A 287,243-nucleotide genomic window follows, 5' to 3' on the forward strand; every position below is an offset into this window, starting at 1 on the left:
CTAGTTCTGTAAATCCTCTGCATCTCCAGTGCAGCACACAGACAGTCAGAGAAAGAGACCTCGTCTTTGCCTCCCATTAAGGGAGCTAGGTGAACTTTCTGGCACGCAGATGGTGCAGCTCAGGACAGACCAGCTTGGCTAGATTGCTGGGTAGCACTGCCAGCAGCTAATTCGTTCAGAAAAAGGTGCATGTAACCCTGTACACAGCTGCAGAGCAACCTTTATGCTTTTTATTTCCCCTGCCCCCACCAGTTAGTGGTTAGCACTGTTAATCCCATTTGATGTAACTATGGATATGCGAACCCTTAATCCATCTCAAACCTACTAACCCTTCAGCCTGGCTTGGCTGGAGTTCCACATTTTGAGCTGTTAGCAGGTGTTAGGCAGCCTGCTTTCTTTTACATTCCTCATTTTTGACTGAATTGATGGGTCTTCTTATCTCAAAATGAGAAACTTCGTTTTGCTGTAGCTTCTTCCTTTTGTGAGTTATTCAGGGTGCTGCTGCTGTGTACTCTTTCTACAATAACTGATCCCTTACCCAAGGCATTCACGAGGCTGTCAGTGTTGTAGGTGCCGGAGCTGATCAGCAGCAAGATTGAAACAGAAATAATGAAAAAGAAACCAGAGAGTGATTCTAAAAAGTTTTTAGGACCCTCCCCAGCTGTTTTTTTTTCCCCACATCTTTTTCAGCATTTCAAGTCTTGTTTGCCTGAGCGAGCTTTACAGTCTGCCCTCGTTCATTGACCGCTAGGTTTGTTACTGCTGTGTCATTTCAGAGGCAAGAAGTTGGTTAGTGTCCTGGGCAACCATGATTTCTTGGGTTACATCTGCAGTCCTCCCCCCTTCCTGATACACATATAATGCTGATATTAGCTGTTGTTGCTTTCTGCACTAAAGTAGTAAAGACTTGCTGATACAGCAGAGGCTGTATCGGCTTAAAATATCTCGTACCTGTCTAAACAAATTTTCCTGTGTGCTTTCCATTTACATAACAGAGGGAGCAACAGACCATTAACCGGCTTGATGAATCTTACTCACAATAAGCTAGCCCAACACTGAGCATCTGGGGGCTATTCTGCCTCCTCTAACCCCTTTCCTTAGAAGGGTTCTACCACATTAATAACACTCCAGAGCTTTTATTTGCGTTTATATTAAAGCTGCTGCTGCCACCTCCCATTCCATCTCCCTGCTGCCTGTGGGTGGGGATGCACTGTAAGATGGCACCCTCCTCCTTCCGTAGCTCAGCTACCTCTTCTTTTCTGCTGCAGGCTGCCTGGGCGGGTGTCGCAGAGCTGGGAAGAGAGCCAGCAGGCTGATGAGCTCAGCCAGCACGCAACCCTCACCCCGCAGCAGTGGGATGCCTCCCTGTGCTGCTGCTCGCAGCTGCGCGGGAGAGAAACGCCGTCCCGCAGGTCTGAGGGTTGCGGTGTGTGAGCTTCCAGCGTGGGAACCGGAGCTTGGAGGCCGACTAGGAAGAGCAGCTATGGCAGCTGCTCCTTCCCTAATCCCCTCTTCTCTCTTACGCGGGGCAGAAAATACTGGCTGCAGAAACGGAGAGATGGCACAGGTTGCTCCAAGGTATGCACCTCCGGGGGTCCCAGCGCAGCCGAAGAGCTGGCATGCTCTAGGCATGACTAGACCATAATGTAAACAGTTGGGAGTATGAGGAGATGCTTAGCTTTAGCTTACCACCAGGCACGTGCAACAGGCTGGTACCTATTCTCCCCTGTAGCTTGAAGACATTCCCCTCAGGGACCAACTCCTGTCCTTAACTACCCACTGTGCAGGTGGCACTGCTGCTCTTCTTTCATAAGAGCTCCTGCTCTGCTAGAGAGGAGGGAAAATCAAGGCTAGAACATGTCAGATCTTTGCCCTCAAAGATGATGGTTTATCTAGAGCTACCCATTCACTTCTGCTTGTTTTTCCTTCTTCACATAAAATAAAGTTTAATTTACTTAAGGATAGTGTTGGCTGTACAACCAAGTTTGATTTCAGATGGCAGAATCCAGACTGCCAGGTAGTTTTACCCTCTCCAACAATATAATGTCTCATGGCATATAGCCATGAGTATGTTGATTGCTTATGTTGGCTCTAATAGTCTTTCCAGCCAGTAACGAGAGCTGCCATCCAACTTTAAAACTCCACAGATCTAGGTGTTGTTATTATCCTTGGGCAAAACTGCTCTGGGCCCCACTTTAAAGTTCCTCATTAGCTTTGAAAGAACAGCTTTCCTGTTTGCTTACATTTGCAAGCAAACAATCTGGGTTTTATACAAAGAAAGTGAACCGCATTACCCTAGTACTCCTTTCTGGAGCAACAAAGGATGGCTCTGCTTTCCTCAGCCTGAAGAAGGGCCCAGCAGCTGAACAACCACATAAACAAGGGTGTGTAGGAGGAACTGGTAGAGGAGGTGCAGGAGAGGACATGAAGGACCTCTGTAAGGTCAAAGGAACTGCCAAATACTTTGTTTCAAGCCCCCATGTTCAGTAACACCCCGGAAATCTACCTCTTTCAAAACTGCAGTCGTGGCACAACCAGCTTTTTCACACCCTTAATGGTCTCCGTGACAGCCCCACACAGAGCTACTCTTAGACCAGCTCACATACACTGCAGCAGGCGGAGTGCAGAGGTTTTAAGGAGGCGTGTGCTGCATAAACATTTTGCTCAACTACTTTTTCAAACAATGGTGTTTCCGTTCTTTTAAGAAGCAGTCATTCTCTTTTTTTTCCAGTTTTTTTTTTTTTTTTTTTTAATTTTGGGAGCAAGAACAAACTCACAAATGAACAGAATTGGTCTTTGAACTGTTCTATATTTACCACTTTTGGCTGCAGACAGTTGAACTTGATCCTATTACAAGAAATCCCTCCCACACGCTATTACCCAATTTCCAGTACACACATTTCAGTATGTTCATTATTTCCCCTGTCTGGACCTCATGCATCTGGGTGACCTTCCCTTCCATGCAGACAGGAGGGAAATAACACAATAGAGGAGGCAGACTTAAGAGGATGGCACCAGGAATTCTAATCAAAGGGCAGGGAAGCAATACCAAATTCCTGTCAGTGCTGATATCTGAGCAGCTGCTGCTGAGGTCAGCCAAGCCCCTTGTAATCAGCTCCTGAGTTTAACCAAAGCTTGTCATTAATCCTTCTCCTTACCTCTTTTCTCCAGAGGGAACACACTTCCCACCTTCTTAGGTAAGGGGCAGAAAAGAGCAGTGGCAGGAGCTCCCCAGAAGCACATTGACAGTGGTTTAATGAGGAAGTGTCTGGAACAACACTCCCACCTGCTGGGCCTTCTATTTGTTGCAGCCGGGAATTTAGCAGCAGTCTGATAGAAAAAAAAAAAACACTTTCCCTTCAACCCAGCACCCAGACCTCTGGCTCGGTTATTTTTCACCTTCATGCCGAGGCTAACATCTGGGTTGCAACCCCCCCTGGCTACAGGAGCTGGCAGCACCCCCAGCAGCCGTGCCCTGCTAGCGTGGCTGAACCTCAGTGGGAGGCTCAGGTATAAGCAGCATCCAAAGGACAACTTTCTCTGTGTAAGAGCTCTTCCTTGGGGAAGGGAGACGAGACCGTGAGTAGGCAAACCAAAGTAGTCATCTCCGTTCCGACCTGCACTCTTTGAAGGCCTCAGCACGTCGGAGAGAAGATTAAATACATGTGTCAACATGAATCAGAGAGGCCATTCACACTACTGAGTCATCCTAAAGAGAGGGATGCTTGGATCAGAACAGTGACACAGTTCGTCTTCATCAGTCATAGCCTATCATAATAACCACGATTACAAAGGCAAAGAGAGGCAGTGTCTGCAACAATTATTTAATCAAACAACATATAAAAAAAGTATTTACAATGACTGAAAAACCTGACACAGGCTGTAATAAGAACAGAAACTGCAGGGTTTCTCAGGTTTAACAGTCTTTCAAAGCATCCTTCCCTTCCAATGATTTATTACTGCTGGTCCAAAACATTTCTCCATTCAGATATAGTACTTTAAAATGCTCCATGCCAAATAACACAGGTTGCAGAAGCCTTACATCCTGAAGAAGGGGAACAAGATTTGTATTTGGCTTGGCCCACCCTTCTACATTAAGAATGCAAGATATGTTAACTGGAGGGAGGTAATTATAAGGACAACACACCTCAGAGCCAAAAGAACCTTTGTGGCTCTAGCTGGCCAGTAACAAGTTCTGCACAGGTGCACAGCTGCTCTGAAAGTGTGACATTAAAGCACCTGCTGACAGAGGCACACCTCTGATGTCCTATCTCAAACACACTGAAGAAGTGGCCAGTCCTGCACGCCGAGCACCCAGCTGCAGAAAGACTGGAGCTGCAAGAATCCCTGTCATGTTGTTTACGGCCTCCCAAAGTATTCTCTCTCAAATTTACGGAAATCTTCTTCAGTAAAGACAGTGCCCTCGGGCTTCTTCTTTTCTGCCTTCTTTGGAGGCTGATCTTTGGACTTTCTGCCTCTGTTCTGAGCAAGAATCTTCAGACAATTAAAAAAAGGAAAAAACAAGAGTCAATATTATCCAGATCAAACAACAAAATGGTGATCTTCAAGCTCACCTGCAGCATCCCTGCTATTCTACTAGTACCTTGCTATATTCAGGAATGCCTCCAAAGAAAAGTGAGAGGCAATCACCGATATTAACCCATGCAAGTCACTGGGACAACAGCAGATACCAACTTAGTATTTTTAGTCAAACATGAAAACTACTCTCTGGTAACTGTCACAGAGATAGAAACACTAATTTCAAATCAGACTATTCTGAAACTGTGACCTCTTTTTACCCTATCTCTCCATGAGACAACCTGAAAACCCAAGAAGTTGGTGGAATTCCCCCAGCATTTTCTAATATACCATCACCTCCTTTCCAACAACCTCCACCCTGTGAAACACTGGCCTAAACCACTTGATTTGTTTATGTAAGTTAACAGCCTGTATCTCATAAAAATAACCCAACTGTGTCAGCTATTCTCCTCTTCAAATCCTAGTGTGGAACTACCTTTTGGGAAAAACATCTGGGTAAATTCTCAGGTTATGAGAAACACTGTTCAAGGTGCTATGAAATTCCTATTATGTGAAACAGCAGTGCATCTGGTTCTTTGCTAAACTGCCTCCAGCTACAGAGAAGACCAGTTCAACTCACAGTATGGGGAAGGTCTGAACCTGGGCTTCTTTGCCAACTGAAGCTATGCAATATTTTCGGTAATTAAGAAAAGCAAACAGTTGACAGTATGTTTTAACTAGTATCAGAAAACGTTTTAGGGGGACAACATATCAACAAGAGTTTAAAGCTTAGTAAGTTAGTCTGCCAGTGCACACATAAATTCCTCAAGGCCTCTTGTGGACAGAAACTTGACTCCTTTGCACATGGTCTAAGCTGGAAGATCTAGGGATGATTCCCATTCACCTGTGTTTCTCATCAGAAGCAGAACCCCAAACAAAGAAGCGACAGTCTTACCTGTTCTGTGATGGCTTTGTTTGCAACAAATCGTCCCTTCAACATGTACTGCAGGTTTTCTCTGAAGTGATTCGCGGCCTTCTTCTTATGATACTCCTCTAGACCAAAGCAGAGTGGGACAAAACACATCAGCTCCTCACCCAGGCAGCGAACAAAAGAGGACAAAGACGTCCAGCATGCAAACACCCAGAAGGATCAGCAAGGCCCCGGGAGAGAGACAGCTACAGCTCAGGCGTAGGGGTGCGCCCACAGACCAGGCTGTAGTTAAGTGGGGGGACACCAAAAGGGCACCCAGGATGGGAAGGGCAGGATACAAGCGACCGGGAGGGCGGCTGCGGGACCCCACACCGGGACCCGGTGTGAGGGCTGTGGAGGGCGGCAGAGCTGCTTCGCTCTCCCCCCGGAGGCGGGCCGGGTCTCACCTATCGCCGACTTCACGACCCTGCCCTTAACCGTGGCCTGGTTCCTGCGGGCCTCCGGCGCCTTCCTCCTCCGCCTGCCAGCGCACGCCGCCCTGGGGCCGTCCCGCCCCCGCTGGAGTCCCGGCGGGCCCTTTCCCCGGCCTGCAGCGGGAAGAAGGACGGAGTTCCCACAGCCGTACGCCGCGAGTCGCCCTCCCCCCGGCCCCCCACAGCCCCCGCTCCCCGCGGAACCCACCCGGCGCCTCCAGCAGCTCCAGGCCCCGCCGCACCAGGGAGGCCGACATGACCGCGCGCCACCCCTCTTCCCCGCGATCAACTTCCGGCGACGTCACCACGCTTCCGGCCACGCGTGAAGCCACTTCGCGGCGCCCTCACACCTGGCGCCGCCATATTGGTGTCTGTGTGTCGGGCGGGGGGGGGTGGGTGGGTGTTGTTGCCTCAGGCCCCGTCGCGCCGCCCGTCAGCGGGTGCGCCGGGTTCTTGCCGGTGGCTTTTCCTTATCGCCCCCCCGCTCCCCTCTTTGCGGCGTGTGGCCCGGCAGCGGCCCGCAGGCCCTTTGTGTTACACCTCACGGGGCCCCTGCAGGGGGGCCAGGGCTCTGAGGGGCTCTCGCCATCACGGGGGTAGCTACAATAGCAGCAAGCCAGGGCGTCAGCAGGGGTGTCCCGTTTTGTCTTGGTGAGGCTCCAAAATCCAGATTTAAGGCACAGAGGTTCATTCCACCATAAATTGCATCTATTATTTAGGTTATTTAAAGCTTTCTTCCCCTGCTTTTGCACCTCTAGAGACTCTGCTAAATTTAGCTATCATCTGAATAGAGCTTACTCAGTTATAGCCAGTGCTAGCAGTAACAAGCAGGCACTGAAGAAGGAGAGGTTTATTCTCCCTCAGACATGTCCTGCAGGGAGAAAGCAATACAAACAGCTCTCATTGTTTCTCATAGTCATGATCTCTAACGGGGACTGATAACAGTTAAACCTTGGTTCATTAACATTCATTCTCTGGAAATTGTTCTCCAGCCTCTGCAGGTGTCACCTCAATGCCTGTCTTTTTTATTGTCACCTCAATGCCTGTCTTTTTATTGTCACCTCAATGCCTGTCTTTTTATTGTTCATTCTTTCACAAATTCCTCCCTGGATGGATCCCCGGCATCCTGTGTCTTGGTATCTGACGGTTTGATGGTGCTAATACATTTTTCTGGATGGGAGCTACTCAGTGCTCATTCCTGGCTTCAGGGCTGAGGAACATTAACCATTTGCTGCTTGTTCAGCATGTCGCTTCTTGCTCTTTATTTTCCTTTTACAATAAGCTAGACTGTTTTTTGATTGATTCGGAGGGACAGTTACTGGGTGTGTAATGCAGAGTGCTTTTCCATTTTCTTGTTTTCTGCTAGTAGCTAGTGGAAGATAGAACTTCTGCTAGGTTTGTCCCTCCAGTTGTGTGAAAGCTAATGAAGTTACGAGGAGGTTATTATGGTTTTGCAAAGGAGAAGCTGAACAAGCAATGAGCTAATAGCCTATTGCTGAAATTGAAGAGAGCACTAGAGAGCATTCTAGTCAGCAGAAGATTTGTTATTGCTTGTATACTCAGATTATCTTTGTCTTGGTCAGAGTGAGATAAATGATAGCTGCCACAGATCTTACCATGGGGAAAGCATTTCCAAATATACCTCATCAGTCAAACACTCTCTTTTAGCCCCTAGATTACGATTTACACGTTCTTTGTAAACTGTTCATGGTTACATATTGCATAGTATGTTCAAGATAGCTTATTCTACTGTTTAAACACTGCATTTGCATCATTTAACTTCATTAGCATCACCTAATACATTGTTACGTATGCTTAGTGTCAGAACAGTGTAGCCTCATCAATGCCTTATGAAGGCACCAGATGCAAAACCATCTCCGTTACCAACACAGCAGAACATGTTTAACAAATTAGTGTGGTACAAACTGCACGGATTTGTTATCCTGTTGCTGGAATATATATGCGCTTTTCTACCTCAAAAGTAAACCATTACCAATACTATCCTATTTCTATTTCTGTTGTGCCAATTAATAAATAGGCATCTCAGAAAATCTGACTCCCTTCTTATTAGATACCTTCAGTAGCAAGAAACTGTAATACAGGCAACACCTCCTTTGACCAGCAAGGTTGAGTGCAGACTTGCTATGATTTTAGTCAGCAATTACCTGCAGAATAAAATTTAACAAGCGCACAGGGGTCACTTTGTTGAAGAAGGAAGGCAAGGCACTTTCTTTAACTGCATTTGCAGTCTCCTGCCTCAGAGTCCGGTCAGGCTCCCGGAGCTAGTTAGTGCACCAAGAAGTTAAATGGATGTGTGCTTCATGGTGTGACACATTCCCCAGGTTTGGGTCTGTTGCCAAAGATCATGGTCCAACATGGGCCATGGATTTTTAACACTTTGTGAAACCATGTACCTATTATTAATACATTATATTTCTCCAGCTCCTTTTAACAGGATCTGGCAGGTTTTTTTTTGGGCATGATCACTAGTGTTTTTCCTAACTGCATTCTGGCTTCTACTGTGCTTGGTCTTGGCAGACACGGTGATAATAGCGTCTGTCATGTCTCTGTCCATGTGACTTTGGTACAACTAACACCTCTCACGCTCCTTCAGACACAGGTGCAGAGTCTTCCCTCGCTCTTTGACGTTGCTTACATCTTTTCCCTGCAATGCTAAACAAGTTCAGTTTATCGTCTTGCATTAAGAGTATATGATCGCCTCTTAATATGAGCTGCATTTTGCCTGTGTATTATATCTTACTTTGTATATAGAGAGAATTTAGGCATTTGGATCACATAGTCTCTTCTCCTACATGTCATAAACTGTAAAATACCCTCTGCTGACCTTAGATTAAGTCAACTAACCTGTCTTTGATAAATCTGCTTTATGCTGAGCACAGCATATAAAATGTTGTATTTGTCTTTGCAGAAGCTTTCATGGCTTTATCACTCTCACAATGATGATATGCTCCTTATTTCATCATGATACAGACATTTAACTATCACTTTCTTTTACCTGAGTCACTGTTGAAAACAGTTGAGCAGACCCTACAAATATCTTTTTCCAGACCAGTATGTACTATTAAGAATTTAACGTTAGGAGACGTGTCTATGGCAGTAAAAAAAAATAATAAAAAAAAATCAGTATTTCATTGTACTGTTTTAAGACCTCTGCTCAAGTTAAAATTTAATCCAAGAAAAATTCATCACTTTGTAATCCCTCAAAAATCAGAGCAGTTAGCTCTTTGAAGCACTTTGGGGACAGACTGAATATCAAATGGTGTTCATTTGAATGTATAACATCCAAATAAACCACTGTTTTAGAGACTGAATAATCTGACTTTGGATGACAAAAACCACAGGCGTTGCATTTCAGATTGAGAATGTCTTTGTTTCTGAGAGTTAAACTGTCTTCGAAAGATTTCAGACGCTAATGTTCATGTTTTATAGCTTACTTTAAATCTCACGCTTCAGCGGGTACCCATGAGCTAGCTGGCTTTTCAATTACAAATAACCCAGCATACAGATCAGTTTAACTTTTAAATAACTAACTTCCATATGTGAATATTATCAGTTCACTTTATGCTTGCTTGCTTATGGCATTGAAAAATGGAAATTTTCCCTGTTTGAATATGTAGATAAAGTTTCTGGTTCATCTTGGAGTGACTGTTCTTCTCCCTGTTACTCTAGGCTTTGGAAGATGTCTGAGATTATTCCACATTTGGCCTATTCCACCTTACTATTCTGTACTACATGCTAACAAAAAGGTTGCTGATATTCATGGTTAATCATATTGCTGTCTGTGGCAGTTCATAATAGCTGTTTGTTTGCTTTTACTTTATATTCCAGCTTCTGGATTCAGAGGGGTATGTAGGAGTCTCGGTCTGAAGGAATATTGTGCAGAATGTTAGAAAACAGAAGCTGAGGGCAGCAGTAGAATTAAAAGACAACAATCACAAGCATTTATTTAATTTAGGGCTTTTTTAAAAACAGTCTTATGATTTTGGGAACTGGGATCCTGATATTTGAACACTTGTTATTGCCTGCACTGACACAAAGCTATATTGTCTCTTCTGAAATGAATCGGACCGATTCTCAAGCTGATTTAGAACAGATTTTCACCTCTGCATGTTTCTTCACGTGTGGATTATGGAAACGTGCTTTGCTTTAGACAGCTGTCCAGTTTCACCACCTCCCATATTCTGTATTTTCTCTTGAACAGCAGTATTCAAAGCTGCTGTCATTAATATTTAGCTGTGTTTGCCAACTTGAGGCAGTTTGTGTTGTGGTCACTGTTCCTACAAAGAACCATGGATCACTGCCGGCCCTGTACCTCAAATACATAGGGACCTTTGTCCTTTAACTGTGTGACGTGCCTTTGGAAAGCAGTTGGACTTTCTGGCCTATTGAATTTGAACAAGGGCTGGACAATGTTTTGATTCATACACTTGCATGGATAAGCATCTACTTACTTTATACTGACAGAAAGGTGTGGGGTTTTGTTTTGTTTTGTTTTGTTTTGTTTTGTTTTTTTAATCTAGTGCATGTCCCTACCTCTTCCATGAACTTTTCAGCCTGTTCCAGGTCACCAAGAAGCTGGCTCTGCCTTGCACAGCTTCTGTAGATAATGTTGGCACAGGTTAAGATTAAATCGGGTTCCCACTACACGAGATGCTGTAGAAGGAAGTGAACTCTGCCCCTGAACAAGACAAGAATTATTATCCTCCTATACAGATGAGATAAGGAGGCACAAAGATTAAGCAGCTCGCAGAGTAGCTGTGACAGGATGAATGCTCAAACTAGATCTTCTGAATGACAATGTGGCGGCTCAGCCCAAAACATACCCTTGTTCTCCAACTGCTGTGTTTTGTCTCCAAATGGAAAGAGAGCAAGCAGCAGTAGCTTTGCTGAAGCTGTAAGAGCTCACTTTGTAGAGAGAGAGAAAATATTTTTAAAAACATAGATGTCACATTTGGAAAAAACCCAAACAAGTCCTTCTTCAGGGCTTAGAATACCAGAAGAGAACACTTTGCTGGTAATGTTCAGCATACGATACAGAGTTGGTGTCACAAAGTTTTTATGGTCAGAAATAATGGGGTTTTGCATCCAGACTCACAAAAATGCCTGAACTTCCATTACCATCATACTTTCTATCTTTGCCTGAAGAGAAAAATCTCTTCAGAAGGGCAGCTGCTGCTCTTGCATGCCTTCTAGAACGGAGCAGGCAAACAGGTCTGCAGCTGGAGGGGAATGATTTCCCTCTCTGTTCCCTACCGCTATCCTTAAACGTCAGGAGAGGGAGGAAGTAGTAGAAGGATTCCAGGGCTCAGAGAGACTGACATTTCCCCGTTCCATCTGTGGGCCATGGACATGGTTCCTGGGTCTTCCTCCTGCCTTCCCCACCTACTTAATTCCTGCAGCATCAGCTCTGGGAGAAAGTGGCAGAGCTTACTGCCACTGTTTTTCCCCATCTAGAAGGCCAAAAGCTATCCTGCTGTAGTTTCATTTCCTTTTCCCTAAAAACCTGGAAAAAGAGGGTAAAGATCCTTTGATGGAGCAGGAATGGACCTGAGTGAACAAGATGTAGGGGAGCTGTGTACCAGGAACCTCTAAATGCTGGAGAGTGAGTGTAACAGATGGTGGACACGGGAAGAAGGCGAAGGCAGGACTGATACAGGGATTGGAGTGAGTACAAGCTTGCTTTATAGGTTGTCAGGCTGAATGAAATGCATTGTAGAAAGGTGAGTAATGCATGGACAACACCTACTGACACATGTACATGCTGGGGGTTATCAAAAAACTTGAGACCTTTTGGGCTCATATCTTGCATTTTGGGGATCCGAAGTTAATTTTTGTGGTTTTGTGTCACTGGCAGTGCTGGATCAGCACAGCTTTCAGGAGTAACAAGCTGTTTGGTGGAAGCCCTTAAAGAATCTTCCAGGACATCTTCTCTTGTTACTTCGGAAGCTTACAGTTAGTGATGGGCTTGGTGAGACTTACACCTCTGTTACCAGCATCTGAGCCTCCAAACTTATCAGAAGCTTTGTTTTCCTTTCGAATCAGCTTCAAGCAGCTGGACTGTTACTTGTTGACTTTATTTTTTTTAATCTCTCTGGATTTCAGCGTGTCTTTTTCCTTTTATGCTTCTAGAATTGGTCTTTCTCTTTTCAACTTCAAACTGGCCTCCTTGGTTTGACACTTGACCTTCTTCTTTTGTTTCACCTTTGGCTTTCAACTTACTCTTTATTCCTCCCTGATGTTGTTTGATTTGCTCTCTGTAGCTTTCTTTTGTGTTTTAGTCAGAACTGTAGATACTCCATGCCAGAATCTGAGAAATTCACCCCTAAAAATACTCCCCTGCTGAATACACAGAAAATGGACATAAATTAGAACAGGGATTTTGAAATAAGGTTCTGAGTATAACAGTCCTTAACTAGAGGGATTTGTAAAAAGGCAAGGTGTTTCTCAGATCTGGAAGTATTATGGCCTTTGATGAAATAAAGTTTTGTTTCTTCCAGGAAGGATGTATTTTATCCTGATTACAATGGAAATAATGATTTCTCATGTAAAGAGCTTGGAAATATGCAGAGGCTGTATTAGAGCTGGGAGCTTAAATATCCTCATGCTGTGCAGATGTGAAATTGGGGAATGTCAGTTGCTGTTGAACTTGGCTGCTTTCAAAGCAGTGACAAAGAGGTGGAAGGCTCTGTGTTTTGTTCCTGGCCTCTCTGCTTCAGGGCCTTAAAATGTTTACAAGCCCTAGAGCTGGCTCAGGATGCAGCAGAGTTTAGCTAGTTATGCTTGTCACCAACCATTAAGGGTTTGGAGACAGACAGGAGGTGGGCTGGGGCTGTCACGGGCTTTTTCTGCCTTAGGCAGGCCTTGTTAGTGGATGTCTCTGCTGCTCGGTGCAGAGAAGAGCTGGTGGAGCATTGCCTGCTGCTGCAGCTCCTGCCTGCTCCATCCTGTGCTGGCACTGGTTGGATCTTCCCATGGCTAAAGAAGCGTCGTGTCCCCTGGTTCAGTGGCTAAAGGTGTGTTGTGTCCCCTCCTGTTCCCCACTCCCTTCAGGTTTGGGAGGGAGCCATTTGGAGACAGTAGGAAAACCAGGGGGAAGTGGAGGAGGGACAGGAACGTGAAGGTGTTGCAGGGCAGGGAATGGCCAGGCCACCAGCAAGCGCCGGAGAGAAGCAGGTCGGATCAGCAGATCCCCACCCCACTTGTTTCTGATGTGGGAATTGAGAACAAGCATGGTGCATTTAGCTGCATGAACAGGGGGGCTGGATGCTTACTGCCACAATGCATACTTTGTGGTTTCCTAATTTGTGGGATTTTTTTTTTTTTTTTTAGAATTGCCGAGAACCACACAGAATAGCATATGAGGCTTGTCCAGATCAAAGAGATGTTTTGTCCTGTGGTTGGCATGCTGCATTTGTCCATGTGGTGCCAGATCTCTCTCCTTGAAGTCTGCATTTGTAATTTTTCCCTGCTTCTTTTTTTTTTTTTTTTTTTAAATTTCCTTCCTTTACTCTCTCTACAACCTGTGTTTTGTTTTTCCTTGTCTTATTCCCTGTTTCCTTGACTTCTGTCTTTCTTTGTAGTCCTTGCTTCTCCAGCCAGGATCCGCAATTTCTGAGGCTGTGGGAGGGTGAGAGTTCAACCTGACCTTTTACCATTTGTTCTTGACTCCCGGCAGTTGAGTCCTTTTAAATTATGCATCTGGCTCTCTCCTCATTCCTCTTCCTTTTTCTCCTTTTCCATCCAGCTCTTTTCAGCACAGTGTAGAAAACACTCTTTTAGAAAACACTGAAAAGCCACTGGCATGCGCTTGGGGACCCCCACTCTCTTGGGGTGCAGGGGCAGCCCTGAAGGTGCTGGGTACCCTGCACCCGTGAGTCCCCCCCAGGCCAGGCTGCCTTCTCCTCCGGGGACACATCTCCTGCTCAGCCTGTCTTCTGAAGTCTGGGGAAAAAACTCCAGTGGGAGAGGAGGCCAGGCTGCCATTTCCACTGCATGTGCGTGGTGCCACAAGGGCTCTCCTCACTAGATGTCACTGTGAGGCTGGGTTTCGCCTGCGGCAAGCGCAGCAGCCAGGAGAGGTGGGTGCTGAGTTGGGTGCTGAGCTTTAGGAAGGCCTTGGCAGGAGCAGGGGGAGGGCGCAGAAGGTGTTTGCAGAAGTGTTGAGTTGCTGTAGGTTTTACCCAGCCCAGGCAAGTTTTGGGCACAGAACCAGCAAGGTGCAGGAAGGTTTTGGGGTGCAACTCCATACCACCACCTTTGAACACCCCAGCCTGTGTCTGGTAGCCATCAGGGCCTCAGTGTGAATTGGCCACCGTGACTTTTGAGTAGTGCTCATCTCCTGACCGTCGTGATACCGGCTTGGCGGCATGTCCCTTTGCTAACGCTCAGCCCTGGATCACTGTTCACTGTCCCCATCTGCCATCACCCATCCGTAGCCCTGGCAGCAGCAGCACACCTCCGTACGGTAAGCATCCATGTCGCTGCCTCCCTGGCAGGGCTGTGGCACAGAGGACCCTTGGGGAGGCACCGTGGCAGCCCCAAAAAGCAAGGTGGGAGCTGTGGAGCTGCGGGGAGTGGTGTAGGGAGGCTTGCCAGGGGCTGGCCTTTTCTGTCACCACGGAAGGCAAGTGACGAGCCAGCCACGCGGTCCCTGTTACCAGAGATGTGGGACACGACTGCGGGGTGGGAGCTGGCAGACCCAAGCACTTGTGGGGAGTCTGGCTTGCATGAGGCCTCCCTGTGCAGTGAGCGAGGAGACCTTCTGTCCCACAGTCAGCATGCACATTTCTGAACATGGTAGCAGATGCTTTTATAATTTTATTTGCTTCATTTTTGGGGGCTTTCCTTCTTTCACTTCTTCTTCCCCTTTCTTCACTCCCTCTCTCTTTGATAGCTGTCTTTCGATTTGTGTTGCCTATTTCCCTCTCTCTTTGCCCTCTCTCCTTGTAGCCCTTACTTCTCCAACTAGGGTCAGAAGTTTCTGAGAGGATGACAGTTCAACCTGACCTTTTATCTCTTGATCTTTATGCCCAGCCCTTGAGTCCCTCTACATAATAATTTTCTTGTTTCATATCTTCCTCCCTTACTCTAGTGTTTGTTCCTAGAACTGTGAACTGTACCTTGTAATCATGTCTCCATCCTCTGAGGGGGTCCCTACTGTGCAGAACCTGCAAGCTGTATCCTAAGGGAGAGGAACTGCCTAATAAATGTCCCATGAACCACCATATCTGTGGCATAGGTAGTTTCTAGGAGAATTATGTGGTTTTATTTTGAAGTTAATCAGCTGCAAGTCAGAAACGAGGGAATGATGGTTATGGGGAAAGCCATCAACTCCAGGAAAGTGTTTCAGTTTGGCTGTGTGTGGGTATACAGCCTCCTGTCTTACTGGGTACCCCCTGATTTGCATTGGTGTAAGAGCACGCCCCATATACGTGTTAGCATATATATGATGAGTGTACTTACATGAATGGAAGCTGCCATGGGATGCACAGTGTGTGAGCTCCTCAGCATGCATCCGTGCTGATTTTGTACAGCTGATTCACTGTGTGGGGTTTGGATGGCTCTGGGTAAACATGTGTGTTTGCGTGCAACCTAGGTACGTGCATTTATAGATGCATGTGCATCAGTGCTAAAGAAGATGTGCAAACCTCCAGGATATGTAGCTTTTGGGGCTGGCCACAATGGTGGGGAGCCCCTGGGACTCCTTTGGTGGGCTTGCCTTGCTGTGCTCTTCCAGCTGCGTGCCGCACTGGAGGCTGAATCCAGCTCCACCCGATCGCATGCCAAGGCCCGTTAACATTTGCTCCGTCACAGTGCAGCCCAATTAATATTTGATTCTGGCAAATGAAGGAGGGCAGAGAGATTAAATGGGACTGCCAGCTGGGGTGATGCACATGGTGAGGGGGAAGCATGCTCTTTTTTTTTTTTTTGTGCAGCCCAGAGGCGTAGGACTAACTTTCCTGGAGGAGGAATCAGGATCTCCCCTCTGCAAGCAGTATCTCTGAACAGTCTGCCCTGATGCTTGTTGGACATGAAGCTGTGCTGAGACCGGGCATCTCTAGGGGTGGGATGTGGAGCTTTTCACCACCAGGTTTCTGCTGACTGCTGGGCTGACCACCGGGTGTGATCGTGGAGGAGAAGCAGGAGGTTGCCTGAACCCTCTGGGCCCTAATCATGGAGATCTAATGGAGTGGGCATGGCCGGTTAGCCAGTGCTGACAGGAGGCTGCAGCACTTGAAGGGGACCCCTTGGAAAGCTCTCTGCAGGAATAAAAGTACAGACCCAGGCCACAGAGGTCCTGGGGAGCATCTTCAGTGTCGTTCACTCAATGCATTGGCAGATAGCAGATCAGTGTCAGTGGTGCCCTGTCAGTTCTGCTTAGCAGGACTTGTGGCTTTGCTTCCACATCCCTGGCAGGTGGGATGAGGCAGACGGGCTGAGGTGGATCCTGTGCCCTCCCCTTCTTTGCAGAGCTGCCTGCAGTCCACTGAGGGATGGAAGACCCAGCAGGATTCAGTGGGACCGGGGGAAGCTGGTCTGGGTTGTGGCTACTTTAAACCTCTCCCAGATGTGATTGCCCCTTCCCAAGTAGGCATCATGTCACTTCCCAATTGAAAAGCCAAATGAAATTTCCAGGCAGTTTGAAGCTTTTATGATTTACTTGTTTGCTTTTCTCCCCTTCTCTCCTTTTTTATTTTGTAATTTTTTTTTGTTTCTCTCTTTCTCTATTCATTCCTGCCAGCTGCCTGCTTTGAATTTAGTTTGTATCAAGGGCAGGAGAAATTAATTTTCTGCTTTCCTATTTGGTGCAGAATGGTTTCTCCCCCCTCCATTCTCTTTCCCTGCCTGTTGCTGAAGTAGAAATGTGTCTTGGAAACATAACCTTTTAAAAATCTCCTTCTGCCCTCTTGTAACTACTTGACCTCTCTGCAGTGCAGGACAGGTGCTAACAAACACAGTACTCCTTTCCCGATTCAAGAGCTGGAGAATAAACTCTTGGGCATATTGCAGATAACCAAGTGAGAGTACCTCTCACTACAAATCTAGCTACAAAAACCCAGGAAAATAAATATTAGGACAGTTGGAGAGGGACAGGTTTTTCATAATCTATGGGAAATCATCCCTGCTGCTGAGCCCCTGAGAGCTGCCAGCATACAGATCATCTCAGGGTTCAGTGTTGGGGCAGCGAATGTGGCCTGACCCTGCTTGGACCTGGGAGGGGAAGCGTGGCATGAGAGGCCAACGGCCAGGAGGTGATACGGTCAGTTTGCAGCAGACATCTGGTAAATCTGTTGGTTTAATCTGGAAATTGTGGTTTTGTGCTGTGGCTATAAAACTTCCCAGTTAGGTATAAAGGAACTGAAAGCAACTTCCCAGCTCCCGCAGCCCAGCGATGTGTAGGCTCTGGGTGTGTGCGTGCATGCGCAGTACTTGCTGGTAGAGCATATTTGTGAGATGTGGCGTCTATGTTACCTTTTAGCGAGGAAGAATCGTTTATCTCAGCGTTCTAATTATGTTCCATTAAAATGCAAATTTGGGTTTATGCATTGAAATTGTCAGTACCATTGCCATGGCAACTGGAGCTTGAGGGTGGGGAATTGGAATAGGTGGGACCATGCATCTCTCTCTGAATCCCTTTCAAATACCTCCAGGTAATTGAAATCACAGTGCCCTTCCCTGGGAATTGTGGCACTTTCCCACTAGTGAATTTGGGGCATCACTGAAGTTCTCCTTGGAGTTGTTATAACAGGGCAAAGCCACCGTGTGTGTAGGTCACTGGGTAATTGCCAGCAAAGTGGAAGAGCTAGTGCACAGGTCTTCAGAAAGAGGTGACTCTCTCCCATTTTACACCCCATGTCATGCTTCTTTTGAGATGTCTGGCTGGGAAGGAGGAAGAGGAGAATCCCTAATGACTTCACAGACTTCCACGTGGAAGCCCTTAGATACAGCCACACTTACTGGAAGATCTAAGTGCCATCTATGCTTTTAAAACCACTCAACTCCAGTTAAACACTCAGTCAAGCTGTCTGTGTTGGTGATGTCCTGCAGCAGTGAGTTCCCCTGGTCAAACATCCTTGGCACAGAGTGAGTAAAGTCTTCCCCATGCCACCTCCTTGCGGCCCTGCTCCTTTCTCTGTTTGTTTTGCATGACAAGATGGCATGTGTCTGTGTCTTCCTCCTCCCTTTACCAGGTACAGCTGGAACTCCTGGAGCTTGTCTCCCTCCTGCTTAAGAATCAAGTGAAGGGGGTTTTAGGATGCTGGGTGGAAGTGAATGCTGAGAGAGGCTGGGATATGGCTGAGTACATTTTACAGGGGGAAAATGTGCCTCTCTGTTTTGGCTGTTGACTGAAAATTTTGATGATAAATAAAGCATGATGAGTTAATTCCCAAATCACACCGACAGCTGGGCAGGGAAGACAGGACTAAGTCTGTTTTCTGGCTCTCCACCCCTGTTAAGAGGTTCACAAAACCATCTGATTTCTCATGCTGTTGTTGCCAGGGGATTGTTTTTGACTCTGGACTCGGGAATATGATTTGCTGCTAGTAAAATCTAGATACAGTCTTAGGAACCTGGTGATTCAAACTGCGGTTTCTGTTGAATATAATTGACTTGGATAGCCTGGAAGCTGTTTACCATTCATTTAACAGTGAAATAAAGAAAAGAGGAAACATTCAGAGCAGGCTTTAGTTCAGCCTATGGAGGTCTCAAGCAAGGAGAGATAGAGTCAGGCATTGCCCCTGCCCCCCAGTACAAGACAGAGAGTGGCAAACTGGAGTGAGTTTAGTGGAAAGCCATGGAGATGATCAGGGAGTTGGAGCACATAACATATGAGGAGTTTCTGAGGGCACCAGCTTTGTTTAGCCTGGAGGAGAGCAATTCAAGGGGGATCTGATTGTTAAGGTAATGGGGGGTGTGTGTAGAGAAAATGGAGCTGGACTTTTCCCAGAGACGGGTTGCAGTGAGGGAAATTCCAACTCCATATGAAGAAAAAACATGATCATGAGGATGAATCAGATAGGAGGTGGTGGCCCAGCGATATTTTGGAGTCTGCATCCTTTGAGATACTCAAAACTCAAGCAGTTGAGGAACTAGGCAACCTTCTCTGGCTTTGGAGTTAGCCCTGCTTTGAACAGGGATTTGGACCAGAGGCATCCAGAGGTACCTTTCAACACCAGTTATTCCGTGGACTCCCACTGGGGGCAGGTTCTGTGACACGTGGCGAGATAGGGAGCCCATACTGTTTGCTCCACTAAGATGAATCACAGCACGAGTGATCTGTGGGCTTCTTTTGCTGGAAAATGCGGGACCTTACCGTGGACCCTCCGTTTCTGCTTTGGGGGAGTTACGTCTGTGCAGTGAGCACAAATGTGATGGGGCCTGGGGCTGGGCAGAGATCTAGATCCCATCAAGACAAGGAGTATATCGCTTACTACTTCCACACTAGGCAAGCCACTAATTTGAGGAGATTGGGTTCCCCAAGAGTGACATCTGACTGGGAAGGAGGGATTGGACTAAAATAGTCCATTTTACATCTCAGGCTTTCTCAAGGAGCAGATTAAAAATATATGATAGAGAATGTCCTTCCTTTCCAAGTGGAGAAGATGGTGGGGGGAAAAAAAAAGGTGATATTTGAGTTTCTGCATCTGATGTGACAAGGAAAGGCATGGAAGTGGTTGGTACCTGAAAGCAGAGAACTGCCTTCGATGGGAAAGAAGCCATTTCACCATGTTCAATATTATCATCATTAAGCTGATCAGCTTCACCAGCAGGGAAGATACCGAGAATGAGAGAGCAAATGTTGTATGGGAAGTAGAGGAACATACATTCAAAATAGCTGTGTTCTGGAGAAAACTTGCCAATAAGTGCTTACAGAGGGAGAGACAGAAGGTGAGACAGAGCCCAGAAGAGAAAGTAGAGAAGAGAAAATGACAGGGTGGAGGAGAGTGGGAGAAGAGATTTCTATCATTTCCGTAAATCTCTCCGTCCTGCTCCCTCACTGTTCCCTCTAACACGCAAGTACCCTCCCTTCCCTCAGCTGAGCTGTGAGACTCGAATTCCCCCTGCACCACCCTGGTGGCACTCTGTTTCCTCTGGGGGATGAGCCGAGGGGCTTCAGCCCAGAATCTCTGGGCTGAATCAGTTCTGCCCCACATCCCTGCCTGCAATTCCCCGCTCCTGCCCTCCCCTCCACCTCCCCAGCCAAGCCCTCGGCTCTGGGACAGAGAGCTTGTGCCACATCTGCTTCTGTACAGCACACCAGGGTGCAACAGGGGTTTCCTCTCTTACTGGGCTGTGGTTTTACTGACTGTGAAGATTTAACCCCGTGTCTGCTGATACGAAGGAGCTTTCCAAGCTAAGGAGTAAAGACCTGCTTTGCTAACATCAGCAAAGCATGACTTCTGTCTCATTGATGTCAGGGAAGAGCAGACAGGCTAGCTGACCCCGTGTAGTCCCTTGTCACCCCGCAGTTCTGTAGTGATTTGCATGACGCTGCGCCAAAACACCCGGCGAGCTTTGTCCTTGCCTGACAGGTTGGCATTGCAAAATCTCATACGGGAGCTTGCCTTGCCCAAACGAGGTCCTCTAGTGGCAAGCACAGCAGAGATGCTGAGACCTCTGGCAGAGGTGACAGAGCCAGATGATGCTTTGCGCCAGCATGGCGCAGACTCCATCCTTTCACCTGCAAATGCAGGCTGCCTGTGCCATTCACACTGGTGGGGATGGCAACACATGCACCCTCCCACAGCCGTTCCCTTGTCCTCCCTTCCCCCAGCCTGCCAGAAACAGATCCCCACGGGCTGCTTTCCTCTCACACCCTTGGCTGTTCTAACATATCCTCAGGGAAAGTGTAAGACCGGCTGTGGTGATGAGATTGTGATCTTTCTTTTTCCTTCCTTTTTTTTTTTTTTTTTTTTTTTTTTAAATTGCCAGTGGAGTTTCCCTTGCCATTTTCAGCAGATCTAAAAAAAAAAAAAAAAACAACCAAAACCAAAAAACCCTTCATCGAATATTCAGCATCTTCCCGGAGTGCGGTGGTAGCCGGCGGGGGCTGTGGGTACGCGCTTGCAGAGGGGATGACTCACAAGACCCATCTTATTCTTGGGCCCCCAGGACTCCTCTGCTTCTCTCCCTTTCTCTCTGCTGGCAGCTTGTGCTGATGGGTCTGGGGCTGCCAACTCTGGGGCTCTGGCCGCAGCAGTGCTGGCAGCAGAGGAGAAGGGGGCAGGAGAGAGGCACCCTGCTCCTTTGCAGGCTGCGGGGGTGGGATGGGAAGGGAGGTTTTCACTGAAGTATATGAATAATTGAAGGAGGGTGGCTGGAGGCTTTACACATAATGGTGGGGATGGGCTGGGGGGAGAAATCCGGTTGGGAAGTCTGGTGATTTGAGAGCCCCAGATTTGAAACCTCCTGTACAGATCCCCCTCAGCTGCACCAGGCATCTCCCCGGTCCTCTCTTGGCTCAAGCTCTTTCCTGCTAGAACCTGAGCCAACACCGGCTAATTTTCACACACCCTCCCCTGTTGCTTGGTCATTGACTAAATTAAATTTCAATTACTTTTTTTCTTATTAAAACCCCAGTGAAAACAGCAGTTTTTAATTGGCAGCAGTTACTTGGCTTGTTGCAGTGGGGAAGGGCATTTGTGGGTGATTTGAGGAGGAGGAGGAGGAGGCAGGGCAAGGTGGTGGGTCATGGGTGGCTCCTTTATGTGGCCAAGTAGGAGGGTACAGGAGCAGGTTCCTCACCGGGAGATGTAAGGTGGCATGCTCTGCTCCTTCCCAAGAAGGGAGGCTAAAATAACAACTGGTGTCCCCTCACCTTTGGGGCTTCCCACCAGCTGTCAGTCCTGGGGAGGGGGGGTCATGCTAAAAGCGTGAAAGGAATCTTTTTCAGGCATCCACTAATGGTTGAACATGACTTGATGGTTTTGATATCCTCGTTCTGATGGGCTGCTGAGGGTGGAGCTTGCTTGTTAGGAGACCTGACACAGCCTGACCTTACCTCTCTGGGAGTATGTCCTTCACAGCCCCTCAGCAAGTTGGCAAGTTGAGGAAAGGAAGTGAATGTCTGCTCCTGTGTCTGCTGGGGCTTGGTGAAGTGTGTCTGCCTGAAGACACACACCATTTGACTCCTCCACTGCCCCTCTTATGAGCAGGACAGGAGCTGTGCAGTCAGGACAGCTTTGCTCTGGAAACACCAGGAGTCCTGGCAAGAGCATCGCCTTGGGTCTCTGGTTTATCCTGTTGCTCAATTTTACTTTTTTTTTTTTTTTTTTTTTCCCCCCTCTACTTCCTCACTGCTCATCTCCAGGAAATGCCACTTGTGACCTCAGCCATCTTACCTGTCTCAGCTGTGCAGTCTGGGAGCACCTGGGGCCCCTTTTCTGCTGGTGACATCTCTTGGGTGCACGCTGACAGGTAGTCAGGACTCATTGTCTCTCGAAGAAACCAGGAAAATAAGCTTGCATTTGAATCCCAGGTGCAGAGAGGATCTGCCTGTCACAGCCAATTCAGCTGCTGCTCTGCCTGGCAGTGTTATTTTCTATTCTGTGGTTTCCTATTCACCTTGCTCTCTTTTCCTTTTCCCTTCACTCTTCTCTCTCCCTCTCCTCCCTAAGCTGCCTCCCAGCAGAGATTGGCTATTAAGCCAACTGTGTCGAGGCTGCACGATGCGCACAGGCATTATGGACAAATTACATTGTTTGGGCACTTGCCTCTGTTGCAGCAGTAGTGCGGCATGAATCTCCATGAGCAGCATCATGCCAGAGAGCGTGTGGGTGCCGGGAGAGTGTGGGAGCAACGCATATACAAGAAGTGTGGTTACCCTTAACTCTTTCATGAGCTGTCCCTTGCATCCTGCAAGCCAAGGTGTGAGTCTGTACTGCTTGAGCTGTCAACCTGTGGGCACAAGAGTTTCTTATATGTTCCATGGGGCCAACAGCCACTCTGTGTCAGTGTAAGTTACGTACAGACCGTTGGGAACGGAGGACATGCCTCGCCCCCTCATGCAGTTGTACAAGAGCCAGGGTAAGTGCATCCCCAGCATAAACACCGTGTGAGCAGCTTTGGGTTCCCCCCACACGTGGCAAAAATGTAAATGCAGCTGCACTTGTGGTATCTTCTGGCATTATGGGAGCAGTGGTGTAGAGGAAGCACTATGGGTGTGGCTGTGTCTGTCTCAGTGATGAGGGCATAGAGGAGGGGAGGTTTAGAAATGCTGGAATTCAGACAGCTTAGAGTAGCCCTCTTTGAAGGGGAAGAAGGATGAGAGAGAGTTCTTGGCGTAGTCTTTTTTCCCTTTGAGAAGATTATTTTACTTTCATGATGGCACTTTCTCATGTGTCTGGATTGTGAAGGGTGTGTGGTGGCATCCTGTGCAGTGCTAATGGTGGGGGGGAAATACGTGAGAAGGGTTAAAGTCTGGGCGCAGGGCAAACATGGGCATCATCCTGGAGGAGGACAACTGAGGAGAGAAGCAGGTTATCAGAGGGACAGACTCAAATGGATTTTATGAGTTAATTTTTATCAGAAGGCAATTAAATGTCTTTCCCAGATACGCACCAATGATTTGGTCATGGCTGTGTTTAGAAACTATGTTGAGGTGGCCGTGGCTGAGTTGGTTTTTCAGCACAGTGGTGCAGGGTGCTTGGTACTGGGAGAGCTGGGGAGAGTGACATGGCTAGTGCTCAGCAACCCGTGCAGGGCGCCCACAGGCCTCGGCAGGGGACAGTATCAGCAGAGCAGGGATCATTCTTCATGCACCGAAGGCTCAGTGCCTGCTTAGAGTCTGTCTCACTTTATGATTGTTTCCCATATAGACCGGTTCCTCCTCACTGTGACTTGTTTGATTTTCAGGGATTTGCCCAGGAGTGAGTTAAACTTCCTCATTAATAACCAGACAGATAAAAATCACTGGAAAAGGTAAATGAAATGCTGCTCTGACACATCTGATGCAGTGGGGGAAGCAAATCCTCCAGACTGGAAAGCCATTGTCTCCCAGGGGTTTTCAGATAGCACATCCTCGATGGAAGCAAATAGGACATGCCCAGCTCCACGAGAGCATCTGGTAATGTAGCATGGGGAGAAGGTACAGGGACAGATTGGGGCCAACACAGCTTTCTGATTTTACTTTGGGAGAGAGCTTTGTGAGAGGTGGGCACTGGTTTAATCCCTGGGCTGAAGAATAAAGTACAAGGGGCAGAGGCAAGGCCCACTGGCTGCATAGCTTCTAGGGGAGAGTCTCTGTGAGCGATGAGCAGTGCCAGAGAAGTGTGAATCATCCCTACAGGAAAGGGTGATGGACCCAGGCTTTGGAGAGATCAGCAGTCCCCAGTGCCTGGACGCTCAGACTCTTCCTTAGTGTGGGCAGCACCTCCAGAGACATATTTCCCCGTGACATAGCCTACAGCATTAAAAAAAAAATTAAAAATGATTAAGGAGGTATTTCAGATACCTCTTGCTGTTGTCAAGGCAGCTTTGTAGCAGGCAGTGGTGAGGACAGGCAGCAGAAGCTGGCTGGCTGCTGCTGGGCAGAACATCCCAGCAGGAGATCATGCAGAAGGGAGCGGTGGGCCAGGGTCTGGAGCAGGGGATCCTGCTATGAGCTCCTGAATCTTCATCCTAATGCTCACCTTTGCCAGTGGGAACTGGGCAGTCTGCGGCAGATTCCTCTGTTTCTTCTGTGCCTCTACTCTGAACCTGTTTGGAAACAAAAAAGAAAAGATGTTGAGGGAGGGAGGATGTGGGAAAACTGCCTTGGAAAAATAACTCCGCTTTAGTATGGGAAAAACTGTATCTTATTTTGTTGGAACAGATGCAGTTTAGAAGAAGGAACATTAAGAAACACTTTGGGGAAATCTTCAATCCGGTAGCGGCATCCAAAAGAAATAGTGTAGGAGAAAAAGACCTGAGGGAGATGAAGATACAGAGATGCATTAGCAGATAAATAGTATGTAGCAGGCTCTGAGCACTTCCCCATAACTGTGCCCTGGGAGGACCAGCTGGGTCTTCCTTTCAGCAACTCCAGCTCTCTGGTAAAGGAAGAAAGGGGTGTGCGAGTCGTCTCTCTCTGTCCTCAGCTCAGCAGAGGCTTTCCCTTGACCTGGCATCTAATTCTAATATCCAGAGCTTGTTCCTTTAAGCATTTACACCTCCGATCAGGCCGCCAGTCCCACTGCCATGTGGAGCCATAAAGAGGGATAAACAGTAATTAGTATGGTAAATAGCTTGGCCTTGTGTTTTCCGGTTACAGTATCATGGTAATTATTTCCGGCTCCCTGCCTGTGTACTCCTGCTGCCTGATTTTGTGCTCTGTACATCCTTGCGAGCCTGACTATCACTGGACGCGTTAAAATTGGCAATTGCTCTCTCCTGTCTCCCATCCACTCCTTGGTGGGGGACTTACCTAGGCCCGTTACACCGAGGTGATCGAGGACGATTGAGGGGCGATGGGTATCGTCAGACAGCTCTCTTGTCTTCTGGGGGCTGTACCTTAATGGGCAGAATGCGGGTCCATACTGAGGTAACGTAGGACAGCATTTTCAGGGAACCGGCCTCTGGTCACCAGGCCTTTGTAAAATACGGCAAGAGAAATGTCCAGATGAAACAGCCCCTACCCGTGTGTCCCACTGCTGAGGCTTTTTTCTTTCTCCCCTTCGGCTGCCCTGCTGCAGCAAACAGCTTTGTCTCTGACAGAGGGTCTGATTTCAGTCTGGAATTTGGCCCAGCATGGACCTTTGCGCCCATGCATGCAAGCATACACGTGGTGGCTCAAGGTCCTGCTCTCTGGAGAGGGACAGATCAAACATGCTTCATCTTGGTCTCTTGGCCAGCAACCGGAGCTCAGCTTTTCTTAAATGCACCCTGGTCGCTTTGTCATCCATATACACAGGCTGCAGCTGGTTGAGAGCCTATGGGTTTGGGGGCCTGAGACCTTCCACCCAGCAGTGGAACATGCTCCAACTTGTGAGCCAGGGCTCTCTTTTCTTTCTAAACTGCCCCCAGTTAAAAGAGTCTCTGTTTTGCAACATGCTGTGTTTTTGTCTTGACTCACTTTTTCCTTCTGAATGTCCCTCCTCAGCCACCCTCCTGCAGACTACCTGTGTCTCTTGCTTTATTTGCATCCAGCCTGTTCTGATATGTATGCATGCAGGTCAGAGGCACTGGAGGCAGCTTCAGGAGCTGGGGTAATTGTGCATTCACTCCCTCTCTCCCAGTGGCCAGGATCTTAGTGTGAGCAATTTGCTAGAACTCTCTCTCAGGTCCTGTTTTATTCATGGTTTCACCTATGAAATGTCACCGAAACAGTTGTGTTTTCCCAGTTATATCTGAACTCTTCCCTCTTCCCCCCACAGAGATACACTGCCTTATAACCCCTGTGTGCCTCATGGGTTGGATTTTGCAGCACTCTAGGGTTCGTTGGCAGATGCATTGGCTGCTCCTGATGTACACAGGCGTGTACCCTAGCTGACCCAGTTTTTTATTTTGCTGGAGATATATGAGTGTTATTATTCACAAAGTGTTGAGAACACATGCTGGGCTCTGTGAGGCTCTCAGGAAGACAAAATAAATGGGCATTGCTGGGGAAGGAATGGCCAGGGGAGGGACAGCTGCTGTTTCTCCCCGGAAAGCGCCACAATAGCAACACGATTGTGGTGGTGGCCACAGGCATTTGGGATTAGACACTCACAGAAGACAGGCCTGCCAGGGTCCTTGGTTTGTCTCTGACTTCATAACCATCTCAGGATTATCAATGCATGCATCATTCCCAAGAGGTTTTGGTTGGCCTGGGTTTGAAGGCCTGAAGTGCAGGACATTCCCCTTCATCTTCAAGCACTTTGCATTGTATGCCTTGCCCTCCTTAGCACTAAATGTCCTGTACTGCAGTGTAAGTCTGTTGTTGTTTCTTCTGTCTGCTGTGGACATGAAGAATTGAGAACTCTTATTCTTTTGTAGCAAACTTTTGTGTTTTTGAAGACTGTTTTTGTGTTCCTCCTTACTCTTCTGTAGTCTAAACAGCTTCATTTTGCTCAGTACCATCCTGGTAGGTCATGCTTTCTGCATCTCTGATCATGGCAGCATGATTCTCCTATTTGGAGGAGTGCTGTGCTCTCCTCCCCCGTCGCTCTTAGACTGATGGAAGAAAACCTCTCCATCACCCCTGGAACCATAAGTCCTTACAGAGACGCATGCTATCCTTCATTCCTCAAATATGACTTTGACTACATGTCATTTTTCTAGACATCTGAAGTAATTCATCAGATTTTCCTCACAAGACTTGGATTGGAGTGCATTGCTGTTCGCTAAGGCAATTAATTCTTAGCTGAATCTTGGCTTAGATATGAGCCAAAAAGGTGTCTAAACAAAAACTGATTTTGTGTGTGCGTGTATGTGTGTCTCCTTTAGAAAGTCTCTGTAGTGTTGATCTAAGGGGCGGAGAACCTTTCAATTCGTTCCACGTAGCACCCATATTGCTTGGCAAACCATCTCAGCAGTGGAAACCAGCTCTAGCACTTGGGGAGTTTTGCAGTCGGCAAGCAGATGAGCTTTCCCTGGGCAGCTGCCTTTGAAACCAACCTTCAGTTCCCCTCAGCCAACACACCTGGGAGGTCGTGATGTTTCTTCCTCCATCACAGGGTGAAAAACAGTGCATGAAAATGATTTACCAAGAATCTGCCAATCTCACCCTTTCCCAGTTTTTATCCCTGCAGCTAGTAGGCTGTGAAGTCTGTCTGTCATATGGGCTGGCAGAAACCCATTCTCTGATTTCTTATTTGCTTCCAGCACGTGTGACCTGGTCTTCACCTCTAACCTTCGGATCCTCTTTCTGCCCACTTACAGAATCATAGAACCAAAAAATGGTTTGGGTTCAGTGGTCTCTTAAAGATCATCTAGTCCCAACCCCCCTGCCATGGGCAGGGACACCTTCCACTAGATCAGATCTCTCCCAGCCCCGTCCAACCTGGCCTTGAATACTCCGAGGGAGGGGGCAGCCACAGCTGCTCTGGGCAACCTGTGCCAGTGTCTCACCACCCTCACAGGAAAGAATTTCTTTCTATTATCTAATCGAAATCTGCCCTCTTTCAGTTTAAAACTGTTACCCCTCATCCTATCACTACACCCCCTGATAAAGAGTCCCTCCCCATCTTCCCTGTAGCCCCCTTTAAGTATTGGAAGGCCTCTCTGAGGTCTTGCTGGAGCCTTCTCTTCTCCAGGCTGAACAACCCCAACTCTCTCAGCCTGTCTTCATAGGAGAGGTGCTCCAGCCCCCCCCGATCAACTTTGTGGCCTCCTCTGGACTCACTCAAGCAGATGCATGTCTTTCTTATGCTGGGGGCCCCAGAACTGAAGACAGTACTCCAGTACTTATGCCTGCAGGCTCTGCCTATCTGCCTTCTGCAATAGCTGACAAGTTCCTTTGGTGTGTCCCTGCCTCAGCTCTGCCCTGGCTGAAGTCTTCTCCTCAGCCTTGGTCTACCTCCCCTCCTGACTGTTTTAGCTCTCAATTCAACCCTCTCTGCTTTAAAAATGTTTCCTTCCCTGCTTGCTTTTCCTTCTGCTGCTTTGCTTCATTGCGATCTCACCGCAGTGGCTGTGAGAGCCCTTGCCGGCACTCGTGTTTTGGGAGTCGCCTGCCCGCACCTTTTCACCTCTCATGCTCCTGCTGAGCACAGCTGAAATGGCACCTGTCCTCTCTTCCCTCTCTGCTATGCCCTCCCTCCCTCGTTTCCCTCTCTGCCGAAAGTTCAACTCGTGTGCAATGACGCACACAGAAACACTAAACACGTGCTTAAGACATATAATAAGCACCCGGCTCCTACAGGCTGTTCTTCAGCCTTGGGCTCCGACACACTTCAGCAAAAAAATGGAGATATTACCTTCTCTGCGCGGAGAGGGAAGGTGACTCACACAGGGCTGCCCAGCCTGCCTGCACCCGAACTGGGAGGAAAATACAGGCAGCCTAATCCTTGCCTGATGCCTCTTGTCCTGCCTGTCTCTGGATGTGTTAGCCTGAGAGACATCCCGCCACCGGTGATGTACGTGCATGTGAAGGTGTGGATGTGTGGGCACAGGCTGTCCTTGTTTTGAGTGTTAACGCGTGTGCATACGTGTAGGTAGATGTGCGAGCACTTGGAGGGCATTGGTAGGCACAGACAGGCCTCCTGGCCTCGGCGGCTTTCACAGCTTTCTGCCTGGCTACTTTTCACAGTCCCGTGGCAGCCAGAGGAGGGGAATGCGGGGGGTCACCGGGGGGCTGGTCCCAGTAGGGAGGCTGGGAGGGAGCGGGAGATGGATGCTTGTGCCTGCTGTGCCGCAGCAGCTCGCCTGCTAACGATGGCTCTGCCCCAGCTCAGCGCCGGCTCCTGACAGCTCTGCGTTGGGCTCGGAGTGCCCTGGTTTGCCTGGCAGCCAGCCCACTTAGTAGCCACACGTCTTAGACAAGCAGCCTTCTTCCAGGAGTTTTACGCGGCAGCCTTTTTGCCGGGGAGGATGGCGGCTCACTGGCCCGATGTGCAGATGCGAGGGAGCACTTCTGAAATGCTACTGGCCAACCCAGACCAGCTGCCTGAGCCCTGCTCCCCAGCTGGATATCAAGGCAGCTCCTCTTTGAAATGGTGGCTCTGGAGTACTGATGGTGACAAGAAGCCATGTGTCTCCTTTGCGCTCACACAGGCCAGGTATTTTGTGGGTCTCTTCTTGGTGTATTGTTGTGGGGAGCTGTTTCACATTGGTCTCTTCCTCCTCTTCATCCCCCAGATGTAAGTGCTGGAGTCCTTTCCTCCCTGTCCGACCCACTAGCACCTGTGTGCTCCGCGCATTGCTGGGTCTGGCCTCACATGTCCCAGAGGTCAGCGTGCAGAGTAGGAGAAGGCGGCGGCTTTTCCCCTCCAAGCCCGTACAACAGAAGGGGTAGGATGGGGTGACACAGAGCCCGCTTGTGCTGCAAGCTGGAGAGAAGCCCTGCTCCCCTTGCCCAAGCCCCCTGAGCATCCCTTGGGGAGGCACGAGGCACGCTGCAGCTCCGCGCGGATACTATCCGGGTACCAGTAACGGCGTAGCTGTATCAACAGGACACATTGGTCCAGCCAAACGCGGTAGCTCCGTGCCTCCCCTTCAGCTCCAGCTGTACCGTGCGGCCCTGGGTGCTCAGACCGTTCTCCTTGCTCCATCATCAGCAAATGGAGAACTCGTCCCCTGCAGATTTGGGGTGTTCCAAGCATCCCCTTCCCACCCTCCAGTGTGTGTGTGGGGGGGGGGGGGGGGAAGGGGAGGGTGGAAAGGGGGGTGGGTGCGTCTGGGGAGCGGGTGCATTCGCGCTGACGGCCGGGTCAGTGGTGTGAAGCCGTGGGAAGAGGCAGGCGCCTCGCGTCAAATTCTCAGTCTGACGCGAAGTGACAGAGCAGAAAGAGTGAGCGACGGGGAGGGCGGGAGGCAGGATGGGAGTGATGGGGGAGCTGGGGGAGGGGAGCGGGAGGCTGGTCTGTAGCCTGGGAGCAGAACAGCAAACTGGCTTATTGTCAACCATAACCCCTGTCCCTTCCTAACCTTGCATCTGATAAACCGTTCTCCAATTCTGCTTTGTTTTTTTTTTTTTTTTTTTTTTAGTTTGTTTCTTTTTTCTTTAATTCTCCCTCAGGCACTGCTGTAGCTCAAATGTAGTCTCCAATATTTATATCTTTCTTTCTCTTCTATTTTCTTTCTTATTTGGAAAATATACCCAAGAGGTCTCTGGGACTTGGGAATTAGAAGCACAGGGGACGCCACATTGGATCAGTTGATCTAATCCAAGATCTTCCTTTTTGCCCATACATACTCTGCCTCTGTGGAAAATCAAACTGCCCACCACAGTGAAAAATACAGCTGTGCGATGGGAGGTTTGGTGAGAAACACCTTCCCCCCGCTCCCCATGGCAATGCGCACCTTCACGTGTCAGATTTGGTTTCTATTTGATGAGATTTGGTATCCAGGGGCTCTCCCAGCTGTGTGCTGGTACAGGATGACCCACTGCGTGGATGTTCAGCTGGGGCTGGGCAGACGTGGCTTTGCACCTGCTCTGTGGGGTGATCTTGGATGGATCATCTTCTTTCTCTGGGCCTCAGTTTCTTCACCTCTAAGATAAGAGCTAATTAGATCTGTTCCCTTTGTCAAGTGCTTATATAGCATCTCTACAGCTGAAAAATTCTGGAGGAGATGCCCTGTTTTGTACCTCAACAACAGAAGAGAAAATACATCAGCTGCCTCTAGACCTAGAAAATTCCTCACTGGTGGCATCAAGAAGGGCATATTCTCCCTTATGAGGGGGAAATCAATATGCACTGTGCTTCAGATAAGAGCTGAAAAGAGATAACGTTGGGGAGATAATCACGCCAATGGTTCCTCTCAACTTATATCCTGAGGATGTGATCTTGTTTCATTCTGCTCTGGAGCCCAGAATAGGGATCATTGGATGAAATCAATTTTCAGTTATGTTAGAGGGCAGGTGAATCTCAAACCTTTCATGTTGTGCCTGTTTATGCTTTTAATTCAGGAAAAGACACCATCTCAGCCACCCCTCTACTGCAGTTGTGAGTCCCACAATAAAAAGCACATTCTCCTTTTCATTCCTATGTTGTTTTGTGCCTTTAGTCCACAAGCTTCTCTGCTGGAGGGCACCCTATGATGGTGAAAGGGTTGGATCCATCAGCATTTTAGGTGTCCTCTATCGTTTGTTCTTGGAGTTATCTACTGCCTTCCCTGGGCTGGTGCTGCTCTCAGCAAAAGCAGTGTCTGAGTCAAAGTTGTGTCTTTCCTGAGCCGTAGCAAATGTGAATGTGTCTCACCTTTTTGTAGCTCTTACTGCATCTCAGTAAGATGGACTCCCATCTCAGTCCTTTTCCACTTCTGCTCTTGCTCCCTGAGAGGCAGCTGCCCTTGGACCCAGGACTTCTTGGCCCAGGTTATGTTGTGCAAACCCATCACGAGGTGGCACCACAAGATTGTCTTTGTTGTTATTTTGTTTCTGTAAACCTCTCTTCATTTTTCTTACTGGCCCCAACCGTCCTCTTGCTTTTCAGCCCATTACTGCTCTCTGCCACTCAGGTGACTGCAGACGCTTGTCTGGTTTTCCTTGGAGGCTCCCCTGGATCCAAAGCCAGGCGAGACCGTGGATCAGGGCCAGCTGGGATAAAGCAGCTGTGTAGAACGTGGCACAGAGCCTCAAAAAGTTAACGCCAAAGTGATGGATGGGCGATGAGAAGGACTATCTGTCATATGAGATGCAGGCTTGCTCTCTTTTTTTAAGGAGCAGTGAACATGCTTGAGAGGAGACCCCAGTCCAGCCTGGGGTGCTCTTTCGACCTTGCTGCCAACTTCTCTGCTCCCTGGAGTAGCTGATGATCGGAGGATGTGTCTTGCCTGCTCTGCCTCTGCCCTGGCCTCCCTCCAGCTGTGTGAGGGCAGGCAGGAGCTGCCTGACGGAGCCAGGGAGCACAGCTGTGCCCAGAGGGTAATGGATCTCCTGGGGGCTGTTGACCTCAGCCTAGACAGAGCCTGTCCTTCTGCAACAGGCATTTTGCAAACATTTACACACTTGAAGTTAGCTTGCTTATGCTCTCTCCACATGAAGCGCTGGTTCTTCTTGCATAGAAGATGATCAGGCTGCTGTATGCAGGGTCTCTGTGTTGTCCTTTGGATGATCATTGGGGTGAAGCAGGTCAGGATGGCTTATAGCTTTGGCGCTTGCCCACCAGCTGGGAAACCAGCTCTCTGATACTTTGGGCGGAGATGAGAAGGTTTTGAGCAAGATGACAAATAGGTACTGTATGAGACAGTCCCTTACAGACAGGTGTACCTCAGTCTGGATCCAAACACGAGGGATGCCTTGAGGAAGCTCAGGTCCAGGTTTCACTTTTGGATCCACAGACCTACATCTAGAGAGTATTAATCCAGGGCTTTTGAAGACAATGCTCCTCTTCCCAGCAGCTGCTTAGTGAACTGCAATGGTGGTCTTTCTTTCCTAGACTGAGCTGTTGGGTTAAATTGAATTCCATCCTTTGGAGACCTCTCCCTCAAACGCACACCCCCTCATTACGTTCTTCCTCTCCAGTGTTGTTTTTCATTACAAACCACCTTTTTGTAAATGGTCTTTGTCTCCTGTCTGCCACCGTAGCTCGGAGCTGCCCTTTGGGGACACAGATTCCTTTTTCTCTCGTGCTCTCTTTGTTTCTCTCCACTGCTAGAGGGATTAATTTATATTTTCCCTCTCGCCTCTTTCTGAGCTATTCTATTTTACCATCCCCTTCTCCACTTGTCCCAACATGTTACGGATGAGGAGGGGTGAGGTGAGGCGGGTATCACAGCTTACAGATGTTACAGATCCACGGTGGCATTTGGTGGAAACAGAATGGTCCTTGTGCGCTCAACCATGTATTTCAGCTCTGCTACACCACTCTGGCCCTGTAAAAGGGAAGTCCGGGCAGGTTTGTGCATGTTGCTTCCCTGCATCATCATGTGCAGCTGCACTCCCCATTTTGGCCCTTCTCCAATGTTACACCTCTTGAGGGGCTTCTTTTCCAACGTGTAAGATGATGTTGCATTTATCAGGTGGTGGGGAAGGATGGCAGCACCCACTGGAGGAGGGGAGGGGGATGTGTGGGACCCCCTCTGTGGGCCCTTGGACCCCTGTGCAGCTGATGGAGAAGTTGCAGACCCATGTCTGGAATGTGATGGTTGTCAAAGGGGAGAGTGACCATGGCACCATCATGCCATAAATGTACAAGGTACAGGTGCGGGTGTGAGGGAGGGTGAAGTGGGGTGCCAGCCATGCAAGTCCCCTGCTCTGGCAGATCACAGGCGAAAAGAATGGCGGTGGTCCCATCCTGATGCCTTTTGCTGATGACAAAGTCTTTTATCTGGTCACAGAAGTGGAGAGTAGCTGGCGGTCGCCAGCAGCCCTCCCTCAGGAGGTCCGTGATGCCCAGGTACTGCAGTTGGGGCCAGAGGCGTGTTGGCACAGGGTCACCGAGCCCCTGGGGTGCTGGGCTGGAGAAGGCAGGGACACACTCTGCCAGGCCCGGGGTACACGGGTGGGCGCTGGAAGGGAGCTCCACGCTGGAGCAACAGGACAAGGGCCCCTGGGGAGGGAGCTGACATCCATCCCCGGAGCTGTGTGAGCACCGGGATCAGGAGGCAGCGTGGATCTGGTTGCCGGCACTGTGGCTGGGAGCGCCGGGCCGGCTCTGAAAGGCATCGGCACATCCATGTGAGGAGCTGTGCTTAAGAGCCACAACACTGAATCATTTCCCAGAAATCCCCTGTCAGTCTAACCATAAACACCGGGGAGAGTGGAAGGTGGGGAGACATGTGTTTCTTCAATTTCCTACAACAAAGCAAGCGTAAAAGGGGATTAGGAAGGCAATGCTGGGGGAAAAGAGAGAGAGATTTAGAAGGGAAGGGAACATTAAGATTGAGAGGGATAAAATGCAGATTGAAGTTGTTGGGCTAGAACAGAAGAACTTCTCAGTCTATATATTTAGCTCAGTGAGGTATATAAACAGAAACCTACAGCCAGCTCAGCCACTTCTCCCCCAGTGGAGTGAGTCATCAGCCCTTGGATCTAAAGTTAGGTTCACGTCAGAGCTTACTCTCTCTCTCTCATTTTATTTTTCTGTTTCTATTTTGAAGGGTGTGGGAAAAGCTGAGCACCGTCTCCTGGAAGCAGCAAACATAAGCCCACAATGGCAACAGATGCCGGACCTGATGCGCTACCTGGGAGCACTGTGAAAAAGCCTGCTTTGTGTCTGGCTGCTCCTCTTCCTTGCCGCGTGCCTGGGGATGAGCTCAGCTGACGTGGCCGTGGCTAATCTGGGCACACAGTGGACCCGGCTCCGAGGGGGTCTGTGCGTTGTGAGCTAGAGGATGGGCTGGGCTGCACAGCCATTTCTGGGGGCAACAGCAAGAGGATTTGCAGCGGTGGCCAGTGTTTGGCTCCCGTGCGCTGTGCAGGAGAGCAGGACCTGCCATCGGGGCTGGCAAGAGGGACCGGGGCTGGATCAGCCTGGCAGGAGGCAGTATGATGCTTATGAGTCTTGGCTAGATGATGCTTTTAAATCCAGTGTAGGCTGCTGCCTAGTGGGCTCAGCCCACAGCCACCTGCAAACCTGCAGAGGAGAGGGCTACATCTCCCAGACATACCCCTGCAGCCTCTCTGCTTTGATGCAGCTCCCCCTTTGCTGCTGTTCCCTCTTACCTGGTCCCCTCTCCGAAGCAATGGCAGTGAAATCACATACATTCCCCACTAACCCCCCAGCCAGTGCTGCTGGCTCAGGTGGGGGCAGGGACTATGCGGACTGTTCTGTTCCTCTCAAAAATCACAGAGGGGATGGGGAGGAACCCTTGGAAATGCTCTGGATGCATCGGTAGGACCAACTTGTGCCACTCTCACCTCTGGTGTAACCCACCCCCAAGTCTCTCCCAAGAGAGCCCACAAATATCACTCAAGGCAGGTGAAAAAACTCTGAAAGTGCCTTGGGGGTTGAAGACAGGGCTCTGTGACTACTGTGAGCTGCAAGACGAGGAGCTCTTCATCTTCAGACCTTTCCCTTAGGGATGGTGGAGAGGAGGGTCTGCTCAGGGCGGGCGGTGGCTTCCCAGCCCAAGGCTTGGTCATAACGCTGGGATTGCCACTGTGGGAGGTGCCGGTGGTGTATGTACCAGCAAGACCACAGAAATCCTTCCCAGTGTGTGTGGTCTGGGGAGGAGTGTGGTAACGAGGGGGCTCTGCTCTGGAGTATGAGCTGCCCTGGGCTTGCTCTTTTCACCAGCTCCAAATCTGTGAAGGGGTGAATGGCACGGCTCCACTTCCCCATCCACCCCCTTTCCCTCACCTCTTCTTCCGAGCCTGTTGCATGTTTTTATCAATTTGGAGGGTTTGTCTGAGTGAGAGTTCAAATGCCTCTTTATCCACATGCTGTGGGTATGCTGGAAGGCAAACAGACATGATCCTGGGATGCGGACATCAGTGATGACCCACGGATTATCCTGGCTGTGTATTTATGTGCACGTGTCCTCATGTGCCCCTCTGTGTGTACCCTTCATCTTCCTTTACCATCTCATTTCTTTTGCCTCTCCCTGCTGCCCTGTTTCTCCCCCCCGTCTCACCCTCTCCCTCTCTCTCCTGCCCTCCTCCTCATTCTCTTTTTCTCATTTGATATTCATGCATGAATAAATTCAATTGCATTTTTCCCTGTTCCCCCTGAAGGGGCTTGTTGGTGAATTGCAGGCATCTGAAATCATATAATGCTCAGATTCATCATTTCAGGGACAGAATGGAAGCCCCCCTTCTTCTCAGGAAGGAAAAACAGATGCTTTTTATGAGGAGAGGGAGTGGCGAGTGTCTTGTGGCTGGTGAGGAGGAAGCCAAGGGGATTAATCTTGGCAGCCCAGGGTAGACTTGCTAGCACGAGGGGACTAAAAGGTCAGCCAGCCCCTCTGGTGTGTGTAGGAATGGGGAAGGCATATGAGGGCGTGTGTCTACGGGAATGCGAGTGCCTACGGTTGCTTGCTTATTTGCTATGTGCGGTGCTCGTGGTGTGCTTAGGGAAGAGTAACGTCTCTTAGGGGGCTGCCAAGAATTGGTTGAGGCAGGAGCTGTCTCAGCAGGTTGCCGTCAGCTTGGTACCCAAAGATTCAGAGCAATTGTCTAGAGATCTGTCTGGGCATCTGTCTCAGCCAACGTTCGGGACGATTACGTGGCTCTGGTACCACCCCAAACTCTGCTGTGGGTCTAGGGATGTTGTGCCCAGTGCCACATCCCCATTGCACTAAGAAATTGAGGTTGGTGTGTCACAAAATCATGTCCATCCTGCACTTCAAGGGACTTCTTGTTGTGGATGGGCTCTTGCTGTCTTCCTGCTCCTATGTGGGAGCCCTCCAGCTCATGCAGGACAGTGATCTCAGGGTAACCACAACCATCTTCAGTACCAAAAGTGGCTGAAGGTAGTGTCCTGCACAGCTTCATGACAAATAAGCTCCGACCACTGACAGGGAGAGGTCTGGCCACCACAAATATTTATTGTTCTGGAGTAAAATCTCTTTCCAGCTTGTGGAAGATGCATGGGTTCACCATTTGACTGTAGGTGTGCTCAGAAACTGTGAAAAAAGAAAGGTTGGACTTGTCTGAGGAAGGGCTGTTTTTCATGAGGGTTGTTATTCAGGTAACTAGGTAACTTCTGATGCTCACAATATTCCTGTCATTTACAACACTGCTGCCTTTTCTTCTTTTTTTTTTTTGTAGCACTCCTGGTGCACCCTGGGGATCCTCTGAGGGCTGAGTTTGCCTTTCAGGAGAGGAAACAAGATTAGACACTTTATAAAATACAAAAGTGCTATGTTAAAAGTGTTCAACGGCCATCATCTTTGCTCCAAAGACTTTTAAGGGCCTCACGAGAGACAGCGGTGGTGCCAACCACCTCGCTCAGGCTCCGGGGAGCTTGGCTTATGTGATGGAAATGGCCAGGGGCTCCTTGGCTTCTGCCCGACACCCCTGGCTCAGCAAAGCCAAGCCACGCAGGGATGGACGGCAGAGGAAACGAAGTGTAGTGGGCATTTTTCACCCTAGCAGGTGAATGCACGTGAGCTTCCTTGAGGTAAAACAAGACATGCTCTGGCTTCACTGGAAGGTGGTCTTGCTCCATTGCCTTCCTGCAGAGCGTTAACGTTCAGGGCCTGTTTTGCAGTATGATTAAAGTGCTTGGTTTCCCAGCCATTTTTAGGTCAGATGTGTTAATTACCCTGACCCAGCTATTCTAGCTGTGCATGCAAAGTCTGTGACAGCCGGCGCAGACGTTGTCTTGGTGGGGAAGGACAGGAGAAGGCTTTGCGTAACCCTGTGAGGAAGTAGAGGAGCTTCTGGGCTGCAGCGCATGTTGTACCACACCCCAGCTGGGAGCTGGGCAATTTTTTAGCTGCTTATTTACAATACATGCCCGTGGCAGAAGCAAGAATATCTCTGTCTCTCATAACGTCTGGGGTTTTATTGGTCTGAACAGGTAAAACGCATTAAAAACCTTGAGGACTGTGATGGCTTCACGTAGCGTCTCTTTCCCAGAGCTGACTTGGGGATCCTCAGCAGGTAAATTGAAGGTTGTTGCTCCGAGGATGAGGAGCCTGTGCTGGCGTGGGGCCAGGCTGCTCAGCCATGGGATGGGACCAGTGGGGGAGACGGCTGGGCTGGCCTTCCATTGAAGGGGGCTCGGGGCAGCCACACTCTGTTCTAGCCCCTGGTCGGTGGGATCCCTGTGTGTTATCCATCCCCCCAGCTTCACGAAACGAGTAGGAAACTAATTTTCAGCAAGTTGTTCCGATGGCCTGAGTTCCCATAGCAGATCTGGGAGTAGGATGGGGGGAGAGGTGGGACTGGTTTTGAGGGCGGGATTTTTTTGGGGGGGTTGTTTAACTGTTCCTGAGGGTTAATTCTCTAACCTGCTCGGTCTGTGACCTGCGGAGGGACAGGACACATGCTCACAAGTTCAGGGCGAGGCAAGCATGTCGAAGTCTGTGCCCATCAGAAAAGGAAGGATGAGTCGGCTGAAGGCAGGGGAAGCTCTGCTGTCCTGAGACCCCGCCATAGGTGTGGGTGTTCAGTGATGTGCAAGGAAATATCTTCCTTTACTCTGCTGTTGCTAGAATTCCTCCCTTATGTGCCTCTAATTGTAGGTTTCCCCTAAAGACATTTGGTGTCACTGTAAGGACGGCGTTTCACTCCTCTCTGCCTGTACAGTTATTCTCTCTCTTTCACTGTGCAGTTCGCTCCGTAAGCCGTTGGTGAACATACCATAAGACACAGATAGAAAGAGAGAGACAGACAGAAACCACACACCAGCCCTTCCTCCTCGCTTTCCCACCATGGAATAGCTAAACTTGCCCCCACCCACACCTCCATCACCTCCCAGCACCCCGCGATTATTTTGACCCTCTGGTCTTTTTGGAAGGAAGCTTCTGTCACTTCTTAACACCACCCGCCTGGAAAAAAACACACACACACACACAGACAAAACCCCCCAAACCCTCCTGCAAAGGAAGAGGTCCTTTTTTTTCCCTCTTTTCTTTTGCTCTGACTCCAGAGCTTCAGACTCCAAGCCTGAGCAGCCACAATTTCTTACCATGTATTCTCCTTTTAAAACATCTCCTTCCTGCACACGCTCAGTCCTTGCAGCCACGGATCTAACACAACTCCCCGCTTCTCGCCTGCAGGTTCTTTGCTCCCTGTCACTCAGCTGATCCTGATCTTTTTTCTCCTATTTTTCCCCCCGCCCGAGGCGCTGAGGTGTGTGTGTCTCTGTGTGAGTGTGCCTGTGTGCGAGGGGGGGAGGTGGTGGTGGTGGGGGGAATGTTTTTTCTTCTTGGTGGGGGAATTTTTTCAAAGCGTCTTCATTATTGTTTTATTTTGCTTCTCTGACTTGGACACTTCTCCCTTGGAGATTTCTTTTCCATGCAAAGGTAGGTGAGACGCATGCACACCTGGCTAACCTTATGTCTGTCTCATTTCACTTGGTTTTGCTGTCCTTTTAATAGAAAACTTGTGCCCACCCGTGTACCTGCATCATTCCTGTTTTGTTTCGTACCTGTTTCCTCTCTGGCAGAAGTAAAGGCTGAGGGTAGACATGTCTGTAATGTTAATAATTCTGTCTTTCCAGAGAGGAAAGTTATTTCTCTGTGCATGTCCAGCTGTACATGTATGTTCGTGTGCGGTGCCCATGTATGTGAGACTGCCTCTGTTTACCCAACAAGTAGCAATAATTGATTTTGGTGTGTTGTTTGGTCGGGGTAGTGGTGGAAAGGGAACGACTGTGTGTCCAGCAGGTCATGTCCATGAGCGATTGCAGCAGGGAATGTTTTTCTCACACGTTTCAGCAGCTCTTTATACATGATTATACATGATACAAGGAGTGTGAATAATCCCAGGAATTTCAAATATAGCCCTGGTTAGTTTGCACTGTTATGATGGGGAAGGATGGTGGGAAAGAGGAAGGTTTACAAAATCTCCTCTCTGGAGAGGTAACTGTCTGAGACTTGTATATATATAACTTTTCTTAAAACCATCTCACTGTTTAGGGGCTTCTTGGGTTTGGGGTGGTTTTTTTATTTCGCAAAGCAAGAGTTAGGTCTTGGATTTAGGTTTCATAAATCGTCTTTTCTGGTTTTGATTATGATTATTATTGCATTTCAATTGAGTGTGCAACATCCAAAGTGTCTGAAAAGGGACAGGGAATAGGATGTACTTTAATATAGCAAATGCATCATCTTCTGTACATCACTGGAAGCTGTTGGCTGGAGTCAGGGTGAGAGGAATATAATAATTAAAAAAAAAAATAGAACCAGAAATAATGTTAGACATTGTTGACTGGCAATTATGTGGCATATTTTCTGCCAGTACTGGTTTTCATAACACTCTTTATAGATACCTTTTGCTTCTTGGTAACAGCAGCTGTGTGAAAAGTACCAAGGGTTTGAAAAAAAAAAACCAAAACAAAACACAGAAACAAAAACCAAACATGCATCATTTCCCTGCAAATTATTACAAAGAAAAATGGTAAACATCAAAAAGCAGAACTTGCTCTGCATTTTCTTTCTGCTAATAGGAAGTGTTTTTCTCATTGATCTGGGGGTTGCTAGTCGTTCTGCATCTCTGTCGCTTAGAAGACTGTTATGTTAATTGTCAGTTGTTTCTGTGTGGTATTGCAGAGATCTTGGTCTTAAATTTGGGCTGGTGGTTGAGGATTTATTATGTCAGAAGAAGGAAGGGGTCTGCTGACCCTCCACCTCCCTCTCCCCTCGATGTTTTCACTCCAACACGTAAACTTCTCTATCTGTGGAAGGAAATCCACAAGCTCATTGTCTTCTGAACATCCTACCTGCAAAGAAACTTTTAATTCAAAGCACTGAGAAGGGAATTCAAGAGCCTTGTCTCTGCCCCCCTTCCCCTTCAGATTTTAAGGACACTTTCTGAGCATCTTTCCCCCAGCCAGCACTGACCCATCCCTCGGGTCTGGGCAGGAGCACAGCCTCAGGCAGGAGGCAGCTACCCGCTGCCCGCAAGGGCTGATGCCGCTGGACCGAGAGCATTTATTTCTCTCTCCATTAAATAACATAATATTTTCATGACACTGGCATCAAATGTGAGCTTCCTCAGAACGGCGGCAGCTGTACAAGCCTCTTGGTGAAGGTCCAGTGCCACGATTGTCCCCCAGGGGAGCCGGGAGGCAGGCAGGGATCGGATCTGGGCATTGCGCTGGATTCCCTGCCCACTGGCCGGGCTTTTGCACCGGGACGGCTGGGAGAGGGTGCAGTACCCGTCGGGGAAAGCCTTGGCCCTGGCTGTAGCAGGAAGGTGGGGCAAAACAGTTTTCCTGCAGATCTCACTGGAAAGCATGTGTCTAATCACTGGCCACCTTGATGCAGCAGCAGGTGCAGGTGTGCCTTGCCAGGGGATTTGGTGGTGAATATCTCAGAGGAGAGTCAGGGGGAGCAGGAAGGAGCTTCCATCTGCCACGTCTAAGGGGTTTGCCTTGGGAAGCTTAGATCGATCTGACAGTGCCTATCACAACGAGGGGGTTACGCCAACCTGTCCTCACGTTTTCTCTTACGAAGTCTCCCCTTGTTGCTGCCTCAGGAGTGTTTTCAGGCAGTGGACCTGGCTGGAGCGGGACCAGCGCCGCCACAGCTGTCAAGGGAGCGAGGGGAAGCGTCACAGGAGGGGGGGATGCTGATTCACGAGATGCTTCCCTGCTTGCCTGTGGGTGTTTCTGGATAGGCATGGTGGCCGTGGCTGGGATATGAGGAGACTGACTGGGCTGCTTGGGGTCTATCAGGGTGCACCTGCAGTGCTGGGCAAACTTTCCTGTGTCCCCACCTTTGTTCCCACCATCAGCAGCACCTTTCTCGCAGGTCCAGCCCTGGGCATCCTCGAAACACCGGTAATGCACCTGTGCCCCAGGCTGCAGCTCTGGCTTCTCCTCTAGTCCCGGGCTTGCTTTTCTTGCTTGCTTGCTTCCTTCTTTCCTGCCTGCTTGCTTGCCTGCCTTCTTTCTTGCCTTCCTGCCTTCCTTTCTGCCTTCCTTCCACCAACTCACATCACACCTGGCTGCATTACCGCTGCCTGATCCGGCTTTGGAGAACCCATGTGTCCACAGCCAGTGTGACATGGTCCCAACCTACAACCCTACTTAGTGCTACAGCCCTGCCCTGTCCCACCCACAGCAAGGTACACCAGGGGGGATAACCCAGACCAGGGGGGCTTAGGCTGAGTCTTGGCCAACTTTGATTCTGGGAGAAGTCTGCAATTCTGGGCTCTGCTGCAAAGAAGCCATATGCTTGGTCAGCTTTTTTTTTTTTTTTTTTTTTTTTTTTCCTGGGGAAAAAAACACGTTGAAACCAATTTTTATTCATTTGTCTCAAAGAGAACAAGTATCTACAGCTGGAAACTCATGAAATGCACACACAGTGTTAGGAATCTTTAAAAGAGCTGGCCACTGATTTAAAATAGATTTTATCTCTTATTAAATCAAAGTCCTAATCCTGCAAATTCAAGCAAGCAGGTGAATGGCTGAACTTGCACAGAGCCTTGCTAAAACTGCTGGGTCCATGGATGGGCTCAGAAATCAAGTGGTGCAGGTGGATGTGCAAGAGCAGGTAGTACCATTTCTTAGCAGTATTTTTCTAAAATCTCTAAGATAGGATAATGTTTGGCTGATTTTAAGTGTTCAAGATCTACAAAACCCAAACCTGTTATTGGAAAGTAAAGGTTTTTTTCTCAGTTATGCAGAGATGTGTAGTTGTTTGTAATGACCTATTATAGTCACCCTATTTAGTTTATTTATCTGTGTCTGAAATGCTACCTTGAAGCTCTTAGAAATCACAGTGTGGTTTGAAAAATGTCTTATGCCGATACAAAATTTATTTAAGCCCTCTAATCATAACTCAGACTGCATAAATCAACCCACTAACTTGGTAATAAACTCCTCACTTTCCCGGTACTCGTCAGGCCACCGTGTTTGAAGCACTGCGGTGTGCCCTGAAGAGCAATCAGCCCAGTGTATCAGGGACTAATTGCAATGAGAACTCAGAAAATGCCTTGTTGCTTGCCTTGGTCTGGAGGTGTGTGCTGCTGAGGTGGCGCAGGAGGGAGGTGGTCTCTTGGCTAAACCAGGCTCAGTCATCGGGGCTGTTGCCGGTCCATGCCAGTCGGTGAGTGGATGTGCCGAGGGCTCTTGGTGTGAAATGCTGCTTGTTGGTGTTTTCTGCAGTAGCTTGTGTTCTCCAGCACCCGCAGAGTGCAGTACAGCAGCCCAATCTCTGTGTGACCAAGGCAGGATCAGAGGGGTGCCTCCAAAAGAAAAGGTTGTTTCCCTCTTATCGAGTGTGTGTGTATATTACAAAAAACCCCCCCCCCCAAAAAAAGGCAGCTGGTTTCTGACATAACCTTTGTCTGCAGTGCAGGCACATCCTGCTCCATCGTGCCTCCACATAAAGCTTGACAGGGGTGTCCTGGGGAGGTCTAGCAAGGGACATTTCCATGTGAAACCACTGAAGCTTGGGGTTGTGGCTATGTGGTTGAACGGGGTGGAGAGGAGCTGCTGACCTGTGCTGCTGGTAGCTGGTGAAGTGGTGAGTACCGAGGATTTTGCTGCTGTGATGTGGATACTGAAAGAATTTGTGTGGTGTGTCCACTGGGGCAGGGGGGTGGAAGGTTTTTATTTCTTTTCTCTGAAGTGTCAGAGTTTGGCTGTGGCTAGAAAAATAGCACTGTATAGAGAGCTCAGGCGGGGTTAGTTTTGTTAAACATTTCTCAGGTGTTGGGTTAGTGTGTCTTGCTGACAGGCTCGACTAAGTCGCTTTCCAGGACGGAGGTTAGGAATGGATTTTCCTATAGGTCAGACTGGCAGGGATGGATGGGATCCTGTTTCTGCTGCTGCAGTGTGTGTGTGTGCAGTGTGTGCAGCGTGTGCGTGTGTGCAGTGTGCCCAGCATCATCTTGCATCTCCTCCCACAGCAGGAACTTTCAGAAGTGGTGATGCCCTCAGTTGCTTGTCTTCCTTGGGCATTTTTTTCCGCTATTTTGCCTTTAGAGAAACTCTAAGTTTGCAGGTGGGGGTGGTGGGAGATGGCAGGTAGGGTGACTGTTTATGCACTCTTTTGGACTGAGTTTCCTTGCAAAATTGTCTGCTATGGAGAGGGATTGGACTTGGACTACAGAGGTCCATTTCAGGTCTGTGGTCAGATATGCTTGCATTGTTGTCTTTGCTGCTTTTCGGTGATCTCTATTCAAGCAACCATCCAAGCTTTGATTTGGGTTTTTTTCCCTGGTGGCAGCAGGGAGAGAGAGGGACTTTTCAGGCTTACGTAAATGAGTAGCAGTGTCAGTAGTTAAATCATGTGGCACTCAGGGAGCCATCACAAGGTCCTGGTCTATCTACTGACCTGAGACTGAACAGCCCGTGGGCCTTTGCAGAAGAGCTGCCAGAGTTGCCTCCTCTCTGCTTCTAGATGGTTCCTGTCTTCATAGCTACATTTCTCTCCCATATTCGCTCTCCTTTCTAGAGTCAGAGCCTGGGGCATCATTGCATTCCGCATAGCTTCAGCTCTCTTCCTGTTTTTGTTTTTGACATAGCTTGCTCCAAATGTACAACTGGGTTTATGCTGATTATTTCCTTTGGAGGAAGGGGATGGGGGGGCAGGAACAGTAATTTATAGGGAGAGTAGAAGTGTAAGATATAACTCTTGATGTCCCCAAATCACTTAGCCTTGTGTTCCCTTTAGAGGTGCTCCTTCCTCTCTTGCTTCTCCCCACCTTCCTTTCTACCCGGGGGGAATCTCCTCTCCAGATGTGAGCAGGGATGTGGGTTGGGACAAAGCTTGGAGTCAGGGTGAGGATGCTTGTGCAGGGGTGGGAGGTTGTATCCAGTGCTGTGCTGTGACAGGAGCAGGGGTTCTACTGGGGTCTCCTCACTCATTGTTTGCTGCAATTTCCTTACACCTGCTCACTGCAACAGGTCCTGAAGGGACATTGGGTCAGGCTGGGCACCGGGACCGGAACAAAAGGGGCAGAGAGGGTGGTTCAAGAAGGATGGTGTAAAAGGGCAGAGCTTCTCACTGCCGGCTTAGCCTGGGTGGGAGTGACCAGCCTGGCCACAGCCCTGGGCTGCCCTTTTCCATCCATTCTCAGTGCAGGTGCAACTCTGGGCACCATCTGCCCTCGTGGTGGGCAGGATCTGCAGCTCTGTTCCCCCAGCATGGGCTTCTCCAGGAGGCACAATCAAGGTATTTGCACATTTCGCCACTCCTGCAAGCGCTTCATATTCTGGCTCAAGGGCTGAGGATGTGAGAACGGCCCCAAAGACATCATTGCTGGGAGCCTACAAGACCTCTTCATCATCGTCATCAGACCCATCTTAGTTGATGTCTTCATTGCTGATCTGGAGGAGGGAGTAAACAGCGTGTAAATGACCTTCCCCGGATGATGATAAAACAGGTTTTTGCCTGCCAGTAGGGACGCAGAAAAATAACACAAAGGGAACCAGCGAGGTCAGAAAGATGGGCAGAAAATAACATAATGAGATTCATCTTAGGAAAAATGTAAGCTAATGCATCTGGGGGCAGTGTAATCTGAAACACGCGGTCTGAGGACCTTGTGAGGGGTGGGGAGGGGGACAGCACACGCCACGAGACTGAGGTGTGACAGTAGATGGCATATCAGACATGGGCTTGCAGCGTGACGGGGCCAGCGACAGAGACATCACGATGGCAGCCAGCCTCTGCGGCCGTCCCCGGCGCCAGCCCTGCGGGAAGGCTGTGCTTGGCACATCATTATCGGCAGAGCATTGGTAGGCGAGAGGCGACTTTCAGTGCGGATCCACACGGAACGACCACAGGGCTAAGGAGATTAATTTATGAGCAAGGATTAAGTGCTAAAGATGTGTAGCTTGGCTAAGTGGTGGTTTAAGTGAGAGGACATGACAGGAATCTGCTCACGCGGAAGGTGCCCGCGTGCCCGAGGAGGAGGCAATGCTGCTAGCAGTGCAGACCCAAGGGGGTTGCAGGGAGCGAGGGGGGCAGGTTGGAAAGGGAAAAAAATGGCTCTGGGGCAGGACCTCCCCATAGGTGGATCTGCTAGAGTGGGGAGTCATCCCCAAAAGGAGATTTTTGGGTACCTGTTTATTTGGGACACCAAAAATTAAAATGTTTTGGTTTTTTTTTTTTTTTTTTTTTTGAAAGCAAGCATGCTTATTCTCTGGGGAGCAATGTGATGAAGATGAGGTCTTCAGTAGCGCTAACCTCTGGGTCTCAGACGCCTCAAATAGTTAAGGACAGGTAATGATTTTCCACCAGGAAACTTCCTATGCCTCTGTACCTCCTCAACCCAAAGAGACCATATTGCTTCTGTGCCTTTTCTTCTCTCGTTGTTTACCTTTTCCCCATCTCTCCAGCAACATCTTTACTGGTCTCCCCAACACCTCCTTCAGGCTTGACCAAAGGCTTCTTAACAGCGTAGGCAGATCCCTACTCGGCTGAGCCAGGGATGGGGACCAGAGCCATGCCCAGGATGGGGCTATCCCAGGAAACGACGTGGTGGACATCAGCTGTGATGATAAGGGTGGGGAAAATCCAGGAGATCTGGCCTTGCTCTTCCTACAGCTGCGGGGTGCCGCCTGCGGTACGGGTTGAAGTCAGGGTATCGCCAAGGCTTCAGGACAGGTAGTTTGCTTGTCGTTATTTTGTTCCGTGCTGACCACACTGCTCCTTCCCCTGCTCAGTGGGATAGCAGAGTTTCTTCTGCTCCCTGTCCTGAGCAGGAGGAGGAATCCAAAATTGCCAGGGTGGAAAGGGGGGAGGCTGGCAAGCTCCTGAGCAAATCTGATGGAGGGTAATAAGGTGCAGAGATAAGGCACAGCAATCACCCAGTGTGCAGCTGAAAGAGAACAGGTCATGGGTGTTTGACCAAGCAGGGCAGCTGGGAGACCCTGGCTCTGGTGCAGGCCAGGGATGGCGTGTTTCAGGGGTGCATGGGCACACGGGCACCTGTGAGCGATGTGTTCAGGCACCATTTGAAATGCTTTCTGCTGGGTTCTGCCACGTCCCGTTGCATTAAAAGGTACTGAGATGATGGAGACGTAAAAGCTCCTCTTTCAGATTAGCTGCTAATAAAAGTGATCCTGCTCCTTACTGATATTCATACACCTCCATGCCCATACAGGCAGATGAGAACAGGCGCTGCCTCACATGAACAGGCAGAGAAACACGCCGATGCCAGATGAACATAAACACAGAGGGAGCTGTGTACCACTAATTATATTGTACCACTGCAAATGCTCAAAATGTGAAACCTGTATGACTAACACATCCCCACAGCCAGACGCATGCATCAAAGACGACACACAACCAGCACTTGCCATTTATAGCAACAAACAAACACGGGCTCACAACCGTGTACTACAGACCACCCCAGGAGGCACACGCGCACGTGCAGCTACGGAATGGGGTCATCCACACGCGTTCACAAATGCGCCACGCAGTCAGGGATGTCCTTAAGGAAGTCCAGGTTTCTGTGAAGCCAGCCGCAAGAGACGTGCACCAAGATGCTTGTCGACTTTTGGATGGAGGTTTGGAGATGATAAATAAATACGTGCGCCGCAGGTGCCGCTCCGATTGACGCGACTGTCTTGCTCTCCCCTGCGACGCCAGCCGGAGGCTGTCATTTTTGTCCCTCTTCCCCAAAGGTGGTGTGGGGTGTTAGCAGGACGGAGTGGCTGCTGTGCTTCCTACCAGTTCTGAGTAACAGGTGAATGGTAGTGATGGATGGCCTGTAAAGGACTTGTGTCCCCTCAGGATGGGAGGTGCTGTATGCATGTAAGGCTGCTCTGAAAGGAAATATACTCTGCTCTTTCACCTCGGCTTCTGGGCCTGGTGTTGCCCGTGTGAGCAGTGTGCAGGCAGGAAGAGATGCCCCCACGGCAACGTGGGCTGGCGAGGGAATTGTGTTAAGGGGGGTGGTGGTGAGGGTAAACTCTGCCGATGCTCTCGTGCAGGAGGGGAGATGTCCCGCTAGGCTCTGGGTTCCTCCATGCCGTATTTCCCTCTCCTGTCTGGCTGCAAAAGGCTCTTTTACTGGCAAGATGCGATCGTCTCTCCTATCTTGTCCGTACCCTAGAGGTTTTCAGGAAAGGCCTGCATGAGCATTGCAAAGGTCCCGTCAGCCCTCCCTCACCCACAGTCCCTGATGGCCCCTCTCTTCCCGAACCCCTGCCAAGGAGGGGTGGTGAGGAGCCAGGAGGCCGTTTCAGCTGGGGCATGATGCCTGCAGGACACCTTGGGCTGGCTCGCTCATGACGTTTTGGTTGACTGGGGTGTGCCTGGCAGGGCATGGCGTTAACAGCCCCAGGATGCCAGTTGCAGCCTTGGAGGAGAGTGTGCCTCAGCAGAGACCCCTCTGAGCAGCGTACGCCAGGAGGGGACATTGGCGCCTGGGGACAGACACCCCCAATCTGAAGCACTTTCCCTGAATCTTGACATCTGTTTTTTCTCCCGAGCAATCTCCCCTGCTCATTAAGTCCACTCTTTCCTTGCTGTTTCAGAGCATATCCTTCTCCCTTCTTCCCCAGCAGTCTGGCAGGACCAGGAACTTTCTCTGAAGCGGGTAAGGGCTGAGCCAGAGGCTGGAAGCATCTCTTGTGCCTGCCAAATCAATGAGTTCCCTTCCAGCTCCTGTGTCCGGGGCAGGTGTGTGTGCCAGATGCAAGACCAGCAGGGCCTCAGCTCAGGATGGCAGGGGTTTTAAATGGCCCTTGGAGATGGATGGTGGGAGGAGGAGTGCAGACTTGAGACCTGGCTCCTGGGAAGGCTTTGGTGCAGGCTGTGCAGGGAGAGAAGCTGGAGGAGCTGCCAGCCTACAAATACCTTCCCTTCCCCTGGGAGGGAAGCGCAGCGGATGTAGCATCGCTCCTTCAGCAGTATGTGACTTTTTCAGGGGAATGTTTTTGTGCATTTGGAGGGCATTTGGCCAGAAAAGTCAGGGGTGGGGAAGATTTGATTTTTACTGATGGGTCTGGCCTGCCACTGCCAGCTGGGGTTAGGCTTGCCTGAGCAAAAGGTTGAGTGCGAAGAATGTGCATCTGGCCACCCCATAACCATCTAACTGTCCTCTTGTATTGACCTTGTCGCAGTAAGCAACATTTGCACAATGGGGAGGTTAGAGGCATCCCGAAGGTGAGTTCTGTAATCCTGTCTGGTCTTACTATTACTGTCTTTCATCCGGGTAGGAACCCTCTCTGTTGATGTACGTTTTTCTGTGTATGCAGATGTGCACGTGTGCCAAACTCACTCCTCTTGGTCATTTTGATTTAAATAGGGCCTCTCCTAAGTTGAAATAATTGTATCAGGCTCACTCCAACCAAGTTACACAGCAATACTACAGCATGGGAAAGCCAGTAATTGCAATCCCAGAGAAAAGATCGGCATTGCATGAGTTGCAGCCTGGCCAAAATAGTGGAAATATCCAATTGCAACCTCCAAATCTGAGCTGGTAGTGGTGAGGACCCTGGATCTGTCTCTGGCAGGAAAACCACTCTCTTCCACTTCAAAGTTGAGACAGGAAGGCTGACTCTGCATAAAGAGCTCAGAAGTGCCCATCACTTGGGTTTCCCCTCTCCCTCTTTTGGTACAGCGTATTAATACTGCTTAATGTAGGAAATACTCCGTGATTACAGCTTTAGGGCTGGTTTGGGTGGCAGAGCAGGATTTAATCTCTTGAAGGAAAGGGGTATTACTCACATCTCCAGTGGGGCAGCTGCCACCCAAGGTCTGTATTTGGCTTCAGGATTTCCAAAGGGATTCACCTGGCTCTGTGTCTGTATGACCCCTAACGAGTCACTCTGGGCTGCACAAATTGGAGCAATAAATTGCCCATGGTGCAGCCACTACCCGATTTGTGCACATGTGTTTGACATGGGCAGAGCTGCATCCCAAAGTCCCAGCTGCATCTGGCAGTGGTGAGATAGAGGCCCTGAACGTTTGCTTGGAGGGAAAGCAGGGAAATGCTGATGAGGTTGTTTCTCCCATCCTTTTGCTCGGTTGTATTATTAATTATGAAGCTTTGTACATCGCAGTTTGGAATTGTCATGCCCTCGTCAGTGTGGATGCCCTGAGCACTGTAATAAGTCATTCCTCCTGGCTGTCCCTGCTAACCTTTCTCCTCCATGTTGTTAATGGGAAAGAAGCTGGGCTCAGCCACTGCGTGTTAATAGCCTGCAAGGGAGCCAGCGCAGAGCAGGTAATGGGGAGCTGGTGGGAGTAGGGAATGGAAAAGGTGATACAAGAAGTTGCATGGGTGCTCAGAGTTAAAAACATGGTGAGAGTGAAAACAGAAGTGCTGGATGGTGGGAAGGATGTGCTGCCGCTTTTGTCACAGGGGTTAAAAAATTATGAACAGCATCCCAAAGCCAGTCAGGAGACGCAATAGCTGTTTCTTTCCAATAGCTGCAGACTTTTGGAGTAATGAATTCAAAGAGTCTCTGTGCTATCCCCTAAGGGACCCTATGTCTGCTTTCTAACCCTCTGCACTTGCTGCTTTTTGTTCTGACAAATACCAAGCCTTGAAGAACAAGCAAAGCTTTGGCTCAAAGTGCATGTTGGAAGCAGGGGGCTGAGAGAACAGGGTGGGTAGGCAGAGCTCACAGGGTCTTAACCGGGGATGACAGGGGACTGCAGCTCATGGCAGAAAGGTTGGCCGGACCTGGCAGATGAGTGCTGTGAAGAGCAATGGAGATCATGGATCCAGCAGTGTGGGCATCAAAGGGGTCTCAGGCTGAAACATCAAGGGTGCAGCATGCGAAGGCAGAGCAGCGTCAGCAGAGATGTGCATAGGCTGCGTGCTTCTAAAGTGAAAGGGACTGAGCCAAGTGCCTGGGAGGAAAACCTACAGCCAGGACATCAGGAGACGAGGTCTGTGCTGTGGATTTTGGTGACAGACACATCCTTTCCTGCTGCTGAATGACCCTTTCCACATTGCAGTGTGTCTGAGGGCTCTTGTGTTGCTTTTAAACCTTTGCTGGTGACACGGGCACTCCAGATGCTTGAGCATGCCAACCGGGTGAAAGGAAGGCAGTGCCCATCAGGCCAACATTGGGGAGTCCTTGGGCAAGCTCTCTTTCCTAAGAGCGTTGCTGTAATACCGCTCTAGAGCCAGGCTTTGGGGTTTATTTCATTCCCCTCACTTTGACAGGCACTTCCACTGTGCTGTTTAATGGACAACGTTTGGCTTTCCATTTTCCCAGAACAAGGATGCCGTTGAGTGCACCCAGCCAGCAACGTGATGTTCTTTAGCAAAAGCACCATGCTCTGCAGTACTCGGGTGCCACTGAGAATAAGCCCTGTTCCTATGTCCACCTGCAGTCTCTGCCCATTATGCTTAGTTGAGTCCCTTTTGCAACCTGTGTTCATGGTGTTTCCACTGCCCTGGCAAAGGAGAGCTCCACAAGCTCCAGTAAAGATTCCTTAATATTTAATCCCACTTCTACTTTGTGTTACAGCTCCCTGTTTGAATGAGTGACTGTTCTGTATGGGTTTGACACACATTTGCCAGTGTCGGTCTGAAGGGCCCTGCCCAACAAGTGGCATGGCACAAGGCCAGCCCATCACGTCCCTGGGTGGGAGAGGGCACGCGTGGGGCAGCAGAGCTGAGCTTGACATTGGCAAGACCGCGTGAGGGACTGTGAGGGCAGGGTGGCTGCGTTGTGTTAGGATGGGCCCATGCCACTCCAAAGCGCAGTGCCCCATTAAGGCGCTCAGGTTGTCTCCAGAAGAGCTGGCACCATCACCTGAGATGGTGCAGCACTGTGCCAAGGTGTCTCAAGGGCTACAAGGATGATTTAAATAGTGATGGAGAGGACTAATAAGAGGAGTCTTGGTGAACAGAGGGACTGGCAGAGATTGCACGGTTTGCAATTTGTCAGAGCTGTCAGTCCAGCAGCTCTCCCCTGCTCTGAACTCGCCCGGAGAGCACAGGCGTGCTGTGCTCTTGCTGCTGATTCCTCATGTGGGGTTCCTTTCTCTTTCTCTTTCTCCCTTCTTCTCCAGGGGTTCTCGCTTGCAGCTGGCATGGCAGAGTACGTCCCCCAGCCTCCTGCCACCTGGCCTGCGGGCCCGCAGCCCCCCCACGCCTCTGCCGCCTGCCCGCTGGAGCCTGTGGATCTGGGGGTCTCGGAGCAGCAAACACCACCGGAGCAGCCACCGTCCTCCCTCGAGCTGGGTGAGGATGAGGAAGTCACCTCCCCGCCGGACCCTGACGTCCCCTACCCCGACTTAGCCCCGGTTGTCTTCTTCTGCTTGAAGCAGACCACCAGCCCGCGGAACTGGTGCATCAAAATGGTGTGCAACCCATATCCTTTCCAAGCTGCCCCTTCTCCCTCCCTGCTTCTTGCTCGGTTCTGCCCCATCCCTCCCTCTCCCTGACCTTCTGGGGCACCTGGCGGGTAAGGAATGATGTTTCCTACATATTTAATGACCTGCTCTGTTCCTTGCTTGTGGTTAAACAGAGCCTCCGCTGTTTTAGCGCGTGATCAAAAGAAGCTGATTATGGAAGAGGGCACTTCAGAGAGAGCTGCTGACAGTCCCAATCACAGGGGGCTGGGTGAGGGGAGAGGGGAAGGGCGAGGGGACATATTTTAGAAAGGCCTGCTCTTCCCATTCCTGGCTCATTTTTTGCATGGCTCTTCCCATTCCTGGCTCAGAATTGCTATCCCAGGAGCTTGTTGGCAGGCTGCCACGAATGGCAGAGGTGTCTCCTCCCTCTGAGCGTACAGACTTTAGTGAGAGCTCATCTTGCCCTTGGTGAGGGAACCACCACTCATGGAACTCAGTTCCCTGGGTGACCCCTTGCCTTTTCATCTAGCATGTGTTACTGCCCTGCCGATGTCTTGCCATGATGTCCGGCCAGGAACGAACGGGAGAATCTGTTCAGGGTTTGATGCTGAGCCCTATATGCCCTGGGAGAGATCTCTGGGGCTTGAGCATGTCCTTCCTTTGCACCAGAGGTCGGCAATCACACACATGTGTCACCATTCACACTCAGTGCCAAGGAGACCCTTGCAACCCATCAGGGTAAATGATGACCACCTGCACAGCTCATTAGCACTGAGGCTGCTAGGAATCAACAGCCGCTGTGGCCCTTGAGCCTGATGCAATATGAAAAACAGGTGGAGGACTGTGGGACCATTCATGACGGGGAGAAAGTGAAGAAGATGAATCACCAGAGAGGTTGGTCTGAAGTTTTACTTGAACCTTTTTCTGGCTAGAAATCTCAAGTGATGGTACTTTCTATCTGTAAGTTTGTTAGTTCCTAGTTAGGTGGGTATTATCTATAAGGATGCTTGTTAGGGTTTTGATGTATTGTTTTCTAGATTAAATCTGAGCATTAGGGCACACAGCAAAGACTCATAAAATGTTTCTAAGAGCCTTTTCAGTTTCAAGAGCCAAACATTGGGTAGAGTCTTGAGGTGCTGTCAGCAATAACAGATGACCTTAGCTGGCTGATGAATCTGGAGACTTGTTTCAATTTCAAATGTACAAAAAGGGTTGGGTTTCAGCTCTGAGCTCTTGTCTTAAAGTTCAAAAGCCCTTAAAAAGGTGTTGCGATCTCAAGCCCAGGTTTTGACTGAGAACTTGTTGGAGGTTTAGGTTTTCTGCTTTCCTTCCTACTGGGTGCTCCTTAAAATTTTAAAACTTCATATTGAATAATGCATTGCTTTGCAATCACTGGGTGTCTGCGCTGGTTATTATGTCCTGGGAGTCTTGTCCCAGCGTGTGGTGGGCTCAGGGTAAAGCACGAGAGATTTGTGTCTCAATGAAAAAGTTGAGCTCAAAAAATGAGAGAAGAGTAATAGCCTAGGTTTGGAATGAAGATTTGGTCTTGAATGGGGGAAGGTGATTGTAGGGGAAGAAGAGAAGAGTCTGTCCTTATTTCTGGCTAAAAAAAAAAAGTCAGTCAGAACATTCTCTCCAATTTGGTATATAGCAAGGGGTTTGCTTTAAGGTGTTGGGGCTGTGTTATTCAAGAAGTTGGTTGCTGTATGGCCATTTTATTGCTTAGATGTTACTTTTGTTTTAACCACCAGACATGCATGCTATTTGACTCTGAAAAGGGCTTTTTCATAGTAGAAGTTATAGAAAGAAGGAAAAAGCCTCATTCAGCCACCTGATGACATTACACCTGGATACATGAGACACAAGGGGGTGAAGGGCAGTGGTGGGGCTGCTGGAAACCTTTTGAAAGGGTTATTTCAGACCTGTGATTTCAGGTCAACTGTGTAAAGTTAGATTACTCGAAAATCAGATACTGAGTGGAGAGGATTCAACCCCTCCTTTGATTCCCCGCTACACCTTGTGGTCCTTAATTTGACTGGATCATGCTGTAAGTAGTTCCAATAACTTTTTTTCAAATGAGGGATTGTTTTTGCACCCTGAAGGATTTTTGCAGGTAATTGTATGTTCTTGGCATCACACTTTTTTATAGCACCATAGAAATGGTACAGTTCCGTGGTCTGGCAGCAGATCACTCACCATGGTTTCACTTCTGGCTGGGAATGAGCCCCTTTGTAAGTGATGCTTCTACGAAAGTCAAATTGTGTCTTCTAAGAATTTATATGCTTACCTGCTTTTTCCCTGTCTGAAGTATTTTATCCCTCTTACATTGGGTTATTAGGTCTCTGATGTGCTTGTGCCAAGAAGGGGAAGGCTGAGTCACTGTCACAGGACAGCACCTGGCCTCTCCTGAAGATTCAGCAAAAAACATGGGTCATTAAATAAAAGCCTGATAATCTTCTCATTGACTCTACTAGGCCAGAGCTTCATGATCATTGTTATGGAAGTACTGTCAATGAGACTTAAAATGGAAGCTCTGATTGTTAAGGACTATGTAACAGTTTTTGTAAGTACAAGGTCATTAACCACCAAATTTCAATTTAGGTAATTGCATTCTACCTACTTAAATCCCCCTCCCCTGAAGATTATTTTTCCTTCCATGAGCAGTCCTGCAATTTTGTTATGTGCTGTTAAACAACTGCCATATTCTTTTGCTGCAGTGCAGCAAGAGGAGAAAAAAACCACTTATATCCCTGCTTTAAAATCACTTCTGGATGCATATTAGCGTATAAATATGTAATGCTGTTATTGCAAAAACAGTAGACCCTAACTCCCTTTTAAGACGGGGACTGTGTTCCACGTGAAACTTGTGGTGTTTGTCCCCAAAGGGAGTATTTACTGTGCTTTTTGCTTTTTGCTGTTGTGCTGTGTGGTGAAAAGGAGCCTGATGCTTTGAAGTTAGGTGATTACGCATTTGCAGGGTGGCTTTACGTACAGTGCGAATGAAGGCTTGAATTGCCCTAGTTTATTGGTGAGCAGATTTTTTTCTTTTTTTTTTTTTTTTTTAAATCCTGATTAACCTTAGATGCAGGTAACTGCTGTGTAATCAGCTGGGTACGCAATGCAATGCACACCTGGAGCCTGTCTTGGCTCCTGCTAAGTGTGCCTGTCAGAAGGGAGTCCAGCGTGATGCAGCACGTGAGCAATCCACCCAACAGTTTGCTTAGGCTGATTTCTGTTTAGATGAACAGGCAGAAGGCTGACTGCTCTGAGTTGCGGACTATGGGGTTGTTGCAGCTACAATGTTAACGTAGTCAGTATTTGAGATATGGTTATGAGAGAGGCTGTAAGATTTTTTTTTTTTTTTTTTTTTCCTTTTATAAAACCTGAACTTCAAGTCAAATAGGATTTCAAGTTGAGCTCAGAGGGGAAATAGGGTGAAAAGTGTGAAAACATGTTTCTAAAACAACTGTGTAGCATTCATCTTATAAATTTATAAAAGTGTTGGGGACTAAATAAAGGCCATGCCACATGGTGCCTTACAAATGGATCCTGATGCACTTTGCAAATTATGAGAAGATTGAGAGAGATGCCTGGATGTCTGCATTGCTGTTTGACTTCTTGGGGTTCCATAAAGACTTTATATTTCATCCATCTCTAGGGTCAAATGCAATAGATTTGGTTTGTTCTTTGAGCCTTTCTTTAAAAGAAACTCTTCCCAGGAGGCCCAGACCTCCCTTTGCTGTGGTATCTATAATATTGACATGACAGCAAGAGCAAGAGTGAAGTATGCCATTAAAAAAAAAAAAAAATAAAATCAGTGCTAAAACTGTAGCAGTAATGAGATAGGCTCTGCAGTTCACCACTCTGTCATTTTCTTGCTTTTTATTTTACACCAGCTCCCTTCCCTCATTTGTGAATTGTGTTGGCCATTTGTCATCTGTTTTGCTCTCGGGCAGTAAAGCATTGTGCTTCCAGTTGATTTGGTGGTGTAGGGTTAGCATGTCAGATCCAGTTGTGTAAAAGCTTATAGACACAATTTTTAGTACCGGGAACTGTTTGTTATGGGGTAAAGGGCAAGGTGGCTTTTTGAAGCTACTGTGACTGCTTGCGTGTACCGAGGAGCTGCCTTGTAGCTTATTGCTTTAAAGATCCTCTGTGGCAGGGGCTTTGCCATCATACCTGTCCCTAAAAGCCTTATCTCACTTCTGGGGGTACCTACCCTGTAACTTGTACTGGCAGCTGTATTTACTTGGGCTGTGTGCTTGGTGCACGAGGAAACAGGACTGGCCTTGAGCAGATTGAACTGAGAAAACCTGCAGATTTATTCCCCATCTCCACTCTGCCTGGTGCCACAGATACCATTCATGTACGAGCCAACTGAGTATATGTCAGTGGCAATAGTGGTGTTTTCAGGCTGGCACTGCCCTGTGGGAGTGAAGTGGTGAATCAAACACTGGAGGAGCAAAGAAAGCGATGTGCCTGAGGATTAGTAATTGATACTTCTCTTGGTGATGTTGAGCGGGCGACGCCGTGGTGCGTGGGGACCCTGTGCTGCCAAAACCCCCACTTTTCAGGTGGCGCATGTGGCCGAGGGGCTAACAAATCTTTTGCTCATTAATAAGCTTTGGGTGGGTAGGTGTGTTATATTACACCCTGGTGAAATACCAGTTTGGGCAATTTTTGTGTGCGTGAAATTTTATGTGCAGATTCTGTAGCATGTTGTACTTGTTTTTGCCTTAAGCTGTTGCCTTGTGTACTGTTACCTGGATGCAGTCGTCATAACATACGGATGTAGTCAATTAATAAGCAAACACCAGCTGAAATTTATTTCAAGTTTTGTGATAGTTGATGTCTGTCTTAAGGCCTGAGCTCCTGTAATCCTCTGATGAGGTTTATTTTTCTTTTTACATCTGTACATTTATTTATGTGTGTATATATAAAATAAAAAAAAAAAAAAAAGGTTTCTGCCTCTCTAGTAGGTAGAGAAAAGCTTGGAAATGTGACCAGAAGGTATAATAATACATCAAAACTTGAGTTGCTTATGAATTTTGAGTAGCATTCATCATTCTTGAGGACCTAGGGATTGTGGAGTTCCACTCTTGGGGTCAGCAGTATCAGCTTTTATGTGCATACCTGGAAAATACTAAAATGCATATTTTATTCCTGTTCCTCCATTTTAAAGACAGATCCTTCCTGTCTCTCTTTGCAAATCTAGCTCAGGAGATAGGTGAGGAGTTTGGCATGTATTTGTGGACTTGTGATAGCTTTGTACTGCTCTAGGTAATCAGGCAGATGTTGCTGCTGTGCCCTTAAGAATGGATTGATTTCTGTTGATTACACAGCTCTGTAGACCTCCATCCAGACAACAGATATATCTATATAACCAAGATCCAGTAAGTGCAAGATGACTTTTTTTCTCTGTAGGAAGTTACCTAACCTCTCTGTGCTCCACAACATGCTAAGGCAACTTTACAGTTGCTCCTGTTGCATGGGAAACTGAGCCAAACCAGAGCTCTTCAGGCAACATGCGGTGTTGGTGGCATCGGTGTTTCCCTGGGCATGTGCTGAGTGCTTTTCAAGCTTCAAAAGGGGGCAAGCCTGCTTTAGATCCTGCTGAGTTTTCTGTCACTCTGCCAAGCTCCCTACTGGTGGAATAAAGTTTGCTATTAGCAAATAAGGGTGACATCTAATAAGCCAATGGTCCATAAACTTGATTAATATTTGAAGGCAATGCATGCACCGGGCCAACATGGCTATCTCCCTAGGACCAATCTATCCTCAACTGTTCTCCTCCTCTTTTGTGTTAACACTGTGCTTTAAAGCAGACACTTCCTACACTCGTGAACTGACCCTTAATTTCAGTGCTAATTCTCCTCTTGGGAAGCTGGATGGGCTTCATCCCATCGAATTCCACCTGTCTGAAAACCAGGCGTGCAGGCTCTCTCCATAGATATTTGGCAGACTGCCATCTGTAGCAGGAAATTCAACACACTTAACCCCTCCCTTCAGAGAGCAAAGCTGCTCTCTGGAGGTACCTATTTTTGCTTTAGTAAAGAGGGAGTTCCTGGATAGTGGGCTGTGGGGATTGCGGATTAGCATCCTGGACTGCCTTTAGGATTGCTGTGTTGTTTGTCCCCCTCCTCGTAGCATCTGGGAAGCCAAAGGGAAAGGCAGGGAGCAGGTTTAGTGTTGGAAATGGTGCAGTCTGAACATTTTAGTGTATTTCCATAATGAAATATTGTGAGAGGAGGGGAAGGCACGCTATTTGTCTGGACTCTGGATTGGGAAAAGGTAGTTCTGTAAATTCTAGCTTCTTTCCTGAGATAGAAACCCTGTTTCCTGGCTGTGGTTGGTAGGCAGAAGCAGGTGGCATGACAGTGCTCAGGACCTGCACAAGTAGTTAGGAAAGAAGCTGCCTCTGCAAAACTAGTGACAAGGGAGTGTCATTAGTGTGGGTCGTTTGATGTGCAAGTTTATGACGGGAAGTTTAGAGGGATCATTTGCACAGTCAGATGTGATGTAAATGGAATTTAAACTTGTGCATTGTCATTAGTAGCACACAAGGGATGGATGTGTTTGAAGGGGATTTGCATGCTTGCAGTCTGTAAGAAACTGGCTGGGTTGCGTGTCTGCGAGATGTGCGCAATTCCAGGCAAGTAGGCAGATGTAAAGGGATGAGGTCTAAATTTGGCTGGCTTGCAAGCTGGCCCTGTGTATCTAAGCGCAAATGCTGAGACAGGATATCTCGCTGCCTCCCATCCCTTTAGTTTATTCTCTGAAGGTTTTTACAGTAAGAAGTCAAAGACCATGGTTTGGAAATAAAGCAGGATAATAGCACAAACAAAACCAGAGCTCTGACCGTCTGAAGCTTTAATGTCCATAGGGTCTAACCAAATCAGCAATAAAGCTTAAAAAATTCCTAGTGCATACCTACTGTCTTCATGCAAAGCTCTGAGCATTTTCCCTGTTACTGAAGGATGGATTCCTACTGTTGGAGGAAGGACTGACTGCAAAACAGTGAGAGGAGACTGTGGTTTAGGGGAGGCGGGTGGTTTTTTTTCCCTGTATGAATGTTGTACTGCTCTGTTTTATTGCTTTTGGCATGTATTGGGGAAAAGACCTGCTGATGCTCCATGCCCTGATGCCTCAGGAAAGTAGGGCTAGGACTCTCACTGCTACAGCTTTTTATGAGGGATCTTTATATAGTCTCTGGATTTCTGGTCAATGAACGTGGAAGTTGTGGGGAAGCAGGTGGGAGAGAGTAGAGGATGAAAGTCACGTCCTTGTCTGGTGTAAATCAGTGTTCTGCTATACCTAGTAAGAACAGACCTATTTGTACTAGCTGTTGCTCATCAGGCTATGTTGGGAACATTTGTCTTGTCATACAGTTATGTCATACAGTGTTATCCAGTGCAGACAGTGTGGTTTGTGCCAGCCTGGGGGATACCTGGTAGTGTTAGGCCAGAAGAGAGGAATAATCTCTGCCCAGTGAAGGGATGGTAGCACTGGGAATGCTCTGGGGGACCTTTCCATCCCCCTGCAAAGTACTTTGCTGAACTGAAACAAACGCTGAAAAACCCTTCTGGAGCATATTGTGTTTATTCACTGGAATATATTTTGCCTTGGAGATGGGAACAGTTTACCCTCTGAAAAATGGTCAGTTTGTCTTTTTCAGCCTTTGTGAACACTAGAGCAGGGTGTGTGAGGGAGCCAGAGGGGGCTCTTGGAGAAATAGAAAGGGCAATAAAAATACTAATTTTGAGTTTAAGACCTAGAAAATACTCTGACCAGATCTCTAATTGCATGTTCTGTCATAACAATGTGAATTAAATAATGCAATTAGCCACTAACAAATTGACCAGCTGCTTATTTGAGGACTTGACACTCTTCCCACCCCAGACCATGGGAAAGGGCCTGCAGCCAGCTGAATTTGCTGTGTGTTGTGAGCATAATACTTGACAGGAGCTGCTTCAGGTGAGGAACGGTTAACAGAGATGCATCTCTTCTGTAGCAAATTGTCTGCAGCCGGTCCCAGGATGGCTAAGAGGAAAGCCTGTGAAAAACTTGGCCCATTTCAGACCTATGGAGGGAACAGGAGCAAAGAGTCTGCCAAGCTGTCAGCCTTTAAGCTGGGAAGATCTTTATAGTCCTGGAGAGACACTGTCTTTGGAAGATTAAGTTGTAGGAAGGCTGCAGCCTGGTGTAAGACGGACCAGGCTCAAGCTTGCACCTGCTTCTGTCCTACGCTCACTTTTCCCACTGGTTCTGGCTGGCCCAGCACACCTCGGCCAGCCCCTTCGCCAAGTCCCTCGCACATCTTCATGCCCCCACCTCTTGTGTGCTTCACTGCCTGCCATGGGGCAGGGGCGAAGGGGGTCCTGTTTGAAGTGTGCTTCTCTGAAATGGGGTTTTCAGCCTCTTGCTGGTGGGGGACAGTGGGAGGAGGGCTAAGCAGCAGTGGGAAGTGTCACCAGGCTGGGCTGGCTGGTCGGTCAAAGGGGCAGATCCAGTTGGTGGACTGGGCTTGCCTTGCTGTTGGTTGCTGCTGCTCTTTGGGGCGTGGGTTTGTGCTGTGCTGCTTCACATCAGCTGTGCTCTTCCATCAGGGAGGGAAAGCTGTGGGCTTTGCTGTCCTACCTGCCTCCCCTCTCCGGAGGGGTGGTCTGGGCTCCACTGTGGAAATCAGTAGGTATCATCTTGGGAAAAGCTTTGGAGGAGGGGACAGGCTAGCCAAGGGGGATGTTTTTTATTCTGGCTGGAGAGGACACCTGAGCTGTGACCAGCAGCTAAGGAATGAGGCTGAGATGGCATGGCTGAGTGAGCAAGGAAGGCAGATAAGAGTGCAGCTGGACTTGTAAAAGGAGAGATGAAGCATGATTATGAAGAGGTAAGACAGAAACTGATGGAGAGTGATAAGTGGAGGTTATCTAGGTTGGGAACAGCTACTCCAGCACCACACTGCAACTCCCTGCTGATCTTGGCAGGCATCTCATCAAATCCTTGTAATCATGGTATCAAAGATGGCTGATAGATCTGAGGGAATCCACATGAGTGCTTGATCTTTACTGACTGCCATCAAGGACTGGTGAAGCGAGTAAGGAAGTGGTGTGATGGTGGCGTGTAATGTTCCTGCTAGAAGAACCTGCATAGGTGTTTGGGTGGGCTGGCTGGTCTAGGGGCTGGAGTTTGAGTGCAGTGCTGTGGTTGGAACAAGGTCAGCTGGTGGGGATGGAGAGCTTAGCTCAGTCTTCCTGCCCTGACGGATGCCCATCCCTGCCTCTCTAGCTTTTTCCCTGGCTGCTGCATCAGTGCAGATCAGGGGAGGGGAGCGACTCCCTCGGGCAGGATGGGGGATGCGAAGAGCTGTGATGTGGGTGACCATCTGTCCCCCGAGGCAGTGGTGCCATTTACACTTATGTACTGCAACTCATCCAGGAGGAAAGAGGTCTGTCCTCTCTATGGTACAAAACCACAATCTTTGCTTATCCTTTCTTCCTTTAGTTTTCTCTCCCCCAGTCTCCCCTCATCATCGCCTACCGTGCTAGAGTCTATAAAAACTGCCATTGCTCCCCCTCCTCGAGTGTGATTCGGAGCTGCCGAGTCCCTGCAACTCCTCCAGCAACCTCTCCTGTGACTAGCCACCCTGTCTCTCCCCTCTCCTTTCTCCATCTGTGGCAGTCTGTCATTTTTCCCTTCCCCACCCCCCCCCCCCCTTGCTGTCATTCCCGGGTTTCGCTGCTAGCAGCCTGTCTGTATTGATTGCTGTTGCCCTTGAATTGGCTCTTTCTGTAAAGCGCCCTTTTTAGGCGGTATCGTGGACAGCAGGCTTCCTGGAGGGGAATGGTCAGGAGCAAAAGGGAAGATCTGAGCGTAGGATTTAAACAGGGCACATAATTCATTGGCTTAGGAGAAGGAAAAAGGCCAGGGCTCTGTAGGGATGCAGGGGCTTATCGGTCAAGACAGCGGATTTTTCCCTATCTGTGGAGGGGATTGCTACATGGTGGGGTGGGATTGCGGCTTCCTCATCCTCACAGGCTGCTTCCATCCCCTTCTAGAGCATTTTATTCCCAGCCCAGGTGAGCAGCTATCTTCCTGTGCCCTCTGACACGCGAGTGGCATCCCTGATAACCCCCATCCCAAGCTGCCAGCGTGCAGGAGTGCTGTGCTGACGGCAGGATGGCAGGGTCCAAGGGGTGCAGCCACCCTGGGAGCAGGGGCAGGGTGGACATCCCACGGGTGAGACTTGCTGCTCGAGCAGCTGGCCCTGGTCCTCTCCGGGAGGCAGCTGGCTCTCTGCTAATCCCTGCTCACCAGGGCCGGCTCCTGTGGGCAGATGCAGGCAGGGGTGAGCTCAGCATGCTGGCAGGGAGCTGTGTGGCTGCTGTCTCTTGGCCCTGTGCCTAAGCTTGGCGGCTGGGCAAGGTGCTCGAGGGTTTGCTTACAAAAGTTGAACCAACGCTGCTGTCTCAGCCTTGTTCCTGACCCCCAAACCTACGTGAGAGCTGTTTCATCTTTACTTTAATAACTCGGTTTTGTTTATCGCTGCCTCCCCAGAGTAGCATAAATGCTGAAATACCACAAGGGCTTTCAGATTGCTTGTAGCTTGAAGTAACTGGATGTCTTGAGAGGCAGAGTGAACTGAATGTACCTCTTGTGGGATTTCAGCTCTTAAAGAGTCACGGATGAAAAGGGCTAACATCAGTACAAAATCATCCAGGAGAAAGCTGCTGTATCCAGTGCTTGTAATGCTAGCTATGAGATTTGCCTCAACGGGCAAGAAGGGAAGGAGTGGAAAGAAAACACATGGTAAAATATTAACCTCCCTATTGAAACAAGCAGTTTGCAACAAACAGCAGCTGTTCTGTTTCATGGCATAGGAGAGGCAGGAGCTCAATATCTGAGGGCGCAGAAATATTTTGTTCCATGCAGAGGTTGATAGTGTCACAAGTCAGAGATTTGAAATCTCCTTTTGCCTTGCAAACCCTGCTTATTATTTGGGAGCACACTAAAACACCATGAAAGTGTACTTGGCAAATCTGCCTTGCCCCATCATTCACACACCCCAAAAGGATGCTTCCTACATTTACCTGTATCCTGCATCTTGCTTCTCAGCTAAGAGCTTGGCACTCTAATGCAGTAATAAGTCCCCCTATGAATACAATGTCCTTATTTGCTACAAAATGCACTACAGATAATTTACCAGCCAGTGAGCAGGCGTTGTTGACAAGCGTTGTTATCAATAATTAAGCTAAAACATATTTGAGAAAAGTATGCTTTGTGATGTATTACAATTTTTATGTCATTGTTTTTGTTCACGTATTTACCAACTCATGGTGTAATTTTTGCTTTGAGTAAGTTTCCTGGTTTTATGGGTGAATCTAGCAGGCTCCACTTAGTCCATATGTGAGATTCAGGCCAGGCCTTGAAAGCGTTTGTGTCATAAGTGAATTATATTTAAAAAGACACGCTCATAGAAGTGCAATGGTAATAATATATTGCCTTTGATACTGCCTGATGTTCAGTGCTGCTGGCCAGTGGTGATATTTCTTAATGAAGGATGTTATTTTTTTCCCCCAAGGCAATTTTTTATTTGCTGTTTTCTTTCTGTGTGGCTGCTTTCTGATTCATTTCCTTGACAGAGTAGGATCCTTCCCTGCTTAGGAGTTCATCCTCTCCTCTCCATACTTGTTGACCTACTGTTCAGCAGCCTCTGTGCTGACAACTGCTCTTGTCTTCCTATCTGGAGCCCTCCTTGGAAATGGGATTTTAGTGGCTGGAAGGGGCCCAAATGGTAGCTGACTTGTTTTATACAGGGAAAGCCTTCAGAGGCAGCAGTCTTCTTACTGTTTCCTTGTAGTATTTTGTTTGTCCCACGCTACAGCCTCCTAGTTTCTATTTCTTACAGGTGGACCCTGTTGGTTTTCCCTACATGGGTGACCTCTTGACAATACATAGTTTCTTCCTTTCTGGGTGCTGAGTGATGTTTTTCCTTCATCTCTTGCCCAGCAGGATCTCTGAAGTCACATGGTTCATACCAGGGCCGCGCACACAAAGAGAAACAAAGAAATGAAAGACTTAGTTTTCATTGTTACATAAGGTGGTAACACGGTTTTCTAAAACTGCCCACCTCTTCCCATTGTAACACTTTTTTTTTGGTTGGCTGGTTGTTTTAATACCTTAATGAAACTTTAATTTGAGGTCTGGGAGACAGAGACCAGGCAAAAAGCCTGGGAAGGATGCTGGAATGGGGGACTGAAAAGCCCAAGAGGATAGTAAGCCTGGAGGGCCAGGGAGCTGGTGTGAAAAGTTTATTCACCAGTATCTGCCCACCAGAGGGGAGGGACTGGGGAGCAGTGGCATGAGCGAGCAACCAGGAGAGGGGACTGGATGAGCTGAGCAAAGCTAATGGAGGGGGAGGAGAGGGTCTGGGTGGGAAGAAGCTGGCTGAGAAGGCAAAGGTTGGGGCAGTGAGCCCATGTGGAGGCAGGCTGGCAGGGCTGGAGGGCTCAGGCTGCAGTGAGAAGGGGTGGGATGGGAGCATCTCACGTGGGGGTTAGTGGGGTGAAGTAATGTCCCCACCCCAGAGCCTGCACGCTTTGCATTCCTGCTTATTTCGGTTTCCCTGCTGTCAACAAACTTCTGTGAGGCCCATTGGTTAAATAGGGGATGCCATCCTGCCCTGTGGATGCAAGGGTCTTGTGGAAAAAACACATGAACATGCAGTGAAAGATTGTGTTGTAAAGGCAGTGTGGTGAGGGAGAAACTGAGGTTCTACATTCATCCTTAATTTTGTCTTAATATCTTGGTTTGAGTCATACCAAAACAGTCCCTCCTGAGCATATGCAAAGTAAATTCCCCGCAATGGCAGCTACAAATTATTTATCTCTGTTTGGATGGGTTGTTACAGGATGAGCAAAAGGGGTCTCAGGCTACCCTGCTGCCCAGTGTGAAAGCCGTGTTTCAGAGCATCCAGCAGCAAGTGCTAATCAAAAAAAAAAGCAGTCTCTAATGCTTCTGCATAGGCAAAATTATTATTATTATTATTATTTTAGCTATTGAAATTCAACTTAGTTTTCCACTAAAAAAAAAAAATGTAGTCATACCTGCTACGGAAGTTTCAGCTCAGGCTACCAGTCAAATGAAGCTCTAAGCAAAGAAGACTGGGTGTTGGAAGGAAGAAGAGTTTTGGTGCAGATTAATTAAAATTAGTGTTATCAGTGTAGCTGCATACAGTCCTCTACCATGTAGTTCAGCTCACACTGAAGCCTCAGGTTTCCCCTACAATACAATAATTAACTATTAAAGTAGGTACTTTAAAAAAACATTCCTCCTCCAGAGAACCATAACCCGGGATTTTTTTTCAAAGCACAGAATTAATTGCATCCCTCCACAGTATCTTTGAGGTGCTGTTATTTCTTTAAAATGCATTTCCAGCATATTGTGATATGTCACACGTCCTTTAAATATCCAGTAGCTTTTTAACTTTTAAAAATCTATTTCACACTTAGTGGCATGCCTGTAATGCATTTTTCTGGAATGTGTGGCAGATGTCTGGGGAAACTGTGTTTTCTCCCATATGGGGATTATTTTACTGAAAAATGAAATAGGATTGGCACTTCATTTGATTTCCCTGAGCTGTCACATCAGGGATTCTCTGGCTGGGTGTGAGACATGAATCCAGATCACAGGGAGACTGCAGAAGGTGAAATGTGCTCTCTTCCCTGGGTGAAGGGGAACTTCCCATGGAAGAGCACCCTCCGTGGGCTGCAAGGCAGGCAGGAGAGGCTGGGGAGGTCTACTCTAGGATACCCCGCTCCATGGGACTTGTCAGCATGCTCTAGAGATACAGAAGTAGCATTACATGTGTACTTGGACCTTTCTCTGTGAGGAGGAGGAAGGTGGCAGCTTTGAGGTTACTTAAACCTTTAGGGAAATGCTGACTCTTCTGACCCAGGTTCCCGAGGTGGGAACTAAGATAGGAGTTTAGGGTTGGATGTTGCTGAATTTGACTCCCAGAAGGAGTCATAAATGCCAGGGCTGCAGTCACTTTAGATGTGTCAGGCCACAATTTCACGGCTGTGGTTTAAGGACAGAAGGGAATCCATCAACGCTGTGTTGGCCAATGATACCTGTGTTTGCAGGGGCCTGATCTGTGTTTTCGTTTTGACTCCTCTTCCTCTCTGCCCTGTTTGAATGTGGCCTTGTGTCCCCTTGTCCTTGTGCTATGGTGAACGGTGTCCCTGTATTTTCTCTTCTTCCTGTTCCCCATAGACAGGAAGACAGACTGAACACTGTGCTTGGGGCAAGCCCCTCTGTCATTTCTCCTGCAACATCAGAGGGAGAGGCAGGGGAAAGAGGTACAGCAGAACTGCTGCAAGCCCCTGAAGCTAGTGTCCGTGCCAACATCTCCCCCTTGCTGAGACAAACACAGTGGAGATAAATACCAGGTGTCTCTGGAAGAGTAGTTGAATGCATTGACAGTCCCTGTTTTGTCATGTTCCGATAGCTGAGTCTTTCTTCTAGCTTTACATTTCAAAAGATTGCCTGTGGCACTTGGCCCACCTCTCTTCTTGTGCTCAATCTGGGAGATATGTTCCTAAGTTTCTGGGCAATAAAAATGCCCAACGCTTATTTGGCTATGATAGCAGCCAGTGTGTCTTCACTGCCGGTATGTGTGGGCACAGGCATGCTGCTGTTGAGGCATTTCTGGGCAGAGTTTCCAAGGGACAGGAGAGCATAGCCCTGGGGGAAGCTGTCACCAAGGGCATTGCAGTGGGGAAAGCAGGAAGGTGCTGGGTATCACTTGAAATAGAGTGAGCTGCTGTGCCGCTGTACGGAGGCGAGGGGGTGGGTGGCTGACCGACCTGGAAAGTTTCCCACAGGACAGAGGATGTCTGTGGTCCCATCAGTGAAAGCAAATGTGTCAGGTTAGACAGCTCTAGCAGGAGAGTACAGAAGTGATTATTTCCTTCCCTGGCCACTTGACTTCTCGGGATACTTCTTGAGTGCGATTAAGCAGATTAGTGTCATGCACTTGAGACTTTGTCTCATACCTATGGCATTTCCCATTCTTGTTTGCGCGCATGAAGTATTTCCTCATCCATCGCTGTCACACCTCTCCCCACTGGATGCAGGATTATTCTTTTCTGATGATTAACATTTTCATGGGTCTTGGGCAGCTTTTCAGGAACAAAGAGAATTTCCCAGTAGAGAATCTGATGCAGTCTTTACTTTCTGGATTTAATAGTTACACCTGGGATTATTTCATCCTACTGAATGACCTCTTCTGAGACCCTGCCGCTTCCCCCAAACAACAGTGAAGCTTTGTATTTATAGGCTTATCTCTGCACCCCTTCCCCACCAACTGTGCTGCTTATGCTTGGTGCCCTCAGGCACTTAGCTACATGCTTCTGTCTGGAAATTGCGGAGAGGCCTCAAATGCACTGTCACAAGATAATGTCTCAATCTTCCCCACCGCCTCAACATGCATACACTGAGATGCAGGCTGGGAGATAAATCTCATGGAGACAGCGTGACTTTCAGCAAAAACGTGCATGCAAGCAGCAGTCAGACCATCAAAATGCACTGAGAATTGGACAGAAGGAAGTATAGGAACTGTTACAGCAATGTATATGTTGCTTTTATATTATTAACTCTCTATATTGACGATAATATTAGTCAAATATATTTATTGTGTATGTGATACAATTACTACATAATAAATCATCTAAATGAGTTCTTTGCTCTAATTTATATGCATCGGTATAAATCAGAGGTGTATTCACCATTCTCTTGCTGTCCCTGAAAGACACAGGAGGATTAGAAGACATTTGCATTGATGAGGCTTAGGTAAATATTTGACCTACTGGTGAGTTCCTCTGAAATTATCCATAGGAGATACTTGCTGTAGCTTCCCCTGTACATCTGGCTGGGTGATGCCAGAGGGATACAGGAAAAAGGGGGGACCTTTCTGCCAGTGTTTAAGATCCTGAGGGGACCTAAACGCTTTTGATTAGAAGGTGAGGATTTGAACTTGGTGTTGCTGTTCAAGGTTTAGGGGAAGACTGTGGAGCTATGATGAGAGAATAGGTCATGGTGGAGGAGATCTAGTGAACTGCTGTATTTTGGGCCAGCTGGATGCCACTGATGGGCAGGGTAGTGACTGTAATGGTTAAAAGCAGCGGGGTCCTAAATGTGGCTTAGGTGTGTTGGGATCCCAGTGTAAACCACCAGTGCAAGGAACTGTGTGTTGATGGTGAGAGTGGAGCCCCCTCAGCCCTTTCTGGGATCCACCGTGTGGGCTTGTCATATCCAGGCAGCCAGTGAGGGATGAGAGAGGTGCAAATTGGTTGAAAAATTAGTTGTGCTACAGATACTGGAGTTCATACCCGCGAAATGATCTGTGGGCTGGTGATGGGAAGGCCCCGTTTTGGCAGAGGTGGGCACGGGGCTGCCCCTGCCTGACGGCTGCATGCAAGGTGGGCTGAGCCTCCAAAGATGCTGGGCTTAGTGAAGGTAAGTGCTCAAGCATCTGAGCCATATCTGCTGTGGCTAATAAATTGGCACTGCTCCATTCACTTCCAGAGAGCTTTGTTTGTTAACCCCAGTTCTGGGCCTCTTGGGTTTCTCAAACTGGGGTATAAATCCTAGAAGAAGGAACAAGATCTTTCTTGCAAGACAGGAGCCACCTTTCTTGTTTTGGTCAAGATGAATATACCATAAAGGACAGCCTTTGTCTGTGCTGTTTTCATGCTTCTGTTCAAACCAAGCACTTACTGAAACAAAATTAAATCTGAGCTGATAAGATGGGTTTGAGTTTTAGCTTCACTTGGTTTGTGCTTTGTTCAGATTAATTCTTTGTTCCCCAAAATGCTCGTACCTCCCACCCCGTCCCCCAGACAGAGAGACAGCTGTTGAGTTGTCATTTCTCTGCTTTCACGAAGGCCCAGTGGGAAGAAGAGACGAAGCAGAACATCTTCTGCCTTCTCCTCTGACTGCAGGCGGGGAGCTGAGCTCCCGGAGGAGCCTGTGCCTAGCTGCTGCCTGTGAATTGGTGGGACGTAGCTCTGGGGATGCTCACATGGCAGGTGCTGCCGGAGGGAAGGAGGGGGAGGGTCCAAGAGAAGAGGCGATAGCAAGCCCAAGCATTGTGGAGGTTCCCAGTTTGGGTACTTTTCTGGTCCTGTCTGTATCTGTCCATCTGAGGGAGAGCTACTAGGCAGGACCTCCTGGGATGGCTGGGCAGGCTGGAGCAGGGAGAAGGTGTGGGAAAGAGGACCTTGGGAATAAGATAAGGCAGTGAATTAGTGCTCCTAGGAGCTGGTACCTCTTTAAAGCTGACGTGTTGCCATGGAGTGTGCCTGGCAGTGAAGCTCTCTTGTTGCTTCCCTAATCCCATTCAGGCAAAGAGGAATGGCTAGGAGATTAAAAACAATGCAGAGTGAAGGCACTCCATCTTCCTGCTGTAGTGTGCTCTCCTTGGCCCCCACGCCCTCCACCGCCTGGGCAGCTCTACAACTTAATACCCGCCATGGGTTGCGTAGAACAGCTTCCCTGGTACCTGCCACCCTAGGCAAACATGTTGCTTTGCCATGCTGTGGGAGCCTGGGAGAGCACCTGCCACAGCTTCTGCATGACCAACAAAGCAGGGAGGGAGAAGGGACGTTTCTGGGAAGGCAGGAGTGTGGGTGCAGGACTGGAGGCAGCAGAGCTCATGGCAGTGCTCTCAGTGAGGTAAACAGGAGGGGAGCTGGGTTGGTGGAGGTCTGGTGTTACTTAACATACTCGATAACAACTGAAGAAACTAATGGTCCTGTAGTAGAAATGTCAGAAGATCCTTGGCTATAAGATATTATACGTAATATGACCCACAGAGATTAGTAGCAAGGAAAGGACACAAGATGACACTTTAACGCTGTTCATCTTGCTTAGTTCTGTGACTCTTCTGTAAGCTCTTTTCATCACCATGCACCTTATGTTGCCTTGTGACCCATCCATCTCTGAACCTCCTACTTGCTGGTGCCTTTGCTGGCCCTGGCTCAGCCTATCAGATGGGTAAGCCGCTTTCTCCCATATTGCTGGGTGCTGAGGACCAGCCCCATCAGATTTCACCGGCCTCCTCACCCCTTTCTCCTCAACATCTTGCTCACCCTAGTCCTCTGTGGCCCTAGGTATCTCCCTATGACCTGCCATGTTGTTTTTTTTTTTTTTCATCTCTAACAGCTGATTTGGTTCAGGAGTCCCTGTGGAGCCAGAATGACCATTACTCCGCATCACCTACAACCATCCTCCATCTCCATCTGCAAAATCACTTTTTTCACTCCCCATGTATGATGGGGAGACAGTCGAGTCACTATTCCCTCAGCATGTAATAGGGGGAGAATAATCTCTAAGGAAGGAGTGAAGGAGGCAGTGGAGATAAAGGGAGAAGAAGCTGCTGCTGTTCCTCTATGTGAGGGTGACCGTCCTGTCGTTCATGAGCAGTTCAGGTGAAGTGGGGTCCCTTCAAGGGGATGGAGCTGCCACAGGGGTTTCTGGGTGAGCTAAACCCCTGTTCCAGGAGGGAGCAGCCCCAAACTGGTGAAGAAATGGCCCTGTTTCTCATAGTGCAGCATGCTGAGTCTCTACTTGCTTTAAATAAGCTGTTGCTTCTCCATGGAGAGATTCCCTGTCCCATGCCAGGTCCCCTTTCCATGACAGCCAGAAATATTTCCATTTTAGTTGAAGTGGAGAGAAACCTTTCACTTCCCTTCTTGCAGGGCTCAGTGCAAACACCCTTCACTCGGGAAAACCAGGGCTGAAATCTTGCTAAAGGTGACCTGCCCCAGTGGAGCCCTCCTTGGAGAGCCCTGCCATCCTCTTGCCCCAGGCTTCTGGGCTCCCCTCTCCTTCATCACTGTTCGTCCCCTTCCCCCCCGCGCCTCTGCGGGGTCCCCAGGCCCCCCATGCAGCTTTGCCAACAGGTCTGCCTCCTGCACAGCAGGCGGCTGCCAGGCTCCTTGTGCCCATACTTGATTACTGATGGATTAACGGGTGTCTGAAGTGCAGGTTATTACTCCTGACCTCAGGCAATGTCTCATTAAGAATGAAAATAAAACAGAAAATTAATAGAAGAGGAAATGAAGAAGCTGAAGAAAAGGGAATCATGGGGAGGAAGCGTGGAAACAGGGAGTAAGAAATTCAGTTTGGGACTTAATTTCTCTGGAGGCAGAGTGGAGAGGAGCAAAAATTGAAGGTTTAATAGGGCAGGAAAGAAGAAGATAGAGAGGTGGATTGAGAGGAAGGAGGGTCAAAGGAACCCTTGCCTAGGCAGTCTGCCAAAGGCCATGGGCCTGCTGAGATTTCGGCAGGGCCAGGTTGAAGCAGATGGGGAGAGAAGGATTGCTAGTCTGAAGGTTGCATAAAATATTTAAGATGCTCCATCAAACTAGCTGCTTGGTGGTGGTGAGATGCTGGGTAGGGGGAGGACAAGAGAAATTTGACTGATAATTAGAAACTTAAAAAAAATATGTCCTGACAACATGCAGCGCTCTCTACATCTGTCTTATCTCTTTCTCTTCTGTAGAGGTGACATGCTGTCTAATTATGCTGGACACAAGGATAGGTTTCTTAATCCTTTCATGCTTTAGTTTGCTTTTGCTTCACTTTCCCTCACTTTCTTTCACTTTTCCCCATTCTCTAAACTGACAGCATCCATCAGATAGTAACCCACTTCAGGCTAGTTGGGTCTTGCTCCCCTCTTCCTGCTGCTGGGGTAGGATATAGCTTTTTCCTCTTCAAGCACAAATGTGCCTTCTCTTTCACCCTCTCTTTGTTGCAGCTGGGTATACCAGGTGGGGAGTCACCTCCTCAAGCCTTTTCCTTCCCTAACCTGGTGCCTGGTCCATTTGACTGTCTGCTCTTGGGAGTGGGATGACGAACTGTGCCTGGTGCAGTGAAGCCTTGAGCTCAGCTGAGGTGATTCAGGAGCAGAACTCGGTTGTAAAAGTATCTGCAAGGATTTTTTTCACTTCATCACACCTTGACTGGCAGAGGCAAAGCTCTTGAAGTAGTGGATATCACTGAGTGCCTGGGGATCCAGGCAATGAGAGAGCTCAGGGAAGACCAGAAAGCTCAACTTTCTCTTCTCATGAGGATTTGGACTAACATGGACTGAACTCGTGTGATACCATCACCCTTTGCTTCTCCCTCTTCCCTTCCCTCCATATGAGCAGCAGAGAGGCATTGCCTTCAGACTGGATGTGTGTAATTACCGTGACCTAGTTTGAGAGCTAAATCTAGAAGGGGGGGGAAATCATGCCCGTTAAGTTGACAAATACAATAAATGACTACACTCCCCACCAAAATCTGGTGTTAAATTCAATTAATAATTTAGATCAGGATTTGGTTGGGTTAAAAACCCTAAAATCTCAACACCTGTAGCAGTCACTGTTTTAAAATGTAGAAAACAATCCAGATCTTTTCTAAGAGGGTGCAATCGTCTGTTCTTCCTGCTGATTCAATGGAGCTCTGCAGGTGACAGGTCAGCAAGTGCATGTTGTTTGTTTGTTTTTGTGTGTGTTGTGGTTTTTTTTTTTCTTCTTTTTGGAAAAGGGATGGGAAGGAAGGAAGGAAGGATATGAAGTACATTTGACATGGTTTACAAAGCAAGTGAGCCTGGGTTATTGGTGTTCAGCTTTTCTTGTTCGCTCTGCCTGTCTGGCATCAGAAACATCACAAGACAGTTCAGTAGACAAATACTACTGTACTTGAGGAAAAATATGCTACAGGACTATCCAACATGAGTTAATAAAAGTGAAGGAGTGAACAAAAAGTAAATGTTATCTCAGATGACAAAATAACAGGCTTTCATAATGAGGTAGCATCCTTCCCTAGGATTGATGGCTTCCAATAAGCCTGAGCTGGTTTCTTCCACCCTTTGGTAACTGCAGCCAGAAAATGTTCAGAAAACCTTTTGGGTTTTTCCCCCATCATTTTTGTAATAGGATGCCAGGTACTGAAATGTCTGGTTAAGGCTATTGATAAAACATCCACAGTACAAGACAGCAGCATATCATACAATTTCTTCCAAAGATAGGAGACATGAATCTGCATTTGCAAGAGCAGTATGGCAGTTCACATCTGAGTAGATTATGTACAGGAAGCCTACATGTTGATGCTGTCTCCCTATTCTCCTATATCAAGATTGATATCTGGTATTACCTTAGCTTTCCTCAAGTGCTGTTATTCTCTTTGGCTGTTCCCACTCCTCCCTCATTAGGAGGAATCCACGAAGGGGGAGTGAAAAATATAGAAACCTGATTTGGCTCAGGAAGCCTATAAGCTGAGAGTGGTTGGCAGCTGGAAGAGTGCCTAGGGGTAGTATTGTGTCTGCTTATCCCATTTTTACACACTTCCCTGGGCAGCTGTGTTGTAGCCCAGTCTGGGCAGACGCTTGGTCCAACTCAAGATGCTCATTTATTTGTTTTTATTACATTCCTCTGACTGCTTCCTGACTTGTGTAGTCTTTCTGAGTGTCTGTAAACACTTCAGGTCACTTGCTTTATTAACGTACTTTCTGCTTATTGTTATGACTATTTTCTCCCTCCATTGCTTTCAAGTTACTTGCCCTTTTGATGGTTGTTCCCAGCCAAGGGGACACTGGACCTCCAGCTCTGGAGAGGACAGGAGCTGCTCTAGTCTACTCAGCACCTCTTGGTGGGGATTTCTTGCTCATGATCAGTAGCTTCGGGGATGGGGTTGGGACCTACCATCTCAGCAACTGGTGGTGCCCACCCCATGTTTACCTGCTGACTAGAGCACTGCAGGAGGAGGTCGGGTAGGTGTCCCATCCTCCATCCTTCCTGCTGAAAACAGATCAGGAGCAATAGCTCCCCCAGAGAGATGTAAAGATGGACTCTGACTCTCTTCTGCTGGGTAAATAGCAGCAACATGGAGATGAGCTGCTTGCCTTAAGGGGATGGGACTCCCCCAGGGGGGAGATCACCTCTCCCTTGGTTGGACAGGTCAGCCTGGCGCTGACTAATCTGGACACACTGAATTGTACTTCATGGTTTGCTTTATGTTCATCTTTGCTTTTTCCTCCTTGAGCATATATGAGCCTTTGGTCTAAAAATTTAATTACAGTGACCTTTTCCTTCTAGGCTATGATACAGTCCCTGGTTACAAAGAAGGATCTTGATCAACTTACTGACTAGTTGGAATCTCAGCCATTTGAGGTTCATCTGAGGACAGACCTGTAGCACAGCTATCAAGTACACAGGCAATTCAGCAGCCTGAGACTGCTGTAAGAAAGTACTGACTGGGCAGAAGATTTTCTTTCATTGCACAAAGACCCAGACCTGTTGCACTACTCTTGCTTGCCTTGTTTGTGGCTTTACACCAGATCTGTGGTGTTTTCTGTACTCTCACAACAGCTCAAGCTCCCACAGGCTGAGAAGTTCTGATTTAGTCATAACATCAATATTTGTCAGTAAGAAATGCAAGTGATGCAAAGGGAACTGGTTTTATTTCCGCTGTTTGCTGGGCGTCTGTGTGAGAGAAACACTTCTTATTTCTGAATTTTCTTGTCAAATAATATTCAAACTTAGTTAAGTGTTAGTTTCTACAAACTGCTCCTCCTACCCTCCCAACCCAATATTTCTCTTTTGTAATGGGATTAGCTTTGGGTGCTGTTCTCATGCCCTTTTCTTTAGACTCAGCAGAGTATGTGGTTTTAAAATCTACTAATCAATTTTCTAGAGCCATGCTTAGTTTCCAGGACTATACCTAATGACATACTTCAAGAATTAAGTAGTCTGAGGGATGGTGACCTGGAAGGAAGGGATAGGGGTGAATGAACACAGGCTTTGATAGGCATCCAAGAAACAACCTTGTAAAGGTCTGAGGGTCATGCAGGAGTGGTTACTTAACTTCTTAATGAAAGGGATGAGAAGATGCGGCTCGCAGTTTGCCTAGGTAAAGCCTGCTTTCAACCCCTGGGAGCTGCTGCCTGTTCACAGGTGTTAAAATGTCAGTAACACAGCCTAAAGCTAATGGAGACAAAGATGACCAAGGCTTTGGAGGAGCGGATCATCAGTGAACCCATTCCACCTCCTTAATAAGAAGCAGCTTTTGCACCTAAATAGGTATAAAGGGAAAATTTTAATAATGTATGGATACAGCTGATGTTAGTAGTTTTGGAGGGAATTTAGGGTGGGGGCAGGACAGATGTTGAAGGGAGAGATTTATTCAAATTGGATAAAGTGCCTAATTTGACTAAAAGCTTGCTTAAAGAAAATGACAACTTGTAAAAATTATTCTCTCTAGCATTGGGCTAAATGTCAGAGGGTGAAAATGACTGTTCAGTAGGGCAGAGCATGATGTGAACCCAGAGGGAGTTTGAGAGATGATTCACTTGCCAGTGGGTGGCGCAGCCTGATGGGCAGTGGGGTAGGGACACCGTTGATTTTTTTTTTTTTTTTTTTTTTTTTTTCCTGTTGTTGTTTTGTTTTTTTGAAGCACCTGTCTGAGCTCTCCCTTGGGGGTTATCCCTGTCTGGGCAAACGGCAAGATGAGACAGTTTGAGAGAACCCTGATTAAGAAAAGGAGGAAGGATGAATATCGTGTTCCTCAGAGAGGGAGGCTTGTAGGAGAGCACTCAGGTGTACATGCAACATTGCCTTGAAGTGTCTCTTATATAAACATATTTGCCCTCTCCTCAAATCATTCTCTTCATCTGTTTTTATATTGTAGGCACCTTGGTCCTTATATAATGTTTTGTCACCTTGATAGCTCTTACTTTATTAAGTATATCTGCTTCTATCTCTCTCCAATCTCTTCACATCACCTCTCCAGGGTTCCCTCTCCTTTGTCGCTTACTGTTTGCAGTGGCTCCTGTGGTGGTTGTGTGTTTTGTTTTGTTTTGTTTTTTGTTTTTCCCCACCCCTCACTGATGCATTTGATGCATTACAACCTAAGTTGACATTTCTGCTTTCCCTCGGAGCAGTGGTAAGGAAACACCGTGTGGTGGATATGGGAAAGGGGTGCAATGTATGCAGAGTGCAGCTGCAGTGCCCTAGGGAGCTGGAGATCTGGTATCCCCTGGCTTGAGAACTGACCCCTTCAAGATCCCTATGTCACTTCAGTCAACTCTGACCTTTGGTGGCATAGACAAACCAGCCATGACAGCCTCTGCTCCACACTGATGCGAGGAGGGAATTCATGGGGGGGCCAACAGCTGCCCACAGTGTGGCAGGTGATGACCAGACATGTTGCAGTGGGGAGCTTCTTACTCCTGCACTGGCTCTCCCCAGGCATCTCCTCTCCTCCAGCTCCTGGCACACAAGGACAGTTTGAGTGACAGCTAAGGGACAGGGAAACACAGTGTGTCAAATGGAGAGAGGGCTTGATGATGAGAGCAGAAATTAAGGCAGCCTGGAATATGCAGGGGTTAAAGACGGCCAGGGCCAGGGGACAGACTTGTATTTCCAAAGTGAAGTGATAGGGAACTGGCCAGAAGAATGTGAAGCTGGCAGGAGGGCAGCTGATAGTGCTGCTCTGCAGGATCTTTTTCTATCCACTTTCAGCAGTGTTGGCCTGTCCAAGCAGCCAGTTTCTCCTGAGAGGCAGAGAGATGTCAGAGAGCCCCAGATGCCTACAGCCTGTGCAGAGCTCTGGGACCCCCTGTGCATGGGGATCAGCAGGAGAACTGCTAACAGGAGCTGCTTGCATAGAAAAGGAGTTGTGGTCAGCTGCAACCTCATTGTGGAGCAGGCTCGATAGCATGGGTGTCCTCAGCACCTTGGCATTGTGGTGGCTCTTGAGCTTGGGTGAGCACCGTGCTGATAGACCCAAGTCACTTTAGAGAGAGCCTGCTCCCCCGGGAGTGGTTTTATTTAGCTGAGAGTTGGTTTCTCAAATTCAGACAGGCCTGTCACAGGGGGTAAGATGTGGAGGCGAGCTGTCTAAAAGACAAGTCTCTAAGTGAGCTGTCTAGATGCTGATGTCCAAGGCAGGTGGGCTGGATGTCCTGTGGAGGTGCCTGTCCCCCATCAATGACTAGAAAGAGAGCCTGATTTACTAGCTTAAAACTGCATCCCTACCTTCCCATGGGCTCCCTGCCTGCTGATTGAAGTGACGTGAGGGGAATCTGAATCAGGGTGTGAGTGTGGGAGGTATCTGCCATTACCCGTGCTGAACATGTATCGTTTGGTTGTCCTCCTCCTGCTTCGCAGCAGGCAGCTCTGCTCTTATGGACTGCTAATAGACATATTGCACCAACTCTCTGTGCACGCTGGTAATGGCACCCTGTCCTCGTATGGTGCTCTCATCAGGGATGAGATTGGCATTCGAGTGCTTTGCTCCCTGGTGCTGGTCCCCAGTAGGTGATGGGGCTGTTAGTGGAGCAACGCGCGTGTGTGTGAACATGCGGCTGCTCCTCAGGCGTAGGGACGTGAGGAGCTCTCTCTGACTCTTGAGCTCTTCCTGCCGCTGCCTTTTCTCTGCCTTCACTCCCCAGATCCTCTCTATTCTTTGCCTTGGCAGGAAGAGGTGTCCCAGTGTGCTCAAGGCTTGAAAAAATGCGAGCAAAATTGGAAATGTTTCAGCTTTTTTGTACATGTTTCAATTTTTCCTTGCAGTTTACAGTGCTAGACGCACTGGATCTTATTACATAAAGATGTTGTTTCTTGTCATTAATCCAAGACACGGTGGCTGTTCTTGGCACTTTCCTTCTAATTTGCTGTTCTCCTTGGTGAATAGATATCTCATAGCACATACAAACTCACTCTACTTTAGCCCTATTGATAGCATTTGCTCCTTAACCCTAGGGTTGAGGAAAGCATCCTTTCCTGGTTTTAATTTTCTTCCCTCCCCTCGACCTCCCTCCTAATTTTGTTCATGATATAAAAAATATCTCTGGCTGAAGTAATAGCAACAGTGAGCAAGACTTTCCAGGCTCACCCAGTCATCTCAGACAAGAGTCACAGTGCTAAATTCTGGGTCCACCGGAATCGGGCATTGGACCCGTGGACTCAGTTTTGCCTGGAAATGACACTTAAAAATGCTGTGAGGATGGTTTTCCACAGCAAGAAAACAATTATCAGTGCTCAACTGTTCATTCTCTTATGAATATTACTTGAATATGTCAGCATTAAAGTTTCCTATTTCTCCCTTTTTGCCTAAATCAGGATGCAGAAAGCATCATTGTTACAACTTTTCTATGTAGAAGCGTGACCTTGCAGTCAAGGACCTGGCTAGTGGATGGGTTGTCCCGAAGCAAAAGTTTAAGGCTGAAATCATCCAAATTCTCCCCTTACTTCCTTCCAAGGTTAACCTTAGGCATTTTGCTGGACTCCTCTCTACTTCTAGCTCATCTGTCAATAAGGATAATTGTGCTCTGCCACCTGTTGTGATGGCTAATTATGGTCTTGAGTAATTGGAAGAAGCTGGGACAAAGGGAAGGAACTGTTGCAAAACCAAGTGCTCCACTGTTCAAAAGTGCAGAATTAAGTTGGCCAGTGCCTTTTCTTATGTGTTCACAGACCATATTTTTCCCCACGGGTGTCCTACCTCTGTCAGGTGCTCAAAGGACGGTGTTCACTTAAAGAGCAGCCAGATTACACTTTGTTTTCTTGTGTTTGTTCAATGTGTGGCTTTAGGCCTTATTGACAACACACTGTTTAAGTCTTGCTCTGAAGATGGGATTATTGATTTCCTCATAGTCTTTTTTTTTTTTTTATCATGGTAGTATCTGAGTGCTCATTGTTAGAGAACCCAAGTGCTTCACAAACATTAATTTATCTTTAAAACACCCCTGGGAGGAAAGGGCTGCTCTTGGCTCCCTGCTTATACAAAGGGGATGGCAGTGGGCACAGATTGAAATCAGAAGCATCCAGTAATTTTGAAATCCTAATTGGAGATACCTGGGACCAGTATTTTTCAGAGCTTGCAGAGTGTAACACTTCCTACGTTCAAAGTGTGGAGCCTTCAAATACAGAATTGAGCTGTCAGTTGTCTCTCAATCTGGACTTGGGACTTCTGGTCTGTAATGCATAATGAAAATAAAAGAATTGGTGACCACCTGTTTTAAAGCGACTTATTTTGCCCAGAGGTCAGAGTCTTGGGACAGATGCTTTATGTGTTCAGGTCTCTTCTGACCCCATGGTAACAGCAACAGCCCCTGGAGGAAAGTCCCTGTGAGCCACCACTGCAGGGGGTTAACAGATGGTGCAATTGCACTGTGCTCTCAGGAGAAAATAGGATGTGCTGGGTGGGCTAGTCCATGTGTGCTGGCACAGGACAGTGACCATATTGGAAACTTCCCGATTGGTTTTATTTTTTCACCAAAATGATAGAGTTGAGCAGGGAAATCCAAACACCTTTGGTTCAGGCTTTTGGAGTAGATGGCTTGCCCTACAGTCAAAGTTGGAAGAAGGTCTTCCCAAAGACGCCTGTGTCATGGTAGTAAAAGCCATTCCCAGGGGAGCAATGACTGAGGGTGGTGTGGGGGGTCTGGACGCAGGTCCTGATGCTTCACAGTGCATTGGGACCATGCTGATGTTTTGCTCCAGGTGATGCCGTGGTGGCTGTTCCCTCAGCTTGCAGTGGTGGGGGACCCTTGGCTGTGTAGCTCTTGCTGAATTTCAGTGGAGCTGGGAGCTGCAGCCTCTTCGGGGACAGCTGATCGGTGGGATCTTGCCTTGGCGCCTGGTGGGAGCATGCATCAATTATTTGTTTTGGAGCCAAACACCTGTGTTAAACTCTTGCCAGTTTTGCAAGCAGGGAAATATGGGCCCTGCTTTTCCCATATGGGGAATATTTGGGAAATATGAGAATATTCTCATATGGGAAACATAATTCTTCTGAGGGAAGCCCATTTTGGTCTATCTTCCTGTTTGAACTTCTGTCCGCTTTGTCTTGGGTATTTCAGGTAAATATTAGTTATTTACCCTTTTGTACCTTTGTATTTTGATCTCTTCTAGAGAGCTTCTCATCACAACCGTCTTTCAACAGAAAGTTGTTTTTTCAATTTCATGGAAGCTTTGCTGTGGAAAACATCTAATTTTCACAGAAAAGGATTATTTGGGGTAACAAGTGTAACACTGCAGGGCCTGTGATGCTTGCTCTAAGCCCTGAGTATCCAGGTTTTGCAGTATGTTCTGGCTCATTATAGGAGAGCAGGTCAGCTGCAGGGTATGACATCAGTCGGATACTTTTTTTCACAATGTATTACGGCTGCCTGGCTGTTGGGATTTGCTGCTTTTGGTTGCCACAATAGCTGCCTTGCTGTACCAAAGGGGTATGAACAGGGAGCCCAATGAAGAGAGTAAACTCTGAATGCTGAGCAAGTGGCTAAGAGCCTCACAGAGCAGCATTTCGGAATCCAAACAGTGCATCTTCTCTGCTGTAATAAATAGCTTAATGTAACAGCAAAAAGTACAGATTTTTCTCTGGGGAAGCGAGGAAACATTTTTCTGACCTGCTGCACTCTGCAGTACATAATTGCATTGCTGTTCCAGGGCTACTGGCTTTACTTTTTGACTTCCAGCTGTCATTGTTTGATCTTCGCCATACTGGTTGACTGTCTAAATGATGGTTTTATATGTCATAGTAAAATTTTGGTTTATTTTGCCTCTCTCCCAGCTGTATTTGCAAGTCTGGTGTTTGCTTGGATTTGGATAACTGATGTCTTGTGGGGAAAAAAAGTCCTTGTTTGTCTACTTGCTGGCATCTGTGATAGGAAATCTGATCCTTCCATTGGTGTGTTTCGAGGATCCAGCAGAGATAGATGTAGCTCTTTATTGTCAATTTTAACTTCTTTTTTAGACACACATATTTGCTGTCCAATGGGATGTCTGTTCTCTGTGCGCATCTTGATAAGGAAGCAAAAGGATGAAATTAGTGTGTTTTAGTGAAATTCTAAAAATTTCAAGCTGAGAATTGGACTCCTGTGTTTCTATTTGCAGCAAACAATCTAGTTTGCTGTTTGAGATTTTCTCCCCGCTGCAGAATTAAATCAGTTTGTTACCTGCATTTTTCCAAGACGAGAGTGACTGCTACGCATTTGAGCAAGTGTCTTTTCTGTCTAGCTGTTCCTAGAGCAATCTGTCTTGCTCCATTTAACAGAACATTCTCCTCACTGATTTCTTCCTTCAGTGGCCAATGCCATCCCAATTTGCTTGTGCTGCAAGACATCTTTGTGAAACTGCTAATTGCAGCTTATGCAAAATTAGGCATCTCTTTGTCGTTCAACTTGAAATGCTGCACATTTGGATGTGGAGAGACAGCTGCTTTGCAAAGGCTATGACTGTACCATCGTTCGGAGTTAGGCACAAATTCTGCATGCCTGCACTGCAAACTGGCCCAGTAGGAGCAAAGTCAAAGCCATTCAGTTACCTGTGGCACTGAAATAAAGCAATAAATCTTGTTGAGGGCACAGTGCGTTACGCTGGGCTCAGCGCAGTGCTGATGTGCTCGGAACCAGCAGGAAGCTGTGACCACAAGTGTGGTGCGTGCACTGCTTGCCAGACACTGTGCAGACGTTGCTTTTGTGTGAAGCGTCTCAGAGCTGGGTGGGAACAAGGCCAGGGCAGGGTTTGGTCCTCCCAAAGCTGTGAAAACATGCTTACAGAAGTGCTGACCCCTCCAAGAAGATTGTAATGCACTCATGCTGCTCCACACAGGGGTCACTGCTTTAAAAAAACACCTTATGCTTGGGACAATGCAGATGTGATTCTTGTTCCTTTGCTACAAGGGTGGTGGTTTTCAAGACTTTTCTCTGAAATGGAATGGAGGAGAAGCTTGCTTTCAGGTAGCAAGTTTGCTAATGAAAGCCGAGTTCACCAGTTGCCACACTTGCATGAGAGCTGCAAGTCCAAGCGTGGCTGTGAAAGTGGGGGGAGCCTGCCCGGAGGAACCTCCGCATTCTCCCTCTGTCCGTGGGAGAAGTGGATCCTGTGTGACTCGTGTACTCGGGGACGTTGCTCTGAAGCAATGCTGTTGTGGCTGTGGTGTGCTCGGTTTTTCGCTTGGTTTGTATTCTACCTGGAAATAAAGGGCAACTTTTGCTACCCCCCCCCCCCCACCTTGCACCACAACATAGTCGTTTTTAGAAGTGCGAAGTGGATTTATTGAACTGCAGGTGAAACAAGCTTTATTATCTTTTCAGCTTTGGCGTTGTATATTGTAGTCTAGGTGCTGCTCCAAAGCACGCTCTTAAGAGGAGCCTGCAGCCATCTGTTTGATATTTATGAGATCGTAATTTTATATCAGGGAATTTATTATTCTGTATTAAAAGGTAGGCATAAAATAAACCAAGCTAAAGGGCATACAACCTTTCAGAAGGTTTTCAGCCAGTTAAATCTCTCTCCTATGTAATACTGTGTTTGAAAGCAAGATAACAAAACACCTGGACGTGGTTTCTGTTAGCTCTGTGTAGGGACTGCAATCCAAATGCAACAGTTTGCTGCTGTTGAGGTGGCAAAATGACTTCTGTACTTTTTATTTCAAGGGGAAAGAAATTTGCTGACATTACAGCTGACTTATTTAAATTACAGTATAAAGTTGGCCTGTTGATCCAGTATGTTTAGCTGTTCCAGTACCTTTCTATACCCCGCAAGCCATGTTCCAGCACTTTCCTGAAACAGTTTTGCTGCTTAATGGTAGATTTGCAATGTTTTTTGTTCAAGCTTTATCACACTCACAAATCCTTATAGATCCACTTGGGTTCTGGTGTGGCTATTCCTCCATAGCTTTTTTTTTTTTTTTTTAAACCACTTTCATTCACTGCAAGTCAAATTCCCCATAAAAGGGGAATAACCCACAGCTCAGCTGTTGCTTGACTCCTGGGTGAACACGGGCGAGGAATCCTCCTCTGGTATCTGCCTGGATTTCATCAGGAGCTTATGTGTGTGTGAGGTTGTCCTTAGCTGGACTCCTGAAATGAAGATGAATTGTGATTTTTGTGCAGAGATTAACTGTTGGCCCTGCAGAGATCAACACTAACAAATGTCCGCATAATTTTCTGAACGGAGATACTGCTAGATCTTTACTCTCTGGCAGATATGAAATGTATGCTGTCAAGCTTTGTATATAAATATATGCCCATTTGTATCAGTTTTCTGTGCACATGTGACCGTGAAATAGGATTGCTTTCATGTATACATGCATACGCTGTACACAGATTTATCATGTGGAAGATGCATTTGTTCACTTTGTTTTTGCATGTATGACCACAGTTGCGATCAGCTCATAGCTTATGGTTTTTTATATGTGGGTTACTTGAGTTGAACACAGTGTATGACTTAAATGCCTGTCTGAATATTACAGCACAAAAGCACGCACGTACCAGCATGATGAGGTTCTCTGCATTTAATGAGACATGTGAATGTTGATCCAGTTTTTCCCCCAAATCTTCCCTTCCTGCAAGTGAAGGTTCAACACATCTTGGGACCAGAGAATTTTGCCACTCTGTAGTTTGAAGATAAATGGATAACTGAAGTATGATAAGCCAAAGCTAGTGAGATTTCCTACTGCGGTGGAACACTTTAAAATCTGTGACCCTTATCTCAAAAGGTGGGGTTAAGTGATCTCAGAAATCAGCAGGAAACTTGTCTTGGGCGACCTGTGTTATGGTTCTGAGTTGTGCTGTTGGGTGGCTTGCTGAAAGCTGCTTCATCTCCGGAATATCAGCTGTGAAGCATGGATGCTTTTCTTTATTATAATCATGCTTTTAATACATTTACTAGCTAATGCATGTATATTTGCAGCAAAGCTTGTCTGTACGGTGCTCTTCACCACTTGTTATGTCATGTTATTCATAGCAGAACTTCTCAAAAGTGGAATAACACGGGGGAGAATTAGGCCTTGTTCTCTAATTGTTCCTTTAATGGATTACCCTAATTAGAAATGCATTATTTAATAATTAAAATGCACTATTTTGTGATTCTGTAATGATCTAAGTGGTTAGTCTTTGCAAGACCTGAAGAGAAGATTTAAAACCAGGTAGAGAGCTCTTATGTGACATCTGAACAACATGCGTACCACCACTAATTTAAGCTTAACCCTTGCTTTTTCCCAAAATGCTTGTGTGTACATACATATATAACCTCCTGTGTCTTTTGGGAGCTTGGCTTTCTTTGCAGCAGTGGATTTTCTCACACAGTGTTCCAACTTTATGGCTTTATGTAAAACCCAGGAATCACTGGATATCCATGCTTAACATGGCCTTTCAATAACAGCCATAGATTGGCTTTATTGGAAGCTTTACTTTTTCTACAACTCTCCAGACTTTCTGTACTATTATGGATTTTACATATTGGGAAAAACTGAATTTTTAGATCTTTTTCCTTAAGGAAAGAGCCTAGGTGTCTGCACCATCCATCTCTTGAACCCCTTGGTCCTACTGCAGTCCCTTTTGACAGAGGAGCAGAGGTCTCAAAGCAAAGCTGTTGCAAGAAGGCCATGTAGACTTAAAAGACCATTCAGAGGCCTCTGCAGCAAAAATCCTGTTGTGTGCACTCAACCTTTAGGAGACGTCAGGGACTCCAGGTGGCTGTTCATCCTTGGAAACATACATGTGAAAGAGATCTTGAAACTTGCAGAGCCCCTGCCTGTGCTTTGGGGAGCTGGCTACTTGTCTGCATTGATGTTGAGTCCTGCCAATGGAGGGAAATCCTCACCCCTTGGCAGTCTGTGCAGCTTGGGAGATGAATATCTGACCACAGTGGAGATGAGATTTTTTTTTTTTTTTTTTTTTTTTTAAAAACTTATTTTTAAAAACTTTTTTCCTAGGTGCTCTGCCTCTGAAACGCATCTGATGGCTGACCTCCAGCCTGAAGGTTGCTTCTGCCTCCTCTTCTTCCTGCTTGGAGGTTATTTTCCTGTCCCATTTGAATGACTCAGCAGTGATTACCCTTCATCTTAATGCAGCTCACGATGGGAAGGCGACTCAGCAGAGGAGCCCTGTCTTTTGCTGCAGGGCCTTGGAGACAGCCATGCTGTACCAGAAGACACTTGCAGCTGATCTCCTCGTGTCTGGCATTGCAGTGAGGCAGGCTTTCGGCTACGATACATTAATCTGCATGCACTGTATGGAAAGTTATATCACTAAGTGTTATCATTGTTTTTTTCTTTTTGAGCAGGGTAGAAATAGTTGTTTGCCCTTGTACCTAGTCTTGAATAAGCATCATGCCTTGCCTTAGATTTCTGTGCATTTTCCTTAGCTATGCTATTTATTTTCTAGGATTAATGCTGCCTGGAGCACCAGTGCCTGGCATAAAAAGATAGAGCTCTGTCTCTATTTGCAGCTGTAAACCTGAAGCGGTTTGTACTGTGGTCACCACAGTTACCAAAAGACATGGATTGTTGCCTCAGTGCTGCCCAAGCATGCAAGAGGCTTTGGCTATAGCTGTGATAAAACTTCAAAAAAGCCTTTCTTGTGTGTAAGCACTGATGACATAATTGACCAAATGCTAAGTGTTTTCTGTCTCTTATTTTCCTGTTTGTGTAAGGCTTGGTACAGCATGAGTGGAGGCACCAGAGGATCTTTCTTGGCTGTGATGGGGTGCAGAGTTGACCCTTTGTACTTCTGGTCTGAAGATCTGTGATTGTTGCTTTAGTTTTCTGCATCTTTTGGCTCTGAGGATTTCTTTGTCTCTTTTTTTTTTTTTTTTTAAATGATGTCACCTGGAATAGCTGCTTCTGCTGTCTCAAGCCTAAATTTGCATTTCACAGAATTTGAAAAATCTCTCTGTGTTGGGTTAAGGTTAAATCAGCTTCCCACATGAGTCTGATTTGCTCGGTCCTTTTGTATTCTGTGTATGAGCCTAATCTTTTCACTAAAAAAAAATTTATTTCCTCAGACTGACACATTTGAGCTTTAAGTCTGTCATATACATCTACTGATTCATCTTTCCATTGATGAAGAATAAAGGAGGAAGGTCCCACATCAGTAACTCTCTGCATGGAGGAAGAGGCTCATTGCCTCGGCATCTGTCTGTGCCTTGTTTTCTGTCACCCTCCCCTTCATCTAAAAAGCCCTGGGTGCCTGCTATGCTGGGAGCTCGCTGCAAGGAGAAATTGCACTGCCTGCCCTTAGAGACTGCTGAGGAAGAGCCAGCCCCTCCACCCTAATTTTGTATTGCTGCCTCAAATGCCATGGCTGCTGTGGTTCCCTTGGTGGTCTGTGGTGGAGGGAGGAAAGTGTCTTGCTGCCTTTTTGCTTTGTCTGTGCATCACCTTGTATATGGGTCCTGACCAGACCAGGGCACGTGAGCACTGCAATTGTGCAAACAATTGGTAGTGCTAATTGCACGCTTCAGAGCTGGCTGGCTGGGCAGGGGAAGGCTTTGCTTTGTGAAGAGAAGTGTCTAGAAAACAGCAAGTCTAACCTGAGTACCATCAGCACAGCTTTTTGCAGCGGTGGCAGCTTCTTTTTAACCTTGTGTGGGCTCCTGGCACTTATCACCTGGGGCCTAGGAGGAGCCGTTTTGTTTTAGCCTGCACACAGTCTTCATTGCATGCTGTCCCCAAAACTGGTGCTCTCCTTTCCTTGGGTCGGGGTGTCCCCAAATAGGGTCTGTGCCTGTTGCAAGGGCTCCCTTAAGAGCAGGGTGGCAGCCCCGGGGTGCGGGGAGGGTGTCCCTATGGGACAGGGGCTCCTCCAGCCCCATGTCGCCTCTGCCCAGACCTTGCTGCTGGTCTGTCGCTGGCTGCAGGTGTCTGCCTGCTGTCACCTCCTGTCTTAGTGGCCAAGGATGTGCACCAGACCTGGCACACCTTGCCATTGCACCAAGTGTGTGACTACCTGGTCTTGCCAGGTGGCATACAGCAGTATATAGGGGGAACCTGACCAAAGGGGACAGAGCAGTGAAAATAGTTCCCTGGGTAAAATTTATCTGGGTAAGGTCACTTGCTTTCTCACAGAAAAAATAAATATGTCTTCTCCTCTTCCCTCTCTTTCTGCCCTCCTTATTTTACTTCACAGTTGTTTGCATTTTCCCCTTTCAAGCCATCTTCTTCTTTTGAAAGGAGGGAAAAAAATAGCCCTGTATAAACCTTTGCTCGTAATTGACAGAGCTGCCTTGGCACCGGGGCACAGAGAATGAGCCTGATTGAAGGGGGGAAAAAACAAATGGTGTTCCTGTTCATCTGAGAAACAAAAGAATGATTTTTTTTCTCTCTTCTTCTTTTAATAAGTCTATGTGTGAAATGGAAAGGGGAAAAGGCAAAACAGAAGACTAAATTCTGCACCAGAGAAGATCATGGTGTGTTCCAGTCCCTGTGTACGGTGTATAATTAAACCCAAAATAGAGCAGTGAACTGAGGGAGGGAGGTGGGCTACAGGACCAAGCAGGAGGGGGCAGGGTTATTCACTTCAGAAGCACTATCCAAAAATAAGTCCCTATTTCTTTCTTCTGCTTTGTTTGACAAATGGGCTTGGTCTCATTTAATCCCGTTTCTAGTTTTCTCTCTTTCCATTTCCATCTGCCCCTGTTCTCTCTGCAATGTCACCATAACTATTTATTGGAAGTATACTGGTCCACGATGTCCCCAGCTGAGGCTGGATCTGCTGTGCCAGAGTTGCACCTGCAGTGGAGGAGACTGGTGGCTGTACCTGGGGAGCACTGGGAGTGGTGGGCTGCAGGAACTCAGTCTGTGTTGTAGCTTTCTCTCTTCTAATTAGCTCGGTGAGGGTTTGTTTTGTTTTGTTTTGTGTTGTTTGCTTGTGTTTTTTTTTTTTTTTTCCTGGACTGGAGCCTTTTTCCTATTGATCCAAATATATTTCAATATAATTTTTCTTCCGTCCACTGCACCCCCCCACACCTTTCACCAGCCTTACATACATTCTTTTTTGTTTCTGTGTCTTATTTATCTTTATTTTTTCTTAATTTTCTTTTCTCCTCTTTCTCTTTTGTTCTGTCTGCACATCTTCCCACTTCATCTATCTCTTCTTTCCTTCTATTAATTCTCTCTGTTGCTTTATTTTCCTCTCATTGCATTGCTCTCATCTCTAGGATTGCAGTGTCTGCCCTGGCATGTGGCTAGCCTAAAGCCTATGTCCAAGTGCCTTGCTTCAGCAGGCATCCTGCAGAATGGGAGGTCCTTTCCTGGCATGCCAAAAGGTGAAATACTTAGCCCATTGCTGAATTTACAGGCAGATAGAGGGGAGGCATAAAACAAATAAATGGTTGTTTCGACAAAATTATATTGGGTAGGAAAATAATACCACTGATATTTTCCTGCTCCCTTGTATTTTTCTTATATTGCTTTTTGTTCTTCCATACCCTTGCTTTCCTCTCCTGTTCAATTTTTCTAGGGCATCATCCTTATAATATAGCCACAAGGTAAAGGCCAGCGGGCTTGTGAAGGAAACTGCTTTGCAAGAAAGTGAGAAATTCAGGTTAATTGGATGCAATCAGGTCAAAATTTAGTTAATCTTTGAGTGGGTGGGTGTGTTAGCACAAGGCTGTGTATGCATGCCCGGTCTGGGGGCTGATCCAGGCATATTCGTTTCCAACTTTGTGTGAATATGCACATTCCCTTGGAGACTGGGAGAGTGATGTGCATCTGGGGAAAATGACAGGAATACAAAAGTGACATCTCTTCATGTCACAACAGAGAAAATTCTTCCTTCTCTGGCAAGAGAACAAGGCTGCTAAATCCTAGAGTAAGGGTAGTGGCAGAGCTGTAACCTAATAAACAAGAATGAAAGAGCAAATGGAGCATCTGTCCTCAGAAAGGGGTGCTCTGTGTGGAGGGCAGAGGAACATTGCCAGCATGAAGGATGAAGGGAGGGAATATTCCCTCAGATATCTGTATTGATTTTTTTTTTTTTTTTTTTTTTTTTTTTTGTGATTAAGGAACAAGTTTAGTTTTTCAAAGCCATCCAATTTTACTCAGTTACTGACATGTCCACTGTACCTGAATATCTGGATGGGATTGGAAGTTGAGAAAATAGGTGCTGTCGTTTTGAAGGGAAAAAAAATGTTGAATCATTCAGACTGGAAGGGACCTCAGGAGTCCAACCTCCCACGCAAAGCAAGGTCAGCACTGAACTTGGGCCAGGCTGCTCAGGGTTTTGTCCAGTTGGGTTTTTAAAACCTCGAAGGATAGTGTGCATCACCCCTCTGGGCAATGTGTGCTATAACTTGACTATCTATGTAGGGAAAACTCTTGGTCCTGTTTCATTTAAAGACTATGGTTTGTTGTTCTGTCATGTGTTGCAGTAAAGAGTCTGACTCCATCTCCATTTATGTTCAGGTCCCTGAAATCTTCTCTCCAGGCTGAACAAACTCCAGTCCCTCACCCTCTCCTTGCAGGACAAGTGCTTCAGCCCTCTGAGTACCTTGTTGGTCCTTCACTGAACCTGATCCAGTTTATCAACATCTTTCTTGCAGTGACAGGTCCAAAGCGGAGACAAGAATTCATATATGGTCTAGCAAGTACTGCTTGAAGGGAGATAATCACTTTCCTTAACATACTGGTTATGGTCCTGTGGATACAGCCCTATATGCTCTTAGCTGCCCATGCTGCTGGGTCAGAGCATGGACTCCTGAACTTTTCTTTGGTTTAAAGCATGCTGTCTGATTTGGCCAGTTGTGTCAACTGAGTGGGGATGACCCTGGCTGACAGTTAACTGCTCCCCCTCTTGCTCCTGAATGGAAGGGGCATGGCTCAGCATCTCCGCTATGAATTTGGCATGTGGGAGAGGCAGTCTCCTGGAGGGGTGGTAAGGGCTCTGAAGGTAAAGTGGAGCTGCTGACCTTGTCATCAGTGAAAGAGGAGGATCTGATAACAAGTGGAAACTATTGCAAAGGTACCTGCTGCTTGAATAAGGACAAGCTTGCCTCTCTTAGGGAAGAGTCGACACAAGTAACTTATAATCATTCAGTTGGAAATAGTGAAGTTTTGGCATCTATCGTTTAGTTGCATTAAATCAGACCTATTGGAAGTAAAGTACTTTGAGTTTCTATGACTAGATACTCATATGGATGAACATGTCCTGCCAGGTACTACTAAAACACTATTATCTTGTTTAGGTCTGCAAGGTAATTGTCATGTTGTCTGTCTGTCACACAGGAAGTCAGTTTAAATAATTTCAGTCCTCTAGCAGTCTTAGGCCTCTCTGAGTGTGGTCAAGGGCAGAAAACATTCCTGCAAAAGTGCTGCTGAAGCAATCTATTTGTACTCTCTTGTAAACTTTAAATTCCGAATCCCAGTGTAGCATGACGGACCTTTGTCATTCGTGCAATGGAAGTTTGTCTTCATGCAAGCAGATGTCCTCACCTGCGTGGTCTGGCATGACTGCTGAGCTATGGGTTCACAAAAATATAACCTACAGTAGATGTTCAAAAGCTGTCTTACTTCCAGTGCTGGTTTTATATAACCGTGTGATTATGAGCTAGAATTATTCATTTGTGCATCTTTGCTGTGTATAAATATCTGAAGTACAGTATTAATGAATTACAGGGCATTTCCTAAGCAGTTTGAATATTCAGAAATACAGTAGAAAGTCAGCAAGAGAAATAACAGACAATTCGTAGGGAGAAGCCATTCCAAATTGCAAGCTGAGTCCCCTTTCTTTTGAATCTGGTTATAAATCATTCATGATTAGGGTCTGTAGAAGGATATTAGAAAATGGAGATGCAGGAAATTCCTAGGAAGCTGGAAAGAGTGCACTCTCCCAATGTAACCTGAAATGAATAAAAATCTTGCTTCAAAGCTCGGAGATAGGACTTGCCAAAGCTGTGCTCTGTCCACATCTGAGAGAATCTTCAGCAGAGCCAAGGACTTAATGTTGTAACAGATTAAAAGCAAAGTCCACACTAATGAATTAGCTAGGCCAACTGGTGGCCCATGAGCTGTATGAGTGTGTTTGTGTGCTTCAAGTGATTTCCCACTCTGGGTCTGTGTCAGAGAGCAGGGCTTGGCTGATGGGAGAGCTTCTGGGTAAGTTGGGGCTTCAGGCTGGGGTAGGAGGTAGATCAGGGTGAATTGGCCACCCTTCCCCAGCAAAATGAGGTACGTGGTGGCTTTTGGCTGTGTGGCAGCTGTCTGATGTGGTTGGTTGGTTGGTTTAGGAGCTTGGAGTTTGTTCATCCCTGTGCTGCAAAGTAAACACCTACCAGATACTTCAGGGCTGTGATGGATATTTGGTTTACAGAGTATTCTAAGGTTGGCTGAGCAAGTGGTGGACTGTTGGATTATTGGAGCCGTTTTGGTAGCACCTTCCAGACCAGAGAACCCTAGTTCACCACCACTGAGTGTAAAGAGAAGATGATCTTGGAGGCAGAGCCATGACTGCAGGGAGTAATGAGCTGCAGCAGGAGATGGAGGGAAGGGGATGGGTGCTGTGGTTCCCTCTGCCTTTGGTGGTCTCCTGCTCCTTGGACTGTTGACTCATGGTCTGGAGAGACTCCCTTGATCCAGGAGTGAGGTGACTTTGTGTCAAGGTGGAAGCTGGGCTTTGCTGCTTGAGGACTGGAGCCCTGGTATTCTCTGTCCCCTCCTGATAGGGCTCTTAAGCCCCCAAGGCGGGTGGCAGAGCATATAGGCAAACAGGTTTATGTGACACTGCATCGGTACCTTTTTTTCCTGTAGCTATGTAAAGGCAGCCCACAGTCCCCTGGCAGAAGCACTTTCAAACATCTTTATCCGTGGCGTGCTAAATGCTCGTGATTAGTTTTAATTCCAGCTATTTTCGGCGATTAAAGCACTGCTTTCCTTGCATGGCCTTGTACTTTTAATTAGCCAAAGCAAACCCATGTGCTACAAAATCCTTTCCTTCGTCCAAATGGAGAAGAGTTTTATCATTTCTGCCACAGCTCCTCTTTCAGAAATGCAAAGCAGGATCCAGTAGCTGGCAACCCCAAGAGCTGCCAGGAGCCTGTGCTGCTACAGGCTGTTTCCCTGGCATAGGAAAAGAGGGATAGAGGACCACTTTTACTTCTTGTTTCTGCTCTGCTCCTCAGTGAGCATCGCCTGGGATGGTGGGGACCAAGGATCTGCGATACATATGTGCCGTGTCCCCTGGGCTGCTTGCTGTCAAGTGGCACATGCAGTGCCCACCTCGTTGCTCTAGTCCAGGTACCTTCGCAGACCTTCCACCTGCTATTTCTGCAGACTCCCTCTCCTCCTTTCTCCTCTGCTGTAAGCACAGATTTTCAGATAAGTGATACAATATCATCTTATTTTGTGTACTATCTGCCATGCTAGCCATATTCTCCCAACACAATAGCACAAATTACTTTACATAACAGTAGTAGGGAATTCAATAATAGCAACAGCGGAGGGAAAGGGGAAACCAACCACTGAAAAAACGAGTGAGATGTTTCCAGCTATGAGCTTAAATATTCATAGGAGTTAAATTCAATGCAAGGTTGAATCTTGTGGGCCAGTCCTGAAACAGCTGAAAAACCTTGGTAGGGAGTGATATGTAGGGAAATACAGGTGGCTGTTTTGCCTGAAATGCAGTGGAGAAAGTAGGGACATGGGGAATGGCTGTGGGCTGTATCACTGCTCCACCTACAAGAGCTGTCACTGTATCTCCTTCTAAATTGTGTAGTGTGATCATGGCCATTCCTGTGTGTTACCTGCCCTTCCTTTTTTTTTTTTTTTTTTTTTTTTTTTTTTTTTTTTTGTTTTGTTTTTAATTTTTCCTTTGAGATGGTGACCAGCACTGCATATAATAATCTGGGTGTGATCCCACCCCTGAATTATAGAGGGCTCAGCACAGTCTTTGTATCGCTTCATCCTGTTCCTCCTGCATTCTGACATCATGGTTGAGTTTTTTGCCACAGCTGCACAGTAAGCTGAGCTCAGCATTCAGATGTTCCTATTGCCATCTCAACTCCTTTCTTTGGTAAGACGGTTATTTCATAAATCTGAAAGATGTGTGAATAATGTACAGTTTTCCCCTCTCTAGAGGTAGTATTTGCATTTACCAACATTTAATATAACTTATTATCACATTGTCTGTTTGCTTAGGTCTCACTCAGGTTCTTTCCTGTTCCTTCTGGCCTTGGCTACATCAAATAACTTGGTGTTGTCTGCAATTTTGTCACTCACTGGATGTTCTCATTCCAGATAATAAGTGTGTTTAACAAGTGACACAGCCTAGAAATTATTCTCTATCCATCACAAATTTATTTCATTGCCATAGTAAGGATTTTAATCCTGCTGGGGTATAAACATTGACCAATTTAATTCATTCACTAGCTTCTCATGTTTAAAATATTTGGGGAGTGGGAATTTCTTTAGTGTGTATAAAAAAAAAAAAAAAAAAAAAAAAAAAAAAGTGGATTTTGTCGCAGCGTGTTCTTCCAGATGTTTAGATACTCTGCCTTTAAAGGTTATTTCATCTGATTTGCTGGGCCTAACTTGAAAACTCCCTTGTCTAGAGGTCTTTGTCTTGGCTCCTGTGATGCCTTCCAAATGCAATGTGTGGCCTGTTAATTCCCCAATTTGGTTGATATTACTGAATTTTTAAGTGATGGAGCTGCCCCACATTGCAAGTCGTTTAGAGGTCATTGGTATTTAGGAGTAGAAACTTCTTGTTTTTTGCCATATTGGTTGTTCCCAAGCTGCTTCTCCTACTGGCCCCTCAGTCTTCAGCAGTATTGTTTCACTTTTTTCCATCCTTTTCTGCACTAAGAGACCAGAGCAGAAGTTTTAAAAAGGGGCAATATTCAACTGTTTTTTTTTAAATGAATTGGAGATTAATGAAGATATTCAAGTGCAAGAAAGACGATAGCTTTTCCTTGTATTATGTGAACAGTAAGAGAGTGATATTGGAGCGTGTCTGAGTGAAGTGGGACTTGAGACAAAATAGGGAAATGGGTCAGGATAAGAGGAAATGAAATCGTAGGTGAAGGTTGCAGTGGAAAAGAGACTCAGGGAAAGTGTAATGATTATTAATAAGACTCCTCTACTAAATAACATTACCCATCTGTACATCTGAAAGCTGTTCAGGTGTGCCGCACATGTTTAGAGAGTCCTACATGTAATAAAGGTAAGTAAATTAGATATGAAGTTACAAATCAATGTATCAGAAGAAAAGTTCAGTGCAGTCTTGGGTTGCACTGTTAACGCTATTACTATTGTTATTTTTAGCTCTGTTTCCTAGTGAATTGAAGTGGAGGTGATCAATGTCCCCCTGTAAGAACCTGCTGGCCAGTTTCAATCTCATAACCTGAGGTGGGTGGATGGAAGAGCGCAGTCTTACTGGTGCCCCCCCTAAGGGAAGGATGCGTAGAGCAGAGTCATCATCTCTTCTGCTTGGTCCACCAGCCACTGAGAGGCAGTGACATGCCTGATGGCCAAGTAGCCATAGTGGCTGCTGCCACTTGCTGTGCTGGTAGGGCATGCCATGCTGCATGCGTGGGTGCACTGGTGGGAACTAGGAATGGACTTAGGCCAGGGAGGTGGTAAACTGAAGAGAAATGTGTTGGGCGTGTAGGGAGGAAGTGAAACGTTGTGGTGTGATACAGATTGCACAGAGTTGCAGGAGAAGGCTACCTGAGACGTGTTGCACGGTGTAAGGACGGTGGGCAAACCCAGAGAGGATGAGGAGGGATGCCTCATGGTTGTGCTTCATCACCTGTAACCCTCCTCCTCTGAAGTGGGGAGGGGGGGACCCTCAGGAGCACTGGGGCAGAGACCTGTTCCTGAAAATGGGACCTTTGGGATGGATGAGACACAAATCATAAAAGCTTCATAAATCCTGCAGTTCAGAGGACCTTACTCTCACTGTTACGTAGGAGGATCAGGAACTGGTTGTAGTACACCCTGTATAAACATAGGAAGAGAAGATGGTCCCTGCTTTAAAGAGTTTGTTGTTCAGGTGAACAGCAAGATGTCATACTGTAGACCTGGTGTGTAATATTCCTTTTTCCTATGGGATTGGGGTCATTACACACTGAGTACTGAGCTCTGTGGGGATTCTGGGAAGAGTGAAAGGAGAAAAGCAGTGAAAGAAAAAACAAGGGAAATGCCAAAGGATCTGGAAGATTTGAGTTTTTTGTTTTTTGGTTTTTTTTTTTTTTTTTTCTGCAGGAAAGGTTAAAAGTGCCAATTATGGGTTGTTTATCTTAGCAACAAGTCAAGGGGGAACCTGTAAAGAATTTATGACAATAGGAAAAGTTTATGTCCCAGGGATGGAGAGGATTTACTTTAAGACTGTAGAAATGCTGGAAGCTTATGGAGGAGGAAAGGGACAAAATATTTTGAATATTCAAAAGAGTTTTGTGCCTGTGAAGCTGTTACACTGGTAAATGCTCCATGGCTCATGACACTTGCAACCCAGCACAAATGCACTAGAAACTGTTGCTAGGATCCTTCTAGTCAGAGCCTAGAGAAAAGGCCTGGCTGCTGTGTGTGCCTCTGTCACTGCTGACTCGCATATTTCTAGGGAGAGAACCATCAGCTGAGACACAAAATTAAGAAGGAATATGGTAATTACCAGCCAGCCAGACTGGACACCCTATCACTGTTTCCTCATCTGTAGCCAAAACCTGCAAGTCTTAAGAGTCTCAGACTTTGCTGGGTACCATAATCAGGAGTGATAAAGGCTGGGAGCAGTCCCATCCACAGTGGCAGCAGTTTGCAGGTATAGCTGTAGTCCAGGAGGGACCACTTAAGGTTTTGTTTTAGAAAAGGGAATCAGAAGGCCACAGCAGGCAAGATCACATATGGAGATAGCACTACAGAAAAGGAGTTACCGACAGAAGGAGGGGGAGAGCAGCTGTATCACAAATGAGTAGAAGCTGGGCAAGAGCAAGAGATATCAGTGCTAAATTCCAGGAGGATGCGGCAGCTCAACATTTAAGGCTGTGCTAAGGTCAAAGACAACGAGCCAAGAGAAAAGCTCATGGCTTGCAGGAGATGAGATCATTAGCTATCCCAGGCAGCTCCAGTGCTTTAGCTCTACTGGAGCCTGATCTAAAAACAGGCTAGGTTTATGCTGTGTATAAAAATGAGAGGTGGCATTTCCCCTCTCCCTGATTTCCTGAGAAGACGGAGGGCTGGAAAGTGAGAATATGTCAGGGCAAAGGTGGGAATGTGCAGGGGGTATAAGTAATGACATCTAGGAAGGTGGCAGGAAAGTAAGAGGAGAAGAAATAAGAATCACGACAGTGGGGCAGGGGATCTGGGTGGGGCATGGAAGGAGTGGGAAGTGGTGCAGAAGGACCAAGAGATGAGGAATACCCTGAGGGATGTGAGAAGGAATAAACAATATCCTGGGAACAGCAGGAGGAAGTGAGTGACATTGTTGAGATAGGTCTAAATCTTATACTGAAAGAAAGGGACATGCGCTCTAGCCCCTCATAATACACATGTGTAAGCTGCAATCCTGAATGCATATGCTTTTTCAATGATAAGGAAATGAGTAGCAAATTAATTAGTAATTGGGAGCACTGTTCAGATTGGCTGGCAATTCATAAAGAAAAGATGGTCAAGTGACATGACTGAAAAGGAGCTTGGAGCTCAGACAAGGCTTGGGCATTTGGCACTCTGGTTAACCGAGCTAGAGAAACCATTGCAAAAAATTCTGCTGGCAAAGCAGTCTACTTATCCTGAAACTGGCTTGTGTCACTTCAGCATCCCAATGCAATACAGTCTTGTAGCTGCATTTTCCCTGGACACTGAGCTAAGCAAACATTCCTTTGCCTGTTTATCTTACAGAAGAAGCTGATATAAGGATGTTGGACACTTCTAGTGCTGGACTAAGTCCGAATTGTTGGTCTGGCACCTCTCTCACTGACTGGTGTGGAAGGTGGCAGCTGTCTGTAAGGTGTCTCTACCTTCTGGGGTATTAACTAGCATGAATCATAGCAGCTGTACTAATACAAACAATTATTTTTATAATTTGAAATGGGGTGCAAAGCAGAGTTTGCTTGACCTGATACGTGAAGGTCTGACTGCAAATGATGAGAGCAAACTGAGCCTGGAAGGAGAAAAAAAAAAACAGCAAATGAGTGTTGGAAGAGTTAAGGCTGATGCCCGCTTCATCTGCTGCAACTCAGAGCAGCCCTCATGTAATGCTTTACTTGCTCCATGCTCCAGCCCAGGGACCCGTTACTTGTCTGCCTATGACCCCCCATATGCTTAGGTACTTCAGAAAAATCAAGCAGTAAATGTGATTGCTTTGATTATAAATGTCATCCAGCTCAGATGAAAGAGGAATGGCTGAGCTGGGGCTGGTCCAGTACATAACTGCTGGTGATTAACCACAGCAGGGAGCACCTCACAAGAAGGTGTCCGGACCTCGCTGCAGGCAGGTGTGGATTAATCCCATGTGTATGGGTTAGAGATTGGCATAAGCACTGGGGCTTTGGATCTCTCTAGTGATGATAACTCTGGGTATGGTTTTATTTTCCTATGATTGCTTTGTCCTGTATTGGGTGATACGGGGATCCTGGTCTTGCTACCTTCCTCTGGTAGTGAGTTCTGCTGTTTAATCATATGTTGAACTGAGGGGGCCCAGTATTTCCCATCTGCCAGGTTTGGATTTGCTATCTTCTAATGCCATTGTATATCCCCTTGGCTCCGTGATGGGAGCACAGAAATTGCCCAGTTACCGTTTTTGATATTTTATACACTTCTATCGATTTTCCTGTTCAGAGGAGCTTGAGACTAAAAGAGATGGCTGGAGTTGCCTTATCCAGCACCCTGCAATCATGAACCACTGTGCTGTTAAACCCAGAATGAGCCGCCAAAAATGTACTCTCACATGTCAGAGGTCATGAAATATTTGTGTGCTCTACAGCAGATGTAGGACCTATGCAATAGCAGATCAAAAAATCTCAAACAGTAATGTACTGTGGTGACAGTCCTGGGAGGAATCAAGGGTATTGCTAATGTAGTTGGTGCTTGTAGTGGGGAATAGGATTTCCTTGGTTAAAGGGACCAGAAACCAGCCCAAAGTGTCCCCTCTCCTTGCAGAGGACAGTGTTCCCAGGCTGTCCATCTCTTCTGTCGACTTTCTCTGAACCTCCTCAAGTTCTGCAAAATCCACCACAACCTGAGGTGACCAGTCTGTGGCCTTCCTCCTCTCAGACCTTTTGCAGCTGGACACCTTGCCTGATGGTGGTGTGCTTGGCTGGGGAGTGCTGACCTGGGTGTGAGGACCCCAGCTCCCTTGCACAGCCAGCTGCTGCTTGAAATTCTGCAAGAAAACTTGGTGCATCTTCAATGTGGGCTTTCTAAGATAATGTTTTTATTGATACAGTGTCACTTATCATTATGTTGTCCATCTGCCTCGCTTGGTTAAGTCTCACTCCAGGACGCAAGAGTCCTCTCTGGTCTTGAGAGGCTGTTTTGACCTACCCAAAATAATCCGTATCCTCTGCAGATTCTGTGATGCCACCAAGAGCTCCCTTCCCATGTCACTTATGTATTATTAAAACCACCTGTACAGCACTCGCTTCATTTACTCTGAACTAATGTCCTTCTGAATGATTCTCGTGCTCTAGACACTTTCCTAAAACCTAGTGTCACTTGTGTATCTCTTCACTCACTGCCTTCTCCTAGGACATTGTGCTTAATTACAGTGTGAACCCTATTACTTAAGGGCTTGGATATTGTCGCTTTGTGAATTAGTTCCTGTGTGTTCCTGAAAATAAAGCCAGGAATAGCTTCTTTTGCTTGTGGGTGCTTGAATTAGCTGTTCCAAGAAGCAATTGTTAAAGCACTGAGGAGCTGTTGTGTGCTTTGTGCCAGCTTACAGGTGAATTCCCCCATCTTCATTTTGTTTAAATTGTGCCACTGTTTCTTTCAAAGCTGCACACCCAGTTGTCTTTATCTAGAGCCCTAATGATAAATGTGCAGCATGGGATTATAAATGTATTACAACTCCTGGGGTTATGAATTCATGCAGAGTTAATGGTATGATCTTCTGCACTTAGTTTTCAGTCTTAAGAGTTTTAAGGCTTCTGAGTTAACTCCATGGAGGTATTTAAAAGACTGCATTATTCCTCCAACCCTTTGGCTTGAACCCACTTTTCTATATAACTTGCAGCTAGGTATTACAATATCCCATTTGCTTTTTAGCGTTCCACCAAGTTTCTGTCATTCATAGTGTATTAGTCATCATCTATTGCCAGGATTTCTAGTTCACCTTAAAATCAGCCCATTTTGAGGTGTTTAAAGCTAGTCTTGAAGGGGAGCAGGAGGAGTAGAAAGGAAAAAAAAGCCAGTAGTAGAAGTGCTAATGTTGAACCTTCCTCCCTTATTTTAAGAGTCTGTGTAAAATGTGACATGATCAGTCTTTCCTGCTCCCATCTCCTCTGAAATTGCACAAATGGCTGAGGGAATGTGATTTCTGGGCTTGGATTTGTCAGATTTGTTTACATTTTTATCTGCTGTAATGAAAGCAAGCAAGCTGGAGTCAGGCAGGTGAGAAAGAACCTTTAGCCGTTCCCCTTACTCCACCCTTCTTTGTAAACCTGCTAGGTTTAAGGGGCTGAGGGCTATAGGGCTTTGCTCTGTGTCCCTATTAGCATGGTATGCTGTGCTGGGAGCAGGGCTGCCAACTCCAGGCTGTGGAAAAAATGAGGGTGCAGCCTCCTGCCCCGTTTCATCACAGCTCCTTGTGTCCTTCGGGCTGGCTCTTCCCCGAAGGGGGATGGTGGGTGCTGCAAAGCAGCCAAAACAAAGGAGGAAAACAGGATTAGGCATCCTAGGGAATAGGATATCTTCCTCCTGGGGGGGCCACACGCCATAGGCTCTGAGATTGTGGCAGTCCTTCGCTGTAGGGCTCTGCAGGGAAGAAACTGATGGGATCTCCCACAGATTAATCTGGTTAAACAGTTCTTCACTGGGCAGATAATCTCCGTGTCAGCATTCATGAGTTCAGACCCACTGACGAAAGCTCCTCTGCAGCCAGCTGGGAGCTGGATAAATAGGGCAGATGCTGCCTAACATAATGGCTTTCAGCACTCTGTACAAAACTCTGAAAGCCAAAGAAAAGGAGCTCAGTGGAAGAAAGGGGACCAAAATTGAGTGTTTGAATCTGCCCATACGTGCATAGTGTCTCAGGTGCATGCTGGGGACAGCATGTGAGCTCCGGCTGGTTTTTCTGGAGAATTTTGCCCTGGAACTGGTTTCAGTTGGAAACTGCTGATTCAGTGAAATCAGCATAAATTTATTGTTCCTCCACCCCCTGGAAATGATGTTCATGTTTTAATCAGCTCAGCGTGTTTCCTTTTGGCTTTGTATGATAATGTAAAAGTCAACATGGTACTGGGTGATAGTCAAAACCCTTAGGTCAAAACAACGTACTTCAAACAAATTAAAGCAAATGTATTTTTGAATATGTTGGTTTGGGCCGTTGCAAATAAGATGCAGGTTTATGGCACACGGCACGACGTTTGACTTCCAACAGCCTGTTAGGAATCCATGGCCTTAACATCCAAACAAACACTCGAAAAGGTTCAGTTTGTTTCTCTTTTTTACAAAGAGTTTAGTTCTGATAACGGCTGCGGGGCTGACAGCTCTGAAGAACGAGCTTTAATGCATTTCTGCGACTCACATCTTTAAAGCTTGATGTGTCCTGGCAACTCCTCCTCTGTTTCTGAAGCTATCTTTTTCTATTTTTTTTTTTTTTTTTTTAATTTCAAAGCTTGTAATGTTTCGTAGGTAGACATGAACTACATCCATCAAAGCACAAGTTTAGCTGTGAGGTGGATAGTGGGGTCTGCAATGCAGCCCATGGTGTTTCCCACACATTGCTGGTTCCACGCATCCCTTGTGCAGGCTCGGAGGGTTTATACTGTGCTCAGGCTGCCTGTGACAGCCCACCCAGACTGCACAAACAAGAAAAGGCAGTGCGTGGCTGGGAGTACAGAGCCTCGACTGGCATGGGAACTTTGTTGTGGCCACCGGGGTTTGCAGGAGAGGTAAGGACGAAGCTTAGGGGGGAGAGCCGTTTTTACAACCCTGTTCAACCCACCTGTCCAAGGCATTTGCTATGTTCTCAGTTGATTTTTGGATAGGAGTCTGCCTGCAAGCTCACGTTGTCAGAATGGGGACAACCCTGCAGGAAACAAGGCAGAGATAAGTCTCCAGGGGAGGGCTTCCCACTTGTCCACCCGCCACCCCTGCAAGAATGAAGAAGGCAGGGGGCCGAGTCACCTGCAGGGACAAGTCTGGGCATATCCAAGTCCTTCTTGCTCTTTTGTTGTCTGCTGTTTCTCAGAGAACAGGAGAACAAGCGAGGGGCTGTGTTGGGAACCAGGCAGCACACAGGGCTGCTGCCTTCTCCTTCCATCACAGCATGGAGGAAGGGGTGAGAAACAGGAGCAGACATATCAAGGGTTCTCGTTGGGAATAAGCAAACGTATCTCACCAGAGAGCTCAGCAGCCTGAGCTTGATCCTGCAGAGCAATGCCTGGGTCACCCCTACTCCCATATTCTCCCCCGTGCTGGAACAATGTGGGGCAGGTGGGGGGAGCAGAGCATGAGCTCCCTTCCAGGGCTGGAGCACTCCAAGGAGAGGTACAAGTAATGGAAATTGAAATGCAAATTCTTCTTCTGAGTGGAGAAAAGGCCCCCATAAATCAGGAGTGACAGGAACACAAAGACACCATCAGGATGCATTTGCACAATCAAGGGATGTTTCATATATCGGAGAAAACCAAGGCACAGCCTCCGCTCCTGAAATAAACCAAATCCATTTTTTTCTCATCAGTGAAGCAGTCTCTGAAATTCCCTGTTTGAAGAGAAACAGAAAACAGTAAGAAGATTTAAGTTAAATTTTACTCAGATGTGGCATGTTTTCTAAACCAGGCAGGAAAACATTTGTTTTAAAGGGTCAGTGAAAAACAAACAGCTCCTCCCTCCTTACACCTCCAGCAACATGATAGGGATCCGCAGGGGTTTTTTTTGTTTTGTTTTTTTTTTTTTTTTTTTGTCTAGATTTGATCATCTTCAAATAAATGATACTGCTGCTGAGAACCTTCATAAATGACCCTTTATGATATAATTGTGTAGTCTAGAAACAGAGTAACCTCGTGGCAAAGAAAGAGCAGAAATGCTTGAATAGAGATCCTGTCCACAGGACACCAGCAAAAGGAGCCTGACAGCACTAAGAGCTTTTTCCCAGGCTTGAACCTATAACCACAAGCAAATGTTTCACCAGCTTGTGCGTAGGGCTGGGCAAGCTGGAGGTGCTGCTATAAGAGGTGGAAGTTTTACTATGGAACCAGAAGTGGCAGAGCTGAGTGATTGATTTTGGTCTTGCAAGTCCTGTCCTGGGTTTTAGCTTCTCTATTGTGCTGTCACAAGCACCAAATCCATCCAGCTTTTCCTGTGGTAGCAAGACACAGGTTTTATCAGTTATCTTCCATGTTAGAGTTGAGAAAGGTCTTTCAGGTTTATCCACTGCCTTCCTAACTAGACAGTGCGTGCTGGGTGTTTCTCTACTTCCATTTAAACATTCCTAAAGACCTCAGCTCCCATGGGTGCAAGATCTTTACCCCAGACCTGCTATGAGGTGGGTCTTTTTTTTTGATGCAGTTTTCAGTGTGTGTCTCAAAACCAGGTTGAGGATGTCCAGTGCTATCTCTGTGTAGCGGAAAACATGTTTATGTACATGACAGTGGTCTAATAAATCGACTGTAACACATCGTGGCTTTGCTTTGACTGCAGCTGTGTGGTCTTGTCCCACATGTAGTGCTGGGTTACACTAGCAAGACTGAAGCTGTTGCCATTTTCTGTTCTCCACCCTGTCTGTCTGCTCGAGGTTCCCCCCCGGCAAGAAGGGCTGAGCGGGATGCCAGTGTCTGCCTCTGTGCTGCAGAGTTTGCAGGACTGTGCATTGAGTAAACTCCACTGCCTGATGGAGTTACGGGCTATTCCTGCCCAGGCATAGGTATAAGACCCTTTTGGAAAGCCATGGGGTGGTAAGCACTGGAGTTGTCCCAGTTTATATTTCCTCAAGATGAGCCACCATCCTCTGCTATTCCAGCTGTAGAACTGGGATTAGGCAGACAGGCTTTATGACATGATTTGGAACAGATTAAAACTTACAATTAAGTTATGCAGGTTCTGTGTTAATAAAACCTTTCCATCACACCACCACATGCTCTAAAGCACATTAGAAAGCGGCTGCATTATGAAGGGCTTGGGGAATTCAGATTTGTTTTCCTGCAGCTGTTTTTCCTGTCCCTGCCAGGGTCAGGTGCCATCAGCCTCACTACTGAGGCTGGAAAGAATCATCTTGTTTCTAAAAGATGACTCATGATAGCCTCTACAATGTTAAAACTGCTTTTTTACTTTTTTTTGAGCCATTTCACAACTAGAAGGGAAGCAGAAGCATTGCTAGAAAGTGGGAGGCTAGAAAGGGTGAGTCTCTCTCCCTGGATCAGGTACAAAATTGACTGTGTTTCCCCAGGAATTACATGCATTTCATGGGTTCCTGCTCTCCTCTGCTCTGGTTGCTTTATCTCAGTTTTGTGTTATGTCTCACCAGACTGCTGGTGGAACTGATGGTGGGGACAGTGCTCTGGGATGAGAAATGAGAAGCAAGAAACTGACCCAGAGTGGTCACAGTGACTGGTTGAGAAGGGAATGATTTAGTTCCACTCTTCCCCTAAACGAGAAGACAAATACATACATGCATGTCCACACTGCTCCCTCTTTACATCTGATGCAGCAAGTTAAATATGGTCCCTAAATTTATGTGCTATTGAGTTTAGATGTGTGGTGGCCAAGATTTGATGGAGTCTGGAAAGGGAAACTGGAAATGATCATCTAGCCCCACGTCAAACTGTCAAGGTCTTCTCTGTGTTTGGACAAGTTCACTGTCTCTGCTGAGGGCTGAAATGTGGTTGCTTTACTCAGGACCTTGTCTGTGCAGCCTGTGGGGGTTTGCTGGCTTCAGTGGCTTTGTTTTGGACCTTGAAGATGGTAGTTACAGGGGAAGGTGCTAAAAGATCATAGCAGTTCCTTTTGCAGAGCACAGGGTTTCAGTGCAGTGAGGATAGGGAATAGTGGTCTCTCTTACTGCTCTCTTTCTTTTAACTTAGGGTTAATTGGGAAGAGTAGGGGAAATCTCAAACATGGAAAGAAAAGGCCTCCTCAAGAGAAAGATAAAGTTTCCAAATAGGTATGGCTGGCTTAAAATAGAGGACTTTGACCATTTAAAAATAACATGTGCATCAAATGTGTCATCAAAAAGCCTGGTTATGCTAAGTGAAGAAATGGAACACTAGACAAATCATCAAAATGCCAGAGCGTACGTGCCTTCCCAATGAAGGACCTATATCAGCTGATGATTGTCCTATATATGTGGCCTATATCCTTGTATATGTTACACATGCATAGACATGCTTGCTTTGAAAAGCTGTCATGCAGCAGCCTATAACAGGGCCAGTGTAAGTCTATCGTTTCTTTTTTTATACACCTTCAAACAAAACCCTGTAAAGCATCATCCAGGAAGCTGAAAGGAGGAGTGAGAGAGACACGTGTGACTGCTAATGGGGGAGGAAAGGATCAGGCATGTGTGTGTGGTGGGGTGACTTCACAGAAATGGTCTTAAAACATGGAGAGATAGACAGGACCAGTAAAGAGCTTTGTACGTGACAGCACAGCCCGGCATGATGATTGTCACTTGGAAATATATGGCTCTGTGAGGCTGAAAAGTATATTTGAAGGGCTACTGGAATTAATTACCCTGGAGAAAAGAAGCTAGACTTAAACAAAATAATTATAGTAGGGGTCGCCGTGCACAAAATATTGGTGCAAATCTGTGATTTTCTTTTCTCCATACCCTCCTCCCCATTCTTAGTGGTGGGTGGGAAGGGTGGAGAGCAAGGTGGGGGTGGAAAAACCCATGTTATCGGGCCGGTGCAGTGTGCAGGGGTTTGAGTGCATGTCTGGCTCCAGACCCGGCACACTGTGGCTGTCCTGGCCCCTGGCCGCTGCCTGGCAAGGGTCCCTGGCCCTCTGGGGCCACAGGACCTCAGCCACCTGGTCGTTGGCTGGTGATTTGTCATCCTGCCTGATGGTGGAGGGGCTGGGAATGAGCAGAGCTGCTTTAGGGACAGGCTGTTCTTTCTGGGAAAGTGATGGGAGCTCTTTTGTGTTCATTTTTTGAGATTTACTGTGGGTCCTCAGCAGCTGGCTCCTCCAGGCATGCCAAGTCTGTCTTTACTATCCTGACCTACGTTCTGGTTTTTCTTTTCCTTCCACTTGCTGTCATAAATAAACTTAAAACTCTTTAAATGCGGTGAAGCTAAGTGGGTGCTCAAAGCATGCCTGAGAGGAGACTGTGTTTTACACACCGTGGAGATGCAGACACCTCCTGCTTCAGCCTCCTGCTGTAGGAACAAGTATGGCAACTTCTTTTCCAGAAAACCTTTGGTACAGAGGGGTTTTCTCCTCTTCCAAAGAGGTGCTATGGCAGACCTGTCCTTTCTTTTCCTCCCTGATAAGTGATGACTGCAGTTACCTGAGGGAAAATATTTTGGTCCCTTATTTGACTCAGACCAAAATAGACATTGTTCCTGCAAAGCACAGTGTCCCCTGGGAATGGACATGTGAAGCAACACATGTCCTGGCAGCAAAATGGATGGATGCTTGAGGCACAGGTCACAGTAATGACTTCTCACCTCTCAGACCTCTCTCTGCCTCCTGATTTTCCAGGAAAACTGTTCTTTTCTGCATTTTTCTCACGTTCCTCGTCAAGTCTGAGTGGCTGAGTTGCCACAGGTAAGCTGAAGTGGGACAGACCATAGGCTGTGGTCTGTTTCTGTTTAGAGAAGCACATCTATGTGGTCAGCAGAGTATTAGACATGCAACTAGAGGAAAGGACTCTCTCCCTCCAACTCCCAACTTTCCACTGAGCTCAGTAGCCCCTTGCTGATGGTGATGATGAGGACGCACTAGGTACTGTCAGTTTGCATCTGTGTTGGCTTCCCAGCCAGGTGGCATTCTGTGTTTGAGAGACATCAGCTTGTGCAGGAGCACAGACAGCTTCTGGTTTGGGTTTGATAGTTGTTACATTGGCTGCGTAAGCTGAGCAGATGTGATGTGCAAACAGGTTATGGGGAGAGGAGATAATTCTGTTGTCTGCCATGCAGACAGTTGGATGTGTGATGGGCATGAGACCGGTAAGATAATTTGCCTACTGCATACAAGAGTGTCAAGGTATGTGAGTATATTAGAGACAACTGTGAAAGAGCCTGTGGTCATGGTACATCTTAGTACCAGTGATATAAGAATATATAGGAAAGAAGTATTGAAATATAAAGGTAGATTATTAGCAGGAAAGCCTAAAGCTAAAGCTTCTACAGTAGTCTTTTCTAGTACACTGCTGGCTCCATAACTGATTGTATATGGACAGGAAGAATCATTCTCAGATGAAAGAAAAGATTGTGTGGAGAAGATGTGAGTTTTGTTAAGTCACTGCTAAATCTGTTTGGAAGGGGATACACTGCATGTAAGGGGTAGGAGAATAAATTTGCAGGAGGCAATGGGTCTGCCAGCTGTAGGTATCCTGAGTCTGGCAGTAGCTGGTATGTTATCTCAGAAAGCAGCATATGAAGCTACTGTTCCTTGGCAGGGCTGCACCGGGCATGAAGCAGACGTTCTAATCCACAGAGAATTAATTTATTGCCTATATCTGGTCACTGGTGCCCACCATTGCCAATGTCTTGTCTTGCTGAGCTGGTCAGATTACCAATAACTTGGTGTTTCTCTTTGGCTTGGTGACCTAATGATCCAGGGGGTTTCAGAGGTGAAGTGTTTGCATAATGATGCAGCCTTCCCTGCAATGGACCTTTTGCAGGCTGCTGTGACCCCGCCTGAGCCCTGTCCTCTGGGGCAGAGGAAGATGGCTGGGTTTTGTACTCTGCTCACCAACATTTTGTACGAGCTGTGTCCCAGCTAAACAATCATTTTTACTTCATCTTTATGGTAAAGTCACTTTATTACTATAAGCGAGAGGGAAGTTGGCTGCTGGAAATGTAGGTAAGTGGTCAGTAGTATATGCTGTGGAGAGGGGGGAGGAATCTGAGGGTAGCTAACTAGTGAAGAAGGCAATGAAACATGGATAGGACAACGGAAAAGCAAGTGATCCTTTGGTGTTCAGTAATTAAAGTGACAGAAGATGGATGGCTGTGAGACAGCGAAGAGTAATCCAAAAAAGGAGCAGCTCCTGCAGAGACACACAGATTTGGGGATTGTTGTTAAAAATTAAAACAAACCCAACAGGCTCATAAAAAAGACGTTGAGAAGAGAAAGGGAAATACGTGGCATGGCTGGAAAGGATGGGGCAATGAGCTAGGCTGTAACTGTTATGTCCAAAATGAAATGAGATTATTGAACATCCATAGTTTCTGACTGGAAACTGTATGCAGGAAAAATAAATTAAGCTGTAAATAAGAGGAACAGGCATATATTTCCAGAGGCTGTCAAAAACTCCAGAATAAATAGATTGTGAAGTTGAATCTATATGAAAGCAAATAGGTCACAGGAATACGAATGTGGTAATATCAACGTACTACTAGTTCTAAATTTGAAGTGATGAATACAACAGGCAGAAAGACATCAAAGAGGTATCAGAACTATGTACTGACGGTGGAGGCTTTAGCTAGCCTATGCTATTAGCAACTTGCAGTGTAGGAACCGCCTTTTTTGGAGCTAGTTGTTCTGCAGTCAAACATGTCGATAATTTGTGCTTACATAGCTCACTTTTATAAGAGGAGCCTGGAGCACCCTTAAAAGGTAGCAAATTCTTTAGCAGATTGGGAAAAAAAGAAAGATATGTGGGTATTAGACTGGACTTAGTGTTACACTATCGTAACTATGGGCTGAATTTTATCTTGAGAACCCAACAACTTGAGATCCCCAGTGAAGGTATTGGTGAAAGATGGAGGTGGAGAGCATAGGTCTGGCTCCTGCCTGTCTGTGCACTGCACACCTCGGGAGCCAGAGGCCTCTCTGAATGGGTGCAGGGAGCTCTACATTTACAGTAATCTATATGCAGTACATTACTTTCCTCTGTAAAGTGGAACTTGGATGCTTTTTGTTCTCAGGAAAGATTTACGGAAGAACCGTTCTCCCTGTGGGCACTGTCTTCATCAAATGCAGTTTAGTTGAAATGGAGAACAATTTTAGGTCAAAGATGCTGGAGAACAAATTGGGAGACTCTTGCTCAGTTCCCAGCTGTGCCCCGTGTCTCCTATCTGCCCTTGAGTAAATCTGCTTGTTTCTCTGTGCTCTGGCTTCTTCTCTGAAGAGCAGAGATCGTAATGCATCGTTAGCCTGTCCTGTTCAGTTAGATTAAAAACTCTTTGGAGCAGGCAGCATGTTTTACCGCATGTTTATGTAACATTTTGCATAATTTGAATTTGATCTTAGCTAGTGTCATCTAGGACACGTGGAGATACCTCATAAATAATACTAATAATATTTTAATATTGATACTGTTTAGCACATTCACAGCATTTAACCCACCTAAAACAGCACTCAATACTGTCGGCATTGCGGTGATTGAGCGTTAGTCATGTTGGCTCCATTCCCTGGCATGGTGCAATCTGTCAGCTAGCCAGAAAGCTGATGGGTTTAGTGAGTGTGTACTGGGTGTCAGGAATACCTGAATTTTAATGCAGTCCCAGGCAGTGACTTACCGTGTGATCTCTGGGTAATGTTTTTTCTAAAGGGGACTCTGATCTTTGGCCATCCAACTTGAGGCAGCGGGAGCCAGGCGCTCAAAGGCTTGGAGTGTCACCATTCTTCTTGACTGTGTTAGAAATGACAAGTATTACACACTCCTGAAAACCAGGTTCTAAGCAGCTCATGCATTGGAGAACCCAAATCAGGGGCCATTTTCAAAAAACTCTCTCCTTTTCTGCTTGCTTGCTTATTAGTAGCAAAGGGGAAGTATTTATGTACCTTAAGAGGTAGTTGTGGAAATTAGTAAAAGTTTGTATAGTGTTTTGAAGGAAGCACTAGATAGTTTAAATAATCTCATTTTCACTGAGTGTTCTTTGTTGCAGGATGTAAGAGGAGGGAGGGAAGAGAAAGAGAGCAGGTGCACAAGGAGAGTACTGGCACATCTGCTCATCCACCACAGGGTCCCTTCTCGTCCTCGGTTAAGAAACTTAAATAATGAATATCTCTCCTGCCCCTCACAGGTACCTCTGTCACATGTACATGTCAGGAGCTTCCTTTTCAGGTGGCCATCCATAGCCAAATATTTTTGTCCTCGAGGAGGTTCCAGCAGCTGCTGCAAGCCTGCATGCTGGCTGGAGCAATATGCCTCCAGTTATCTGCTGAGGCAGATTGGCTCAGTCATTTGCAATCAGTCCCTCCTCCAGGCACATGCCTTGCAGGCCATTGATGCCAGTTCTTCCAGCATACCCTCTGGGAACAAGGGCAAAGGGGCCAGCTACAAACTTCCAAAAAATTGAAAACAGTAAGGGAAAAATGTGCATTCAAAGTAGGGGGTGGTGGCATCTTGAATCTCTGAAAATTATGAGTTTTATTTAATTACAGCCAATAATGAAACAAACAATAGGAGCTCATGTCCAGCTCTTTTTGTTATTGCCCTGCATTTTGCTTAGACTGTATGCAATTTCTTCCAAGTGACCTTACCAAGAACTCGCTACCCTTCTGAATTAATCTTTATTTATTTTGCTGCAAAGCTTTGTCACTGCATGACTTTCTTTTCTGTACTGAAGCACTCGTCAGAAAAGCCTGGTAAGCTAAGCATGAGGCACGTGATTTAGTGATGGTGTATCCACTGAAAGCATCGCCTAGCTGGGAGAAGGGAGAAAGGCAAAGTGGCTTTATCCATCTTTGTGCCTCTCTAATTCAAGTCTGCTGCTGGAGTCAGACTACCCTCTAAGATCAGTTAGCCTTGAAAACTGGCTGTCTGGAGGAGCAAGGTGCTCACTTCCACATCCTTCAAGTGATGTGCTGGGGTACAGGATACTGCCCTGGCACCTGCAGAGATCAGAGCCCCTGTGCAAAAGGATATGTACACCTTTTAAACTGTGAGAAGGTCCATAATCCATCCTTTGTGCTTTCACTGTCATCTTCACATTCCTGCAAGGCAAGACGGCCTTTTATCAAAGGTGCCCTGCACTCCCTTCAGACGTATTTGAGTCGTGCGTCCCTGTGAGCTCAGCCTGGACTCGTGTGACCTTTACTAGAGATAGGTGGGAAGTTGCAAAGGGCGGAAAAAGCAGTCTGTAACATCTGAAAATTAGGATGGACTAGAAAGGCAACAGTGATGAACAGAGACCAGTGCAAGACAAAGGGGCAGGAACAGGAAGACAGTGAGTGTTTTGTGGGGTTCAGACCTTCACTGCTGGTGAAGTTTCTTCTACCTGTTTTCGTCTCCAGGCAAATGACTTCTTACTCAAAGGCAGATGTTTCCACCATTCCTTTGTACTTGCTATAAACTAGTAGGGGAGAAAAACAACCCTCTAAAGCAATACCCAGGTCCCACGTCTGTCAGTGTTCCACATGTCTGTGCTGTAGTCTTGAAAAGGTGACCTCGAGCTCTCTAAGCCTGGGCAGTGACAGGCAGCTGCATAGCAGTGCCTCTTTCAGGATGTTAATTGTGGGGCACTAAGATATTCCAGATTGTTTCCCAAGGCCCACTGAGCCTAAAACCCACAACAAAAGGATAAAACCCACACCTATAAAGCACTTGAAAGTAAGATGAGAAGACATCCCTTGACTGGGAAAGTGAAAGCTGTGCTGGAAATGGAAGGAACTGACCATGCTTCAGCCTCTACTTGTCACTTTGCAACCAACTTTTCCCTCCTTCACGTGTGTCTCCTTTCACCTGTTTGAATTTGTGAGCTACCAGAGAGCTCATCTGGTAGGCTTGTGGGGCACAATGCAGTCTCACCAAAATGAATGGGAGGCAGGGATCTGTATGCTGTAAAAGGTCCCACAAAATGTTCTTGTGCATCCTTAAGGGCCTGCATGTCTTCCAAAACCTGGCCCTCTGTTTCAGGTTCCTGAATAAACATTTATTCCCCTCTTCGTGCTCTTTCATTCCAAATGTTTAAGCATTTATTTCCACTGGAGTGAGGGAAGGAGAGCTCTGGAAAGAAAAAGAGATGGAGACCAAGGCAGAAGAAAAAACCTGAAACAAACCAGAAAACATTAGGAGCAGTAGGGAGGCGGAAAAGTAGTGCCTTCCATTTTTTTTGTTAAGTTTTTTTGCTTCCCTACCCTCCCAAATCCATCATCACTAGTTGCTTCCTTCTCGCTTTCTTGAAGTTGAGTCACACAGACACTGCTATTATAGTGCTATACTTACTTGGTGGATATGTCTAGTGGACCCACCCGAGCTAAGGACCCCATTCAAACACCTATCATGACATGAAGGCCAAAGAAGGGGCTGCAGTAGTCCCAAACGTGGCAGGACTGTTACATCAGTTTGTCAGGTGCTAGGGAAGGATTATGCAAATTTGGATGGTGTTTCAATGAGGCAGGGCAACGAAGCACGGAAACAAAGAGGGAGCTTTTGGAGAGATTTTGATTTTTCTTGCAAAGCCCTTTGTGTTTTTACACTTTGGAAAGAAATTTCCACCAAGTAAGCTTAATCACATCCAGAATATATCAGAGAAACCTCCCCCCTCCCTCCCCACCCCTGTGTCTCAGGCTCTGGTTTGAGAATGATGACTCCACCGGCCTTTCTAATCTTCTCATTTCCTGCTTCCTGGGGTCATGCATGGTGGGAGCCCTGTATCAGAGCATTCAGCTGCCCCATTCAAATTCAGATGTTGTTACTCTGAATCACACTGCTAATTTAAATCAATCCTGGACTGCAAACGCCTTCCTGCTTTGGCCTTCCAAGATCAGGTCTTCTCTAGAGCAGAGATCCAACTGCGTGCAAAACCAAAGACTAACTCTTCCAAGATCCCTACTTTGCCACTGATGTCAGTAGGGAATTGCCTCCACAAAGTGAAATGTCAGTAAGCAGTAAGAGCTTTACAGTTCGGATCCCAGTTTTAAGGTTCAGGGAGTTTCATCTGGTGGTCCTTCCCCGGTGTCTGTTACCCCCGCAGCTCCATCTGCAGCAGGAAGCAGCTGCTGAACCTGATGCTTTGACTAGGAGATTTTGAAGCAAAATTCTTTCAATTGTTGTATAGCATAACAATGTTCCAAGCTGCAGTCCTATCACCTCATGCTGTGACCTTGTTGAAGCTCTTAATGTGAAGCCAGGTCAGGTTTTGGATGGTGATCTCCAAGGCAGAGCCAGAATGCTGCAGGAGGTACCATTTGGGAGTCAGCAGGAGGTGTGATTCCTCAAGTCAGTCCAGAAATGTTCCCACAGCATGGTGGAGTATTGCTTTGCTGGCAAGTAAGACATGCAGCCACAGTCCCAGCCATCTGATGATATTAAAAAGCTCTTTCTCCAGGAACAGTCATTACCTCTAATACCCTACTCAAGTTTAAATTTGGGTAACTACTTTCTTCTGACCTAAAAAAAGATTCTTGGGTGATTTTTTTTTTTCTAGATACTATTTTTTTTTTTTATGCTTCCTATAGTAAGCAGCTTTGTAGGAATGTTAAACACTGTTAAACAGATGCTCTGTTGCACCGTGAAAGCTAGATGCGATTTGGAGGTGGGTCATTATCAATAGAGAAGCTCTGAGGCCCAGGTGCTATAGGCAGCAGGTAATCATTAATAGTAGGGCTGTGTAGCAGCATTAATGAAGATGCATGGTATGTGAGATATTTTAATAATTTGTGGTGGGATCTGCACACCTCTTCTGAAGAAAATAGCAGGTTGCTTTAGAAGACCAATGTATACCCATCCAGGTGGTATGACATCCAGACAGAATTCTTAGGATAAGTCACACTGGCTTTAGGGCCGATAGGCTCTCCTGTGGTCAACTTAGTGAAGAGCATCATAAAGAAGCCTTGCTTTCTCTCTGCAGCTTCCTGTTTGATTAGGGGCCCTCTGTGGCCTGTTGCGGTCCTACACTAGGTCAGAGCTCTCTCCAATTTCTGGAATATTTTAAGACTTGTCTCAATGTGTTAATACCTCTGTTTGCTCTTCAGATTCCTTCTTAGCCTCTTAATCTCCATTGTACATTTTTCCCACTAGACGTTAAATTTCTTTCTATTATTTTTTGATTTGCTGGACTTGAGAGCTTAATGGATGCAATTAGCAGGTCTGAATAAATTGCTATGAAAAGAGTTTTAAGAAATGAGAGATTTGCTTCATATTGTTTCTGTAATGAAAAAAACCCAACAACTTTCCAAAAGCCATCTTCAATTATTGTCAACCTCTGGAGGGGGAAATGACATGGTGTATGAGATACAACTGACTTAGTTCTTATTAGTGTCTAAGCTAAATATGAATTTGAGCTACATGCAGCCAATAGCCTGTGTGGCCTGGTACAGGACAGTCTTTCTGAGCAGTTCTGGGGAGTTAGACTGATCAGAGAGGCTGACCTATGACGCTTTGTTTTGTTGGTGTTTATCTGATTTAATATGGATATGACTGAGTCTTCTTCTAATGAATCTCTTCTTGATGTAAAGTCCCTTCTAAAGGGCAGAAACATGGAAGCATTGCCAAGCATTTAAAATCTTTCTACAGTCTCACTCTTCTGTAGCTGCTTGTCTTGCCTCCCAGTAACACCATCACAAGTTGTGTAAGTCTTCCCTAGTGCCTTTCAAATCAACAAAACAGTTTTGCTGTGTTTGGAAGTACTGCAGTCCTTTCCTTGGCATCAATATTGTGAAAGACTTGAAGACCTTGGCAATGCTGTCTAAAGTTCAGGTGCTCCTCTCTCATGAGAAGAGTGTATAAATGATGATGTGATGAAAGCACACGTGTACAAGAGATTGCATGACATGGGAACACCTAGAGCATGTCAACCTTGAGAGCTTGCAAAAAGGCTTTATAAATTGCCCTCTGGCTTGGCCGCCAAGAAATCCTAGCATTGCAACACTGGGTATTGACCTTTAATTTCCAATTGACTCAGAACTCAGAGAACAAGTTCTGAGGCAGGTCAAAAAAGCACAACCTTTTTCTGTAATGTTGAAACATTTCTTTGCACTAAAAAAGACAAAGAAGAAATGTTTCAGCCTTTCCAAAATAGGATTTTTAAAGCTTTTTGTTCTGAGAAATGTTTTGATTGTTTTGATCTATTTGAACACAAACACATTTTGAGATGTATTTTCCTTTGAGTGAACATCAGATGTTACATTCAACTTTTTTTAGTGAGTTAGCTTAGCAGATTGAGACTGAAGAGAAAGAACCCTGTTGCTTCTGTTGCCTTGTTTTGTAGAAAAGGACAATGAAACTCCTATGCATCAGCATAGAAAGGAAAAAAACATGTGAGTAGTGATAAGAAAAAAGTAGGAGGGGAAAAAAAAAAATAAACTCCCCTATGAGGGCATCTGCAAAAGCTAACAGCAATGAGGGAGAGAAAATAAGCACTTCTTTCCCTGGAGCTACTTGTTTCTCTGATCTTCACAACACAAATCACTCTTTCCATTATAAATGAAATACGAACTGTCCTGTTGCAGTTACAGCACCCTACTGGCTTCTTGCAGGAGGGCCACAAAGCAGGGGAGGAACACAGCACTGTCCTTAACTTATTTCAAAAGGAGGGAAAGAAAATGCAGTTACCGCAAACTGGAATCACAGGGTACATCCATTTAGCTGGTGGGAAGCACGGTGGGATGGAGGGGTAGGTGGAGAGGAGCCCAAAGGGGAAGCAGAGAGGGGTGATGGTGCAAATGTGATGTCTCACCTGTGGGGTGCCCACAGCTGTGGGAGGCTGCAAGGAGTTGTGTGCATGGGTGGCCGGTGTCTGGGATGCACTGCACGGGGCTCCGTGTTTCCAGTTCTGTCGCTGAGCTGCTCTACCGCAGCAGGCTTGTCTCTCTGTTTTGAGGCAGGAGCAGGTGCTGCCGTGACCAGCCACACCTGGCTTTCCCCCCTTGCTCTAAGAGCTTTGTAGCCAAGGCATTTCTAGTGCAGGTTAAACAGGTCTGAGATATTCAAGACCTGAATTGGCACAAGGCATACTCTAGGAGTGGCTTGGAGATAGCAAGAGGGGAGACTGAGCGATTGTCATGCTTGTAAAGCTTATATATTTTTTTTGTGCTGTTAGGAGCGCTAGCCACTGGGGAGCTCTTTGTGCCCGGTGTACTCTTACTCTTTAGGTGATGATGAAGGAGGAAGAGCAGAGGGGACCCCACAGTGTTGTTTTGTTTTGCTCTGTTGTATTTTTCTCGGTGATAAGAAGCAGAGATTGAGGCTGATCCTAAGAACATTAAGCAGTACCCAGTTTTCCAGGTGCAAGCTATTTACAGCTCCAATACAGCATACCTTGCTTCTGCTATTTGTCATTCAGGAATCAAGCCCAAAAGCTTTGTCTGTATCCCATCACCTGCTTCTAATCATCTTGCATTACATATAGTCATGTTATCAGGCACTATCGCAACATGTCAAGCTCCCAGAAACACCTGTAGACCTCCTTAACTCTCCTGTAACTTCTGGATTTTGGCCCTGACTCCATCCCAGGTAGTTTGGTTTGAATGATGGTTCTTTCATGGTGCGTGCTGGCGATGCACATCCCCATGGAGTCTCTCCCCATCCCAGTCTTGCTCTGTCCATTGGAAAACATGATGAAGGGTCAATGGATACACGGTGGCTGCCTCTGGCCAGCAGCTGGCTGGGCACTGTCAGGGTGTGGAGCGACAAGGATGACACCAATCAGCAAAGCGAAGTGTTGCTGCCACAGGCAGGCGCCAGCTATAGAACCAGTACAAGGAAATGTGGTTTAGGCAAAATGTAATTAACCTAGATACGGATCTTGATGTCACAAGACAGTGCTGAAGGCAAGAGTTTAACAGGACTTTTATAAGGAGGAGACAGTTATGTGGATAATGAGGATAGCCCATCGTTAAAGGAGTCAGGAAACCTTTTTCCTTTGCTATTTTTACTTTTTCAAATAAGTGCCATGACCCCTTTATCTTTAAGGGCTTGAATCAACTGTGAACTGTCACTGTTAGGGTTAAAACCTCTCCCTTTACGGGTGAGTTGTTAATAGTGGATTGCTGTGGGTTTTATGGTACTTTCCTCTGAATCACCTTGTGGTGGCCAAGAGAGAGGAACTGGCCATGGGCAGAAATGCCTGGGTGTCTTTTTAGTTTCCAAAACCTGTTGAAGGCCCCAGACTTTGCTGGGAAAGGTGTTGGGAGCAAAGCTGTGGGAAGGGAGAGCAGCAGCAAGGAAGGGCTGAGGCGGGGTGGGGGGGGAGCATGTGCATGGGTTCGCTTGTAATTAGGAGATTTGAACTTTGAAAGAAGTTAATTAATAATGAAACTTCTGACTGAATGATGCAGATTGTGAAGACCGGCTTTGTCAGCAGCTCAAATTAATTACAGGCTCAGGCACAGGGAAAAGGAGGGGGTGAAGGATGCGGGGAGGGGGAGGCATCACCGAAAGAAAGATGATAAACCTGGCTGCAGGCTGTTGCCGTGGTGACAGGAGGCCGTCGCTGTGGTTGACAGTGGTGACACATTGAAGTCAGCAGGTACTTCTAATTACCCCCTCCACCGACCCAAGCAGGCAGCAACCTCTCCTGACTCTGGGCAGGAGATGCTTCGGTTTTCTCCTCGCACTTTCTTCTTCTCCATGGCAGGCTGGATGTGCCTTTTCAGAGTCCCTGCCTGCTCTGAAAGGAAAACCGTGGGGTGGCAGCTTTTCCTAATGTTGCTTTAATAGCCCGGGAGCAGCCAGCGATTCAGCAGCGTCCTCGGGAAGCCCGGACAACGCTGGCAAGCTTTCAGAGAGCTGGTATCAAAAAGTAGGGGAGGAGAAATCGAGTGCAGCCAGCCACAGCTTTTTGAGCAAGAAGATGAGGGCCTTGCACATTTGGCCCAAATTGCAACGTTCTGGGGAGTGCTCCCTGTGGCTGGCCAGGTCTTGTGCTTTGGGGTCTTGCCAGCTGCCCGAAGCTGCCCGGCCAGGGTCGGAGTGGCCTGGAGCAGGACGGGGCACTGCAAGGGGAGGGAGAAGAGCAAAGGGAGCACAGGAACATCCTGACCACCCACACATTGCTGCTGCCGAAGCACGTGCACAAAAGTGTTGATCTGTATGAAATAAACCCCTGACTTTGAGCCCCTTTGCCTGAATTCCCTGAATTTGGCTGCAGTCAGACTAGTACTCTCTGCCTCTAGGTCTCTTGTGTCATGTTTTCTGGATGTTTGTAGAAGAAAAAAACCCCTGGCTTTTAAAACAATTTCTGCTTTTAATTTTTTACATATTAATTTCATCCAGGGCTGTTCTAAGCACTGGCTCTGTCCATACGTCTCCTGACTGCTTTATGCCTAGGAAGAGGGATTTTTGCAGCCATTGGCTCAGCCCACACCAAAACTCTTCTGGCCCCTCAGAGAGTGTCATTCAGAACTGATCGCTCCATCAGGGAAGTGGTGCCTTTCCAAGTAGCTGTCAAAGCACCTGCTGCAAAATGGAGAGGCTGAGAGAGCTAGGACTGCTCAGCCTGGAGAAGAGAAGGCTCAGGGGGAACTTACCAATGCGTATAAATGCCTGATGGGAGGAGTAAAAAGGAAAGAGACTGCTCAGTGGTGCCCAGTGATAGGGCGAGAGGCAATGGGCACAGCCTGAAACATGAGATATCCCATTTAAATGTAAGAAAACACATTTTCACTGTGTAGATAGTCGAATACTAGAGTAGGTTGCTCAGAGAGAGGTTCTGGTGCCTTCATCCTTGGAGATATTGAAAACCCAACTGAATGTGACCCTGAGCAATCTGCTGTAGTTGATGCTACTTTGAGCAGGAGTGTTGGACAAAATGACCTCCAGAGGCCTCTTCTACCCTCAACCGTTTTGTGGTTCTGTAATTCTGTGAAGGATGATGCTGAACAGATTTTGAAAAGTCCAGAAGAGAATTTGCGATCTTACCTAAAAAGCCTGCGGGAGCTAATGGAAACCTCTGCAGTTGCTGTCCTGGGCTTTGGATCAGATCATTAAAGAAACATGTAAGAGAGAGAAGGGTGGAAAATAGAAGTTGTGTTGTGTAGACCTCTGAGGACAAATATTCACGCCCTTTTGGTGTATTCCTCTACACCAAAGTAGAAAGTCTGCATCGAGGGTGGGCTCCATGTGCTTTACTTTGTATAGCATTTGGGATGAACATAGTGATAACATGTTCTTGAAATCACCTCATAGCATGATTGGCACAGGAGAGCTGGTGCCCTGCTCTTGTCTGATTTTGCAGCTGAAGGTAGCTAACCAAAAACCAGGTGGAGGAGAAGAGAAAGAATTAATAATCTTCTAGATGAGATTAGTCACGAATCACTGTCAGAGAATGAACATGGAAGAGTTGCTCAGAATGAGCCATAGATGTTGAGTGTCTTTCAGAAGTGACCAGAGATACAGGCCATCATTTTGGTTTCATTTCTACAAGGATACAAGGACTGAAAGTAGGTGCACTCAGTGGATTATATTGTAAATGTGTAAATTCTTGGATCTGTTGTTTAAAAAAAAAAAAAATTTGTCTGAAAATGGAAACTGAGCACATATGCTTATTAGGTGTGTTAAAATACCCAAGAAGGATGGTTCTGCCAGATGTTGGAGGTCTGTTCTCATTAGATCTACATCAATGCTTTGCAATGCTAACAATGGGAAGATATCACAGAAATGTGCCCACTTTTAGAGCTAAAATACTGTAAATGAGTTCTTGGATGAGTTCATATCAGTTCTTAAACTCCTTCAGGAGGAGAGGGATGGTGAAGAGGAGGCAGGTAGAGGGTGTGGAGAGCACAGCGAAGGTCACACAAATACACCATTTTTATTCTTTTCTGTAATATATAAATGAAGTGGCACTTGATGAAATTAAAAGGCAACAAATTAAAAATAAGTAGGAGGAAACAATTTTTAATGTAAAGTATAATTAGCCAATGTAGCTTATGGCTGCCAACTATTATCAAAGCAGATATTTTAGTAAGATTATCAACAAAGGATTCAAATGAATAAGCAAAGCATCTGCAGGGACACTAGTGTAGCTGAGAAAACAATTATAAGGGCTATCAATCCTCATGCTGTAGGGCATAAACAGATCACCAGCTGGGGTCAGAAACGCAATTTTCCCCCATGGTTACTGAATAACTTAATTAGGCACATTGTGAGGTTTTATCCAACATGGGTCACTGCTGGAAGCAGAATAATAGATTAGATGGACCATTGACCTGTTCTAATATAGCAACTCTTTATCTCCAAGTTCCTCTCAGAAGGGAAGAGGGAGACTTCTAGCCTTGTCTTCTATACCCGTCCCAGAAGGGCAGTAACCACTAGACTCACACAGAGATCTGGTTGACCATTTTGATTTAGATCCCTGAATCATCAAATGGTTTGTGTTGGAAGGGACCCTAAAGATCATCTAGTCCCAACCCCCCTGCCATGGGCAGGGCCCCCTTCCCCCAGCCCAGGGTGCTCCCAGCCCCTTCCAACCTGGCCTTGAACCCTTCCAGGGAGGGGGCAGCCACAGCTGCTCTGGGCACCCTGGGCCAGCGCCTCACCACCCCCACAGTGAAGAACTTCTTCCTTGTATATAATCTAAATCTGCCCTCTTTCAGTTTAAAACCATTACCCCTTGTCCTATCACTATCCTCCCTGTTAAAGAGTCTCTCCCTATCTCTCCTGTAGACCCCTTTTAAATACTGGAAGAGATCTCGGAGAGATCTCTGCTACATTTGAGTATAGGCCACCATGAAAAGTCTCTTCCATTTAATTGGAAGATTCAGTAAACCAATGAGGGAAGAGACTTAGCAAACCACCAGGAAAGGAGCGAGCATGTATTTAACTCTGGCAATGGTTTGACTTGTATAGATACATTAGGCCTTCTTTGTGCTACCTCTACTTTCCCCTTTCCAAAAGAGTTTTGGCTTAATTAAGGAGTGGAGTAGTGAGGAACTGAGAGGGAAAAACATAAGAATGTAATAGGTCAGCCTACCAGCAGTTGTAATTTCCCTTAATCTTCCTATTTTGTCACCCCAAGCTTAAGAGCAAGCTTATCTCAGCCACTGATGCTTTTACAGAAGTTTTCCTTGACTCTTTTCCACCTGGTTTGAATGTGTCAGCATGATGGTGATTTTGTTAAACTGCGTTACCCTGGGGATGTACCAGCCATGTGAGGATATGGACTGCCTTTCTGATAGGTGTAAAATCTTGCAGGTAAGCAGACTTCCTTCTTGTGATGATGCCTCAGTCCAAGTGACAAATTTTCATGCATGCTTTCCTTCAGCGTGTGAGCAACACAGGGTGGCAAGAATGTCCCTGGCAATAAGCAAATGGCAAGTGCTTGCTTTGAGGAGGTGAATGGGGCAAAAGAGACGTAATGAATTAAGTGTATTTGTGACCGTGAAATACAGAACAGTTGATAACCTTCCTGATCCTGTGCACAAGGAGGGGTTTCACGACATAGACAGCTACAAGCTGCATAGCTCAGAGGTAAGTCAGGGAGAAATAACTAAGGTTACAGCATCCAGACAGGAAAGAATAGCAGCCCCCGATGCATTTGCTACTCTGTTGATAATCAAGGTTACTGGTGAGTCCACAGGTAATGTGGCATTCAGGATGCCTAAAGGGAGAAGAAAGAAAAGGTATACCAAGAAGGAACATGGGTACGTCCAGCCTATGAATGCAATATCTGTGCTTGCTGTTTCCCCAAAGGGAAGGTGACAGAAAAGTTTGTCATCAGTAGCATTGTTGAGGTTGTGGCATTCAGATATCTGAAGCCTCCATCTGTGGTTGGTATGTGTTGTCCAAGCTGTGTGTGAAGCTGCACTGTGTCCTCAGTTGAGCCATTTGCAGCAGGGTGATGAGGAATCCCTCCTGGGAGACACTGGAAGGACAATGTTTCCCTGGCCAGGTTTGGACCTGCTGGTGCTGAGCCAACGCCTCCTTTCAAGTCTGTGTAAGGAATCTACATCAATTACTTCACCCATGGGGAAAAAAACCTATAAAATCCCTTTGCTTACTTGAGCAGCAGGAAGCTGTGATGCCAGGACTGCATGGAAGAAGCTTTTCCAGGCTTCCCCCAAGTCATTCTTAGAAGTACTGAAATTTGTATTTATTTCACATTCTGTGTTTTTAAACTCCAAGGCTGAGAATGCTTATCAAACGTGCTCCTGGTTTCTGTTTGGCAGGTATTTGATGATTTCATCTTCATCTTCTTTGCAATGGAAATGGTCTTAAAGATGGTGGCCCTGGGGATCTTTGGCAAGAAGTGTTACCTTGGAGATACCTGGAACCGCCTGGATTTCTTCATTGTCATGGCTGGGTAGGTCGATAGTTTTGGGGTTTATTTGTTCTGTGTTTGCTAGAGTCTTGCATGGAACAGAAATGACGTAACTGAGGGGAAAGTTTCCACTCTGGTGCTACTCTGGTACATCTGCCAAACTGGAATCGGATCTGCTGGGGTTAGCAGTCTACGGAAGAAACAGTAGACAATGTAGCTTAGGTCTCCAGCTGATGTGCAGTCATCTATCTCACACAGTTTCAGCAGAGGGTGTTAATTTGTACCAGATGAAGAACTAGCGCAGAATTTTTTTTTTTTTTAAATGTCTGAGTGGAAGAGGTGTAAGCATTACCAGAACTAAGCTAGCTTCTCTGTTTGCAGCAGCAGTGTTTCAAAGGCAGGAATGTCATTTTTGTTACTCTGGGCTTTGTCTTTGTATTGTACTGGCCTTACCCACAGTACTATTGGGACAAGTTGACATTTGAGTGTTTTTTACAACAAAGTTGCTATGGTGAAGCTCCGGGTTCTCCTCTGCATGTATGAAGAGGAAAACCTACCAGGATTTGACTATTGAATCACAGCAAAATGTCCATCTCTGATACCAGTTGGCATGTGCTTTTTTTGGAATTAATCCATTTTTAATTAGATTGCCTTGTGGTATACTTAAAAAAAAAAAAAAAAAAGGTCAAAAATAAGTATGTAATAGTGCCTCCCACTTTTCTATTCCTCCCAGCAAGGAACTGCCCACATTTGCTGTCACCTGGAAGTATGTGTATTGCTGACTGAGCCAGCAGTGAGTTTGAGCTCACTTTGCAGAGCTTTCCCCTGTGGTGCAGAGCAGCACTGTCTTTCTATTTGCTTTTGACACAGTTCTATAGCTAGACTGGAAAGTCATTCCCTCTTGAGGGGCGTATAATTGTTTGCTTCTGGGGGGAGCAGAGATTTTCAAACTCAGTTCAGTTGGAAAAGTTTGAAGTCTGATTCTCGGTCAGCTTGTGCATGAAAGGAGGGCAGGCAGATGAAAGCTGTAGCTTTTTCTGAATTACTGCAACATGTATGAGATGGGAAGACCTTTCTTGTGGCTGAGCCTGCTGTGATTAGCATCTGATTTAAAATGGCCCGGTATGGGGACTGCAAGTTCATCAGGAAAGGATGAGTTAAAGCACCTGACAGATGGTGGCGAGAAAAGCCAGATCACTGTATGTTCTAGCCTGAGCTCCTGGTCACAAAATTGCTGGTGACTGGATGCAGGGAAAGCAAGGCCTCCTACCACAGCAGTGTTTGAGGAAAGGGAAGAACAAGTGTGTTTGAAAGGGGGACCTTGGAGCCCATAGTGCTCCTTCCGTGTGGGTGATGTGCTGCGGTGTGCTGGGAGGAAGGCTCTTCTCCAGATGGGCACAGGATCGATGGTATATGGGGTAAAAGGCTTGGGAACTGGGGGGTCTTGCTCTGCCTGATGTCCCTGCAAGCATTGTATGTGAGTGGTGCTATGTGGAGAGATGAAGAAATCAGTGGGGCAATGTTAAATGGAAGAGGGTGAGCTCAAGTGCTCACTGTATGCAGGAAAAAAGTGAAATCCATGCTACCTAGATGAGAAGGGAGTTCACCGTTGCTGGCAGAAATTTGAGGAGAGAGAGAGTCTTTTGTGTACCTGATAGCAGTACTAGGAAAAAAGCTAATATCTGAACTCCTTTCAATGCCAAGGAGACTTAGAATCAATTCCTTAGATGAAAAATTCTCCACACTGATTATTTTATATTTCAGGTCCAAAACTGAAAGAAATTTGTTTCCTGATTTCTATACAGGTGTCCTCATGAAGTGTCAGGCTGAAATGATAGTAATCTCATTAGAATATCTGATCACAAAAGACTTCTGCTAAAGAAAGATTTTTCCATTTAGTTATATAGAACTAATGACTATATAATGTATTTTGAGTTATAAAAGCCTGTGGTTATTAATTCATTATTCTTTGAAATTCATTAAAATTGTCTGCACTGTTTAAATCAAACCCAAGGCTCAAACTTGCCCTTACATACAGACTGTAGGCTTTTATTTAAGCCCCAAGCTTTATCCTGGTTGGTCCCACATCTGGATCGTGGCTTCAGCTTACTCTGTGTCCAGGTGCTGCCTTAGCCTTCTAAGAGAAGACATCCTGCATTAGGTCTTGCATGTTTTCTCCATGTCAGTGAGTTAGATCCTGATCAGAGGCTAATCAGTTTACTCTAATGGCCTTCTCCTTTTCATGGTCCTGGACTTTCATTGCCTGCAAGGGAGGTCATAATTTTGGCTCTCAAAAAAATATCTGTGATGTTGGGAAGTGATGCACTGCCTAGAAGACATGCAGCTTCTCGCCATTTCAAGAATAAGGACTGCACTTCCCAGCCCTTTCTCTTCCCTTCTCCCTTTCCAAATAAACACCAATAAGTCAGCAAAGGTTGGAAGAATAAACTGTAGCATGGAAAAGCAAAGTGCAGGCAAGGAACCACTCTCTCAGGTGTTCCTGGGCAGCTGAGATGCCTCCATCTGGCTAGCTGCATGACAGCATGTTTTATCAAAGAGCATAATGACAATTTACTGCTATTGCCCCAGACAGTGTTTTGGTTACATAAACCATGTATCCAGGCATTCATTTGTAGTTTTTTCCTCACTTCCTTGGAAAGCCAGAAGCTATAGTTTTAGTTAGCTGAATTCCCTCGTGTGGCCCTGCCCTGCTTGCCCCTGCTCCCCACGCAACCCAGCAGCTCAAGGAGGAAGACTCCATTGTCACTAAAAATGTTCAGTTTCCATGGCGATAGGAGCTGACATCACCAGAACTTTCTCCCCTCTCACACGCTCCCTCCCTCAACCACCTTCAACACGTTTTTTTCAGAAAGGATTAGAAAAAACCCAAAACAACAGTCCTAAGTCAACACTCCCCTCCATTGTTCCCCTCCGAGCTCCTAAAACTGAGTGAGGTAATTTGAGTTGGAGAACCCAAATTATTGGTGCACAGGCAACCAGGGCTGCAGGTTCAGCTTGCTGATGCTCCAGTTCCCAACTGCTCACTGCCAACAGGAGGTTGCAGATTCCCAAACGCTTCAAGCAGACCGTGCTTGTCACCAGCTGTCCTGGTAGGAGTCCCTCTTCCCCTGTGTTTGTGATTAGATCTCGTCTGTCGTCATTTGTTTCCCACAGTGATGGGTGCATTCGGAGAGCTCCATCTGAGGCAGCTTCAGAGGGCAGCTTCCTAAAGTTGAGAACCTACTGTGTTTTGAAAGTTGAGATAATGTAAACATTAATCATATTGGAAATGTCAGCCAGTGTCTGTACATGCATGATTTTAGGAGTAGTCACTTATTTCTGGGCTAGCACTCATCGACTTTTTAAGCCAGGCAGTTCTCTACCAAGAAAAGAGTGAGCAGTTTCTCCTGCTTGCTCTACTCGGTGAGGCAGTTGTGTTCATGTACAGTTGGAGATGATGACACGGTCCCTCTGGAAAGGGAGATGTCCTTTTACATGACCCTGTCCTGAGGGTCCCCATGCAAGGAGTGAATTCATGCAACCTGCCTGGCTTTGGGGACATTAATTCAACTGGGGGAGTGGTGGTTCCACCTCTCTTGAGTCAAGTGCTGTAATTAAAGATCTGTGGTGGGAATTATGCCTGTCTCTGACCTCTTCTGTGGCACCCCCACAAAATGTTCTGGTATGCAATTTACTGGTGTAAATAGGAAGGTAGGTTAAGGAGGAGAAGGCTTCACTACATGGCTGGGGGGATGTCTGTGACTACAAATGTGTGCCCAAAATATGTCCAAAATCTTTCCCTAACTACTTGCTGCTTGGAGTCCAATGGCTGTGGAGAGGCTGTTCTATCTTTCAGTGAATGCCCTGACTTCACCTCTTTATTATCGCACTGGAACTTGCCACGTAGATCTCATAAGGTGTGTTCAAATCTGATCCTAACCTCGCCTTTGATGAGAAGAATGGCATGACTTTTACGTTTTGGCATTTTGAGATATACTTGCAGTGTTTTTTTTAACAGCTTTTAAAAGTGGTGGGCATCAGAACAAGATAGAGTACTCTGTGTAGCTGCTTCAGTGGTAACGCTGTCTCTCTATTCCAGCCTGAAATTTCCTGGTTCCTACTGCCAAGCACTGCAGTAGCCCGTCTAATCAATCACAGCATCTCCCTATCAATTCATTCAGCTGCTTTTCCACTGGCTCCAAGCTTGCTTGGTTGTTTTTTTTTTTTTTTTTTCCTCCTCTCAGTCTCCTTTTCTGAAGAAAGAAAATCCCTTCCTATTAGTAGGAACAGAAAACTTTGTTCCCAGATGTATGCTGTTCCATTTGTTCACACTGGAATACATATTATTTGCATTTCCAAAGCAGTTCATACTGTTCTATATCGCTGACTTGTCCTCTTCATTTCTTTTCTGTTCTCCCAAAAATACGCTTCAACTGCAAAATCCACTAGTGATTTTTTTTTTAATTTTCCGCCAGGTTGTGATAAATAAATAAAGAACAGAGCAGCAAGAACTGTGCATTACAGAAGTACATCTGCTCACAAATGAGTCCCATTTACTGTTGCATGTGAGGTTTATTACTTAGCCAGTTTTTCTCCAGCTAATGTATGTCATGATGATTTCATATCATTCCAGCCATATCAACATAATTACTTGTATGAACCAGACTTGAAATCTCATAAGAAATTATAGCACATTAGTTTGATGATGTCTATTTTTCCTTAAACCTCTGTTGATTATGGTTAATTTTATTATCCACCTTTAATCTGTAATCTATCAAAACTGCATATTGGCGATTTCATTACTGTATTGTGATCAGAATCAGTTCAGTCAGCCGATTGAGATCACTGTGTTTCTAAAGTACTGGCACAACATCAGAATTTCTTTGACCCTTGGACGCTTTCCCAGATTTCTGAGACTAATCAAAAATCATCAGTACTGGTCCAGATCTTTTCTGGCCATCTCTTTTAAAACTCTTGGATATAAATTGTCCAGGCTTACTTATCATAGAATATCCCTATTTTTATAGGCACAGCCTAAGATACTTGATCACAGCTGGAGCTGAAACTAGTTCATTATCATTTATGGTGCATATACATCACTTGACCTTCCTCACAGAACTTTTTTTCTCATTGAAGTTTTCTGCCTTTTTACACTGTTTGTGACAATTCTGTTTTCTTGTTCCAGTGATTAACTTGTACCATTTCATGTGCTTGTTCAACTCTTTTACAAATTTTATACAATCTCCATCTCCTAATTTATATTCATTGGTATCAACTTCCCCTCTCTTGCTATTATGTTGCTGCTTTTGCTTCCACTTATGTTGTACTGTCTTTTTAGCCCATTCAGCTTTCTTGTCTCTGTTGAAAGCTTCTACCAGGATACCTGGTAACTATTCCTAAACACCACTTGATTGTCATCCACAATTCATGAATTAAAGTCTTTATTCTGACCAGTTTGATGCATAGCTGTTTCTGTGTGTTTTCAACTTTGTGAATATGGCCTCTCTAATCCATGAAGTATATCTACTCCTGTCGATGACCTTACTTGATTTGTACATAACGTGTAATCAAGTAGTCTTAGCTTTAAATTCTATGATTAAAAAAAAAAAGAAAAAATAAAAGAAAAAGAACTTAATAGACAATCTCTGTATTTTTCCATCCTTAAATGCAATTGTCTTTGAATTGTAAGGCACATCATTATAAATGATGGGAAATTTAGGTGTCCCCAACACATGTTGCCCAAATTCAACTCTTGCAGATGGATAAGGGGGAGAGTTTTTCTTCTGTGAATTACAGACCAATGCCAAGAGACCTAGTCAGCCTGTTTTCTAGTGTGATCTGGATGTATCATATTCATAGGATCGTAGATAATTTGGGTTGGAAAGGACCTTGTGAGGTCTCCAGTCCAATCTTCCTGTTCAAAGGACTGTCAACAACAAACTTGAGGTAGGTTGCTCAGAGCTGTCCAGCCAAGTCTTGAAAACCACCGCAGATGGAGATTGCACCCCCTCTCTGTGACCCAGCCCCAGTGCTGATTTATCTCTGTAACTACTCTCAACCTCTCTTCCCTGCTTGGATTTACGGCCATTGTGTCTTGTTCTCCTACCATGCACCACTGTGAAGAGCGTGGCTTCATCTCCTTACTGACCTCTTTGTAGGTACTAAGGAGCTGCTGTTAGCAAAATCATCTCCTCTCCAGGTTGAACAAGCCCCCATCCCTTGGCCTCTCCTCACAGGGCAAGTGATCCAGCCCCTGAGCATCTTGGTGACCCTCCACTGAACTTGCTACAGTTTATCAACATCTTTCTTGTATTGTGGGTCTGAAAACTGAATGTGCTATTCTAGATGTGGTCTACCAAGTGCAAAGTAAAGGGGATAATCCCTTCTGTCATCTGCTGGCTGCACTCCTGTTGGCACAGCTTGGTATGCCATCAGCCTTCCTTTCATGGACCATGTGTTGCCTGCTGTCCCCCAGGACCCACAGGTCCTTTTCAGCAGAGCCACTACCCATCAGTCCCTAAGCAGCGGGTCAGTCCTTGCATTTGTCTGTTGGATTTCATGAGGATCCTATCAGTCAGGAGGAATTCTCTACTTTATATGGCAGGAAATTAATCCATAATTATTCAGTTCCAAATTGTCACTGATTCCATACTAGAAAATGCCATTTTTGACTCCCTCTCCCTTTCTGGCAACTTGAGATTCCCTATCTAGGTTAAAATCCTTGATTTTAATATTCCTTTCATAGAGATCTTCCCATCATACTTTCTTAATGCCATTTAGGCTGTTTATGATCATAAAATTAACAATTCATATTCTCTTTATTACTCAGGCCCCTGGCATTGGTGTATAGATGATACCGTTTTTTTTCCTTTTTACATCTTTCAGTGCCTTGATTATTTTTTTTTTTTTGACATGGAGGATCTGTAAGAATTAAATTTTTTCCTAATTTCATCACTTTCCCCTTTGGTCTTTCATTTAACAATCTCCTGACTGGTTTGTGTCTCAGTTCCCTAAAAAATAATTCTTCTTCTTCTAATGAAATACTGATTAATATTTCTGCTTCTCCAGGGATAGCCCAGTGCTCTGCAAGTTTCCTGTCCTAGGCGGCTGGCCAAGCCAGCAGTTCATTAGCAAATTCCTCCATCATCTCCTTTGCCTGTTGGCAAGGGTGGGCCACCAAGGAGCTCAGCTGAGTATTTCTTGTCCATCTTTTTCAGAAATTGTTTATAATCTGTGGCATACCGTGATAAGAAAAACAATGAATTTCAAAATGCATCATCCTGGGTAAATATTGTTGTGGAAATTTGAAAACCTTCCTATGTTTGCTTTTTAAATCTCATTTCACTTGTAGTATGGTAGCACAGCTGTCCTGATATCTTAATTTATTTTCCAAAGCATCCTTTCCTTTCTGAGTAGTTACACAGCCTTTGGAGAGGATTTTCTGGTGTCTTTCTATAACTGGAGATGATTTCTCAGGCATGTCTGATTGCCTCTTAGATGGAGCAGAACATTTCTTTTTGCTCCCTGTGCCTTTTGGCTAGTTGCTTCTTCAGGAGTGCTTTATGCAGCTTCCACACTGGGAACCTGGACAGTATTGCTCTCTATTAACTAAGATAAATATTATTATTTGTACCATCTCTCTCTGATAGTTTTATACTGTCCTGCATTTCTGCTTCCCCTAATTCTTAGATATTGCATCCTTTCTTCCATAAACCAGCAGTGATGCTGCTTCCAAAATCCATCTGTCCAAGCAATTTTCAAACCTGTGCAGCATCAGTGTGTGTACCTCTGAACAGTGACTTTCTCCTTTCTGGGAAGCCACTGGTTTATACTTACAGCCCCAAATTCATCCCTCTGCATTTCAGCTCAGGATGGAGCTGGCAGCTCTCTGAAGGATGAGAGGTACCAGCCCCCCAGCCTCAAATGCCCACCTGTTACCAGGGAACAAAATTGGCACTGCACAGTGCCCTTCCATGCTGGGAAGATGACACTTTGCCTGAAACACACCGGTTGGCCTTAATCTTGCAAGACGAGGAAGTGTGTTGCCAGTCTTCTGCTTTCTCTTTGCTTTTAATTAACTATGGTCCTTCAGGGACCTGGCCAGAATTTGCATAGTTATGACTTTAAAATCTCAGACCATTAAATACTTATTAGCAGCAGTGTAAACAGCAGAATGCTCAGAAAATCCTACTTAGCTAATCTTCGATGCCAAATGAAAGTTTCTATAAAATTATGGCAAGTTAAAGAAAACTGTAATAAATACAGCAATTAGGTGTTTCAAGCAGTGATCAGATAAAGATGGAAACCAGCAAGCAGCAGGCTAAATAGCATCTTAACCAAAGGCAGAAATATCAGCATAGCCCTCCCCCCCAACACACACTCACTTTTTCCTCCTTAATGATACTAATTATTTCATTTGCTTTCTCCTAGTAAAACTATCCATAGATGTGCAACGTATTGAAATGAAAGCAGTCATCAAAACGAAATGAATCACACCAGAGAAGAATCAAAACAAGGAGGCAGTGGTACCCTGCATGTGTAATGTGTAGTTCTCAATTATTGCCTCTAATTTTTTGCCTCCCTAAAAGCTAACTCCCTACCATGTGAATCCTTAGCTTTACTAAAAAAAAAAAAAAAAAAAGGGAAAAAAAAAAAAAGCTATACCAGCAGGCTCACAGGACTAAAATGCAGGCACCCTTTATTTTCTTCTTTTTTTTTTTTTTTTTTTTTTTTTTTCCCCCTAAGCAATGAAATACAGAGCTCAGATCCTGAGTTCAGACTCCTGGTTTTCAAAAGTGAGGCCCCGTCACTCTTCTTCAGTCATCTGAGCTTGGCGAGTCCCTCTGGCTTTCTTATCACAGTGTGAAAACCTGCTTATGTCTTTTCATATCATGTCTCTGAAACTATTAAGAAACTCTGACGTTTTCTCTTAGTACACAGTTTGGAGAGAAATCTGAGTGTTCAGGGGTGTGAAATAATCACATTCCAGGCAGCAAGGGACCAGTCTCACAGGCTCTGGAAGCATTCAGCAGCTTTTGCTTGCAGAGCAATTAAAAAAAAAAGGCAAACAAAAAAGGTGAAAAAGTTTTGTACTGGAGGTGGGGGGAGACAGTTGCAGGTTATTTTTTAAGAATACTAAGCATCATATCTCTGGAGCTGACTGTGTAATTAGTAATTGATTTATCACTCCCTGAAGAGATGTCTTACTTTTTACTAACAGAATTATAGCTGCTTTTTTTTTTTTTTTTTTTTTTTTTGTATAAAGGGAGGGAAAAAAGATCTAATTTTTGCAGTCATTGTTTTACTGGCATGGGATTTTTTTTTTTTTATTTCTATCTTTCAGCTTTTATGTCAGCAGAGAGTTGTCCTATTGCAGCATGATGAGCTCTAACTTTAAAAGACATAAGCAGAACTACTTAGCTGAGTACACTGTGGTTTGCAGAGCAATTTAGAGGCCTACTGTGTAATGTCTGGCCACATTCCTTATGATGTTATTCCATCCTTGCTACGGTAGGTGTTGAAAGGTGGTCGGCTCATCTATTTAGGGTGCATTTTGAAACTTGGCCCCGGAGGCACCAAACTGTGCAAAATGTGTGCAAATGCCTGCACGGCTTGCTCTTAAAGTATATATCAAGCGAGCTGATAGCAGGTTCAGTGCTGGGGGCTGCTTGGCAGCCCTCTGCCTCCTGCATCACGGAGCAGCCTACGTCCATATAGCAAAAGACCAGGCCCAAGTAATCCAGCAGTTGGGAGCCAGAGCATTTGTGAAGTGAACATTTTTGAGGAGGAGTCCATAGGTGACTGCAGCCCTGATGGGGCTGGGGGGATGCATGTGCTTAGCATACCCCTTGCAGGCTGGTGCCCTGTGCTGTTTGAAGCCCTTGCCCATTCCCCGTGCACCGGTAAAGGTTGTGCCTTCTTGCAGCTGTGAGCAAATTAAGGAAATGGGGGCGTGGGCCACAATTTAACTCTCTGAGCAGGGAAAAGGGGACACCTAGAAAAAGCCTGTCATTTCTGCCATAGCCCCTGGGATGTTCTGGGGGCAAGTAAGGATGTGGCTTCAGCTGTAGAGCAAAAGGGCTGGTGTGGTGCAGAAATCTTGGTCCTGCCTGGGAGCCCTGCAGTCCTGGGGGCTGGCAAGTAGCCTGTTTGCATACACTGTGTGTTTTTCCTCTCTGCTGGTATGTGCCCATCGTGTAGCTGCAGACTCGGGGTAGAAGCAGTAACCCCCTTCTCTTGCTCAGCTTCTGGGCAGACCTTGTCAAAATCTCCTGGCTTTACTTCTGACATCTCCAGATGAGTTTGCAAGAGATTGGATTCTTCCCTTACCGGTGCCTGCCTGCTTACAGCTCTCCTTGTGTACAAGCAAGGGCATGTCGAGCCTTAGCAAGGGCTGACAGGAGGTGTCTTGAATGCCACGTGTGCCTCATGCTCTAGCTGTTCAGCTGTGTGCTCCTCCTTCTGCCTCCTTGCTGTTGCTCCAGTGCTGATGGTCCCCACAATCCAGGCAGTCGTAGGCACCAGTAAATGGTTTTTGCTGCCTGCCCTCCCTTTTTTGCACACCACAGATTGAGCTAACAAAGCCCCTAGGGAGCCTGGCTGGCCTGGTTCTCCATGTCCCGTGCCCACTGCTACACCTCTAGCCACAGAGGACCAGGACTGTCTGGATCTAGCAATGCACATGCTTTTAATTTTCCTTTCATCAGAACGGCTCATTAATATAAGAGGAAAGATACAGGACCATTGGAGTACATTGTCCAGTGAGAGGACTGTCTTTGCTCCTTCTTTGTATTGTAGCCACAGTCTTTGAAGCCAGAGCAAAAGCAGTGAGGCCTTCCTCTCATCCTGGTGTGTACTACAAAGGTGTGGGATGATTTAGGGGTAAATCAGTCTCCCACCGCCACCCCAAAAACTTCAGGTGGGAGATTTGAGCTGTGGGATGGTTCACATATCAGGGGGATGGACACCTTGGTAAATGGAGAGACATCAGCTCCAACTTTTGGTGCTGTTATCTGACTTAAAAATTCAGACAGGGAAAACTGGCATACTTAGTCTTATATTTTCCCAGTGACTCTTGCGTTCTGGATCTTTGAAGCAGCAGAAGTTCTAGTTTGTGGAATTTGATGGCCAATTCAAGGAGCCGAGGACAGAAAGTCATATTCTTATACACAGAAGACATTGGTTAAGTCACGACTAGTCATGGTATAAGTACACATCAGGCTTAGACCCTTGATGTAGCTGAGAAGCTGAAGGAATTCCAAGCATAGAGCAACCAGTCTCCTGCCTTGGTCACCCCAGGTGGTCATAGATGCAAGGACCAAATAAAAGTCCACAGGCCGGAAAAGCTTCGCTTTGCACAGAGACTCATAGCAAGCCTGAAATTACAGCTAGGAAGTCACAGCTACAAAGTTTCTGGCTTCAGTGCCAAACCCAAATTTATTTGACAAAGAAATATGAATTGATTAAACTGCAGTTAATTAGATTTCAATTGAAAACCCCTATCAGAGAAGGGGAATTAGGCAGCTTTTGAATTTGACAAAAACATATTGGCTTTGTGTCATAAGAAAAATACTGCCTCAGTGTTTTTCATGAATGCTTCCAGAATACATTTTAAATATTATTTTTGGCTGCTAATTTTCAGCAAATAGAAGTTTGGGAGCTAAGAGTAGGAAAGTTAATAAGTATTTAATAAAGGTATAAGGAGATGCAAATACGAAGAGGTAAATGGTAATGTTTGAACTGTTTTAATCATGGATTTCATTGAATGTAATTGTGAGGAAGCTGCTAGCCAGGCACTGTGTAAGTACATTATCTTGGGTTACGTGTACAGCAAGAAAAAAACTGAATTTTTTGTTCTCCTTATATGCTTTTTATATTTTTGATATGTATATTTTAAATAGTCTTCATTTTTATTACTCCATGCTGCTGGTCACTCTGCTCTTCCTGTGTCTGTCACACAGTCACACTGGCTGTGCATTTCTGCTGTTGGGCAATGAGCATCGCTTTTCCCTCCTGAGTTTCATTGTTGCTGGAGGACTGGAGAGTGCCAAGACAGATCCAAGCCCACTTGCAGGCTCACAGGTGCAGAGGAGAGAAAGAAGTGCCAAGCTGTAGCTAATGAAGCTATTCTGTTGTTGAGACCTTATGAGCAGTGAAGGTTTGCGATGCTGGTGGTTCGCGTGCCCCCTCGTCCCTGTGTGCTCGCTGTCTGCTCCAGTGGCTTGGCATGGGATGGAGGTACATCAGACCAGGCACTTTCTGGACAGGGTCAATGTGCTAACAAATTTCTCACATGTTCCCTGCTCTGGCTTGGTCTCATTAAACTCAAGGTCTCTTGTGTGTTCAGCTGAGAGGTCTTACCTGGGCATAGGCTATTGTTTATCAGCAAAGCAGAGACCAAGTTGAAGAAGGAAGATGATCAGTAGGGAAAGGGACAAAAGGAGTAAAGAAGAAAGAAAGGATTGGGAAGAGAACTGAAGGATATGAGGCAAAGTGGAAAAAGATGAAGGGAAGACAAGGGGGGAATAGAAAAACTAGAAGTTAAGGAGGAAGATGAGAGGTGGAAATGTTGCAGGCAGGAATGAGTCAGAAGGATGTAAAGAGAGAGGGGGTAGGGAGGAGGTGGGATATCTTGAGAGTGGAGAGGGAGGCAGAGCTCAGGTGGAGAGGTGTTCCCTGCCAGACATCCTCCCTGCTTCTGCAGGATGAACCCCATGCATGCAGCCAGTGCCCTTGTCCCATTTCCCACCCTGCCAATGTTCCCACCATGCATCAACCTTGAGTTGTATGGCATGGGGATGGTGTGTGCATCAATCCCTTCTCCTTCCAGAAGAGTTTCATGTGGAAAGTTTTGAAGAAGAAAATCTCTAGCGAGAAAAGAAGAATTACTGTATAAATTCAATTATCTTGACAGCTCAGTGCTTAAATTCCATCACAGATCAGGAGTTTCTCTCTGATTTAGATAGTTCTAGCTTCCTAACCTGCCCCTTCACTTGCCCACCCACGCCAGAGGCCGCAAAATACTTTAGTGGTGCCAGAAATGAGTTGACATTTCCCTTGGGAGAGATGCGTTCCCCCCTGCCCTGTCACGATAAGGGAAAAGGACAGCTCACAACCAGTACAGGGTTGTGTTTTGTTTTTTTTTTTTTCCCACATCCTAGACTTTGTCTGACTGCCCCTGAACCTTAAAGAAACTAAGGCTTTTACAAAAAACCCCATGCTTAAGACAGCCAAGAAAGAGGGAAGAACCAGATGAAGGGCAGTCAGGTTGTGGGGGCTACCCTTGCTCATGGCACCGAGGTGCCACAAGGAACCTGAAAAGCTCCTGGAGTTTAAAAAGGAGGCAACCATTTTGTACTAGCTTTAACATTTCCCTGCTCTTGGTTCATAAATACTCAGCAAACACACAATTCCACGGGTTGCTGGTGCTATAAGGATCCAAGCACTGAAGGGCAGGTTCCTAGGTGTCCAAATAAGCACTGTGTGCCTAATCCACCATCGCAAGATCTTGAGACACAGACATGGGAAAATGTGAACCGTCTGACATAAATCTGCTGCCTGTTTTTGGCTGATTGCTTCTTGCAATGAGCCCTTTAGACTTTCCATCAACGTGTCACCACCTCCACATGCGGCAGTAGGAAATCAAGTACAGCCCAAACCTGAAGGGGGCTAAATGTACACAGTTTCCAGGCAGTGGGGAGCTGGGCTGTCTGGAGAAAGATGAGCGAAAAACAGCTGCACTGGTAATGCCTGAAATGTTGCAGATGTCCGGAGACAACAGCAGAGTTGCTTAGAGATCCCATTAGAGGAAGGAGACATTTTTTTTAATCAGCCTTACCTATACAGAAAATGTTTTTGTTGGTCAATGGAATTTCATTTCACCCCGATCACCTGCAGTCCATGATGGTATGGCATGCTACCCTTGTGCAAAGAGAAGCGTGAACATAAGCTGATGCTAAAGCAATCATTAAGAACAAAAAGGCAAGAAGGAGTGGCCCTAGCTCAAAATTGCATTGGAATTGTGTTGGAGTTGTTTTGGATATGATTTACATGACTACGATAGGCATAACTCATCTACAGGGATTTAAACATCCTGGATGTGTCTCCGTTATTACAGCCAAGACCAGGAGGCCTCAGGAAGAACCGGAGGCAGAAGGGGTCTACTAAGAGAGCCGAAGCCCTGGGGCCTGCTAGGGCTGAGCTCGTTTTTGTTAGATGTTGCTCTCTGAAAAATTTAATAGTTGCCCTTCTCTGACCCATCCTTGGGAAAAGCCTGCCGTTTTCATCGGCAGAGTGATTGACTGCTTGGTGTGGTTTTTCTAGCTAAACTGGAACATAATTGCAGCAGACCTGTGGCCACCGAGGGCTGCAGGAGGCTGGCTTGTTGGCTGTCTGAACTGCACAGTTGCAGCTAGGGTAGCATTTCCCTTGCTCTGAAAGGACTTGTGCTCTCTGCTTTGATGGTTATTAACTTTTTAGTGACACGTGGACTGTGCCACGTAGATGGCAAGCTCCATTCCAGCTAGGAGAGGGCGGTGATGTGCGCCTGGTTAAGCTTACTGCTATTGTAATGCTAGCAACATGGCTGTAGCCACAAAAGGACAAAACTCAAATGGTTTGTCAACGGAGGTTCTATTTTTTAAATTAATTCTGCATGGCTAAATGTAAGAAAAGATGTCACCTCTGCCCCCTGGTTTAATCTCAGCCCTAGCCCTGTGCTGTTCTTCCATGCTCAGTTTCTGAGCCAGTCACAGTGTTCCTCAGGACTTCTCATTTGGTTGCTTGCAGTTCAGAGAAGACCACTTTTTAAAATTAGATGTATTTTGGGGCTATTTGCTTATTTGGCATCTGACAGAGTGTGTTTCAGGTTGTTTTGCTGCTGCTCAAAAATAAATTTTTTGCCTTCAGAGGTCTGACCTCAACCCAGTGCTCTAGGGGATATGGGGTTTTTTTAGGAAAGGAAAGGAAGTTCTTTCAAACTTTAACAAGCTTGGAGACCTTTATGTTTCTGTGCATATATCTACCTCCTATAACACACTGTAGCATAGGGACTCCTTCGGCCATGAAGCTGCCTCTACATGCCAAGTCTCTGTACTATGAAGAGATATTAGCCCACATCCTAGGAGCAGTACAGCTCTGTCAATGCAGTGCTTTGCCCATAACCATAGTTCCAAAATTTCAGCAGTTCTGTTTCATTTTCGAGCAACAGCACACTGATGAAGCAATCTTGCTTTATGCTTTTGGAATGAGATTGGTCAATGCTTACTCAAGGCCCTTTGCATTGTGTTCATTTGCACCACGCAGGTACGTCCTTTGTGGAATGCCCTGTAGTCATGTCTGTGAGTTTATATCCCTGTATCTTCTTCTTCCTTTCATAGCCACTTCCCAGTCTCATCTGACTGGATCCCAAGCCTCTGTCTATTACTAATGCCTTCTGTAGGCTAAGTATTGCTGCTTGGTTTGGGGTGGAGGTTTTCTGGGTTGCATTTTTTTGGGGGTGTGAATATTTTGATTATCTGTATGAAATCCCTCCTCTCTCCTGCTGCACTCAGTGTCTGCGGAACTGACAGCTCCAGAGAGGTAAATGAATGCCACTGCATTTCAGAGTAAGAATTATTTCATGCAATTACCCTAAAAGTGCATGAGAGAACAGAGTGAAAGGAATGCGGGAGAGAAAGAAAGAGAGCATGAGAGAGAATAATCACAACACTTCGACAGGTTTACCCCACTGTGTTTGAAAATCTATCATTCTGACAAGTCCCCTTTGTGAAGGGTGTAGACAGATAACTAGACATTTGCTCTTCAAGGTCCTTTTGAGTGAAGAGGGTAATCGATAGAAGGATTAGTCTGTTTCATTCAAGTTTCACTGAAGTCCTCTACCTGATATTTCTTATGGACTGGCTGTACCCCATTTCCCTCTCAACATCCCACTTTGGCTCTGTAATTCACTGCTCAGTGGTTCCTGGGCAGCGGGATTTGGGTGGACTTTAAGTTACTGGATTATTGACTGGTGGATCTGTCTTTATAAATGATAGTAGTTTTGGTTTGAAAAGAGGTACAGTAACAAAACGTTGTGTCCCCTGATCCCTCCTGGTCTCTTGAGCATGTTGAAAGGCCAAGGAAAAGGGAGCTTTTTGTAGCTTCATTATTCACATCTGAGAAGATATTTAGGAGAAGCAGTTACTGTCCTGACTCTGCTGCTGTTTCACCTGCCAACTTGGTCACCCTCTTGATCCCCTTTGCACATCAGGGTCACACTGGGGAAGCTGGTGACAACAGCCCATGTCTTCCTGGAGGCTTCATGCACCTATATATACTAAAACATGCAAAACGCTTTGAAATCCTCAGGTGGAAATTGCTGGCCAGGGTAAATGGTTAGTATAATCCAGTTTCTCACTATGCTTTCCAAGAGGCAGGCAAATTACCAGAAATTTGCTATACTGGGCTAAGGGATGCTGGGCTAGGTCGCTTTTTTTTCACCCGCACCTGCTGCTCTTGCAGCAAAGCCAATGCGTTAGTCATAGCTATTTGTACTTTGAGGTTATTTAGGGAGCATGCTGTTGGGTTAGGAAAGCTCAGGTCTAGCATATGTCCTAAAATAAGGCTTTCCCCCTCTTAGTTGGTGTCAGAAAGGAGTGATTCACAGCTATGGGAGAAGCCTTCCCACCTAGCTGAAGCAGTTACCATGTTGAGAGTTTGCTACTATGTGAGGTAAAACAGGTTAGCTGAAGCCTCCTCCAGAGACCTCATCCTGCACTGTGAGATGAGGGGAACATGAGGAGCACCCCACTGCACTCCAGGTACCACTCCAGCTGCGCAGCCCTCTTCCTCCTGGCCTCGGGGGGAATGTCCACCCCACGGGCGTGCCCTCGCCAGGAGCGCATGCTCCTCGTCGAGGCATCTTCATTCAGCTCCTTCCCTTCCCGATGGTCGCAGCACGTCAGTGTTATCGCAGCTCCTGGCCCACATCCACGTGGCACACTGTCACGGCTCGCTGCCTTGCTGGGGACAAGCTGTGTTTTCTGCCAGGGGAGCTGTGAGCACCAGTACTGAGGGCTCCTGGAGGCTTTAGCTTTGTTCCCAAAGACTCAGGCTTCATCCCCATGACTTCCACAAACCCTTCAATGAAGAAGTGACAACTCTGTGGCTCAAACCAGAATTTTGGATTCTTTTAAACTTTATCTTTTTCTCTCTCTCTCTTTCCCTCTCCCCTTCTGCAGGATGGTGGAGTACTCCCTGGATCTCCAAAATATTAACTTGTCTGCAATTCGTACTGTCCGTGTCCTGAGACCTCTGAAAGCTATCAACCGTGTGCCTAGTAAGTCATGTTTCCCTCTCATACCTGCTCAGCTTGGGTTGTGGGGAGTATGTGATCAGTAATGCTGTGTGGGGTGGTGTTCTCCAGGAGGGGTTCAGTTTCAAACTCAGTGGAGGCTGCTGCATGGTGTGTGCGGGCTTTTCCCCATCGTGGGGCCAAGAGGTGTCAGTGGATGAGCGGGAAAACTACAGAGTCTCAGCTTATCAGCCCTGGTCATCCTTTGTGCAGGGCCATACTGATGGCTCGGGAGCTGAAGCTGAGCAACGTGCAGTAAAGGAAAGGCTGTTTTCTTGCTCTTACTGAAAGACATTGCAGCCTCAAAAAGGGATGTCTCTGAGGTCTGGAGAAGGGTGAGCTGGGGGAAGTAGAGAGAATTGGTTTGCTCAGGCTTTTCCACACTCTTCCAGATCCTCTCATCTGAAAAAATTTCATGCCGTTACAGCTTAGGGGCGTGTAGCACTGGTTGCTTTTTCTCTCCTCCTCATCCTGTGCTTTGTACTCCCTCTTTTGTGCTGACTATCCCCCCTGAAAACTGGCGCGTGTGTATGAGCTGGGCTGAGCACCTCTGGGCACGGGGCTGCCAGGGCTGTGGGTGAGCCTGGATGTGTCAGCAGCTGAACTGCTGCTCGCTGGTGCGCTTCAGCTCTGCGACGCAGTCCCTAGCTCAGGTCTGCATGCAAACCAGAGAGATGCTGCAGCCCTGGGATGTCAGCCACAGCCCGGGGGCATGTGCCACGCACACACGCTGCTCCCACAGTGGAGGTGGCCCCTCCATAACCCTTGCTTCCTCCCTTCTCAGAGGATGGGGACAAGACCAGGCTCTTCACCGTGCTTTGCAGTTTTTGTTTGTGCTGAACTGTTTCTTCCCTCCTCTTCCCTTCCTTTGCCTCTCTCTTTTTTTTTTTTTTTTTTTCTCAAGCCAATGTCGTTCTCCGTGCAACCCTAGAGCAAGTATGCAGGCATTGCTGTTGTTATTTAATTGCAGGAAACATTGATGGAAGTGGCTAAGGCTTCTCAGTGGTTGTATCCAGGTGGATGGAAGTGAACCAGCAGTCAGGTTGTGTGCTGTTGGGATCAAGGGGTTGCAAGAACACTGATTTCGATCTGCTGTGTTGCTCCAATGTTTCTGGCTATTCCCTGTGCAAAGGCAGCAGCAGCCACATGCAGCCCTGTGAGACTTTAAGCATTACTTCCACAAGTTTTTCTGTCTTGCAGAATGGCAGGAAGTCTCTTTGCTCTTCCCAATAATCTCCCTAATCAGTCTGTCTGCAGTGGCTAAGACCGTGCCAGAGCTCTCCTAAACCTTCTCTCAAGCTCAGATGCTCCTTTTTCTTTTCCAGATCCGAGGAAGTTTGCACAGTAGACCTCTCAGTCTGCATCATATGTTTTCCCTTGTGCCAAAGGCACTTTTACAATGCCATCTATTTCTTGAACATGTTATAGAGGTGGATTTCAGGGTCTCTGGTTCCATGCAAAGCCCTTCTAGAAAGGGGTCTTGTCCCTCTTTCTGGTTGCATTTTTATTTCTGAGCAATGGCCAGGAACAGAGGGTGCTGAAAGGTGTTATGGAGGAACTGAGGCATAGTCCTGCGTGCCCAACATGGTGCCAGGCAGGGGAGCAGCTGGTTTGGGCACTGAACACACACCGCATCATAGGTCCATCATGGGCGGTAAAGATGGGAGCCAAGAACAACCTTCTGGGTATTGACTGTCAGCAAAACGACTCCCCCAGCCTGTCTTCATCTCTGTGGCCCGTCTCTAGAGAGAAGAGGGCTGGGAGCCTCCACGGTCCTGGCTGTGGGCATGTACCGTGGCAGCGGGGGGCATCTCCTCTATGAGGGGGTGGCCTGGAGGTCATGCAGAGCAGGCTCGCCCCTTCCAGGAAGCATACGGACGGCTGTGTGAAGGCAGCCCTGCCCTCATGTTCTGCATCCCCTTTTCCTCCCTGCTTCATAAGGAGCCCTGCACATCTGTGCTCAAAGGCCAATGTGAGGCTGATCCCTGCTATCAGGGTAGACTTAGCCTTGGTGGCATTCGTCTGCATGTTAATTGCTAGATACCAGTGATCGGGCGCAAAGATTGACTGACAAAAAAGTTGCGGCCTTGTTTTATTCCTATTTATCTCCTGAAAGAGCTGGAGTCAACTCCCCTGCCAGCGGGAGCTGTCCTGGGGAGGAGCAGTGTGAGCCGCATGGGCACTGGCCCAGCAGGAGCCTGCTCTGGCCACGCTGAGGCACCAGGGATGCTTTTGATCATCTCGCCAGGCCTTTGTAGAGCACAGGCCATGGAATTTCCCCTGACTGCCATGTCCGTGACACTGCCTGTCTCCTCCTTTTATCAGTATAAAACTTCACCTGTATGAAATTGATGCTGGGTTAATTTCCACTCTGGTTAAACCTTTATGTATTTCTCACTGCATAAAGATATGGTTGTATGAAGAGGACATTTTGGAAGAAAGACATATTACCATTAATTGGAAAAAAAAAAAAAAAAAAAGAGATTCCCTGGGAGAGGAAAGAGGAAGCACTGACTTGAGGGTTAAAAACTGGCAAAGAGGCTGTAAACAAAGGCTTGTGATAAACGGGAATGAGCTGTGTTGGAAGAAGATGCCTAGTGGGGTACAGCAAACATAATTAATGGGACCTTTGTCCACAAATCTTTTTTTTAATATCTTTTTAAAGTTCTTAATTACTGACCTGAAGCAAGAGGAAAGTCTATTAGTGAGATGTACTGATGATAGCAAGCTGGAGGTGTTGCAGGTGTTAGCCAAGAAAGTGGGAAATAAGACAGCAGGAGGTAGAGGGAGATTGTGGTCTTGGTGGGAATGTGAGAGATTTGTGGAGGGGCAGAGGGGTTAATCCCAAAGGCAGATATTCGGCCATGTTCAGAAGGCTGCAAGGGGACAATGTGGCCCAGCATTCACCAGTGACCATTTCAAAGGTTTCTACATAGATAGCCAGGTAGGGACCGATTTTCACAGAGGAGTCTGGCCATGTGGACTGAATAATGGCAGTTTATTATCAGGAGGATGGACAAAGTGATTAGGAACCTGAGTGATTACTGCATGAGAGGAAAAATGCTGAAGTGGTCTGTCTGGGTAGATTATTTAGCACCCAAAGAACAGTAACACTCTCATAATCAGCCAGCATTTGAAAAGTCCACATACTGAAGTGACAAATTTCTGGAGAAATTTGAGAGAAATTTTGTACTGCATGAAGCAAAAAATGAAGCAATGCCAGAAAATTAGGAGGGAGGAAATTCAGAATTACTCTAAGGAAACAGTAGCAACGTGGCAGAGGAGAAAGTATCACCTGTTAAAGAAGTTAAAAAAACCCTATTTTATATCCTTGGCAGGTGGGCATGGCTGAATTTTAAATGTCCAAATTAAATATGTTTAAATTCTGCTTACCTGTATTAATTCTTAACATGTTACTGAAAGGCATTCCTTACAGTGACGCTTGTGAGGCTTTGAAAAAGTGTCCCACAAGGAGATGATAAACGCTGTTTGTGTGTGCCGTATGCATTACATATCATGTAAAGGGTGCATAGACTCTCCTACTTGAATTGTGACAGAGGAAGAAAAGGACATCCAGTGTAACCAAAAAGTGGCAAATGTCCATCAAGGAAGAAGTTCTCCACCCAGTTTGTAATTAGGCTGTAAACCTTGCTGCCACGGGAAGTCCTTCCAGCCCCAAATCAAGTAAGAGTCACTGTAAGTAAAGTAAGTAAAATGGGATTGTCCAACGGATGACAGCTCACGTTGAAACACTTCTAGATTTCAAACCTCCTTGATTCAGGGTTAGAGCTGATCTTCAGCTACTGGTTGTCAGGAATTGATTGCATTTCTTGCGATTCTCATCAGGATGTGCTACCAACCATTTCTGATTTCACTTCTGGATGAAGAAGTCTGTGGCTCCGTCCCACCTGATCCTTCCTCCATTCGCATGTCACCTTTGAAGTGTACTAGAGAAAGCATGAGGTGCCCTAGTTTTGTCATACATATCACACCTTCATTAGTATTCCTGCTTATCTCTTGCATTCCCGACTACAGCCCCAGGAACACTGCCCTTTGCGGTTTTGTTTGAAAATGCATGAAACAAAAAATCAGAGATTGTTCTGGTCCTATTACCATGTGATTCAATTCCATGGCGGTGAGCTGGTGTGACAAGCCCTGTGAATAACTGAACAAGTGTAAAGAGGGAAAAAATACCCTCCAGGTCTCCATCAGAGGTAGTTGCTCTCTGCTCTGGGCATGTCTATGTCCTGGGCGTGGGGTGAAATTCCACATCTATTTGTTGTTGTTGTTATCTTTTTGTGATTGTGTGGCAGGTTGCTACATGAAACGTTGCTGTTTTTGCTAGCTCTTTCATCCCTTCTTCTCATGGCAAAGCACAAGGTTTGGGGGAAGCAGGAGGGAGGCTGATTTTTTTTTTTTTTTTTTATTTCTGCCTGCTTTTGAGCAGGGAGTCTGTAGTAATTTCTGATCATTTGAATTTCTTTCACTTCTGTTATTACTTTTTTTTTTTTAATATTGGAGCAGAAAGTGTTCCTTGAGTTTATTCTTTCTTGTCACACTGGTCTTATGCAGAAAAGAGTCCTTGCAGTGTGTTTGATGTCTTCCAGTTTCCACTTACAATTTAGTAACTGATTCATCATTTGGAAGCAGATTACTTCAGCTGAGCACACTGTACGGAAGTGGAGGAGTCTGTTGCAGAGTGTTGCATAGCAACTTTATTGAATAGAAAGTGTGTACATGTGCTAATACTTGGTGTGTAAGGGCAGTAATACTTATGTGGAGGTATAAGCATTAGAAATACAATGATATGACATTATATTCTTATTACTAGCTGTGCAGGAAATAGAATTTCAGGTTTGTGGGACGTTCTGCTCTTTCTAAATGTGTTTTTTCTCAGTCAGAACAAGAATAAGGATTTCCGATCCATTTTAATATGGTTTTATTCTGCCTAATTTTAGGTGGTTTGTTTGGCTTTTTGATTTTTTTTTCTTATACTTTGTCACGATGAAGTAGTTTAAAAAGCAAAAAACCTCAACCATGCCATCTGGTATAAAAATGCTTTCCTCTCCTCTTGTCCTCCTTTTATTTTTGCTAAATGATGTTTCAATAACTATCACAACACTGAAGTGTTTCCATTTCAATGAAAGAGCATTTTCTGCTGGTAAAAGTGCTGTGTAGGAAAATCTTGGTCTAGCTCAATTTTTCTTTTTTAAATATTGTCATTATAGTAGCTCCATGGGTCCAAATAGACTGGATTTTTCTACTTTTATTCTACAGACCTCAAAGATATAAACCAAGGCTTGTTAGTTTAATCTTTCTAGTGTTTCAGACCAGGTGAGCGAGACCCAGTGAGTGTCACCAGCAGATTCAGGAATACAACTGACATGTCCTAACTCTTAGCCTTGTGACCAAAGCACCGATATAAAAATAGTCTGAAGCAGCTGAACCCTGGAATGGGAAAGGCAGATGTTTTATATTTATATGCCTGCCTTAAATTCGTATTCCACACTGAGCTACCTGTGTTTGGTGCTGTTAACAGTGCCTAAGACAGAGTGGTCTGGCTATGAACCCCACACTTGGCACAGGGGTAAAGTGATGAGATTTACTTCTCTAAATGTGTTTTTGAAGAACTAATTTCACTGATGAGCGTGTGTGAAATTAGCTTCTGACTGAGATATATTAGGCTGTAAAACAGTCTCATTTACAGCTAGATCAGACAAAAAGCAAGCACATTTGACAGGCATAGTCCTGCCCTAGCAGTTGGAAATGCAAAGGGATTATGAGATTCCTCTTCAGATGTCTCAGTCTTTCAGAAAGGGGACTGTCACTTGTTCTCTTTCAAAAATGTACTCTTTCATTTGACTCTTTTGGAATTTTTTTCCCCTCATGGCTTTATTTGTGAAGTGATAACTGAAACTCAGATATTATTGTATTTTTCAAATATTTAAACTTACCCCATCCACAGTTCTTCATATAAGCTGCTCTGTAAATATTTATTATCACATCTCAGTGACACGCAAACCATACTTACAACCACGTGCAAATGTGTACACACACACATTTATCCACAGGCAGCCACAGTCCTGAGCAGGTTAATAGAGGGACAAGAGTGATGTTCTCTCACAGCATCCATACACAGAAGTTAAGAGGTCAAAAAGCCCTTTTCATTCCCTGGTCAGGCTATGTGTGACTCAAATGCTTTCAAAGACCAAAGCTGCCAGCTTTCTGTAGGCTCTGTCCCAGGCAGGCAGGCAGTGAAAGGATGGAGAAAAGCTGGCAGGGGATGGATTTGACCGACTGAGTCAAGTTCAGTCTATATCCTCCCTTCTCAATCCAATCTCCTAGCCAAGTGGAACGAAGCACGGAAGAGAGCGATGTGATTTATGCTCAGAGCAGGCCATTAAAGGATGCCTTTCCTCTGAAGGGGGGGGCAGATCAGAGGTGGAAATGTAACTCAGAGCTTCGCTTTCCTGTATGCGCAGCTCTTTATCCAGTCATTTGAGCCCTAAATCGGACAGGCAGGTTCAGGATGCAAGGGAACAGTGTGGGAGGGAGCAGAGCAGCGTGAGGATCAATAGAGAGGAGAGCGGAGAAGGAGCAGGGCTCGAAGGAGAAATGCACAGGAGGCAAGCAGCAGGGTTTGTCGGGCCCAGCACGCGACGGCGTGATGCACCTCTGTGCGTAGGGTAATGCAGAGAAAGTGGGGGTGGAGGGAGGGAGAGAAGGGGAGTTAAATCAAAACTGAAACAAGGGCGAGGAGTAGTGTAAAGAAAGTCTGTTGACTCCCAGATGAATGTGCTGGATGGGTTTGCACACCAATACTGCTCTGGGGCTTTTTAACAAACTGAGCGAGCTGTAACAGACCTACATCTTGTAGTGCTGGAAGGAAGTCTTCAGTTACTGAAGGCAGGCTGCAATTTTATTTGCTTGTCTGATCTTGGTGCTGTTTTTCATGTGAATTCCACAGTGTGCAATATATGGTCACGTGTTTAAATGGGTAATCAAAGTAAATTTGGGAGAAAAAAACCAAACCAAAATGAAAATTATATCCCTGTGTTAGTGTAGCATCAGGGCAGGGAGCTGGGGAACACTGAGGTGCAGGAAATGTAGACCTGGTAATGCCTTATATTTTTACCATACGTTGCTTAGTCCCTTTTTTTTACAGTCACAGATCATGGGAGAAAGTCACCCTTCCCCCTCTGAACCAGGCTGCTCAGTGTCACTGTTATTATAAACAAATATTCAAAAGTCACAAATTGTGTGCTTGTAGGTTGTCAGATGGTTTTAAAACCAGGAGATTTGAAGAAGGAAAAAAAAAAATCACAGATTATTTTTATATTTCCCATGACTTTCAGACCTTTAGACCTGTGACTCAGATTTTGTAGTCCTCTTTTTTTCCCCATAGTAGTGAGGTATAGAAACTTAGAAACTTCTTCTCTCTCTCTCTTCTTTTTTTTTTTTTTTTTTTTTTACTGTGATCTGAGATTGTCAAGTCATAGCAAGATTTCACGCCTGAAGGTTTATGCCACGCATCCCAAGACTCCCCATAAAAATCACAAGAGTTAGCAACAGCATTTTGGAGTTTGTGTTATAAAGCAAGCCTGGGAAAAAAAAAAAAAATCAAACCAAAAACCAGTCATAGAGAGACCTTCGCTGGAATCTTTATTTCTCCCTTCTCCTCTAGGGGAACCTGCACAGCCGGAATTTTAAAAATGCTCAGCGCCTCACAGCTCCCATTGTGACAATTCTACTGCCTGTTCAAACAAGCTCAGCCTCCAGTTTACACAGCGCTCTAGAAAGCCCAGCCACGTATTTTGCTGCCTAAATGGGAGCTGAGCTGTTTTGCAAAATCTGTCCCATGGGACCTATGAAGCAATGGATACCATGGAAATATGAGCAATAATGACAGTGTATTATGAGGTGAAAGATAATGACATATTACACTAATGCAAATTACACTTTGTGTGTGGGGGGGGCAGGGCAGTTTACAACCATAACCTTAAATTTCTCAATCTTTGTGTATTTTGGGCCCTATTCTCCTCTTCATACACATTTCACCTAACATCACGTCACTTTCTGCAGTAGAAAGAAACATGATTCATGCTAGTGACAGCAATAGGAAATTAGCTCCCTTAAATCTTAACCAGAAGTTGCATTAACACTGTTTTACATAATATTTTGCATTATTCTGTCCTACTTACACAGCACTAGAGACATGAAAAGAACTTAATGGTATTTATAGAACGGAGGCAAATGGCTCTCAGCCACAGTGCTGGAGTTACCTTATGTCCCCAGTGTTGGGTGACCCCTGAAATTCTGAAAGAAAAGCTGGCACTGTATGTTTTTAATAGTTTTCACTGAAAGTGAATGCAGTCATCATTGCAGTGATAAATGGGGAAAAAATTAGATGATCAGTGAATGAACAACAGTAGCAGGTGGTAGTAGGTGTTGCTTATTAGATGTTCAGTATTAGAAAAAAGAACAAAATGACAGCAGTCCCCCAGAGACACACCTCTCTAAGAAATAATCTGACACTTGGCATTGCTCTCCAAGACAAGGTTACTTAACAGCCCAAAGCTTGTAAGGGGTTAATGGGGCGAGGGGGGGCCCTGACTGAGACCTCTGTCTGCATCTGTTTCTGCCACTGTCACAGGTTATGTGTCTGCCAACTGTGCCACAGTGGCACATACTGAATGTCAGTGCCTGTGGTGGATGAGCTTTCTGTTGCTCTCCATGGACTTTAGCTGGGCTCCCAAGCATCCCTGATAGCGTGTAGCCTGCTGCAGAGCTGATGTGCCTCCTTCTTTTTGGATCATAGCAAAGCTTGACCCAAGGCCCCTCTTTTTTTTCCAGAGATGTCAGCATTTAAGTGTCAAGGTAAATGTTCTGGATTTTGCCCTCATTCTTGCGGCCACTGTAACCCTGGGGTCAGGTCTGCAATTAGGAGGCCTCAGCTTTGGGCTTACTTCTCCAAACCACCTCCCATATCCACTTTACGTGGCTCTGATTTCGGGTCCCTCTGTAGGGCTGGTGAGACTCCAGCTCATCAGGGAGGAACTATTTTATGAATCAGGTCTTGTGCATCTTGGACAAAGCTGTGAAATATGAGAGCTTGGGACTGCTGTTTAGACCACCTGTCTTCTGTGAAAGACTTGGAAGGTGCAGCTATAGTATGACTCTTGAAGCCACAGTTAATTTTTGGCATTATTTATGATCTGATGAGAAGATCATTTTCTATGACTTTGGTGTATATTTCTCATAGCATTCTCCAAACAGAATTGTATTGTTTTGTGGTTTTTTTTTTTTGTTTGTTTGTTTGTTTGTTTGTTTGTTTTGTTTTTTTGATTTGTTTTTTGACACCTTCATATTCTCTTTAAAAAAACCTCCTTTGTGAAGAGATCTTCTCTACCCCGTGCTGGAAGCTGGGCCAGTTTCTTTGTAGGACTTACTGCAGGTCTTCAGCAAAGAAATGTGGAAATAAGTACTTGTGGTGTGAGCCAGGCCAGGGCTCCGTGGAACTTGTTGCCATATATTGTGCTAAAGGCAGTTATAATTTTCAAGGTTTCTGACACTTCTGTATGCTAAGTCTCACTAGGAGGGGCCTATTTCCTTGATGTGTGTGTGACATTTGATGTGCAGGTAGGAAGGAAAGCTCTGAGGGATTCAGAATATTGAGATTCAGCCCTGGCTCTGGCACCTGAGCCCACGGTGGCAGTGTGCTGAGCATCTCGGCTATGCAGCGCCCATGTTCTTCTTTTCTCACCTTCCCCCCAAGTGAAACAGCATGTCTCGGGTTTCATTTGCACTCTCTTTTTTTGCTGAGTGTGTGTTGAGGGGTGTTGTAAGTGGTGTGGCTTTTTCCTCTTCTTCCTTTTCTTTCTGATGTTTGTGTTACCCTGACCGGGTCCATCTAAGGTAAGCATCTTGCTCTTGAAGTGAAAAGCAGTGTCCCTGACTCCCAAGAGAATTGTTTCTACAGCCTCAGAGCAAGCTTGAGAGAGCTCTTTCTCTTACATCAGTACACTTTAAACCTACTTTGGAGAGCTCTGTTGTCCTAGCAAGGTGAAGCTCTGACCAACAGTATTTTCCTGGAGCTTTAGTTTTTCTTTTGACTACCTCAGGGTTAAGCTGAGGAGTACTTTGAAAGTAAAGGCCGAGGACACTTAATGTTTGAATGTGATTCAGTATCCTAAGGGAAGTCACTGCGCCAAGGTGAGGCTTGATGTGCCCATGCTACCGAGAAAATGAACAACAGCTTTTTGTACTGGCTGACGCTTTATAAGTGCTGGAAATGTCATGCTTTGATATTTTCTGTGGTCAAGCTGAGGAGAGACAAAGATTTGGATAATTGGAGGTCAGGTCATCAACAGGCTGAGTGGGATGAGGCATCTGAGCCAGTTAGATTCTAGAAAGCTTTTCTTGTTGGCAAGGCAGGAGTGGGGTGTTGGCGAGAAGCTTTGTGGCACTCCTAAACTACAGATCATGCTGACAATCTGCAAATGCAAAACCCCCAACCCTAAACGCATCCTACAGATGCACTGAGAACCTGACAGATCAATGGAAAGCTTTTGCTTGCCTCTGAATGAGGCCACTGTTTCACATTTGCATCTGGGGCAGCTTGTCTTTAGCAGCAGAGCTGGCTGAAGATTTCTCACTAACTCGTACTGTCAACTGGACCTCTTTTTCCTTAGGGTTTATTTAATCTGGGTCAGGCCAGCCATCTGGACATACTCTTTCTCCTGCAAAGCAGGTGCTCTTGGTGCAAAGCAGAGGGTGATGGTCTGCAGTGTGAGTGAGGCTGGCTTTGCAGCTTGAGGAGAAGGCATCTGGAACTGCACATCGGCTGTTCCAGCCAAGCTCCTCTTGTTTACATGTGTGTTTGCAGGAGAGGCCTCTGTTAAGAGAAATGCAGCAAAGGGAGAAAGATCTGAGTGGTGAGGGAAGCTATGGGTTATAATAATGATGAATTTGGCAGTGCATCTACTCTTGCACAGGCGGCTGATCGGTTTCTCTTTGCAATAGTTTGGCCCCACATTTTAGCTGAAGCAAACGAATGCAATGTGTGAAATGACAGTTTAGCCTCAGATCAGCAAGCGATCAGTGAGAAGGGCCACAGGTTGAAGCACCAGCATGCACTGTGCACAAAAACCGAGATTATTTTACCTACAGGAGTTGGCTGCAAAAAAAGGTGCATCTCTGTGTGCTTTCTGCACATGTACAGTCTTTCTGCTGGAATGGTTCCTCAGCTCTGAAAACTCCTGTAAAGGAGAATGCACAGGAAAATCCTGCCAACCCCATGCTAGCTGGGTGGACTGCCATGTGTCCTGGGGCAGGGGAGGAAGGAAAGAAGGCACGCTTGGACAAGCGGCCTGGCTTAGGGACAGAATAATGCCTCGGTCTCTGCACTCTGCAAAATGTCCTGCCAGCTACAGGCACAAGTGCTGATGAGGAAGAGATTTGCTTTTGCTCTAGTTAAAATGACAATTGGTGGCTTGGCCCACGATGCGGGTGAGATGGGTGCTGAGAATTATGTTCTCTTCCATCTGGTTTACTCTTAAGCAAGGGAATAGTTGTCTTAAACTGCTATCTCTTTTTGACTCTGCACACATTAGCTTTGTCCCTCACTGTAGAGCTGGGAGGGGGGGACTCGAAAGTCGCAAAGGTGGGTGAGATACAAGAAACAAGAAAGAACAGGGCTTCTCACCCCCTCCTAAGCCAGTCCCCTAGTCAGACCACGGGGTGGTTAGTGCTAGGGAGTGAATCAGCTCAGCTGTTGGTCCTCACTCTTGGAAGGAGGCAGGCAGAGAGAAGGCGAAGTGATGGAGTGATGCTGAGGAGGAGGAGGGGGAGGTGGTGGTAAGGTGCCAGGCACACCTGCGCTGCGCGGCTGGCTCTGGCTGCCTGGAGCTTGCATCCTCCCCAGCCCTGTCCCGGCTGCTCAGTGCTGCTGCCATGCTTTCCCTGGGGCTGGCATGTGCCGGGTGAGTCTGCTTAGCTGTGACGGCCACGCTAATAAGGATTGATGGCAAGTGTCTGGAGGGAGGTATGGTCACTGTAGTGTCTGCAGAGTTTGTCAGGAAGGGCCTCTGGATGCAGCCGAGGCGAGGCAGAGGATTTGCTTTGCCCAAACCCAGGAGGGAGTTCAGTGAATTTGCTTTGCCTTTTGGCTTTGCTCATCCTTGTGCTTCCTTCTCTCAGCTTGCTCCCCGGCACTCTTCTCACCCTCCCTCCACTTCTCATCCCTGCCATGTACTTTCCCCCTGACATCCACTGCTGTTTTGGAGCGGTGAACATGCCTCTGTGGTGCTCGTGGCTTTGGTCCTGCAGGATATCCTACTAGGAGTAGCCCTGCTGGCAAGGTCCCATGGAGCACCCTTCCCCACCCCTTGCCAAAGGGCATGGGTGTGCAGCAGGGAAGCATATCTGAGCATCATTTTGTGAGGATCCTTCCTTGGATGCTTCGTTTCCTTCTTTCCCCTGGTCTCCTCATGAGGGTGGGTGGAGAAGAGAAAAGGCCTTTCAGAGCCCACACCTGGCACTCATGAATATTTCATGTTTCTAGCTTTTCTTCCCCTTGAAGAGCAAAACCTTTTCATATTTGATGCCCTGGGAGCCTGTTTGGTTGCTGAATGTTGCTTCATCAATGCTCTCCCTCTCTGCTTTTCCTCCAGACTGCCCAGCCCCTCTTCCTTTCTCTTCTCAGGGAACATCTCCTTTTTTTTCAAAGGCCACTTCAGAAAAGGTCACTGTCCTTTTCATATTCCCTCCTTGCTGTGAGCCAGCATGGCTTCTGCTCTGCCAACAGTAAAGGACAAACGGGGATGTGGGGAAAAGCAACAGTGGGGAGGGAGGCCGGGAGATGTGCGCACATACGCTGCAGTGCAGAGAGGAGATGTAGGCACAGCAAGAGAAAAGTAACGGGGCAGAGGAGCAGGCAGAGGCGGTGGAAGGTAGGAAGGAGGCAGCAGCAGGACTTTGCTGAAAAAACAGCTTTCCAGAAATTGTCATGCAAGATGCACCAATGTTGCTGTGGATGGGGCCTTGTCTGGCAAAGGCCCTTTGGAAAAGAGAAGTGCCCCAGTTCTCTGGGTCAGGATGCTTCCAAAGCTGCACTGACAAATGTGCCTTCTGCCTGTTTCCATTGCCCTGCAGCTGCTTTGGAGACCTTGTTATCTCAGCCACCAGAGTCTGCAGTAAATCATCACCCTCCATCCTTAGGCTTTTCAGCCTTTCTCCTTTCCCCAACACCTCGTGAGTGCTTGAGAAACCAGGCACCATTTGCAACCTGCTCCCAGTCAGGCTGTGCAGACCCCAAAACACACCACTTTGTGGGTCCTGCCTGAACGGGGCTCATCCCTTCCTGCCCATGAAAGTGTTCAGACACCTGGCAATGGGATCCTTCCCTGAAGACTCACAGCAGATGCCCTGTCATGACTGACAGACCAGCCCATCCTTTCCTGGGTCCGGGGAACTGCAAATCCTCCGCTGTGGATGGACCCATGCAGGGCTGTTGGCTCGGGAGGGGATGGGGAGGCTGCGAGGGCTTTCCCCCCAAAGTGTCCCATAGTGGCTGGAAGAGGTGCAAGAGGGTCACTGCCAAAATGACATAGCAGAGGACAGGGCTTGGGGACTCCGGCATGAGTATTGCAGGCAACACGGCACAGGCAGTAGGGGAGGCTAACAATGAGGAGAACAAAGGTACTGAGCTTGTATTTACACTGTGCCTTTCATCCATATGGAAGTAATAGTTGAAGTACCTCCACTAACTGGGTGAACACGGCAGAGGAGGTCCATTTGATAGAAGATTGATGCCTCTGGTGAGCAATGGGTTCCCAGAGCCAAGTGCTTTGCGGTTTAGGGCAGGAAGCAAAAGAGGCTTTGCACAAAGAGAAGTGTTGGACTTGTTTTAGAGGTGGTTGGCCCATTGCAGTTGATGTTTGGGTGGGTGTAGCTTCAGTGCTCTTGCGTTTGGAAGAACCAGTCTCATATCCACAGTCAGCATCAATGGACAGAGAAGGATGACGGTTCAACTGGGAGATTTTTAAAAAATAAAAATTGGCTTTAATTTGGACTTAGAAATGGAACCCACAAATGCTGAAATTCTTTGTGATGTGGAAAGGACACCAAGTGCTGAGGCCACCGGCCCGATAGCCACCTGCCTGGCAAGGGGCCACCTGCTGATTCTTGGTTATGGGCCCAGGTACCCCAGAGGGCCTAGCATGAGGGCAATCACTATGATTCGGGAGCAGTGGATAACACAATCCTGTACCATCAGTAAGCACCTCTGACAGTTAGGATGCAGATCGTATGGGCAGGCAGGATCTTTCCAAGGAAAAGGCAGGCAAGTTTTGTAAGTCACTTGTCTTCTCTTGGAGCATGGACAAAATAAATTTTTGCAAATTCTGACCCAACAAGTGCGTTGCCTGCAAAATTCTGATGTGGAAGTCTGGTCTGTTCTGCATTTCAGCGTAAGGGCAGTCTCATTCTTCACGTTACCTCTGCTCTGAGATGGAGCTAGCATCGATTGATCTGAAAAGCGTCACTGCATCTTGCAGTGCTGCTGGCACAGCTTCCCGTGTCACTTGTCTTGCCCCAGTGTGCTGACCAGGACAGTTTATGGGAACTACCAAGCTCGCGCTGCGAAGCACTGTTAACTCTGGGAACATGCTGCACTGCAGTGAGGGCGTGTGGCCCTAAAGCCAAAGTGGTGTGTGGAGTGTTGCTCCAGAGCCTGGCAGGTCACAGTGACAAGCAGCAGGGCACTGTGGCTATGCTGTTTGGCTTTGTGTGGTGACGGATCAGATAGCTATCAGTGACTCATGGCATGTCCGCGATCCCCAGCAAGCGGCTGGAGCTGTGTCCCTGCACTGCTGAGTTACTGATGCGCTGTCTAGAAACTGATGGCTAGTGCTGCAGCTGGGCAGTCAGGCAAGCAGGGCTTAGCTGCTGCTCCACAGCCTGGCCTCAGAGCTCGTGCCATCATTCCTTGTCCGTCATGATCCCATGTAGCCATCATTAAGCATCCTGTCCTTCCTTCACATCACCTACCCTCAAATACCACTCCTGTCTCTCCAAACCCCATCTGTCCCCAAAACGTTCCCTCCTGAGCTAAACCAGGCACCTTCCTCTCCCTTCAGGGTATGTGCACCCCACACCTGCATGCTCCCCGCAGGTACCACTTCCCTCCCCTCTCCACGGCGTGAGCAGTCCGGGGAATAGAGATAGAGCTTAATGCACAGTATCATGTGGCTAATTACTTGATGCTGAGCTCACAAGGGGGATTAACTTGTGCCTCAGAGGGCTGTCAGATGATCCTAATCTTATCTTCCCCTCCTCTTTCCCCTGCCACTGCCATCTGAAGTACTGAACTGGCTATAAATACCTAATTAGCTAATTATTTGTTGGCCTACGTGGAACATCTTCAGTGAAGGAACTCCTTGGGCCTCTAGGGGAGGGAGCTCCGTGGAGGCAAGAAGAGACAGCTGCATGAGGTGCGTGCAGGAGTAAAGGCAGTACGATGGTACTCAGAAGGATTTCTAGACTTTTGCCATCCCTGGAGAGCAGAGGAAAAGTCATTAGTTCCATGGAGAAATGAGCCTACCTTTGCCCTTACTTGTGCCTGTGTGAGCTGAAGAGCCAGGGGAGACATAAAACCACAGAAATAATTCATTAGGTAATTAAAAATTAAAAAAAGGTTTTTGGAAACATTTTCACTGGCCAGAGGTGCTGTGCCAACAGCATTTCAGGCTATGCCTGCTACTTGTGTGCTCCAGCCCTGTTGGGGAGAGAGACTAGCCAAGAGAGGAGAGTGTGGTCTCCATGGCTGTCCCCTGATGATAATGTTACTGAGAAAAAACATTTGTGCCAGTTTACATGTGCTGGAAAGGTTCATTCTACTAGGCAAGCTGGCCTTGTTCCATCGATGCAATTCTTACAGGTTGCAGTATGCAGTTGTTGAACTGGGTTGACTTTCAGTCCGAACCATCGGAGGACGGGGCCATTGAGCTTCTGTGCATCTTTGGGACAGAGTTGTAACTCCGTTGCCCTTCTGCAGGGAAGGGTGAGGGAGGGATATCAGTCAGATAGCTGATCGTACCAAAAGTCTCATTCCCTTTTCTTCTCGCTGCTGCAGTTGGAGGCATAGGGTTAAGAGATCATGGCATCACAGCAGCTCTGCTGGCTGCCTGTCAGTAGAGGTTAGGACAAGAAGGGAGAACAATCATAAATCTAACCTAGTTTGGGCAGCAATTAATTTCTGACACTGCTTTTATCTTCGTGTGCCTTTTTTATTTTTTTTTTATATATGTATGTGTATATGTGTGTGTATGTCTTAAATTTTCCTTTCCTTTCCTTCCCTTCCTTTTCTCTCTTTCTCTGTCCCTCCATCCCCCACTTGCTCCTTCTGGTTCTCTTCTCCCTCTGCAGGCATGCGCATCCTTGTGAACTTGCTCCTGGACACCTTGCCCATGCTGGGGAACGTCCTTCTTCTCTGCTTCTTTGTCTTCTTCATCTTCGGCATCATTGGGGTGCAGCTGTGGGCTGGGCTGCTCCGCAACCGCTGCTTCATGGAGGAGAACTTCACAATGTGAGTGCCTGGGAGACAATGTCTCCTTCCTTTCTTCCAGGGACATTTCTCTTTCCCCTTCCCTGCTCTCTTGTCTTCTGCTGCCTGTGCATCACTTACTTACACAGATGTAGGGTGATAGCGTGCAGAGTGTTGGCCATGTCTTGCAGTAGGAAGGGAGGGAGGGCAAAGGCATCTATTTTTAGTCTGTCTTCACAGTCCACAGATGCCTGGGCTCATTTGGATTTGGCCAAAGAACAGGTTAACGTATCAGGATCTTCCAGCCACACCTAGGGATTCAAGATGCTGCTCCTACTCCCAGAAAGTTGAAACTCTGAAACACCACCCATACCGTCTTTCTCCTGAACTTGCTCCCTCTTCAGAAAAACCCAACCAGACGAGTTTTGCAGAAAGCCATAGTGCTGTCTGATGCTTCTCCAAGCTGAGGTCACTGTTTGGACAGTAGTGCATTAGCTCCAGAGGCTTTGGAGGGACACAGAGATATTATTGGAAAACTTCAGGAGTAGAATTGCACGTGGGAGGTGCCGGAGGGCTGTTGGGAGAGGTGTCCCACAGCTGGGTTAGTAGAAGTGAGAGAATCTGAAGGCAAAGAGTGGCTGCTTGAATAGAGCAAAAAACCAATGGGGAAACATGGGCAGAGTTCTGGCAAAGAGAGCCTGGAGATACACAGGGGTTGTTTGCAGGTATCTGAGGTTTATTCTGGGGGGGTCAGGAGGGAGTCTGCAGAGCACAGGTCTCCTCCTCCTCCTCTCCACAGTGGGGCGGAAAAGCTCCTGTCTGCCGTGAATTCTCCAACTACCCTCCTGGGGAGCAGAGCACCAGTTCCAGGGCACATCATCTCCTGTTGACTTTCTGGCTTTAGCAGACCTTGGGCTTTAAAACGTCTTCTTAAAACTGTATGCTAATCCCAGGTGTCCTATCAGATTAGACTGCTTAAAAAACTCTAAAGCTGTAGATCAGTTTAGACTGATTAAACAATTCTGAAGCTTTAGATCATCTCAAATTGGAAAAAAAAATAAGTGTGAAAATACAGTCTGCAGAACAGCAGTGGGGTTGGAGAGTAGGAGCTGCTTAAAGCAGCCATTTACTGTGTTTATATATTTCCTGGGGAAAAATGAATGTTTAGGATGATTGTCCTTTATGTAAATCAGGGGTAGTACTACTATAATGAGTGTAATTACATCCATGCAGAGTTGATGTAACTGAGAAATGAATTGGGGCCATAGCCTGTAAAGTGACAGATATTAGAAAATTTTTGACTGACTATTACTAAAGAAATGAATTCTGCAGGCACCCAGTTCACCAGTGATGTGGATGCCTTACAACAGATCTTTGTGTTTTAGTCCTGCTTAGTTTAGACTCAGATACTTTCTCTCTTTTCTTTTTCATCAGCACCTGTCCTATTCCAATGACACTTAGTGAAAAAATCTTCATTCATGCAACATGAAATTTGTGTACTGTAGCACTGCAAGGAATGCACCAGATAAAGTTTAATGGAAAATTTTAAATCTCCACCTTTCACCTTCCTGATCATTAGCTCATCTCCAGCTAGGCAAGCATAAATGATTTTAATTATTCATGCAATTGGAAGGTGCTTGCATTATTTGGAAAAAAACACATGAACTTGTCTTGAAACATTGCACCCATAATGCCAACTGTCAAGGAAGAGTCAAAGTTAAGGTTAAGTCAATTTTAACTTTGCATTTCCTGATTTTAAGGCTTAGCTGTGTAACCTTAATTATGCATGAACTGGAGTTTTTTTTTAGAAGTACAGAAGGTTCACTGCCAAATGTTATAAAACATGTCCATCAACAGTTACATACATGAGCACATCACAGTAAAGCCTGATGAACTTCCTTAATATCACTGCATCTGATTTAGCTTTGATGCTAATGGGGAGAGTGATCAGAATGCAAATCTCTGCATTCCAGCTTTTGTCGTCTAGATGCAAGAAGATTGTGTAGTTTAGCTTGGGGTCAGGCAAAGCTCTGAAAAATGAGGACTCACCCTGGAAATTTCCTGTTTTCCAGGAGCCCTGTTTTTCCTTCCCTTCACCTGAGGCAGTAGACCTGGAAATCCCTTAACCAATGCAAGCCCTATGTCAGGATGTGAGCTCCCAGCTCCACCGGTATTGCTGATGGGAAACTGTCTGTTACAGGAACTTTATGACTGTGGTTTTCTATCCTTGCAGACAAGGTGACATTGTCCTGCCCCCTTATTACCAACCTGAGGAAGATGATGAGATGCCCTTTATCTGCTCCCTGTCAGGAGACAATGGAATTATGGGCTGTCATGAGATACCCCCACTGAAGGAGCGAGGCCATGAATGTTGTTTGGACAAGGACGATTATTATTACTACAACTCAGTCCGGCAAGAGTTCAACATCAGTGGCATGTGTGTCAACTGGAACCAGTACTACAATGTGTGCCGTACTGGCAATGCCAACCCGCACAAGGGTGCCATCAACTTTGACAACATTGGGTATGCCTGGATTGTGATATTTCAGGTAAGACCGAGTTAGCCTCTTAACAAGGCTCAAGCTGTTTTTCTTTTTTCCAACTAAATCTTTCTGTGCTCCCCTGATGGTTTCTTCAGGGTGTGATACAACTGCAGAGAGAAAAGGGCCTTGTAAGTACTCTGGCAAGAGAAACAAGAGTGTACATATGAACGGTGTTCCTGATGATGGGGAGGGATATAGAACTGTTCCAGGCCCTTGATGAAATGAGATATACTCTTCAGGCTGACTTGCACCAGTTCTCCTTTCAATCCAGATCACTATAGCAAAGGAGTCTTTTTTTATTATTTTTTTTTTAAAAATTCCCAGCATGTGTTGCAGATGGGAACTAAAATATGTGTTTTTTTCTTTTCTGCTGGCTGTACGCGGTGTCCAGTCCAAGGGGCACAGAAACCTGCTGTGGGTTTTCCCCTGCTGCGATCCAGGGAAATGAACTATTTTAATGAAATATTCCTGCTGTGGGCTAGCATGATCTCACAAGCTTTGACAGTATGCCACTGTCACCAAGCAGTATCATGCTGATTTCTTGGAATGGAAATTTGGCTTCCTTGAAATGAATTGTTGTTTCTCACCTTTCTTGGGTTGCAACAGCCCTGCTAGTATCTGCCTGTATACACTGATGAGTGAACTCTGGAATCCCACTTCCCTCCTGTTTCTCTTGTTGTTGTTTGTCTTTGCAGGTGATCACACTGGAAGGGTGGGTGGAGATTATGTACTACGTGATGGATGCCCATTCCTTCTACAATTTTATCTATTTTATCTTGCTGATAATTGTAAGTATAAGACTTGATGACTGTCACCACTGCAAGCTAAAAGTCTACAAAAAACAGGTGTTAGGTCAACACAGATACCAAGGAAGCAAATTACTTTATCTGGATTTCTTCTAGGAATCTCAGGAACCCAGCTAGTTGATTTTCACCAACAGTTGGTTGTTAGCCAGGTTATTCTCCTGCACTCAAAAAATATATTCGGGATTGATTCCTAGAGATATACATACCCAGTGTAGGATAATGATCTCATCTGCAGATCTTCTCTTAAAGTTTCCCAAACCAGTATGCCCAAAAGCACAGAAAACCATTTCTACATCTGCCCTCCTACTTGGTCTCTTTATACATTTTAAGCTCTTGAGTCACTCCTGAGCCATGTTTTATGGCCTTTGGCAGCACCTGGATTGCTCATGTTCAGGGTCTCAGATTCATATTTTGACAGATTCAGGGTCTGCTATGCTAAATTACTCCCTCACCGTGAACAAAAACGACATGCTGCTCCCAAGGTGTCACCAGTCCAACATAAACTGGCTATGTAAGATCAACTGGGGCTGGTGGGGGATGGAAAGAGAGAAGTGTGTCTGTGATGAGAACTTAATAAGCAGTTTATAAACCTGTGGATTTATACAAATGTAGTTTGAAGGTTTCTCTGCTGTAAGGACGTTTGTTATGAGTGCTTGGAAAGCGAGGTGAGACACATGGTGCCATTACCTCTTCCACTCCTCAAGACTTCCACACATAAATGCATTTTCTTGGAGGGAATATTCTGTTTCTAACAGGGAAAGATTTTGTTTTTATGAAGACTCTTGCACTTTTCCCAAATGGGGACCATAGTGAAGAGTAGAAGGGAAAGACAAAAAGGATTATGAGAAGTTTGAAATCTGTACACAATAGGTGCAATTTAGTTCTAGGTCACTTAACCCGTAAGGACCGCAGTGTCTGTTTCCAAGGCCTACAGGCATTTGGATGGGTGTCTTGAATGGACCTGGCTGAGACTCTGCTCTTCACCTACTACTTGTCCTATGTGGCCATGCCCTCCTAGAAATAGGATCTCTAGAAGTAACCCAGTAACATTAACAGACTCACCTGGAACAGGTTGTAGTTGAAATTCAAATTGACATGCAATGACCTGAGAGCAAATAAACCTTAATCCAGTTTCTGCAAGAAATTTTGCAGCCTATATGTATGGGGATTGGCATAAAAAAAAAAATCTACTGGTCCATTCAGGTCAGATAATTTATTAAAAAGCTGAATCTTCATGGTATCCTTGATTTCTCCCTGCCTTCTGGCCTTCTACCATCACAATGGAAAGACAAGGAGAGAAAAACAGAAAGATGACCTACTCTCTGTGGGCTGAAACATAAGCTAGGGCAGCAGAGATGAAATACACCTTAAGGAATGATGCTTTTACTTTGAGGCTGGAGAATCTCAAGGAGAGACAGTGCAGAGGTATGGGGGTGGAGTTCCCTGCAGTTTTGTTCCCAAAGGCAAGCTGGATATCCTCTGCTTTTTGTGTGTTTCGAAAACAATTATTTCCAATAAAGTTTGTTCAGATGTCCCACTATGCAGTGGATATTTAGTGCCCACTTACATTTTCACTTTGAGCAGCATGGCCAGGATACCCAGATTTGTACAATGTGCAGTTCAGTACAGAATTTACTCCTTGTCTCAGACACAGTCTCTCCCAGAGCCAGGGAGGACTGTGCAGAGTGTGTGTTTAACCATTGGGGTGGGCGTGCCCATCTCCTGTGGGCCAGTTCCAAAAACAGCCCCTCACCCCCTGCTTCAAACGACATAAATTCTGTCAGCATATTTTTGGTTTCTAATCAAGAGCATCCTTCTAGTGCTGGCTCATCTCATGTGGATTCCTAGTGATTCAAACTTTGTCTCTGAATTTGCAGGTGCTGAAAACCCTCAATTAAACACTCCACCTGAGATTTTACTGCAGAGTGTCATTGACATTTCTAGACCCTCCCTCTTCATTTGCAGAAGCCATGTAGGTTTATTTCCATCAAACACAGAAGCTCATGAACCTCAACTTACTCTGGGGACTGCTCAGAATGAAGAAGCCATATGCTAGATGGGATATTTCCTTTGGCTTTGGTGGAGTTACACCAAGAAAGTATTTAGCCTTTCTTCTTTGCATGTGTAATGCATCTTTTGCGGCACATGGCAACACCACAGTGTGATCTTGCTATCACTTGGTTTCATTTTCCTTCTGAGTCTTCTTATAGAAATCCTTTTTCAAGTCTCATGAAGCACAGTCCTTCCAGCCTTTATCCTTTCCTCCTTCTCCATGGTTGAAAGGCCTGGGTTTCTAAGCAGGATTGCTCTGCCAGTCATACTTCAAGCCCTGACTCTTTGCTTTTCCACATGCATCCTAGCTTTGGCTCAAACTTGCTCTTCTGGGGCTGGATCTCTGCAGCCTCTTCTTTAGAGCTATGCTTTCAACCATGATTTCTCCTTCCCTCACAGAGATATCTTCTAACACCTACATAAGGGCATTACTTGCTACTGCTCATCTGTCAGGAGGAAGGCTCCACCACCTGGATATATTCCCAGCATGGTTAGGACTCCTGCGCAGATGTGCTCCCCTGAGGGGAAGAGGCTGACCCTGGCACTCAGAGTGGCCTTACAGAACAACCTGGTAAAACAATTGTACATATTCAGTAAATTGTAAATAGCTTCCCCTTCTGCCAGAGATCAGGGAGGTGACATGAAGGAAGGACTGCTTTCACCTCTCAGGTCAGTGTTCCATTTGGGTCTTCCTGCTTGAGTTCCAGCTGTCTCTTTGTCACCTCTCTAGCTACTTGGCTACTGGTCTGGCTCCTGGACTAGAGAAAGCTCTTCTGAACTTTCAGGCTGGCATCCACATTAAAGCACTCAGTGGCTTCCTTAGTGCTCTGTGCTTACACACAGAATCATAGAATACCAGGTTGGAAGTGACCTCAAGGATCATCTGGTCCAATCTTTCTGGCAAAAGCACGGTCTAGACAAGACGGCCCAGCACCCTGTCCAGCTGAATCTTAAGTGTCCAATGTTGGGGAATCCACAACTCCCTGGGGAGGTTATTCCAATGTCTAATTGTTCTCATTGTGAAAAATTTTCCTCTTGCGTCCCATTGGAATCTCCCCAGGAGTAACTTGTACCCATCACCTCTTGTCTTTTCCAAGTGGCTTCCTGTAGAAAGGGAGTCTCCATCTTCTTTGTAGCTACCCTTTAAATACTGGAACATGGTGATAAGGTCTCCCATAAGCCTTCTCTTCTCAAGACTGAACAAACCCAATTCTCTCAGCCTTTCCTCATATGGCAGGCTTCCCAGTCCCTCGATCATCTTTGTGGCCCTCCTCTGGACCTTCTCCAGCCTGCCCACATCTTTTTGGTATAGCGGGGACCAAAACTGAACACAGTATTCCAGGTGTGGCCTGAGAAGTGCTGAGTAGAGTGGGATAATGACTTCTTTATCTCTGACGTTGCACTTCTTGATGCAGCCCAGCATCCTGTTGGCTTTCTTTGCTGCTGCAACACACTGTTCTCTCATATTGAGCTTGTTGTCTACCAGGACCCCCAGATCCTATTCCACAGAGCTGCTCTGCAGATAGGTAGATTGTGTGCTGCACTCCTGGATTATGCTTTCCAGGTGCAAGACTTTACACTTCTCCTTGTTGGACTTCATAAGGTTCTTGTTAGCCCACTCTTCCAGCCTAGCCAGAATATTCTGTAGGGTGGCTCTCCCTTCTGAAGTGTCCACTTCCCACTCAATTTGGTATTGTCAGCAAACTTCATCAGGATGCATTTGATTCCATCATCCAAATCACTTCTGAAGATATTAAACAGCTTTGGGCCCAATACTAATCCCTGGAGGATCCCACTTGTGATGGGGTTACCAGTTTGAAAAAGAAGTATTTACCACCACCCTCTATGTGTGGCTTGTCAATCTGTTCCCCGTCTGCCGCACAGACCACTTGTCTAGACTGTAATGTATCAGTTTCTCTAGGAGGAGGCTGTGGGGAACCCTATCAGAAGCTTTGGAGAAATCCAGGTAGACAATGTCCACTGCTCACCCCACATCAACCAAGCAGGTTACTTTGTCAAAGACAATCGGGTTTGTCAAGCATGATTTGCCTTTGGTGAATCCGTGCTGGCTTTTCCCAATCACGTGTTTCATTTGACTTGTGATAGCTCCCAGGAGGATTTGTTCCATAACTTTCCCAGGGATTGATGTAAGACTAATAGGCCTATAATTTCCTGGATCCTCCTTTAAACCCTTCTAGGGTGACATTAGCCTTCTTCCAGTCTTCTGGGACATCCCCCCATCTCCACAACTTCTCAAAGATTGTGGCGAGTGGCCTTGCAGTGACATCAGCCAGCTCTTAACACCCTCAGGTGGATAACATCCGGGCCCATCAATTTGTAGGGATCAAGCTCCTGTAATAGTTCGCATACCAACTCTTCCTTTACTGATGATGGGTCTGTGTTTGCATTAATCTGGATTTTTATTCCCAAGGCCTGAGGCTCAACAGTGCTGGTAAAGACAGAGGTGAAGAAAGTGTTGAGAACCTCTGCCTTTCCAGTGTTGTTGGTGACCAATTCACCTTTTCTGTTTAACAGCAGGCCAATATTTTTCTTGTTTCTTCTTCTTGTTCTTCTGCTGAAGAACTCTTTCTTGTAGTTTTTCAAATCTCTTGCCAATTTAAAATTGAGCTGAGATTTTGCTCTTCTAACTGCATCTCTGCATACCCTGACAATGACCTTATAGTTCTCAATGGGTATTCATCCACTTTTCCATCTCTAGCATGCTTCTTTTGGTTTTGAGCAGACTCAGAAGCTCACAGTTAAGCCAAAGGGGTCTCCTGCTCTACCTACTTCCCTTACCTTTAAAGGGGATGAACTGTTTTTGTGCTTTCAGGAGAGCTTTCTTGAAAAAACTCCCAGCACTATCTCCTTTATCCTTCATGGAAGCTTCCTACAGAATCCTTCCCGACTGAGCTCTGAACGAGCTGAAGTTTGCTTTTCTGAAGTCTAAAACCTTTGTCTTAATACTAACCTTCAGTGTGCTCAGCAGGATACTAAACTCCACTTCATTGTGATCACTGCAGCCAAGGCTATCACTGAGATATTACAGAGCAGGTTTTCTAGGTTTGTGAGTAGCAAGTCTAGCAGTGCCCCATTCCTGGTTGGCACATCTAACATTTGTATGAGGAAGCAGTCCTCTACGCATTACAGGAACTTGATGGTTAATGTTTGAGCTGCTGTAATGTTTTTCCAAAAAATGTCTGGATAGTCACCCATAAGAACCAGGTTCTGTTGACCTGGAGCTTGCTTAAGTGACCCAATATTGCTGCTGTCGTGGTTTGGGCCTGGTCGGCAGCCAAACACCAGGCAGCCACACTGTCCCCCTTCTCTTCAGGCAATAAGAAGGGACAGATGAGCCAGGCTTGGGGTTCGAGATAGGACCGGGACAGGAAAATCACGCTTTATGGTCACGAGCAAAAGGCAGACTTGTTAGGGGAAGGAAAAAAGAACATAGATTTATTACAGACACTAACAACACTTAACAGAGTAGGACAGTGAGAAGCATTGCCACATCTTGAGAACACCTTCCCCCCACCCCTCCCTTCTTCCTGGGCTCAGTTCTGCTCCCAATATCTCTACCTCCTCACCCCAGCAGCGCAGGGGCAGGGAATGGGGGGGGGTTCAGTCAGTGCTGCGGCTTCTTCCATCTTCAGTGGGGGGAGCTTCTGGAACTTGTTCCGCCTGCTCCATCGTGGTCCCCCTCTCACAGGAGACAGTCGTCCACAAACTTTCTCTGACATGAGTCCCTCCCACAGGCTGCAGTGTTCCCCACAGTGCTCCAGCGTGGGGCACCAACTTTCCCCAACTGGAGTCCCTCCCATGGGCTGCAGCCCTTCCCAAGCTGCTCCAGTGTGGGACACCCCCGCATGCTGCAATCCTCCCAGTTCTGAACTACAACAGCAGGTCTACCTTTTCCCACAAGACCCCGGCCTTCTTCAGGCACAGCACCTTGATCATCCAGGTGAAAAACACAGGCCATAAATCAATGTCTGCTCCACCATAGATCTTCATGGATGACAGGGGGCTGCCCTGCTGTCTCACCGCAGGATACAGGGGGGTCTCTGCTCCGGCACATCTTGCCCCTAATTTCTTCCTCCATTCCTTCACTGACCTTGCTATTCACACAGCTGCCACAACTCCTCCTCACAAGTCCGACTCCTCCTCACCATGTCCCTTCTTAAATACCTTATCACAGAGGTGCAGCTGATTGGCTCAGTTTTCGTGCAGAGGTGGAGTTGACTTGGAACTGGGGGAGCTTCGAGAAGCTTCTCACAGGGGGCCACCCCTATAGCTCCCTCCCCTGCTACCAAAAGACCCCACCACTCATTTAAACCCAGGACAGTTTCTTTGGCCTTATCGTCTTGGTTTGGAGGTCGGTAGCAGATGCTTACTATAAGATCCCCCTTGGAAATGACCCCTATGATCTGGACCCAGAGGCATTCTATAGGGCTTCCACAATCACCGTAGTTGACTTCTACACATTCAAGGTTTTCCTTAACATAGAGCATGGCTCCTTCACCTCTTCTTCCCTGCCTGTCTTTATGAAACAACCTATAGCCATCCATCACGATCCTCCAGTCATGTGAGTTGTCCCACCATGTATCTATTATCCCTATGATATCATAACTTTCTGACTGGGCACGGAGCTCCAGTTCTTCCTGTTTGTTCCCTGGGCTGTGTGCATTGGTATACATACACTTGAGATGGTTGGTCTTCTGGTTCACATCTTGGGAGGCAGCTAAGGAACATTTGTCACTACTCTGGTTGGCCTGGATTATTCCTCAGTTAGTTGTAATGGTGTGAGCGTTGCCACTTTGGACCCCACCCCCTGGGTCCTTCAGTTTAAAGCCCACCTTAACAAGTTGGACAGCCTTCTGCCAAAGATTCTCTTGCCTCTTCTAGACAGCTGGATCTCATCTCTCCTTAGAAGGTTATAGTCATCAGAGAATGTCCCATTGTCATAAAAGTCAAAGCACTCACAATGGCACCCACTGCAAAAGCAGAAGTTGATTTGCATTATACATCTATTTCTGGCTACACCTTTTCCTCTAACTGGTACAATGGAAGAAAAGATAACTTGGGCATCAATGCTTTTTGCTTGCACCCCCAAGGCTTTGTCATCTTCCTTGATTCTGCCCAGGTTCCAGCTTGCAGTGTCATTTGTGCACACATGAAAGATTAGCAATGGATAGCAGTCTGTGCGCTTGACAAGTTGTGGCACCCTCTTGGCAACATCTTGGACCTCAGCTCCTGGAAGGCAGCATACCTCTTGTGATTCCTTGTCAGGCCAGCAGATGGGTACCTCAGTGCTCCTCAACAGAGTCACCCATTATGAGCACTTCTTTTGCAGTATCCACTGTGTGCTGCTGGTACAGTTTCTCCTTGTAGACCTTGCTCATGGGTGTCTACAGCTGTTAAAACTTCATATCTGGTTTTGGTTGTAATGCTAGAGGATGGGGCCTGAAGCAGAGTCCTGCTTTTGTGGGTCACCAGGGTCCAAGGTGCCTCATTCTCCGTGGTGTCCACCACAGGCGCACAGTTCTGAAACCAATTATCTGTCTCTCTCTCAACCCCTCTAATACTGCGCAGCCTTTTAACTGTTTCCTGCAACAACTTGGCCACTTGATGCAACAGATAGATCATCAGCCTGTGCACATCTTTTTCAGACATTTACCTTTTCTCCAGGAGAAGGGTCTGGGCACTCATTGCAACCTACCATCTCTACCAAAGTCTCCTTCCTTACCAGTTCCATCTGGGTGGAAGCGTCAGACATCTCAGGGGCTTTCTCCTCAGAAACGCTGGTTTTAACAGGAGGCGAGTGCCCACCATTATCGCAGAGATCTCTTGAGCTGGTAGGGTGACTATGCCCTTCCGCACAAACTGCTGTGCCATGCTCTTTGCAGCCCTTCTGGTTGCTTATACCCCCCAAGCTGCTTTTTATAGTCATGGGGGTGGTCATAATTGTTCTGGCAATGCCCAGACCTCATCAATGTCTCCCACGAGAGCTGCCGGCTCCTGATGGATCTCTCCATCTCCCTGGCATTTTCCTGCTTCAGGAAAACAACCTGTTGGGTAAGATCTGCTGCTCTCCAGGGAGTCAAGCTGGCTTCAAAGCTGCTCTCTTTGGCAACTGACATGTGGGCTTCAGAAGACAAGCTGGATATCCAGACATAAGCAATAAAAATAATGGGCAAGTAAGTCAGCATCTCCAGCACCAGTCAGATTTTATTAGATATTGAAGAGACAAGGATGGAATCTTGGGCTGAACAGGCCAAGGATCTGTTTAATCAAAGCACAGCTTAGTCTCGGGGCTGAATGGGACTCCTGTGATGGGATTCTGAATCAGTGGTCTCCTGCCTCTGTCAGATGCTTTGTCTGACTCCATGTCAGACACTTTTGCTCTCCCTGCTCGGCTAGCTTAGATGGATCGCTCAATTATGAGCCATCTGGGACCCTTCTTGTCCTTCTGCTAGCTGGGAGCCAGTGTCAAGCTCGGCAGAGCTTTAGGTTTTATGGACTTGCCTGTCATCTTAAGGATTAAACAAGCTCATTTGTTTTGCGTTTGATGTTCCTAGCTAAGAGGTTTAAGGATTGGGGGTTATTTGCCATATCTAGTCTTCTCACTTCTCTCCTTTTTGGTCATCTGGTGGGAGGTCACAGCAAACAGTGCCTTCGAGGAGAGGGCTTGGTGATGTGAAACCTGAACCCAGCTCCAGATTCAACCCCAGGCTGACAGTGTCATCCTGCTTGAGGGCATCTTGTTGCCCTCAGCTCCTCTGCTTGTAGCCTAGAGAGAAGCTGTTGCAAGTCTTAATCGCTTGTTGCTTGTGGAGTTGTTGGAAGTTGCAAAATACCAGGCAGTGTCACAATTATGTTCCAGAAATGCACACAAAACTGGTGTCCAGCTCCCAACTCTACCTTGCTCAGGTCAAGATGAGGGAGATAACTGAATGGGCAAGGCTGTGTGAGTACCGTGTGATGCTGAGGGGGAAAGAGAGCAGGAGAGTGCATTGGGGAAGAATTTGGATTCCCAGTCATACTTTCATCAGTGAAAACATGAAAGGCCTTGTGGACTGGGGAGAACCTTGGGGGAAGGCAAAGGGATCCAAATGAGGCATTGTTTTAATTTTCAAGGTCACATACAGAAGTTGAAGGAAAATAGGCTGAAATATGGGCGGGAGGAGAGGGAAGAGAAGGGCTCAGTGATGAAGGGAAACAGAATTAGAACAGCTTTGAAGGCTGCTGAGAGGAGGAGGGTAAAAAAAAAAAAAAATAAGCCTTTATTTTGAGATGGTTTATTGTCCTTATGTTGAATCTGTTTGCAAAGGGCTTCATGTTTCAAGGGCTTATTCAGATGCTTGCAGGGACACCCCCCCCCTTTGAAATACTGAGAGCCACTGTATTGAGCCTCTGGACAGGGATGCTGGGCACCTGTGTGCAAGAGAAAGGGACAACCAAGGGGGCAAGCTAGTGGGGGAGTGGCAAAGGCTGTGCACTGTGGGGAAGGCTGCTTGGATAGATAAAACAAGCTGGGGTACTTGGTGAAAAAACCTCCACCTTTTCCATGCATGAGGGTTCCGGTCAGGTTATTGCCACCTTTGCTTTGCTGGAAGGGTTATATGGGGGAGGACACATGTGAAGATAAGGGCAGGACTGGATCAAGCTCTTTGTCAGAGCTGTTTGCTTGGAAAGGGGAGACAGAATGGTGAGATTGGGTCCTGTGTGGGTTTGTATAGGAGGAATGTGGTGCAAGGATGTCCCTTGGCAGGGATGCTCCCTGGTCCAGGGGAAGCAGAAATCTTGAGCTGGTGCTTCCTCTGCTCTTGGAGGCTGCCTCACAGAGTCTGTTTCAGAGCAGCACAGACATGTGGTCCTTGATCAGAGATCAGACCCTGTGTTTTATCAACGTCACATCACCACTTACAGCTCTACAGGGAGTAGGCACCAATCAAGACATCATAGCTTTTGAGAATGATTTTGAACGTGGTTATCAGCTCTTTTATGTATGAAATTCTCATCATATTGAAGCCAAGGTTTTATCCTAAGTGTAATGGATAGATCTCCTAGTGGAGATTAATCTGTAATTTCATAATATGTAACACTGAGAGTGAGATTTTTACCTCCAGATCTCTCAGCACCAAGGAGTATTTGCTCCATTTTACATATAGGAAAACTGAGGCAAAAGAAGCTTAAAGGGAACATGCAAAGGTGTAAAATAAGCCTGGTAGACTTCTTGGCTTCTGTGTGGAGAATTGAAAGAACTTGGGCATTTTGGTTTGTTTCTAAGAAATTGGGGGAATGGGTTTGTATTCAAAATGGAAAGCCTACCTAGGCTGGAGGACAAGTTAAATAAAAGCTAATATAATATGTCTAGTATCAGAAGAATAGAAAATGATCAGGGAAGTACTGTTTGCCATGTAATGCCCTTCTCAAAGTCATTAGATTTTGTAAACTCATCTTTGTTTTTAAGAGCTCATTCATTTCAGCAAAGTGCCATCTCCCTGTATGGTGAATTAAGGTGTAAATGGAAGAAATAAATAAAATACTTTGAGAATACTGGCATGTCCTCCAAGAGTTGAAGGCCATAAATGACAATGTATGATTTTTTCAGTCGTAAAAGAGCAAGCAGAGAAGAAAGCAACCAAAGTACCAAACTAGTCCTCTGTCTCCCACCTACTGTCTAACACAAAGGAGAGGGAAAGAAAAAGTCCAGTTCTCATCAAACCCTTGCAGGTAACTAGCTGACTTGCTAAAGGTCCCAAAGCCTGCCAGAAGAGCCAGAAGTCAGGCTTGTGTTTCCTGAATTTCAGTTCAGAGCTCTAAATTCTGCACGGAAATGACATTGAGTGAGTTCTCTAAAACAAGCTCAGCCAGTGTTGGCTTCTTCTGAAATCCCAACTCCATATGCAGTCTGCTTCCCTTTCCCCTGTCTGCCTCCAGTTACTTTCTCCTCCTCTCTTCTCTTACATTACCCTTCCCACATGTTCTTCCTCATGCTGACATCGACTGTCCCTTCTTCTCCTTTGCTACTAGGTGGGATCCTTCTTCATGATTAACCTGTGCCTGGTGGTCATCGCCACACAATTCTCGGAGACCAAGCAGCGGGAGCACCAGCTGATGCAGGAGCAGAGAGCCCGGTACCTCTCCTCCAGCACTGTCGCCAGCTACATGGAGCCGGGAGACTGCTACGAAGAGATCTTCCAATACGTCTGCCACATTGTGCGCAAAGCCAAACGCCGCACCCTTGGGCTGTACAACAGCATACAGAGCCGGCGCCAGGGCCATGTGGAACCAAGCAGTGCCAAACTAAGCATGAACAGGAAAAGCCAGAGGCACTACAGTAAGGATTGCATGGGTAAAGCTGGAAATGCCAATAGTGGAGACGTGAGAGTAACTGTGAGCGTCTCCATGTGCCAGCTTGCCAAAGGACTTGTGCCTACAAAGCACAGAATTAAAATTAACGTGGGGCCATGGCCAGCACACCAGACCAGCAAGGTTGGGGATGACCAGCAGGAATGGGAATGAAACAGGGGTGACCAGCAGGGAACATGGGAAACCCAGGTCTGAAACCCAGACACCATAATGGGATCACTGGCTGAGGCTTGTAAAGGGCTTCAGGTCTGGTATAGCAAGGTGATGATAGCAGTTGGGGAGATATTAGCGGGATATGATGGAGTGGGATTGAAGATTGGACTCAGTGACACAGCAGGTCCCCCAGAGCTCTCCTCCCAAACTGAGTTGCTGCGGAAGCTCAGGAGAGAGGCAAAGGGAGTAGAATTGCAATAGCATGTCCCCTCAACCCATGGAGCAATACTGAAGAAGTCTGTTTGATATGCAGGGGCAATGGAGACAATTTCTATTGATGGGAGCACATGCTGTTGTGTAAAATTAGACATGATGTACCATTTAAATTGGATTCCTGGCCTGAAAAGTGACTGTAAAAATGGTTTTATAGAGTTAGTATTAACTGCCTGCCAATGCCTTTCCTAAGTTATGCTCCCATTAACATGCAAAAAGGCGAATTTTCCTTCAGCTGGTCTTGTATACTTAGTCTTTCATTTTCTTCATTTGCTGGGAGATAAGTTTCTGCAGGCTTCATGCACTGTGTTAATGAACTAAATGCTTTGTTCCCCAAGTGTCCATTTGATCTGCCAGGCCCAACTGGAGGATCGAGGAACACAAACTTAGTTTTCTCACTGAAGTCAGGAAAACTGTTCTGATTCAGAGCGCACGGACGATCAGGAGGAAGTGTTCTTGTGCTGTCTTTCCTGGATTCCTGAGATGCTTTGCTAATGTAGCTTCCCTAATTTAGAGCGTCCGGCTCAGCATGTGGGTTCTCAGACCCTACTTGCTGCAGTTCAGGCCAAAAGTAGCCCTCGTGATTGTTTTTCCCTCAGTTTCCATTAACGGAAGCTACTGAGTCTCAAGCTGTGATTCCTGCATCAGACGAAATAGTTCTTCCTCCATGGACGTGAACCCCCCATTGAGCCTAATCACTGGCAGCTGAACAGTACCATGCCTTCTAGTGACACAGCCAGTCAGTATAAAGCCCCCAACAGCAGTGGCTTTTATTGCTGCTCTTGAGATAATGTGTCAGATTTAATCATCCCTACAGCTAGAAAGCCCAGTTACCCTGTCTGAATACCCAAAAGCCAAACAGATGCCCAGTTTCAATGTCTTTCTCAAAGCCTTCTCCTTTAAGCGTGATCATTTCTCTCCCCAGGACTTTGCCAGCAGCACAACTCTCTTGACTGCCCTCCTCAGGGCTTGGTCCAGCCCATTGCTGTGACATCAACCTCTGATCCCACCAACTGCCCCCGATGCCATAAGGGGGAGCATGAAGTATCCCGAAGGCTCTCTGTCCTGGATAGTGCTGACTCAGACCAGGAGGATGGAGGAGCCAGCGAAGAGGAGGGAGAGGGCAGCAGAGAGGGCCAAGGTGCCTCCGGGCTGGAGAAGGAGGAGGAGGAGGTGGAAGAAGGCGGCCGGCTGAAGCTCTGTAGTGACATGTGGCGAGAAGTGAGGGTCAAGCTTCGAGGGATTGTGGACAGCAAGTACTTCAACCGTGGGATCATGATCGCAATCCTAGTGAACACTATCAGCATGGGCATCGAGCACCATGAGCAGGTAGGGCACCTCAGGGCACAGGGTGGGCAGCGGGGACAGGTGAGTCCTGCTTGGGGTTATGGCTGTGCTAAGCAGCTGATGCAGCTCGGTGGAAGCAGAGATTGAGCAATTTGGACCCCAGGCTGCAGCACAGATGGTCCCAGCGTGGCTTTGGAGAAAGCCTCAGGATCTTGCAGGGTCTTTTCTTCCTTATCCCTGCATTTAATCACTTTCACTGTCTCCATGTATTTTCCACTCACCACCTTTCAAACCCCCTCTTTTCCTCCTCCCTGCTCACTTCTACCCTTCTTTTTTTGTTTTTTCACCGTGTCTTCTCTTTCCATCTGCTTCCCTCTCCTTCACCCTCATCTCTTCCATCTTCCTCATCTCTCTCTCTCTCATTTCTCTCTTCATTAGCTTACTGAATCCTTAGTCTATTTGGTTAATTTAATGTGCCCTCTGGGGATGTCACAGGCACTTCACCAGCATCTCAATTCAAATCCATCAGCTCGCTAGCCTTTCCAGATTAATTAAGAGATGCCTGAGCACCGTCTATCTATACAAGAAAGCTAGGAAAGGCACCACCTCCCACCTTCAGTCATTTTGGGGGCTCAGATGGCTTGAGCCTTTCCTTTGCCCTGACAGCAAGAAGTGATAGATAGGTCAGACATCGACAGCAGGTGTGGGCACAGGTTTGACTTTGATGCCAATAGTTTGCAGGCAGCTCTGAGTCAGCAGTGCACTTTATCCTAATGACAGACTTGTGAGATGGAGCAGGATTGTGTGCCCTCATTTTATAGCTGGGAAACAGAGGCTGTGTCTACTTTGCGATGTGCAGGGCCAGCTTCAGAGGGTGTTAAGCATGCCCATGACCCTACATCTGCATTGCTGGCTGGTAGCTCTGCTGCACTTTGTGTTAAAGTCATGCACTATGCTGTACATCCATGTCTCAGATCTATGCTGCCAATCTGAATGTGACCATGATTCACTCCAGATGTCTGCTCAGATCAGAAAAATAAGATATCACTCCACTACTGAGATGCTGACTGCATGGAAGTTTTGGAGCCAAGGTGAAGTCTAGTCCTGAACACAGTCTCAGGCAGCAAAGAGACAAGCAGTGAGTCTGGTTCAAGCAAGGCACTCAGATTTGTCCTGTGTTGTGTCAGGATGGAGGTATCTTGAGACCCTGAGTACCTTAAATTACCTGTTTGAGTCAACACAGTGTCTCAGCCAGTATCTGAAGCCTCAGATGTCTGGATCCCACCCACATGCCAAGCATTAGACCATTTTTCAAAGCCCAGCTAGTTTCTGATAGAAGGATGAGAAACCTTAATTTGATCCCAGAATGCAAAACTGCACTGGATGCCTCAGTATCAGAAAAATACTGGCAGGAGCTCAGAGGAGAGGAAAATGAAGAAGAGGCTGGAGGGGTTGACTCATGAAAATAGATAAAAAAGAGCGATGTATTTATCACGTAGCAGAGAGATGACTAAGGGTTGAAGCCCAGGACAATATGAAAACTGCCCACTGATGTTTCAGAGATGTGAGGACCAAGCAGGGAGAGTCATTGTTCATTTTGGTTTATTGGAGACAGCGTGAATTAAGAGCTTAGCAGAAGAATATTTGAGCTGGAGGTAGAGAATTCAGTCTCATGTTCTGGCAATTGTGTGTGCAGATTTAAGCCCTTCTAGGCCACCTCTGCTATGCTTGTTCAGCCTGCAGCAGAGTATCTAGTAGCAGGTTATTCATGGCAAGTCCTGAAACTTACGCTATCACTTTTTACCCAAAGTAGCTAGGAAAAGCTTATGACCCTCCATGCTGTTTCTACTAGAAAGAGATATCAGCTAAATTGATCACAACTGAAAAATGTGGTGCAACCTGTTTATTTAAAATATATATACTGAATCCTGTTTCCCTGGTTCAAAAAGATTAAAAAAATATATATTCAGACCATGCCATGAATTCCAGGTCCGTTTCAGTCAGCAGTTAACTTGAAAGCACACGGGCATTTGCATTTCCCTTTGCTTTCTTTCAGTTTTCCTTAAGCCCTGCTATCAATATGTGATACAGTCTGAGAAACTGGTGCTTCATTACCTCATTTTTTCTCCTTCCTTTCTGTTTTTTCTGTTGTTTTTCCTCCCAGAAACACAAATTTTCACAGAGTGATATCCAGCAAAACCTCTCTGCCCACAGAGATCTGTGATTTGCAGGGTGATGCCAACCTATGGCTGAAGTAGCTTCTGTTGCTTCAGCTACTTCATCATATGAATGTCTCCTGGCCCAGAGCTAATGCGTATAGAGACCTTTTGAGCTTTTATTTTCTCGTGCATGGGAGATTTCAACCCCAGTCATTCTCTGGGGATGTATCTTGCTGGACAAGAGGACGTGTGAAGGTGTCACAGGTTTGAGCAGTCCTGGGAGCAGTTCATGGCACGTCCACCAGTTCCTTGCTGTTCTACTTGTTGATAGACTGTGCCCAGGTGAGCTGGCTTGCTGACCAAAGCAACCACCACCCATCAGGTTAAGGGGTGAGAGAGACTGCAGGAGCCAGGCACAAGGTTCAGACTCAGAAACACAGAGACCTGGGGGACAGAGCCCATGGGTGAGTCTTGCCTTTGATTCCTGAGCCTGGACCTACAGAAAGAAAAGCATGACTTAAAATTACCTGTTTGTTACAATTCAGGAGTTTATTATTCACAGTGTTTTTCTGCCAGGAGACTTAACCTCAGCAACTCAAGCCACTTTACTCAGATCCAAATCACCTTGGAATTTGACTTTGTTTAGCTTATCCATCCAGTCCTTTGTCCTGTCCTGTTCATGTGGCCAAGGCAGCTTCCCATTTCCTTATACATTTCTTGTGAGGGAAATCAACTCATCTGGGGACAAACTGCACTGCTATTAGTCCTTTTTAATCCCTAAACTTTCCACAAGTTATCACTTGTCAATAGATAAGCTTATTCAAATCCATTAGTGTGCATTATACCATGTAATATCCTCAGTATTAGGCCTTCAGATATTGCTGGGACACTGCACAAGCCAAGATCCATCATTTCAAGCTTTGTCCTGCTTGAAATAGTTTTTGCAGTTCTTCAGATCTGCTTCTACTTGGAAGTGTCTATTTCTAAAATCCAGTGTAGAAAATCAAGATATTAGATGTTTTTGGCTGTCCAGAAGGATCCTTTTAAGAGGCTGGCTTACTTTTAATATTCTCAGAGCACCTGCTGCTGCTCTCTTTTCTCCCTTATTCAGCAAGAGGATGAAAGGCTGATCCCAGTTGAATGTCCCAGGCTGCATTTCTCATGTATTTCTTGAATGACCTGTTGGACTCAAGCTTCTTTGCCATTAGTAGCCAATGAGACAATTTCTGAGCAATTTGGTTTATCTCTCCAGTATCTACTTAGAGTATTCCTTCATATATCGGATCAATACTTTATGAGATGTGTCTTGTATGGATCAGGAGACGATCCCTTGTTTCCTGACTAGACCAGCCCTGTGGATCAGTACCTTCATATCCTTCAGCCTGTGTGATTTCCCTTTATACTAGTATTTATTGCATCCACAAGTTCATATTTTAGAGTTATTGCTTCTCTTTTTACTATTTGCTGCTTGTCAGAAACATTCAGCAAATGTCCAAGCCAGCTCATCATACTGACATTTAGTAAATGATGGAACAGTATCCCTGGGGTGTTAGATGAAACCACATTACTTCAGTGTTGTAAAAGTAGGGTATAACAAAACATCATGAAATCCTGCATTGGTTGTGGGTTGGCGATTAGAGTAAGTAAAAGCCAGTTGGTGTGTTCCATGGCTTATTTCTCTGACTCTTCTGATTATTGTCAGGTGACTTCGAAATGGTGAGTAAAAATAGACAGGCTGGAGGGACCTCTCCACGGAATATATCTCTCTCATGTTCTCAGAGGAAGTGATGTGCAGGTACTGTTTGGTAGGGCTGGTCTGCATAGATCACATCAATTATTCTTCACTTTCTAGACAGTTGCAAATTTACTTCTGGTTAGCAGAAGCTTCTCCTGCAGTGACTTCATGGTGGTTTGCATATTCTTAACCTTTCCTATATTGCAGGAGTTTCTGGCTGCTGTTAGGTAGTGGATTCACTACATTTTCAGTCTAATCTGACAAAAGAGCTCCAATGTTAGTTAGTAAGTAACTGAGGGAGATAAGGGAGAAAAAAAGCTGAACCACTGCCCTCTGTTGTCCTAGTTCTAGTTTCTGATCACTGGGCAGGAGCTCTGAAGTAGATCTGAATCATACATTTCAGTCTCAGTATTTGATCTACATTGTTTGGGATGAAGGACTTCATGCCATGAAGATGTGAATTGAGTAGTTTCACGGATTTGGATTTGGAAAGAGAACCATACACAGAGTATGTGAACTAGTCTGGTTAAAACACTGGCCTCTGGGCATGCTTTGCGCCCTGGGATCTCTCTCCCCTTCAAGCCACCCTCCTCACACCAATATTCAGCTCTCGGAGCTTTGTTCAAGTTTCTCTCCTAGTGTGATGGGTAAATCAGTCTACCCTGGTTTGGCGGTATGAACAGACTTCTTATGGAGATATGTCTGGTGTTTCCTGGTTTTGCTTGAATTAAAATAACCTTGTGTTCAGGCCTTTCCTTGTGGACACTTCAATTTACAGTTTCTAGGTAAACCTGGGTGACCTGGGAAGAGGAAGCCTTGCTAATGGATTTGATAATAAATGCCTGAGTGCTGTTTGTGGGAGCCTGGGGAGCTCTCACAGCTGTGAGGTGACACATCTATTGTGTTGGGGATCCCATGTGTTGGTAGGAAGAAAAGGAGAGAACCCCTTTTTCTCTGTTCATTTGACCTCTTCATCAAGTTCACACTTCCCTGGCCAGAGAGAGTCCCCCGCACCAGCCGTGTCCACTGTCACTCATGGCCACGCTGCCCCAGGTGCAAGGCCATGCTCACGCAGGACACAGGCCCTGGCAGCCCTCACCCTGGAGCCCCCGCTCCCACCTGATGACTATTTACACCCTGCTGAATTATCTGTATCTCCAGAAATGGCTGCAATGCATGATCTGCCTTTAGCCAGTGAGTGTGCCTCACTAGTTGGCTCCTCTCTCTTTTTATCTTCCTTTTCTCTGAGGTCATGCCTTTTGTGTTGCTCTTCCTTCCCCAGCCTTTACTTCTTTCCTACTCCATTTTTAAATATCTCTCCTTCTCTACTTCTTGTGGGTTCCAGTGAGCTTATTTTACTTTTTTTTTTTTTTTTTAGCTTAGTTTTTTGACTTCTCTTTCGTTGCCTTACTCTCTGTCCATCTCTCCTTCCTATCCCTGGCCAGTCTTTCCTGTCCCTCTCTCTAGGAAAGATGCTTTTCTGGGGCTGATTGATGGCCCATTAGAAAAAGATTAACAGGTGGAGGCTTGACTAGAGAAACAGATGTCAGGGAGGGAAGGAGAGACAGGGGAACAGGTGACCTTTTCTACAAGCGAGAGGCAAGCATGGCTTTTCAAACATCAATTGCTCCCTACGACAGCACTAGAGAGAACGTGTGGACAGCAGAGAGGAGGATAATCCACCATCATAGCCTCTCGCTTTTTTACATTGCTCATTCTCACTGACATAATCATTTGATTCAGGCTGCAATTGGCATCTCTGTTTAGCATATGGACCTCATGTTCCCAGCAAGTGTCATTACTGCCTGGCTTTCCTTGAAGTGATCTTCATCTCTCCCTTCCCATGTGCACTTGCTCATTCTTTCTCTCTCTTTGCTCTTATCTCCTCTCCTTTCCCCCTCATTTTCAGGATGGTTTTGTTATTCAAATGTAATTATGGATGGAAATTGAGCCATCTCCCTTTTTTTGATTTTAAAGAAATGGAGTATTTCAATAAAGCGCTGCAACAAGGAATGCAAAAAAATTAGCAAAGGGCACGGGGAGCTAGAGATGTAAGGAGCAGTTTCCAGTCCATTTGTTCACTTGGGAGTATCTGGGCCCCTGGGGGTCCCAGAGCAGGAGTTAAAGCAGCTCCCAGCTTCAGGGGAAGGGTCAGACCCAGAACTGCATTCCTCTCTCACTTCCTCTTCTACCAGCTGAATAAGTAACAGGCACAGCCAACACAAAGGCAGCCCTTCAGAAAAAACAGCAATTTTGCAGTCCTTGGGGAGAGACCATGACTCCCCTTCCTAGTGGGCACTAATACTGAATTTATGGTAAAAGAATTGGCTTTGACCTTCTGGGACTCACTTTTTTGTTTCCACAGTGCCAGGAATGTCTGTCCTCTCTTGCCCTGAACAACAGACTTTTGAAGTTTCCTTGTTCCCATCCATTTTATGTGATGCTTAAAAGAGTGGCCTGGTGGGCAGGCATAGCTCAGACCAATGAAGGAAGAGGGAAGTCTTCAGGCATGTTTTCAGTATGGGTATCCAAACAGTGAGAGCAGTACTGTCTGATACCACAGAGCCTGGGTCAGGCTCACATCGAAGGTTTGTTGCTGGAGCTCAGTGGCACAGTAGATTAAATATCAAATATGTAACCTTGTCTGAGGTGTGACATACCTGCCCCAAGGTAATCATGGAAATTTGGGCCAGAGGAGCCCTGAAGGAGTGCCTTGGAGCTGCTGTGCCTTGTCCCTCTGTTTGAGAAAGTGCCACACCTTCATCTGGAGCAGGTCCCCACCAGCTGCTGCTTGAGAAGGTGGTGGCCATCAGCATGCTACAGCCAGGTGAATTGCCCTAGCAGTCTCATGCAGTCTAAAGGCCATGGGCTGTCTAGCCTGGCCCCAAGATGCAACCCATTATACTGGGAGGAAGTTTTTCTCTCACTTTGGGAACACTTTGTACCTTGCCATCACTGTGGTAGTCTCCCTGGGCTATGTATGTGTGTGTCTGAGTGTGTGCAAACATGGGCAGGCTTGCTCATGTGTTGCTTGTCATGTATCTGACCTGGTTTGAGACTTCAGCCCTCGCTGTTTGGCCTGGTGCAGTCCTGGTCCCTGGGTGAGAGGTGCTTCAAGACGAATACATCCCAAATTCAGTGCAGGGAATGCCTCCATTTCACAGGGGATGGCATCCCTCATTAATGACATCAGTGTAGCCTCTGTCTCCCTCTGAAGCATCATCATTCCTGAGTAAATGGACTAGACCCTTTCCTGACCTTGTCAGAGAAGTTTCCAAGCCTGCACACATTGAAGAAAAAGTCATTAATTCAGAAAACAAAAGGAGGAGTAATTTAATTTGCTGAGATTTGTTCCACTGAAGGAATCATTAAAACACTTTCTCTCATATGCACAAACACATTGGTCTCTGCTGGAGAAGGCTGTATCACAGGGGCTGAAAGATGTGTCAGAGATTCAACAGAAAAAAATGACCGAGGCAGGGTCAGATTGCCTTTTATTTATTTATTTTTTTTTATTTCAACTCAGTCATCTGGTGTCATCCCTGGAGGTTTTCACCTTGTGCATCTGCTTTTCTTCTCTTGCTGTCCATTTGTCTCTTTTCCTCACCCTGCCTTGCTCTTCTTGTCCCTCATAGGTAGGTGTTAGCAGTGTGCCCCTTCTCACTGTTGTCTTATTCATCCAGTCAGATGTTCGCTTGAGTAATGAGACCACTGTGAGGATAGAGACATGAGAAAAGACTGCTGGAGCAAGACTGGAAAACTAATGCATACCAAGGATTTGGTGGGGAGTGGGGGAAAGAAAAATGGAGAAGGGAAAAAATAGAGAGGAAAGGGGCAGAAAAGTGCAGTGAGGTTTAGAGGAAGATGGGGAGCTGTTTTCTGTCATTCAGATGTTTTCAGAATTTCAGCAAAAACTTGTGCCATCTACCTGCGGAAACCTCAGAGAAAGAAATCCTTGAAGAAGGAGGTTGACCACAGATCAGCCACTTTTGCCTGCCTCAAAAAAATACTCAAGTTCTTTGCACAAAGTAAAGCAGTCTTTAGCAGGGGAACCAGAGTATGGATTGGTATGTGGGGGACACCTGGTCAGCTTTGGCTGTGTGAATGGCTGTGGGGCTCCTGACCACCTCTAGTAAAGGAATTTGTTAGGGACATAATTGATGATGAAGGTAGTAAATGCACAAAGAAATTGGACTGCAAGTGGCTCCATCCAGCTCCACTCTAATCTCATCCATGGGAGATTTGCAGCTGCCTACAAAGCCTGTCCTCTGGGAATGATGACACTTTATTTCCCATAATTTCAGGGCTCTTTCGGTTCTGACTCTCTGAATTTGCCTCCTCTCCAGCCAGAAGAATTGACCAACATCTTGGAGATCAGCAATGTTGTCTTTACAAGCATGTTTGCCCTGGAGATGATCCTGAAACTCGCTGCTTTTGGACTCTTTGATTACCTCCGCAACCCCTACAACATTTTTGACAGTATCATCGTCATCATCAGGTGACAAAGACCTTTGGAACAATTGAAATACTCATAGAAAAGAGTACCACAGAGCTTGCATGTTTTCATGTGCCTTTTCAAACAGGATTTAGCATCTATACTAGGAGGAGCTGAGCTGATTCACAAGACCAAGGATTGGGAGACCAAGATGTCTTTCCCCATCACTTGGTGGTCCTAGGCAAGCTGCATAGTGTTTATGCCCCTCAGTTCTCTCCTCTGTAGAATGGAGGTAATTGCAATTGCCTTGTACGTCTACAACAGATATTAGCTGTGAAATATTTTAAAAATGCAGAAATTAAGGATGCTACAAAGGTTAAATGTGTGAAAGAACTTGTCTGGCTGGAATTTAATGCTGCAATCTTTTCCTCATTCATGCAACATGCAATGCCATGTTCATGTTCTTAAGGGAGAAGTGCAGCTTTCTGCATATAGGTATAAGCCTATAGTATATATTTCTAACTATGTCTTGCTGAATCAGAATTTCTCTCTGACCTTGTTATCCTTGCTGCCGATGCAGAGGTGAAAACTTGGATTAGTGTATTTATTCTTCTCTCTCTTCTGCTTGTTCACTTGTCTTTCATTTTGTTCCTTGTACACCCTGTGCCTCTCTGGGCCTTAGCATCTGGGAGATCATTGGCCAGTCGGACGGTGGCCTCTCTGTGCTGAGGACTTTCCGTCTCCTGCGGGTGCTGAAGCTGGTGCGTTTCATGCCCGCGCTGCGCCGCCAGCTTGTGGTGCTGATGAAGACTATGGATAACGTAGCCACCTTCTGCATGCTCCTCATGCTCTTCATCTTTATATTCAGGTGAGGAGGCAGTTAGTTGCCTCACAGTGTTTTGGAGAGGCACTGCATGGCTCACATGGACAGCAGCTTCAGAGCACAATTGCATGACTCGTCTTGCCCATTGCTCTAGGCTTAGGCAGCCCTGACAAATGTTTATTTGTTCATAAGGGCTGAGGCTACTGCTGCTCTAAATTGGGTTCAGCAGCTGAAGATTTGGCCTGGATGGGCTGGAGAAATACTGCCACCAAATGTGCACGTTGAGCATAATGTCCCATTGCAGGATAGGTGAAGTCTTTCGGTAATCAACACTGGTTGCAGGAACAGTTCAGTATGGAGGCTGAGTCTGGAAGAAGAGCAGTAGGAAGCAACCAAGAAAGTTTGTCAGTGCACCCCGTAGATGCAGTGGTAGGGAGATGAAGAAGAATGAGACCAAATAAGAACAATGGAGCGAGCAGATCTGAAGGACAGGTTGGAGGGAATATATGAGCTCTGAGGCAGTACAGATGGAAATCAAGGGGTTTTGGTGTACTACAGTGGTACAATACACATCTCCTTCTTCACAGATAGGTCCCAGAGGTCTGGCTGTGTCGTTCTACCCCTTGCTCCTGTGGTATTACATTAAATTGTTGGGAGGAAAAGGGAATGACTCTGGTGAGCTCATTGTGGTGGCAGAGATATTTATATTTGACACAATCTCCACTTCTTGTCCAAACAGCATCCTAGGAATGCATATCTTTGGTTGCAAGTTCAGCCTCAGAACAGACACAGGAGATACAGTTCCTGACCGGAAGAATTTTGATTCGCTGCTGTGGGCCATCGTCACTGTCTTCCAGGTGAGCCCACTTTGCTCTCTACAGATGGGTCAGGACAAAGTAAAGAGGATCAAGAGGTGCTTTTTCTTATTGCTCCTGACAGCACAAAAGGCTCCAGCATGTGATGTTTGGAGGAAGAACAATTGCATGTTGTAACCAAATGACTGGTGTATCTCTTAGACAGAGGCGCTCCTTCCTTCCTAGGAGACAATTTGCAAAGGTCAATTCAGTTGTGGCAACTCCCGTGTTTAACACCATGACCTCATGACTGCCCTCATGGTTGCTGTAGTTTCTTCTTGCTCAGCTAATGTTACCAGGGCAGTACCACAGCTGGGCAGAGACAGTGGGCAGTGGGTGTGTGATTATGGGGAAGTTAAGAGGCCTGATGCGGTCCTGATGCGTATCCTTTCACTGTCCTTTTCTAAGAATCCCTTTCATGTTCTTCCTTCATGTTTATGTGGCCTCTGCTCCTGGTTGCAGATCCTAACCCAGGAGGACTGGAATGTTGTGCTCTATAATGGCATGGCCTCCACCTCGCCATGGGCATCCCTCTACTTTGTGGCTCTCATGACGTTTGGCAATTACGTGCTTTTCAATCTGCTGGTGGCCATTCTCGTGGAGGGGTTCCAGGCTGAGGTGAGTTGCCACCAAGGCCTCATCAGGAGGAGGAATAGAGGTGCTAAAAGGGGACCTTTGAGACACTTTGAGGGTACTGGGGTGGACGACTCCCAAAGTATCACACCTCTGTCATTTCCCTTGTTAAGTTCAGAGTGGGCTTCATTAAAAACAAAACAAAACAAAAAAACCAAACAAAACCCACCAAAACATGACCATGTTAATCCTTGCAAGGAAAGAGACAAGCCCTCTGGAAGGGAGTTCACAGTTTCCATTCTGTGCAACAGATCCTACCCTACTACGGTGAGTCCTTTGCCCCTCCAAAAGCAAGAATGGAGTACGTCGGCCATCACAGGTCACACAAGACTCTTTTCAGTGATCACACTGATGCCTGGCTGCCAATCAGGATTTTACGGTTGTTCCAGCAATGAAAGACAAGAACAAATGGTCTTTTCTGTTTATGAGTTCCCAACTTCTAAATCTGTGTGTTCCAGGGTGATGCCAACCGGTCATACTCAGATGAAGATCAGAGTTCATCAAACATGGAGGAGTTAGATCAGTTCCAAGAGGTCCAGGAAGGCTCAGGTACAATAGCTCAAACAGCCTCATTTACTTGTCTCCCAGTGCTGTTTCGTGTGAAATCTGAGAGCAGATTCTGAAGAAAATTCACTCCCATCTCCAAGGACTTACTGGTTTTCATTCTGAACTTTATGCTATTTTGTGGTGTTATCTGTGGAAAAATAGAAGCGTGTTGGCATCCTGAGGAATGTGATAGCTAAGCAGAGTAGTTCTTGAATGACCTACAGAACAGCAACTAGGAGCGAGAACTGAGACTGTCTCTGCTTAGCTTCAGGGGCACCATTTCAGGAACACTGTGTCCAAATCTAGGACCCACATTTGGATAGGGGGTACCAACACATTAAAAAGGACGCAGACAAATCTGGAAGTCTTGCCTCATAGCAAGAGGCTAATAAAACTTAGAAAAAACAGAGAGGCGACTTGATCACACAGTCTGTAAGCGCTGACCATAAGGAGAGATTTCTGATGGTAGATGGCTCTTTAATTGAGCAGAAAAAAACATAATGAGATTGTAAAGGTTGGAAGCCAAAGCTAGACAAATTCAGACTGAAAAAAAAAGCCACATATTTTTAAGGAAAGATAATTAACTGTTGAAACAGTATGCCTACAAACTTATGGGTAAGGTCTCCACCCCTTGAAGTCTTTCCTTGAAGACTGCAAGTCTTTCTTCAAGAGGTATTATACTTCAGACAGGACTTGGTGGCAGAGAGCCACAAGAATAACTTGCCCTGCAGTGGATGGCAAGCTAGCAGCTAAGGGGGATGGACAGCCAGGCAGAAGGACGGGGATCACACTAACAGTACTTGCACAAGGTGAGCAGAGAGCAGGTCTGCTGATGCTAGCCAGAGTCAGCCAAAGATTCAGTGATTGGCAGACAAGTCCACAGTGGTGGGGCAGGTCTGAGGTTGGTGCACTCGTGGCTGTGATACTGTGTGTAGGTGAGCATATGTGACCTTCATTATGCAATAGGTCAAACTAAAAAGATTCTTCCAGTCCTTTCAGGCATTAAAAACCAGTACTGCATCCTCTCCATCCATCTTGACAGATGTTGATGGTCATCCGTAGCACTTAACATACCCCTCATAGGTGTCCTGGATCTTCAAGGTCAGTAATCAGTCATTTGAAGAGGCCCAGTGTAGTAGGATAGACTGGGTTGAAGAGTATGATTGCAGGAATTTAAAGGTGACCCCAATACATGGATGGCTGCAGGTCTCCCCACATCTTAGTCTCTTCCTCAGTGTCTCAGTCTAACTGCTTTAAATACCCAGTCTGACAGTCAGTGGTATTTGTTCAGACCTGAAGATGCAAGTGTCTTTTCCTGGCATGCTCTCCTCCCCTTGCTGCCAGGGTTTGACTTCTTGCTCTGCCTGTCAGCCTGAGCCTGCCCAACCAGCACTCTGCTTGTCTCTCTGGCCCCAAGGAGAGCTGCCATCAGTTTTGGAGACTGAGAAGAATGCTTCAAAGTCTTCACAGCTTGCACTATTTTTGCCACCACACCCTAAAACAGGAAGAATGAACGTTGATTAATGCTAAACAGCTTAGGCATTGAAACACTGGATAGTGAGGAAGCCACCTCCTTCTTTTCTCTTTCTTCCACCCAGATCCCAAGCTCTGTGCAATTCCTGTGACACCTAATGGGCACTTGGACCCATCCTTGCCCTCTTCCAACACACCAGTGGCTTCTGGGGGAGTCATCAACTCTTCACGCAATTCCCTGCAGCCTGACCAGATCCTTGTTGCTGTTGGCTCCCGGAAGAGCAGTGTGATGTCCCTGGGGAGAATGACCTATGACCAGCGGTCCTTGGTGAGTGAGTAGAAATGTGTGTTGTACCTTTCTTTTGAAGTCCAAGCACTCTGTTGTCTTTTTGCCATCATCTGGGGATTGCTGTGGAGGATTGCACTGCTGCTGTAGTCTTCTAACACAAGCACATCGCCTGTCTTTAGAAAGCCACGTCAGTTCACATTATTGTGCTGGTTTTGTCTGTGATAGAGTTAATGTCCTTCATAGCAGCTAGTATGGGGCTATGTTCTGGATTTGTGCTGAGAACAGTGTTGATAACACAGGGATGTATTAGTTATCGCTGAGCAGCGCTCAGACAGAATCAAGGCCTCTTCTGCCTCTCACACCACCCCACCAGCGAGGAGGCTAGAGGTGCATAAGAAGCTGGGAAGGTAAACAACCAGGCGGGACAGCTGATGCCAGCTGACCAAAGGAATATTACATACCATATGACGTCAAGCTCAGCATATAAAGCTGGGGGAAGAAAAAGGAAAGGGGGGCGTTCAGAGTTATGGCATTTGTCTTCCCAAGTCACCGTTGTGCGTGATGGAGCCCAGCTGTCCTGGGGATGGCTGAGCACCTGCCTGCTGATGGGAAGTGGTGAATGAATTCCTTGTTTTGCTTTGCTTGTGCACGTGGCTTTTGCTTTACCTACTACACTGTCTTTATCTCAACCCATGAGTTTTCTCACTTTTACCCTTCCAGTTTTCTCCTCCATCCCATTGAGGGGGAGTGAGAGAGTGTCTGTGTGGGGCTCAGTTGCCATCTATTTCCAAGCTATTGATCTATATTCCATCGAGGGTTGGGTTCGACTCTTTTATATTTTTCAAGTGGGAGAGGGGGAGACAGAGTCTCCCTTTTAGAGCGAACCACATTTCATCCTCTTGCCATGGGTGATGTCAGAACTGCCAAGTCCTGTAACAGATGGGGTTTTTGTAAGCTTTTGTAACAAGAGAGAAATCTTAACTTGGAGCTCCCCACAGCAGGTCCTGCTGCCCTTTAGCACTTCTCCAAGCACTGTTGGCTGTCTAGCCAGTGTGTCTCAGACCTCTCCACCTTGTACCATCAGCTTCTGGGCTTTACCGACCGACACACACAGCTTTGGTGGGGGTTGCATCGTTGCTCAAGGGGTTTGTGCCCCTGTTATTTCTAAACAGGGAGAGCTGGTAGCCATGTACTACATGATAAGTTGTCAATGTGGTTGGACTAGACTATAACCAACAAGCCTATTTCTCTCATTTCTTCCTTTTACTAAGACTGTACTCAAAGATGGCGAGTCAGATTATCCATCACCCTGTACCTTGTGTTATCCTTTACCCCAGGGCAGCGTAAAAAGCTGCCAGTCAGATTTTTGGAGAGCTTTATTCTTGCTCTGTGCCGGTCTAAGTAACAATATCAGGCACCTGGCCTTTGGCTTTATTATTTACCTTCCCCATAAGTGCTTTGCACACAGATGGTGCTATAAAGTAATCACAGCCAACACCATTGCTAACTCATTATCAATTTATTGTCAGATTTACAGAGATTGCTGCTAATTTCCCGTGCTACTTACTCAACGGCTGAAAAATGGCAACCTCCTGTCTTAGGAGCCCAGGGAGAAGTCTGTGATCTGAAATAGGATCGCACGATCCCTCCTTGTGCCCCGCATCACTGAGTCCCTGTCCTGCTCTCTTACAGTCCAGCTCCCGCAGTTCCCACTACGGTGCCTGGGGCCGCAGTGGAGCCTGGGGGAGCCGTCGCTCCAGCTGGAACAGCCTGGCCCGGGGACACAGCCTGAAGCACAAACCTCCCTCTGCTGAGCATGAATCCCTCCTGTCTGGGGAAAGGCACAGGGTGGCAGATGGGGAGCTGGACGGGACAGGAAGGGTGTTTCATCACCGCCGGACACTCTCCCTGGACAACAAAGGCTCCTGTGACCTGCTGGAGTTGGCCTCAGTCCCATCTGGCCACAGAGTGACCGGTAAACTGGGAACAGCACCTGGGGCCAGTGAGCATCAAGACTGCAATGGTAAAATGCCCAGCATTGCCAAGGAGATATTCCCAAAGATGAACAACCGCAAGGAACGAGGAGAGGATGATGAAGAGATAGATTATGTGAGTACTTGGTGGAGGGAACATGGGGTTACACCGCAGTGCTGTGGGAAACCCCAAATCCATCCTCCAGTTTCAGTCTCCCTGATGTGTGGGTGGGAGAGCTTGCACAAGTGCTTTAAGTACAGCTGGAGGACAACATTGAACAAGTAGATTGGGACCTTCAAGGCCCAGACGAGCTCAAATCACATTTTCAGGCTGCCCACAAAACAATTGTATGGGTGGATGGTGGGAGGAGGACAAATGTGAGGCACGTGCATGGTCATTCTGGGGCTGATGTGGACCAGATGTGATCATTCTGGGGCTGTTATTTCAGAGCAGTGCAGCCAGTGATTTCTACAGGCTAGGAAAAGTCAGCCTGTGTGATCAGCAAGAGCTTTGTGTGGGGAACATCAACAGATCAGAGCAAGAAGCACAGACACAAGAAGCAAGGCAAGTGAGAGATGCAATGCCCAATATGTGAGCAGATCAAAGGGTGGAAAAAATAGGGGAGGGTCAGTAGCGATTTGAACAGACATATATGCTGTATGAAATTTAATAGTTTCCAAGACCAAGTGCCAACAGAAGGCCTTCCTGTCCCGGCCTCTTGTTTAGCTCAGGTAGAGAGGAAACACGGTCCTCATGTAACAGAGCCACTCCAACAGCCCTGAGAAGGCATTGTGGACAACATCCTGCTCTAGAAGGGACACCATTAGTTTTATTTGTAGTGATATGGGAAGGAAACCAGATTCCAAGAGCTAAACAGGCCATGGCAAAGCAGCCCCTACCTCCTTTTCAGTGGCTTGTTGATCTTTGAGTCCTTTTCCTCATTTGGGGGCTTAGAGAAAGGCAGGTAGTGCACTTTATGAACTGCAGGTAGTGGTGTTTCGGGGTCGGATGTGAAAGGAAGAATGCCTCTCTCAGGCAAGTGGGAAGGTAACCAATGGCACTTGCTTCTGCTGTGTCCCTCCAGAGCCTGTGCTTTCGTATCCGGAAGATGATGGAAGTCTATAAGCCAGACTGGTGTGAGTTACGGGAAGACTGGTCCATATATCTCTTCTCTCCACAAAACAGGTTTGTGCAGTTTTTTCTATGAGAGGGTTGAGAAGATGGGGCAGATTCTGTTGCCTTGCTGGCCACATGCCCTGAGCTGCATGTTAGGTTGTAACTTTAAGCTTACCAGGTGGGAATATGTTTTGGCTCCTCCATCTCCCCTTCCACAGCCAAACAACATTTCTCTTCCTTGATTCTGGAGATGAAAGAAAGGATGAGAATCTTAAATAGCTATTGTGACTTTCCCTCCCTTTGGAGCATCCCATTTTTCTTTTGTGTAATCATAAATATTTATAGCAAAGCAAGGCAGGGAATACTAACATTAACCCAAAAAGGAGAAGGAATGTATTATTAACATCTCCATAATACTGATATTTCCTCCCCTGGTACCAGAACAGTCTATTTCCTTTTAAGTCCTAGTACCAACTTATCAGCAGTCCTATCATACCTTTTAGGGCAAAGTTAGAATTTTTCTTGCCTAAAACCAAGAAATTTGGGATAAATTCTTCCTGCTAAAGGGGTCTTCTTGCCAGGAGAAAATGTCCATGCACCCCAGCCAACAGTATTCTCACCCATGTGCATTGCCCCTTGAAAAGAAGGGGCTTTCATTACAGGACATGAGAGAGCTCCTTGCTCTGTGTGACACCTGTGCTGACAGGCACAGTGTCTTTCAGTGCAAACAGAAGTGCGGTCCCCATGACTGCCAACCTACCTGCCTCTCCTTAGCTTTCACCATGTGGCCTCTTTGCCCTGGGGTGGTACAACATGTGAGTTTGAGAGGAAAACTGAAACTCAGCCTCTTCTCTACAGAGCAAGAGAGGAATACAGAGCTGTAGTTAGGAAACCATTCTGGCACTGTGGAATTGGAAGAAGGTTCAGCTCCTTGCTCTGCCCTTGCTCTGCTCCAAGCTCCCTGTGTGACTGTGGGCCAGCCTGGGATGTTGCCATGGCAAGGGACATCAGTATTACTGATAAGAAATCTGCTATGTCAGAGCTCAGTTTTGTCCAGACCTCTTAATTCTCTGTTATCGTAGCTCCTAACCTTGCTTGGCCCAAGGCACAAGTGCCTACTGGAACTCTCTTGCAGGTTTCGCCTCCTCTGCCAAACCATCATTGCTCACAAGCTCTTTGACTACGTTGTGCTGGCCTTCATCTTCCTGAACTGCATCACCATTGCCCTGGAGAGACCACAGATTGAGCACAGAAGCACAGTGAGCACCATTTTTTCCCACCTACTTTTCAGCACAACCTCTGACAGAGGTTCATAAGTGTTCCTGGAATTGGTATGACCTCTGGAAGAACTTCAGTATTAAACACCAGCTTCCATTCATCTATTCAAATGCCCAGGAATTAGTAATTCAACTAGTGTGTGCTTTACCTCCAGGGTCTTATAATAGGGCAACACATTTTATAATACAGTAATCCTAGTTCCCTCCCTCTTGAAAAGTGGGAGAGTCCTGCAGGCACCTGAAGTTAAGAGATGACTGGCAAAAGGGACAAGGACTGGGAACTAAAAGATAGAAGTAACTTCCATTCTGTAGGAATGGCACGTCATCATTCATGTATGCTGGTTTTGAGTTATCTTGGAGATGGTTCAAGCTAGCAAGTGAAATGGCTCTTTCTGCATGTCTGCCTTAGCTGACCCCCAGACTCTACTGCACTTAGATACAATCCAGGGGTCAGTGCTCAGCAGTCCTTTGAGAAGGAGTAGCAGGTCAGGACTGAGCAGCACTGGCAGAATGGGGCAGAGAGTGCCTTGAAACCAGATTTGCAGGATGCGTTGCAAATCCCACCCACTGTGCTCTTGCAGAGTTGCATAGGATCCTGTCCCAGATGTGGCACAGGGCTGAGCTGAGGCGTATGAGTTAAAAGCTGCCCAGCACTGACCTTTGCCAAGGGCACCTCTCATTTCCCCAGCTTTCAGAGCCTTCACAGGAAAGCAAAAGATAACAAGTTCATCAGAGGGGCCTGACAGAGTAACAAGAAGTCAAGATGCATTTAAGGCCTTTCTCTGTTTTTTCTAGGAGAGAATCTTTCTCACTGTGTCCAACTACATTTTCACAGCAATTTTTGTAGCTGAGATGACACTGAAGGTAAGTTACTGGAGATGAACTGCTCAGAACCTTTTCCTAGTGTCAGGAACAACATGTTTCATGTTTGCTCAGAACCCTTCTAAAATCACTTCATCTTTGCAGCGTGCCAGTCCTTCCTTCTACCTTGGTAAAGGCAGATACTGCCTGGAGTTGAGTCCCCTCGTCAGGTGTGGAGGGGGATGATTATCCTAGTCTTTAAATCCAAATGGATCTTAGTATAGTGGAGGAATAGCTGGCCTTCAGGTATGGATTTTGTAGTGATGTCAAATGTCCATTCCATTTCTCCTGGAGGAAGAATGGGGGAAATAACACCAATATTAATAACATACTCTTAGTTGAGATAATTACTCAGTAGGTGTCTAAGTACTTTGCAACAGTAGGGAAATCTTGTTATTCCCCTCTTGTGATTGGGAAAGAGTCCTAAAACTGGGTGTCTGAAGTTAAACCCCTGAAATTCATACCTGAATTATGGCCATAATTTGCAGGGTGTTCAGCTCTCCCCAAGGCCATCAGTTTCTGTAGCACCTGCTGGTGTTGAGAACTGCTGAGAATTGAACCACCCCCTTAAGAGCCAAGGTTTGGGTCTCTGGACTGGGAGACTTGCCCCAGGGCTGTGGTATGGCAGGGAAAGGTTTCCTGCATGTTCTCTACAGTGTTCTGTTGCTCCGAGAGGCAGAGGAAAAGTGAGAAGACACCATGGCTCTGTTATTTCTGGATTTATGTGCCACCACTTTCTGCAAAGATGTTTTCCTTCATAGCCTTCCAGGTGAAATGAAAAGATGATGAGTTGACATTTCAGTGTCATGTAGAGTTGATAACTGTTCCACATCCCCCCCCTCTCTCCACAGCTGCCCTCTGTTAGGCAACATGGAGAGGAACCATTTAACCTCCTCTCCTCTCCCCTCTCTTGCAGGTGGTCTCTCTAGGCCTGTATTTTGGGGATCAGGCTTATCTCCGCAGCAGCTGGAACATCTTGGATGGCTTCTTGGTCTTCGTGTCTCTCATTGACATTGTGGTCTCATTGGCTTCTGCTGGCGGTGCCAAAATCCTGGGGGTGCTACGAGTCCTCCGGCTGCTGCGCACCTTACGTCCTCTTCGGTCAGAGCCCCGACAAGCCCTTATTGTCCCCTTCTTCCCACCAGGTCCCCCAGGAAGGGTCCCCGAGTCAGATCCTGCTGTGCCAGGCAAAGTGTGATCTTTGACAAGCCATAAGCCACAGGGAGGTTCCCCTTAGCATTATATGGCTCTGGCCCTGAAGGTATCTCAACAGACAAGCAACCCATGGGACTGAAGAAGCTTTTTGGTCACAGAAGAGTGATCCCCACTGATGGGTCACTGCACAGGGAGAGCAGAGGTCCACTGCTGCTGAAAATGCTTGGCTTAGGCTGAACATCCCTGCCTGCTCCCTCTGTCACCCCTCCCCTTCCTTCCCTTCCAGAGTCATCAGCCGAGCCCCTGGCCTAAAGCTGGTGGTGGAGACGCTCATTTCTTCCCTCAAGCCCATAGGAAACATCGTACTCATCTGCTGTGCTTTCTTCATCATCTTTGGCATCCTGGGTGTGCAGGTAGGTTATTACCGCCCATCAAAGGTCCCCCATGCCCCCAGCCCTACCATGGGCACCTCTACCCCCAGGTACTACAACAAACACAGGGAACCAAGCAAAGCGGGAGGAACAGGCAAGCCAGGAAAGCTTTTGGCAAGGACAGCCAGGTGCTCGGCAAGTGCAGGCATTGCTGGATGTGCAAGACAGGAGTTAACGCTCACACCTGGCAGGAGTTGGGTCAGGGTTTGGGTCAGCATTATAGGGAGAGCCCAGGGCTGGCATAGTGCAGGCCTTGCTGGGCTCATCCATGTCACACCACAAGGGCAAGCAGTTCAGCACCTGCTTGCAGGAACCCTGCCTCCAGTCAGCTCTGTTTCTCCCCCTCGCTCTGAGCCCTAAATCCACCCACAACCTTCTTTTATTTTTTTATTTAATCCTCTTTATTTTCGGCTGTTGCATTGCAGAGGAGCAAGGGCGTGGGTGTTACTTCCATCTCAGGGAATGTACTATACTTAGTCTGTGCTGATGCATCTGTACAAATGCACAATCCGGTACCTCCCATATGGGGAAAGGAGCCCTGGGCAGAAGAGCCACAGCAGTGCAGTGCAGCTTTGCAAAAAAGAAGTATCCAAGAAGCAGGAGATGTTGTTTTTCTGGTTCTTTACCCTCAGATGGGATCTTCTTTTCCCCATCAGCTCTCTCAGTAACTGTGAAGCAGGGACGGAGATTACTCTTGAGGACCAAATAGGGGATTTTTTTCCTTTTGGGTCAGTGGCTCTAATTGCACCCAGAAAGGCTGCCCTAAAGGCTGACAGATAGTAAGGGCTTATAGTCACTGCTGGCCTGGGGCAATGGAGGAGGCTGAAAAGCCAGGTGTAGGTTTGCAAGGGTGGCCCTCTCTCCTTAACAATGTTTGAGCCTGTGTGCTACATCACATCGGTGGTCCTCCCTACCTGTCATGCTCCACCTGGCTTGTAGCCCTGCAGCCCACCCACCATCTCGGGAGCTTCTACACTTACCAGGGAGCATGAGGAACCCTATGGGGAAAGGGGCTGATGGGATCACTCCCCTCCTGCAGCTCTTCAAGGGCAAGTTCTACCACTGCCTGGGAGTCGACATCAGGAACATCACCAACCGGTCCGACTGTGTGGCCGCCAACTACAAGTGGGTGCACCACAAGTATAACTTCGACAACCTGGGACAGGTGAGTGCGCCCACAGCCCCTGTCTCTGATGGGAACCAACAAAGGGTTTGTCTCCTCCTGTACGTACCCCTCCCTGGGGCACAGATGCAGTGCCTGGAAAGCCTGATCCCTGGGCTGGGAGGGGAGGTTATTTGGCATGGGTATCCATGCAGAAGCTATGTCACTAGCGGGTTGGTATCAGGATGATGCTTACAGGTTGTGGGAGAAAGAAAAATGGTGGCAGCAGAGAGCTTGATTTTCTTTTTCCTCCTGCTGCGAAGCAGATGTTCTTCACAGCCTCTCTCCTCTGGTGGGTTTGGCTGCACATGGCTTCCTGTTCCCCCCTCCCTCTCCTCCACAGGGGAAAAAGCAGGTTTTGATGTGTGGAGAGACACAGGCAGGAAGAGTATTTCAATGTTGTATGTGTTAGAGCGTAAACCCACAATTTTTTTCCTAGCCTGCCAGATGTACCTGCTCCACATCTGCTTTGCTTTTTATGTTGCAGGCTCTGATGTCCCTCTTTGTTCTGGCTTCCAAGGATGGCTGGGTCAATATTATGTATAATGGATTAGATGCTGTGGCTGTTGACCAGCAGGTATGAATGCTTCCTTGTGAAAGGACCTTTTTCTGTTTCCTCGGGCTAGTAAGACAGAAGTGTGCTTTAACGTCCTGCTTCACACACCTTGCTCAAATGAAGAATGCTTTCCAGGGCCCTTCTGAATCCTTTGCTCACCTATTTACAAGAGATCAGAATCATGCCTGGTCCATGCAGGAAGGTGCAGCTGCAGTTGTGCAGTGGGTGTCTGTAGTAATTCTCACCCTCTACTCAGTTTGGATGCACAGCAGGCCTTTATCTATTTGTAATGATGGAGCAACAATGCCGTGTGCCTTTCTGGGCATGCTGGCTCCCTCCTGGCCCACATATGGTTATTTTAATACCCTGTAAAGCAGGGATTGTTGGGCTGCTTCCCACTGCATCCCTATTCCTCTACTGCTAAGGCAGTGACCTTGATAGTGTTCAGTGTAGGCACCTGCCATGGGATGTAGTACCACAGGCTTGAATCTTGGGGGTGATGCTCCATTTACTTCTGAACTTCTGCACAAGGTGTACCACTGTTGGCTTTGTAGGCTTTTTGTCAGGACACCCAGTCAAAGTCAGGGCTTCCTGTCTTTATGAGCCTGAATGACATTCCTATTCTGGTCTCATTGCTGTTTTGGTGGTGTGTAGATGTGATCTGTACTTGCCCTCAAGCCAAAGGTGTTCCTGGTGCCTGGACCACCCATTTTACTACATACTTGTGTGGTACTCAACCTGCAGCTGGGGTTGTGCCTGAATTGTGGGTGACTGTGCAGGCGGGCCTTTGCCCTTGCCTCTCACCAGCTCCGTCAATCACCAGCTGATACCAAAATCCAGGCAGCCAATCACAAACTGCCTTGTCTGTAGCCCCAGCTCTTCTAAGGCCACTCCCCTTATTTACACAACCCCTTCCCACCTCCCCAGCAGCCAACCACCATGGCAAGGTCCACCCCCATCATTTCCATACCATTGCACATCCAACAGATTGACTACCCCTCTTCTTCCCCCCTCCTCCAGCCGGTGACCAACAACAACCCCTGGATGCTCCTCTACTTCATCTCCTTCCTCCTCATTGTCAGCTTCTTTGTGCTCAACATGTTCGTGGGGGTGGTGGTGGAGAACTTCCACAAGTGCCGGCAGCACCAGGAGGCTGAGGAGGCGCGCCGGCGGGAGGAGAAGCGCCTGCGCCGCCTGGAGAAGAAGCGAAGGAGTAAGGCACAGCCTAAGTGTTTGGTCGGTTCGTAGGCCAAGTTTTTCTGAGAAAAACCTTCTCCTCTTCTTTTTATTTCCCAACGGACTGGTCTCCAAAATGCATCGCTTGTGGCCGTGCTCTCAGCCTTCCTCCCCGTGCCACTGCCGTGTCGCTACACACCTCACCGGGGTGGTCTGGGGAAGAGGGGTGGCTGATGAGGTCTGCTGGGACTCTGAGGGAAGTTGGTGGGGTCTCTGCCTGTCGGGAGATAACATGTGCCAAATATACCCCTGTGCATGTGCTGGTGTGCACTGTCAACACAGGACGTGCACGCAGCGGCACATATCATGGGCTTGGGATAGTCCCACCTGGACTTCCTGCAACCCAGCTGGTGTTTGCAGGAGGACTTGGACAGACCATCCTTTGTGTTTAGCCCCAAGTTTAAAGAAGAGGGAGGGGAAAAAAAAAAGAGGAAGGCCCCTGTGGTTTGTTCCTGGCTCTTTCCATCAATGTTGCAGTGTCACTCCTTGGCGTCCCAGACCCTCTGTGGTGAAGAAAGCCCTCTTCCTGATGTTTCCATCCTCTTCTGTATTACCTTTAGACAAAAACTGCAAAAGCATACTTGCCCCTGGAAATCATCCCTGTTACCCCAGACTGATAGTTTTCTTCGATTCACAGCCTGTGGGCATGCTTTCCCTTCCTCTGCTCTAGTTTTTCCCCTCTCTCCTGTGACACCCTGGGGCCTCTCCTGAAACCATCTGCTCCCTTTTATCATTTGTGATCTTAATTTGTTGAGGCATGAAATGCTGATTTAGCACCATTCCCACAAACACATACTAACAGATTTTCTTTCTAGCATTCCTTTCCTTGTCTTTTTTCTATTTCTTTTTTCTCCCACTTTTACTTTCCTCTTTTTTGCATTTTTCTTCCTCTTTCCTATGCCCCCTATCGTTTACCGATCCTTTTATATTCTTTCTCTCTCCCACCTTCATTCGCTTTTATTTCAACACCTATTACCCCTTTTATGCCTGCTCCCTCAGTGTTTCTTACCCATTTCTCTCTTTCTTCCAATTTCTTCCTAATTCTGCCCATCTCCCTCTTTCCACTGAAGAGGCGCAGCGTTTGCCGTACTATGCTACCTACTGCCCCATACGCCTCCTTATTCATTCGGTCTGCACCAGCCACTATCTGGACATCTTCATCACTTTCATCATCTGCCTCAACGTGGTCACTATGTCCTTGGAGCACTACAACCAACCTGTGGTGAGTGAGATCATGGAGATAAGCCCTGCCTCTAGTCATTATGTTATTTTGCTACAGCTCTCTGATGACCACTGCCCACCAGCATAGGCAGGACACATGAGTGTCTCTAAAAAATACTGTTAAAGTGTTGCAAGAGTTACTGTAGTAGACAAAGTTGTGTGAAGAACTTCATATGTATCCAGAAAGGTAGCCCCTACTCAGACACTCAATAAAATCAATAGAGACAAGGCATCTATACAAGAGCTGGGCCCCTAGAAAGCATGGTGCAATTAAGTCTCTGTGCTTTATATTATTAAATGGGTATGTGGGTCACCCAAATTTAGCTTCCTGGTCTGCTTTGTGTGTTCCCCTGGATCCTAACAGGAGGAGTAGTGGAAGCAGCAGTGTCCTGGGAGCTTCAGGCTTTGCATCACATTTCCAAATGTCAGTCCAATTCCCTTGCCATATGGCCTGAGCTGAGAGGACTAGAGTGGCTGTTTGTGTGTCATGGGATGGGACGTCTTTACCAAGCCACCTTTTTTCTGTAAGAGAAGCTTCAAGGCCGAGGCGCTGAGCAGTGCCTTTCTCAGCTGCAGGGGATAATGGCCAGTAAAGGGCACTGAAGGCAAATAAGTTTTATACTTTGGTTAGGGGAATTCTTAGTATTCCTGGAAAAGCTCTAGATACCTTTGATGGAAAAAATGTATGCTGCATGTATCAAAGGAACTTCCTGCCTCCATAGGTAGACAAAGCATTCATCATGACATCTGCCCGGTGGCTTTTCAATTTTGTCTTCAGGAGACCCTTGGTTTAGGTGACAGCTCTGATATCTGAGCAGATGCTGACCAAGGTAGCTCAGGCTTCGATCAGAAGCTAAATCCGCCTGTCCTTCCCCTTTCAAATCCACTGCCAGGCTCCTCTGTTTCTTGCCCATCTTTCTAACTATCCAGCTTTAACCTTGCCCTTAATGGGGCCCAGTTTTACTCTGCAGGAATTCTCAACCTTTATCTGTTGCCATCCCCACATCAGGCCTTTGTTCCTGAACAAGTCACTTCTCTTCCTTAACTCCTTAGCTCCTTCTCCTGGAACACAGGTCCAGCCATGCCAGCCCGCTGTCAGGCTCTGCTAAAGAATCTTGCCAAAGCACTTCAAACCCTTCCAGTACGAAGTGCCACCAAACGCTGCCCACTGCTCACACTGGTCCTCAGTGGTGGAGAAGGGGCAGCACATAAAAGAACCAGAAGCCCAACAGCTAGGAGATATGATACATGCCTGCCCCAGACTAAGACATAGAGGAGTTTCCACCCATCAGAGATGACATGTATCCACAACTGGAGTAAGCTTTGTGCCTCAATCCTGGTTAATAGCTGTACCAGTGCCATTAACATGGTGGCATCCAAGTGGCATGGGCTACTGGCAGAAGAGGAGGCTGATGGTACTTGGTGGATTCTCCTTGCAATAGCGTCCTCCTCCCCATTATGCTGAGCACTACAGGAGAAAGAAGCAATAACCAATCCTGAGAACAATATGGGACAGAGAGGCCAGCTTGCGGTTGCCCTTAGCAGGCAGCCTCCACATTCATGTAGATAGGAGGCATGGGGCAGGTTCCCTGCTTCCCAGTGAATTCCTGGCGCTCAGGAGAGTCCCCCCACAGGTTATGTGCTTGATGTTTCTTTTGCCTCAATTCTTTATCCTCTCTTTCTGCTGGCAGTCCCTGGAGACCGCCCTCAAGTACTGTAACTACCTGTTCACCACCGTCTTTGTGTTGGAGGCAGTCCTCAAGCTGGTGGCATTCGGTCTGCGGCGATTCTTCAAAGACAGGTGAGCAAGAGGGTGATGTCTGCTGTGGCTGTGGGACAGCTGTGTTTGGGGTGGAGGTTTTGAGGATGGATCCCTATCTGGAGTGCGAGGTTGTAGCAGAGTGCCCTGACTGCCTCCCAGTTCTGCACAGCATGGATCTAGCCTCAGTCCCTGTGAGCTGCAATGCCTAGGCAATAATAAGAATTGTCCAAAAATTGCCTCTTGGTTGGCATGTGCTGGTTAGGCTAGAAAGTAAAGGAGATGGGGTTAGAGAGAGCCATTTTTTTCCTGCCCTTGAGGCAAACTGGTAGCATGATGAAGCAGAACATATATAATGAAGCTGATTTGAGGTAGCGAGGCCATAAAAAGCTGAGCCCATTAGTCAAAGCATGGCACCATAGTAACACAGCTCCATGCTTTCAGATCAGGCTGGCTTGCCTCTGGCTGCTCAGGGTGTGTGCAAAGTGAATCTCTGTTTGTCTGCAAAAGCCCATATAGGCTGACTCAGAGTGGGGCCTTGAACTCATACATAAAGAAATATTTAGGTTGAAGTGGAGACAACTCACTTTCCTTTTCAGGGAAATGGTAAAGCTCCATCTTCCTTTATTCTCTTCAATTTTTCTTCTTAAGGTGGAACCAGCTGGATCTGGCCATTGTACTGCTGTCTGTCATGGGCATCACGTTGGAAGAGATTGAAATCAATGCTGCTCTCCCAATTAACCCCACTATCATCCGGATCATGAGGGTGTTGCGTATTGCCCGGGGTGAGAAAGACACTGGCCAAAGGCAGGGGTGTAGGTGGCCATAGAGTGGGACTTGGTCCCATGACTCTTTGAGCAGTGGCTGTAGATTCATGGGCTCGCCCTAGCACTGGGAGGGAGGTGGAGGATGGGACGAAGGACAGCCTAGAGGCTAAGGCTTTCTAGCTTCCTTTAGCCAGGCATTTAGATGCAGTGGTTTTAACAGGAGGTGAAGGACCAGGAGGGTAAGCAGATCATGCGAGAGTTGAACTTTCCCTGTTCTTTTATGGGGCAAGTATGGCAGTGGTGTTTGGAGAAAAGGGGCTACCAAGCAGGTTGAAGTTTGCATAGGGAGGGGACTGAATCTTCCTGGTGGTGGCCAAGGTGTGCTAAGCTGCCTTAACAGATGGTGACTGGAGAAAGTGATGGAATGAAAAATCAGAGCAGAGGGAGAATTGTGATATACCCTGCTGGGAGAAAGGGTACTCTTGGCCAGACTGTCTGGGTGAAGCAGAAGCAGCCTGATTAAGCATAGGTGGCAGAAACAGTATTAAGTAAGAAGAAAATGGACTGAAGGAGAAAGAAACAGTGGGGCTGTACAGTCAAAAGAAGTGGGAAGAGGGAGAAGGAGGCCGAGGAGGATAATCCAGTTTTTCTGGGGCAAAGGGAGACAGGACATCTGTCTTGTGCTATTGTCATTAGTAAGTTACACAAAGGATGGACCTTCTGAGCTCAATCTGAGTGACACTTCTCTTGTGCTTGTTGTGGCAGTCCTGAAGCTACTGAAGATGGCCACAGGAATGCGAGCACTGCTGGATACAGTTGTTCAAGCCCTGCCACAGGTAAAACAGAGCAGATCCATCAAAGACTCTCCTTTTCTGCACCCTTTTTCCAAAGGGTTGATTATTGTGGTCTCAGAGGTGGTGCCTATTGTGTTGTGCAGGCAACTGCCTGGAGGTGATGTCCAAGTTTTCATGTCATTCGTGGGGGTACAGCTCTCCTCAGATAGGTGGTGTCCAGGTTATCATGTCAATCATGGGGATACAGCTCATCTCACATCTCTGTTCTCCAGTGGGTGAATGAAACAAGGCTTGATTCCTGGATAAGGGCAGATTTCTTCCCATCGTATCTAGGTAGTATCTAATTGCTTGTGCTAGTCCTCGGCTCCTCTCTTCCCTCTCCATAAAAAGGGAAGAGTGACTGGCAGTCATTTCAGGAGGAAAGGAGGTCTTTGCGTCTCTGCCCCTCTCACCCTTCCCTTCATGTGCTCTCTTTTTCCCCCTTCTCTTTCATTTGCAATCCCATCACTCCTTTTCTTAGTCAGTGCCTCTCCTTTCCTACTTTCTTCCTTTCTCCTCTCGGAACCCTTTGTGTTTCTGAGCCTCTCATGTATGAGCAGCAGTGACGCGCTCTGTTGTGGCTCTCGCAGCCGGCAGTTAAGTGTCTACTGCAAGACAGCTAGACAGGAGGATTTCATGAGCTGTGAGCGGCAGCTGTTCCCAAATGAGATGCTGACATGGTGCTTTACACAGGCTTCAAGCCCACAGTGAGGATCCTCCATGATGGATGAGCAGCCAGGGAGACTAGTCCCCTTCCTTTTGGATCCTTGAGAGAGAATTCTCGAGCAAGGAGGAATGGCATCAAATAGTCTACTGATCATACATCAGACCATTCCCCTGGCAGGCCCTGAGCAGGCAGCTATATTGCATGATATCAAAATGCACGGGCATTTGTCAGTTGATTTGTCAGCTAATGTGCCAGTCTCTGTGAGTGATGCAGAGCTGAGAATCAATCTGAAAATGGCATGAGTAGTTACCCATGGAGTTTACTTCTGATGTTGGTGACAATAAATGTCAATCTGAATTAGAGGAATCTCGTGGCACAAAAGCGAGGGGGAAACACTGTAATATTTTTAGGATCTTGAGCTCTGTCTGATCTTCCATGCTTTTTATTAAATAATAATAATTTGTGGTTTTGTATAATAATAATCATTATATAATTCATATGTAGGTTGTATAATAATACTGTCATCCGGGATAGCTGGGGTCTGAGATATGCTGGACAATGGAAGGAACATGAGATTAAGGGTGTTTTTATAGCAGGCAGCTTTGAGCCAGTAATGTTTATTAGTTCTGGCTCTGCTGCCCCAGGCTGGCTCAGTGCAGCTTCTTTGCACCTTGCTCTTTTCCATTCCAGGAGCCACAACAGCTGATTTTTCTCAGGCGAGGATCTGGAACAGAGCAGGTCTCCAGATCCAGTGTCTGCATGTCTGTGGCATGTTTATTCTGCAACCCAGATAAATGCACACAGATGTTAAGAGCTGGCTGAAGTAGTATCCAGAAGCCCTTGGTAAGAGGACTCTGCAGTATATTTACACTTAAATGGTGAGACTCTACCCCCAACTTCTACCCCCAAAATATAGAGAATAAATAAGAGACAAGGAAATGTTCATATCCCTGTCGTGTAGATGGAGAAACTGAGTCATCAGGCAGTGAAGTGTTTTGCTCAGGGTCACAAAAAGCACAGCTGGGATCTCAGTTCAAGCCTCTGGGCTCTTCTCTGGTCCTAGCCACAAACCACAAGTATATTCTTCCATACTGTATAAATTTTGGCCTTTTTATCTCCCATTCACCTACAGCTCCTTTGCTAACCAACATGGTGGGTCAGATCTTTTGGAGGTCATTAATATCTGCCACAAAACCCTCACAAGCAGATGGCTAAAGGTCTGGCCTCTAGGTATTCCCTGGAAGGTAATAACAAGCAGTACGTAATCCTTCCAGCACCAAAGCCTATGATCAGTCCACTTCCTGTTGACTGGCTTTTGTTTCCTTCTGTAACAGGTTGGCTTCATGTAATGAAGTTATATAGCAGAAGGATCAAAATTTTTCCATAGTTAAAGTTGTGTGAAAATCTGCACTTAAAGCTGGGCTAAAATCCCCCAGTTTCACTGTTAAAAGATTGAATTTAGTCTCCATATTTTATATACTGGGACTTCAGGGAACAACTGAATCATCTGTGATATTATTCTCCAAGATTTATTGGCTTTGCCAAAAGAAGCAGTTTAAAATAAGCTGTCCTTTCCCTTGCACTTTTTCCTCCTCTTGACCTTTCTCTTTATGTTCCTAGAGCACAGACTCACATCAGGGATTTTGGCTTGCTAATGGCATATAAGGCATCTCCAGTTGTCCTGTTTCAATTCCCTTCCTGTCTTTGTTATACTGCAACAATTCTTGATAGTGAATAGAGCTTTAATTTTAAAGAGCCCTTTGGAAATGTAGCCCTTAGCTAAGTTTTATTAAGTTCTTAATGCCCTGTAGACGCCGACCCAGAGGTGTGTGTTCACAGCATTTACTATGGTGTCCAATTTAGTCATCAGAAATAATTCCTTCCACTGAGAATGTAGGGAGCCAGGATCTGGCAGCCCAGGGGAGTGGGTGGGCTGAATCATTTATTTCTCTCCTGAATTTGGATGGCACAGCAGTTGCAATGACTAAATTAGACTCCTGAAGTGGATCATCCTAACAAAGGCCCAGTGACCACATGCATTCAGACCAGACACCATTCAGTTTTTCAAAAACACCCATATACCAGTTAGGTTGTTAATTTTTCCCTGCCTTCTCTTGCCCCACCAACAGCGTGCTAACCAGTACTGGCATTTTTTTGTTACTGTTCAACCTATTTCTTCCAAAACTGCCTCCTGCTCCTCACATATAACTCAGCCGCCCCATATGCTGGGAGGCAGGAGGTTCAGAGTCAAGCAGTGATTTGGGAGAGTGAGGATTTGGGGGCACTGGCCATATTGCTGGTGTCACAGCTGCCTTTGTGCACCACAGAGCAGCAATCCTCGCATTAGGGGGGTTCCAAACAGCACCTGCTGGGGGCCTAGAAATCAGGCTTTGACCTCTTATTCATGAGATGAAAAGGAAGCTCTGCTTCCTCTCTTGACTCCTTCATAGTCTCCTCTTCTCTCCTCTTCTCCTCTCCACACATTTCAAAAGTGCCTCTTTACCATTCTTCCTTTCCACCTGCCTACTCCTTCAGCAAGCCCTGCTGTAACCTCCACATGTCGCTGGTGCTTTGCCCCACCATGCTCTCTGCCTGGTTCATGGCAGGAGCTGGTGTACCCGTGTCCCTGTCGCTTTGGAGCAGTGCTGTCGCGCCCATCACATGAGCATAACTTCGAGGGACTTATATGGCTTGGTAGGGCACGTAGCACTGCAGGACACGTCTGTATGCTGTAATCCATAGCTTGTCCTTCACTCAGCCAAACTGGTTTCACTTTCTGTGCCCCTAATCCAATTTGCTTGTCTTCATCTGGCCCAGAAACTGCACACTTCAGTCAGTTCTGGCCAGAGCTTGTACTGGAGCGGAGGTAATTAGGAAAAGAACATCCTTTCAAATCTGGTTGCAACTGGTACCAGCACTGGTGATTTCCCAAGTGTCGAGCAATTGTTTGGTTGCATTTGTACACTGGAAATTTGCTGCTGTTCTCTTCAGCCTTTGAAAGACAGAATCACTTGCCTGTACAGATGAAATACGCTTTGGGGTAGGCTAACCACGATGTTTGCTTTCAGGTGGGAAACCTTGGACTCCTTTTCATGCTCCTCTTTTTCATCTATGCCGCTCTAGGAGTAGAGCTCTTTGGAAAACTGGGTAAGTCTCAAGCAGACCATGCTCCAGTGTGAGTGACAGACCTGCTGGAAAGCTGAGGTTTCTCAAAATCAGAACTCATTCAATAAAGGGACTGAATTACTTGGTGGCCTTTATTCTCCCTTATGTGTAATTGATGTAAGAGGAATTTCCCTCTAAACTGTTATTAGCCTAACAAAATAACTGAGTTACACTGCCTGATATCCCAGGGCTGGGCCATCGGGGATTTTCCTGTATTGCTGGGCAACAGCCAACTGTTGGGCAGGGTGCTGATGCCATTACCTGAGGTCTTCAGGCTGTGAGAAGCCTGAAGTGCCCTTCCCCAGTTCCTGCTCTTGATCTCAGGGCCAGCAGTGTGTCCTCTGCTGATAGCTGCGATCCTCTTCCTTTCAGTATGCAATGATGAGAACCCCTGCGAGGGCATGAGCCGCCACGCCACCTTTGAGAACTTTGGGATGGCCTTCCTCACGCTCTTCCAGGTGTCCACGGGCGACAACTGGAATGGGATCATGAAGGTAACTGGGCCTCAGGGATGTGGATGTCCTTATTGTGGGGAAGGAGAAATTCTGATGTGTGCTCTGTTCAGAAGTGCTTGGGCTAGAAAAGGGAGGAGCTGGGTTGCTAGATAAGGTCCCTGCTTGGACCAGTCTCCCTCCCCACTATGGTAACTCAGACCTTGGCCTCATCTAGTCCTACAGACATCTGGCTGAGAAAAGTGCAAATTGTCCTTGTGAGGAACAAGACTGTCTAGGCTAAGAAGGAATATCCATTGTCATAAGGCCTGTTATCAAAGCTGAATGTGCTTTGGACATGACACTTGTCTACAGAGCTAGTGGGGCAATCCAAAATAAATACTTCTTTCCTTCAAAGGACATGGAGAGAGAAAAGTTCTTTGAATACATGCGGTGTTTTTGAGTCTGAATGGGAGAAGGCAGTACCAGACTGATCTTTTTTTTTCTTGCTCACATGTGTGGGGCTACAGCAGCAGCAACATGTGATGGTCTGGAAGTAGTTTGCTCTGTACACCTTTGGACATATTTGCTCTGAAGCAGAGAGCACATGATCAGATAGTGTCCCAGATTCTTTGAGAACCTCATGATCCCAGAGAGTGTGGGGTGATAGAAATGTTTGCCTTGTTCTTTCCATCGGATTCGGTGTTTTTTGATAGAAAGAGCAGCCAAGCCTGTATTCTTACTTCAGTCCTTCCTTCCTTCCATCGTTCCCTCTCAAACCCAACTTCCCCTCAAGGACACCTTGCGTGACTGCAGCCATGATGACCGGAGCTGCCTCAGCAACCTGCAGTTCATCTCCCCACTGTACTTTGTCAGCTTTGTGCTCACAGCCCAGTTTGTCCTCATCAATGTGGTGGTAGCTGTGCTCATGAAACATCTTGACGACAGCAACAAGGAGGCCCAGGAGGATGCAGAGATGGATGCTGAGATTGAGCTGGAAATTGCACATGGACTGTGCTCCCGCAAGTCAGGCTCCCCACATTCAGGACAGGGAAAAGGAGCAGGAATGGGAGGAGGCGATGGGAGAACAGATCCTGAAGGACGTCTGTGCATGAGATGTTACTCTCCAGCACAGGTGAGTACACCTTTGAGCTTACCAACCAGACTGCAGCAAGTACCTGTGGGGAGGAGCTGAGCAGCCTTAGATGACTGAGGACTTAGCAATAGCAGATAGATGCTTCCACCTCAGGGTGAGAGGTTTGCTTTCAGCGGTAGACTTTTGAGTAGGTAGCATCGTGTGAGAAGAAGGCTGTGACAGCAGTGGGTCCTGTTCATTGTCATCATGGTGTAGGAACCTGAGGGCCAGAAGAGGAGGGATGGAGCAAATCAGCTAAAGGTGTGTTAGGAGCAAATTTGAAAGGGAAGCTCAGGACAAGAGAGCGGGGGAAATGGCAGATCAAGAGTGAGGCACTCCAGCAGAGCTGCAAGGGAAGCGTGAGCAGTGCCGTGGTGCACTGACAGTGAGTGAAGACAGTCCCTCCTTCTTTTTATTTTTTTTTTTTTTTTTGCATTGAACTCTGGCACCTTTACACACCCTAAGGAGCAAATGCTCTCCCAGTGACCCTGTGCAGGTACCTGCAGAACAAGGTGCTGCTCCAGATGAGTCAGGGTGGAGAACCCAGCCCCAAATTCACATGAAACTTTGAAACAAAAACCTCGGCATTCTTAAAATGATCTCTCCCATCCTCCCCCCTTTCTTGTCCCCTAGGAGAACTTATGGCTGGACAGTGTCTCTTTAATTATTAAGGACTCCTTCGACGGGGAGTTAATGATCATCGATAACCTATCGGGCTCCGTCTTCCATCATTACTCCTCGCCGGCCATGTGCGAGAAGTGTAACCATGACAAGCAAGAGGTAACCTGCGTACGAGGATGCGTGAGGGGACTCTGCCCCCAAGACCTGAACACCCACATCCACATGCCCGCAGGTTGTCTGATGTGTGCTCCTGGCTGTAGATTGTGTAGACAGAGAGCTTGTTGACCTGTGTTTGTCATCTGTCATGAATTGCTGGTATCGCCTCTAGTACAGGCCTGCCCTCCTTAGCCACAGGGGAATGTTTGAGGTGGTGGAAAGGTGAGATGTGCCAGGACACAGGTCAGGAGGGACTGAACAAGCCGTAGAGAAATGTCTATGAAGGCATCCTGGCAGCTGTTGTTGTGTTCAATTCTGCAAGAAAAGCAGAGGTTCAAGCTCATGTTGTAGGGAGGACTCAGAGGATCTCACCCTAATGACAGCGCTCAGGGACAATTCAGTGGGAGATTTAAGCATGTGTTTTGTCTTAATTTTAAACATGTGCTTGCTTATTCCCCATTAAGGTCAATGAATCAAGCACATGCTTAAATGCCTTGTTGAATAGAGTCACCGTCTGTGAGCAAGGATTGGTTTGTGGTGAAAACCAGTTAATTAGTTTGAGCAAAAGCTAAGTAAAAATGGGCCCAGTGAGAAAGTTTGAGAGTCTCTTTTCTGATGTAGAACCTGTTAGCTGACAAATGGGTTGCTGCTAAGAGCAGAACACCAAATGGCTTAGACTTGTGCTTCTAATGTTGTTAGATGCTTTGGAAAACTACTTCCTAAGTAATTAGTCTTTTCAGGTTGTGAAACTTCAGGAGCAAATTTGTCTGGGAGAAGTTAAGTGAGTAGCAGAATGAATTTTGGTTTTGAAATAATTTTATTGTATTTAAGTGCTGATTGTGGCCAGGCTTGTAACAGTAGCATGGCTCATCTGACAGTAAATCAATACATCAGTAGCAATCTTCATCTCTTTCCCCATAACTAACTTCATATGTTGCTATCACTTATAAGGAAACCAGGAAACTTGGGAGCTTTCATTGGCAGATTACTCTATCCATGTTTGAAGAAAACAACGTTTTGTTTGGCTTCAGATGCCTAGTTCTGATGCTCTAATTTTTCTCGGCCTTTCAGCTATCTGCTCGTATCCATAGCTTCCCTTTGAAAGTATCAAAATGCAAACATTGCTGTAGTTTATCAGTATTGCAACACTTCACAAATGGATGCTGCATTAATGCAGCCAAATAACTAATTTTCAATTAACTGCAATTTCCACTGATTTATGTAAGTCCTTATATTCAGCAACTGGTGCTCAGCCTCCTCTGAAAATCAGATCTTCTAAGGCATTCCAGAATGGTTACCCCCAAATTAAGTCATTTGCAGCTAGTTTTCTGCATTTGAAAACCTTCCAGATAGTCTTCAGTATCCTGCCTAGGAATTAAGACAACAGATTTTCTTACCTTCCCAGCAAGGAGACTAGACAGCAAAATCTTCAAGCACAACCGACAGCCACAGCAAAGAGTTTAACAGAATAATCACAACCAGAGAATTATTCTTATATAATATTTTTAAATGGTTGTTATAGAGCCATAAGTTATTTTCCAAAATTGATATTTCAGTACCTTTAAAATGTGGAATTGAAAAGAAATTATCTATATCTGCAGGAATAACTTTAGTAGTTAAATGTAGATATTTTATTTCTGATCATATGAATCAAAAGTTCAGCTCAGGATTTTAAGTCACGGTCGATCATGACCTTCTCTTTATATTTCATAGTATTAAAAACATTGAGGAAATTCCAGAAGGAAATCATACATGGAGTCACAGCTAAGCTTGTCCCAGCACTAACACCAGCAATGCACATAGTTATTCAATTAGAGGATACTCTGGTACATAAAAATATCCTAATGTGCATTGTACACACAGACAGAATTGTACTATCTCATAAGCAGTCAACAACAAGTTATATGGGCCAACCAATTTTTAGATAGTCCTATTTAATACATATATGTTCGAACAAAATAGTATGCTTGCTGCCCGCTGAATCACCCTTAACTCTGCCCTTGTGACAAAAATAATATATTAGCCAAAAATGTTCACTTCCATTTCATTTGTAGCTTAATCCGTCAAGACGCTGAGCATAGTGGATGGACACAACGCTTAAACATATGCTCAGTTATTCATATGTGCTAAGGTTTTTGTTGCATTGAGTAGAAGTGCTCAGCATCTTTCCCAGTTATTCTGGTGGCATCTTATTTTCAAACCAATGATTTGTACAATTAAGGATTTTTGCAATCATGGCTCTGTTTTTAAAGATATGTTATATCTGCAACTAGTTATTTTCTAAGGGTATCTGTGCATGGTTCGGTGTCTCAGGTTGATGTCCCTGGAAGCTTTCATGGATTATGCTCCTAGCGAACCACCCGTTCTCCCTCTACTGCAATTTTTTAAATTTTTTTGTTCCTTGTCAGAAGATTTTTAAATATTCTGCAGTAAGGGAAGAACAAAACATCTTTTCTTCATACCACTAACCTCATCTCTTGTCATCACTAGCCTTTCACTCTTTGGCCAGCTGACAGTTAGACATCTGTGTATTGGTGGCTGATAGTGTGTTTAGCCAGTGGCAGGATTTTTCCAGTGAGCAGCAGTGAAATGTATTTCCATACATGCAGTTTATTTGTTCGTGACTTCGTTGATTATGTTTTTTTGTGTAGATCCCAGGGTGGCCAGAATTTGTGAGCAAGCAGTTCAGTGAAGAACAGACTATTCTGGCTTTTGTTGAAACCCTTTTTTATGGATGGAGGAGGTAGTTGCAGACGTTATCACACGTCACGCTCGCGTCTCTACGAGCACAGCTGTAAGGCCGATGTGGTGTAACGAGCACTTAGGCGAGTAATGGATGAGTACGCACGTTAAGTGGGACTGAATGAAGGCTGTGTTTCTCTACACAAGTAGTTGCTGGCTGGTGGCTGTGTAGCGTGCTTGACATAACTTCATTGTGGGCTCTCCGGTGCATCCGTGCTCTGAGCAGCAGTTGTTGGTTTTGGGCTCTCTTCATGGTTGAACGGCACCATGTTCCTGTGTCAGAATAATATCCCAAACAAGGAAGTCATTTGTGCCATTTATTTAAATCCAGCTCTGGTTTTCTGTCCCGTTTATTCAAAGTGTGTTATCCCCTTGGATGGAGACCTCTTCCAGTCTCTGGCAGTGGCACAAGCCACTAAACTCCCAGCTCGAAGGAGTCATCTCTCCAAATGTTCCACCTGCTCTTATAGCACAAAAGCTGTACCCGCCTCTTGCAAACACAAACACAGGGGAGGACAATTTAAATGGCCAGGAAGCAAGCTGTCCTGACTGAGACAACCCCGAATATAGCACTCAAGAGTCAGGTGCTGGTGGTGGGAACTGGTGGGACTCTAGAGACCAGCGATGGAAATCCAAGCACAGGAGGGACAGAGCAGCTGCTTAGGCTATTAGAAAAGGGAGATGCTTTCCAGGCATTGTGGGAAAGAGATGTCAGGCAGAGGGGAATTGAAAGCTTGGAGGAAAGAGGATGGGAGAGGGGAACATGTGGTATGAAACAGGCCAAAAGATGAAGCAAGGTCAGGCATGGAACTGGAGCAGACTTGAGGCTCAAGGATGAGAAAGATGCAGAGGTCAGGCTTGGTTTCAGAAAGCAAGAGAGCACAAGTATGAGTGGGCAAGAGGGGCGAGTTTAGAGATGGAGAGCAGGGTGCGAGATGGTGTTAGCTGAGGGCTTGGGTAGGTTACAGGTGAGGGGAGAGGGAAGACAGAGGGAAGCTGGAGGGAAACAGGGTTTCAGTGATGAAGGTAAGAAAATATGAAAAGCATGATACTGGCATGGACTACAAGAGGCATGACTATCCCTGGAATGAAAGCACCTTCATGTTTAAGCAGGGCTGTCCATGGCGCCTTCAGAGAGAGGGGTCCACTCTTCATCCCTCAGCAGAGCAGACTGCCTTGCCACCGGCCTGAGGGAGCCCTCTCCCTGCGGGGCTTTGTGCCAGCTGTATTGCTGGGACAGATTCAGGACTCCGTCCTGCAATTCTGGCACTAGAGGAGCATGGACTGGCGGTGGGCTGCTTGCAGATCATATGTTCAACCTTCCTTAAAAAGTGGATTCTCCTGCCCAGCCCAGGTCTGGGTTAGGCAGTACCTGATGTATCCAAGGAATATAACCTAAAATTGATCTCGGGTCTACAGGCTCTCACTTATCCACCATAAACAGTGTGACTGCTTGAAATGTGGAAGCCAGGCATGACCTGTGACAACTCTTTTCCCTTCCTGCAGGTCCAGCTGGCTGAAATGGAAGCATTATCCCTCAACTCAGACAAGTCCTCTTCCATCCTTCTAGGAGATGAGTCAGACAATCGCAGCACTTCTCAGCTGAGTCCTAAGGAGATCAAGGTTAGCCCAGGGCGGTCATGGGCATGTTGTACTGTGAGCTATACTTCTGCCCCTGCTCATTTGAAGTGCTCTGTATTCATCCAGGTGTCTTTGCTGAGGAATATAAATTCTGGTCATTTTTCAAGAGTTTCTCCATCGACACATATCGTGGAGAAGGGTTTGAGGAGAAAAAAAGGATGTATGTTTTGGAAAGTTCTCCTCACTGCTGTTAGTAACTTCCTTTGAATGAGCCTAAAATTAGGGGATTCGGGCTGGAAACCTGAGCATCTCTTAGGTAGCTTGAAGGTATCTTCACAGAATCAACCCTTCTCGAGGCTTTGACAAGTCTGCTCTGTTGTCTGTCATTAAATTTCACAAGGCTTTGTCCTCACTTATTTTTTCCAGCAGGATGGCCTGGACAGCCCTGACTCCAATGGGGTAGGTGATCTGGGGGAATGCCTGCTCCCAATATCCAGTGCAGAAGGCTCTACAAACCCAGACAGTTACCTGTGTGAAATGGAGAAAACATCTTTCAATTCAGTTCAGTCTTGGCTAAAGCATGAAAGTACCAAAGGTGAGCATGGGTCCAATCATTCTCCAGGTCTGCTGAAAGTGTGGGTTGTTTCAGCTCATCTGCCTTTCTCACGCCTCCCCCCCTGCCAGGAATGGAAAGAGTGTGATGTAGGGTTAGACTAACCAAGAATTAGCTTTCAGTTTGCCAATCTTCAGGAACAGGGTGAGGAGCAGTTCCTTCATTAGCTGCTAGATCTTATGTCCTCCCTCAGACTTGCCTACATGAAGTATTATGAAAGAGCTGATTCCCATTCATAACCGTGCACCCATGTATGGTTAGAGAGGAGTGGGGACAGGCTACCCTGACATGCCAGCTGGATAAAATGTGCTCGCTTGGCGTGGGAAAATGTTGCTGCCCCCTGAGACAAGGCTCCCCAGGTACAGGTTCAGGGAACATAAAATACAAGTCTGCCCTTGGTGGAAGTGCCCCAGTTCTACTCTTGAGCTTGCTCTGGCCTCCTGTGGTCCCCAGGTTTCCAAACCCACCAGTTTATTTATCTCCCTTCATCCTTTGCCTTTCAGGATCTGGGATGAAAGCCCTCTGGCAGTGATACATAGTTGAATCATGGCCTTACAGCTCAACATTTCTCTGTGAGAGCAGCAGTGGGAGAGGCAAGCTGGGCTGTTGCGTTATGGCTCTGAGCTGTGTTAAGATCTTCTGGGTCTGGTGCGGGTTTTGGTTCTTGTGTAGAAAGTGGGACCCATGGTGTGAACACTAGACTGAGGCTTCTTGGCCAGGAGTGTGTTGTACTAAATATCCTCCATACACTGGACTCGCAGGAACCTTGGTGTAACAGCAGCAAAGGCACCAAATCAAATTGGAGGACTCTTCAACTTCTTTTCTTTTTTTCTGTTTCTGTTCTCCCTGTTTCTTTCGGTGCTTTGTCAGTCCCTCCCAGTCCCTTCTCTCCAGGTGCGTCTTGCCCTCTATTACCTGTCCCTGCAGAATTTTTCCACCCAGCCATCTCTGCTACCCAGACAGGGCCTGAGAAAGTCTCATGTCCACGTAACCTTCCTAAGATCTCTCTGCAAGGCTCATGGGCATCACTGAGGTCTCCAAGTGTGAACTGTTCACTTCTTCATCAGGTGAGAACCCCCACTTCACACTATTAGGAAAACTTGATCTTCACATCACACCCAAACAGAAGGGGCTGAAAGGGGAGGAGGGCTGAGGAAGAAGAGAGGCAGCTGTGGTCATAGGCTGGATGGCCTGGATCTAATTTGTTGGATGAGCACAGTGGACTGCAGGATGCAGGAGGGTCAGTGAGGAGAGAGTGTTGCATAGCAAAGGGATGTTGTATACCTCTCAACCCCTGAAATCATATACTCTTCTGCTTTGGATCAAAAAATAGTTTGACAGCTGCAGCTAGCCCCACATGAAGATGAAATCATGTCACCTTCTAGTGAGCCCCTGGTTCCCCAACACTGAATGTGCTGCAGACACCTGCATGCACAGCATCACAGTGTGAGCCAAGGAGGTCACAGCCTCCTCGGCTCCTCTTCATGCCGTGACTCCAGATCCATGCACCTTCTTGGTTGGGACAAACTTCTCCCCACCTACCTCCTCCACAGCCCTTCATGCCACATCCACACACTGTGTCCCTGAGCTCGCTGTTTTCCTCTGCCCACTTAGCCCTTACATCCCAGAAAGGTGCTATCTCTTTCTGAAAAAGCAGTTATTTCTCACTAATGAAAGAGAAGAATAAAAGTGCTGATGGAAGATCAAGTGTCTCTGAAGAGCAGAGGAGGCAGAGATGAAAGTCCAGTAGAGATCCCTGTTATTGTTCTTGGAAGATACTCTATGAACAATTCCTGTTTGGGGAGTACAGGGACACTATTCTAGACAAACTGAAAAAATAAAAATGAAGTCATATGTTGTGCAGTTCTATGTGACAGACACTGTTGGCACAATACAGATGTGTATAAATTCACCAAGGATAAATTTAGCCTCGAGCTGAGACTGCTGAGTTGTTGCGGTGTTGAAACTTCTGGTATAAGTTTAGATATGTCAGCTCCAGAACTATTTCTTTTCATACCACTGGGGCAAAAGTACTGAACTGTTGTAAAGGAGAAAATTCTTGGTAAACTTCTGATTATGCTATGCAGACTGTATTGAATAGCTATGGTTCTGGAGACAGCTTCCAGTCCTACATGCATCATTCCTAGTGCTGTGTCCCAGTGATGATCTCACAGCGCAAACCAATTCCCTAGGAACAACTGAAATGCAGCTTAACAAATTGAGCCCCGATACAAGGAAATTAAGGCTGTTTCCCCTTCCAGCAGGAAGGGGACCCTACCTTTCTGCCCTAAATACTATCATTGCCATGAGTGTGCCGGTCAAAATTATGAGGCCTCTTTTCTTTCCCCAAACATTGCTGACTTTTTAGTGAGAGGAGGTCTATGTCCAGAGCCTGAGGTCTGTGTACATAAGTCCTCTGATTTCTGGCCAGCTGATGGTTTTGACGTGTCTGCAGCCTGGATGGCAGGTGCACAGGGAAGCCGAGAGTGAGGACCCACAGGGAACCTCAGCTCCACTGCCTCCTGGACCACCAGTAGTCAGGGACAGCGCAGCAGCAGGGGCTGCAGAGCTCACGGACCCAACACCCCTTCCCTTTGGTGCAGCATTTCACATGGAGGGGGGAAGATTCATCCCGGAGCAGAGTGAAATCAGAGCTCAAAATATTGAAACCTTTACTCCTCCTGCAGAAGGGAATCCCCTGGGCAGGCTGCATGGCTGGTGCTTTGTAACATTGCTTATGTGGTTTATAGCTGCCCTCCCCAGCAGAATGAGAGAGGAAATGGAGTTTTTCCCCTTTTTCTGTAGTTGTGTTTTATTTTCACGCCACAAATACTCAACAAAAAAAAAAAAAAAAAAAAAAAAAAAAAAAAAAACAAAAAAAAACCAGGTCTTGACCTCCTGCCCATCTGTTTCCTGAGAACTCTTGATTTCACACTGCTGCTCCGCAGGCCGCCGAGAGTGATACCTCGCTGGACAGCCGGAGCAGCAGCTCAGCAGGCAGCCTGCAGACCACGCTGGAGGACAGCCTCAACCTCAGCGACTCTCCCCAGTGCACCCTGGACCTCCCGGTGGCTCTGTGCCCCATGCCAACGGCCGGCAGCCAAAGACCCCTGGCAGCCCCCCTCTCCCCTGCCTCCCGCCGCCGGAGCCTGCGGGGTCGGGGGCTCTTCAGCCTGCGAAGCATGTGTCGTCACCAGCGCAGCCACAGCAGCGGCGGGAGCACCAGCCCCGGCTGCACCCACCACGACTCCATGGACCCCTCAGACGAGGAGGGGGCGGGCAGCAGCCTGAGGGGGGGAGGCAACAACAGCGAGCCCTCGGAGACCCTCAGCAGCCTCTCACTGACCTCCCTCTTCTCGCCCCCGCCGCCGGGGCTGACGCTGGTGAAGAAGTGCAGCAGCACCAGCAGCCTCCACGCCAGCCCCTCGCCCCGCCGCCCCGCCGCCCACCACGCCAAGCCCTTCTACACCGTTGACCCCCGGGGCTTCCTCTCAATGCCCTCATGGGTGACGGACTTCTGCAAGGACACCCCGCTGCCTGGGGAAGGGGAGAAGCCGGATGGCCCCGGCAGACTGGGGACAGGGGACCGCAGCTCCCCGCTCCCATCCAAGCTGGAGCTGGGCGACGGAGTCAGCAAGAGGAACAGATGAGGGTTCCTGAGGTGCAGGGAGGGAGCGTTCGGCCGCCGGCACGGGGAGCACATTTCACTAGCTTCTCCCCAGCAGCAGTTCCAAAGGATTTGCAAGAAAAAGAACCAGGCAAACAAAAATTTATAAATATATATATATACATAAATATATATATATATATATATATGGAATAAATACTTTGGTAACGTACCTCAGAGGCGTGGGAGAGTGCAAGCAATACGGGAACAGTCCTGCCCAAGGGCAAGACCTGGACCATCACCGCAGAGACTATAGTGACAAGAAAAGGCCATGGGGCTGGGAGGGACGGGACCCTCCAGCCAGGTGACTGCTGCGTGGCAGCTGTTTAGTTATATACATATACATATATAGAGAGATCGATTTATTTATTTTTTTTACCGAGAGATTATGAATTTCAGAAAGTGCTAAGGAGGAACAAGGAAGCAGGGGCTGAAGGAGGTGCTACGCCACACGAGGAGGGTGGGGGCAAAGGGAAGCAGGATGAGCAGCAAGGGAAGCGTGTCTGGGGTTTGCCTTGCCTGTTTCTGGGAACTTCCTTATTCGCCATGCTTCCATTTCAAGCATTAAAAATTGTGGTCTAGGTGTTCAGGTTGAGTGTAAATTGGCAATATATGGCTGCGCACATCTGTTGGTGTAAAGCAGAAGAGCTCTGGCTTGAGGTGGATTCATGCTGATTTACAGCAGGTGAAAATCTGGCCCCGGCAGCAGGGAAAAGCAAACAACCATGGAGCATGGGAAACATTTTGAGGTGAAAAGCCTTGCTTTGAAGGGAATGTGTGAACATAGTAGGCATGCTCATGGGAGGAGGGGATGGAGGCTACATGGCGTATTTTTGTTGTTGTTTTGTTGGTTTTGTCTTTCATTTTCCAAAGAAAAAAAAAAAAACGCTAAGGGAAAAAATTACAAGATACATGGGGAAATATGGAGCGGGAGAGGCATTGTGGAAGGGGAGGAGGAGGTAAAAAGGGGAGAGGAAATTGAACTTTTCCCCCTTTCATTTGCAGTAATTGTGATATTTTATTTTAGAAGCCCAAGGGTGCAAAAATCATCTCTAGAGAAACCTATCTGTTATTTTTGTATCTATAGCTATATATATTAAAAGAAGACAAAAACTAGAATTTTAAAAAAGACAAATAAAAGCAAAGGGGGCTTCAACAACACAAAACGTAGTCAGTCCCCTGGCTGAGGGCTATCCCTGTCCCGAGTCTCAGTGGGAAGACCCTACAAGAACATCCTCAGCTCGGTGGTGGCTCTGCCTCCTCTCCCTCATCACCTTCACCCTCTGGCGTTTTCCTGATTTGCATCAGTGTAGCTGGGAGCAGGGTCCTGCTCAACGCCAACCACTGTCATGGAGAGCAGGCAATACTGGGGGGGGGTGTGTGTGTGTGTGTATGTGTGTGTGTGCACGCAAATGTAAGGATGTTTGTGTGTCGTGTCCAGGCTAACTGGCTCACCAGCTGGAGAGACAGGGATGAGAGAAGGAGAACTGCAGCTCTCCTTGCCTCTGCCTTGCAGGGGAGTGTGAGTGAGGGGGGGCTGCGGTGCGGAGACCAAGGGCAGACTGACTCCTTCAACCATGACCCGCCTCGGGATCCAGGATTCAATCCAGCAGACGTGATCCTGTCCCAGCGTGGTTGCAGCAAGGCCTCCAGAGGCTGCATCCCTCCTTGTCTTGCCAGTGGTATGACTGCATGTGTCTCCTTCCCGGACAGGGCCAGCCTGGGTCTCCTCCTGCAGCAACTCCAAGGTTTCATACCCTTCCCAGGTTTGCAGGTGGGTAGGAAGGCCAGCCACCTGGGAGGCACAAAGATTTTCAGCTGTCACCTACCACCCCAGGGAAGCTCCACTAACGTGTGTCAGAGAAGACAGAGTGAGAACAGCAGTGGGGAGAGGAGAGCAGCCTCGTGGAGATGAGGAGGTTTGGCGGCTGGTGTGCTGCTCAGAGAAGGAGCAGGGGTCCCTCGGGGATTCCTGTCCCATTTTTCCCATCAGATCTAGAGGGGCCCTGCAGGCCTCCCAGAGCTCTCCCAGCTGGCACATGAAGCGCTGTGAAGTGGGCAGTACAACACAGATGTTCTGGTTTTATTGTGACCTGTCTGATTTTTAAGCAGCTGCTGCATCTTACTTACTAGGGCTGTAAACAGCAAGCGCATCAAACAGGACCAACAGCCAGGAAAAGGATTATTGCTGTGTGAACTTGATTTATTTGCTGGAAGGAGTGTTTGCTGTGTTGCAAGCATGCACACTAACTGCAGGAAGGTCAGGCCCATGGGGAGAGGACAGGAGAGCCCAGGTCCTTGTCTTTGCAGAAAGGATGCTGATCTACATTTATTAAAGCAATAATAAGGGTCTTTAAATGCCTTTTTTGCACTGGTGGTTCTTTGGGTGAGTTGCCCCTGCCTGCTCTCCCGTGGGCAGAGAGGAGAGACAGGACACGTGGTTTCACATCCTCAGGGAAGAAGAGCAGTCAGTCCGCAAATGGCTGAACAATGATCTCAGGCTGCACAAGACAGGCACAAACCCAGAACTGATCTGAAGCCAGAGGTAGGGTTTACCAAAAAAACCCATTCAAACTCCAGACTACTCAACCCACAGAGTGTTTACTGGAAGGTCACCATAAGGGGACTTGGAGGTGGGACTCTGACCTATCCTGGCAGTCATGTGGACTGTGAAACATTTCATCTGATGCATGGAAGAAAGGTCAGAGATTGGTGCAGTGCTTGAAACTACCCTGATATTTGGTTATGACAGAGGTACGGCCTGCACTTGGGATGGTTGGGAGGGCAGGAGGGTCAAAAGATGGTGGGAAAGACAGTGGTGGTGAACTCACAGGGTGATTTACAGCCCTTAGGATGGATGCTCTCTCAGCTTATTATCAGTTGCCTCTGCAAGTGACTTGCAAGGAAATTCTTTGTTTCTCTCGTGCTTTAGGGCTCATGACAGTCCTTTTGCTCTGCATGATGTTTTCCCTTTGCCTCCTAGCAGGGTCATGCCACCACTCCTGCCTCCCTGCAAAAGGGCTTTTACCCTCCGCCATATGACTCGAGCAAAAGGCTTCTGGCTTAGGAAGGAGGTTGCCATGGAAACAGAGGACTAGGTTATCTTTAGAGAGTATTTTGTCTCTCTCTTTTAATTATTTACTAACTGTTTGAAGAAGAAGGAGGAAACATCCATCCTTCCTGAAGAGGAAGCAGAATACTAAAACCCAGCAAACGCTTTGTGCTTTTGCTGGGGATTTCTGCGGCGGGGCAGGTTGTGCGGTTTCTCCTGGCAAGAGCTGCCTTTCCCAGCTATGCCTGGCTGTTGGCACCAGGAAAAACCTCTGTCATCACCCACCCACCTCCCAGACAACACCTGAGGGCAGCCCAGGATTTGCCCAGGCGTCTTTTCAGCCTCCCGTACTCCCCACTTCCCACGGGGGACTGTATCGCAGGCAGCTCCTGCCAGCAGGCACTTTGCCGTCACCAGCCCGAGACCGCTGTTCTGTCCCAGTGCCATGCTACCCTCGTGCCCAGCTCTCCCCCGCGTCTGCCACCGAAAGCAGTCCCTCTCCCTGCTCAACGCTGAGCTCCTCCACGTACTTACACAATGCTACCGTGTCCTGCTCCGGCTGCCGTTCCACCAAGCTAGGCGCATCCAGTTCTTTTTCATCTTGGCTTGGCAGCTGTCTCCACCTCTTTCCAACATTTTTTCTGAGCCTTTTTTTTTTTTTTTTTTTTTTCCTAAGCCCTCCCTGCACATTTTCCCCTCTCACCACAGCCTCTGGGCCTGTCAGTGTGGTTTATTGCAGCTGCAGAGCAGAGCCCATCCCTAGTGCTTCCCACCCTCTCTTGCACACAAAATCCTCAACCGCTCCAACCTGCCCATGGAAAACGCACCCATGTTTAGTGTCTCTTCTGCTCCCAGAAACCCTGTCTCAGCACTGCCAGATGAACAAAGTGTGTACCTCTAGGTGTACTTCTTCTCCTGGCTTCTCCATCTTCCATCTGTCTTCTTCATTACTGCAAAAAGTTTCCTTATGAAATTAGATATATGGGAAACAATTACCAGCGTGGCCACTGTTTTCTTTCATGGGAGGTTGGTAATGTGGTGCATTTGTTTTTGGTTTTTTTTTTTTGGTTTTGGGGGGTTTTTGTGAGGCCACGTTCTGTGAAGGACTGAACACCACTAGCTTTCTGTGAAATTAATATGAGTTGAGCAGGCCTGGGGGCGAAAAATTGAAAGTATCATTGAACAGGAAAATAATTTCTCAGACAAAAGAAACGTAAAGCAGAAAACATAGACGTCTTCAAAGAATTTTCTACTTTTTTTGGTGAGAATGAAATTATTCCCGCCAAAATGGCTCTTGTTTCCGAAATGCTCCCCCAGGGCATCATAGAGGTGTTGTGTTCTGGGTGGCCCCTCGTGGCTGTCTCCTTGAGACACCAGGCCACTTGTCCACCCCACAGGGCACTGAAGATGGGTCCCCAGGCAGTGAGGTGCCCGCAAGGTGCTGCTGAAGATGTGCACCCACCATGAAATGAGAGCAAAAGGCATCGTAACAGTGGCTCAGGAGCAGAGACTTGATTTTAGCCAGCGTACCTAAAAACTCAAAATCTGTTATGGAAGATGTGGAGGTAAGCAGCTTTGGTTTGGTTGTTCTCATCACAAGAATTTCACAGATAAAATAAAAATTAAGCCCTGCTGATTTTCTGACTAGCTGCGATACAAAACATATAGTATACGTTGTAGAAAGCACTTGGTACTTTGTGAAGTCAGGCCCCTGGATGTATGACACCCAGTTCAATTTATCTGCATGTGATCTGACTTTCCAAATATTCCTTTCCCTCGTTTTCATGAATACTTTATTTTATGAGATCTGCCTTACTTCTCAGTTATTGCCATGTTATTTTTGTTCCTTGCGAGGGACTGGCTTCCAGTAGGAACTCAGTGTCTCAGTATCTTTGAATTATCATTCATTTCTTCCATCTCATTTAGACATATATGTTTCTTCTCTAGCACTTTTTCCTTCTTCTGCATATTTCTGAGCCCCCTGTTTATTTCTACTAAGATCCTGTCACACTTTGAGCGAGAGCTGGCAATGTGATATTCAATATTTATGCCTCCCAGCCACTTCCAGAGCAGATGTGCTCAATTTACAAGTAAAGAGCTCTCACCCCCACGAAAGCCGGCATCCCAGCCTCCGGTTTGCAGCGCGCCTGTGCTTTTGCTCTAACAGCAGTCACAGCAATAAGGGCTCTGCCCTTTCCCTTATGCCGGTGATGGGATTGCACAGATGGACCTTATGTTCAGGTACGTCCGCAGCGTCGCTTCGCACGTCAGCAGAGCTGCCTGAGCATCTTCCATGCTCGCAACATTAGCAGGATCAGGGAGGACTTGGCACCTCGTGAAGTTGCTCCCATTAGCAGTTGGGCTGTTGCCACGTAAGGCACAGCAGGCTCCAGCTCACGTTCCCCCTTTGCTGTGCAGTGCCACGGGCGCAGAGGAATACAAATCTTTTTCCGTAGTGGTTTTGTTTGTAGTCACCAAAGTCAGCAGATACAGCTCTCTCTTTGTCTCACGGTCCATGGAGCAGAATGATAGAGTGGGAGATGCACTGTTTTTCCACAGACATTTTCCTGGAAACCAGAGCACTTTAACACCTCTGGCTAATACTTTTAGTTAGCAGTATTACTTCTGAAAACATTGAAAGATGCTGTGGCTTGGGGGTTTTTTTTTTGTTGTTTCTGGGTGCTGGGGCAGGATCAGTGCACGCAGTGCATTGTGCAAACCAACAGCATCTCCTCCTGCAGCTCTTCCCCTTCCTTTCCTCCATCTTACTCATCCTGGATTAAATTTTTGCACTGTGAGTTACCTGTTTGTGTTGACCACAGCACGGTGGGATTTGCTGGCTGTCATTGCCCTGCTGCCACAACTTTCTTTCTCTTCTTATCTTTCTTATGACTGCTGTTAAGGGAACAGCACTGTTCCTTCACACAGCCTGGAAGAGCATCTCCAGAAAGGGGGCTGGCAACCACCCAGCACAAGCAGGCAGGGCAGTCGTCCCTCCTTCAGTTAGAAACACCCATATGAGCTAAGATGCTACTTCAAAACAAACCATCAGCGATATCATGGGCCATGTGGATGACAATCTGAAGAGAAAATATTTTTCAGTGAAACATCTTTAATCCAAGCTTTTGCTCTTAAATTGCAAAGTGCCTTCTTAGGAGAGAGCTACCCACCCACACGCAAGGAGAAGCGTCATGCAACAGCCCAGAGTACGTGGTCCACATACAGGCAGGCATTTTCATTACCCTGCAAATCCTTTGTATAAGCCTTACTTTTGAGCTGTCATAGCTTTGGATGTGAAGTACCAGGTGGGCTTTCCTCTAAAACTACCACTGTCACCTTTAGCTGCATCTAATAATTGCTGGGATGGTAACAATGATAGCAGATGACCCCATTTCTCCTGTCAATTACAACTTCACAAGCACAATTAATTTATATTCCCATTTATGCACTTCTCCCATCTCCTTATCTGAGACATATGAAGGGTTTGTTTCAAGATATGATCTATACACAGAAATACTACACACATTCTAGATAATAATAGATATTTCTAAGAAATAGTCGAGTGCAATGTAAATGGGGTGGCGCAGATAGAAGATCTGCTTGTGTGTGTATATTCCCTTCACGTACATACAAGCGCCTCTCCCCCTCCATACACTTACATTTCTTGCCAGTCTTTAAAATGACCTTCCACTGAATGTAGAGTTAATAACACATGAGAGACTGTTAATCATCACTGGCCACTGACTAGTTTCTGCTGTTATAGTAAGACCAGGCATAGGAAATAAATCAGGAAGTAAAAAACAAAACAAACAACAATAAACAACATGGCATTGAATAAAAAAAAACAGAGAGACTAATCTGAAAATCCCTTGGTGTCTGCTCAATATTTATACTTATGCTTCCATAGTCACTACTGCTGTGTGTGCAGGTGTGTGAGTGTGTGTGTGAATGTGCGTGGGCATAGGCATGTACCTGTTTCAGGGTGGTTGTGGTTTATAACCAGATCTCCCACTGGTGTGGGTTTTTTGTTCTGTTTTGTTTTGTTTTCAAGTGTATATTAAAGAAATAAACAGCCCAAACTGCTGACACAGGACACTGCTCACCAATAGTCCCCACAGCACTGATACAGGCAGCACTTCCATCACTGTCCACAACGAGTTGCAGAGGTCTCTGCGAGCCCCGGGGCAGCGAGCCCCCTCCAGCCACGCATCGTGGGCCTGGAGCAAGGGGAGATCTCAAAGTGTCACAGCCTGAGGAGCCAGGCATGGCTCGGCTGCAACCCTTGCTAGTCACCGTGGCATGCCCACGGCTGCTGCTGGCGGGGGCTGGCATCTCTGGGGAGGGGAAGCGGGGGTGGCAGGGTTGGCGGGGAGGGGTGGCAGACTGCACGGTTGGGCATGCAGGGACCTGGGGCTGCTGAAGTCGCCACCTGTGCATGTGTGTGTGTGTGCATGTACACGTGTACGTGCACTGTGGGGGACCACCACGGCTCTCCTCACAGGGTGTAAATCACCAGCCCGCCTGCAGTTCAGGACTTGAGAGGTGGCACTTCAGCATCAATGAGTCCCTCAGGAAACCAAAGGGGTCACAGGTCCCTGTCGAAACGTGTTGAAATACTCTCCCTTTTGGGCAAGGACAGGCAGGCACCCACATGAGGGACGCCAGGGAAACGGCAGCTCACTCTGTGATAGAAACCACCAGTGTGCAGAACCCTGGCTGGGGCAGGCAAGCGTGGCCGGCACCCCTGCACTGCTGACAAATTCAGAGGGTTAGTTATCATCTATCTGAGCATTGCTCCTCCGTGGGTTTGAACATGAAATGGAGACGGTGTTGACAGCCAGAAGGAACTAGGAGCCCTGCCCCTAGCCGCAACATCCTGGAGCCTGTTTGAAGTCTGACCTGTCACTCGGAATTTTTGTTTCACTCCTTGGCACCTCTGATGTGGGCACGGCTGAACAGCCCAAAATCTCACTACAAAACGAGGGTCCCTATGCGCCTGCTGGCTCTGCGATCAGAGTCGAGCCCAGGGCTCTGGATTCTGCTCCAGAGTGATCCCTCCAGCCTTATCCGTACTCCTGCTTGGTGACCACCACAGGAGCAGAGGCATCATCTCCATCCCAGCTAACTCTAACACCCTGATCTGGTGGGACCCCCTGGCAGGCTAAGCCCTGGGGCTGGGGGTGCTGGCTCCATCCCAGACTGACTGGTAAACAGCCTTTCCTTTTGTGCTTGGATAGACACAGCGTTTTAATGTTCATTTGTGTCCAACCATGCTAAAATACACCCTAGGTAACAGAGGTGAAAAGGCCTGAGGGGAATCTGCACTACCGATGGAGAAAGCTAGTTAAAGGTCTGGAGGAGGTGAAGATCTGACTCCTGCCTTGAGACGCAGATGATTCATGGTGAAGGACACCCCGAGGTTGTGGGTTTCTTCCCTCCAGCCTCGTGCTTGTCACCACTGCATTTTTCTGCTCTGTAAATACTGCAGGAATAAATGCAGCGTCTAATGTGGCCCTTTTGACATTTGAAGGAGGATTATCTGGGAAGCAAGTGTATAAATCTGCTTCATCAAAAGTCCAGAGGCAGAAAGCAAATGATGACTCCCAGCCCCCTGCCTGCCTGGGGTCTCCTGGTTGCAGCCTGGGAGGGGCAGGATCCGTGGGTGCAGGAAGCTATGGGGCTGTTGCAGCACCCGACAGATCCGAACTTGCAGGTAAGGAGGGAAAGAGGCAGCCTGGCTGGTTGTGTTGTTTGCTTTGCACTGGTGATGATGCAGTGGTATCATTTTCACGCTAAATGCTAATTTTCTGCTTTGCTGGCCTCAGAATCGCCTACATTCATATCCTTCATTGCAGCAATTAAAGGGCTGGGTGCTGGAGCTGAGGCACTTGCTATGAGCGTGATTTTAATCGGTGTGCACAGGAGAGAAGGAGGAATGTGATTGCCTTGCTGTTGCTGTGGGAACATAGGAGAGGAAATCTGGGCCCATGAGGGGGCCCTACCCCAGTACGTGCGTGCATCGGCTCCAGCCCAGTGCTGGACTGGAGAGTGCAAGCTTGCCTCATCTTCCACTTCTCAGTCTGGCCAGGCATTGCGGTACAACTTCAGCAAAACGTTGAAACGAATCACCTGCTCCCGTGCCTCATGTTCCTATAGCCTGTGATACCGTCCTCCAAGGTGCCGTGTTCTGGGCAGAGGTCCCCAGCGCACTGCAGGACAGGCTGAGCATCACTGGTCTGGCCCCTCCGATGAGGAGGCAGGGCAGAGGGAGAGGGCCACGCCGGATTTCCAGATGTGCCCGTAGGCAGAAGGAGGCAACTACATAGGTCTCTGCTACGAGACCGCAGCTGAGGTTGCTCTGCACAGGCGGGCAGGAGAGTCCATTTGTGAAAGTGGTAGGAAAGACATTAGCGTGTACTTAAGCATTTACACTGTTTGCCTAAATCATAAAGATTTTGCTGCTGGATATGCTCACAGATCCCCCCTGCCCCTCCAGCAGGCTTAACTGTCCCTCCAAAGGGGAACAGGGGCCATGTCACTTTAATCCTTGCTGCTTTGCTTTCCCTTGGTGCAGCTCAATGCCCATGTTTTCAGGGAAGGAACCATCCTGCCAGGGTCCCCAGCAGAGCCATAACTCTCCCCGCTCCTGCCACAGCCCAGTGGGAGCTACCGAAGCTGACAGGAGCAAAAAATCCCTGAGAGATGGAGTGAGGAGGGAGTCCAGGGCTCCCCCCCCCCCCCGCTTTGTGCCCCATGTCAAGGAATTTCTATGAGCATGAGCATCTGCAGGAAAGGAACACCAAGGGAGAGAATAAGTCCATATCAAAACTGCAGGAGCCAGTGGGAGGGAAGGAAGTGGGGAGGGGGTAACAATATTTCTGGGGCAGAGATAAGCTTCCTAGGTCATCATTTCAGCTCCTCCTTGAATTTATCCTAATTCCTTCCTGCACACCCCTCTCCTCTTTTCATCCCTTTCTCTCCTGAGCTCATGTATTTGGCTCCGCAGGGGAGCAGGTCAGTCACAAGCCCCTTTCATCAGACATGGTGGCTGCTTGTGCAGGTCTCCTTACACACCCTGAGCCATCCGGGTCCCTCAGCATGGGGACTCATGTTTTTTAAGCCCCTTTCAAGTTCAAGAGTCACCACTGTGCTAATGTTCCTTGCCTGAGATGAATGTCTGTGCTGAGCCAGTTTCCTCAGTCCCACCCCCAGCTTTCAGCATCACTTCTGCTACATCCTCTGCCAAGTGAACTGATTCATGTCCCCCTCAGGAACCTCCCCAGTCACTTCAGAGTCCCATCCCTGCCCCCCTCACAGGAAGGACCCTGTGTCCCCCCCCACAGCCCATCCCACATCGCAGGTGCTAGAAGGCAGGAAGGGCTGTGGGGAAATGTACACTCCTTTTCCAACTACACTCAGTAGATCTGAGCATTCCCTGCGCATGTCCTGAGAAGGAAAGCCTCTGACCATGCTGCCTGTGGGAAGTGGGAAGGGAAAAGGGGGTATTAGCTGGCTAATGCTGGCTGTGTGTGATCCGTGCCCCGGAACCAGGCCCAGGGCACGTCAGCATCCAGGGTGATGGGCACAGGGTGAGGATGCAGTGCCACGTGTCAGACAGGGATCCATTCAGCCCACAGGGCTATGGACCACAGGAGGTTGTGGAGAAAAACCCAAGGTTGCTTCAACAGAGGTACTGCAGGCACTTATTTGTGATGGGATGGAAGAAGAACTCTTCAGCATGAACTCCCCAAGTGCACATGGGACATGGGACCACACAGGTCTGTGCCAGGGCAGTTTCACTGCTCCCTGTACCTGGACTGGCGTGAAATTAAAGTAGTCTGGGATGACTTCACCTGCTGCAATTCTACTACTGGCAGCTACAGGGACATGTCTCATATCTGTCTTACTCCTTGACTATTCATTCTTCCATCTGACGTCCCTATCTGTCTCGTTTCCCCATTTTGTTGCCCACCTGGTTTTTGTGGCAGAGGCGGTAATTGCAGACAACACAAAAATCAGAGGAGCAGCTGTTTTTATTTCTTTCACCAGTTCAGAGATTAGTCACCTTATCTCAATGCTTGTCCTGTTCCTACCAGTAAATTTTATCTCAGAGAAATTTGAACATTTTCCGTGTTTTTCTGGAGGTTTTAGCAGTGCCACTGCTCTCTGCTCAGGCAGGAGGCTGGGTAGCCTTGGTAGGCAGTGGGCAACCCTGGGCAAACAGCCCACGCATACCTACAGCACAGCTCCACAACACACCGCACCTCCCCAGCATGCGTGCTCTGGGCAGGTCAGAGCTGCTTTGTGTACACAGGTCAGCTATACAGCTATATGGTTACAGAAGAGCTGCCTTTGCCCAGCACAGGCTATAACATACCTCTACACATCTTTTCAACCTCCTGCTTCCCAGCCAGGGGCCAACCAGAAGGACAAGGTGGGGGACGAAGTGGTTGAAGAGGAGGTGGGTTTTTCCCTCCATCGAGCTCAGAGCTCCTGCCCAGCAGGACCCTCTGTGAGGCACCATCTAACCTCTCCAAAAAGCATATTTTCTGTCTGAGCCAGCAGTTGAGAAGGGAGGACAGACACAGTGAGCACAAGTGAGCTAGAGGTGTATTCTCATTATTTAAAAAAAAAAAAAAAATCTGTTTGTGACTAGCAGCATCTGAAGCAAGGTGTTATTTCACCACGAATAGGTTGACTTCCAGGGCTCAGGTATGTGGGCAGGGGCAGGAGATGCTCATAGGGTGGAGTGAAGGGGCCACATCTGGACCCACTGTGCATCCCAAAGGTCTGTGTCAGCCAGGGCTCCCTACTGCAGAGGGGAGGATGAGTTAGACCCTGGCTGGGGTGGACACAGACCTGGACATAGAGACAGTGAATTCCCTCTCCTTCCTTCAGAAACATGGGTGAGAAGAGAGCTTTCTCCCCCACACTGGCTGAGCTTTGTGCTCAGCCTCTCTTCCTCCAGCTGAGCGTTAATGACAACACAAGGAGAAGAGGAACTGGAGCATGACAGCTATAAACGATTTCCATTGCTGTTTAGGACAGACCTCTCTCCATCTCTTCTGTCTTTCCATTTGTTTCATCATCTCCCTCTTTCTCCTTCCTCCAAACATTTTCCAGCCCCCATCCCTTCCCTCGTCCCCAGCCTTCCTCTCCCTTTTGTCCTAGTCCTCCTTGCCTTTTCTGTAAGTGAGGAATTAAACAAACCTCTGTGGAGACAAACCCAGGTAGTACCTTCTCCCTTTATTCCCTGACTAGGATATCAATACAATTAAAGAAGAGGCACCTCCTAAGGATGCTGCATTTATTTTAATATCAAGTCCAGCATGCACCAGGTTACAGATTTGCAAGCATCCTTAGAGCTACATACATGCTTGCAATACGAGAGCTTGCTGTGAGGTCTCAAAGCTCATACCCAGGTCCCTGCTGCCTGAAGTGACAATAACCACGCTCCGGGCACTGTCCCACATGTAGGACCAGGGAGGTTGGGGTCTGGCCAGCACCAAGTGCTCCCTGTCACTCAGATGAAACCCACCTGGAAAATTGGTAATAAAGAGGGATATAGGGTACTAGCCTCAGGGCATTTGCATTTAGTGGGTAATGAAGGAACTGGAAGGTAGTAGGAGCAAATAAAAAAAAAAAAAAAAAAAAAAAAGAAAGGGAAGGCTAACAAGGAAGGGTTTCTTTCCTTTCTTTTCTTTACAGTGCTTTCTTGGCTGGGGCTCTCCCTTGGTGCTGCTATCTTGTATCTGTGCTATGAGTGTAAATAAACCTTATCTTGTAAGTGCTGACCTCAAGCTATGTAGTAAATTCTAGTGCCAGACAAACCTGTGCCCAGTCACTTGTAGGAGTGTGTTGCTTCTCAGTGTCGTGCTGCTGTACTGCTTTTACCACAAGAACCAAAGGAAAAGGCCACAAGATGCTTTCCTTTGGGTCTCAATTCCAGGTACACTCCAGCATCTGGTCAAGATTTTTTTTTATTTCTCATTCCTCATATTGCAAAAGTAGCAGTCTCCTGTTGTGTTTTATACCGTGTTTTTACTCGAGAGCTGATTTAATCTTTGCATTTTCCTCTCCCTGTTAATCTCAGGATTAAGAAAAAGCTGTGCAAGTATGGCTTGAGCTTTTAGAAATATTTTCTCTTTTTTTAAAAAAAAAAATATAAAAATTAACTTGCAATGAGCAATGCTTTTTATTTAGAACTGAATTCATTAATTTTAACTGAAGATGGACATGCTGAACATTAGTATGTGAATAATTATGCAAACCCACTGTTATGTCTCTAATGAAAATTAGATTCCACCACGGAAGCTGTGTTTGGTGATAGTATATATATTCATTTGTGGTGTGTTTTATTTTTTTTCTAGCTGCATGACCTAGGTTTACAGTTACTATGGTGATAAGACAGTGAAGGAAGGAGTGAAAGGTAAGTTTGTGTGCCTCTCTGTGCAGTGGTGGTGGCAGGGGGGGCTGGCAGTCTCCTTCTCCAGCACTGCATCTGCCTCCTGCTATTGCTGGGACTGAAATGCACTATTGCACAGGCTATGGTATTTTCTGAGTAGCTCAGGGATGAGTGCTCAAGAAGCAGTAGCAGGGTTTGTTTTTTTTTTTTTTCCCAGCAGTACATGTGTGTGACCAGACTATGGGATTTCTGGGCTGGAACTGTTTATTGTGGGGTGGGAGGGGATGGATACCCTGCTTGCATCTCTGTGCCAATGGCCTCAGAGGGGTTTAGAGGTGAGGATGCCTGGGATAGTGGGGCCCAGAGTAAAACCGGCTATTCTTACATATTTGTTGATCTGAGTTCGTGATCCTGCGTGCCCTAGGCTTGGAGCTGGAGATGCTGAGCATGAATGGCAGCTCCATTTCCCCTGAACCCTGAGTCATGTTATCAGCCCTTCCACTGGGGTTTGCTTCATGGTGCTTGCTGCAGGAGAGGCAGCATCCCCCAAAACCCTTCCAGCAAATGCTGACAACTCCAGTCCTGAGCAACTAGCTCCGGAGTGCAGGGCTTGTTTTGATAAGCAATCGATAGTGGAGGAAAGTCTGTCCTTGGTGCAGCTTGCTTTATTGATGAAGAACATACACAAAGTCCTGTTTCCCTGAACACAGCTGCCCAAAAGTCCAAGTATCTCTCCTAGCCTGTGCTCTGCAGCCAGAGCTCTCCCTGAGTTTGCTCTGTGTTGTGTGGGAAGTGCTTCCCTGGATTCCTGCCTGCTTCTCCCGTCCTGCTGACCCTGCCTTTCTCTTCACACCTTCATCATAATTGCCCATCCCATTTGTTTTAAGCTCCTGGTGGAAATGCTTACCATGCAAATTCAGGCTGACCAGCTTTGGTGACTGCATGACTGATTCAGGCAGATTTTTTTGCAATTGTCTATTCCAAAATAGCTGAACAACTTCTTTCTCTCTTTCCTTCTGAAAGAACAGTGGCTGCTGCCACCACCAACTTAAGTAATTTTCACCTGATTCTCCCAGCAGCAATTCTTTTGGAACTGAGGAGCTCTGGGTCATGTTCTTCTCTGGGGTACATTGTGAATTAACATATTGAGGGCTGGTGAGTAAGTCTTAGGCTCTTGGCAATTGGTCTCAGTAGCCTTGAATATCTCCTTGGACTTGTTAAACTTTTTATTAGGTATAGATTTTCCACTAGAGGTCTTATTACTGTGATTATCAAAAGACAGAAGTGTTTTAAAAGAGTTCGTCCTCTCCTGCCCTGACACACTTTGTGTTTTCCTCCAAGTGAACTCTTTGCCTGCTTGCAGCTTATCAACAGCGCAACACCTTTAATGCAGACAGACAGTGCACTCCCACTCAACTGGACAGGGATAAGGCAAAAGAGCTGGCTGATGGGGACAGTCCTGTGCTTGTACTGTTCTCTCCCCTTGAGGAAAATTCCTCAAGCCTTTGAGAAGGGGTCCTCTTCATGCTCAGCCAGCCTCCCACCTACAACCATCAGCATCCATTAGTGGCTGCACAAAATGCCTATACTCACAGAGGACCCCACAGCTGGGGGGAAAAGGTGGAAAAACCTGATGGATGATGCCCAGTGGTGACTAGAGAGCAGTGGGAATTGCTTGTCAGCCTTAAGGTAAAGGTGGGAGCTTGAAGGAGCTGTGTTTCAGCCTGTTGGAGGGTTGTTGTCACCTTCTCATGAGAGAGAAGATATCGCTGGGGCTGAGGCTTTTCTAGATCAAGTTGGGGAGCACTGAAATAACAGAGCAGATACTTCACCTGCTCCTCCTGTGGGAGTCTGTCTTCCTTCCAAACCTCAAATATCATGGCAGGCTCCGAGGGCAGAACAAGCCTGCAGCCTGCTCCCTGCTTCCCACACGGGACTGCTCAACAAAGTAAACTCACCCGTGTCTTCTCTAAACCACAGGTCTTTGCAGAGCAGACTGCCTGGCTTTCCTCTTGAGGATGTTTCAAAGCATTGGTGAATGGAGCCTGGTGATCATGAACATGGTTCTGTGTGAAAAACTTGAAAAAGCAAGAAAGAATAAAGAGCTGTACAAGGGGACGTGCAGCTCAAGAGACTGAGCAGAACAAACTCACGTTTTTGTCTCACCTTCCTGAGGTGGGGAAAGCAGCAAGGTGGGAAAATAAATGGCTTTCTCCTGAGAATCCCTTCTGGCCGAGTTCTGCTTCAGCTGTGACACATCTCAAGGTGCTCTTGTGTAATAGGTATGAGGCTTTGCAAGAGGAACTGAACAACAACAATGACAGTGGTTCATCTAGCTTGGAGGTGTCACTGTGGTTAAGTTGGACTATGCTCTGCATCAAAACTGCTTCCATAAAAAAAAAAAAACAACAAAAAACAAAAAACAAAACAAAACAAAACAAAAAAACAAAGAAACAAACAAAACCAAAAAAAAACAAAAACAAAACAAAACAAAACATGTCATTGTTATAGGAAACACCCTTCTGAAGGGAACAGAAGGCCCAAGATGCAGACCAGACCCAGTTCTTGGGGAAGTCTTCTGCCTCCCTGGAGCCCAGGTTAAAGATATGCAGATAGTTTCCTACCCTGGTACAGCACCAAAATTATCCATTATTGATTTTTCAGGTAGGCAGTGATGAAGTCACAACAAGAAATCTGAGGACAATCAAGGGATCAGGAGTGCATGTAGTGTTCTCCTCTGTCATTCCAGTTGCAGGGATGATGAGGGAAGAAACAGAAAGAGCCAGCAGATCAATACTTGGCTCTAAGCCTGGTGTCACTGGCAGAATTTGGGGTTTTTTGGTCATGGGTCCGTTTACATGACACCAGGCCTACTGGTGACAGATAGGGTGCACTCATCTCAAAGTGGGAAAAGGACCTTTTTAGCACTCATTGAAGGAACCTTAAACTATTTTTGAAGGGGGAAGGGGACAAAACCAGGTTCACTAGAGATAAGCCTGGGGGCAGCATGCCAATGTTTGAGGGAGAGTGTGATAGTGTGGTCCTTCCGTCTGTGTTTTCAGTGGAGGTAGGGGATGGACATCCATGCAAAAGCAAAGACAAAAGAATTATTGATGCTTTAGAAACCATGGAAGCATCTGAGAATGGTCACGTAGGAATTGGGTCTTCTCCCCCCAAAAAGGTGGTGGGATCAATAGCCCAGCTGAAGTGCAGTTGCACCAATGCACATGGCATGGGCAACAAACAGGAGGAGCTGGAAGCCCTTGTACAGGAGGAAAACTGTGCTATAGTTGCCATCGTGAAACATGGTGGGATGACTCACACAATTGAAGTGCTGCAATGGATGGCTGTAAACTCTTCAGAAGGGATAGGCAAGGGAGGAGAGGCAGTAGGGTAGCCTTGTAAGTTAGGGAGTGTTATGATTGTCTAGAGCTTAATGACGGTGACGATCAGGTTGGGTGTTTATGGGTAAGGCCAACAAGGCGGATATAGTGGTGGGAGTCTGTTATAGACCACCCAACCAGGATGAAGAAGCAGATGAAATATTCTATAAGCAACTGGGGGAAGTATCACGATTGCTAGCCCTTGTTCTCACGGGGGACTTCAACTTGCCAGATATCTGTGGGAAATGCAATGCCTGAGCCTGGAGAAAAGGAGGCTCAGAGGAGACCTTGTTATGCTCTACAACCACCTGAAAGGAGATTGTAGTGAGGTGGGTGTTGATCTTTTCTCCCAAGTGATAAGACAAGAGGAAATGGCCTCAGGTTGTTCCAAGGGAAGTTTATATTGGATATTAGGAAAAGTACCTTCACTGAAAGGGTCGTCAAGCTTTGGAACAGGCTGCCCAGGGAAGTGGTGCAGTCCCCATCCCTGGAGGTATTTAAAAGACCTGTAGCTGTGGTGCATAGGGATATGGTTTAGTGGTGGACTTGGCAGTGCTAAGCTAATGGTTGGACTTGATGATCTTAAAGGTCTTTTCCAACCTAAACAATTCTATGATCTCACCTATGAGCTGTGGTCCCTTTTGCAGCCAATGCCTGGGGTGAAGGTGAATATAAAGGCAAGGCAGACTTATTGCATCACCCCTGGGGAATCTGGTTAACCCAGCAGGTTGGCTGGTAGCAGTGAAGTGTCAGATTGTAGCAATCCTTAGAGGGGAGATATTAATCTCCCAGGTTTAGTTATGCTGTGGGTCTAGCCCAGGTTACCAGAATACTGAATCATAAACACCATGCTGGGATTTGGGATTGGTCTGTCTAACAGTTTGGGGCTTCAGTTTGGATCTGCCAGTGCCAGATCGGAAAAATCAATACAGCATTGAGCAGTGTCTTCATCAGCCTTCCACTTCTCTGATCTCCTCCCTTAGCCGTCTGCGGGCCAGTATTGAGGTGGGTGTGTGTACATACAAACTTCCAGTGCCTCTGGCAGCTGGGTTTAGAGGGCTTGAGGCAGCCTCGGTGTTTGTCAGTCTGGCCTCTTCTCTGGAAGAAAATTTGCTGCAAAAAAACCCCAGATAATTTCATGATTCCCCCCTCCTGTCTGTAAATATTCATCATAAGGAGTTAAAAGGGAGCAGCTGCAGATGATGAATCCTGGCTTGTCATTGTCTGTCATCAGGAGGACAGTCCAGTCAGCACTCAAATCTCCTTCCCCTCTCTCTGGCCTCCTGCTGCCTCCGTGCACTGCATCCTTATGCTGCCAGGGCTTCATAAAGAGAACATAAATAGACAGGGATGCAGCAAGCATATGCTGTGCCTGTGACCGTAATCTCAAACGAGCTGGTCGGGTGCTTAAGGTCAGAAGCTACTACCAGGGTAGGAGCAGTAGGACAGATGCAAAGTAGCCGTGTGGAGTGATTTCCATCACGGGTTTGGTCTCTGGAAGGTAGGAGTGGGCAAGGGGGTTAGAAGAGGTCACAGCCTGACTTTTGCATCTTCAGACATTGAGGCAGCAGCGTGGCTCCATCACAGCCCTTGTGTCCTGTCTACATGAGTTCCATCAAATACAGGCATGTCACCTTGAGGGTCAACAGGTGGCCAGGAGCTTTGTGGATGGAGCCATGAGGGTCCTGTGTGCTTGGCAGGGAAATGAGAAAGGTGGCAAATTCTCCTTGTTGTAGGATAAAAGGAAACAGTGGTGTGTGGGAGGGATGCAGCTGACTGATTAACTGCCCACCTGCTTTGGGATCCAGTGTAATTGCAGTGTTTATAGGCAGGTTATCAGCCACAGAGCACAGCAAATAGCAGCAGCTTGGGGAGTGAGGGTGTTTTGGTGGGGTTGTTTTTGTTTGTTTTTCTCAAGAGCTGTAAGGTATCGTGATGTCCCTTTACATCAGATGTCTTTGCTCCCAGGCTGACCCAGGTCACAGAGTTTTCTCTTAAACTCAGCTCTGGGCCAGCAGAGATGTGTTGTGTCCTTACCCTTGTGGGATGGTGAGGGGATGGGCTTTGGTTGGGAGTTGCAGTGGGTGCTCAGCTCAGCTGTGTTGTATCGCAGTGTCACAGCGTGGTTGCTCTCTCCTCGTGGCACACACAGGCTGCAGTGGGACCAGTCCCTCCTGCAAGGGGTGAGATGGAGTATGGGTGGGTGCAGCAGGGATGTGACTCTACGAGGGGAGCAGAGTCAGTGTCCAGTTCCCATTCCTGGTGAGCAGTCTGCTTTTCTTCTGCAGTTTGTCTCCTGACAGCTGAAATGAAACCCTGAATGGCCTGGCAGTTTAATACCTAGGGCACAGCTTGCCTGCCTAAATTTTTGCCTTTGTCTAAGAAATCATGACTTCCCTGAGCTTGCTGCAGAGCGTGGTGGGTGAGTCTGCTCTGATCACCACAAGGGAATGTTTGCTCACCCCTGCAAACTAAAACTGGGAGCTCCCAATGTTCCCTCCTTCAAACCCGTGGCAAAGGCGTGCGCACTTATTTTCCTAAGCTCCATTTTTCCCACTAAACTTTCTTCTCGCATAGAATAGGGTGAAGAAGGGGGTGTGAGTTCTGTTTGGTTCTCCTCTTTGGTTTGGGGTAAAGTTCTTTTGGCTGGAGGTCTGGTGCCTGGGATTTCATCTGCAGGGACTGGGGCTCCTGTTGTGACTGAGTGATAATGACCTTTAATGGACAGCTCTGAAAAGCCTCCCTGAGGGATGGAGGCCTTTTAGACACAAGGCTTGATTTTTACAGCCACATTTTTTTATACATAGCTATTCTGGATGTGACATTAGAGATTTCTCACACACCTTTAAGGCAGTCCTGTCACTTATGACTTCTGTACTTGCTTTTGCATTTCTGCTCCTTCTTAGCCAACCGGAAAGAAGCAGTTGAAACACCTCAACCTATTGATCTTCTTGATGCATCCGTTTTTCTTGGCATCCGGAGAGTGGGGAGGATGAAAGGGAATGCAGGAGGGACAGGTGGAAAATGAGGACTGTAGTCAGCTGCTTAGTCCTCTTTAAATAGCACTTTACCAACAGGTGTGACCACCAGGGCTTTATTGTGTGTCATGAATCTGTGATTTGAAGCACACAGGTCTCTGTAAATGCTGCTTTGTTTTTAAAAATTGGAGTAAAGATAAATCCACGTGGAAGACGAGGAGCCTTTCTTGCCTTCTAAATCAAGGGACAGAGCTCATGACTGTTGACAGCCTACCCTATAATGTACCCTGCAATCCCTAGACTCATTGCTAGTAAAAGTGTTTGACATCCTAAGTCAACTCCTGAAAGCAAATAATTTGTGCTTACAAGCTGATGGGTGTTAGGAGCATTTGATATCTCTTTTCCTATATCCTCTTAAGGCTCGTTTTTACTTTTCTCTTTGGCTCTTGTGCCTCGGGGTGAACTCCACCAGTAAGCCATAGGTATGCTTTTTCAAAGGTGGGAAAGAAACAGCACTTCAGCTCTCCCTATATAAGCCTCTTTGGGATGTTTAAAAATACAGCACCTTATTCAAAGGATATCTGATTAAATTAAAAGATGGCAAGCTTGGAACTAAGCTCCAGATCATTGCTAAGTGAAAACACACTGTAAAATTAACTCCCTGCCCCAGAACAGCACTGAAAGCAGGATCTCAGAAAGATTCATTTGGGCTGGGCATACGAGAGGTGACTGAGAAAATCCAGATGTTTCTGAATAAATAATATTATTTATTAGTATGCTAAACCCTATGCTTTAGTTTCTCAACCAATTTCTGTTTATTAGGAGCATGATAGGACTAACACAGAAGATCAATGCTTCTACATACTTTAGCTTTTCAGTAGGATCTGGCAGTGGCCACAGGGAGACCAAACTATAAAGGGTTTGGCCTGGGACAGCAGCCGTATACTTTGCCAGGGAGCTGTGCATCACCTTCCCTTGTTCCCTCCTTACTTATGGCTGACAGCGAGGTTTACAGGAAGATTAAGTGAACCAGAGGTTTAGCTGATCTATGCGTGACTTATGGCTTCCCATTCCAGATGAATGAGCGCCTGGCAGAGTAAATGGGGGCTGTCACGTTGTAACTGGGATCTCCCATCAGCTCGTTTGTACATCTCCCTTCAGGGGCAGGTCAGGGTGCCTGGGGAGGGGTGAATCTTTTTTGGAGGTGATGGTGCACCCCACACCAACTCTCAGCAGCTCCCATGCTGGGGCACATGGGGCATTTCTGAGTCAAGCTCGACCCCGCCAGCTCAAAAAGCAAATGAAATAGCCTGTGCTTTGGGATAGCAGTAAATCAGGAGGCAAGACTGAAATAGCTAAATATGAATGGCTTTGTTAGGTGGGGTCTGAAAGGCAGCTATATATATCTTGCACCTGTGAGGACAGCGCAAGGTGGGGGAGCAGGGAGGGAAGGGAGATTGAGGGTGGTGAGAGCAGATATAACCCAGAATAATGACGTGGGGCTAAGCGAGGGAAATGGAGCCTGCAGATCAGCAAGGGATTACTGCTTTATTAGCCTCTGGATTAGTGTCCCAGGGCCAGAGACTGCAGAATAGACTGTATTGAACTATTCCTTATCAGCTAGTGCTGACTGACTTGTGTCTGTCCCAATAAGCTCCTTGGTTTGGGAAGATATTTTCTGTGTTCAGGCTGGTATGCCACAGTAAATAGCTTGGAAAGAGATGGCTTTTAGGAACAAAAGAAATCACATGTAGATGAGAAATTATAGGAGGATTCAGGGGTGAGAGTCACACAGTAGTTGCTCAATACTCTCCTTTTTCTTCCTTAAATTGGAAGGGCTTTCTTATCTCCAGATCAAGTCTCTCAAGACATAGCTGGAGATTTCCAGTCTTTCACTGTGATAGCTTTGATTCCAGCACCTTTCTATGTTCCTATTTATTCTTCAAAGGTGAATTTAGACTAGTCAAATCTGCTTTGGCTACAGATCTACAATGTCTGGGGATATAATTTTAACCACAGAAAAGTCACTTTATTGTTATATGTGTGTGAATGAGGGAGAGAAACAGACTGTGTAAAGAAAAGAGGGCAACTATGCCTGCAGCCTTCATGTAATTGTGTCATGAGGTTGGAGGAAGCAAGGACAGACAAAAGTGGCAGAAAGTGACATTGCTTCAGCAGGGGATGCACATTGTTCTGAGCCAGCAGCAGTTCCTCATCAGCCATGAGTGTGGTGATCCCAGGTTTTGGATGAGACACAAAGGTATCCCATTTGCTTCTTGCCTCTGAAGATTTTTGTGCAACTTTCTCTTGGAAAAGGACACACAAACTGGTTTGTCTGGCCATCCTCTAGATAAGAGGAAGGGTGAATTTGCATTTCTCCTGTCCTGTTTCTGCCACCTTCCAAGCCTGCTGGAAGTGTAAAGAGTCATGAGGCTGCTTATGAGAGAAGTTCTGGTTCCAGTGCTGTGATGGACTATTGAGAAGTGTTGTGTATTGTAAGCTAAAGAAAAACCCTGTTGCCAGGAGTATTACCCTAGGTCTGTAGAATAGGTTTAGGCTCTGCAATATCAAAGGTGGTGTTACGCTAATGTCTCTAGCCTTTATTTGCAAAGGAAAGCTTCCAGGCAAGAACCAGTTACAACTTCATGCACTTTGAAGCTTGAAACAGCAAACAACCAGAATTAAGGCTTTTGAGCAGAGCTGACTCCTCCGGGCATTCATCACCAGAAATTTCTGAATAAAATGTTGGTCATTTGAATACATGAAATGTGTTATGATGCAAACAAGTGAGAACATGGCACTCACAGTCAATGAGGAAAATTAAGAATCACCTAACAGCAAGGCTCCAGTCTGTAACTTTTATTTTGTGATGTAGAATGTAACAGGAAGTTTCTATATGAATAATAACAATTAAAATTGTAGTTCCTGGATGCGTGTGCTTTCCTGCCAGCAGCCTCTGTGCAAATCTCCAAGCTCCAGTAGCTGTGGGGGATCATGCACCTTAACCAGCTACTGTAGTCTACAGCCAGAAATACAATCCATTCCTACTCCATGCGATCACACTGGCATATGAGGGACTTCATTTCCATCACACTGTTAACTAGTCTTTAGACTAAGTGAGCACATCCTGTGGCATGGCTGACCTCTCTCAGAAACCGTACTGAGTGCTCCTGGCCTAACAGCAGTGTTAAAAGCACTTTTGTGCCAGGGCTATGATCATAATGGTTCTTGAAAAATATTAATCTTCACTGACTGATACCCATCAGGCAGACCTTTGAGTAAATGCAGGTGATTCAGAAATTAATGTTGATGACTCACCGGGTAACACCGGTGCCCTCTCTAACACTGTGTTAGAGGCATTTTTCTGTCAAAGGTACTATATTTTCATTTATAGGTGAACCTAAAGGCTTAGTTGTTAGTGAAGCTGTCACACCTTCCATACAAGTTTGAATATATTCCACATGAGGTCCCCCTGGAAACTATGCTAAGACATAAGGAAAATAAGGAGGTGATTGGTCACAGCCAACATGGCTTCACTAAGGGCAAATCATGACTGACAAATTTGGTGGCCTTCTACAATGGGGTTACAGTGATGGTGGTTAAGGGAAGAGCAATTGATGTCATCTGCCTGCACTCATGAGGAGCATTTGACACAGACCTGCATGACATCCTTGTCTCTAAATCGGAGAGACATGGATTTGATGGATGGACCACTCAGTGGATAAGGAATTGGCTGGATGGTCACACTCAAGGAGTTGTGGTCAATGGCTCAATGTTCAAGTGGAGACCAGTGATGAGTGGTATTCCTCAGGGGTCAGTGTTGGAACCGGTGCTGTTTAACATCTTTGTCAGCGACATGGACAGTGGGATGGAGTGCACCCTCAGCAAGTTTGCCAATGACACCCAGCTGTGTGGTGCGGACAACACGCTGGAGGGCAGGGCTGCCATCCAGAGGGACCTTGACGGGCTTGAGAGTTGGGCCCATGCAAACCTCATGAAGTTCAGCAAGGCCAAGTGCAAGGTCCTGCACATGGGTCAGGGCAATCCCAAGCACAAATACAGGCTGGGTGGAGAACAGATTGAGAGCAGCCCTGCGGAGAGGGACTCGGGGGTGTCGGTTGACAAGAAGCTCAACATGATGCATCAATGTACGCTTGCAGCCCAGAAAGCCAACCATATCCTGGTCTGCATCAAGAGAAGTGTGGCTGGCAGATGGAGGAAGGTGATTCTCCCCCATACTCTTCTCTCGTGAGACCCCACCTGGAGTACAGTGTCCAGCTCTGGGGCCCCCAGTACAAGAAGGACATGGACCTTCCCAGAGGCCCATCCCAGAGGAGGCCATGAAGACAATCAGAGGGATGAAGCACTTTTCACATGAAGACAGGCTGAGAGAGCTGGGGTTGTGCAACCTGGAGAACAGAAGAGAAGGCTCTGGGGAGACCCTATAGCAGCCTTCCAGTACTTCAAGAGGGCCTACAAGAAGGCTGGAGAGAGATTTTTTTACAAGGGTATTTAGTGATAGGACAAGGGGTAATGGCTTTGAACTGAAAGAGGGTAGATTTAGATTAGGTGTGAGGAAGGAATTCTTCACAGTGAGAGTGGTGAGGTGCTAGAACAGGTTCCCCAGGCAAGTTGTGGATGCCCCATCCCTGGAAGTGTTGAAGGCCAGGTTGGACGGGGCTTTGAGCAATCTGGTCCAGTGGAAAGTGTGCCTGCCCATGGCAGGGGTGTTGGGACTAGATGATCTTTAAGGTTCTTTCCAACCCAAACCATTCTATGATTCTGTGAAAGCAGTCCTCAATGTTCCACTAAATTTACCTAGAGAAAGTAGTATTTTGCTGACTTGACATTTGTTCTGTAATTCAGCTACAACAGTTACTCTTCATTTTCCTCTCTCTGATTCTGCTATATAGTTTTATTATGTGCTGTTATATAAGTTATTTCTGATGTGAAGCCAGTTATATTTCTGAGTTAGATGAACGATCCCTATATAATATGCATATATGTCTGCAAAGCACTTTGGATAAAAGATGCTAAGAAATGCAGGTTATTATTTTGCCTTTCCCTGTGTTTTGCTTTGTCACATGCTATTTAGTGATTTTGCTGTTGTTTTCTCTCAACGCCTTGTTGAATGAAATATTCTGAACAGTTTTTGGAGTGTTGGCATATTTTATTAATTGCCTTTTACAGATTGTTTTTCTGTCTCTCTTGAAACTCCACATTTCACAGACATAATGAAAAATAAATGTTTTAAGCTAAAGTTTTAGAAACCAAGGTGAAGGAGGAAAGAAAGCTCAGCAAAATATTTGGCTGATTTTAAACCAAGCTTTGGAGCTGATGTAATACCAGAGACTCCTGTCAGTAGGGTTTTAGGGTACAGGAAAAATAATAACTAAAAAGGAGGAGAGATGGGTGCACAGTGTTCCAGGCAGGAGAAAATAAACCAGCAACCCATATGGGTCTCTGACGACTTCTCAAAGAAGGGTTTTGTACTCTGAGATTTGTTCTGACAGCAGTGTTTTGAAAACGTTTAGGACTCTTGCCATCAAATTTCTTTTAAAGTCTGATTACCTTATGTGACATATCCTCAGCTGTTGTAAATTGATACCACTTCATCAACTTCAGCAACATCTTGTCAGTGTACATCAGCAGAGGATTAGCCCTCTGCATCCAGACATGCTGCCTTGAGCTGGGTTGGGATCTCATCATAAGTCATTACAAGCCTGATAAGAGAGTGCTGAAGGGAAGACACACGTTATGATAGGTTATGGTGAGGACTGACCCAGTAAATGGAACTCATTTATTTTTGATTTATTACTAATTCTGGTTTCTCTGTGTGATTTTGTCTCCAGGACAAGTTATCTTCTGAGGCAGAAAACCTTAGTAGCTACTAAGGCAACCATAATTGTTAAGAACAGGGATAATAATGGTTCTGATGTTCTGGCCAGAACCAATGTGAGAAACTGGATTCACCCCACCAAAATTCCCCTTGTAGCTATCTTTGATATTCACCTTTGCTGCTTGTCATAAGGCTACAGTGTGATACTTATATGCTCCAGTGTTTTATCGTAACTCAGGGATAAGACTTTCTCTACGAAAGATGGTTTGAAGTGTCCTTTGGCATCCATTAGTGTGAAATGTGCCATGGAAATATAAATCACATGACTGGCTCTCAAGGAGCACCTGGCCTTCAAAGTGTGTCCTGCTGCATTACTGAGGGAGGGGGCAAGGAGGCCAGCAGGGCAAAGCAAAGGAGAATCTGAATTTCTCATTTCACTTAGGGGACTCATGTATGCAGGCTTCAGCAGTCCCCTGGGACTGGAGCTGCTCAATGGGAGAGGCACAGTGCTGCTCAGCTGGTGGACACGGAGGAGAACATGCTGTAGCCCTTGCTCCTGTGACATGGCACAGGCAGTGCTCTGTCACCTGGTGGGCAGATTATTGTCCCTGTGGGTAATGCTTCCCACAAATACAGAAACGTTTTACGCTCTGGATTTGAGCAGGCATCATCTTTTCTTATGGTTTGGCAGTCTGAGATGGAAAGGCTTCCCCACACTGGTAGCACCAGGGAGTGCAGTGCTGGGACTTCCAGCCTGGCCTGATAGGAGTGGGCTCAGACACACGCCCAACCGACATGGTGAAGTTTTTGCTGCCTTATTCCAGCCCTGAGCAAGTTCGGCTGACTGCACACAATAGTATTCGTGTGTCTTCCAATGTGCAAAGCGATATTTCCAAGGGCTCTTATATTCTGTGTAAGGGCATTGGCTGACTTGCCCAGGTAGATCAGGTATAAACCGCTGGTGTACCCTAAGGTACCACTGTCTAAGCCAATGACAGGCCAATACATTTCCTGTGATGATCCAAGGGCAGCTCACCATCAGATGGCTGGTGCTATGAAACGGCCACTGAGGACTTCCACTTGAAAATATTGTGACTCATTCTTTGATGCAGTTTAGTCAGTTGTCAGGTTGCAAAGGTCAGACTAGAGGGCACCTCTTAACTCATGCCAGAATGCTCCGAGTCTTTCCTGTAATGTCTTTTTTTTTTTTTTTTTAATATTTTAAAATAAAAAAATCCAAATGTATCATCTTCATCCAGTCTGAACGCCAGCCCATGTTACTCTCCTAAGAGATGTTATTACTAAGAAGTGTGCCTTTTTGTTGAAAAACTGCCTCTTTCACTGAATGGTATCCTTTTTCACATCCCTCCACCATTTTTTAATTTGTAGCTAGCTGTAGGTCAGGTGGGCAGATTGCTTCTTAGCACTTCCTCAAGGCTACCAATTCAGACATCGGTTTTGTCAATATGAAGTGCTATCATCTACAGCAAGTCTAGTCATCATGGGGAAGACTCTGAAGTGAGGATATTTGTTATGTGGTCCCAGAAAATAAATCGTAATCTTCTAGGGTAGACACAGGCTTCAGGCTATCCTTAGGCTAAAGAAAATAGATTCAAGTTTTGCTAAATGGTGCGTTTCCCAGTGACATTGGGAAAGTAAAGAGTTGGGCTACTTTGCATCTATATCATGTATGTCTTGAACCTACCAGTGCATGTATGTCAAACAGATAATGTGCAGGTCTTTAGGCAAGAATCCTGATTCACTCAGCCTTGCAAATGGCTCCCTAATAGACTTTGCTTGAAGCCAGGTGACCTTGAAAGTGGGAGCTCCTTAAAACATACTGTTTAATTTCTGTCTAATGGTTAAATTTGTATAGATGGGGACAAGTACAGATTGTGTTATGAATGAGGATTGCTCACACTGTTAAAAGTAAAGCTTATCAGAAGAGGAGCCTTTTCCCTTAGTGAAGGGTTTTCCACCAATATTAGGCAGGTCTGTCTTACAAGGAGCTGACACAGCTGAAAGAAATAGGATTTGAAAATATTGTTCATGTTCACATATGCGAACATGTTGTATAAAGACTTTGCTGCCATGCATCTGCAATGTTTGTTCGTTGATAAAGCTACACAGATTATTTAGCAATGACTGGCTCACTCTTGCTAATACTGTGCATGCTACTAATATGCCAAGTACTATTAAATAACTTGGATGTTGTCAGGGACCAATTTTTATAAGAGCTGCAATATCCAAATTTTGGTATAATGAGAGACTCCTAATCATGTATAGTATAACCCCTCATCATTAGGAGAACATATTGTGCCTCTGAAGTAAACATTTCTGCAAAAGTGTAATATTTTCTTATACTTCCCCTCAGTGAGTTAGCCCCTGTGACTATACAACTTGTATACATGTGCATACAGCATGGAGAATTGGCAATGTCTATGTGGTAATGATTTTAACTAGCTTTGCATCCAATTTTGAAGCCTTCTAAATCCCCTCAGTAACAAAGTCCATTCTCTTGATTGTTTGTTTGTGTGACGTGTGGCCAATAAACCATATTTCTGGCAATTTAAAGCTGTTTTGTTGGAGTGAAACTGTAATATCAAATGTGCTGTTTGCTTTTTGCAAATGCCTCTTTCTCAGCCTCTATCTCAAAAGTGACTTGGCCTAGAAACTCAATTTTGCAAGAATCCTTGATGATATGCTGACATAAAGTATGATTTTGGATCAAACAAGGAAATATTTTTTTAAGCATTTGGCAAGGCCTCTTTAAATTTTTGCAATACTCACTGGCTGCAGACTGTAAAGGTAGAATTTTCCAGAGCATCCAGCACTTATTTAACTTTTCTGATCCATACCTGCTTGGATTCCCACAGAGCAAAGGCTGGACAACAGCAAAGCCCACTTCAAGATCCTACCCAAAAAGTGCACCATAGACTGGTGGTGCTGAGCTGTGGAAAAGGGACTGAGGTTCCCAAGATGCACAAGCCCTGACACTTGGGTTAAGAGAGCTGGCAGTTGTTTGGACTACACTCTTGCAGATAGTTAATCTTAAATTCCACTAGCTGAACCACTGGAGTCCAAATTGGTTATGTGCTCTCCTAGCACTGCCTATGAATTTGGTGAGCTCTGGCTGCGCCCTTCTCCCTTGATAGTGGACTGACGGGCTCTGCCCAAGAAGCCAGTGGAGTTTGTAAACACCCTTAGCTAAGCTGTTTGATTTTTACATTTAAGAAATAGCCTTCTGACCCAGCTGCTGCTCTTGCTGATTGCAGTATGCGAAAACAATCCTGGGCCAGGTGAGATGGTTATTTTAAAAGCTTTTGTTATGGAATTTCTTTAACTTTTAGTGCATATTTTATGCACTTAGTAGGATTCACCTATCACCTCGCAGAGGTTAGAACGGCTCACTCAGGCAACAGCTGGGGCTGCTTTTGCTGACTCCTGCAAAATCAGGGAGCCTACTCTCTTCTCTGTTAGCCTGATTGACTTGGATATTCTAATCTAAAGTCAATTAGGGTGTTTTTAAGTGTTCTTTGTGATCTGAGGTATGAGTAATTCCATAAAGGCAAACTCAACTTGCTCTTTCTGCTGATTAAAGCTGGTTACAAGCTTCAGTTTTGAAGGGGATACAGAGTAAGAGTATTAAGGATGGCATGGGGTCCCAGCAGGGATGTTAGATGGCTGAAAACTGAACCAGGGTTTGAAGGAACCACCCTGGGCCGCCTGTGGTGTACCTAATGTACTAGGTCTTAGTCTAAGCCATCTGAAGTCCATGAGGGCTTGTCTGTCACACTCCATGAACCATTATCTGGGCCCACTGTGGCAAGACAACACCTCTTCTTAACCTGCTCTGTGCATCTTTGCGATGTCACCAGCTGACCTGGGAATGTGACACTGATACAGCAGAATAAAACCCAACAAAAAGCATAGGTAAACAAATGCAATTTAACTATTTTTACTGAAGTCACTTCAAGGTACAGAAAGGTGGCAATTACGCTTCTAGAAGCAAGATCAGTTACCCCTTGTAGAACTGGACCTGGGGTGGTGACTCTAAAAAAAAGTCAAGGGTTTGCTTTGTCCTTTGCACCAATGCTATAGTGGGAATATTTTTGATGGTGCCACTGGGAACAGCATCTGGCCTATTTCAATTGCAAATCACATCCCTTCTGCACATAAGATTCAGTCTTAATTAACATCAGTGATGCCTTAAAAGGAAAAATAGAAGTCTAAATGCAGACCTCTTGAGATCTCTGAAGTAATGTCCTGCACATAATTTTCCAGCAAAATGGATTCAGGAAAATGTTCCTTGTGTTTTAACAGTATCATAAATAACTTCAACTCATGTTGCAGTTCAAGGGCCAGCACAAGAGTTCTACAATGACATGGAATTGTGTTTTCTTAAGTGTTATTGCCAGGTGTACCTTCTTGATGTTGCTAGTCCAGAGAAGCAATGTTATTTTGAAAAAGAAGCCATACTGCAGGAAATCAATCTCCTTTTCCTCTTCTGCATCCACTTCTAGTCAGAAATATATCGGCTAAACAGGAGAGAGAGAGAAAGGGTTAGAGGAGTGTAGAGAAAGGGAGAGTATGAGGGTATGCAGACTGTATTCTGTATCTCCTGTGTCTCAGATGTTGCCCTTCACAGCATTGCATTGCATCCCCTGCAGCTGTGCTCTGAGCTGAATCAAAAGCTGTGTAAAAGCTGACTGGAGTACTTTTTCTCTTAATAAGAGCTGAAGCGTATCTAGCCTGTTTTTCTCTTGCTTTCCCTACCTTCCAACAGAAGAGAAAACATGAAATTGAGTGGGTCTGCTTCCCTGAATAATGCCCTGCAACCTCCGTGGATCTCACTGTTTCACCCACCTTGCATCCCAGTACTGCAGTTTAGATGTAGGAACAGTCTCCCCTCCCCCAAAGAAATAGGAGATCATAGAAAAAGCTTTTGGTATGACATGTGAGCCAAAGACAGGGCCTGCAGATGTCACCATGTCAAGAACCAAGAGGACATCCCCACCGGCAGTGTCTGCGTTAGCCAATTCTTAGTGCTTCTTGCCTACACACTGATGCTGGTGAAAGTGGTTGATTCACACATGTCAGTAAGTCACTGGTGTCTCTAGCATCGCCACCTCATAACATGTCAATTTGCTCACTGTATCGTATCTGAGATTTCTCTACATAGCATGAGGAAGCCAAGGTGCAGCCCACACAGTGACACACTAGGTAGATTAAACCACAGATAGGAAATATCTGCGATGAGAATAAGGAAGGCACAGCCATCTCCTCAGGTGTCACGCTGTTAAGTCGGCCACACACACGGATGCCTGTGTGTCCTGGCCCACTTGGGATGGTTACCTCTGTTGAAGCTAGCCCTCGTGGGCTGCAGTCACGTCTCCTGCTGCAGGACAGGCGGATTGGGGGGAATAGGAAGGCAAGCAGTCCTGTGCCACATCTGCAGATGTTAATGAAAGGAGCGTTGGCTGGACCAAAAGCAGAGAGGCTTTGTTCTCCTCTACACTGCTGCTGTCACCCCCTCTGGGGTGACTGTCACTATAGGTTGGCTAATCACTGATCTCTCACTGCAGCAGCGAGCGTGATGCACGGTATAACACGATCCTTTGAGCCCAAGCATCAGGAAACAGGGGTCTGAAGGGAAGGTCATCGTTGTTGGAAGAGCTAGGGCTGAAGAAATGTCAGTGGGGGCGGTGGCCAAAACATGGAAAAGAAAAGAAATTGCTCTTCAGTTCTTTACCAGGAGAAGATATGGTAGTTCTAGTGTGGGTTGCTGTTCAAGAGAGGGTGATGTCAGGGGCTTGGAGATCTAGACATGGTTCTTCTCTTTGCCAAGGGACACCCCCTCTGTGGTTCTTGGACCTATTCTTTAGCTCTGTTTATCTCCTGTGTTTACTATGAGATATACTTCCCACATGGGAGTGTTTTGTCAGGCTAAATTCAATGATGTCAGTGAGGTGCCCGGACACAATGATGACAGAGGACATTAAAAGGATTCAGTTAAAATTCATCAAAATTTGTGTAGCACAGGGGATTTCAAGGGAATGCACTAGAAAATCACCCTGTCACACCTCTCTCATTAGTCTGAATTGCATTCAGAGGGGTATATTGTGGCGCAACTCTGTGTGTGTATATATATTGATATTTTTATATATTTATATGTGTATAAATATATCAATTATTTCAATAGCATGGAAAAAGAAATAACACAGCTGGGTATATGTAGTATCTATATATTCTATATAGATTTCTGTACCTTTTGCAAAGTAAGTACACTTGATTTCTTTTTTTTTTTTTTTTTTTTTTCCCCCAGAATGTAGCTGGTGGTACTCTTCCTATTGTCATCTAATCGCAGATAAATCTTCTGTTTTGCTTAGTAATTGAAATTGGCATTTTTGTGTCTGTTACTCCTAGGCACTGCACTGCAGGAATCAATACCATATGTGACAGTAGCAATTGATCTGTGGGCAGTGGCACTCACACTGAGGCTTTCAGGCCTCAGGGATCAAATACCTTGAGAGAGCAGTAAAGTCATTTTAAATCAGGAAGGATTATGAGGAAACGTAGATGATACCCAGGCTAGATCCTGAAGCCTGATACAATGAACAAATCAATTCCTTGGTTTGTCATAGATTTTGTGTGTGATCGTATACAAGTACTGAAAATAATCACAAGTGTAACTTAATTATACTGTAAATTTTGCACCATCCAAAGCAGCACCTTGACTGTTCCGTGCTTATTGTTTGCATTGGTATTGACAGCTGAGAATTATAACCAAGGCACATCCTTGGTATAAACAGGTAAAACATAGGCAGTGGTTGTTTGAAGGTGAACCTGAGCTCGATGCTGGGCTGCTCATTTCTCAGAGTTGTACCTGGGTGAGCTGGCAGGGACAGGACAGCTCAGCCTCAGAAGAAAGACTGAAAGGCTTGGGAAGAATTTTCTTCAGTTGTTCCCTCTTACTGAAACCACATGTGAAGGTCTGTCAGCTTGATAATTCTTAACTATTATTAATGAATGAATATTAGTGTCAAGGTTATTAGATTTGCAGACACTTTGGTTCATTCCTCCTTTGTCCAGGTGGCAGAAGCTTTCTCTGACAAAATGTTCAATACGTGACTGTTCTTAAATTTCAAATTCTAGTCTCAATGGGATTGCAGCAAATCATAGCTTTTGGTGGTATACCCTGAGCTCCTTCAAAGTGTGGGGGATAAATGAAAGGTAGACAGAGCACAAAACACTACCTTAGATATCTAGACAAAATCAGGAAATGCTTCAACTGTTTTCAGCACTTTTAGTCTGAGATATACCTAGAATGCTATTCTTTTTCATACATTGGTCCTATGAAGCATGGCTTCTTCAGATGAAGAGGCAGGGATTAATGAGCTACATGGAAACACTAATCTGTCTGAGTTAGAGAAGATTAGTTTTGCTTAGACCATTAACATAATTAATCTTGAGACTAGAAGTGTTAATTTGGAATTGCAGACTCACAGAGTTTTTTCAGAAGCTGTAGTCCAATACTACTAAATGACAATTTCAAAATATGTACTTTATTTAAAAATGTGATCTCTGTTCTTTGAAAGTATATATAAACTAAAGGTATGTAGAAGAAAGATAATATCTCATTGCTATAATAATTTATCCTGCTACAGTGTCTTGAGGGATCCCAAAGTGGTCATTTCCTCTGGCAGCTTCAAATCAAGGGTTGCATATAAGGTTTACTATAGTAAGGGGCAGAAGGGAAGGAAACCCCCCAAATAAGTTGCAGAGCTGGAATCCTTGCTTTCATCTGTGCCTTTCTGTCCCATCACACAGTCTAGGGAAACATTTCTGTCTTCTAGCTTTTTTTCTTTTCCCCATTGCTAAGTCTTTTCTCCTCCCTCATATCAAAAAGGACCTAAAGTCAGGATATTGGGAACCATTTGCAGGCATCAGAAGAGGGCTGCTATGGGTCTCAGAAAGCATTCTTCGTGAGAAAACTGCTGCCTTTAAGGGGACAAGTAGTTAAGGGGTACAAGGTTGTTGTCCAGCTGGGGAGAACCATTTTCCTTGCATTTTGTGGAGCACTAACTGGCTTGGAGGAGAAACTAGAAAAAGAAAAAAGTGGGGTTATGAGAGACAGTTCACCTCTGCCCTATCAGACTCCTGAGTATGAAATTGCACCTGTTTCCGTAGCTTTGCACCTCCGACCACAAAACAGTTTTCTTTCCTTACCGAGTCTTGATGTTTAGGATCAATGCAGTACAATTAGTTCAGTTTGCAACAAGCTTGACTTTAAAAATTCTGTTTCAAGACTTCTACATTTACAAATCTATCTGAAAAAGTATAAAACATTAAGGGACTGGTGCTAAAATGAGTGTGCAGACTGAAGCTGTTGTGGGAAAAGCATTTGTAAAAATGATATTGGGATATAGCTTGTGTTGTTCTTTGATTTGGTTTGAAGGAATTCAGAAACTCTTCTGGAAACATTTTTTAGCGTGGAGCTGCTAAGTGAGCTTGTTCTAGCAATTTTCCAAAATGGAGCATTGAGCTTTATAACCTTAGACATGGGGGTTTATTTCCAGCTCTTTGAGAGTGATGGGAGGAGCAGCTTTCCTTCTGACATTTACTTTAATTCATAAAAATTACAGGCATCTGCCAAAATATCCTAAATTGTGGAGGAGGTGGAAATTGGGTCATGGAGAAAGATTAACATTGAACAAAAATATTTGCCAGTAGTTTAAACCGTGTGTGCTGCAGAAGAACAGGCTGTCTGTGGGTTTTTTGCACAGCCACGACTGGCTCATTACTGTAACAAAGAATGAAGAGAGAAGGCTAACATCAGGATAATTTTCTTCACATTTGTTTGCTCTTCATCTTTTATACTTCATCAGACCCCTGTGTCCAGCCCTTTTGATGGGATTTACTTTGATTTATTTCAGGCACCTTTATGGTTAGGGGGAGGCGAGGCCAAATTCTTGGCAGACAAACCTTCCATAGGGGTCATATCTTATAAATGCAAAAAGCTTTAGACAACTCACTAGCAGCATCTACAGCAGGAACCTTCTAGCTGCTCCTCTGGGTGGAAGGAGGGAGGAAGGCGGTATGCCCATAGTGGATTTTAATATATTCATCAGTGCCAGACAGCTTCTGATTAACAGCAGTTGTCTCTTTCACCGAAGCATGACGATCGGGGCCCATCCATCCTCTCTCTCACTCTCTCTCTTTCTCTGCATGTTGCCTTCCAAACAAACCTCACCAGTCACTTATTCTCCCATTAGTCCTTTATCAGACAGTGTTTAAACCACTTGAAATCAGCCACACTGAATCTATTATTGGCATATCCACTTCCATTTCCAGTTCTCAGCTTCTCCGGTCGATGAACTTCTGCTATCATCATGTGTATTCTTCACCGCCTTCAACACGATCAGCCAATTCTCTTCATACTGGCATGTAAATCTATTAATCCCTTACTGTTCTCTCTCTCCCCCCTTCTGCTCCGGGCTCTGTTTTGCCTTTCGAGGGAGCAGGCAGCGCTGTGTGGGCAGGCACCACCAGCCACAGAGGCCGAGCTGTCCAGGCAGAGGTGCCTGGAGGCACAGCTCCACCCCAGAGCTGCTGCAGGAAAATGTCCCCAGACACCGCGATACCACGTGCACGGGTAAAGCACCGTGGCTCTGCCTTCCAGGCTGCTTTGGATGGGCCATAGCAAAAACCGTGGCTCTCTTGGCATATTGAACACCCTTGAGCGAGGAAGGTCATTCATTTGGTGTGGAATAGTGTGTAATTGGTATGGAATATAATTCGGTATGGAATAATGTATCCACTGGTAATATAAAACACTGTGACAAGTTATGTAGCTTGTGTTGCTGGCACCTTTATGTAATACAGAAGTTGTCTATTTGAAAGGACGCTTTGAGGTTGAAATTGGTACAAAATTTTGAGAGGGAGTGGGAGGCAGGATCTTCTCTGTAAAGGTCCTGTGTTTCTGTAATGTTCTGTTACACATTGATACCCCTTCTCCTAACAGATACTAAAGTGCTTAAATAACTGTACAAATTGTACTTGAGCCATAGCTGAAACTTTGCTATTTCTGAGGTTAAATTCAGTTGTCTCTCAGCAATATCATATGACAGTTCACAACGGGGAATGAAATATATTTTCAGTAGAATTGCAAGGAGGACTTTTATGTTAAGTGAAATACACTGGAGTTGTGGTTAAAATGCAGGAAGGGCTTTTTACTTGTGAAGATTTGCCACAGCAAGGTTACCACAAAAAAAAAAAAAAATCAAGTGGTCAGAATTTCTGTCCTGTGCTGCCTCTGCTAGACAGCATACAGAAACCCTTGTTTCCTCTACATCTTGATGATCAGCTAAGTATTAACTTAAAAGGAAGAGTGTCACGTATGAATTGCAACCTCTGCTTTCTTCAGTGCATGGGTATTTTAGAGGTCTCCAAGCCAACCATTCAGCTCCATCCAACCTGAATGAATCGTATTTGTGACACCCTTTACTGGAAGGATTCAACTCCTTTCTCTGCTGCAAACTCCCTGTCATGGAAAGAAGAAGGATTTAGGTGGTCTGGCACACCATTATCCCAGTGGATGCATTGTGCTTTACTGAAGGTCAGGTTGCTTGTATGTGTTTAGAGACCTGCCTGAGGAGGTATCTTAACTTCTGGCTAAGACCCTATAGAGATGTTATAAGTGTCTGCTTGGGAGATATTCTGAGAGTGAGAACATCTCAAGAACTTTAAGGCAGAGTTGTTTCTGTAGTTCACAGGACTGTTAAAAATACACGCGTGTATCTGGACTGTAGTGTCAGGGTTAAGTTAAACCATCTATTGTCGTTACCACTGAGTTAGTTTAGTTTATCATTGCTGTGATAGATAGGGTAGCAAAATCCGTTTGGGTCAGTTGCACAGTTCACTGGATACTGTACAAGTCCTAGTAATGATCAGCAACCACTCCTGTATCAATCCTTTGCCCTTGCAACAGGTTCACTCTGAGGATAAAGAAAAATTCATCTATTCTGTTTTGGTTTTGTAGCCAGGGAAGAAGCTGCCAGCTATTTTATAAAGGTATGCAGAACATACACTGGCAAGCTGCCAGAAGGAAAATTTCTGACTGCTATAGAAGGATGGTGAGGCTGTGGATTGTAAAATACAGTGCTGCAGAGTCCACTTAGTCTGTGGTATGAAAAACAAATTGTAAAATAATTCTTTAAGAAGTCTATCACTTAGAAAAGTAGACACTTGGTTAGAGTTGTTATAAATCAGGTTTTTGTATCACATGGAATATCTCCAAGTTTTGGGTAGGGGTTTCCCTCTCGAAGCAATAAACACTTTCAAAGATATTTCACTTGAGTCCTTTTTAGCTTTTGATCCTAAATCTTCCACCTCTTGCCTGATATTTCCTATAGCTGCCCATGGGCATCCTTCATACAATCCCTTTATGTATTTCCCCACTACTATCCTGATGCTTAACTGGTAAGGCATCTTTATTTTTCTGTTCATGGGAAGATCAGATTATTGAGAAGTGCAGAAACAAACCACAGATGCAAATATGACTGAACAATATTTGTCTTGTGCACACAGTGAGTTCTTAAAGATTAAACTCCTGAACAATGAGGACATGTTAATAGTTTTGGTAGTGACAAAGCACAAAGGACAAGGTGTGAGAAGTTTATATTCAGGAAGAGAACTGAATAATTCTGTGTTTCTGATTGTAATTGCTTGAACACTATCAATGAAATCTGATGGCCTGTGTGATGTGCGTTGCAACAAAATAATGGCACAAAATTGGAAAGAAGGCTATGTAGTCATCCTGAGAACTACGAGTGACCAGAGGCATCTTTAATCATTGGAGGACATTGTCCAGAATCTGATCAGATGCTGAATGGTATTAACTGTGATTACCACCTGCCACTTCATAATTTGTAGCTCCTGGACCATAATACCTATATTGCCTTGGACCCTCAGAACTGCAGTTTTCATCTTCAAGACCATGGTGTTCCATTTAGTATCCATAAAGAATGGGCCTCCAGCAGAAGGCTGCACAGGGCACACAAGTACTGTTCTGCAAAAGAAATTTCCTCCAACTCCCACTGGAAATGTGGAAAGTTCCGCTATCAAAACTGTTTGCTTTTTCAGCAGTATCACCTGAATTATCTGGAAGGAGATTCAAAATGATGGAGTATTAATTTTCCTTTTCTGGCATGAGACAAGAAGAACTGGAGGTTATGACATTGTCTTTGAGCTCTTTGAATGACATGGAAGAGGAGAACCCCTGACATGAAGGCAAACATGAGGACCTTGTGGCAGGGGTAAGGAAAGAATGATTTGTCTGCTGAAACAACTGAATCAGGAGACGAGACAAAGATGTAAAAAGAAGTCAATACCATCAGGATGGTTGAATCTAAAATATACATAAGAGAGAAAGAGAAATCAACATTATACCAGACTTTCATAAAATGAAAATTTAATTTGTGAGTCCTCATTAGCAGTGACGATAAAATAAATTAGTGTCATTAAAATAGCTCCTCAAGGCCTCAGTTTAAATGCAGCTGTATTTTGCCAAAGACCAGGCAGTTGGATAAGTGTGCTGAACCTCTTCAGTCTAGGCTTGATTTAAAAATCAACAAATAGAGGTGGTGGGAAATGGCACAAAGGTAAGGGTAAACAGCTCTTCATCTAAAACTCTACATGTCTTAACCACCAAAAACTCTGCTAGAAATAGTCATTCTGAAATGAGAATGCAGTTATTTGCATCAGGTATTTGCTAATGGGTATGCTAACATGTATCTGATGCAAATACTTGTTGACCTGATTCTTACTTAAATTAGTGAATTTTAAAAGTTTGACCAGTTTAAACAGACAATAGCAGCGGCAGGAAGTGTGGGAACAAAAATAAGGAAATAATGAGGCTGCTTGATGCTTTTCTGAGAGGTCTTTGCATAATGTAGCAAAAGTAAGTGTAAAAGCTTATTTTTAAATGAGCAAGGAATCCTATCCAGCTATATATTGGGGTGGGTACCAAGCCTCAAATTTCCAAGTACTGCTATTGTATTTAGATTGTCATGTATTCTGGCTAGTATGGGATTGACCACCACTATTTATTTTAGACTAAAAAGATATTTTAAAAGCCATAAGCTTTCCCTGACGAGCACTACTCACTTATCTGTAACATTGTTGTGGAATCGCTCAGTTCTAGAGATCAAGATGGAAAAAATTCCACACATTTAATGTAATTTTCCCAAAGCATACAGAGGGAAGCTGTGGCAAGACCCCACCCACAAATAAGAAGTCAGAAGGGAGTGTAGGAAAATCATATTTAGTTCTCCAAGAGAAAATACTGAGAAACATTGCTTCACAAGAGTTTTTAAAAGTAGAATTGAAGCTTCAGTTGAAGATTTACAAATATGAAAAGATATTTTTTTAATTCACTCCTTGTGCTGCTTCTGTAACTGTTGATGACTGTAAGCAGTTTTCCCCTATCCAAGGGGAAAATGTGTTTAAATTAAATTATTGACTAGAAACTTGTCTAAACTAAAACTGAAGTTTTGACATAAAGAATAAATTTATGGAGTATGCCTTTTATTCAGAAGGAATCACTTCATACTGCAAAACCTGGTAACAGCAGTTGCCACTACTGCACCGCACCTTTCAGGCCCCAGCTGAAGGAAAGGGAAGGGGGAAAATGACAGTCTGCAGTAAACAGCAGCCAGCTATGTAACACCTCGTCTGGAAGGATGAAGCTTGGACTAGTTCTGCACTTTACAGGATCCTTCAGACCAATTTTTGTAACCTGCAGGGCGGAGATATGCAGCCTGAGAGAGGTAGAGATGCTCCACTGACTGGTGACAGCTGTGGGATTGAGGGACTGTCACTGGGGAGCAATGAAACATCCATCTCTTAAGAAGGGAAGCCTGGGGGTATCAGAGTAGGGAAAGAGGGATGAGAGTTAAATGGGAGATGCTGTCAGCAAAAGTGCCTACAGATTTAACGAGGATTTGGTTTCTGTTTCCCAAAACGGACATTCACCTACCGAAAAAAGTATCCTCAGAAAGCCTAAGTGCAACGCAGCCTTACAAGTCACACAGAGTGCCACACTGTCCTTGGCACAGTCCCAAGCTCGATGTTGGCCTGATCTGTGTACCAGAAAGCACTTACTCACCCTGCAGCATACTAAATAGTAGCATATCTAGGTGCGGATTTACAGGCAGAGCAGCTGCTGGTTTCAAGATTCATCTATGCTTTTCTCTCCTCTCCACCTGTGAGTTTTATCTTCTTTGCCGTTCCCGTAAGCACCGCCTTGCAACCCAAAGACAAGATTACACTGAGGACTAACTACACAAGTGCGAACACCACCTTTATATCCTTCCTCTGCTTCCTAGGGCCAGCTGGGGATATGTTCAGCCTCTGAGCTAATTAATTAGGCTGGTTAGAAATAACCTTGCAGCCGTTTATTACTGTTCAATATATTCCTTCTTTGGGATGCAGGAGTGTGTCTGGAACTAGCATAATGCCCCATCTGTGGAGGAATACAGTGATGTCTCTTTTAGAAAAGTTTTTTGGCTCCTTTTCACTAGGAGACATGACAAAGAGTCCTTGTGGGCAATGATCTGCCATTTACTTGTCACATGGTAACATGCCGATGTGAGATACTGGTGCACAACCGGGCACTGATCCAACTCATCTAAGAATGCAGATAAGATGCAATCATTCTGTTACGTTATATTAAGTATTTTTAAATTATATTATACTTATGAGAGTAACATTATTTTTTTTTAACTAAATAGAAATCAATTTATTAATTTCAAAAATATCTTAGAGAAAAATGAGTTTGAACAGTTGCATATCAGCTTTTTGCAACAAACAATATTAGTTTTCTGGCTGTATACTTCCAAGCTCCAGTAACCATGCAGGATGCAATTTTTTTTTCTTTTTAAATAGTCTATTTGACACAAAAGCTTCTCTGCTCTGTGCTTCCATGGTAGTGGCTTCTCTTTTATTCTAGAAATGCTTAGTATTTTCTTGCTGGCAGTAATGTCTCTCTATTGGAATAAATATTGGAATTGCCTCTTCCAGCATCATCAGAGTGGTCACTCACCCCAGGATGCTCTGAAATTATTTTCTATGCTCTACAGAACAGCTGCACGCGGGACTTAAAATTTTATCTGGCAGAGTGACAACTCCTCCAGCAGCATGGGTGCTCTGAACGCCACTGCCATTCCCCAGTAGTGAACAATGTTATGGTGTGGCAAGGTGAAAGCAAGAGTTGCTTCTCCAGCACAGCTAGTGAAACAAACACATTTTTGTTTTCATGTGGACCTAAGGAGATCTCTCTGACTATGGACCTGCCTAGAAAGTGTTAAAAATTATAGTTTTTAACTTAGCAATTGTTTAATGTGTAGAAATAACTGTAAGGTTTGAATTCCCTCACGGTCAAGGGGCTGACAGAAGGGACTGGGTCAAGGTAAAGATTGCTGTGTCCCTGATGAAGCAGCTTATGTTGTATGAGTAACTGAAGAGTTTTGGTTTTTTGATTGGTAATGCAGGGCTAAAACCATTTAAGTGAATATGCACAAATGTGTCATTTGAATTTGAAATGCTCTCTTAAAGATGATGCTCGTTTTCATTATTAGATTTTAGCCTTTACTTAAGTAGACCTCCTGTTGAATACTGATGATTTAAGTTATGATGATTAATTAAATCCTGGACAACTTGAGCTCCGTTAGAGCAGCTTGGCATATTCGATACTGTACTCACCTGGGGTGATGGCAAGAATTGCCTGCAGCACAAAAGGTGATGCTGGTAACACACTAAAATGTGAAAGGCTGACGTGCTTAGCCAAGCTATTGGGGAATTCTCATCCAGCAAGTACTAGGAAGTAGACTGGGAATGGAGAGAATGAAGAAGTCTGAGTACATGGAGCATGGACTGTGTCAACTCACCTGGCCTTGGAGAAGGATAGCGCGCTTTGCCAGCTGCCTGCACACTATCCTGAGAGGAAGGGGTTGGCTTCAGAATGACATTTCTCACTATAGTGTTTCCCAAGGATTGAAATGGAATTGAATGTAGAAGTAAGGTAGACGGTCTTCACAGAGTTCTGATGGTGACTTGTGACATCTTCTGGGACTGGTAATCAAGGATCAAGCAAGATGGGTTTTGTGTCTTTCGGAGTGCTTGCATCTGACTGTTTCTTGGAAGGAGGTTTCAAGGTGACACAGGAAGCAGGGTTAGAGGCAATATTATCTCCTTTCCTGTTTAAGCCCCCTGTTTGTGAAGTAGTTTGGTTTGTCTCTGAAAGGCAGGAAGCAGCAGCTGCAAGGCAGCAAATTAAAATAATGTCGCAGAAAAGGAATGCATTGCAGACTGGGCCGGGGGGGAGAATGTTGTAATCATGTTGGTCGGAGTGCAAATGGCTCAGCATAAATATGATCATTAATTTCAATGTACTCTACAAATGGGTATGTGCTGCAAGAACATCTGAACTGACAGACCAGACAGACTGATTACTGCTCAGGGACTTTCTCAGCTAGAGGTGGTGTTTTTAGATATGGTGATACTGAATAGATTCTTTCTCATTAATGTGTTCAGTCACTTTTTGCATCTAGATAAACTTCTGGTGTTCATAACTTCCTTTGGCAAGGAGTTCCACAGTTCAGCTATGCCTTACTTAAGGGGCTACCATTTTATTTACTTTTTTTTCCAACACCTTTGTTTCTTTGCTTGTATATTTAAGTCATACCCTATCCACTTTCTTACTATTTTACCTGTGATTTTTATGGGTCTGATGCCCATCTCTAACAGTTCTGTTATATGATTCTGGGGACAGGTTCATCTGGGGGAGAACATGATGCAATATTCGAAATGTGGGTGCACTATATATGTATACAGTTGTGTGATGATGTTCCACTTTAGATCCTTTCCTAATTGGTCATGCCATTCCACATGCTTTTTGGCCACTGATGAGCAATGAACTGACATTTTCACAGTTCTCTTACAATGCTAAGACCTTGCTTCAAAGTGGTGATTTTCATCTCCAAACTAATCACAGTGTATGTAAAGTTGCTGGTTTTCCCTGTGGCTGGTGCTCGACATACACTGTACTCTCTCTGCCTTTTATAATATTTCCGTTCAGTATTTTGTCAACTCCTCATGGTTGATCTTTGTCTTTAATAATCTGATTAATTTAGTCTTCTCAGCAAAGTTTGTCATCATATGGCATGTTCTTTTTCTTCATCATTTCTGGATATGTTGAATGGGACATATCCCAGCACAGATCCCTAAAGGACATTTTTGGGCACCTCCTTCTACTATAAAGCCCCTTTTTCCCTAACTTTTACCAGTTACATCATCATCTGAGGACCATTATCCCATGGCAGCTTAGTTTCTTAAAGAATCTTAGCTGAATATCTTGTTGAATACCTTTGTATTTATAGAGAAGGAAGGATTGAGATTCCCACAGAGAACAACTGCTCCAGCTGTGCCATGACACAATCGGGGAAGAACTGACTGCTATCAAGTAGTTCTTTAAAATAATTTAAGGGAAACTGTGATGAATATCAAATTTCAATCACTATAGCAAATTGCACATAAGCTTAAATTGCTGAATCTAAGTTTATTTTCTATTAATAGAACAGCAACAATCAAAAAGAAAGTTTCAATCTTGTTAGCCTGGTGCTGGATCAGCCAAAGAAAATTAGATTTGGTATTGGAAATTCGTAGGACAGTCCTTCTGATGTTCTTAAATGGAGAGAGAGGATGGCTCATCTGTAAATATTAACTGCTAATATACATTAACTGATCAGGAATGTAGAGTTTACATGGCTATAATCTTAACTTTATGCTTATTCTGTGCATTCAGAATGGAATCTGCATTCCAAGATCTTAAACTTGAAGGAGTCTCATTTCCTCACTAATATGATAGCTCTGTAATAAAAAAATATGTTGTTGAATCATGAACAAGATGATCAGAGGATAAAGCTTGACCTGCTGATAAACCATATGGTATTGAATTATATTATAATGATGTCACTCCCTTCCCCCTAGACACACAGTGTCTGTTAAGCACTCATTTCTTAATATTAAGTGAACCCAGGTGGCATTGTGAGCGACTCCAGTCTCCTCCTTGGCCTTCTCTGCTGATGCATGTTAAGATCACTTAGATGTTTATGTGGTGTGAAATGTGTGACTGGAATAAAACTGCAAGACAGACTGCCAGCCAGAGACACAGACCCCATGGGGGGAAAAGTAAAGTATGTTAAACAAGGTGAAAATGAATAATTATCCCTCAGTGTATAACTGACTTGTTCTAATGCCAGTGTTATAAATAGAGAATTTTGTGCAATTTTGTTAAAAATAAGCAAGTAAATTAGTATTGTCACCTGATATCAGAACAGGATATTACAATAAAACTCCACATGTTCAGTAATTTAGGACACTGAATCTTCCGGCTTGGCTAAATAAACTACTTGAAGACCATCTCCTTGCCTAGTAAAGGGAAATCATGTAGGTCTTGTCAGTTATGGCACAATTCAGAAAAGTTAAGAGAGCTTGAAGTGTATTCAGACTGGTCTAAAATAGAGCCCTGTTTACAAAAAGTTTACTATTTTTAAGCATGTTGATGAAAGAGTAAACTGAAAAAAAAAAATACTGCAGCGGTGGGACACATCACTTTCCAACCTGCCTTGGCAATCTATAATATTGGAAATACTGAAAAACATGTTTGGTTTATATTTTGTTTGCTTTTGGGATTTTTTTAATACTTTGTTGAAGTTGGTTTTATAATCCAATATCAGCATGCCACTGTCAAGATAAGAAAAACTCTTTATCCATTCATGACGGATTAAGATGTTCTCAGACAATCTTTTTGATAGGATCAGCAGATAGTTTGATGCTAAAAGTTCCTGACCACCAAAACTGTGAAAAAATTTACTTGCAATGGCATCTGGCAAAAAATGAAACTTTAACCCAATTCAGCAATAGAATAGATGCTTTCCACAGGGCTGAAAATCCAGTATCCATAAGATAAAAGTACTTTATGAATCACATCGCCTTATATTTCATTAGCTGTTGAACCAGTATTGCCACTATGGTTTTCTAATATAGTGCCTGATTTGCTGAAAAAGGATTTGCTCGTGTATTTCCAAAGCAGGTCTAAATCAGCAAAGACCTTAGTATAAGAAAAGTAAGAATAGGCACTTGCTTGACATCAGTTCTTTGGGATTATATGATCAACGCTCTAGGAAGTGAGTTGATCAAATTATTGCAAATTAATCTGCAATTTCTCAAAACAGGTCTTACACCTCTTCATGATTCATTATCCTGTGATCTTGTGAAACAAACAAGTGAGTTAGTCTTGGTCAGACAACAGGGATGACAGCTGACTCAATTATTTTTTTATATGAACCTGTCCAGAAACTTTAGGAAAGGTAGCTCTGTTGTAAAGTTTACTGGCACTTATGCCACATGTTGATAACTGGCTTAAAGACAGTAGGTCAGCTGAATCCCAGGAGAAGCTGAGAGTCATTGAAACATGTTTTTTTCCCCTGAATACACTAATGATAAGATTTGCGTGTACCCATTGGATCACAGAATATGCTTTAAATTATTTCTTTGAAGAAAATATTTTCTGCTGCTCCTCTAGACAATAGCCTTGAAACTTTTTTTGAGAAAATATTTCAGTGCTATTTCGAAGTGCTGACTCATGACATGAGAGGAAGATATCATGCCTCTTACGTTTGTTTATATCCTTTAAGAAGGTAATTCCAAGGCCCTCACTTGAATGCTTTTGTAAAATGACACATTTCTTTGTCCATCCACTGTTAACCCTGAATGTTGGCTGCCACTGCGTATGTGGCTTGAGAGAAGTCTAGAGCCGAAACACCCAGAATTAATATGGAAATTTTCTCATAGACTTAACAGACCCGTTATTACTGAAAAATGCAAAATAAATTTTTTTGATAATTAATATAAAGCACTGTGGAGTGACATGGAAACTTTTTATTGGTTGTCTGGCTGCTCTTAACGTTGGCTATGAAATTGTAAATGCTTGAATGCATCATAATACAGGTGATTTACAGAAACATTTGGCATGAAATCAAATGCTCATATTAGTTTGAAAATAGTGAACTAAAATCAACCAGTAAAATTTATTTTAGAGACTCTTGCAAAGAAATAATTCTGATGATGATATTGTGGTTCTTAATGGAGCGACTCTCATCAACAGACTAGGTCCCAGTCAGACTACTGGGGATTATGCATTAGCAGTGAAGTAAAATGCCAGGATTCAGGATCCTGTTTATTTATAAACTAAGCCACAAGCATCAAAGCTTGAAGTCAAATAAAATGTGTGTGTGTGTGTATAAAATATCCTAAACAGTTGACAGTACCACAGATGCACAGAATGTAGTTGAAGTGCGTATGCTGTGAAATCTAATGAGCAATCTTGCTGTTGCTGATGAAGATCTTGTCAAGAATGAACAATTTATTCTTTATCACTGTGGCCATACCAGTAACAGCACAACTGTTAAAACTACCAGATTAGTTCCATTTTCCCATAAAGTAAAACAGTAGAAAACATTCCACCCACTCATCCCACACTGATACAGCATATTCACTGAGCAGCCCTAAAAGTTAGCTGCTGGCACCAAATGGTCTTAAATGTGATCATTAGCAAACTCAGAGCCATGTGGAGAAGGAAAGGTAGAGAGAGATTTCTAGCCGGCATGGAAAACTCTCCCAAAGCAAGCAATTGAAAGCTGCTTGCATAAAAAGACTAAATAGCTGTACATATATATATATCCAGAAGCTGCCACACAGCATCATGATGTATCACTGTGGTAGAGTATAAAATACAATGTGCAGCTGGTAGGTATACAGAGAAAGTGTGGTAAATTAAAAAGGGGAATAAACATACCTACTTGGCATAAAAGGGATGTGAACAAATTTTACAGGACCTATGTAAAAATTGAGTAAAATCAATTTTTCTCTCAGTTGTGCAACAGAAGGTACCATCTGCAGAAATACAAGAGCCATATAGCATATGGTAATATTTCTTCCTTCTTTTCTTTAATCAATAGGAAAAGTCTGTGAACATGGCTCCCCTCCCTTACTAGTTTCTCTTGGTCACTTTTTCGCGGCAGATTTCTGACAACACAGCCACCCTAACAGATACAGGTTGCTCGTCATGATTGATGGGCAGCAGACCCCGGTGCAATTTGTTTCTCAGACCTTCCATTGGCAGCTCCAAACCTTGGGGCCTGCCCTTTCAGTGTATCCACAACAGCAGTAGCAAGACTGTGTGTTCTGTGGTACAGTTTGGTTGTGTTCATGGGGTCCTCTGGCTACTGAAGTATAAAATGCAGATTTGCATGTGACGTATAGCTACATTCAAATTAAGGCCACTTTAGTAGTATGAGAAAGAGGCCCGTGTGGGGAGATAGCTTTATTTGTTATGTCAGAGATTCCTCCAGGTGATCCAGAGTGCAGTTTCTTCTAATAGCTGCAACGTAATTCTGGGCTGCCCAAGATGATGTTATGTGACTCTCTGCACCTGTGGTTTAGACAGATCTGTGCTACCGTTTCCTCCTTGACTGCTGATTTCCTTTAGCTTCTCATTGTAGGCATATACTGGGTTGTTCTTCATGCACTGCTAACGGGCAATTTCTTTGAGAAAGTTAGATTTTTTTCAGAGATTGTCTCTATAAGCAATTTCTCCAGTAGCCTGATATGCCATAACCCATTAAAGATTACAAAGCAGAGTCAGCAAGCATGACAAGGGATTTTTTAAAAAAGTTTAAATTTATCTCTTGATTTGAGAATGTGCAAGTGGAAAAAAAATTGCCTTCAATAATTACCTTGCTGAAAGACATAGAGCTCAAAGATAATAGAAAGGCCAGAGTAGTAATTGCTTGTAGTACTAAATAGTTGATACAGCAGGGAATTTGAATTGATTAATGAACTGATTTAAAGGTAGATACGTTGTGTCCTTTGACAATGACTGCTTATGTTCTACTAGACACCCTTTTGAGACAAGTTGTTAATTCTTCTCTCTTTCCCTTTTACTTCTACCACTTATACAAAGGTGAGGCAAAAATATCCCTCCAGTAGACATTAAATGTCTTTACAAATCTGTACCTTTTGAAAAAGCTTTAAGCATCTTGTATTTGTATAGACACTTTCACTCAGGACTCTCACACTACCACTTCATCAGAAAACACATCCAAAGGTCTTCCAGTTAGGTAACACATGTATGCTAGCTGATGCCTTCTGGCTTTCTCACATTGGAGACTAGTGTGAAGATGATGAGTATAATCTCTGTAAAGCAGAGATCCACCTGAGAAATGTCAAAGGTGCAGATCCTTTTCCTCTCCTGTGGTTTGGGTGGCTCTCATTCTTCACTGGACTCTAGTTCTCATGCTAGTACTTTATCACTGTAATGTATGTGCTGGCCTACCAATCCAAAACTCTCTCACAGAAGATCTGATGCCAGGAAATGCTGCTTTTATCATTCATTTTCATTTAAGTCATCTCCTTCCTCTCCACCTCCATCTTCCTCGTCCTTCCTCCCCGCAAACATTCATTTCCTTTGATATCAGAGAACAGCAGAGACAGTTAAGGAGGCAAATATGCTATCAGCCAAGCTTCTGCCATTCCAAGAAGCTCTATAAACCTCCTGATAGAAAGACAGATTGCGTGTGAAGATCTGGCTACAGCTTCTGTGCAGGTCCCTCCTGAACTTTGTCCTCAAAAGCAGGTGGTGACTGTCACCTTCTACAAGCAGGACAGCGGGCCTGCTGTGAAAATATCAAGGTTATTAAAGATTAAACGCTTTAAAGTTGGGGTGCTAAACTCTTCTGTGAATTTTCAAGAGACCGCATGGCTTTCAGGAGTGCTGGTGGTGCGTGAATTCAGCATTTTTGTCAAAACTGAGACAGGTGGGCTCCACAGCATAGTTTGTAACCCTGCTTTGTGTGCCCAGAGTCCCACCCCAGCTGTGTGTTCAGACAAGAATTAGCGTACATGGTCCTTTTGTGTGCCCGGGCAGGGAGGGAGCCAGGTTGTCCTCCAATCTTGACATCCAAGGGACCAGATTGTTCAGGACACTACAAGTTGGACCAGCCTCACCACTGGGGCACAACCTGAGACGTGCACTGCAAAGATGACCGTGGTATGCACACTGCACAAGGGTGAGCAGCTGGCTGCACACCGTGCTCGAAAAGTCAGGGCCCATTTATTCCTGGTTTTGTGTAAACACTTAGGCATCTCGTTTTAGTCTCCCAGAGCCAGGGTTTGGGTGGGGGGACTTTGGAGGAGTTTATCTACCACTCACTGTTTTCCTGCAAATCTTCTCAAAAAGAACAAAAGGTGTATTTTAACAAGCATACAAAGTGCTAGGACTTGGTGTATTTGATCTGAGTGGTTAAAAATATGGAAAGTAGCTGGAGGAATGGCAGGGTGTTGTGCCATTCTTTCTGATGCTTTCTCACCCTGATTTTGTAATGAGTTGAGCTCTGGCCCATCCACCCGATACAAATAGGTCACTTTTCTTGTGCAGCAGCTTGGGGCATGCAATTCTAATCAGAGATTCAACAAAGCAGACCTATATTAAACTTAAAATGATTAATTGTTGAGCAAAAATAGTATTAGGAGTTAAGTGAAATTTTAAAATATCCTAAATGGAAAAATGGTACAGTTAAAAGCCTCATCTGGGATGTTTGTTTGTGGGTTGGTTTGTTTGTTTGTTTGTTTTGTTTAGTTTGGTTTTGTTTTCTGGAATTATGGAAGACAGTTGGAAAGGATTTAATCAGAACTTTGCTGCTGGAAGGAATGGATGGTAGAAAAAGGAGGGCAATCAGAACAGACGTTTATTTTCTGACAATAGCTAGGTTTGAAGCACTAGATGCATTAAATAGTTTTCCGTTAACTCAAACAGTAAAAATCAGATATGAAATCATGTAATGGAAATTTGAAAGGTATTACATTTGAACTAAGATGGAAAGTCTTGGGAGATCCTAGGATAGGTTACAAATGGTTTGAAGAGGCAAACCATGCTCTCACCTACTTCTTGTTGTTTCCTAATGTCCTTCATGAAAAACTCAGGCAGTAACAAAGTTTCAAGGCCAAGAAAAGACAGCCACTAGACAACCCAAACTAATGGTTAGAAAGAGAAGAATTTGACCAGCAGAAGTTTGGTAGTCGATACAACAGCTTATGGACAATGTACTTGAGATGTTGATTTTATGTGGTTTGAGAGAGGGACCTAGACAGTCTTAAATGTACATCTATGGAGCACTGGAGCAGAAACTGCTCTGTTACACTCTTTATATATGCAATAGGTAGTCATAAAGTTAATATCTCATTGCTAAGAAAAGGTTGGGCATTCCTCTTCTAGAAAATTCAGAATGCTGTAAGAAGAGATATTGGAAAGAATGTAAAAGGTAGAGTCCACACAAAAAACCTTCCACATACAAAGCTATATATGTTGTGAAAAATTAAATAAGCCCAGACAATCCTTTGCATTTAGAACAACCACCATGGTTTTTACAAATTCCATGGTTTGGCAGGAGTTTAATTTTGGCAAAGCGTACTCAGCATAAACAAAAATACAAGAAGTATATCTGGGACTCAGTGGACAGTGCTGCAGTGGAAGATTATTGGGCTATCAGATTGAAGTGTATTTGTTTTCAGTTAAAGACTAGCACACAAGCAAACAAAATGGGGCATTTGAAAACAACCATGGGCAGTGAAAGCAAAAAAAATTAAAAAAAAGTGTTTATAGCAATGAGCACACCCTTTTTAACAGAATGTGGGGTATATAACAAAGCAGAAGAGAGGTGCATTTTGTAGTATCGGGAAAAAGTATCTAATGATCTGAAGATATTCAGGCATTGGTCCTGCAAGCAATATCCTCTTCTGGGACCAAGAAGTAAATAACTGAGGGAGAATATGAACTTGTTTCAAAGGGATGCAAGAGCTCCCGCAAAAGATGAATGTTTTGCCCCTCTCATTAGAGAAGGTCTTCCCTCAAGCTGGAGGCTTCAGGAGGAGCTGGGTAAACCCCCTGCTCTGCGAGCTCCGCTGCAAACCGTGGGGCGAACAGAACAGGTGCTATCAGAGCCTCACCGAGAGCTTGCGGCAGGCTTTGGGGCAGTTGCTGTCAGCCTCCCACTGCACGTGAAGCCTCAGATGCTATTTTCAAGTACATTCACATGCTCCCCACTTGTGAGAAACACTGGTTCATTTGTTTATCACAAGCCGAGAGCGTGAAAGTGCTTGTAAATAGCACTCTGCCATCTCACCCGTGCAGGGCCCTCCCTTCTCTGGGCAAGGACCTTACCAGTGTTGTCTCATTCCCTCTAACTGCTATATTGCCATCACCTACAGCTTTAGCGCTGCTCCCCACGTGGGCCCTGAAGGCAGGCACCATGGCCAAACAACCCTTGTAGTTGTTGCAGGTACAAATACTAGTGGGGCTTCAGCACAGACTCCTGGCAACTTCTGAAGTGTCCAGAGTCACGTGCCTTGGACTCAACAAACAAAAACTTCAGCTCTATTGCAATGCAGAGGGTTTAAGTTCTTCAGCAATACACTTTATGTTAACAAAAAGCTCAAAGTCATTGTCAATTTGTCTTTATTGACAAACAAGGAGGGAAGGCAAGGCTCCTTGGATTGCTGAATCAATTAGCTTTCTGCCCAAATTACCCACCCAAATTAGCAATCTGACCATGCAAAGCTGTCTAATGGGCAGAAGGTTAGAAACTATAATAAAGAGACTACAGTTCTGAGGTAATAACTGACAAATCAGTTTGTTTGTACTTCTTTGATCTGACCAGAAGCATAGCCTTTGTAACAATGTGGTTAAAGCTGGAGATCGGTGCTGTGTACATCACAGGCATTAAAAAAAAAAATCGAATGTCTATGTGTTCAAACAAAGCTGAAGTCATTAACCATAATCGACAGGAGTAAGAAAGGGTCATATAATTTTGTATGAGATGAGCACCAGCTGAAACAAATCACCAAGTGTGTCTGGTATTGTGACGGGCAAGACAAGCCTGCCACAACCTATCTATCCATGACCAGGAATAAAAGTTACTCTAAGATACTCATATCATTTGAACACAAAGCTGGATGCCTGCTGGCATAAATTACTGGTTTTCCTGCAGGTAATGAAATTAATCTTACCAGCAGTATACACTACAAATGTTAGTTCCTGAATACTTTTCCTCTTTGGTGACTTTTCTCATTGTCTAGTTAGTACAGAGGTAAAGGTTTGGTGACTTCTTGTTCAGTAATTTATTTAGTCTTTTCAAAACAACTTGAGAAATAACATTGAATTTGCTGGGGAGGGAATTTGAAGGAATTAGTTTCTTCCATTTTTGCCCAAGGTCATCCAAAAAATGAAAAATCCCTTTCGACCGAAGAAGACCTAAACCTACTTTTTCAATGTAACAGACCCACAAGTAAATCCTGTATGTGAGGGAGAGGCACTATGAGATTGTCTCACAAAGACGTTTCAGAAATTTCCTGTTGTAGCTTTTCTGATTTGCAAGGGACAATTGAAATACCCATTGAGACAAAGACTGGGGACGAATTGGTAGGCACTCATCTGGGAAGTGGGATACCTGTGTTGTTGTCGTGAACACTTAAGTGTTTAATTCAAAGTGAGCAGCTTTAATAGGGATAAAAGAGTTACATCACAATCTTCTCTAAGCAGATAGTTAAAGCATTCTCTTACAAAAAATATGCACCTTTTGACAATAGATTTAAAACTCAACCATGGTTGGAACTTGGTAGAGTTCAGGTTCCTTAGGGCAGTGAAGAGGGTGAACAGCAAGCTCACTACCCTGGACTTCAGGAGAGCAGATTTTGGCTTCTTCGGGGATCTGCTTGGTAGAGTAGCATGGGATAAAGCCCTAGGAGGGAAGAGGGGCCCAAGAAAGCTGGTTAATATTCAAGGATATTCAATATATGATATTCAAGGAGTGATGCATCCAGACAAAGAGGAAGTCAGACAAAAATTCCAGGAGGCCTGCATGGATGAACACAGAGCTCCTGGCCAAGCACAAACACAAAAAGGAAGTCTAGAGAGGGTGCAAGCAAGGACAGGTAGCCTGGGAGGAAACCAGGGAAATTGTCAGAACAGCCAGTGATCAGGTTAGGAAAGCTAAAGCCCCGATAGAATTAAATCTGGCCAGGGATATCAAGGGCAACAAGAAAAGCTTCTAAAGGCACATCAGTAATAGAAGGAAAACTAGGGAAAATGTGGGCCATCTCTGGAAGGAAACAGGACAACTGGTTACCCAGGACATGGAGAAAACTGAGGTACTTAACGACTTTTTTGCCTCAGTAGTAAGCTGCAGCACTAGGCAAGTGCTCCGGCCACAATACTCAGGTTGCAGAAGGCAAAGGTAAAGACTGGGAGAGTGAAGAACCACACACTGTAGGAGATCAGGTTTGAGACCATCTAAGGAACCTGAAGGTGCACAAGTCCATGGCACCTGATGAGATGCATCCATGGGTCCAGAGGCAACTGTAGGATGAAGTGGTTAAGCCCCTACCAGTCATATTTGAGAAGTCATGCCAGTCCAGTAAAGTTCCCACTGATTGGAAAAGGGGAAATATAACCTCCATTTTAAAAAATGGAAGAAAGGAATTTGCAAGGAACTACAGGCCAGTCAGTCCCACCTCTCTGCCCAGCAAGATCATGCAGCAGATCCACCTGGAAACTATGCTAAGACATAAGGAAAATAAGGAGGTGATTGGTCACAGCCAACATGGCTTCACTAAGGGCAAATCATGACTGACAAATTTGGTGGCCTTCTACAATGGGGTTACAGTGATGGTGGTTAAGGGAAGAGCAATTGATGTCATCTGCCTGCACTCGTGCGGAGCATTTGACACAGACCTGCATGACATCCTCGTCTCTAAATCGGAGAGACATGGATTTGATGGATGGACCGCTCAGTGGATAAGGGATTGGCTGGATGGTCACACTCAAGGAGTTGTGGTCAACGGCTCAATGTTCAAGTGGAGACCAGTGATGAGTGGTATTCCTCAGGGGTCAGTGTTGGAACCGGTGCTGTTTAACATCTTTGTCAGCGACATGGACAGTGGGATGGAGTGCACCCTCAGCAAGTTTGCCAATGACACCCAGCTGTGTGGTGCGGACAACACGCTGGAGGGCAGGGCTGCCATCCAGAGGGACCTTGACGGGCTTGAGAGTTGGGCCCATGCAAACCTCATGAAATTCAACAAGGCCAAGTGCAAGGTCCTGCACACGGGTCAGGGCAATCCCAAGCACAAATACAGGCTGGGTGGAGAACAGATTGAGAGCAGCCCTGCGGAGAGGGACTCGGGGGTGTCGGTTGACAAGAAGCTCAACGTGATGCATCAATGTACGCTTGCAGCCCAGAAAGCCAACCATATCCTGGTCTGCATCAAGAGAAGTGTGGCTGGCAGATGGAGGAAGGTGATTCTCCCCCATACTCTTCTCTCGTGAGACCCCACCTGGAGTACAGTGTCCAGCTCTGGGGCCCCCAGTACAAGAAGGACATGGACCTTCCCAGGGGCCCATCCCAGAGGAGGCCATGAAGACAATCAGAGGGATGAAGCGCTTTTCCCATGAAGACAGGCTGAGAGAGCTGGGGTTGTGCAACCTGGAGAACAGAAGAGAAGGCTCTGGGGACACCCTATAGCAGCCTTCCAGTACTTCAAGAGGGCCTACAAGAAGGCTGGAGAGAGATTTTTTTACAAGGGTATGTAGTGATAGGACAAGGGGTAATGGCTTTGAACTGAAAGAGGGTAGATTTAGATTAGGTGTGAGGAAGGAATTCTTCACAGTGAGAGTGGTGAGGTGCTAGAACAGGTTCCCCAGGGAAGTTGTGGATGCCCCATCCCTGGAAGTGTTGAAGACCAGGTTGAACGGGGCTTTGAGCAATCTGGTCCAGTGGAAAGTGTGCCTGCCCATGGCAGGGGGGTTGGGACTAGATGATCTTTAAGGTACTTTCCAAACCAAACCATTCTATGATTCTGCTACATCTCACATTTTTTGGCAAGCTGCTGCTTTACAAATGTTTGGTAAGATTCGTAGTCATTTACTTCCTTTGCTTGATTTTTGATTAAAGATGTATGTGCTGGTTTTGGCTGGGATAGTTAATTTTCTTCATAGCAGCTAGTAGGGGGCTATGTTTTGGATTTGTGCTGAAAACAGTGTTGATAACACAAGGATGTTTGATTTACAGCTGAGCAGTGCTTACACAGAGCCAAGGCCTCTTCTGACTCTCACACCACCCCACCAGCGAGGAGGCTGGGGGTGCACAAGAAGTTGGGAGGGGACACACCCGGGACAGGTGACCCCAACTGGCTAAAGGAATATTCCATACCGTGTGATGTCATGCTCAGCATATAAAATTAGGGGAAGAAGGAGGAAGATGGGGGAGGACATTTAGAGTTATGGTGTTTATCTTTCCGAATAACTGCTACACGTGATGGAGCCCTGCTTTCCTGGGGATGGCTGAGCACCTGCCTGCCGATGGGAAGCAATGGATTAATTCCTTGTTTTGCTTTGCTTGTGCATGCTGCTTTTGCTTTACCTACTACACTGTCTTAATCTCAACCCACGAGTTTTCTCACTTTTACCCTTCCAATTCTCTCGCCCATCCCACGGAGGGGGGAGCGAGCAAGTGGCTGTGTGGGGCTTAGTTGCCAGCTGGGGTTGAACCATGACAATGCCTGAAACAAGGAAAAAATATTTTGGTTTGGATTGAACGTTTTTTTTTTAATTATTATTATCTTTTTTCTTTTTTTTTTTTTTTAATTGAAAAAACTTGGTGCGGATCAGACAAAGGAAAGCACTTTTGTTCTGTGTGCTGAAACAGCTGGGAGAAAATGTTTATACAACCCTAATGCCAGCCCACTGAGGGGAAAAGAAGAGAGAACAGGATTTATCCATGTTCAATGAGCTAAAGCCTCTGTGACTGTAAGATCCTTAGCTAGTGGTGACTTGGCATGATCCATGTTGTCAAATATATTTTAGGAGCTAGGCCCGTTCCAATGGCCTGCCATTTGTGCAGCAAAAATTCATTAAAGCAGAGACTGAGATTATAGAGAAAAATATCACTGGTACTTTGGATTTTATTTACTGTTCTAATTGCTTCCTCACACCCCATGCTGCGTGAACCAGCTCATATCCCGAAGAGGCAGAGCTGTTCTCAGGAGATTGCACAGAGAAAGCTGGGTTCTTTAGCCCTGACACAGTTTTCTAAGGATGTGATGGTGTTGCTTCTGGATCCTAACTAGCTTGTCTGCACAGTGCAATACTGGGCTCAGCAAACTGGCCCTGCCCTGGCAGCAGTTCAGGGCTCCCCGCATCGCACTCTGATCCCAAACACGCACAGGAAGTCTGCAAGCAAAATGAATGCTTTCTGCAGACCAGATCTGTTCATTTAACAGACCTGTTAACCCTAAGCGAAGGCTTGGCTCTGCCTTTGGCTGTGAAGTATTTCCCAACAGTCACTTTAGACTTTTTTTTTTTTTTTTTTTTTTAATGCGAACAGGTTACCTAAAGGGCTATCTGAGGAGAGTCTTTCTCAGAGAATAGCAGCACTGTGGATGTGATCTGAAAATGCATCTTTGGCCCCGACACTGAGGACAGAAGTGTTTGGCTGTTTAGACAACTCGTTTTCAGTTCTGTCTCTCAAAGGTACCTGGAAATCATTCTAAATGCTTCATAGCGCAAGTTGCAGAGCAGCTCATTGCACTTACACTGTCAGGCAGTTAATGTTTAAAAATCGCTTACTTTCTGTTTTCATTGCTGCACCTCAGAAGAAATATATTCTGTTTTATCTAAACAGAAATAGATCTGACTACTTTGCTTGCAAAAACTGCCTGTAATGTAGTTGAAGGGCTTGTTACTCATCTTTTTTCAATTCCAAAATGAAATAAAAAATGAATTCATTGCTCAGCTGCTACTCTGACATCAAGGAAAACTAACCCATAGAAATCGTTCTGACATAGCTTAGAAATGGGCTGGATGCCAGCAAGGGAACATAGGGAAGCTAAAAACAATATAATTTCACTTTATGCCGTTCTCTTCTTGCTGCACTACTGCAGTACAGCCTGTTAGTTAGAGCCTGAGTGTCTCAAACTTTTTTTCTTGCTCCTAAAGCTGTGAGCAGCTTTGGTATATCTTAGACAAGGAACAATGAACTTGATACTCACCATCTTAAGAGACTTCAGCATCCTTAACGTCTCATGAGCTGGGAAAATGAATTAAGAAAAAATTGCATACTCAGATCTCACAGATTGTCCCAATAAAGCCAAAACTTTTGACAAATCCCTGACAGCTTTTAAAAGAACGGAAAACGAGAGCATAATCAGGTCAAGGAGAATGGTAGGACAGCAGGTTTATTTAGACTACAAGTTTCAGTAGCCAACCCAGGTTTTAGCCAGAGAGAAGACAAGTTGCTCTTGACATTTCAGAGATGAAAAAAAATCTTGCTGTCACTGCCTACCTTGAAGAGAACAGCGCTTAAGCATCAAAGTAGCCTACTCTTGGAGAAAGCTTGGAAGACCAGGCCAGTAGTCTGACTATCACAATTCATCTGTGCTAAATCTGAGCAGAGTATTACAGGAAAGGCTGCAAGTCTGACTTGCTCTCACTTGCAGTGGGTAGAAATACGACAAACACAGAATTTCTTCTTTAGTGTACTGGTACGTGAAAAAACTGCAGCTATAAATGCAGCTGAGAGAATGACTTCTCACTGCATCTCTACTCTAAGGCCCAAGCTTTAAGTCTGTTTCTCCTTTCAAAGAGATGCCTACTAGCAAACTCAGGGCTACTTTTACAGAGCAATCACTGAAGATGCTGGAAAGAAAATTAGAGGCAGAGAAGTCTCCTCTTTAGACATAATTGATCAAAAAAATGACATCTCTGTATCATGCCTGTGGACTGACTCCAGCGCCCACAGGCTTTTTGTTGGGGGACAGGGCAGTTTGAAATGAAGTAAAGGTCAAGTGCTCTGCTATGGCTCTTCCAGCATTAAGGCAGGGTAACCTATGTTCTGGAGTGCTTTTCTGGCTGCAGCTGTTGCCAGAGAAAGGCAAGAGTGAGCTGCTAGGTCTGTTTCAAAAGTTACCACAGGGAAATACGACAGTCTCAGTTATAACCTGTCTTCTGTTTCATGAAAGATGCTAGCCTCGAATTTTACTGCAATGCACTGCAGGTAGCCGAGCCTCCAGCATGGGAAATGTGAACAACAAAATTACTTTTGTTTTAAAAGAAAAGGAACATAGAGAAAACAAAATGAATATTTCTTAAGTTTCATGTGACTGTGGTCATACCTTGCTTACAGTGTATCACAAGAGTCAATTAAATGCTGCAGGTTTTTTGGATGCACTCCTGATTCTCAGTCATTTTCTCTTTGGGGTTTTAACTGTGGTTTAACTGCCGTAGCTTTATCTAGAGATAAGCAGCTTGCACCAATTTCAGGTTGCTGCTGCTTATTAAAAATTGAACTATACCTTTTCCCTGTTCTTAAGGGATATAGCTGAGGTTCTGAGCAGCTCTGAAATTGAGTTTGTTAAGTAGGAAATACATGTGGCATTTACTAGACTGAGCAAGTAAGACTAGCATTGGGGTCTGCTTTTGCAAAGCTGGAATGATTTTAACTGAGAACACAGCTAGTTTTCCACCATTTTGTCAGCAGAAAAAAACTGACTGAAAAAGAAGTATACTTGTTTGTAGTGTTCTTGTTCCTAAAAATGAAATTAAGTGCTTGCCGGTAAGCTGCAACTCAGACAAGTAGAGTTCAGGCAGCCACAGACAATTCTGCTGCTTATTAAGCTAATCAAAATTGTGCCACTTGCTCCCTTCCCCCACTCATTATTGGCCTGTTACCTTCTCACAAAACAAAATTAAGCTCTTCAAAAACTTTTTTACATTACAGCTCATAGCGAAATGAAGACCTCATAGGAGTCTTTAGGTGCTACTACTGTAAAAGTAATTATTTAAATAAATTCATTTCCTCATCACTGGCCTTTTTGCTACAGTTCTTGCTCTCCTACTGTAATGGCAATCATGAACAAAATGTAGAGAAAAAAAGGTTTAATGAAGATCAGGATAGAAAGTCAAAACCAAGAGTCTAATTTATAATAACCTGCTAAAATGCAAGCTTTTACATTAAAAAAAAATTTTTTTTAATCTCCCTATTGCCAGGAATGCAAAAATACTTTTTCACATTCCAAGTGCGTGTATCCGTAAGTCAGCTATATTGCCACAAAACACCATCATCTAATACTTAAGCTAATGAGCTGGCTTCACACTGAAACACATGAGAAGTATTGTTATGTTTTGTTTTACAAGGTTCAAATGTATAGGTCATAATCTCCACCAGAAAGACAGTAACAAACAGTTTGGAGGAGGTAATGTCTTGATTTAATCGAGATTATTGCCAAGTGAATATGCATCTAGCAGTTAGATACAGAGCTCTGTGCTTTCTAGATGCTGATAATAGAACTGGTAGTATATGAGACTGATGGTATGTTGTTCAATTAATACTAAGTGATGGCAACATGTAGAATTTGGGATGTATGAGAAGTATAATTAATGCAGATGCTCTTCTACTGTTTTGCTTTTTTATTATTTTGTTAGATTATTGATGTTGAAATCTTCTGGCTAGATACTCTTCTATGCTTTTCACACACGTGGTGGGAGCAAGAATGTGTATGTGATACAGTCAAATTGACAGTAACTGAGAAAAGCAATGATTTAGAAAGCAGAGTGGCATTTTCCTGCATTAAATTCACTGCATTTTAAGACAGGTGTTTGCTAAGGTCATGTTAAAATGCTTGTGTCCGTTACTCTAAGGTTTGTGTGAGAGACCTTATATTCATAGGAGTATAAGTCTCTCAAATGTATTTGAGGCTTTCTAATATGATATGATGATTATTTCTCTCTTCATGGTAAGTGCAAAGGGACTGCAGTCCTATGTATAGTTCAGCTTTTTCCATTCTTTCAGCATTTTAACTGGTTTTTACTGCAGCAGCTTTTGTCATGACCTATTGCATTAACAGGAGTAAAAATGAACCTTTCATTGTTGCATTACCACCACCCCCATTCCCAGTTTTTTCATAGGCTTTCTAGAAAGAAATTTATATCCTGCTTTATATGCACAATTAATAGTAACACATTCTCCTATGTTTTCATAGTCAAAGGCAAGGAATAAAATTCAACAGGGTTTTTTTCTTCCGTATACATTTCCTATATGAGTACCTAAATACAATTTTAAAGCTAGACTAAGTCTTCAGTTTCACGTCTTCAATTTCACATCTTCATTATGAATGTAAAGATTTACTGAAATCTCACTGAATACATAAAACATCTAAACCCAACTCACTTTCTAATCACTGAAATTTCCTTCATCTGACTCCTCCTCATTTTTCATCTCTAAGGAGACAAGCACTGCCATGAAAATAGTCTCTTGGTTTCTTGATAGTTGACTTGTTCCCACTACAGATTCTTATTTCACCCCATGTCTTATATTTACCATCTTAGCCCTTTGCTAGTGACATCAACGATGACGTTATAGAGGACTCTCATTGGAGATGCAGGAGATGAGGCAGCAGGAGGAAGAGGTGGACTGTCTCAAAGAAGCTGATTTTAGTTCCAGTGAAATAGAAGGAAGAAAAGCACAGAACATATTGGGGGGAAGTTGAACTGCTCCTACGTAAAAAGATATTTTAAGCTCATGTCAGCTGTTAGAAATCCATATACAGAAAACTGAGTTTCAGGGACTGCTTCCATTACACTAGCACTATGCAAAATGGATCTTAAAAACATTAACAGTAACTTTATCTCAATAAACCAAGAATTTTCTTTTCATCTCAGTTGGCTCTGATCCTCATTTCTATTTTTCTGCCCTGTCTTCCTCTCTCCCTATGCCTGTCTGTTTCCAAAAAGGTGCCCCTGTTACACATCCTTCCCAAATCACTTTTCAGTATCTTTTGAAAATATCCCCCCTGCCGTACTGAATGTCTCTAGAAGCTAAGTTTGGTACTCCACTGTATTGTTCTCTATTTTGTAATATTTAATGTCATAATATGCTTCTGAACATGAGAAGCTGGAAAATGTAAAGATAAAGGACATCTATCAACAACAAAAGAGGCCATTATTCTTTATGCAACAGGCTGATGTGGGACTTTAACACCATGGGGTAGAAATTTCAAGAACAAAGAGTTAATATCCGCAGATGCAAAGTGCATCTGCACTTGTGAATAGTTGCCTGAATCAAACCAAACCTTCTCTGAAATCCGTGTTTATACCATTTCTTCCTGGTGGGCTGGACTTTACTTTTAAATAGATATCATAATATATGGGTTAGGACCTGTTTTTCTATCTGTACTAACACTTCATTAAGCAATAACTTTCAAAACAGACATATTTTGATAAACTTCAGGAAGTTGAAGATCCTGCATCAACCAGGATATATGCCCTGTTCAAGCTGTGCACATTTTAAACATCATACTTTTACTCTAGGCATCACTGACAGCATTGTTGACCAGTGGAGGCCATTCATCTGCAGAGCTTCTGGAAAAACAGCATGATGATAAAGTGGTAGTGGAAGGGAACTGCTCATCTTCACTGAACACTATCAAGTCACAATGAAAAAGAAATACAGAAATGATACATGGAAGAGTGAGTGCTCATATACAAGCCGCTCTGGTCGTTATGAGGATGATTTTTTTCATTAATTTGAAGTTGGAGAAGGAGGAAGGAGGCAAGGTGGTTACAATTTGCAACCTATTTGACCAATATTGGTGTGTAATGAACCTGTTGGCTGAAGTGTCAATATTTTTGAAATGCTCTAAGACAGAAGATGATTGCATGTGTAATCATGAGAAATTTAGATGATTAGAAGCAGATATTTAACACCAAAAATAATTGAATGTTTGTTTCTCTCTTCTGCAACAGGGTCTAGAGGATAGTAGAATATTTCCCCTGCTGCAGGTAGTAGTATCACCAGTGCTTCTACTGCAACTTCAGCTGCTCCTCTTTTGTGTTGTTATGGCAAGACAGCATACTTCAGTAAGTGCTCACAGGCTTCTCTGATCACCTTTGAAACAAAGTTGAGGATCTTTTTAGTAGACCTGATCTACTAGCGGGCAACTTTCATGCTTAGACCAAACTTTGCTCTAAAAAACCCAGAAATCTTTGTGCTGCATTTCCCTAGCTGTTACTGAAAAGATACCTTTTAAGAAGGGCTGTCTTTTATCCAGCTGACAGTTTTATTCTGTTGATAGTGCTTCTAATATTTTATATTTTACCATATCCTTTGTGTTAAAGCACTTAAGGATTAAATTAAATGAGCTGCATGGCATTATTGTGTAATAGGCTATAAAAGGACTAGACATATCTAGAATGAAAGAAGGCATTGTGCAACCACATCCATAGCATCCCAGGTACCTAAGGAAGGTAATATAGCCTGTTTGGACATAGCCCTTATTAGGAAATTCATACCTGATATGCCTTCCTGGGTATGGAAAGTTTGGAACAAGTCAGTGAAATATATCTGAGGTCATGTGAAGAGACGTCTTACAACTTTTAACTCTGTCCAAGTGGTAGGCCAGGTCTTCATGTGAAATGAGCCCCAGTGAAGTCAGTCAATTCGTGTCTGTTTTCATAAGTTGAAATTCTAGTTGACTTCCCCTTGAAGTTGGTTTGAATTTTTTAAGCAGAAATCAGAAATTGATAATGGTCTTCTCTGCTTGCATACTGGCTGATAACACACAAAACTAATACCCGAGCATGTAAGATCTGAGATGTTTACCTCCCCTTACAGAAAAGGCTTAAAAACTACAACAGGACACCACTTGTTTAAATAGATAGGGTTTATCAGCATGCTGCTGAAAGGAGTTGAACAGGAAACTAAGGCTTTTTTCTACAATAGAATAAAAGTAACTTGCTTAAAGGAGGATGGTGAGAAGAAATACAGTTGAAACAATGCTGAATAACATCCAAGTATGTCAGGACAAGGTCCCTTCCAAGTCAAACCATTCTACAATTCTATACTGCTAACACCTGTAATTAGCAGAGGATATTTCTGTACTACAGTTATGATGAAAGGCGTAAATTCTTAGAGCAGGTTAAAGTGATTCTGACCTCATAACAGATTGACAGCCACCCAGGGTAGACAGGGAGTAACTGTGATTGACATGTGACTGGAAGCAGTGACTGCAAGTGACATAAATGTGTATAATCTTATAGGATTGCAATGTGGGTGGGTTAACAGACACAGACATGTAGAAGTGAAAAGTAGTTGCTTGAGGGTGCACAGGATGAAAGTTTGAACACAAAGCTCTTCAGGAAGTGCCTGAAATTCATACTTCTCTTGTATTGGTTTATCTTTCTTCAAGACAATTATAACAACAATAAGAAAAGTAGACAAAAAGAAAAGAATAGCCCACATCCATGTTTGCTCCTTTTTCTCACAACAAAGAAAGAGCGTATCAGAGAAGTCCAAATCTTTTCACGCTGCTCAGAGCTGGCACAACTTTAAAGTCTTGGTAGTTTAATTCATGTAAGCATCCAAAAGTTTGGCTGATGTTTGTTTTCCCCTCTCCTCTTAGGCTTGAAAAACTAGACCAGAATTACCGGGGGGGGGGGGGGGGGGGAGGTGGGGCAGCGATGGTGGGGAAATCCTTTCAACTTTTCTGTGTTTTGTTTCACAATGAAAAGAAAATAGAAAACTTTGAAATGAAAAATGACTGGAAAAACTGACAGACCATTCTTGAGTCTCTAAAACTATTTGTTTAGGTTCAATTCCCAATTAAGACAATGGTTTGCTATTTTGTTTTGTTTCTAAATGAGAATCAGGCTCCATTTGATAGATATATTATTCCAATAGCCATGCTTGATCGTGTCAGGATCAGCTGGAAGAAAAAAAGCTGAAGGAAACTGCAACTTTTATGAAAGGCTAAAGAAGGTGAATTAATAATGTTTGGGATCTAAATGGCATTGTATTTTAAGGTCTGTCTTAGTGCAGAGCAGCTTTAGTTAAACCAATCAAAAGAACTGATGTAATAATTAGGTGATGGATAGTTGACATTTTTAATTGATATTTTGCCCAATGTCTATATTTTGCATTTGCTGCACTTTTGTAGATACTTAACTCTCTAGATCTTAAATCCAAACTCCCGACTCCTCCCTTGCACCTAATTAATTCTTAGAAGCCAGCAAAAGAATTCTTAGAGCTTTTTAATAATGAAGAAGCTGGAAAGCCAATTATAAAAGTAAAAAATGAAGATCAATAGCAATGCTATCTGCCATGTTCAGAAGGACATCTTCCTGCAGCTTCAGTTCTCCGTTCCAAGTTCTTGTCAAGGAGTGAAATGACTGTCAGGAGCTGAGGAGTACATTGTTGTCCATTAAGTAACATTGCCTTCATTCAGACTGGTATATTTGGCAGCAATTGAACTGTTTGAGTTCAATACTGTAGTTTGTTTTGCTTAAGCCTGTAGGTGTCTCTTTTTGGAGCTGCCTGGTCTGTGTATGCATTTCTCTCTTGTTCCAAAACATTGCTTGCATTATTTCTGTTTTCCTGCCTGAAGCCTTTCTATTCATTCACTACAGCTTATCTCATCCTCTTCAGGCTTGAGAAGACAAAATCGAAGCTCATGTTTCTGCACATATCTGTGTTCCCTCTAAATCTAGGTGACACACACATGTCTGTTCTGAGATATCTGCTACCACTAAAGTAACGATGAGGCTGTAAATGCTATTTCAGCATATGTGGAAAAATAACCTTTCCTTCTGGTCTAGTATTCCAGTTCAGTGTGGAGGCCATCTTCAGTCAGAGTTACTAAGGAGATATATTAGAATTCATACCAAACAGAAAGGTGAATAAAAGTGCTAGATTCACATGAGAAAAATGTGAGCACTGGCCTTGGTCAACAGAGAGATTCCCAAGCCACTTGCTTTTGAAGGTTCCAGCAAGAAAACAAAGGCATTTTCAAGAGAGTAAGGAAAAGGGCTAATCTGCTTCAAAATTCAGCATCTGCATGGAGGATGTTGGAGGTCCGGCACTGTGTGGATGAAATATACTGCTTCAAAACTTAATGTTTAAGCTGAAAGATTTGTTTTGCTTGTGCTTTTTTCTTTTTTTTTTTTTGTATTTTGTCTCTCAGCTTGTCTTTCGAGACCTGTATTGTGTGGGGTGAAGTGAGGGATTTTATACTAAATCCGTGAGCACCTCCAAGATATTTTAAAAGTGTGTATTTCATGGCTTGGTGTTGGTAGTTTAGGCAACATTATGATTTTGCTCACTCATGCTTTGCATTGCTTGTATATCACTTTTCTAGTAAAACATGCTTCAGATTTCATTTATTAAGCATCAAGAAAAATTTAAATTTCGCTACAGAAGTAAGAAGAGATAATTAGGCACCTTACCTGGTATATCTATTTAAAGATATAATGTTGTGTAAATAATTTGTCCAAAATGTCCTCTGTGTTAATTCTTGTAATTATCACTTCTCTTGAAACATTTCCCACCGTGATTTCTTTTTCTTCTCTAATCTTCCACCTCTTTCTTTGTCCATCATCTTTAGTCCAATCATAAACAGTCTGGAACATCAATCTCCAGTGGCACATGTTTCAATACAAAACTGTATAGCTACTATCAAAAATGGGTCGTTTGCCCCCTGATTCCCAAGTCCTCTCCTTTAAAATTGATGAGGATATGGTTTCTATCTCTACTTCTAGGCCCTGCAGTCTTGAACACATACTCAAAATCACTTAGTTGGATCCATGTTTGACTGATCCACCCAATTCAGATCCAGTGCTCACCTATCCCCTTACTGTTGTGCCACAATGCAGGAAATCTCCACGTTACTCTATAACAACTAAAATTACGTAGGAAGGTGACTCACAAAAAATCAATCCAGCTTACTGCAGAATTACCACACTGCTACCTTCCACTGAACCTGTTAGAATTGTGACAATCCTCCTCCTTTCAGATCATAAGTATCTTTATCTTCTTGGTGTTCTCTGCCTTTCTGTGATGGGTTCTAAATTAGTTATTAGTGCTTGCAAAAGACGTCTTACAATTGTTTGTATAGATCTATGAAAACATCAGCTCAGTGTTGCACAGAAGTGAAAAGGGCAAAGGGAATGTTCAGAGTTACTGAGAAAAGAATAGAATAAGAGGGAAAACATCATTGTACTACTGTATAAATTCCTGGTGCATTTTGAACCTTGACTGTTGCAAAGAATTAGAAAGATTACAGAGAAGGAGAGTAAGTGTGATTTAAGGTATAGAGTGGTTTATGCAGGAGGAAGTATTAAATGGTTTCATTAGCTTAGAAAAAAAGGGGGAGTTATTATGCAGATCTATAAAAGACGTGTGGAGCAGAGAAAGTGAATACAAAATGACTGCTTGTTATTTCTCGCAACGTAAGAACTAACGAGCACCCAATGAATTTATAAGATATCATAAATTAGCTTTAATACAAACTGAAAGCAACACCTTTCCCCACAGCATATAATTGTGAAACTCAGTACCACGAAGGTTTTGAGGAGGCCAAGAGCAGAAAGGGGTTCAAAACCAAATGACAAATTCAGAGGATAAACACATTTGTGGCTACCGAACATGATACTCTACACACACCCTTTATGTCAGTTCCTTCACACTATTACATGACTTAAAGCTAGAAGATTGTTTCAGGAAAAGATCACACAGAATATATCCTGCTTCTTGTAGTCCTTCCCAAGACAGTACTTATGTTCTCCTGCTGCTGAACAGAGGATAGTCAACTAGGGGAACCTTCGGTCTGATCTTTTACAGTTATTCTTAAATTATCCAAATGATATAATTTTGACAGTAAACTCAGACACCTATTCCTATATTGAAGTGTAGTGAATGATTTGAAGATTTGGATTTCATCTTCCTTCACACCATTTGGTGTCACTGGACCAGACATGTTGATCTTGAGCAAGGTAGGAGCCACTGGTCCCGGTAAAAGTCTTGTCTGTTTGAAGTTTTGAAAAAGGATGGTTAGATTTCTAAAAAAAATAAAAATAAAATGGAAAGTAACACTGAGTAATCAGGAAGATGTCTTTCTAACTGGATTTTATTAATGATAGTTTCCTGCTGTGGTTATTTGCATACATTTATTGAGCACAGCAGAGCTATTTTCCTTGCTCTGGTTTTGTCTTAGAAAGCTCAGCAGTATAGAACTGTCACTCATGATTGCCAGGGATGAAAAGTTGGTGTGATGTAATTTAACTATAGGCAAGGTGGCTTAATTAACAGTTATGGTTTGTCTTTAATAGGCAGGTTTAAGATATGCATTTTTGTTTTGTAGTAACTTTCAATTTTCCCTTTACATCTTTTCTTTTCCACTATAGCAGTAATTGCTCTTGTGCTCTTTGGTGGTCATATGACCGTGCAGCTCCACAGAGGGACAGGGAATGTTCTACTAAAAAAAGTCAGTGTATCTGGGACAGGAATTGCCAAATTAAATGGGATCCTATTTTTCTAAATGCTCATTTATGCCAAAAGAAAGATCCTCATACAGTGTGAAGCGTCACTGTGCTGGTCTCAACAGGGTTACTTGGTTTGGTGGGGTTTAAAAATCTGGTCCCTTGTGTGCAAGATTCCCTCCTTACGCTGATGCATTTACCACTGCACCTGGGGAAGGTTTTGCTTCTGTCTCCTCCTTTGCTGTCTTTATAGCTTAGCAACCCTACAAATGCACTGTTTATCCCCTTGGTTTTTTGAAGGTTATCCATGCTCACATGGCAAGTTGTGTTTGTGGCTGGGTGTCACTGCTTGCGTGAGCTTTGGTGCGACAGGCTTGGCGGCAGTGAGAGCACAGCAGCTCTGGCTTTGCCACAGCCCTACTGCCTGCATCAGGGCACCAGCACTCACCTGGTTTGTCCAGCTCAACCCACACTGCCATCTCATTTACTACTGGGAGCACTCCCAAGTCTGGGTTTGCCTCCAAGAATGTTCTTTCCTCCCCACAGCACAGCATATTGAGGAGGTAGGAGTTACTCTGAGTCGTGTTTTCCTGCCAGCAGTGGCTCATCATGCTATATTGAACTGGCTTGCTTCTTGCATATGGCAGTAGAACAAACCTGTTCCTGCTCAGTTTATCATTTTAAAAGACACGGTCCATTTAACTAGCACTCCTCATGTGTTGTAGGTTAGCTGTGAGTCAGCTTTACGTCTTCAGCCGTAAACGCAGGTCAGCTGGCTGCTGTGCAGTTTGGTCCTGTCTTGGTTTGGGCTGAAATAGAGTTAATATTCCTTTTCAGGGACTAGATGAGTGCTGTGTTTTGGATTTAGCTTTGGGTTTGGTATGAGAATGCCAATGGCACACTGATGTTTTCAGCTGCTACCGAGACTTCAAGGACTCTCCAACTCCTCATGTTCTGCCCGTGCGCAAGGGCACAGGGAGCAGGGAGGGAGCACGGACAGACCACCAGACCCAAACTGGTCAATGAAATATTCCATATCATGGAACGTCATGCTCACTATATAGAGGAGGGGTGGTTGGGAAGGAGCTCTCTCTCTCTCTCTCGCTTCCAGGACTGTGACTGTAGGATCTTGGTATCTCGGGGTCGCTGGCCGGGAACGGGCTGGGGATTGGTCAGCGGGTGGTGAGCAATTACACTGTACATTGCCTGTTTATATATTTCTTTTTGTTTTCCCCCATCATCGTTATTGTTCTCGTTTTATTGCCATTATTAAACTGTTCTTATCTCAGCCTGCGAGTCTCCCTTCACCCCTCTAATCCCCTCCCCCATTCCCAGGTGGGGAGGGGGAAGGGGGGGTGATTAGCTGCGGGGGTTGGTTGCCGATCAGGCCCAAACCACAGCAGGTCCTCATCCTTAAAAGAAGAGGTCCTCACATGCAACTTCACAGTACATCTCACTTGCATATCTTATAAGGAAGCTTAATTTCCTAGAGTGGTTCAGCTGCTTTTGTGATAGTGGCAATCTTACCAGGATGGTAGCAAAAAAATTTTTCAGTCTAGGTGTTGTAAGCTCTTAATGACAACATTTTCTACTTTTTCACTTGAAGGTTTTCCTTCCACTTTTTTGGTAAGGAGAAACTGATCTTAGCCATATCAATGAAATTAATTATCATAGGGCGTAATGGTGCCTATAAATTGGGGTCTGTCTCTTCCGATGCTAAACCTAAGATTTGTTTGTTCCTGCATCCTAGGAAGCTCATGAGAGATTTGAAGTCTAGATGTGAAATGGATTCCCACAAGCTCGCAAGGAACCTGTTGGGTTCAGTTACACTGCCACAGGACCTGCTCTTTCCTTTATCATACACATTTGCTACATTGCTCAAAAAAGGCAGCAACCTGGTTTATATATCCATGCTTGCAGACTCTAATCTTAGATATGACACTTAATATGCTCTAAATTTTTTTTAGCCCAGCTTCCTAAGAAATTGAGGCTTATGTAATCATTATGCAAAAGGAAAAGCCCCAAAAGGTTTCCCAAAAAAGACAGCAAAAAACAGCCAATGGGTACATGAATCAGAAAATTTATTTTGAGGTAGGTTTAAGACAGAGAAGGTGGGCGGTGTGGAGCTCCCTTTCTCAGTGGCTGCAGGCACCGTCCAGCTGCTTGTGGGATGATGACAGGGTACAGACAGGGGCTACATGTGTTTCCATAGACCTTAGGTAGATGTCCTTGTAGGAAAGTCATGACACACTCATGTCATGAGGGGACGGACAAAGGAGGGAGATGACAGGAGCATACCATGATCTCATTGTGTTCCTGACCAAGGCTGGGGCTGTAATAGACAGGAGAATCAACAAATGGCACAGTCACCTGCCATCACCACAGGCAGCCCCTGCCTCCTTGCCCAGGGCTCTCCCAGCCTCACCCCAAGGCTGTCCATCCCACCTCTCCCTGACAGCCAGGAGACACCTGCCCTGGGCTCACCATGTCACCAACCCCACAGTGATTTGGCCCAGGACCTCATGTGGGATCCAGCCTTTGGCCAACCAGGGAGAAAGGGTGTGGAACTCCCTTTGTCTAGGACTGTGGGGGACCTTCCAGCTCCCCACGAGGCTGTTACAGAGTGTAAGTAGAGGCTATCTTGTCTGTCCTGTAGCACAATGACAGATCTCTGGCTTAGTGGCCAAGGAGGGAGAGGACATCAGTGTGCCATAGTTTTGTCATCATCATGGTGTGCCTTTATGGTGTCTGGAGAAGCAAGAAAAGTCAGTTCCTCCCTCCTTGCCCTCCTATGCCACCACCACCACAGGTAGCCCCTGTTGTCCCTGCCCTTCTATCTCTGCTCTCCCCTCTCAGCCCCTGCTCACCTTTGCTTCCTCACCTACCACACCGGCCTGGTGCTGCCGTTTTTATACCCGTCCTGGGCTGCCGTGTCAATGACTCCTCTGTTCCATGGCCACTGCCAACATTCTGTCTGCTGTCACACAGCCATGACATCACCAGGGCTGGTTCCCAGAGTTAGTGCTGCATCAGCATGACATGGCTATTATCTTCCACCATTCAAGAGAGAAGAAACAATTAAATAAATAAATAAATAAATAAATAAATAAAATAGTAATAGTAATAGTAGTAATAATAATAATAATAAGAAGAAGAAGAAGAAGAAGAAGAAGAAGAAGAAGAAGAAGAAGAAGAAGAAGAAGAAGTTATAATGCTTGGAAGGACAATAAATTAGCTGTAGCAGCCATTTAAAGAACAGCAGCTCAGAAAAAATTAGAAAGTTAAAACCAGCAGGTCCTAGCTACTGCCCAATTTTAAAGACTTGTGCAATATTTGCTGCTGAGATTTGTGGGTTTGAAGGCTAAATTTTGGAAGAAAAATGCTTGTAAAGTTGACTGAAGGTAATACTTTACACCTTTAGAATTAAAGAAATGTTCAATGCCAAGCCCTGCATCCAGGAGTGGCTGGCAGTGCTGAGGACACTTCACCACGACCTGCAAGACTTGCATCTTTGTTTCCCTGAAATGAACCAAAGATTTTGTGAGGGATAGCCCTGTGCTACACACTTCAGTTGGAAACAGGAATGAAATATGTGGATTAGCTTCCACCTACTTGGCTATTCCATCCCCTTTAGCTGACAGGACCAGAGGCAATGCGCACAAACTGCAACATAGGAGGCTCTAGCTGAACGTCAGAAAACACTTTTTTACTGTGTGGGTGACCGAGCACTGGCACAGGTTGCCCAGGGAGGTTGTGGAGTCTCCATCCTCGGAGATATTCAAAAGCCACCTGGACATGATCCTGGGCAATCAGCTCTAGGTGGCCCTGTTTGAACATAGGTTTAGACCAGATGGTCTCCAGAGGTCCCTTCCAATCTCAACCATTTTTGTGATTCTGTGATAGATGACCATATAATGTTAAGGCTAATATTTAATTTGCCAGCACTGGTTTTTTATAGTTTGTTGCTGACAAAATTTCACGCATGCTCTGAGCCATACCAGGAAGGGCTGTCAGGACATGTTAGAATAGGCTGCTCTAGACATGGTCCACAATCACATCTGAAGTGTGCTCAGACTTCCTTACAAGGAGTACTTCTGGATTTGGTTCCAGAAGGAGCTCAGGAGCGTTCTAACATGAAAGCAGGTTAGGCAACTTGGGAACATGGCACAGGACACAAAACTGGGAATGAAACTAGCTGGTGGTGTTCAAACACCTACAAAACTCTTCATGCTGCCTTACAGTAGTGCTCCCATCAGGAAGAATTAGGCCCCTAATATCAGGAACAGTACCACCTAATGTCATCACTGTTAAAAAGTCAGTGTTTCCCTGCTGTTATCATACTGTGAGAAATCACAGTAGTTCCCTATTTTTAGAACAGAAGTACAAAATACCAGATATCATTGTGCAGGACTATGCCCAAATAACTGTCACCTTTTTAGGGGAGATAGTATCTTACAGTAATAATTAATTAGACAGAGAGTTGAAACGATAAAGTGCTTTCTAAACACTAAATATTAGTATTACAAAGCATTAAAAAGTAGGAAAATGAAAGCCCTGTTTTCCTAAATTCCTGTGGGTTATGCATGGAAATCAGAATGGACTGAAGCAGATTTTATCTCAAACTATTTAAAAAAAGAGATGTGCAAGCTTTGCCTGTGCTGACTGAGCAACCATAGAGATGAACCCTTTACAAAATCCCCTTCTGTAATCAGATTGCATGTCTTCCTTCAGCACCACAGATCACGTACAAGCCCTTGCACAGCACGTGTGGGCATCGCTAATAAGATTTACTCTTCATCCATGCCAAGTTTCATCATACACTGAGAAGGCAGCTTGCTGAGCAGAGGGAAGAGTTGGATTGTGGTGGATGCTGCTGATACTAATAAGAAACTTGGCGAGAATGTGGTGGAATATTGCCATAATATAATAATGTTTTTAAAACAAAAAATACATCATTTCCAAACCTCTTTGAAAAGCAGGGGGTACAATTTATAGGAAATTATTTGTATTCAGGAAGGTTCCAGAGACCACTGAAATAATAATCACAGGCAGGTAGGAATAAGACAGAGATGAGGTTACCCTCCATTTCCTCATAAGTTGTCATAAAATATTTGGGGGCATATTCCTCCCCTCCTGAGTGTGCAAAGAAATAGTTGCCTTGGCTAGAGAATATGTCCTCAGAGTCATACAGTGTAGAGTTATAACTGGTTACAATTTGTTTAAAAAGTGCTTCTCTGAGGACAAATAAAATCGTTCAGGTTTGAATTTTCTCCCTTTTTTTATTCCTCTTTTCTCCTGCTGCTCTGCAATTCAATTGCTGAAAATCTCATTTACCCAGAGGCTGAATTCAGATCCAGCCATGATCTGTATTCTCTACTGTAAATTCTAACGAATGAGTAGCTGCTTGATAATTTCATAGACTTTTTTTTCTTTTTTTTTCAGTTTGCCAGCTTCAGTATAGGTCATAACAGTGCCCTTCCCTATTTCTGATATTAGGGGAAGAGTGCAGGCATGTTTGCCTTACCTTGAAGACTATTGGTTCTTCAATGCTTTGAAATCTTTCAGCACTCTGTCATTATGCACATACCTTGAGTAATATGGATGGTATATTTATGTATAAAGCAGCTTCCAAATTGAACATTTTAACTACCTTGGTGAAATATTTCTTACACTTGACAGATGTAAGATATTGATAACTGGATACTAATTAACTAGTTTAAAAATAGTCTTTTGTGCAGAAATTGGCAGCCAGGCATCCAATGCAGCATTAAGGGGGTAAAGAGTTTTGTCCTGGAATACCCACACAATTTTATAGATATATATTATTATACATTTATTCACTATTAATAAACGTAGTCCTGCAAATTACACAGCATTTCACATTCTAGGGGGCTTCATTTCTGTTGACAGGTAGTCAGGTGCCAGACCAATTTAATCAACTAGCCTAATCCCCTGTCTACGCTGCTGAGTCAAATTGTGATATTTTTATTCATATTAGGTAGCACCTGATAGATTTAAACAGGATTACTCATGATGTAAGACGGTATTCAACGTGAGTGAGTACATGGCACAATTCAGAATGGGTGTCTCACTGGGATCTGAGAG

General features: G+C 45.8%; 2 protein-coding genes across 7 annotated transcripts; one reads left to right on the forward strand and one right to left on the reverse strand.

Annotated features, from left to right (window-relative positions):
• Nucleotides 1-3,810: 3,810 nt before the first annotated feature.
• Nucleotides 3,811-6,216, reverse strand: RPS19BP1 (ribosomal protein S19 binding protein 1). The gene is made up of 4 exons (XM_032996733.2): nucleotides 6,131-6,216; nucleotides 5,896-6,036; nucleotides 5,474-5,571; nucleotides 3,811-4,494 (listed from the first exon to the last, which is right to left on the reverse strand). The coding sequence occupies exons 1-4, from the start codon at nucleotides 6,177-6,179 to the stop codon at nucleotides 4,360-4,362; spliced, it is 423 nt and encodes a 140-aa protein (XP_032852624.2). The 5' UTR covers nucleotides 6,180-6,216; the 3' UTR covers nucleotides 3,811-4,359.
• Nucleotides 6,217-38,784: 32,568 nt separating this feature from the next.
• CACNA1I (calcium voltage-gated channel subunit alpha1 I) lies at nucleotides 38,785-216,806 on the forward strand. 6 transcript variants are annotated; one of them, XM_032996854.2, is made up of 38 exons: nucleotides 38,785-39,247; nucleotides 39,402-39,420; nucleotides 52,051-52,352; nucleotides 120,394-120,505; nucleotides 121,480-121,613; nucleotides 138,791-138,888; nucleotides 155,329-155,488; nucleotides 157,680-157,995; nucleotides 158,685-158,777; nucleotides 169,881-170,187; nucleotides 171,571-171,974; nucleotides 180,173-180,324; nucleotides 180,944-181,129; nucleotides 181,824-181,941; nucleotides 182,401-182,556; nucleotides 183,030-183,120; nucleotides 184,716-184,918; nucleotides 186,572-186,988; nucleotides 187,938-188,038; nucleotides 189,105-189,228; nucleotides 190,042-190,110; nucleotides 191,024-191,208; nucleotides 191,549-191,675; nucleotides 192,733-192,858; nucleotides 193,343-193,432; nucleotides 194,432-194,624; nucleotides 195,718-195,869; nucleotides 197,560-197,669; nucleotides 198,279-198,412; nucleotides 199,160-199,230; nucleotides 202,963-203,041; nucleotides 203,432-203,553; nucleotides 204,287-204,625; nucleotides 205,259-205,405; nucleotides 209,651-209,767; nucleotides 210,152-210,320; nucleotides 211,209-211,405; nucleotides 213,287-216,806. In XM_032996854.2, the coding sequence occupies exons 3-38, from the start codon at nucleotides 52,072-52,074 to the stop codon at nucleotides 213,986-213,988; spliced, it is 6,582 nt and encodes a 2,193-aa protein (XP_032852745.2). In that variant the 5' UTR covers nucleotides 38,785-39,247; nucleotides 39,402-39,420; nucleotides 52,051-52,071; the 3' UTR covers nucleotides 213,989-216,806. The 6 variants fall into 6 exon arrangements, with proteins under 6 accessions (XP_032852745.2, XP_032852751.2, XP_042648930.1 ...); XM_032996860.2 differs by having other exon boundaries at nucleotides 210,155-210,320; XM_042792996.1 differs by lacking the exon at nucleotides 205,259-205,405.
• The last annotated feature ends 70,437 nt before the right edge of the window (nucleotides 216,807-287,243 follow it).

The sequence above is a fragment of the Tyto alba genome, unplaced genomic scaffold (assembly GCF_018691265.1).
Source record: "Tyto alba isolate M040663 unplaced genomic scaffold, T.alba_DEE_v4.0 Super-Scaffold_2, whole genome shotgun sequence".
NCBI lineage: Eukaryota > Metazoa > Chordata > Aves > Strigiformes > Tytonidae > Tyto > Tyto alba.

Excerpts from the sequence above, each read along its gene's own strand:
- RPS19BP1 (XM_032996733.2), bottom strand. The coding sequence starts at position 6,179 with ATGTCGGCCTCCCTGGTGCGGCGGGGCCTGGAGCTGCTGGAGGCGCCG. Across the intron at positions 5,572-5,895 it reads GGTCGTGAAGTCGGCGATAG|AGGAGTATCATAAGAAGAAG; the intron begins GTGAGACCCGGC and ends GCTTTGGTCTAG. Across the intron at positions 4,495-5,473 it reads ACAAAGCCATCACAGAACAG|ATTCTTGCTCAGAACAGAGG; the intron begins GTAAGACTGTCG and ends AATTGTCTGAAG.
- CACNA1I (XM_032996854.2), top strand. The coding sequence starts at position 52,072 with ATGGCAGAGTACGTCCCCCAGCCTCCTGCCACCTGGCCTGCGGGCCCG. Across the intron at positions 192,859-193,342 it reads ACTTCGACAACCTGGGACAG|GCTCTGATGTCCCTCTTTGT; the intron begins GTGAGTGCGCCC and ends TTTATGTTGCAG. Across the intron at positions 203,042-203,431 it reads AGAGCTCTTTGGAAAACTGG|TATGCAATGATGAGAACCCC; the intron begins GTAAGTCTCAAG and ends TCTTCCTTTCAG.